We start from the raw sequence: 229,237 nt of genomic DNA, 5'->3' as shown, positions 1-229,237 counted from the left end.
TTATTTTCCTTAAATATAACACAAGTTGCTTTCATCCAGTCGTTCATTCAGTGTCTATTATATTCAGCATCTACATGTGTCTGTCTCCTCTCATGCCCAGCCCACTGACTCAGTCCACCTGGCAAATTATCTTCAACTCCAGTCACGTGTCCCCCCTCCCTGGGACCCTTGGCACCACCTCCCACAGGGCTGTAGACACCATTCTCCAGATGGAGTTAAGGCTGTGGGCCCTGGCCCATCACACCCTTGTCATCCCATAGTGGGGAGGTCTTTTTGTTGGCTCCCCCACTGGGCTGTGAACTTCATGAGGGCAGCAGGCACATCTTGCATGCTTATCCCTCTTTGTGTCCCATTCTTGTTACAGCACAGAACAGACGTCTTATCCTCATCCAAACAGTGCTTGTCAGTGGGGAGTGGAGGTGGGTAGGGGGTGGCGGTGATAAGTCTGAAGGTATCTCATTTTGGAAACCAAAGCTCCTGTGTTCTGGTTCCATCTGTGGGAAACATAAATTGCTTCTGGCCCATCTTGCCTTCCATGCACTGAGGTTGGCCTGGGGCTCACAGCTAGAGCTTCTTTTTGACTCCATCTCTCAGGCTTCTCCTCAGAAAGCAACTCTCCTGACGATTATGTTTCACTCATTTTGGAGGCTCAGGAGGGGGTGACTCTTGGGAAGAAGGGCCTTTGGTGGTCATCCTAGGGATAACTCCAGCTTCCTTCTTGGGTAACTCAAAAACCTGGGCCAGGGACTGCTGAGTCGTCCAGTGGTTAAGAATTTGCCTTCCAATACAGAGAGTGAGGGTTCGATCCCTGATCAGGGAGTTAAGATCCTGCATGGCTCACGGCCAGAAAGTCGAAACATAAAACAGAAGCAATAGTGTAACAGGTTCAATAAAGACTTTAAAGACGGTCCATATTTTTAAAAAAAAGTCTTTAAAAACTCCTGGACCAGTGGTAAAGAACCTGCCTGCCAATGCAGGAGACGTTAAGAGATGCAAGTTCCATCCCTGGGTCAGGAAGATCCCCTGGAGAAGGAAATGGCAATCTACTCCAGCATTCTTGCCTGGAAAATCCCATGGACAGAGGAGCCTGGCAGGCTACAGTCCACAGGGTGGCAAAGAGTCAGACACGACTGAAGCAACTTATCATGCAATCTAGTGGAAGTTTGAGCAGATGTGTGCATGTTGGGGGGCTGAGGGCATCTTGGGTACCCATCCAGCGGAGGGTAACTTCTTAATGCCTGTTTGCACTGGGAGAGGAGCATCCAGGACCAAAGCTGAAGCAGGCATGCCTTTCTGAAGGAGCCTGGAACCAAGTCCTGCCATCCCGGGCTACCTGAGTATTCCCTTTTAACAGGATTTTAATTCTCCCACTCCTTTCTTTTCTCTTTTAAAGTCTTTGTTGAATTTGTTATAATATTGCTTCTGTTTTTTGACAGCAAGGCTTGTGGGAATCTTGGCTCCCTAGCCAGGGATCAAACCCACAACTCTGCCGCTGGAAGGTAAAATCTTAACCATTGGACCACTAGGCAAGTCGCCCCACTTCATTAAATTAAGAAGACTAAGCCTGGTGCAGACCAGCCTAGCCTGCAGTCCTGGAGAGAGTGCTCATCCCTGGGGAGCCTATGCCTTTCCCCAGGAGCCTTTAGACCTTTGGGGAAAGATGCTCTACCCAGCTGCTGCCTAGGAAAGTCCAAACTCCACAGCCATCCCAGCTTAGCCATCAGGTCCCAGTGTGGGGCAACTGTTCATGTAGCCTGGAAAAGGGACTTCCTGGTTACTGCTCCCAGTACGCTGTTTCACATCTGCCTTGGACATTCTGACAGCCTAGCCTTCGCGGGGAACTCATTTCTACAACAAGGCTGGCAGATCTGGACCTCAGAATCCATGAGTAGGCACTCTAGGGGGCTCTGGAAGTTTAAAGACTGCCATTCCTTTACACAACACTCTACCATCCTGAGCAGCCAGAGGTGATGTGTCTAAAGAAGGGAGGATAGAGAACTTATAGGGAAAGTCAGGAAGATTTTGCATAGGAACAATCTGAGAACAAAAAAATCATTCCTGGGAATTAAAAAATTTTTTCAAAATTTAAAAAAATTAATTAGAGGTAGCAAAAACCAGAGGGCTTTCCCAGGTAGCACAGTGGTGAAGAATCTGCCAGTCAATGCAGGAGACTTCAGAGACTTGAGTTTTATCCCTGGGTCAGGAAGGTCCCCTGGAAAAGGAAATGGCAATCTACTCCAGCATTCTTGCCTGGAGAATCCCATGGACAGAGGAGCCTGGCGGGTTACACTCCACGGGGTCACAGAGAGTCAGACATGACTGAACTACTGGGCAACAACAACAACAAACAGAAAAGACACTGATCTAGAACTTGGTTGGCACACTTTTCTGCAAGGGCCAGATAGTAAATATTTTTGGCTCTTTTGCAGACCGTTCAGTTTTCGTCACAACTATTTCTCTTGGCCATCACAGCCTGAAGGCAGCCATCAAGAATCCTTGGGCCACAGGTGGGATACATGAGTCAGGTGCTCGGGCCTGGTGGGCTGGGAGGACCCTGAGGAGTCGGGTGGGGAGGGAGGTGGGAGGGGGGATCGGGATGGGGAATACCTGTAACTATATGGCTGATTCATGTCAATGTATGACAAAACCCACTGAAATGTTGTAAAGTGATTGGCCTCCAACTAATAAAATAATTAAAAAAAAAAAAAAAAAAAGAATCCTTGGGCCAATGGATGTGACTGTGTTCCAATAAAACTGAAATTGATTGGTGTCATTTCAGGGGGGCTCCAAAGAGCTTGGTACCGTAGTCCGTTATGTCCCAGTGCAGAAAAGAATTCAGGGAGAGCAAAGTGATAGATAAGTGATTTGTTAGAATAGGATGCTTGTGAGGCTTACAAGTGTGGGTGAGTGAGGGGGGGTTGCACCGTGAGAACTTACTAGTGAGAAATGGAGTATTCCTGCCGTATCAGTGAACAAGGATGTCAGTGAAAGTGTTATTCACTCAGTTGTGTCCTACTCTTTGTGATCCCATGGACTGGAGGCTGCCAGGCTCCTCTGTCCCAGGGATTCTCCAGGAAAGAATACTGGAGTGGGTAGCTGTTTCCTCCTCCAGGGGATCCTCCCAACCCAGGGATTGAACCTGGGTCTCCCGCATTGCAGGCAGGTTCTTTGCCATGTGAGCCACCATTTCTTCCAAGGATGTCAGAGTCATCAGCATTTTGGCCCTCCAAAGGTGAATTTCTGGGGCCTGAGGGCACCCAGGAAGGAGAACAATGCGTGCAATCTTGCAGCCTTTGGGCTGCAGCCACTCCCTAAGGTGAGCACTGAGGAACTCAGGATGTGAAAAAACACAGGATACTGGCTGCAGATAGCTAGGATACATATGAAAGGAGTGATTTCAGTGAGCCCACCCAGACTCTTGCAACTTCCCATACACAGAAAAGTGCTAAGCTTCTTAACTTAGGATTTTTGTGGTTCAATTGCTAAGTCATGTCTGACTCTTTGTGACCCCATGGATTGCAGCACACCAGGTTTCCCTGTCCTGTACTGTCCCAGAGTTTGCTCAAACTGATGTCCATTGAGTGAGTGATGCCATCCATCTTGCATGCTAAGTTGCTTACTCAGGTCCAACTCTTTGTGGCCCCAAGGACTGTAGCCTGCCAGGCTCCTCTGTCTATGGGATTCTCCAGGCAAGAATATGGGAGTGGGTTGCCAATTCCTTTTCCAGGCTATCTTCCCAAACCAGGGATTGAATCAGTGTCTCTTAGTTCTCCAGCATTGGCAGGCGGGTTCTTTACCATTAGCACTACCTGGGAAGCCCTGCTATCTATTTGGTTTGCTTTAATTCACAAAATGACTTTTGAGGTCAGACTACCTTCCCTTTGCTGCAAAACTTCTATATAACCTGGCTCCTCCCCTTGCCTCCCCAGAGCAATTCTCTCGGGGTTACTTGAGATGCTGTCTTCCGGTCTTGAAGTCCTAAAAATTCCCACCAAATAAAACTGTCAACTTTTAGGCTGTGACTATTTTTTTTAGTCGACACTGGGCTACAGTTTTATAATCAAAGGAAAAGTGGGGAGGGGGAGAACGTCTTTGTCTCTCTTGAGCAGGGGTCATGCTTCTGTCATCAGGTCCTCCCCCAGGCTGGACAAGGGAGTTTTCCTGTCCCTACATGGTCAAGCTAGGTTCACAGACTATTGATTTTTATGTGTGCACAGAGCATGTTCTAGGGGTCATTAACTTACTGAGCTCCCTGGGCAGGATGTGGAACTCATCCCACCATTGTTTTATTGTTTGGGGGCACATCTCATGCTTCTGTTACATGGTTTTGTTGCTAAGCAAGCCAGCTTGGTTTTGTGGTTAAGCAAACCTGCTTTCTTGAGTGATCATTAACTTACAGGATCTCCCTTTTTTTTTTTTTCTATTTACAACCTCCTACTGGGATTAACTGTTTATGCACCTACTTTGTCCCTTTACTCTGCCCCTATCAAAACTTTACAAAAAACAGGTGGCAGGCAAGAGTGGCAGGAGGGATTGGGCCTGCAACCCAAGGACCTAAAAGATCAGATGAAAAAATTACTTGGAGAAGCAGAGCAAAAAATAATAAGAAATAAAAATGATCATCAACAAGATAAAACACATAAATGATGGATTCAAGAGATCTAAATTCTGAAAAAATAGGAGTTCCAAATGGGATGGAGGGAGGAGAAGCCATAATTGAGGACAAAATTGAGTTTTTAAGTTAAAAGAGCTGGTCAAAAGACTGGAGACTCTCCCCTAAGATCAAGCAAGGCCAAGTTACTGACTTTCACTGCTGCTTTTCAAGATTGTGCTGGAGGTAATTAGGCAAGAAATAAAAGGCATTTGATTGGAAAGAAAGAAGTAAAACGATCTCTGCTTGCAGATGACATAATCTCGTGTTTAGGAAATCCTAAGTAATCCACTGGAAAACTGTTAAAACTAATACATGAGCTCACTACAGTTACAGGATGTTATTGTTGTTTAGTCGTAAGTCATGTCTGACTCTTTTGTGACCCCCCTGGACTGAAACCTGCCTGGATCCTCTGTCCATGGGATCTCCCAGGCAGGAATATGGGAGTGGGCTGCCATTTCCCTCTCTGGGGATCTTCTTGACCTTGGGATGGATCCATGTCTCCTGCATCTCCTGCATTGGCAGTCAGAATCCTTACCACTGAGCCATTTGGGAAGTTCCCGGTTCCAGGAGACAAGTGCAATATTCAAAACATCAATGGTATTTCTATAAACTTGCTATGGACAATTTGAAAATGAAATTAAGAAAGCTTCTTTTTACAATAACATAAAAAAGAATAAAATACTACTTAGGAAAGAATTTGACTACTAATAAACTAATAAATTTGACTACTACTAATAAAATACTACTTAGGAAAGAAGTGTTAAGACATACACTGAAAACTGAAAATATCACTGGAAGATATTTAAAAAGGCTCAGATAAATGGGAAAACATCCATTCATGGGTTGGAAGACTTGATAGTACTACAAAGGCTAGAGTTCGCAGATTGATTGCAGAGTTGATGCAATCCCTGTCAAATCTCTTCTTTCAGAAATTAACTAGCTGATCTTAAAATTCATTTGGAAATGCCAAGGACCCAGAACAGCCAAAACAATCTTGAAAAAGAACAAAGTTGGCGGACACACATTTCCTGACTTCAAAATTTATTTAAAAGTTTTGGTAATCAAAACAATGTGGTACTGGCATGGATATATATATATCTACTGAATTGAGTTGAGAATCCAGACATAAACCCTTGCTGCTGCTGCTGCTGCTAAGTCACGTCAGTCGTGTCCGACTCTGTGTGACCCCATAGATGGCAGCCCACCAGGCTCCCCCGTCCCTGGGATTCTCCAGGCAAGAACACTGGAGTGGGTTGCCATTTCCTTCTCCAATGCATGAAAGGAAAAGTGAAAGCGAAGTCACTCAGTTGTGTCCAACTCTTAGCGACCCCATGGACTGCAGCCCACCAGGCTCCTCCATCCATGGGATTGTCCAGGCGAGAGTACTGGAGCGGGATGCCATTGCCTTCTCCTGAACCCTTGCACTTATGTTCAATTGATTGTTCACAAGGGCTCCAAGATAACTCAGTGAAGGAAAAAACAGTCTTCAATAAATGGTGCTGGAACAACTAGACATCCACATACAAATGAATGAAGTTTGGACTCTTTACATCATACACAGGAATACCTTAAAACAAATCATAGTCCTAAACAGGGAGGGGGGATCGGGATGGGGAATACGTGTAACTCTATGGCTGATTCATGTCAATGTATGACAAAACCCACTGAAATGTTGTGAAGTAATTAGCCTCCAACTAATAAAAAAAAAAAAAGTGCATGTAAGAGATAAAAAAAAAAAAAAAAAAACAACAACAACAAATCATAGTCCTAAACGTAGGAACTAAAACTATAAAACCCTTAGAAGAAACATGTGTGAATCTTCACTACTTCTGGTTATCAGGTAAGGGATAGCCAGCCACCATTCTGTTTGCACGTCCTGAGACAAGAGATAAGGGGGGCTTCAGTTCAGGAATTTACAGTCAGCATCCTGTTTGCTCTATGAAATGTAAGTAACAACAGAAACAGGGTAAATAGCCAGTCTTTGTCTCTTGTAAACATCTCGAGTAAATAACCACGGCAAGGACAAAGAGGGGTGCTGTCTAAGTAAAGAATTAAGGGATCTCCACTTCCCCCTTTTAGGATAAGGGAGACACGATACATGTGCAGAAAGGCTCTTTGGTATCAAAAGTCAGAGGATAATTCCGGGCCCTAATGAGCCTTGCCCCTCCCAGGAGCCTCCACTTCAAGACCCATCTTGGCTAAGGGGTGCGTGCACACCTCAAGGAAGGGTCCTGAGACAAATTAACTGGGGGGGGACAAAGCAGGATGATTGGCCTGAAGGACGATAAAGGCCCGGAAAACTGCCCGCTTGTAAAGGATTTAAACTTCTCAAAGCCTCGACGCTCTCTCCGAGCTCACCCATGCGCCTTTCTGCATGTAATTTTCTTTTCAATAAACTTGTTACTCTACTGTTTACCTTCTGCCTCCTTGCCTGAATTCATTCTTGACTAGGCAGGCAAGTTCTAGGGACTCTAGGCCTAACTGCTGGCTCCTGTGTCCAGTGGTTAGGACTCCTGGTCTGAGAAACTAAGACCTTGCTTCTGGCTACCACTCCCTGCTGCTTGCTGCAAGCTGCCACTAACTGCTGCGCACGTCAGAAATCAGTTAGGCAAACGTTCCCTAGACCTGATTCCAAAGGCACAAGCAACTGAAGAAAATGATAGATAAATTTAACTTTATCAACATTAAACAAATGTTGTGGCGAGTAATACCATTAGAGTGAAAAAACACCGCAGAGAAGGGAAAAAAATATTTAATAACATATATGTGAAAAGAGCCTTGTATCGAGAATATATCATGAACTCTTACAACTCAAAAATATAAATAAGCCAATTAAAAAGTGGGCAGTGGATCTGAAAATACATTTCTCCATAGAAGATACAGAAATGGCCAAAAAGCACATGGAAAGGTGCTCCACCTCATTAGCTATCAGAGAAATGCAAATCAAAACTGCAATGAAATACCACTTTATATCCACTGGGGTGGCTGTAAATTAAAAATCTTAATTAAAAAATGGAAATAAGTTATGTTGAAGAGGCAGAGAAATTGGAACTCTCATAATTTGGATGGAAGTATAAAATGCTGCAGTGAAAGTGAAAGTTGCTCAGTTGTGTCCGACTTTTTGCGACCCCATGGACTATACAGTCTATGGAATTCTCTAGGCCAGAATACTAGAGTGGGTAGCCGTTCCCTTCTCCAAGGGATCTTCCCAACCTGGGGATCAAACCCAGGTCTCCCACATTGCAGGTGGATTCTTTATCAGCTGAGCCACAAACACTTTGGAAAACAGATTGGTAGTTCTTCAAACTGTTCAAAAGAGTTATAACATAACCCAGTAATATAACTCTTAGGTATATATGCCCAAGTGAAATGAAAATATATGTCCACAAATGTAAATAGAAGTATTATTCATAATAACTCCAAAGTGAAAACAACAGAAATTTTCATTTGATGAGTGGATAAACAAAATGAGGTCCATCTATACAAGAGAATATTAGTTGCCAATAAAAAGGAATGAAGTAATGGTGCTTCCCAGGTTGTGATAGGGGTGAGGAATCCGCCTGCAAATGCAGGAGACACAAGAGATGCAGGTTTGATCCCTGGGTCAGGAAGATCTCCTGGATGAGGGCATGGCAACCCACTCCAGTATTCTTGCCTGGAGAATCCCATGGACAGAGGAGCCTGGAAGGCTACAGTTTATGGTGTTGCAAAGAGTTGGTCATGACTGAATGCCTGACTGAACACACACACGCAATGACACATGCTACAACTCTGATGAAACTTGAAAAAGGCTAAGTGAAAGGAACCAGTCACAATGACCACCACATGCTGTATGATTCCCCTTAAAGGAAACGTCCGGAAAAGGTAAGTCCAGAGACCTAAAGGAGTTAAATGGCTGCCGATAACAGGGAAGAAATAGGGAATAGCATCTGTTATGGACCGAACTGTATTCCCTCAAAATTCATTTGTTGAAATCATTCTCCCAGTAGGTACCCCATGTATTTAGGGATAGGACTTTTATAGAGGTACAATTAAGTTAAAATCGTTGGAGCAGGCAGGTAGCTAGGTCTGAGCAGAAATGGGGCCAGGGGCCAGGTAGCAGGAAATCACGCATCTTTTTAACAGTGGGGGTCCACGGGCAGATGAAGTAAAGCAGGAACCTCCAGCCTGACAGTAAACCGCACGTTTGGGTGATAAGGGTCTGGGTAGCAGACAAAGAAAGGTGGGGAAAGGCGAGAATCTTCTGCTTCCGAAAGTAACCTTTTGTTCATTATGCTCTCATTACAATAAAAAATTAGCCTTACAGGTAAGAAACACTCATTATGCACCAACACCATGACACTTCTCCCCTCAGGAAATTGGAACTGGGAATACAATCCCTAAAGCCCTCCTTCTCCAGTGAATATTCCAACCCTTCAATTGTATCACCCCATAACCGGTTTCCCAAAGGGACCCAGGGTAGCAGCTCCTCACCCCTCCACCTGTTTTCCCTCTGAGACCGTATCTTTGCTTAAATAAACTACATTCTTAACCTCTCTGCTTTGTCTCCAAATTCTTTTAGATGAAGCAAGAACCTTTAATTCACTGACAAAAAAAAACGAGGCCATTAATATGGGCCCTAATCAGATCTGAGCTTCCCAGGTGGCTCAGTGGTAAAGAATCCACCTGCGATGCAGAAGATGGCAGGTGATGAAGGTTCCATCCCTGGGTTGGGAAGATCCCCTGGAGGAGGACATGGCAACCCCCTCCAGGATTCTTGCTTGGAAAATCCCATGGACACAGGAGCATGGCGGGCTACAGTCCACAGTGTTGCAAAGAGTCAGACACAACTGAGTATGCATGCATGTTGCCTGATATGGTAATCTAATCTGACTGGTGTCCTTATAAAAAGAAGAGATTAGAACACAAGGAGACACCTGGAACAGAAGAAAGATTCTTTGAGGACACCTTGAGAAGGCAGCCATCTGCAGGCTCCAGGAAGAAGCCTCAGAAGAAACCAAACCTGCCGGCACCTGGCTCTTGGACTTCCAGCCCCCAGAACAGCGAGGAAATCAATGTGTGTGATATCTTGTTATGGCAGCCCTAGTAAACGAATATACTGCCAATGGGCATGGGGTTTCTTGTGGGATGAAGAAAATGTGAAATTATATCCTGATGGTTACACAACTCTGAATATACTGAAAGCCATTGACAGGCATTCCTTAAATGGGTGATGTTAAGGAATGTGAGTGATATCTCAATAAAACTATTAGATATGAGTGATCTCACCAACCATTTGGGAGGACTGGTAGAGAAAGACATTCACCCCGTCACAAGTTGGGAGTAATGGCCTTGTTTCCTCTCCCACATGGATCATATCCTTGGAAAGGATGGGAGCTTAGGCCTGCACTTCTCTTTTTCCAGAGAGCTGTAAACTTCTAGCTTCTTTCTTTCTTTTCTTTTTTAATTTTTATTTACTTGGCTGCACCAGGTCTTAGATCCAGCCTTCAGGATCCAGTTCCCTGACCAGGGATCTGTCAACTACAAATTGGGACTTTCCAAGAGCATTTGCTGTGAAAGTGCTGCACTCAATATGCCAGCAAATTTGGAAAACTCAGCAGTGGCCACAGGACTGGAAAAGGTCAGTTTTAATTCCAATCCCGAAGAAAGGCAATGCCAAAGAATGCTCAAACTACCACACAATTGCACTCATCTCACATGCTAGTAAAGTAATGCTCAAAATTCTCCAAGCCAGGCTTCAACAGTACGTGAACCATAAAATTCCAGATGTTCAAACTGGATTTAGAAAAGGCAGAGGAACCAGAGATCAAATTGCCAACATCCGTTGGATCATCGAAAAAGCAAGGGAGTTCCAGAAAAACATCTACTTCTGCTTCATTGACTATGCCAAAGCCTTTGGCTGTGTGGATCACAACAAACTGTGGAAAATTCTTAAAGAGGTGGGAATACCAGACCACCTGACCTGCCTCCTGAGAAATCTGTATGCAGGTCAGGAAGCAACAGTTAGAATTGGACATCGAACTACAGATTGGTTCCAAATCAGAAAAGGAGTACGTCAAGGCTGTATGTGTCACCCTACTTATTTAACTTATATGCAGAGTACATCATGAGAAATGCTGGACTGGATAAAGCACAAGCTGGAATCAAGATTGCTGAGAGAAATATCAATAACCTCAGATATGCAGATGACACCACGCTTATGGCAGAAAGTGAAGACAAACTAAAGAGCCTCTTGATGAAAATGAAAGAGGAGAGTGAAAAAGTTGTCTTAAAACTCAACATTCAGAAAACTAAGATCATAGTATCTGCTCCCATCACTTCATGACAAATAGATGGGGAAACAGCGGAAACGATGACAGATTTTATTTTGCAGGGCTCTAAAATCACTGCAGATGGTGACTGCATCCATGAAATTAAAAGACGCTTACTCCTTGGAAGAAAAGTTATGACCAACCTAGACAGCATATTAAAAAGCAGAGACATTACTTTGCCAACAAAGGTCCATCTAGTCAAAATTATGGTTTTTCCAGTAGTCACGTATGGATATGAGATTTGGACTATAAAGAAAGCTGAGCACTGAAGAATTGATGCTTTTGCACTGTGGTGTTGGAGAAGCCTCTTGAGAGTCCCTTGGACTGCAAGGAGATCCAACCAGTCCATCCTAAAGGAAAACAGTCCTGAATATTCATTGGAATGACTGATGCTGAAGCTGAAACTCCAATAGTTTGGCCACCTGATGCGAAGAACTGATTCATTTGGAAAGACCCTGATGCTGGGAAAGACTGAAAGTGGGAGAAGGGGACGACAGAGGATGAGATGGTTGAATGGCATCACCGACTCGATGGACATGAGTTTGAGTAAACTCTGGGAGTTGGTGATGGACAGGGAGGCCTGGTGTGCTGCAGTCCATGGTGTCGCAAAGAATTGGACATGACTGAGCAACTGAACTGAACTGAACTGAAGAGCATTTGCCAGCTGCTGAACTTCTTGTTCAGGGTGATTGCCATCTGCCTCTGAGAGACTGAACCCAGTGCTGCTGCGGCTGCTGACCTTCTACACCCCCTGAGGGGAATTCAAGGTGGAGAACGAGGCACTGTGTGCTCCAGGGGAACTGGTGGAACAGGTCTGTAGGTAGTGAGATATTTTCAGAAACTGATTTCATGGTCCCCAATCCCTTCATCTCTTCATATCTTCATATCTAGAAAATTATCACTAAAATCCCTTCTTGGTGACATCAGCTCCTTGTGACTAGCAGGAAACCTTTTGTAAAGTAAGCGCTTGATTGCACTGGATTCCCCTTTTTCTGAAATCTTATATATTGACCTTCCTCCCACTACCTTTGGAGCAGTCTCTCAGAGCTGTCTGAGATGCTGTCTCCCGGGCTGTAGCCCTCATTTTGCCCCAAAGAAAACATAACTCGCAGCTCTCACATGGCACATCTTTTCAATTGGCGAATCGAACCAGAGCCCTCTGCACTGGGAGCTGGGAGTCTTAGCCACTGGACCACCAGGGAAGTCACTGTAAACTTCTAATTTCAAACACAGGTAAGAAGGTAAGTAACCAGTGTAATTCTTTCTTTAACACAGTATGTTAGTTTCCTATTGCTGCCATGCAAATAACCCCAAATTTGCTGGCTTAAAGCAATGTGTGTGTGTTCTCTTACCGTTCTGGAGGTCAGAAGCCTGGCACAGCCTCCCTGGGCTAAAATCACAGGGCTCCTTCCAGAGGTTCCAGGAGAGGATCTGTCCTTGCCTTTTCCAGCTTCCGTAGGACACCCACACTTTGGCTCCTGTTGCCTTAGGAAGGGGCTGTCTTCAAAACCAGCAACGGAGGGCAGGTCTTCCTCTTGGGGCACCACGCTGACCTTGCTCTAAAGTCACACCTCCCTCGCCTCTTTCCCTCCCTCCCTCTCTCATAATTAGGGCCCCTTGTGATTATACTGGGCCCCGAATTGCATGAATAATCCATGAAACTCACCCTATTTCAAGGTCAGCGAATCAGCAATCTTAATCCTACCCGCAGCCTTCCTTTCCCCTTGCCTTAGAATCTACACATTCGTGGGTTCCTGGGATTAGGACGGGACCGTAGGGTGGTGTGGAGGGTGTGCTCTGCACAGAAGAAATCTGCCTTTTCTCCCAGGAAGCTGAAGACTCCTGGAATTATCCTTGTTTTCCTTGGAGTTGAGAAATTTCACCGGAGTGCAGTGAAACCCTAAATGACCGTAAAATATATGATAAAAATTTAGCTTGGAAATGTAAAGATAGTCTTCTGGATAACTTTTAGCTGAAAGAAGAGATCAGTATTAAAACTACAAATTAATAAGAAATTAATGAAAATGAGAAAACATCCCAGTAACACTTATGGGATACAACAATAGCAAATCTTAAATTTTTTTTTTATTGTATAACAAGGAAAATATGAAGTATTCAACTTAAAACACAAGAAAATAAATTTTAAAAATAAGAAGGGAATCATTTAGGATAAAAGCCGAAAAGAACGAACTAGAAAACAAAAACCACCGAAAAATGAAACTAAAATCTGCTTCTTCCAGAAGAAATAAAAGGGAAAACCCATAAAACCCCAGAAATTAAAGAGGAAAAAATAAAAGTACAGTAGGAATGAGAAAGGAGTTATAATCACATGTGGTAAATGAGAATAAAATAATTACATGAAGAGACTACTGTGATTTGAATTCAATAAATTTGGAGATCTACGTGAAGTGGATAATTTTTTTAAAAAGCCAATAGAAAGGCTGGTAATAAGAGAACTTCAATTGGACTGAACCCTAAAACCAAATTGATAGCAGGGGTGCCGGATGATGAGCACTGGGGAGGCCAGCCCCCTGCAGGACCTGCTTGGAGAAGCGTCAGACACCGTGCCTGTGAGTGGCCGACTGGCTCCTGGCCAGGCAGCAGATGGACAGTCAGCCCCAGACAGGGCTGCCACCACTTACCATGTCTGGCCCTGGGCCGGCCCCTGCCCTCGCTGGGCCTGGGTGTCCTCCAGAGTTGGATCCTGGAGGGTAGACTTAGGAGACCCACGTGGAGGTGGGGTGCGGGGATGGACTCAGGATTAGAGAGTTTGTGGTCACCTCCACCCACCCCCCTGACTGCACCAGTCACAGCAGCTGCTTTCTCAGCCATGTTACAGGGAGGATTTTCCTGTAAGGTTTTATCTGTGGGAAGCTGTTGCAGAAACAATTGTTGGACATCAGATGATTCCCCAACCCCCAAAGCGCTGTCAGCTCTGATCTTTTCATAGCACTCACCTGCCAAAGTTCACGGGTTTGCTTTGATAACTTTCTGGTCTCAGAATTTTAAAGATGTTTATAAGTCGCTCCATGGTGACGGGGGCTTCCATGGTGGCTCAGTGGTAAAGAATCTGCCTGTCAATGCAGGAGATACGGGTTTGATCCCTGAGTCAGGAAGATCCCCTGGAGAAGGAAATGGCAACCCATTCCAGTATTCTTGCCTGAAGAATCCCATGGACAGAGAGGAGCGTGGTGGGCTACAGTCCCTGAGGTTTCAAAAGTCATCAGACAGGGCTTAGCGACTAAACAACAGCCAACAAATGGAGATGGATGTGTGTTCCTTCTTTCACAGAACTGCTGCTTAATTTGGAACATGATTTAAATTTGCTTCCCCCAAATGACCTAGAACTAGGCTAGCATGTGGAGCTGATGGGCTGCAGAGGCTGGTACCCTGTCTCCATCCACGCCCGCTTGCCTTTCTCCTCTGAGAAGGACGAGCTTCAGAGCCTTTCGGTAAAAATAGTTTTGTGTGGCTTCCGCCAGGAAGACGCTTGGAAAAGGAGAGAGGATTCATTTGCTAAAAAAGAAAAAGCCTCCCAGATTGTTACCGTTATTTTGGAATTCATCTTTGCAAAACCTACCAGGGGACCTGAAGATGTTCCTGCCCTCTAATTCAGCAATTCCACTTCTGGATGTTTGCTTTGAAGTAAATCTAAAAGGAAAACCCAGCAGATGAAGCTGTTCTCTGCATTGAGGTTTGTGACAGTAAAACCCTGGAAGCAGGAAACGATTCAGGGTTAAGGGCCAAGGTTTAGGAATTGACTACAAGTTCAAATGCTCACCTGCCCACTCGTTCGTGTATTCCCCCTAACACTTACTGATGATCTGTCCACACACAGGACTGTGCTAAGTGCTGGAGAGGGAAGAATGAACAGATGCAGTGTTTATGTCTCAGGCTGAAGGGCTACAGGCAAGTAAACTAAGTAAACCCACACTTACAGTTCAATGTGATAAGGGAAGTACAATGTGAGGAAGAACAGAGAGACCAGACATCAGACTAGGCGTTCAGGGAAGGCTTCCTGGAGGAGGTGGCCTTTTGGCTGAGTTATGAAAGTCAAGGCGGTTGGCCAGGAAAAATGGGAGGAAGAGTGTGGGGACAGACAGCAGCTATAAAGACTAGTGAAGTCTGGGTGGTGACAGGGAGAACGCTGGGGGGTGGGGACAGGCAGTGAAAGCAGACAGAGGTGGTGTTGGAGAGGAGCCCAGAACCCCCTGTGTAGGTTCTGTGAACAACACAAAGGAGATTTTCCCTAATAGCTGCTGAAGGGGTTTAAGCAAGAGAGTGAGGTATCCAGAAATCTCACTCTGACTGCCCTGTGGAGAAAGGCCAGTGTGGCTGCAGCCGGGCCAGCACAGAGACAACACAGATGAGAGCCCGCGGGGATGCAGCTGATGGCTCCTTCAGTCCTGGGGACACAGAATGGCTGAGTGTGACTCTGAAACTTTGTGGCTCAAATCCCGACTTAGGCACTGTCCAGATCTAGAAAGTTAACTAACCCCTCTGAATTTTAGTTTCCTCCTTATAAAAGGGGGCTTCCCTGGTGGCTCAGCTGGTAAAGAATCCTCCTGCAATGCGGGAGATCTGGGTTCGATTCCTAGGAAGATCCCCTGGAGAAGGGAAAGGCTACCCACTCCAGTATTCTGGCCTGGAGAATTCCATGGACTGTATAGTCTATGGGGTTGCAAAGAGTCGGACACGACTGAGTGACTTTCACTTTCACTTTCCCCCACTCTTTCCCTTTTTTCACACTTTCACTTTTCACTCTATCATGTAAAGAAGTCCCCTCCTTGGGTGGTGAGAGAGCTGAAGGAGGGGAGGCATGGGTAAGTTCTCTCTAAGGGAAGCTGTTGGACTTGTGACTGTTATTGGCGGCTTGTTGATGCAGGCAGTGAGTCTAAACGAAGGGTGGAGAGATCTCCCCGGATGGTCAAGTGTCTGTCTGCAATGCGGGAAACCTGAGTTCGATCCCTGGGTCGGGAAGATCCCCTGGAGAAGGAAATGGCAACCCACTCTGTTATAGCCACGCTTTCCGGGAAACAGACTCACTCAGAAGGACAATGCAGATAGTGGAGTGCAGTTTATTACACCGGAGGGCCCAAGGCAGAGTCACCTCTTAGCCAAGGACCCCGACCAGCATTTGTGAAAATCTTTTATACCCCATGTGTACGTGTCCAAATCCACCACCTCAATTCCCTTGAGACTTACATAAACAAAGGCAGGGTAAATACAACTACAATAACCCCATCATTCCCGTGTTATATGTTCAAACAGTCAATAATCAATCAGCCCGCAGTTACATTCCAAACAGTTAATAACCGATAAGCCTGTGCTTACATTCTGATAGATAGTGTCCGGAGGCAGGGGTGATTAGTGTCTGTTTTCTCTTAGGCAATGAGTAACCTGGATATGATCTTCAAGGTTCCCCTGTCCGGAGGGGGTCTTATCCTTCCATTGTCGTTCCCACAGGCACTAAGCAGAGAGTTCAGGGTCCACTGGAGAGGCAGCCGAGCACGATCAGCACGGACAGGCCTGAGATGGAGTCCAGGCCCTATGAATTCCTTCTTCAACTCCAGTACTCTTGCCTAGAAAATGCCATGGACGGAGGAGCCTGGTGCTGGCTACTGTCCTTGGGGTCGCAAAGAGTCAGACATGACTGAGCGACTTCACTTCACTTCCAGCGGTTAAGACTTCACCTTCCAATGCAGGGCGTATGGGTTCACCCCCTGGTTGGGAGCTGAGATCCCACATGCCTCCTGGCCAAAAAACTGAAACATAAAACAGAAACAGTGTTGTAACAAATCCCATAATGTCTTTAAAAATGGTCCACATAAAAAAGCCTTTAAAAAGGAAACCCAAAAGAGGGATGGAGGTGGATGCCCACTGCTGGCTTGGGCAGGTGGGAGGATGCAGCACTGGGTTTGGGAAGAGAAGAGGATAAATTGATGTGGGACAAGAAATTGAGGCACTGGTGGGCTTGGTGGACATCCAGGTATGAGACAAAGGAAGTCGATTCAAGGATGGTTACTTGGGGGGCTTATTGGGGCCGAAGAGGTGACTGAGACCTCAGAAGCCGAGAAGACAGCAGGGGTTGGCGGGGGCGGGGGCGCGGGAAGTGAAGAGGGCAGAACACCCAGAGATGAAGAACAGATCAGCTAGGTTTTCCTCCAATGGGAAAGATTGAAGCCTGCTTCACTGTCGATGGAAGGGGCCTTCAGAGAGTGTTTTGTAGACAAACGCCCTCTGTAGACGTGGTATTTATTATTTTTTCTTATTATCTTCATTGCCATCATTGGGGTGAGAGTGATAAGGACAGAGTAAAGGGACAGAGTAGGTGACTAAGCAGTTAATCCCTCTTGGGGATTATAAGTAGAAAAAAGATGGGAGACCCTGTAAGTTAATGATTGCTTAAGGAAGCAGATTTGCTTAACCACAAAACCAAGCAGGCCTGCTTAGTAACAAGACCAAGCAGCAGAAGCAGGGGATGTGCCCCCAAACAGTAAAACAAGGGGGGCCTGAGACCCGCATCCCGCCCAGTGAGCTCAGCAAGCTCATGACCCCTAGGCCATGCTCTCTGCACACATAAAACACAACAGTTTATGGAAAGGGGACATTTCAAAGTAAAGACCCTCGGTGTACTGAGTCCTGAAATAGTATTTCGATGGCCATGTCACTACATGCTTGACAATGTGGGGACAAGAAAACTCCTCTGCCCAGCCTGAAGGAGGAGCTGATGATGGAAGCTTGATTGCTACTCAAGAATGAGGACAAAAGTGGTCTTTTTCTCCTCCCCGCTTTTCCTTCGATTAATGAAACAGTAGCCCAGGCACCTGGTTAAAAAAACAAAAAACAAACAAACAAACAAAACCCAAAACCAAAACCAAACCAAACCAAAACAACAACAGAAAACAACCCCCCCAAAAAAAACCCCACAAACAAACAAAAAGAAACAGTAGCCCAGTAAGTTGCCAGGGTGTGGCACTCTTGCCCACCTGCTTGTAAGCTTCACACGCATCTGATTCTAATGAACCATTTCCTATCTTTCACCTTGCCTCTCGCTGAGTTCTTTCTGCACTGAGACACAGAGGACATGGCGCTCTTTGGAGCAACCAAAATGACACCTAGTGGTTTCAAGAGGATTGAACTAAGAGTGAAATCAATCATAGCAGCCTGTTTATATGCAGCAGATCAGAGTTATTTATAATGAAGTTATAATGACAGGGGCCAATGCTTATAAAGTTACACGTAAAAAGCGATATAAAGCATTGTCTATGCAATATGCTAACTACAGAAACACATCCCAAAATGTACTCCTAGGGAAACAAAAATGCAGGAAGGAAATGCACTGAGAAATAACAGTGCTATTTCTGGGTGGGAGGGATATGGCAGGGCTTCCTTCTGCGTTTGCTATGATGAGTATGTATTAGTTTCAGCATGACAAAATACAATCAACTTTACACTATAAAAAGAAACAAACTAAGGTGGTGGTGGTGGGGGTTGCTATCCCTGCAAGGTGACCTTGGGCAGATCTCTGTTCCCCCAGAGCTCTGGTCTCTACATCTATAGAAAGACAGGGCTGAACAAAATAGCATCCTTCCCATCGTTTGCCCTGGAGACTGCCTTGAAGACACATCCCAGGAAAGAAAGGCAGTGACTGTGGTCAGCTAGCCCTGGGGGACTTTGTGCACTCAGAGGGTCTCCCCCAGATGACCTCAAGCCTCAGTTTCTCATTCCACCTCTGTGCTCAAAGGTCCCCTTCCTGAGTGCCTTGTTCCATCTCTGTGGGCCTGTCCTGATTCTGGCCAGCTGTCTGGCTCCACAAGACCAAGAACTGTGCTATTCTCTCTCTTTTTTAAATTATATGATCATATTTGTTTGTGAAATCTGAACACAAAATAAACTAAAAAAAAAAAAATCATGCATCACGCTTGTGGTTACCAAAGGCAGAGAACTGGCAGGAGGAAATACAGGATTCAGGTTATTGAAAAGTACAAACGTCCAGGTATAAGATGGGCATGCTCAGTTGCTAAACCGTGTCCGATTCTTTGCGATGCCATGGACTATAGCCCACCAGGCTATTCTGTCCATGGTATTCTCCAGGCAAAAATACTGGAGTGGGTAGCCATTCCCTTCTCCAGGGAAGATCTGTGGTATCCTTTGGTATCTGTGGTCCTATTATAGTGCCTGGCTCAGAGAGGGGATGGTACTTACTGGATGGTTGGATGGATGGATGGATGAATTGTCCCTCCAGACAATGCACATCAATGTATTAATGTATTAATATTAAAACTCTCAGAAGACCCACACTAAAAGCCTGTTCAAACTTGTTAAGTTCATTGACTCATTAATGAACCCAGGGTTCATTAACACCCCGTGAATCAATGTTCCACAGAACACCCTTGGGGAAATACTCCCCCAAGGTGCCCCCCTCCCAAGCTTCTCTGCAGCCCTGCCGTTCAAATGAACAGCCCTGTTCAAATAAACAGCCCTGCCGTTGCGGTTGGCCAGAGTATCTCGGGGGAGGTAAGGGTGCCGTAGCTTTGTGGTTTTCCTCCCAGGACTCCAGAGTGTTCCCCGCCTCCGCTGTCCCCGGCCTGTCGGGTCCTCCCCTCCTCCGCTTCCAGCCCTCGAGCTGCCTCAGCCCAGGAGTGAACATGCCAAAACAAGGGACAAGCCTTCCTCTCAGCGTTTGAGTTTCTGAAGGTGGTTTCACACCGGCCCGGTGCCAAGGATGACTGAAGGTGAGGATGGTGCAACCTCAGGCGCCCCGGAGACAAGAAACACTGGGACGTTGTCTGGTTTCTGCCACAGTTAGTTTCAAATCCAGACGATGAGCTGATGCTGTGGTTTTAAACCACCATCACTTCTGCTGCCTGCCACTTCTGTGTGAATCGGAGTGAAATAGACCACACGAGAAGAGAGCGCTGTGCAGCGTGATGGGCGTGTACGGGGGTGGGCAGCGTGCTGGATTGTGACTATCACAGCCCCTTCTCCGTGTCGGTCGTCGTGGCTGTAAGGGTCCTGGGGTTACCTAAGGGATCTAGAAGCCCGTTTGGGGAAGTGGATCTCAGAATTGCCACAGACTGTGTCACATAAAGGGGAGTCAAGCAATTTCCTAGTTCAGGCCTGGTAAGGAGGGAGAAATTACCCCTCAAAGTTATAAGCTGAAATATTCTAAGCGAATTCGTTCCCAGTGTCTGCCATTTTGCCCCTCGCATGTCTATGGCAACTTGACTATTAAAAGGCTCGCTCTTGTCTAAAGGCTTGTTCCACTGCACCCTAGCATGTCTAGTTGCCGATCCTGTGCATCAGCGAGGTCGGCTGCTGTAGACGGAAGCAGGACAGAATCTAAAGGAAGTGGCTGGGAATACGCGAAGGCCGAAAAGCCCTCGTGCGTCTTGTCCTGCCGGTCATCATATGGCCTTGAAGCCCTTCCTAGCAGAAACGAGGGATGGAGGAGGGGATGGAGAACCGTGTGGCCTCTGAGTTCCCTTATTTTTTTTTTGGTTGTGCTGGGTCTTCATTGCTATGCACAGGCTTTCTCTAGTTGGGGTGTGCGGGGCTCCTCTCTGGCTGGGGCGTGCGGGGCTCCTCTCTAGCTGGGGCGTGCGGGGCTCCTCTCTGGCTGGGGCGTGCGGGGCTCCTCTCTGGCTGGGGCGTGCGGGCTCCTCTCTGGCTGGGGCGTGCGGGGCTCCTCTCTGGCTGGGGCGTGCGGGGCTCCTCTCTGGCTGGGGCGTGCGGGCTCCTCTCTGGCTGGGGCGTGCGGGGCTCCTGTCTGGCTGGGGCGTGCGGGGCTCCTGTCTGGCTGGGGCGTGCGGGGCTCCTGTCTGGCTGGGGCGTGCGGGGCTCCTGTCTGGCTGGGGCGTGCGGGCTCCTCTCTGGCTGGGGCGTGCGGGGCTCCTGTCTGGCTGGGGCGTGCGGGGCTCCTGTCTGGCTGGGGCGTGCGGGCTCCTCTCTGGCTGGGGCGTGCGGGCTCCTCTCTGGCTGGGGCGTGCGGGGCTCCTCTCTGGCTGGGGCGTGCGGGGCTCCTCTCTGGCTGGGGTGTGTGGGGTGCTCCTTGTGGTGGCTTCTCCTGTGGAGCATGGGCTCTAGGATGTGCAGGCTTCAGTAGCTGTGGCTCATGGGCTTAGCTGCTCACAGCATGTGGGATATTTTCTCTCTTTTTTTTTTGGCCACATCATGGGGCATGTGGAACTTCCCCGACCAGGGATTGAACCCAAGTCTCCTGCATTGGAAGCACAGTGTCTTAACCACTGGACCACCAAGGAAGTCCCAGGTGGATTCTTAACCTCTGGACCACCAGAGAAGGCTGGAGTTCCCTTTTTCCTTGGCTATTTTAAGCTCCTGCATGGCGAACCTTCTCCCACAACATTTCCCCAGATGGAATATTCATGGCCAATAATCAGTATATTGGGAGCGCAGGTACCCAGCGCTCACATTTGGGACCGCTGATGTAAACAGGTTTGATATGAGTTTCCTGACGCCTTGTGTCCCCATAGACCACACACTGTACTTAGCACATGGTGGTTCTCAACTTATCCAGAAACCTTCTCTTGCTGCTCCTTGAACCGCGCTCTGAGAGCGCAAGTCCAAGAACTGGGAGCTCAGTCTTGGCTCTGCCGCCAGCTCACAGAGTGACGTGGGCATGCACCTCTATCTTTCTGATCCTCAGGCTCTTCCTTTTGGAAAATGGGCAAGTGATCCTACCTCTCAGGCCGGTTGTGCCCAGAGAAAGTAGAACGATGGGAACTTGGCTGCCCTGCTGGTACGGCCGCCAAGGAGTAAGGCTGGGCAAGATCCAGTGAAGCTGAGCGGGTGTGAGCCTGCGTGTGCACCTGTACACGTATGCCTGAGTGCCTGCATGCCAGCGCAGTCCCGGGGGACGAGCTGAGACCCAGTGGACCTGCATTCCAAAGGAGCTGCTGAGCCAGGGGCAGGGTTTACAAAGGAGGTCCGAGAGAACGCTCAGCCTCCCATATCCACATCAAGGGTTTGTGAGAGTCAGAAATTCCAATTCTGTTAAAGTATTTGTAAGGAGAATTTCTTTGGGGGAAACTTGAGCTGTTGGTTCCAACCCCCTTTCTCCCAAGAGGGAGGGGTGGGGGTGGTTTCTATTAGAGCTCAGGTGTGTCCCCTGGAATTTGCAGACTTAGTGGCTGAAAAATCTATAGGCATCAGGGTGTCAGGAGCGGGACCATAGTGAGCCAGGGTTGGGTCATCTTAGGTCCTGTTCGCAGGGCTGTCTGCAGGGTGGTGGATTTCCATAGAGAGAGGACAAGAGGTGGGCTTCCCTGTGCTCAGGGCTACGGGAGAGAGCAACTGCTAACAGAACGCCTTTCCCCAGGTCAAGGGGCCCACACTAGGGGTGAGAGAACATGGGCAATGAAGTACTCCCCAAGAACCTTGGAAAGCTCCCTGGGAAGGGTCAGCCGAAACACCTGCCCACAGAGTGAGAACCAGCATTGTAGGATAAGAATTTCCTTTCTCATGAAAAGATATCCCATGTTCTTAGATTGGAAGAATTAATATTGCTAAAATGACCGTATTATCAAAAGCCATCTACAGATTTAATGTCAGTTCAGTTCAGTTGTTCAGTTGTGTCTGACTCCTTGCGACTCCATGGACTGCAGCACGCCACGCCTCCCTGTCCATCACCAACTCCTAGAGCCTACTCAAATCATGTCCATCACGTTGGTGATTCCATCCAACCATCTCATCCTCTGTCGTCCCCTTCTCCCGCCTTCAACCTTTTCCAGCATCAGGGTCTTTTCCAGTGAGTTGGTACTTTGCATTAGGTGGCCAAAGTATCAGAGTTTCAGCTTCAGCATCAGTCCTTCCAGTGAATATTCAGGACTGATTTCCTTTAGCATAGACTGGGTGGATCTCCTTGCAGTCCCAGGGACTCTCAAGAGTCTTCTCCAGCACCACAGTTAAAAAGCATCAATTGATCAGCACTCAGCTTTCTTTATAGTCCAACTCTCACATCCATACATGACTACTGGAAAAACCATAGCTTTGACTAGACAGACCTTTGACAGATTTAAAGTGATTCTTATCAAATCAAGCATGAATTTTTCACAGAACTAGAACAAATAATCCTAAAATTTACATGGAGTCACAAAGGACCCATAATTGCCAAAGCAGTCTTAAGGCAAAAGAACAAAGCTGTGGCATAACCCTCTCAGACTTCAGATAGTACTCGAAAGATATGGTAATCAAAACGGCTTCTCTGGTGGTCCAGTGGCTAGGAATCTGCCTTGCAATGCAGAGGACACCAGTTCAACCCCTGGTCCAGGAAGATCCTGCATGCTGGGCGGCTACTGAGTCGGAGAACCACAACTACTGAGCCCCGCCTCCCTAGAGCCTGTGATCCATAGAGAGTAGAGCCCGTGATCCATGACAGAGGTGGCGGGGGTGCTGCTGCAGTGAGAAGCCCTTGAACTGCAACTAGAGAGTGGCCCCCGCTCACTGAAATTGGGGAGAGTCCACGCTGAGCAGTAAAGACCCAGCACAGCGAAAAAAATTAAAAAAATAGTAAAAAAAAAAATACTGTGGTATGAGCGCAAAAATGGACATAAAAGTCAATGGAAAGAAATAGAGAGACTATAAATAAACCCACACACTTATGGTCAATTAATCTTCAACAAAGGAAGCAAGAATATGCAATGGAGAAAAGTCTTTTCAGCAAAGAAGTTAGAACACTTCCTTATATCACGCACACAAAATAAGCTCAAAATGGCTTAAGGACTTAAATATAAGACAAGATACCATAAAACTCCTAGAAGAGAGCATAGGCAGAACATTCTCTGGTTTAAATCATCATAATGTTTTCTTAGGTCAGTCTACCAAAGTAAAAGAAATAAAAGGAAAACTAAGCAAATGGGACCTAATCAAACTCATAAACTTTTGCACATCAAAGGAAACCACTAACAAAATGAAAAGACAACCTACGGTCTGGGAGAAAATATCTGCAAATGATGCAACCGACCAGGGCTTAATTTCCAAGATATACAAACAGTTCATTGCCGGGGTCCAGCCTTTGCAAGATCCAGGGGGTACCCTCAGGATGAACGGCGTCGGCGAGAGATAGAAGACACGTGAGACCAGCTTTGATAGGGCCAAGTCTGCGAGGGAGAGAGAGAGAAAGAGAGAGAGAGAGAGAGAGAGAGAGAGAATGACCAGACGGGGGTGCAGAGAGTCTGGAAGAGTCTGGCAAAGTCTGGCAATGCTTTATTTTTTACCATAGCTTTTATACCCTAAGTTAGTACATTTCTAAGGGGAAGATAGTTTAACATTATGTCATCTTGTTCTTCACAAAACCAGGGTGTTTTCTGCATACTTCTTTGTTTATGAGGGTCTTGTACATTATCTTCTGGCCTTGGGGCCTGTTAACATTTTATGCAAGTTAGGTGAATGTAAACCTATTTTCTGTTTCTCTGGTGACCTTAACTGAAAGGTAGCAGTCTCATAGGGCAACAGTACAGAGTAGAAGTATAACCTTGTTAACACAAAAATTAATCCTTCTGCAGAAGTTGTCAGTTGCGTTTATCTAAGAAGTTTACCCCACACTGACTCTGCGACTTTGGTGAGGCAGCTTCTGCCTAGCACTCCTGGCTGACAATTAACAACCATCTCATTGTTACCACACCAGGGCTAAGTTCTTATTTCTCTAGATCTTTAACTATATTAACAGTGGTTTCTATAACACAACCTTAGCACATTAAAAGCAAAAACACAGCAAACAAAACACAGCAAGCAAACGTCAACCCAATAAACACTTATATAATAATTTTTTCTTATATTTTCTAATAAACCTCCTTCATCCCTCAAAAATGCTCTATATCTATTAGGGCTTTTATATAATCAGGTTCTTTATGCTATTTTATGATTAAAATATTATAAGCAATCATGCATGTTAGTACCAAGGGCATAAATGCATTTGACTAACAAACTACCAGCAAAAGAGCTCAAATTAAAACACTCCTTTCACCCTAAATAATCTCATAAAATACCACCAACCAAAAAACTTATAGATTAAAGTTCTAAATTGATTCTTATTTGGAAAGAGATCGGGGAAGGCCTTCTGCCTGTGTCACAGAAATTAGGAAGTAATTTATTAAAGCAAGCATCAGAAGAACAGATACCAACTTTAAGGTGAGCGCTGGGGGCAGCTTTGGGGCAGCTTTTCGGAATCCCTGAAAACCTGATCCGCCTTGCCCGTCAGGCTTTCTCCCTCATGACCTTGTCATGGGTAGGATTCGGCAATCTCACTCCTGGACATATATCTAGAAAAGATGAAAATTCTAATTGGAAAAGACACATGCACCCCAGTGTTCATAGTGGCAGTATTTGTGATAGCCAAGACTAGACAACAGCAAGATGTAGAGCAACCTAAGTGTCCATCAACAGGTGAATGGATAAATAAGATGTGGTGTATACACAATGGAACACTGCGGCGTGTGCTTGCTCAGTTGTGTCGGATTCTTTGTGACTCCATGGGCTGTAGCCCGCCAGGCTCCTCTGTCCATGGAATTTTCCAGGTAAGAAATACTGGAGTGGGTTGCCATTCCCTTCTCCAAGGGATCTTCCTGACCCAGGGATCGAACCCGTGTCTCCTTTTTTTTTTTGAATCTGCATCTCTTGCATCTCCTGCATTGGCAGGATTCTTTACCACTTCCCCCACCTGGGAAGTCAATGGAATATCACTCAGCCATAAAAAGAATGAGATAATGCCATTTGCAACAACATGGATGGAACTAGGCATTATCATATAGTGCAGTAAGTCAGACAGAGAAAGACATACATGATATCACTCATTCGTGGAATCTAAAAAAATGATACAAAAGAACTTACAAAACAGAAACAGATTCACAGACATAGCAAATAATCCTATGGTTACCAAAGGGGAAGCAGGGGCAGGGATAAATTAGGAGTTTGGGATTAGCAGATGCAAACTACTACATATGAAATAGATAAACAACAAGGTTCTACTGTATAGCGCAGGGAACTATATTCAATATCATGTAATAACTTGCAATGGAAAAGAATCTGCACATATATATGATATAACTGAATCATTTTTTGGTATACCTGAAACAAACGCAACAATGTGAATGAATTGTACTTAAAAAAAAAAAAAATTTCCTTTCTCTTTCCCCACACTCCTAGCCTAAGGCGGTCAGAGAGGAACTGGTGAGCCAGGGAAAACAAGGTGAGCTCTGCTTTCTGCCAAGTGGCGTACCTATAGCTAGCAGGGTAGGGTGGGGAGGGTTTACACTTTAAAAAAAAAGAAAAAAAAACTTGAAAAGAGATTTAAGACTTGTTGGTTACCTTTTCAGTCTTCATCTTATGGGTGTTACGCACCTACTTTGGTTCGAAGCTGAAATAACCAAATTTGTTGTTAGCTTCCCCACAATTTTGTGCTCAGGCAAGATCCGTCTCCACGAGCTCACCCCTCCCTTAGACTTCCCCAGTGCAGGTGTCCGTCTGATCAAAGGCAGGCAGCAGAAAGTCTGTATGCCGCCCCCCCTCCCTTTCCCATCCCCATGGCCCGGCCCCAGCGTGGTCTGAGCTCAGGTCCCATTTTTGTTGAAATGTGTAGAAGAGCATGGAGGAGACACACGGAATCAGCTGGGACCCTGGGGTGGGCGGGGCGGGGGCGGTGGATTGAACTCCTGCCAGGAAGGCTCACCTTGGGCAGGGCTGGCTTCTCAGCCTCCTCGTTGCTTCTGCTCCTGACCGCCAGCCAAGGTGCGAAAGATCCAGGCTGGGTGGCCCAGGAGGGAAGCATCCTGAGGGAGTCCGGGACAGGGAGGGAGGAGGGGACAGCTGAGCGTTCCTCCCAGGGGTGGAGGGAGTGGGAGGGGAGGGGGCAAAGGGGCTGAGAGACTCAGGGTCAGAGAAGGGTCAGGAACTAAGTGACCGTGCAGCTGGGTCCCTACCCACACTTTCAGAGGAGGGGGCACGCAGGTCGCTGTATGCCTGGGCATGCATATGGCTCTCTCGCATCCCTGTGATTGGCCTTGAGACCTGGGGCTGGTCTGACACCTGGAGAAATCTGCATATGGACCGGGTATTAGACACAGGTGAGGCGTTGCTATTAAGTCTGTCCTCTGTGATGAGGTCATAGTGGTTACATAGACTGTCCTCAGCAGAAAAGCAACTTGAAGTATTTCTAGGTGAAACGACATGGTGGCTTGGACTTACTTTCACTCATTTATTTTTGGCTGCACTGGGTCTTGGTTGCTGCACGCAGGCTTTCTCTAACTGCAGGCAGCAGAGGTTACTCTCTCGCCGTGGTACTCGAACTCCTTATTGCAGTGGCTTCTCTTGTTGCAGGGCATGATCTCTAGAGCGCTGGCTCAGCAGTTGTGAGGCACAGGCTGAGTTGCCCTGTGGCGTATGGGATCCTCCCCCACCAGGCATCGAACATGTGTCCCCTGGATTGCAAGGAGGACTCTTAACCACCGGAGCACAAGGGAAGCCCCTTGGATTTATTTTTAATGTACTCCAGTCCCCCCCCCCGCCATCCACAGTCAGGGCAGATAGTAGAAATGAGGCTTTCAGAATAGCAATCATTTTTGAAGCTGGGTGAGAGGTTCTCGTTACTTCTTTGCATGTTTGAAATTTTCTATTAAAAAAACGGAAAACTAGTGTGAAGACCCATTGGGAAAGACCCTGATCCTGGGACAAATCGTGGGCAAGAGGAGAAGGGGGGCAACAGAGGATGAGATGATGGTTGGATGGCATCGTTGACTCAATGGACATGAGTCTGAGCAAACTCGGGGAGATAGTTGAAGGACAGGAAAGCCTAGAGTGCTGCAGTTCATGGGGTTGCAGAGTCGGACATGACTTAGCAAGTGAATAACAATAGCCTGGAGTCAGTTTCTCCCTTGCAAGAGGTACACACTTATCTGCTCACTTTCACCAAAAAGCTGCCTCCCGGATTCTGCACTGGACGGACTCCCTCTGAAGCAGCCAGGGTGTCTTCACAAATTATTTCTTCTGTGCATTCTTCTGCATCAAAGACCAGATGATGGTGTGTTAGTCAGCCAGTTGTGTCCAACTCTTTGCAGCTCCATGGACTGGAGCTCGCCAGCCTCCTCTGTCCATGGAATTTTCCAGGCAAGAAAATACTGGAGTGGGTTGCCACTTCCTTCTCCGGACGATTTTATCAACCCAAGGACTGAACTTGAGTCTCCCGCATTGCAGCCAGATTCTTTACTGTCTGAGCCACCGGAGTAGCCCGTTTCCAAATCACAGAAAAAACGACTAAAAGGGCAAAACGCACAACCTCTGGAAGTGCAAGTAAAATGCAAAACGGGGTGGTGGGGGGAGGCGTGGGAAGATTCCTGAGGGGGCCTTCCAGTGAGCCACAGGCCGCCCCTCCCGCCCTGCTATCAGGGTGCACTCACCCAGTGGAAACCACAGATGTAAGCCCAGGGATGCCAGGAACTGCTGAGCTTCCCTGCCACCAGCCCCAACTGGCCCTGGAGGCCCCCCACCCCACGTTTTTGCCCCGACCTCGTGCCCTCTCTCCTCCACCTGCCGAAGCTCTCCCAGCGTGTTGGACCCCCCACCCAGCAGCACTCTGCACACAGATGCTGGAAAGCTGTTTGCTCAACAAGTAAAGAGCCCACAGTAGCTCCAGAGCGAGCACCGAGTCAAGCCACCCAGCCGCTGAGCCATCCATACCCCTCAGTGCTGATCTGGTTTCTGCTGCACCCAGGCCCTCTGCCAGCTTTTCTCCTTCCTCTCTGATTGCTCGTGTTTTACCCACCCTCAAAGTCATCTGAGCCCCTCCGGCTGGGTCGGACCCCCCACTCCCACTCCTTGCCCTGGTTGCCCAGCATCTGCACATTCAGCCACACCCAGACTCAGCCATTGCTGGCCCCCCGCAGACAGCATCACGATCTCCAGCCAGACTTGGGTTCTGCACCTGCTGGGTGAACGTCTGCCTGAACTAGTCTCGGAGGGCTCCTGACTTCACCCGAACTGCTCCAGGCCCCCCTCATTATCCTCTTTCAAGCTTGCAGTACTCCCCATCTTAGTCGATGGCACTGACGTCTGCCCAGAAGACAGTCAGTGGTCTGGGCCTCACCCACTGCCCCTACCCCATCCATCACCAGGTCCTGCTGATGTCACCCCAGAAACCTCTCTTGACAATCCTTTCACCTCCCCCCTGTTCACTGCCTACACCCTAGTCCACACCACCATCACTTCACTAAGTTAGAGTCTTAGCCCCTCACCTGTCAGTCTCTGCAGTCGGATTGAGAGCTGATGTGGCCACAGGCCACTGGGAAGAACACACCTGGCTTTGCTCCTAGGGTCTCCTGTTCCAGCAGAATCCTGGGGTCCTAGGCCTTGTCTGCCTGAGAGGTGGTGAGCGGTGGTACATGGCTACCGCTCAGTATGTTAATGAATACCTGCAAGGCTAATACTGGGCGTTACACTGGGCATTTTGTTTAAAATGCAGGCAAATATGAAGGTGGCAAAAACGGTCTAGATACATAACTCTTTTCCATTATTAAGCTTAGAAAAAAGTGTACATATATAGAAATACAAGGAGATCTTAGAACTTTTAAGTCAATAATGGGTTCCTTTCCCTTCTCTGATCTGGTTATTCCTCAATTATTAATTTTAAAATCATTATTTTTGCCAGTATTTACATAACCAAGTAAACTAACAACTGGATATGACAAGCTGAATCCTTTTTTTATTTATTTTTGGCTGCACTGGGTCTTTGTTGCTGTGAGTGTGCTTTCTCTATTTGCAGTGAGTGGAGGGCTATTCTTCATTGCGGTGTTCGGACTTCTCATTGCAGGGGCATCTCTTGTTGTGGAGCATGGGCTCTAGAGCGTGTTGGATCAGCAGTCGTGGTGCGCAGGCTTAGTCACCCTGAGGCGTGTGGGATCTCCCCAGGCCAGGGACTGAACATGTGTCCCCTGTGTTGGCAGGCGGATTCTTAACCACTGGACTATTAGGGAAAGTCCTAAACTGAATTCTTGAGAGTTATCTAATCTGATGAAAGCTGATACACCATATGCAAACTATAGTTTTATTTGCAAGTGACCCACATGAGAAAAAAAAAATCTGGATATGAAACAATATAGTGTGAATCATATCTAATTTTAAATATTTTAATTTATATACTTTCATGATTATAGGTTCAATAAGAAATTCACTTTTCAGATTTTATTTCATTATAGAATATATTTGATAAGGATACATACAAACAGAATCATCTTTAATACATATTGTTTACTGGTGCCCGGCACTTCCGCAGCAGGCTGGAGATGTGATAAAAAATGCTTCCCAATGTTCAGCTTCATCAGCCACTCTAAACAACCAGTGCTGTAGAGTTGACGGTTCAATTCACGTACTTGCCTAGAACAAGTAAAAATCTTAATATTCGCCTTTAAGTCTGTTTATTACTCTTCTATTTTAAAATCTGAGATACATTCCCCAATGTAAACAATAGATTTCAATCTGTCACACAATCGAAATGGATAAGGCCTTCTTGACAACGTAAGCCACCTATTGCGTTACCCATCGGAGCGCAGTTAGTTCATAGTGTAACAGGCCGTCCATTCACAGAAGACAGGAAGAGAAGCTGCCTTCAGAACCTGGTGGAGCCTTCCAGACTTCTCCCGGCCGCGGGTGATGGTACGCTAGAGAGACCTTTGTGACTTGGTCTACTTGGTCTTAAAATACAAATATACAATGTCCATAAGCATTAAAATAGTAAAGCCTAGCCTGACGTATTTATTAAGAATTGCTAAAATCCTATACAATACCATATCATGCCAATTAATATACAGAGGAAGGTGACCAAGTGTCTCCACCACTCACCGGGCCCGTGAATGGGGGACAGAGGGGATGCGACTGGTGTAGCGTTAAGCGGCTGACTGCATGTGGTTAGGCAGACAGTCCAGGGACTCTGAAATGCCTGGGTACCCTGCTGCAATAATTAAGTTAATCTGAGGCAGAATTTGCTTGACACGAGAAGAACCTGACCCCTTTTCTCACCAGCCTCCCAGAGGGACGACTGAACGAAACCTTAGAAAATGTCAACCAAATAAAGTCTTATTTGCATTTCCTGATTCAGTTGTGCAGATCAGTTATCCATTCTGTTCTCCATCGATTCATCCTTTTAGGACCAATTAATCAACAGTGATCATGATTCAGTACCTCGTTATCATAAATATTTGACTCAGCAAGCTCGATGGCGAGACACTAAAGCCTATATACAATCTTTGACAAAGGCATTCTGTGACCGTTTTTGAAGAGTTCATAGAAAAACAAAGAAGGATACGCCAGTCACTTCTCGATGTCACTGTAATGTAAACTGTGGCATCTTTTTTTTATATTAAATGTTTCATATATTGTACAACGAAAGAGAGACCTGAACGGCTGACCCGCTGTGACGCTCACCGATCCGCTAAGCTAAGGTAACCGGTAAAGGGCATGGTTTTCCTGAGGTTTTTGTGAGGACGTTTCGGACAAAGCAGAAATCACAGTGACCGAGCGAGATGCGAGTCTGTGCCTCCCGGCCGTTCGGTGCCCCCCGGGGCTTGCCGGGTCTACACAACCCGCCACTGCATGATACTTGTGTCTTTGCCGCCGGTGGAGACGAGGTGGCTGTCGTCGCAGAGGAAGGCGACGTTGGTGACGTGACTACTGTGCCCACTGTACACGTGGCTGGGAGCCTAGGAGAGACACGGAGGGCAGTGAGCGCCAAGCCCGGGAGGAGGGTCAGAGGCGCTGGAGCCCCTGCATGTTGAGAGGCCGGTCTTGGCGGGGAGGGGGGTGGATGTGGACAGGGGGGAAGTTCAGCCCCAGAGGCTGCTGCGCCGGGCACCCCAAAGGAGCGGGGGCTGGAGGCAGGGATGGGGGGTGGGGGATGGAGGGGAGGAGGGGTCAGGTCTGGGGAGGACGAGGAGGGGTGGTCCAGGCATTGGCTCAGCTCAGCAGGGCGAGAGAGAGGAGAGGAAGCCGTGGTGGAGGGCAGAGGGGTGGGGCCCAGGAAGTGCAGACAAGGATGAGCCAGAACCACGCTGGGGACAGGGCTCTCTGCAGAGGGCAGTTGGGCTCCCCCCCCAAATGCTCTGGGGCAGTTGGCTGATGTCTCCGCTGCCTGGTTTGTGCCGGGTGCTGTCACCCGCGATGCCCTTCTATTCAACTACCAGCCGGCCAGCGGGGGGAGGTGCGCCCTGTCGGGGGAGACCAGAGAAGGAGGCTCTACCCGGAACTGTGAGCAGGGGTAGGAGAACAGGTGCACTTTGCCGAAGTCATCGCCGGTTGACAGGAGTTTTTTCTCGTGGGCCCGAGAGGCGGCGTTGATGTCGGTTCCGTCTGAGCCCTCTGGCCACACTCCTAAAACAAAGACCCCAGACAGAGCACTGGAAATACGAGGGCCACACTGCGTGGAGACTGGCCATTGAACTCCCACGAGAACAGAAATGTCCCGGATTTAGAAACCAGGCCCAAGGAACGCTTTGTCTTGGCTCCCAGCCTCGGGGACCATTTCCCTGCAGGCCACCCCTGGAAAACCCCATGGCAAAGCCCGTTTTGCTGAACGAGAGCTGCAGTAATAGTCCTTTGGGCTTCTACCTCTCTGGGGCCCCTTCTTGACGCTACAGCAGAAAGTGGGACAGAATTCCTGGTTCTGGATACAGGGCCTTTCCTTTATCCCCAAAGCATCTGATGGGACGCTGACTAGTCCTTAGCCCGCAGTTTTCTTTTTGGGGGTAACTCTTTACATATGAGAGTCTCTCCAAAGGACTTTTAACTTCTGAGCCTGCCTGTGCCTTTCAGGTGTTCCTCGTGTCAGCCCTTCATGGCTGTCGCCTGCCTGGTGGCACTCGGTAGGTGAGGTGGGCCCTGGGTCTTCTGATCATGGCTCCAGAAAACCCTATTAGTCCCAGGAACGTTGGATATGAGAGAGTTGCATGCACCTGGCTTTCTCAATAGGATGTCTGGAGTAAACCCAGGGCATTCTAGCATTTAACACCAAAAGACGGTGAAACACCAGCTATAAGGGAACTTGTGAAATTCTGACCGACTGACTTGGTCATACATAAAGAATCTCTAAGTGCTGCCTTTTCTTTTTCATACTACTAAATTGTGGCAATTAATTTTAAACCATTTATGAATATACTCCTAATTTAAACTTTGAAGGAGGTAAAAAAAATCAGTTTAAAGGTCAAAAAAACACAATCACTCTAACAAGTGACAAATAAATTGATTGGGTGCCATCTGGTTCATTGGGCTTCCCAGGTGGTGCTAGTGGTAAAGAATCTGCCTGCCAGTGTAGGAGACATAAGAACCGCAGGTTGGATCCCTGGGTTGGGAAGACCCCCTGGAGGAGGGCATGGCAACCCACTCCAGTATTCCTGCCCGGAGAATCGCCATGGACAGAGGAGCCTGGCGGGCCTACAGTCCATGGCGTCACAGAGAGTCGGACATGACTGAAGCGACTGAGCCCACACGTATATCTGGTTCATTGATCTCAGAAGTCTGACACAACCTCGGATACAAGGGTTCTACAGAATTCTCTCAGGACCCATTGTGTACAAGAGAAAGGGCTCTGGCTCTTCTTGCCTGGCCATAGCTGGACAAGCCTGGCCTTTCCCCAGGGCAGCAGGGAGTATGTCCTGAGTCCGTGGGGTCCATGCACAGCAGAGCAGTTTGAAGCCAAGCAAGAAATTCCCTCACTATTGGAAAGTCATTCTCAAAGGAGACACACCTTAAGCTGGAACGGAACGAAAGGTGCAGAAACCTTACCGAAGACGTGGAACCCCAACGTGCAGGTGTATGTGGCCCACTCGATGTCTCTCGTGGTCTCCACACTCACGACTTGCTTACAGGCAGAAGGAACCCCTGGAAGGGCAGATGCAGGTCTGGTGACATCCAGGCCAAAGCCCCCCACCTCCCCGGGCAAGGCTGGGCCCCCAGAGCCAGGCCCCATCAGCTATAGAGCCCTCTGGGAGAGGGATGCCCTCCACCTCCCAGCCCCCTGGGGACCGTGCTCACAGCCTAAGCCCTGAGGCCTCGAGGGGACCCCTCTTTCATTTCTTCCATCTCTGCTTATCTCCTTCTCTGGGTCTGTTCCCCTGTCTGGCTTCTTTTCTTTGATCACCTCTGGTTCTGAGACCTCCATCTGCTCACTGTCCCCCTAGACACAACCACGCCCCCTTCTGTCAGGCTTCCCAGCCTTCTCCCAACACACGCTTGGGCACAAGTGTGCGCCTGTGCACACACATGCACAAATACACACATGCATGCATGCACATACACACACACACACACACACACAATCCTTTCAGCTCCGAGTTATGAAAACTGACGGAAACCGGTCATAAGTACCTGTGACCTCACGGGTGATTCATGTATTCCTCAACTAAACTCTCACTGACGGAGTATGAGACCATTTTGAGAAGATTCTAGACCCATAGCCCGTCCCTGGAAACCATCCCCTGCTTCTGCCCTGCATCAGGCAGGGCCGCCTGCCCTACCCCAGGGAGACCCCTTTCCTCCTCTCTCTCTCAACAGGGGGGTGCCCACCTCCCCACCCACTGGCTCTTGATGTCTGCGTCCTTATATCTGAGCTGGTATGTCTTTGTCTTTGAAATAGAAAAAGCCGGAACGTGCTATGGGTCACCTGAGTGTGTGTGGGTGAAGCACACTGCACTTCTCAGTGCCTTCCAGTGGGGCGGACACCGGACCCCCTCTGCCCTGCGACCCCCGTGCTCAGCACGTGGCAGGTGCCTGACAGATGGCGGGGGCACCAGTGAGCGGCACGGAGCCTTCACCGCTCATCACCCGCAGGTGGCCCGGCCCCGCCTGGGCTCTGACTTGGCCGGGAGGGGAGGGCCCCGGGGGCTGCTGTCCACCCAGCGGGGCCGACTTCACGGTGTCAGCCAGGAAGGGTGATGCCTTCACAGGCTCTCACCCTCTCACTGGCACAGCTCTGACCCGTCACTGTGCCTCTCCCTGCAGGGCCGGGCCTTCCCCTCCTCGGGGCCCGACCCCCAAGTATCTCAGTGCCAAGCAGAGGCTTGTCCAGCCTGTCTCCTCGACCGAGCAGAGGAGGAACTGAAGCCGAGAAACGCAGGCAGGCGGTGGGTTTCTGAAGGAGGCCCCATGTGGAGTCAGGGTGAAGCTCCGGGAGATCTGCACCCGGGCCAGGCCTGGGGAGCCACTCACAGTAGAGGATTTCGTAGTCTCCGGAATTCGACACGAGGAACTGTGAGTTGACAGACCAGTCCAGGTGGGTGATGAAGCTGGAATGACCCTGGGAGAGGGAAAACTGGGTGAGCCTCACTCGCCTCACAGATTCCCACCCACGCTGAGCGGACGTGTCGAGTGACCGCAGAGACCCACGAGGAGTGACCCGCACGCTCACCGAGCACTTGCCGACCCGCGTGTACTTTCTCCCGCTGTCACTGACTCCGTATATGTAGATGCAGTTGTCGTGGGAGCCTATTGCTAAGAAATTCCCATCTGCAAAGACACGCAAGGTTATGCTTCATTATAAGAATAACCGTTTTATCAATGGCAAAGGACAATGCTAGTGGTCATCACAGACGTAGAATAAAAGCCACGAATTATTTCAAAGAGACGACATTGCTTTTGAATGAATCCGATACCCCTAATGATGGTAATTCAGTCTTAGCCAAGTATTACCAAGGACTAAAATCACTTTTTCTGAGAGTGTCCACATAGCTGAATGTCCCGTGGATCGCAGAGAAGGAGTGCTTCCCGAAGCACAAACATAAATGATGAAGCTTAGAAACAATATCCTACCTAGTTGTTTAGTCACTAAGTTGGTTCCGACTCCTTGCAACCCCAAGGACTGTGGCCAGCCAGGCTCCTCTGTCCATGAGATTTCTCAGGCAAGAACTCTGGAGTGGGTTGCCATTTCCTTCTCCAGGGGATCTTCCTGGACCAGGGATTAAACCTGCATTTTCTGCACTGCAGGCAAATTCTTTATCATGAGCCACCTGGGAAGCCCCTTACGGCACCCATTTGCCATGAGCATTTCTAGCACACATGTTGTCAGAAAGACTCAGGAACCAACCTGAAATGGCCAATGATGGATAAATTGTTTCAGCTACCATAACCATCACAGACTGAAACATACCAAATACACTTAAGTTCATAATGGCACCGAAGCTACCACCGCTAACAACAACTGATCATTGTTAAAGCGAATGGAGAACAAACTCATTATCTTGGAAACTGGTAAATAAAGTGAAAGAAACCAAGCGTCTATCCCGACTTCCTATGTGAACTCTGCCATACATCGCAGCCATATTAACAAAATACTGTCCTAAAATATTGTCTAGGTAACAAAAAGGTATTAATATTATGGATGAAGAGAAGTCAGTCTTCATAGATGTATTATAACTGATAAATGAAGAAAGGCTAAGATAGGAAAACCAATCATCAGCCTCTGTTTAGGGACCGAAGCGTTGAGCAGCGATGGCTCTAAAAGCACAGAAAGCAGACTCATGAGTCTCTGGTAGGAGGAAGAGACCCGGATGCACTGAGCCGGAAGAAGGTCTGGATTCCAGATGACTTTACCGGAAATACGGGGACAGAGGGACATGTGGGGACAGGGGGATGTGTGAGGACAGGGGGTGTGTGAGAATGGTGGGACATGTGAGGACAGAGGGACATCTGAGGACAGGGGGATGTGTAAGGATGGATGGGCGTGAGGACAGGGGGCTGTATGGGGACAGGGGGACATGTGAAGCACAGAGATGCACTCAGCAAAACCCAGGGTGTGGAAATTGCTCGGGGAAAAGTGAGCTGCTTCACCACATAAACCACAAGCAAGGATGGCGCGTGTGTCAGAGAGAGAGAGAGAGAGAGGCAGAGAGGGAGGGAGGGGGCACCTGTGGATTAAAAAAGACCTACGAGCACAAAAGGGGCTTCCCCGGTGGCTCAGACAGTAAAGAATCCGCCTGCAATGCAGGAGACCTGGGTTCAATCCCTGGGTTGGGAGGATCCCCTGGAGAAGGAAATGGCAACCCACTCCAATGTTCTTGCCTGGAGAATCCCATGGACAGAGGAGCCTGGTGGGCTACAGTCCGTGGGGTCACAACGAGTCGGACAGACAGAGCAACTAACATGAGTACAAAATGGACGTGTGATGACTTCCCTGGAGGTCCAGCGGCTGGGACTCTGCTTTCACCGCCAAGGACTTGGGTTCATTATCTGGCCAGGAGGCTAAGATCCCCTGAGCTGCTTGGCATGGCCAAAAAAACACCAAAACCCAGCCAAAATTGACATATGATCAATGTTCTTAGCATTGCTCATAACAGCCAAACACAGAAACAATCCCATGTTCTCTGTTAAATGGACAAACCAAACAGGCTATACCCATAAAATGGGGTACCATCTAGACATCAAAGGGGAATAAATTACTGATACATATACATGAATAATCTCACAAACATTATTCTAAATAAAAGAAGCCAGATGCACAGGCTATGTGCTGTAGGACTCCATTGATAGGAAATGCCCAGAAAAGGCAATTTATAGACACAGAACAGCAAAGCCACGGTTGCCTAGGGCTGGGGCTGGGAGTGGAGATCAGTTACTAATTGGCAGGAAAGGAACTTTCGGGGGTGATGGAAAGGTTCTAAAACTGGATGGTGGTAATGGCTGCACTGCGGTACAGATGTACTAAGAATCACTGACTTGTACATTCATAAATGGTAAACTATTGTATGTAAATTATATCTCAATAAAGCTGTTAAAAAGTCCTCATCTTTTTTAGATTTCTCTCTCTCCATATATATATATATTTCTCTCTCTCTCCATATAAACATATAGATATATATAGTTGACTCCACCATGCGTCTTATGGGATCTCACTTCCCTGACCAGGCACTGACCCTGGGCCCCCGGGAGGGAGCGCTCAGGGTTCTGACCACTGCCCCGCCAGGGGAGTCCCCAGATCCCTCTATATAGTAACAGTGACAGATGAAAGTATAAGATGTCTGGGACCCGGCTTCAGAAACAACATGGGATGGGCCACGGGGTGAAGCTATGGGTGAACAAATGGCTAAACGCTGAAGCTGGGGAACAGGTACATGGAACTCACTACGCCATTCTAATTTTGTCCATGCTTGAAATTTTCCATAATAAAGAGTTAAAAAAAACACCACCACCACCACCACCCAAGCAACCTGCTCCAAAAGCATCTGTCAAGAAGGCCTGAGTGGGGACTTCCCTGGCAGTCCAGTGGTTGGCAGTCTGCCTGCCAATGTGGGGACCTGGGTTCGCTCCCTGGTCAGGGAACTAAGATCTCACACAGTATGGGCAACTAAGCCGGTGCAGTCTGGAGCCTGTGCGCCATAACGAGAGAGAAGTCCATATGCCTCAGTGAAAGCTCCTGACCACTGCAGGTGGACCTGATGCAGTCAAATAAATAAAAACTAAAAAAAAGCATGAGTGCAGGAGAAGCTATTATAAATGTGAACGTGGTTCTTCTTGACGCGCTGAAACAGATAAAACCACACAGGCACAGTGCTCCAAGGAGGGAGGGGCCACAGTTATGTACAGATGTACTGTAAATTTCACTCTGGAGGGGGCTTGTGAATGCTCTTTTTCAGAGACATCTATGCAGGGCTTTATCTCTTGGAGGTTTACAGTGAACGGTCCGTACTCTAACCTGGTGAGTAACGCATCACGGAGAGCTGTTCATTTCCATCCGTGTGGACGGTGACCAAGTCTTTTGTTTCTGTGTCAAACACGAACCACCTGTGTAAACAGGAGGAAAAGTATAAATCAGTTGTTTAGTGAGAAAGTGAAGTCAGACCATGGCAGCCACAGCCAGGCTATTAGAAACTACTAAGAGCTTAAAGATGCTCTGTATTTGCTTAACAAGAACGCTTATTCCCAGCTTTCATTTAAAGAAAATTTCCTGCATGTCAACATTTCCGAAAGAAAGGAGCAGCTTACTGGCTACTGACGTTATGGCTGCTGCTGCTGAGTCGCTCAGTCGTGTCCGACTCTGTGCGACCCCATGGACTGCAGCCCACCAGGCTCCTCCGGCCGTGGGATTTTCCAGGCATGAGTACTGGAGTGGGGTGCCATTGGCAGGGCTCCTCAATGTTTGAGTTTTGTCACTTACATATGGAAGGAGAGAAAACCCTGGGCAGGGAAGATGGGCCAGCATGTAACCCCGGGCCTGAGGCGAGAGCGAGTGGCAAAGGGGCCGCTGCACGAGCTTGCCCTGAGATCTGGCCCGGGCCAGGCCGAAAGGGTCCAGCAGGCTGGGGCCGGGACAACCTCGGGCAGACGTGAGCAGAGCTGGGCTAGCCTCTGACCTTCTGCGACGCTGGTGTGCAAGCAGCAGGTGAAAGAAACGGCCCAGAGGATGGCAGAAGGGCGAGCAGAGGACTGGTCTTTGAATTTAGCTCCTCTGGGCTCAGTTCCCTCAACTGTAAAATGCAGGAAAGGGCCCAGAAACAGCTTTGCAGGCTCAGGATCCATCAGTCCAATTATAATTGAACTTGGAAGTGCTCCAGATCCTCTAATTTGGACACGGTGCTCGGTCAGTGTGTGAAATGGTGCCAAGACTGAACTCTCCTGCCCGTATGTTCTCAGGTGGCGGCAGCAGTTTTCAGGGGTGAAAAGGAACAAGGGCGCCCTGCTGCGGCCACTTCAAACGTTGATGCCATCCATTCATCAGCGTGCCCACTGAGCCAGCATCATGATCCACTCAGGGCCCTCATCAGTCCTGCTCAATGGGGCTGGTTGGCCCCGACACCTGGATTTGGCTTCTCAGCTTTGCTTCCTTGCGACTTTCTGCTTTGGTGTGAGTCACTCAGTCACTCAGACTCTGCAACACCATGAACTGTAGCCCTCCAGGCTCCCGTCCGTGGGATCTCCCAGGTAAGAATACGGGAGTGGGTTGCTATTTTCTTCTCCACATTTGTCTTTAATGTGCTATTTAACCTGAACACAGGTCACAATATAAGAAGCAGAGAGACTGTGGGGACTAGCTATGCCTCTAAACGCCATGTTAAGCTTCCCCACTGAGAACTAAGCCTGGGACCAGGACTGGAGGTGGGGGAAGCATGAACGGAGGGGAGGGGTTAGTCTGCATGTCCACTCTCTTCCACCCGCAGGACACCGTCTGTGATTCTGACCACCTGGCCTCATCCCATGCTCTGTCCTGCCACAGAGTCAGCATGCAGCTGATGACAATAACTGGCCGGCGGCCATTCATCAGAGCCTTCTGAGTCACAAACTTCGTCTCTAAGAGAGGTCAGAGGAGTGTGCGTGTGCATGTGTGTGCATGTGTGCATGCATGGGTGTGCGGCTTTGCAGAATTCATGAAGAATTCTGTTGGATAGGTGCTCAGCTCTCAAGATGCTGCCACCTATGACTTACGAGTGGTTATGCTTTATACGCATGGTACAGTCCTAACAACATGATCTAAGTGGTATGCTCTCTTTTGAAGCATGTACAATGTATGCTGTACAATATTATATAAGTTACAAGTATACAATATAGTGATTCACAATTTTTAAAGCTTATACCCCATTTGTCATTATTATAAAATATTGGCTATGCTCCCCACGCTGTATCACATATCCCTGTAGCTGACTTTACACTGAATAGTTAGTACTCTTACTCCCCAAGCCCTCTTTCCCCTGCCCACTTTCCGGTCCTTAAGTGGTACACTCTTTGGAGAGCAGGAAAGTACTAATAGTATATCAATCAAGCGATAGTAAGTGTAGACAGTATGACAAACAATATAAAAGCACAATCAAATCTCATAAAACAACGACAATAATAACCACCAAAGTCGCCTGCCAGGCAACCCCAGGAGCCGCTTCGTATACTGTCTCCCTTAACCATCAGTGTTTGGCGAGGCACATAGATTGCCACCATTCTCAGAGGAAGAACCAAGCTCAGAGGTCACGTAACTGGCTCAAAGACTCACTGCAGCTAGGTGGGGAAGCTGGGATTCAGGCACAGATCTGCCGCCCGGCGTATCGGAGGCACTTGGCAAGTGAGGGTGAGCTGAGTCAAACACGAGGCTCGGGTACTGGGCAGTGATTAAAATTTTGAGAGGCAGCAGGAAAAAGCATCGTAAACCCCTCAATGCTTTGACACCAGGAGCCCCACAACCGTCTGTGTGTGGGGGTGAGGCCTCCTCCGGGAGAGGGGACCACAGCCAACTTTAGGTTTTCCCAAGGTCCGAAACGGGGAGGACCATTGTCTCAGGTTTCACTGCCGAGTCATTAATTCCTCGCTGGTCATTAGACGTTGAGCGAGGCAGCCAAGGGCTACCCTGACTGGTCGCTGGGGAAACACAGACAACAAGCCTCTTTTCCCGTGAACTCTGAAAGCACACGCCATACCGACACGCACTTACCTCCCAGTCAGTGTTCCGACTGCAACCACAGACCCTGAAGGATGAAAACCAGAAGACTGAGCTGGATCCTAAAATGTTGTAAAGGAAGTGTAAATTGATGGCCAGACACAGCGCGATCACATAAACACACACAAGCACAGCTCTAATCCCTTAGGGCTACGAGGCCCCATTTAAAAAAAAAAAAAAAAACAACCTTTTTTTTTCCTTCTCCAGAGAGGAAAATGCTTTCCTACTTTAGTGGAGGTCATGTCTCAAAAATAATACAATTTTATCCTTTTATAATTTTTCTTTCTGTCTTAAGTTTTTTAAAAAAATTTTTGACTGTATCTCGTGCTATAAGGGATCCCTGACCAGGGATTGAACCCACGCCCCTTGCAGTGGAAGCATGGAGTCCCATCCACTGGACTACCAGGGAAGTCTCTCTCATTCTATCTTCAAAGTAGAAAGTGAAAGTCGCTCAGTGAAGTCCGACTCTTTGTGACCCCGTGGACTATACAGTCCATGACATTCTCCAGGCCAGAATACTGGAGTGGATAGCCTATCCCTTCTCCAGGGGAGCTTCCTGACCCAGGAATCGAACTGGGGTCTCCTGCAGTGTAGGCGGATTCTTTACCAGCTGAGCCACAAGGAAGCCCAAGAACACTGGAGTGGGTAGTCTATCCCTTCTCCAGCGGATCTTCCTGACCCAGGAATTGAACTGGGGTCTCCTGCAGTGCAGGCAGATTCTTTACCAACTGAGCTATGAGGGAAGCCCATTCTATCTTATATACTCTCATATCTACAGTAATCAGATGACAGATCAACAAAGACATGCTCTTCCTTCAAGTCTTGGAAGTCCCTTTGGTTGACCCCATGCTGAATGGGAAGTGTGTGCTCCATCTGTCTGGAAATATGACCCCTGCACCCAAGGCCATCAGGTCAGTGCTGGATGAGCACCTCCCACTGGGTGCAGGACACCTGGCCGTCCCAGAGGGATCTCAAGATGAGTAAGGCACATGCCAGCCTTAGTGCTAGTGAGACACGCATGTGTTCGTTACTAACAAGGTGGAACAAGGCTGATGGGAGAGAAAAACACAATGGAGAGGGAGCACTAGGTGAAGTCAGATGGGGGAGCTGGGCTGAGGCGTGGTGGTGCTGGGGGCCTTTGACTCAGGCCTCCTGACATCGGAAGAATTGCCACTGGTAAAGGCGGACGTGGACACAGCAGCATTTATTTGAATGGGGCCTTAAGGGGACAAGAACACGATCCAGGACATAGAAGCAACACAGTCTGGAGCATATTTGAGGAATGGAAGGCAGAGTGCTGGAGAAGCCTTGAGAGCCCCCTGGACTGCAAGGAGATCAAACCAGTCAATCTTAAAGGAAATTAGTCCTGAATAGTCATTGGAAGGACTGATGCTGAAGCCGAAGCTCCAATCCTTTGGCCACCCGATGGGAAGAGCTGACTCATTGGTGAAGACCCTGATGCTGCGTAAGATTGAGGGCAGGAGGAGAAGGGGGTGACAGAGGACGAGATGGCTGGATGGCATCACCGACTCAATGGACATGGGTTTGAGCAAACTCTGGGAGTTGGTGATGGACAGGGAAGCCTGGCAACATGCAGTCCATGGGGTCACAAAGAACTGGACGTGACTTAGCAACTGAACAACAATAACAAGGGAGAGTCATTGGTTTTTCAATGCAGGACCTACAGGGTAGGGAACGGGAAATCATACGGGTGATGCTAGTAATGTGGGCAGCATGGCCAGGATAAGGACCGTGGTCACCAGGAAAAACACAGTGAGAGGGACTCCTTCCTTTCACTGAAAAGAGTGATGTGATTGAATCTGCGTTTCAGATGACTTGGTAGGAGTACTTGGGATGAAGTGAAATGAAAAGAGATTAATCAAAGGAAGACCAAGAAAGCAGTAGCCCTGGACGTGGAAATGGAAGCAGGGATTGATAGACCACCGGATAAACTGGAAGAAAAAGAGAGAGAGACAGAAAGGAAACTCTGCGGGGACTGATTATATTGTGTGCTAAGTCACTTTAGTCACTTCCAACTTTTTGTGACCCCAGGGACTATAGCCCACCAGGCTCCTCTGTCTATGGGATTCTCCAGGCAAGAATACTGGAGTGGGTTGCCAATCCCTTCTCGAGGGGATTGTCCTGGCCCAGGCATTGAACCCACATCTCTTATATCTCTTGCACTGGCAGGTAGGGTTCTTTACCACTAGCACCACCTGGGAAGCCGGGTTATATTGCTACGATGCTTTTCCAAAGTGGGGGCCGTGATAAAGCTCAGGGCCTCCATACACAGAAATCACGTGCATGGGAGGTTTTACTGTGCAGCTCATTTGAGGCTCATAACGTTTTGAGAGGAAGATACTTGAGTGCGTCTGCCCAGTCACACGGCCAGGGCATAAAGGAGCTAGGGCTCAAGATCTTGGTGTCTGGTTCAGCGCCTGTGCTGTGATGCCACGCTGGGTGGGTTGACAGTCTGGTGCTGGAGTAGCCGGAACGCCCTTCAGCCAGGCTGCCGTGTGGGCCCAGGCCGCAGGGAAGGTCACTCTCCCGGACCACTGTTGTGCATTTCTGATGGCCAGCTCTGCACCAACCCCTCCGGAGCCAAAGTCACCTCCCCACGGCCCATCATCCAAGTGCTCAACATCCCCAGTGGCCAGTCACCTCCATCCACTTGCAGATCTTCTCCAAGAGGGAAGGGCTGAAACATAGACCCAGCACAGGGAGAAGTGCCGGCGACTCCATGGGTGTCGAGAGGGCTCGTGGCAGGGTCTGCAGAGGGGCTGCCCCTCACTCAGGCTGTCGTGTATCATGAGCGGTGTAAGCAACATGGGAGGTGCTTTGAGTCACTACAGATGCAGCAGAAGACCTTGGCGTCGGGTGTGAACTGAGTGCGGTGTAAACACTGATCTTGTCAAGCCATCTGACTTCTCTAAGCTCCAATCTCCTAATCACTAAAATCAAGGTTAAAAACTTCACCTTCCAAGGCTGCTGTCAGGATGAGCAGTAACATGTGTGCAATGCTCAGTATGCAAACAGTGCTCAATAAATGCCGACACTGCTGCGTGGCACATAGGGAGAGGATCCTTCAGCACTCTGATGTATGATTGGAGTTCCTTTTGTAAATTAGAGATGCACTGACTTTAAACTTGACCTGTACCATCAAACTCAAACTGCAGAGATAAACTGGATGCTGTTAGAACAGCGAATCCATTCCCATCAAAAAGGTGTTCTGTAAATAGAATACAGGCTCCTAACGAGGGTTCCTCAGCTTTTCAGCCAGAAGAGACTGCACTCAGGAAACCCAACAACCAATCAGAAAGGCTTACGTGCTGTCTGAAAAAGCACCAGTAAACCAGAAATACATGAATGAGACCCCTTGAGGTGGTGTTTAAAGCAATGCAATTTGAAGGCGATAAATTAAGTGACACTTTCTTTGGGACAAATTTATATCACCATTAATCTCATGCAAAAAATAAAAATAAACCGATGTGTTGCGGATGAATTTTTGTAAGAAAGATGGAATAGAACATGCAGGTCCACCTCTATAATTTTGTCCCAGACGGGCCGGTGACCAACAGCGTCCCACAGGGTGGCATGCCTGTCGTGCCCACAGGTCAAGAACTGAGGTTTTGAGGCATGGATGGCCAGTCCCCAGAGCTCATCGGTGTGACCCTACAAAGAACAGAGACAAATGGACGCCCTCTGAAATATTACCACCAGCACTCGGGGGGCCCGACAGAGCAGCACGGCTTACCACAGACTCTGGAACTGTTCCCATCTGTTTCTCTTCCTCCCCCTGAAGCTGAGGGAGGGGATGTTAATATAAAACACAGGAAGAATCGCCTCTTTGTAACGCTGTCTTATGCAAGTGAAAGCGTGAGTTGCTCAGCCGTGCCCGACTCTCTGTGACCCCATGAACTATAGCCCGTCAGGCTCCTCCATCCATGGGATTCTCCAGGCAAGAATACTGGAGTGGGTTATCATTCCCTTCCCCAAGGGATCCTCCCGGCTCAGGGATTGAACCTGGGTCTCCTGCATTGCAGGCAGATTCTTTGCCATCTGAGCCCACAGGGAGGCCCTGTCTTATATTCTACTATTACACAACATGAAGGTGTTTGATGGACTTGTTGAGCTGATGCCTACCTGAGTGATGGGTGTGAAGTCCCCCGACAGCGTGCCCTGCAGAACAAAGTTTCTGGTCGTGCCTATCAATATCACATCGCCTTTTCCTTCGGCCACTGTCCGTATGGGGCCAAACTGTTCTGGAATCTGCATGGAAAAGATTTCAGGTGTCATTAAATTACTAGTTCCATCATTCAAAATACTTGTTTACTTATCATGATGACAGCTCCTGTCATAATGACACACACACACACATGTAACAAGGAGACAGAGAAAGAACTTGAGTGAATGATCCAAACCCTTAATTGTATGTTTAAACTTCAAACATTTTATACACCTTAAAAGAATGAGCAAGAGTAAGGTTGTAAAAAAGAGGACCAGCTGGGTCCTCTGTGGTGACTTAGATGGGTGGGATGGGGGTGGATGTGTGGCAGGGAGGTCCAAGAGGAAGGGGACGTATGCACAGGTGATGCTGATTCCCTCTGTTATACAGAAAACAACACGACGTGGAAAAGCGATTATACTCCAACTGGGAAAAAACTTACAATGAGGCACTTTTTTCTGAACAAAATTAAAAAATAATAAATACGACTGGGCAGTTTACTCTTCACTTGTTATGCTAGCAGAAGCAGGTAATATTTAGGAAGTAAGGAATATGTAACATGCTGTAATAAGCATTCCTAAAAATTTATTGTAACTTGAAATGATAAATCTCTTGGCAACTTTATTTAGTTTTCAAATCCACTGCTCATGCTAGTACACATGTGATTAAGTGTTAATAAAAATGATTTCAAAATACATCATTCAAGAACAATTTGCTAGGATAAAATAAGCAGAGGTTCTTGTACTTTTTCAAAGGAACAAAAATCACAGCCTGGGGTCGACTCCAGGCACTGTGGTTCTGGGACGGTAAAGAGTGGCCCGTTCTCATACAAACTTTTTACCAGTGGGTTAGCATAGATCTGAGAAAAGATGATAACAATTCATGCTGATAAAGGATTATAGATACTTAAAAATGGTGAGTATCTTCTATAATACTAGATGAGGCTTTGGACTATTTCTTAGGATTGCAATGCTACTTGGGTTCAAAAAAATGCTGGTCAAATCTTATTATAAAAAATGCTACCACAATTAAAGTCTCCATGAAAGGAAAGTGATTTCCAAAACTCAGATGAAGGCCTTTCTTTATGAAGACCAGTAATCAGCAAAACAAAATTCTCACACTGCCAGAGCACGTGTGAGGCTGTCCTCTGATGTCGTTGTGCTATGGGCATCTGACTTTGAAAGCTATGGTGTTTCCAGTAGTCATGTGCGGATGTGAGAGTTGGACCATAAGGAAGGCTGAGAGCCGAAGAATTGATGCTTTTGAACTGTGGGGCTGGAGGAGACTCTTGAGAGTCCCTTGGACTGCAAGGAGATCCAACCAGTCCATCCTAGAGGAAATCAACCCTGAATATCCACTGGGAGGACAGATGCTGAAGCTGAAGCTTCACTACTTTGGCCAGCTGATACCAAGAGCCGACTCACTGGAAAAGACCCTGATGCTGGGAAAGATTGAGGGCAGGAGGAGAAGGGGGGGACAGAGGATCAGATGGTTGGATGGCATCATCAACTCAATGGACATGAATTTGAGCCAACTCTGGGAGACAGTGAAAGACAGAGGAGCCTGCATGCTGCAGTCCATGGGGTTTCAAAGAGTTGGACAGAACTTAGCAACTAAGCAACGATAAAGTTCTACAAGGCGTCCACGCTACGCTGGAGGGGAAGATGCTCAACCTTCAGATTGAGGCCAACCGTGATTTCTGTCTGCTCAGAGTTTCCCAGGGCCTGGGAAAGAAAATTCAGTGTGTAGAAGGAATATTGCATTTCTTGCCTCTGCCTCCTACTGGAGTCCAGGGTTGCTAATTAGGTAATAAGGAGGTGAAAGAAATGCAAAAGAAGTCAAAGCTCTAGAGACAGTGTTGGTGTTCAGTCACGTTCAAAGCAGATACTCAGTAAATATTGGTTCCAAGTGATGATGTCTCCAAAGCAACATGCTGGCAATTACAGGGAAAAGACAACAAATATTTTAAGGGTTAATCAAAATGTGGAAAATACTCCCTTGTAAGATTGCTTCTACGATAATACTCTAGATGTTGAAATGTGACCACCTCACATTTTATAAATCGAATTCCATTTTAGTAAACTGCCTTCATGATTCTATATAAAATGTTCCCCCATTTCGTAAAATTTTATCTAAACAGTTTTCAAAACAGTAAGCAGAAGATTTCAAACTCATAAGGAAACTGGTTGACATAACAGTTTAAGGTTCAAAACGAGTGTCGGCAGTGTGATGTGCTGTCTCACCTCGGTTTTATGAAGCTTCTGGTAATTTCCATCCCAAGAAATGAGCTTGCGGTCCTTCCCTCCTCCTGACACAAGGGTGCCATCCCTTAACATACAAAGTGCGAAAATACCGCCCTCGTGGGCCCCTGGAACCGCGTAGCTTATTCGATTCGTACCTAAACACAACGAGAAAACCACGCTTAGGACGCTGTTCAAAGGGCTCACCTCTGCCCATCTCATTTCTGTTTTAAAACGAGATATTATCAGTTAGAACACCAGTGCAGTGTGAATCTATATAGGATTCAATTTCTGCATGTTCTCAGGGTACTAGACAAACATGAGAGAAACGTGGAGAAGGAAATGGCAGCCCACTGCAGTACTCCTGCCTGCAGAAGTCCATGGACAGAGGAGCCTGGCGGGCTACAGTCCATGGGGTCGCAGAGTCGGACACGGCTAAGCGGCTAACACAGACAAACGTGAACTGGGTTACTTTCTAATTAAAGAACACAGGGCAAGGGGGAGGGGAGGATGAACCGGGAGATTGGAGTCAGCAGACGTAAATTATCGCACATAGAATGGACATCCAACAAGGTCCTACTGCGGAGGAGCAGGGGACTGTATTCAACACCCTGACAAACCACAATGGAAAAGAATATGAAAAAGAATACACAGGGCTTCCCTGATGGCTCGGGGTAAAGAATTCGATGAAGAATTCACCTGCCAATGCAGAGGACACGGGTTAGATCCCTGGCCCAGGAAGATCCCACGTGCCTCGGAGCAAGTAAGTCCGAGCACCACAACTACTGAAGCCTGGGCGCCCAGAGCTGGGCTCGCAGCAGGAGCAGCCACGCCACAGCGAGCGGAGCTCCTGCTCACCCCAACTAGGGAAGTGAAGACCCAGCACAGTCAGAAGAATAATAAAAAGGAGGATGTAGATTTATACGTACAACTGAATCTCCTTGCTATAGAGCAGAAATGAACACAGCATTGTAAATCAACTGTACTTCCTTAAAATAACTTAAAAAATAATAAAGGAAAACATGCTCAGATGAAGCATATAGCGTGCGAGGAGTTCAGCTGCACCGCACGTGGCTGAGAAATGAGCTGTGAGTCCCTGGACAAGTGAGTCGATCGCTCTGTCTCAGTTCCCTCCTTGGTGTCATGGGGCTACTGCCTTTCCCCCGCACGGTTCTCAGGGTGAAATGAACCCGTGTGTCTGCAGAACCCGTGGCACCCAGGGTAGCAGGGATACCACAAAGGTCACCGTGTTAACTGACATTCCCCTGGTGGCCCGGTTTCTACCTTCACCCCGTACCCCAAGCTCTGAGGCCCTTGAGTACAGAGACGGTGCATCTTCTGTTTTCCTGGCCCACGGTAAACACTCATAAAGGCTCAGTGAACTCGACTCAAAGTGTTTTGGAGTCAGGAGTCCTCCCCGTCACACTGCGTGCCCACTGATGCCCACCTGACTCATCTGTACGCTCAGTGCCTGGCACACGGCTTCAGGCACATAATCAACACTCGGTCAACATCTGCCAAGTGTTGTGTGGAGCAGAGAAGTTGAACGCTGTAGAGCTAAATAGTCTTCGATGATTTCATCATTACGAGTTGTTATCATATCTCCCCATAAAGCGATTAATTCCATTACAACGTCTTGGGCCTAAAGAACCTTTCAGAACAACAGAAGCCAACAGCTTACTAGTTTCATTTTTCTCTGTCCTAGTTTTTTTGATTCCAAGTTACACACACACACACATATGTAGGTACCTATGTATCTCGGAATCAAATAGCAAACTTGGAAATGATATTAACGGACAATCTTGATGGGAGCCACTTTGGGCTTCTTACTTAGAACATTACCCAAGAGTATGCTTGAGGAGCATCGCTTGTTACCTTTTCCCCACACCAGTATGTTGCCACTCGAATCTCCGGTGATGGTGTCACCGTTTTCAGAAAAAGTCACACAGAGGACGAACTTTGGCTTTTCTTGCTTCTGCAGAATGTTTAAAAAAGAATACATATGTATGTAAGATCAAGACATCCTTATGCTTGTATTAAGAACATCGAGAATCACAGGCACCCCAAGCTGGATGGTGTCAGCTGTTGCTACCACACTGCGTGCCTCTCCTTCTCATCCACCAGTATGTAAATTACGCCCTGAAATTATCTGGTCTAAAGTATCTGGTACTTACACGGCTGCAGGCTGTTACAGCAGGGGAGGGTGTTGGAGTGGCCAAGGGGCGGTGTTGTCATGACTACGGCCCGGCACCGGGATAAAGCAGTCCTCCAACTCAGCCTCTGGGCCCACAGGCCATCAGGTGCCATGTGGGCGCTCTCATGAGGCCTCAGGTGCTGGGCTAAACGGCACCAAGGCTGCCCATCACCCACGGCAGACTTGCATTGCAGTCTCCTGGGCGCCTTCTTCGTTGCTCTTTACAATCAGCAGGCCACAGTGAGGGCCGCGGCCCTCTGGCACCCTTTCCTGGCACTTCTCCCTGTGTCGGTCCTTCCTTATCAGCATTACCAGTGTCATCCATGAGGGGCTCCCCAACTCCGTCAGGGATCTCCAGGAACAATCTTTATCATGACACCCCCACCTGGACCAATTAAAACAAATTCTAAGGCTGCGATGCCTCAGAGCTTCCTTAAGAGCCAGGGGATCACAAGCACCACTGGTGAAAAATAAAATGAGATGCAATTCCACCTTACCTCAAATAATCCTTGCTTCTTAATGAGGGAGCTTCCTTCTAGCGTCCAGAAGTAGAGGTGGGACTTTCCACAGGTTACGATGATATTGGTGTCGGTGGGGTGGAAATCCGCGGCAAATACGGCTTCGTTTGAACACTTTGCACAAAACAGGAGAATCAGATGTCTCAGATCTCTTGAGACACTTAAGGAAATAAATAAAATCTGAACCACAAATAGGTAACTCAGGGTGAGCACCAGGCCTCCTGATACTTCCCCCCGCCCCCGGATTCATCTCCTCTGGTCACTCAACTTGTGTCTGTGTGTGCGGACTCCTCTCCTTGTCTGTTTCCCTCCCGGGGCCCTGCGGACAGGACCACAGGGTCGCCTTCTGCACGAGGACTCTTGGGACCTGGCATGGAGCAGGCACACCGCCATGCTCTGGCTGAAGGAGGGGCTGGGACTTAAGAACCGTAGGTCTCAGCCTCATCGAGTGATGGCAAGGGCCCCGGAACCTGGATTTTATTCAGCTCCACCACTCCTGGCCCACTCTGGCTGCCCTCTTTGCCTGGTTCTGATCCCCAGGACTCTGCTGGCAGCTTGGTGATGGAGTCTGGAGTCCAGAAGGGGAGCTGGCTCTTTGGCTATCACTTCACCGGCCTCACCCTGTTATCAGTTTTCATGACTTGCACCCTGTTCCCATGAATCTGACCCTGACTGCTCCTTCTGCGTGATAATTCAGTTATACATTCCTAAACCTAGACAATAATTTGCTCTGATTACTTCCAACTAAAGACACAGCAAGAACTGAAATACTTGAGCAAAACAGAGAAGGCACAGCTATAGTATAAAAACAGGTATGCTCACACCCTGTTAGAATACAGTCTGTTTCCCCCACACACACACGAAAGTAATGCAAGCCAGGTAATCCACTGGAGCTCTCAGTGACAGGTAGCTCAGGCGACCCAGTGGTGGTCCTACGGCTAGATCAGTAAGGGGATCTAAGGCTAAAGGATGCCAGGGTGAGGAATCTGAAGCCATTTCTATAAAAATAGACCCAATCATGTTTTAACAGGAGGAAAGCACAAGAAAGCTTAAGGAAACTTCACTGACATATTGGGAAGTTCAATGCCCCCCCCGCAAGAAAAGCCCCACTGGGAGGACCAAGATCTCGCTCCCCCTTCCTGAGTCCACTAAGCTCTGGACAAGCTTCCCTGATCCCCAGATCCCTGCCTGGCCCTCCACCCGGGCAGCGGGCACATCTCACTTGTCATCACCCCGCCAGTACTACTTTTGACATGTGCGTGAAAAGGGGACCTCAGTATTTGTGGATGATAGAAAGAACATGAGCAAGTAAGTGAGGGAGGAAGTGACCGACGGAGCGATGGAGCGAATTAAGAGGCTGGTGGCTGTAGAATGAGGATACGAAACCCTTACAGACGCCGTGAAGAGAAGCAGGAAGCCTGCCAGGCCTTGGGATTGAGGGGAGAGAGCCGGGGCCCGAGGGCTCCTCGAGAAGGGGTCCCGCCGGGGGCAGCGGCGGGGACAGAGCCCACGGCCCAGGGAAGACGGCTCCATGCGGGAAACGGACGAGGTAGCCCCGCAGCAGGCGGGCACACAGACCTTGACGTCCGCCAGCCTCTCCTCCTTCTGCCAGTCCCACACGGACAGCACGTGGTCATTGGAGTCGTCCACTGCACAGAGGTTGCTGCCTCCATTCTAGGAAAAAAAGGAGGTACTCATAGGAGGACTATACTCGAGAATTAACAGACTGAGCATGATTAAAAAGGAACGTAATTTTATTTTCAGTCACGAGTCTGCTACATCTTTATTAAAAAGTTTTACCCATTACTGTTGAGATCTGCTTAGGACTTGGGCAGAGAGATGGTGGGGACAGCGGAATGTGGGGGTTAACGGGCACAGGAGCAGGAGGGAGGGGTCTGGGGGGACTTCAGTACCATTTCTGCCAGAACTAGCCTCCCGGGGCTGCAGAGCTCTCGCACTGGAGGGGACAGTGTCTGCAGCTCCGGGGCGCAGGGCATGGGCCTGGTTGTGGTAAGGTTGTATGAGGGGATGGGTGCTGGGGGTGAGGGGCAAGGCACGCTGATGTGAACACCTATGTGTTTCTAACTGGCTGACTAGGACTTTAAAGGTTCATCCTGAGGAAGCCTGGGGACCACGAGGCCCCTCCAGCTCCCGCTTACGGCCAGGCAGCAGGTGGGGATGGCACAGACATGGAAATTCAAGGCCAGAGGAGGCAAGACTGCTCCATGAGCCTGAGACAGTGTGGCCGCAGGACCTCTTCTCATCACCATGGAAACGTCTGACTGGGAGCGTGTGAGACCAAGCATGTGCTCCCTCTGAACCAGGGGGCCTGGCAGGCGGGAGGTTTCAGAGTTCAGATCTGCACACACACACCTGGGCAGGTACGGGCGAGTTACCTCTCCCTCTTCAACCGTGAGCTGGGTCTCTCCTCCCTGTGTGGACAAAGCGGCAAGACCCACAGGGTTCACACTTACAGATTTTGAGAATGCGATACAGGTGACGGCTCGGTCAAAAAACCCGATTCCGATGACATGCAGCGTATTCAACGTCACGGAATCCCAGATGCGCACGTGTGGGGGTAACTGCTGCTTCAGAAGAAAATGCTGGGTCACTCATCGTGCTGAGTCTACAAATTCACCTTTGTATTGAAGCTACTTCAACTTTGTCAAAAGTCTTTTTTTTTAATGCTATTTTTCCCCCCAGTTCTTTGTTTTATCCTTTTATGTTGTAAGGTTTTATTTCAAATCAGTTTGATATTTACATGCAAAATATTGAAAGTAAATTAAAGTGATTTTTTTTTTTTTTTTTTGGCTACACCACATGGCCTGTGGGATCTTAGTTCCCTGATCAGGGATTGAATCCATGCTCCCATTGGAACCCATGAATCCATTGTAAGTGCAGTCTTATCCAAGGGGCCACCAAGGAAGTCCCAAAGCAAAAGCTTTTTTTTTTTTTTTTTTAAATGCATTTAAGACTCTGTGTTTTTACAATAAATAAAATATTCCCAATATCTCACAATAAACTGTGGAAAATTCTGAAAGAGATGGGAATACCAGACCACCTGACCTGCCTCTTGAGAAACCTGTATGCAGGTCAGGAAGTAACAGTTAGAACTGGACATGGAAAAACAGACTGGTTCCAAATAGGAAAAGGAGTACATCAAGGCTGTATATTGTCACCCTGCTTGTTTAACTTATATGCAGAGTACATCATGAGAAACGCTGGGCTGGAGGAAGCACAAGCTGGAATCAAGATTGCCGGGAGAAATGTCAATAACTTCAGATATGCAGATGACACCACCCTTAAGGCAGAAAGTGAGAGAACTAAAGAGCCTCTTGATGAAAGTGAAAGAGGAGAGTGAAAAAGTTGGCTTAAAGCTCAACATTCAGAAAACTAAGATCATGGCATCCGGTCCCATCACTTCATGGCAAATAGATGGGGAAACAGTGGAAACAGTGTCAGACTTTATTTTTCTGGGCTCCAAAATCACTGCAGATGGTGATTGCAGCCATGAAATTAAAAGACGCTTACTCCTTGGAAGGAAAGTTATGACCAACCTAGACAGCATATTAAAAAGCAGAGACATTACTTTGTCAACAAAGGTCCGTCTAGTCAAGGCTATGGTTTTTCCAGAAGTCATGTATGGATGTGAGAGTTGGACTATAAAGAAAGCTGAGTGCCAAAGAAATGATGCTGTTGAACTGTGGTGTTGGAGAAGACTCTTGAGAGTCCCTTGAACTGCAAGGAGATCCAACCAGTCCATCCTAAAGGAGATCAGTCCTGGGTGTTCATTGGAAGGATTGATGTTGAAGTTGAAACTCCAATACTTTGGCCACCTGATGCAAAGAGCTGACTCATTTGAAAAGACCTTGATGTTGGGAAAGATTGAAGGCAGGAGGAGAAGGGGACGACAGAGGATAAGATGGCATCACTGACTCAATGGACATGAGTCTGGGTAAACTCTGGGAGTTGGTGATGGACAGGGAGGCCTGGCGTGCTGAGGTTCATGGGGTTGCAAGAGTCGGACACGACTGAGCGACTGAACTGAACTGAACTGAATATCTTCTGGAGGTCATGGCTCCTGTGGCCAATTTAGCTGTAGGGGAAGTCTACCAAGTTTTAGGGGCTTCTCTGGCGGCTTAGATGGTAAAGAACCTGCCTGCAATGCAGGAGACCCGGGTTCTGCCTGGAGAATTCCATGGACAGAGGAGGCTGGCAGGCTACAGTCCATGGGGCCGCAGAGTCAGACACAACTGAGCAACTAATACCAAGTTTCAAACTTCGAACAGTCAATTCTTGATAACCGTCCCACAGGAACTGATATTACATTTGTATATCTAAAGTATCTGAGTTTTAAAACTGAAAACTGACAAAGAAAATGGAATCTCATGTAAGGGTTACTCTTTTAAAGTTTGTATTGCCACTAAGGGGTAAGCATGTTTAAATTTATCATGACCACTACCACCAGTGGTATTAAGAACTTCACATTCTTGGGCCCCACAGGAAATTGATAATACACAAATACAAACTTAGAATGGTTATGATTAGTTCAAAACCTTCTCAGCTGTGCTAATTTTTCTCTTCCTTAATAGAAGAAAGCATTACAGAACCACCAGCAGATTTATCAGGAAAAGGGCTAGCTTTGTACACAACGGACGGGGGAACTGGGTTCTAGTCTGGACTTGTCCCTAAGCAGCTGGATGTTCACAGACAGTCACTTGGCCTCTCTGGAGTTCTCCACTTGTAAATGGAAAGGAATAGCTCAGCTATTCAGAGAAAACATTTTCTCTGGCTCTAAGGTTCTGATTCCATTTCAAGGCCAGAAGCTGAAATACACAGTTCATTCACTAGAGGGAGAAACAAATGATTTACTACTGATTTTGAATAACTTAAAGGTCATTTAACATTAAAAAAAAAAGAAAAAAGACTCTGTTCCCTGTGTGTTTACAGAATAGCAGTCTGATTTCCATTGTTCCTGTTACCTCCTTTCAAGTGCAGGATTTTAATGGAAAATAGCATAAATATTTAAAATTTGATATTATTAAAATACTTTCTGAAAAACGGTAGCACTCATGATAAAAATGGAACTACTTAGTGTAATTAATTTCAGATTATATATTGTGCGTTGATAGACTATACAAAAGTAGACATCAGAAAAGTTACAAGATGTTTTGGATAAAACATAACAATGACCATAGGTTGTGGTAAATAAGTGGAAGCCAGTTTTGAATTGCTGTATTTGCCAAATTCCACTAGCTCCTTCTCTGATTTCTTAAAATACAAACTGAAGCCTTTGCTTATAAAATTTTGCAAAAACCCTTTAAGCAGCCCTTGTGGATGACACATAGACACAAACTCCATGGATTAAAGTCATGATAATAAGGGACTCATGGCATAAGGTATCTGAAATTCACTGAAGAGGCAAAATGCCCCATATTCAAACGATGATTTCTCATGATTACTTAACATGTTAATGTTTATCACGTGAGTAAATAAGTATCTGAAGAATTAATGACTTCTTAGGCAAGAGCAACGCTATTTAAAAATTAGCTGAAATTAACGTGAGCTCAAGGGTTTTTTTTTAAGGTCAGTGTAAGAATTTTCATTTGTAATAAAAGCTCAAATTGAGAGATTAAATTCAAATTTGAGCTTCCCAGGTGGTGGTGCTAGTGGTAAAAGGCCCACCTGCCAATGCAGGAGACGTAAGAGACACGGGTTCAACCTCTGGGTCGGGAAGATCTCTGGAGGAGGGAATGGCCTCCCACTCCAGCATTCTTGCCTGGAGAATCACATGGATAGAGGATCCTGGCGGGCTACAGTCCGTGGGGTTGCAACGAGTTGGACATGACTGAAGCAACTGAGCATGCACACTCACAGACATATACCTAAGTAGAAGTAGGCTTGTTCATCAGCAAAATGTTTTCAGAAAAATCATTTTGTGTTACTAGTTCATTACGAAAACATGAAAAGATCACTCACTTTTCCATCCTTGGACGTGCCTGCAACTTGTCCCGTGGCTATTGTGACCCTATCGGGGTGAACTGCAAGGCTAAAAAGAGATCTTCATAAAGCACCTGTTCTTAGGTAAGTCCAAACTCAATTTTTCATAGTTTCATTTACCTATATTAATAATGTGTCTATGATGATCAAATGTTCAGACTGTCAAAAAAACCCCAAACAAACCAAACAAAGAAAACACAAAACATCTACTCTTTTAAAGATCAAATATACTCTGGTCAAAAATTTAAATGTGAGAAATACACGTGTCTGACTTCTTACACACTCTTGATAAATTCTCTGAGCTCCCAAAGACCTTAGACAATTGGTGCGTATTTCATTTCATCTTCCATTTCTTTATCTGTAGGGAATTTCCAAACTCAAAGGAAAAGCATCCCCTGCTTGGGAAATACCACTTTGATCTCAGAATTGTTTAATTAGTGTACAGTCTTTATTAAGAAGTCATTCTGAGTCCATCAAACAGCAAAGACATCCTCTTTTTCCAACAGGATTTTTATAACTGATCAGGGACTTAGGGCAAATAGAAATAATATAAACCCATCTATTCTCCCACCCATCTTTCCAAGATACATAAAATCATTACCAAAGGTATAAATGAATTATAGGAATAGCAGACCCACCCAGAAACAAGAGGCAAAACATTTTTATTAAAAACTGAACACCCAAATTAGCAGCCATTAGCACGAGAAGCCCCCCAGACAGGAGTCTGTTAGAGATGTTTGTTTAGGTAACAAACAAATTGTTAACGGTTGCTGAAGACGATGTGTCATGAGAATAGAAAACCAAAGAATGGGTCTTAGAGCGCCAGGGAGCCAGAAGACAGCCCAGAGCACAAACAAGAGCTGTTCTCAAAGACCCCATGTCCTCAGCTCTCTCTGCTTCTCTGCGGTTCTCTCCATCACGGAGCCCTTTCTGCCCACACCCCCTGCACAGGCGTCACAGGCGTCGGCTCTGGGGACTCACCACTTCACGTCGTCGTTGTGGCCCGCGTAGTGCCTCTGGAGCTGCTCCTCCACGTTGTAGAGCACGACCACCGACGCGATGAAATAGACCGTCTCGCCCGTCGGGAGCAAGTACAGGTTGTTCCGGCAGTCTCGACCCCGGTACCCGTAGCTTCGTGTGCGTCAAGGCAAAACGTGCCTTCTTTTCGGAGCTAACAAAACATCAGCTTTCTTCAGCTGGGACAGGCACTAAATTTCTATGTGACTGTTACTGTCAACTTCACGAATTTAAAGAAGACTAAATTTGAAATACTCCACGCCAAATATTCAATACATTGGACCCCCCTCAATAGGCAGGCAATAAAGTTGCAAGTGGTAATTGATTTGGTGGTAATTGCTGATACTTTTTTTAACAATACAAAGGTGTGGGTTTTTTTTTTGAAAGTATGTATTATAATATGACCTGGTAGCTCCACTGGTAAAGAATCCACCTGCAACGAGGGAGACCCCAGTTCGATTCCTGGGTCAGGAAGATCCGCTGGAGAAGGGATAGGCTACCCACTCCAGTATTCTTGGGCTTCCCTGGTGGCTCAGATGATAAAGAACCCGCCTGCAATGCGGGAGACCTGGGTTTGATTCAGCCTGAAGAAACATGGTGATTTGCTATTCTACTGCTAACAGTAACTGGATCAGACGCTTGTACAATAACTAGGAAGTGACCTCTTCAATTTGGCCCATCAGTCATGGATCCAGGAAATCAGTGGCCAGGGCCCACACTGCTTGCTTGAACTGTTGAAATCTTATGTAGATGCGTTTTCATCACACCTAGGCTGGGTTTAAATTTTTCCCAAGCTGGTCTCCTGAAAGGCCAGTGACCATAACATTCTGTTAGAGGTACCATCCTGACGCTAGAATGAAAGTCACCTGAAGGGTGACCTGACACTGATCTCCCAAGAATGCCGGGGTACTCTGCTTATTTTTTTTCTTTCCTTTCTGCTGCCTCTCTTGTGTACCGTTTACTCTAGTTCCCACATTACTTGTGGAGATATGCTGAACCATGACCACAATCTAGAATGTGTCCACTTGCTGTCTTGAATCTAACTTTTAAAGCCAAGAGCTTGATTCCGGGGCTGGAACTGAAAGGAAGAACAGGGCCACTGAGTCTTGCCATCTTTGAACTCTCCACGTCATCGTCATCCTGAGACACACACCTCCAACAGGGGGCCTGAAACCGCCGTCACGCTGTGGCTTAAGGAGAGAGGCTCAGCCTGGTGCTAGAATCATGGCTGGAAGATGAGCTGAATCCTGTTGTGGTCGTGGCTTTTGGAGCTTGTTTGGAAAACAAAATACATCTGGCAGTGCTGCGTGCGTGCAGGCGTGCTCAGTCATGTCCGATCTTTGCAACCGCGTGGACCGCAGCCCACCAGGCTCCTCTGCCCATGGAATTTTCCAGCAACAATACTGGAGAGGGTTGCCATTTCCTACTCTAGGGGATCTTCCCGACCCAGAGATCGAACCCAAGTCTCCGGCGTCTCCGCATTGGCAGGTGGATTCTTTACCACTAGCACCACCTGGACAACCCTCTGACGATGTTAAGTGGCTATAATGTTTCAAATATCAAGCAATATGAGGTTATAAACCCTATTCTAAGGAAAAAAAGTTGAGTTTTGACAGTCCTTATAAAGTATCTAAAAAGAAAATTTTAAGACACTGGTAAATGACTTTCATGTCTGTTATAAACCAATTATGAATTTACTGCTTATTGTAACCTGGCAGCTACGTATTTAACTTAAAACATCTTTTTTTTACATTATAAAAAATACCTGCAGGAGGTGTGAACAATATACCTGTATATATGGAAGTTACCTGGTTGTCTAGTGGTTAGCTCTCTGGGCTCTCACTGCCATGGAAAGTGAAAATATTACTCGCTCACTTATGTCCGACTCTGCAACCCCAAGGACTGCAGCCCGCCAGGCTCCTCTGCCCATGGAATTCTCTGGCAAAGAATACTGGAGTGAGTTGCCATTCCCTTCTCCAGGGGATCTTCCTGACTCAGGGATGAAACCCAGGTCTTCTGCATTGCTGGCAGATTCTTTACCATCTGACCCACCAGGGAAGCTCATGTATCTATATATCAATCAATAAAAGGTAACAAATTTAGGTCCTCCTTGTCCTAACCATCCAAAGCTCCTCAGGAATAATAACCTGTTAAGATTTTAGCATATATGCTTCCAAAGTTTGAAAACCATTTCAGAGCAAAACATCACTTGAACTTGGATGTGAAAAACAACTATTTATTTAGTGCAAACTCCACTGTTTCACACCTTTTAAAATATGAGTTGGGAGTAAGTTGAACAACTATGTCTTGAATAATGTGTTTCAGATTTGATTTAACCACTTCAAACAATTACTGACTTAAAGAAGAATGGGATCACTTTTTATGTGCCGATACAGACGGCAAAATAGGTGCAGGTGAACACTTACGATCTGAATCCGAAAAAATTAAAAAAGGTTTTGAGAAATTTAGGTACAGAAATAATTCCAAAAAATTTCCAAGGAATGTGACTTTATAATTTCAAATAGTAATTTTTCTAACTGAAATGACAATAGCTTCAGTTTAAACCAACTTCACATAATTTGTTGTCAGGGTTTGGCATTAAACTGGTATTCAATAAATATCTGTTTGAGGGTGAAGAAAGGATTTTTGCTCTTTGTCTTAAAAGTCTGCATGGACTGGAAGGTGGTCTCTGTGGGCTTCTAAAGTAAAATAAAATAGTAAAATAAAAAAACCCCAAAAAACAACACTTCACCCTCTTTCACAGGCTCTATTTCTTGTCTTTCTCTTATTCCATCCTTGGGAGTTCATTCAACTTTCCCAAACCTCATGTTATGAAGATTCTAGCAGCTTTGTTTCAAGAATGCTAGTCATACGGCTGACTCAGATTTCTGTGGCCTAGATTTTATGAGAGTTTTTTCTTTTTTTTCCCAGTGGTATTATATTGATGCTACGTGTCCATTTAACTTAAGCCATAGACTATTGTATTCCTTTCATTTAGTACTGAGTCCATACTCATGTTCAATTAGTCACTGTTTTTTAAGTCTTTTTTTTCTTTTTTAAATTGCTGTATAGTTGATTTACAACGTTAAGATCCCACCCTGTGGCATGTGGGATCTTAGTCCCTCAGTCACGGATTGAACCCACAGCCCCTGCATTGGAAGGCGAAGTCTTAACCAGTGGACCACCAGGGAAGTCCCTAGTCACTGTTAACTGGAAGGTAGAGTCCCAAGGTTGTTAAGTTAGATTCCCAAGGTTGGCCAAAGCCATACTTGGTTGAGGGGAAATGCTAGTCCTTCCTTCCAGGCAATCCCTCTTTCTTTCTTTGGGTTTAAAAACTTATTGCCAGCATACTAACACATATATATGGAATTTAGAAAGATGGTAATGATAACCCTATATGCAAAACAGAAAAAGAGACGCAGAAGTACAGAGCAGACTATTGAACTCTGTGGGAGAAGGTGAGGGTGGGATGTTTCGAAAGAACAGCATGTATATTATCTATGGCAAAACAGATCACCAGCCCAGGTTGGATGGATGAGACAAGTGCTCAGGCCTGGTGCACTGGGAAGACCCAGAGAAATCGGGTGGAGAGGGAGGTGGGAGGGGGGATCGGGATGGGGAATACATGTAACTCCATGGCTGATTCATGTCAATGTATGACAAAACCCACTGAAATGTTGTGAAGTAATTAGCCTCCAACTAAAAAAAAAAAAAAAAAAAAAAACAAACAACTTATTGCCATCACGGTTTAGTTTTATGGGTTTCTACAATGGAAAAGAAAGCACTCATCAACTGATGACTTCAGGTCAGACTTAATGAATAAAGGATACACCCATTCCAGCTTCAGTCTCTTGGTTGGCAGTTCTACTTTTGCTTCCAAATTGTAAGAATCCACTTGATCTTTGGGCATGTACATGGTAACAGGGCGTCCACGAAGAAACATTTTTACATATCCTTCTTCTGTGAAGAGAACAAAGAGGTCAGTAAGACACCTTGGTGCCCAGGGTACCTGAAAAAAAAAGTTATATTTTCTCTATCCTTTCAATGCAAAAGTAGGAACTTTGCCATTTATGTCATTTCTGATTAAAATCCTAGGGAAAACTAACTAAAACACAAATAGTTTGAAACAAAAATTTTCACCTTCTTTGCCTTTGACATTCTGTTTACTTAAGTAATATAAGAAATAACAAAAGGCAGGAAAGAATTAGATTCCAACAATTATTTTCCATGGAATTTGAGTTCTTCTATTTTCTTTATCATCAGGAGGGGGAAAATGCCACCCCAAAAAATTACAACTAGCACAAGAAATCCACTTAAATTTTTTTTATTGAGTTCAATGGATATACAATTGTAGTATCAAAATTCATAAAATATCTTTCAATATTTAAATTGGTTTTTTATAGTGCAATGTAAAAATGTGTCTTTATGTATCTTTCACATTGGATAATTCAGGTGTAAAGGACACAAAACCGGCAGAAATACATGCTGGGATGCATGCAAAAAGGAAAATGCTCAAAGAAAAGCTAGAAATAGAAAAGAAAAGAACAAAAGACTCATTAGAGAGAGAAGCTGGGGAATAAACCTTTCTAGAACAAACATTTTTATAACAAAATAACTTCTGATACTTTAATAAACTGTAGGATAAAAGTAAAACCCAATAATACAACGACAAGGGGCCACTCCTGGATTTAAACAAAACCAAACAATACAGGGTTTTCTGTCTACAGTTTTCAAGATATTATAATAAGACCATCTTGTGAGCTCTTGTTGAATTCTGTTTGGATTTAGAACTCCCTGCATTCTGATGCTTCACTGCAGATCAAAGGACTGGGCCCCTTAATGGCATTTAAATTGGGCAGTTGGGGCTATACCATAACTCAACAGAAAAATCATGCCCAGAGAGGAAACTGGTAAGGAAGTCATAAAATAATTATAACGTTGTAAGTAACACATTCACAAATTAGTTTCATAAGCCTCATTCCTGAGGATTTTCAGACAAAGCCACATGCGACATTGCCTAAAAATGGAGAGGCCATTGCACTTTTATGGTGTGCGTGCAATTCAGGTCTTAAATGCATGCATGTGACACACTCTTCACTCTGTGTATTAAATCAGACTTTTAAGTAAAAACCAACACGTGTTCACTCCTGCACAGGGTGCCAGCTGCCGTGTTCCGTGGTGCTCCTGTGAGAGTGCTCCACGAGGCTCCATCCTCCCCAGCTCCCCTGGGAGGAGCCCATCTGAGGCCCCCAGGGCTGCAGGCTTTCGGACGGCCTCCGCCCCCTACCCTGGTCATCTTGGCTACCAAACCCATCGAGGCCCACACTGGATTCAGGACCCTTCCTTCTCCTGCTCTCCTGCCTGCTGGACCCCACGCTCTAACTGCCCTGCCCCCTCTTCCCATATATGACGTCACTGGCCACAGTGACCCCACCCAGGGGTCCTTCTCTCTCTCCCTCGGCCACCTACACGCCTACCCGTTCTGTGCATCTGCCCATGTTCGCCTCACCCGCCCCCTTCCCTTCCTTCATCCCTCAACCAAATCTCAGCGCCTCAGACGGTGTGGCCATCACAACTGAAGACCCTAAAAGCACTCAGTAGATCAACGGAAGGGGGACAAAGAGGGGCGGGTGTGATGGCTTAAATGACAAGTGATTCCATGAGTTCTTTTCTAAGAGGGGAATCACTGACTGCAGATTCAGAATAAACGGAATATAACGTCACCCCGCAGCACACACCAAAAGCCTCGTACGGGGGTATGTAATCCATGTAGATGGAATATCTACTTGAGTATATCGTTACGTGCTGGAAAAGTCCTTATGACAGGTTTACTCATTGGGCATATCTACGTCACTGGACCGAGCAGAAAAGCTCTGGAGGTAGCCTTGGCACTGTTTTGGACATCTAAGTCAGATATTCTACATCTAAAAAAAGCAAAACAAAAAATGCAGCGAGGGAAAGCAACGTTTGCTTGCTTGTTCTTTTTTTCAGGCATGTTAGGATAACAGCACACAACCCCCAAACCCAGAGGTGCCACAGGGAGCGGCCAGCAGCAGTGCAGGTTCCAAAAAACGGGGCATCCAGGGTTCACCCTATAGCTCTCTTAACATTCATACAGATTTTAAAAAGAGTTCTTATCATCAGTCAATCGTCACCAAACGTCCAGGTTTTAGCTCCTCAGTGAGACCCGCCCAAGCAAATGCTCTGGACTGCTTTGAACGTCCAATAAACCCATGTGGCTTGCATCACAAAGCATTTTCATACAAGGAGCGTGGCGGGTGGCCTGTATGAAGAGCGTTTCTGCAGCCGGGGGCGCAGCTTTGCTCAGAGAGCTATGAGGTGTCCGCAATGCCGCCTACCTTTGCAATGTGTCACCCGGCGTTTCCCTTGGGATTTCGGAGACAGAGACAGAAGTGCTGGGTAAAGAGACGAGGGGGCGCTGCAAGAGGGGCTGGCCTGCCTGCAGGGGGCGCTCTCGAGCCCCCAGGCCCAGAGGCTCCCCCGCCCCCACCGCTAGAAAAACCTGGACACATTTCAGGGGTTCTGACAAGTGCACACCAGACCTACTCTGCAGGCTGAGGGCGAGTACATTTTCAGTGAGTAATTTCATGCTTCCTGAAAATGAAATGAATACTGAAGCACATGCACATAAATAGGAAAGTCTGACTTTGGTGTTTCGATGCTTAAGGAGAAAAAAAAACTTGGAAAATTAAATGAATTTATTTAGCCCATTGCACAAAATCTTGTCAAAGATTTTGCATTTTTAAATGTGATTTCAAATAAGGTTACTATTCTAAAAATAGCAGCTCCCTTATTATAACACGTGTTAGAAAAGATAACATGGAAAAGATATATATGGACTATTAGTTGGCAGTTTAGGAAATCACAGGCGGAAAAAGAAGTCGCTTTTAGATAAAGTTGTAACTGGATGCATCAGAGACTTTCCCTTTCAAGAGAAACCAAAATGCTGGTGATGGGAGAGCCCCCATTAGTAAGGAAGGGGTGAGAAAGGCAACAGGGTGTTTTAACCGAGAAATTTCTTGTAATGGCATGTCGCTTTCTCCTTATGGATGTATCTTGAATCCATTTTAAGTGGGGGCAATAAAGGGATTAGGTTTTATGACCCTCTTCTGGGTGGTCTCTGAGTGATGTGAGTCGCCAGACCCCCAGGTACAGGCCGACAGCGGGCACTCAGCCCCCAGCCCCGCCACACGGACCCCGTGTCCTGCCCATCCCAGCTGCCCCGAACAACCACTTCTTACTGCCTCTCAAGTACCGCGGTGAGTAAGGGGTGCCCGCACTGACATTCAACCAGCCTTACCTGCGCTGAAGACCGGCTCCTTGGGTTTGCTGTGGAGACAAAACCAAAATATGTTTTATTTCTTTCTAAATTTATGTTTTAATTGGAGGAAAACCGCTTTTACAACATTGTGTTGGTTTCTGCCATACAACAACGCAAATCAGCTTTCGATATGGACCATTTTTAAAGCCTTTATTGAATTTGTTACAATATTACTTCTGTTTTATCCTTTGGTTTCCTGGCCAGGAGGCATGTGGGAATCCTAGCTCCCTCACCAGGGGTCGAACCCACAGCCCCTGCACTGGAAGGCGAAGTCTGAGCCACCAGATCAGTAGGAAGTTCCCCAAAACAGTTCTCAGAGGGAAGCAGGGGCTGGTGGTCAGTCTCGGTCACGGAAGACCCCTCTCCAATGGCCGCACGAGTGTCACACAGATGCCAAGTGAAGGACACACGTTAAAGAGAAACGCAAAGCCATGTAACTGCAAAGAGAAACAGCGTAAACAGAAATGCCTAAAACCAAGCGCCAGAGATGACAATCCCAACTTTATCACCAAAGCTGTGCTTTTTATGAGAGCAAAGAGAGGTTTGGAGAAGGAAAACACGTGGTTAATCAAGACGGGAACAGCCCTGCCTAAATGCGTAGCAAGGTTTGTTTCTCTTCCCCACGTGCTTCTGGCAGAGTATTTGAAGAACTGACTTAAAACTAGCAAACTCCTGTCGCAGGGGCTTTGGCAAGAGAACTTCAGCACCTGGCTCCCAAGAGGGGAGGAACTAAAGAACCTCTTGATGAGGGTGAAGGAGAAGAGTGAAAGAACTGGCTTAAAACTAAGTATTAAAAACCTAAGATCATGCCATCGGGCCCCATTACTTTATGACAAACAGAATGAGAAAAGGTGGAAGTAGTGACAAATTTCCTCTTCTTGGGCTCAAGAATCACTGCGGATGGTGACCGTGGCCATGAAATCAGAGGACAACTGCTTCTTGGCAGGAAAGCTATGACAAACCTAGACAGTGTGCTGAAAAGCAGGGATACTACTCTGCCGACAAAGGTCCTTATAGTCAAGGGTATGGTCTTTCCAGTGGTGTACAGTTGTGAGAGCTGGACCGTAAAGAAGGCTGAGTGCCAAAGAATTGATGCCTTTGAACTGTGGTGCTGGAGAAGACTCTTGAAAGTCCCTTGGACAGGAGGAGATCAAATCAGTCAATCTTAAGGGAAATCAACCCTGAATACTCGCTGGAAGAACTGATGCTGAATCTGAAGCTCCAGTATTTTGCTCATCTGATGCAAAGAGCCAACTCATTGGAAAAGTCCCTGATGCTGGCAAAGATTGAGGGCAGAAGGAGAAGAGGCCATCAGAGGATGAGATGGCTGGATGGCACCACCGATGCAATGGACACAGACTTGGGCAAACTCCGGGAGACGGTGAGGGACAGGGAGGTCTGGTGTGCTGCAGTCCATGGGGTCTGCAAAGAGTCGGACACGACTGGGTGACTGAACAACTCCCAGGAGGGATGGCTCCTGGGGGGAAGACGAGGGGGCAGGGGAAAGGGGGGAAGAATGACTATTGGGGTGTGGCCACATCCTGGGATATGGGGGGACCCCACTGTCTCAACTGAGACCCCATGTCTGCACCTGAGAAACCCACCAAGTTCAAGAGCACACCATGGACAGGCCGAGGTCACCCCTGGGGGCGAGCTTCCCAGAAGACAGTCTGCCCGGGGAGTCCCCCCCCCAAGTGTAGGAGGGTACGGTCCTCCCCGTGACAACTGGACAGCTGCCCGTGGGAAGACTGCCACCTCGTGCCACACAGGGGAGGGGACCCCCAAGGACGGCAGGAAGTGAATCCTGTTCAAACGCAGAGCCAGCCCTTGAACCCAAGTCTGCGAGACTCCAATGTCCACGCCGTCTTCCACGGTACCCACCGCCCGCTCCTGCCCCCGGCTTCCCAGAATACCTCCCACTCTAACACAGGACAAGGCCCAGTAAATAAATGAAACCCACCCCAATGATTTTGGGATTCCCTCGTAGTTCAGCTGGAGAATCCGCCAGGCAAGAACACTGGAGTGGGTTGCCATGCCCGCCTCTGGGGCATCTTCCCGACCCAGGGATCGAACCCGGGTCTCTTACATCTTCTGCATTAGCAGGTGGGTTCTTTTATCAATAGCACCACCTGGGAAGCCCAGATTTATCTTCATTATCGTGTCTCTCCCCATCAGGAGGGAAGCCCAGAAGGGCAGGGATCGCTGTTCACAGCTGTGACCCAGGGCCTGTAACAGTCTTCAGCTGCTGACTGGAAGCTGGTAGGGTCTGGAGCCCTCCCTGCCTCTGACCCTGGCTGGCCCTGCGGATCTGCGTCTGGCCGGGTGGGCTGCGGTGGGGGGGAGGGCAGGAGCGTGCCTCAGCGGCCTTGGCCCCCGCTGCCCCACCCCACTCCCCGCAGTAGCCAATGCTGCCGGATGAAGGACGCTCCCCGCCGTCCTCCCAGCTGGTGCTCAGCCTTCACCACGCCCCGCCCCGCCCCACCAGGGCCCCTCTCGGGGTCCCTGTCCCTCCTCCAGGGCAGCTGAATAGCACCTGGTTCCCATGAAAGGCCCAGTGGGGAGCACCCTTCAGCAACTACCGCGCCTGGGCTCTGAGAGGGTGGCTTCAGGACTCTCCTATTCCCTGGCTTTGTAGGAAGAACGTGTGTGTGTGTGTGTGTGTGTGTGTGTGTGTGTGTGTGTGTGTGTGTGTGTGTGTGTGTGTGTGTGTGTGTGTGTGTGTGTGTGTGTGTGTGTGTGTGTGTGTGTGTACTGGCTTTGTAGGAAGAACGTGTGTGTGTGTGTGTGTGTGTGTGTGTGTGTGTGTGTGTGTGTGTGTACGCGTGCATGAAGGTTCACCTCGAGCCTGGGGCTCCCGAGAGTCCACCCATGCCGGTCCACACCCGGCCTCACAGGATTCTAGAAGCATTCAGCTCCTTTCCTCCTCTTCCTCCCATTCCTTCTCTTCCTGCAGCTCTGCAAAGATTTCAGCAGTGGTCGCAGTCCCTCCTAAGAGGGGCCTGTCACTTTTGGGGCTGGAGTTCATCGCATCACTTGGTGACCTTGGCTCCATGGTGGGCTTACCTGGCTTGTTCTCGTTATTGGGGGAAGTGACACTCTTGTGATTTTTTTAACTGGAAGAACAAGTCTTAACTCCAAATTTTATATCTTATCAGATTGACGGCAGGGCAAGGACACAGAGGAAAAGCTAAAACAGATCACTACAAAGCACATCCGCTAGTTAGGGAAGCTAGGCAGGGAATTAGAAGACAGGAAAGCTATTTTTTTTTTTTCCATCATGACTTTGATCACAGAAGTAGAAAGATGCCAAGTCCGTGAGACAGATATAAGCAACTCAGAATCTTCCCAAGAGATAGAAAAGAGCAATTACGGATTATGTTTCTCTTAGAGAACATTCATAGGGGAATGTGAACTCCAAATGTAGGGAGGCTAGTGGAATTCTGATGCTGAAGTACCGTAAGAAGATGGATAAAAGATCTCTGTTAAAAGATCAGAAAAAGGCAGCCTGAGTGTTATCAGCTGAAGGTCACTGAGAAGCATCAGGTACTGAAGTGCTCAGAGTTCTTCAAATCCTGCACTAAACTATGGGCTACCCTTTGGGTACCAGGCTTCCCTGTAGCTCAGATGATAAAGAATCTGCCTGCAATGCAAGAGACCCTGACTGGATCCCTAGGAAGATCTCCTGGAGGAGGACATGGCAACCCCCTCCAGTATTCTTGCCTGGAGAATTCCATGGACAGAGGAGCCTGGCGGGCTACAGTCCATGGGATCACAAAGAGTTGGACATGACTGAATGACTGACACAAGTTATATTTAGGAAACATATTACTGCTATGTTTCACTATTTTAGAAAGTTAAGTTTCTATAGAAAAATATACTATTAATATATTTACTTTAGAATCCATGATGCCTGCCAGTGCACCACACTCCTGAAAGGCAAGAGGCCAGGGAAAGGGCCTATTCAGTCACGAGTGCCTGTCTAATAAATACAAAGCTATAAAAGGACAATGAATCTCCCCAATCGCAGACAGAAGGGAAAACCCACAGAACACATGATGATGGTGATCCGAAGTTAAAGACGCTGTTGCCCCAGTCAACATCAGCTCACGGGACTTGGGCGCCCATCAGCTGTCCGATCCTCAACTCAGCATCAGGAGAGCTGAGAATGAGCTCCTCAAACACGCCTGGGCTGTGAACCCACTTGGACCAAGAGACGACCACCTCTCGAGGCGTTGTGTAGTCTGTCCCTGGTCACCCACTCCTCACTGTGAGCTCCAGGGGAAACTGAAGTGGGTGACCTCACACTGCCTCCGCGACCAGGGCCTCGTCCCCAGGGGTGGCGTGGGGCTGGTGGGACGAAGGGTGGATAAACTCTGGGAGCAGAGTGAGGCTCCCTTCTTCCCCATCCAAGTCCGGAGTCAGCACTGACGGAGGTGCAGGACGGAAGTGAGCCCAGAGGAGAGGAGGATCTCCATCCTGGCAGGCAGACCCTCATCTCTTGGCTGGTCTGGCATTAGGCGGCCGGGGCCAATGGCTCTAAATGAACACCGGTGCCATCCGGTGCGGCTGTTTTTTTGGCAGGAAGGCGATATGCTGAAAAAGCTTGGCTGTACTCTCCCTAGGGCGGGACGGTTCAGGAGACTGTTTGAAGGACTCCTCTAAGTATAAGCAGTACCTGGGGGTCGGGGGGAGGTGAGGTCGCCTGGAACCTTCCCCAGACCAGTAGCTGGATCTGGAGGCAGCGAGAGGAGACCAGACAGTGGGTACAAGGAAAAGCTCCCACTGGAAGCTGTGAGTTCACACCCACGAAGCGGCTATAACTGCCCAGGATCAAGTCACGTGGCATCGAATCCCCGGAAATGTTCAGTGTGGGCTTTGGGCACCGGGGGCTGCCACAAGCGGCTGTTTCCCCTTCATCTGCTATAACTCAGATGCCGCACCGCGGGCTGGGTGTGTGTCGGCGGAGGAGGGTCCAGCCAAAAATTCGTTCAGACTCGGATGCAATGAATATTCCCCAAACTCTTGCCCTGTGGTGGGATCTGCACTTAGCATGTTTGTGAAAGTGAAAGTGTTAGTCACTCAGTCGTGTCCAACTCTTTGCGACCCCGGGACTGTTGCCCACCAGGCTCTTCTGTCCATGGAATTCTCTAGGCAAGTATACTGGAGTGGGTTGTCATTTTCTTCTCCAGGGGATCTTCCCGACTCAGGGACTGAAGCCAGGTCTCCTGCATTGGCAGGCGAATTCTTTACCATCTGAGACACCAGGGAAGCCCTAGCATTTTTGTATCTGTTACTAATTTACCCCAAAGTCCTGAGAGCAGGTCTCTGCCACATGGGTGGCCTGTGTAACAGGGCACTCTGGGAGACGGGGATTTGGGAGCACTGATACGGGCCAGATGCTTCTGAGAAGACATGCGTGCTTCAGAAAATGATTAAGAAGTCCTGGTCGAGGAGGACACTGTTCCTAAGTCAAACTTTTTTTCCCTGAAACTAACTCATCTATAAAAATGGTACCTCCCAGCACACATACCATGACTCCTTCTGAAAATGATTTCACTTGATGGAATATAATCCCTGTTGGAAGTCAAAATACTCTGCTACGTAAACAATGATTCTTTTATATACTGCCCTAAGTAAGCAGCTTTTAACTATAATACAATTAGGTTCATTCAGGAACTACTGATTTAAAATATTTAGAAGTCACTTCTGGGTCAAAAACTACTGCTTCATAGACATCTCCAACCAATACTTCCAGTTTAACATGGAAGAAGCAGCAAAGATTCTGAAGTCAGCTGGATTCGTGTTTTATTGGGGCAAATTACTTCACCTCCACAAACTTTAGATTCTTTCATCTCTAAAACAGGACCAAAACCACTGTGAGGCACAGGGTATCTTCAGGATCAAATATAACATGTAACAAAGTACTTAACATGTGGTTATTAATTAATATCTTCCCTCTTCCTTCTAATTTCACTGACAATAACCTACATGTATTTTTGAGCTCCTCACCTAACAACCTCAAAACTGAAACTAAATAAAGAATATCAGTACTTATATATTTTAACATTTGTGAAAAAGTAAATGACCCCTTGGCTTAAAGACTGAAACAATCTTTTCATTAGAAAAAAAAAAAAAAGATTCATTTAAGTCACCTCATTTCCAGTGTTAATGTTTCAGAATCCAAAATGTAGTGTTAAAATCATCCACCAATAGGTGGTGCTATTTGCATAGTTCTTAAATGATCACAGTTTTAACAATTAAGGATATGGGTAACGTTTTTTCATTCATTCAGTGAATGTTTGTTGAGCACTTACTGTGTGCCAGACCTGTGCAAAGTGCTAGGAATACAAAGAGGAAAAAAAATGACCCAGCTCTGCCCTCCCAAAGCTTAAAGGTGTAGCAGGGGGGAGGCTGTAGGTGTTGCTCCTGGCAGCGGGGGAGGGAGTTACAAAGTCAATGAGTGTGTTAGTCGCTGAGTTGTGTCTGACTCCTTGCCACCCCAAGGCCTGTGGCCCACCAGGCTCCTCCATCCATGGGATTTCTCAGGCAAGAATATTGGAGTGAGTTACCATTTTCTTCTCCAGGGGATCTTCCTAACTCAGGTATCGAACCCACATCTTCTGCGCGGTAGGAGGATTCCTTACCATCTGAGCCACCAGGGAAGTCCATAAAGTTACTGGCAGGAACAGAGCCGTCTGGAGGGCGGCTAACTCAGGCCCGGGCGCTCAGGCAGGCTTCCCAGAGAAGGGCATCCTGAGCTGGGTCTTGCGGAATTGGCTGGAGTTCTTCTCTTCCTGCCAGGTCTCCCGACACACACACACATCACTTAGCACAAGGGAAAACCTCCATGCACTGTGTTAGAAGCGGTTACTCACGGAGCTGTGCATTTGTTTGGTTTTGGGCTCTTTGATTTTATAATACAATAAAAAGATTTTTCTGCTGTCTTCTTCCTTAGATTTGCATCACTTTAATGAAGACGGAGTTTGAACACCTTTTCCTTAATTAATTGGCTATTTGTACTTCTTTCTCTGTGAACTGCCTCTGCTCATACCTTTTACCTACTTTTCTATTGAGTCGGCTGTCCTTTGCCTCCCCGGTGTGGGTGAGCGACCTTTGGAAATGGAGGTCATTGACCCTTTCCAGGCGCGGGTGTCACCCGTGTTTGTAGAGAGCACGCGTCTTCATGGGCTGCTCCTTTCCACTTCCTGCCTCGCCTCACATGGTGTTCTGCACATAGCAGGGGCTCAGCGAGTCAAGCGGTGCTGGGAAAGTGCTGAATAAGGTGACAGAATTTCTGTGAGGTCTCTAATGGGAGTTGGAGAATTCTACAGTGTCCTGAAGAAGAGAGGCACTCAGGACTGAGGATTGGGGTGAGCAAAGCGATGCAAACATCAGCCCAAACGCTACAATGGGGAAGGCAAATAACAGCAGTGGCTATCACCTATGGAGGCCCAGTGTTGGCAAGCCCCACGCAAAGGATGCTACCGACGAACACCATCGGGTCTAACCCTCACAGCGGCCCTGGGCGGGAGGTAGGTAGGTGCTAGTTTTCACTGGTGCTGAGAGGAACCTCAGTGAGATTAAGTAACTAGTTCACAGCCACAGAACAAAAGTGGCAGAGCTGGGATTAAAATTTGGTTATGGCCATGACGTTCCTTAAGCCTAAATTCTTCCTGTTATATTGACTAGGGTAAAAAAGATACATTCCACAAATACTTATTGGGCACCTACTGTATCTGCTAGGGCTTCTCAGGTGGCGTTAGTGGTGAAGAATCCTCCTGCCAATGCAGAAGACGTAAGTGATGTGGGTTTGATCCCTGGGTTGAGAAGATCCCCTGGAGAAGGAAATGGCACTCCATGCCGGTATTCATGCCTGGAAAATTCCATGGGCAGAGGAGCCTGGTGAGCTACAGTCCATGGGGCCACAAAGAGACACAACTAATCGCCCGAGCACCTACTGTATACTGGGCCTTGTTCTAGGTGCTGGGCTGGGTCTGACAACTAGAAGTGTCTTCGTGGTTCCCAAATGCCCAATTAAAGTGCATTCGTCTAGGTAAATGATGGTCCTCATCTGAGAAAACGTTGTAAGAGTATATTTCCTGAGACAAAGGCATGCTTACACAGCAAATGAAAAAGAGGGTTACAAAGTGTATGCAGAAGAATATAATTTATGCAGAAATTATACACTACACAACATCCTAGAAACAAAGTCTGGATGGAAACACAATAAAGAGGCAGCTGCGAGTCCTCTGACTGCCACGACTATAGACGGCTCTCCTTTCCTCTTTTTCGTGTATTTGGATATCCCCAAGCACAGGTTACCTTGTGTGAGAATAAATTACTTCACAAAGGAAAATAAACCCTGCTGGGGAAGTGGGAGCCAGGGTTGGCAGGCGAGGATATCAGGGCCCAAGAGAGGGTGGGCAGCCAGTGGATGAAGGACTTGAACCCAGGCCTAGATTAAGATTTAGATCCCACTATCAGTGATGCTCAAGGAAAAGCTAAGCAAAGCTGAGCCTTAAGGACCTCTGACAGACTTCATTTTCTTGGGCTCCAAAGTCAGTGAGGACAGTGACTGCAGCCATGAAATTAAAAGATGTTTGTTCAGAGGAAGAAAAGCTGTGACAAACCTAGACAGTGAATTAAAAAGCAGAAACATCACTCTGCTGACAAACACCCATCCAGTCAAAGCTATGGTTTTTCCAGTAGTCGTGTATGGATGTGAGAGTTGGACCATAAAGAAAGCTGAGTGCCAAGGAATTGATGCTTTTGAATTGTGGTGCTAGAGAAGACTCTTGAGAGTCCCTTGGACAGCAAGGAGATCAAACCAGTCAATCCTAAAGGTACTCAACTCTGAATATTCATTGGAAGGACTGATGCTGAAGTTGAAGCTCCAATACTTTGCCCACCTGATGCAAACAGAGCTATTATATGACCCAGCAGTCCCACTCCTGGGCATATATTTGGACAAAAGTGTAACTCAAAAAGATAATGTACCCCTGTGTTCATAGTAGCACTATTCACAACAGCCAAGACGTGGAAGCAACTAAACCTCCATCAGCAGGTGAATGGATAAAGAAGGTGTGTGCGTGCATGTGCGTATACACAGTGGAATAGTACTCAGTACCATAAAAGAATGAAATAATGCCATTTGCAGCAACAGGGATGGACCCAGAGATGATCATACTAAATGAAGTCAGTCAGACAGAGAAAGACAAATGATGTCACTTGTATGTGGAATCTAAAATATGATGCCAACTCAACTTATCCATGAAAAAGAAACAAACTCACAGACATAGAGAACAGGCTTCTGGCTGCCAAGGGGAACAGGGGAGGGGAGGGATAGACTGGGAGCCTGTAATTAGCAGATACAAACTATTAAACACAGAATGGATAACCAACAAGGACCTACTGTATAGCACAGGGAATTACATTCAATAGTAATAAATCCTGTAATAAACCATAATGGAAAACAACACATATATTATTATACTTATATATTTGTTGTTGCTCCTTCACTAAGTCGTGTCTGCCCCTTGGTGACCCTATGGACTGCAGCATGCCAGGCTCCTCTGTCCTCCACTATCTCCTGGAGTTGCTCAAATCAATGTCCATTGAGTCAGTGATGCTATCTATCTCATCTTCTGCTGCCCCCTTGTCCTTGGCCTTCAGTCTTTCCCAGCATTGGGGTCTTTTCCAATGAGTTGGCTCTTCCCATCAGGTGGCCAAGGTAATGGAGCTTCGGCTTCACCAACAGTCCTTCCAATGAATATTCAGGGTTGATTTCCTTTAGGATTGACTGGTTTGACCTCCTTGCTCTCCAAGGGACTCTTAAGAGTCTCCTCCAGCAGCACAGTTCGCAAGCATCAATTCTTCAGCGTTCAGCTTTATTTATGGTCCAACTCTCATATCCATACATAACTACTGGAAAAACCATACAGCTTTGACTATATGGACCTTTGTCAGCAAAGCGATGTCTCTGCTTTTTAAAACATTAGCTTTCCTTCCAAGGAACAAGCACCTTTTAATTTCATGGCTGCAGTCATCGTGTACAGTGATTTTGGAGCCCAAGAAAATAAGATCTGTCACTGTTTCCACTTTTTCTATTTGCCATGAAGTGATGGAACTGGATGCCACGAACTTATTTTTTTTTAAATGTTGAGTTTCAAGCCAGCTTTTTCACTTTCCTCTTTTACTCTCATCTAGAGGCTCTTTAGTTCATTTTGTGCCATTAGAGTGGGTATCGTCTATATATATATATATATATAACTGAATCACTTTGCTGTGCCATGGAAACTAACACAACATTGTAAATCAACTATACTTCAGTAAAAAAAAAAAAAAAGCCTTCCTCATTGAAGGCTGACGTTTCAAGGAGGATGGAGCTGAATGTCCTGCTCACAGTTCTGACCTCGCAGCCGGGATAAAGCAGCCAGCGGCGCAACGCTAAAGGGCACCCAGGGGCAAGTCTTCATGCGGGAGACGTCCTCGTAATTTTGAAGCTTTTTTCACATTTATTGACCCCAAAGATGGGCAGCTTGTGTGTTACAGCAAGGTTTCCAGCAGGTGGCCCTCACATTTCTTGCCTGAACAAAATCAGCTCACACTGCAACAACTTTCTGACGGAGACCAAGGGTCTTGCTTACAAAGTTGATATATCTTATTCCCCTCAAAAGGACAAGGGGGGAACCAGTTGGATAATTGAAACATTTTATCAATCTGGCAATATTAACTGTACATTCTAAACAGTAGCTTTTTTTCTGTCTGATATGAAATACTTATTAAAAACAAAACAAAACCCTTTTCTTGGATTAGTCTACTGGCTACATTAGATAGTACAGATTGTTTATCAGAATGTTACTGTCAAGTCCCTATTTAAATTTAATAAGTACTTCATTATGACACAGATCACTATATAAATAATTGTTAATATTCACAATATACCATCAATAATACATGAGGTAAATATTACATTGCTGTATATTGCTTTTGTTCCTATGAAAATTTTGTCAGTACAAAGATTAATAAGTGCTGTTCAAATTCTGTGGCTCACTGCAAGGAAAATATTTTAAAATGTTAACTATTCTAAGATAAAAATCTAAAGTGTCACAAGAGAGACTGTTGACTCTCATGACCATTTCCAAAAAAATGAGATACATGAGCAAGGAGATGGAACTACCAGGGAGATAGCTGCTTTGAACATAAAACATGATGATTATTCAATAAATTAATGTATCTTAGAAAATGTAAATGTTTAGGACCTCAAAACACTTTACTTTATGTTTGACAGTAAGATCTATACAATTGATAGGAAATGGCTTTATATTTGTTGTGATTATTATTATAGACACACATGAATGCTGAAAGGAGCCTCTTTCTCATTTTCACAAAAGTGCCAGATGTGCTAAGACAGCTTTGCATATGGTGTGTGGCAGTTGAGAGCTTTATAGCAAATAGTTTGGGACTGATACAAGTTCAAGCATGGCCCGGTGTGAATGACTTCTTTCTGTGAATCAGGACAGACCCAAAGTCACAGCTCTAAGGTCACCCTCACTTACTCATGTTCTAATGAGCTTTCCTGGGGTCTCAGCGCCTGCACACCAGCTCATTCTGACGTGACATTAACAACCATGAGAATATACGGTCATTCCTCTGTATCTGCATCCAAGGAATCAAACACAAGCATAAAAATCCATGGTTGGCTGAATCTGTGGATGCAGAACCACTAACTGAAGGACTTGAGCATCCGTGGATTTGGGGATGGGAGTAGGGGTGGGGTCCTGGAACCAACAGCCCTTGGACATCCTGGGGTGACTGTATAATATTTTATGTCTCCGTAGCCAATTAGAATTTGCCGAAATCCAGGTTGTACTCATAAGAGTGTCCTGTGGATATAAGTTAGTATGTGTTAGACCGAAAAAAGACTAACAATGTCAGATGGCATCCACCACCTTCACCTTACAATCAAGGAAAATCAAGTTCAGAATTTTGGAAAGCCTCATGAACCATATTTTCTCCTACTCTGCACAGGTCTTGATTCACAACAGCTGCTGTTACTGAGCGCCAAGTTCTATGCTGAGTGTTTTCCTACCAGTTAGCTCTCTAACAAGATTCAAGGGCATTAAGATATAAAACCCTTCATTCACAGAGGGGGAAAAGCTGAGGCTCAGAGAAGTGAAGTGGCCAAGTTTGTTCACAAACCCAGATCTTTCTTTCACTCCAGAACATGTGTCCTTTCCATCACATCTTGCTATGTATAGTAACCACGCATGGACAATGGGTTAAAAGGTACGATCGTGGACAAATATTTGTGTGTGATGCGCAAGAGGTCGTGCTATCTTAGACTACTGAGGACCATAATGTTTAAAAGCGGAATTGCACCTTCCATCCCTTTCTTTGCCTGCTTTAAGCCCTGGAGACTGGGCACTGGTCCATAAGACTCCAGCTCTGGTTTGGTACAAGTTCCAGGTAACTCAAGAGAGGGGTTCTTGATGGGGGATGGAACGGAAGGATGAAGGGAAGTGGACAGGCAGTGACGGATGCGCCGGCTTGATCTTCACCTCTATTGTTTCCAGCTGCTTCTTCCTTCTGTCTGAGTTACCGCTGCCATCATTTCCATGGGTCCCTAAAGGTGTCTGCCAGTACCATGCCATCATTTCCACGGGTCCCTAAAGGTGTCTGCCAGTACCAGCGATGACCCACAGAAGACAGGAACTTTCTCTCTGATACTCCTAGGTGCAACTCAACCAGTTCCGCACTACACGTGGTGGTGGTGGTGTTGAGTTGCTCAGTTGTGTCTGACTCTGTGACCCCTGGACTACAGCGCACCAGGCTTCCCTGTCCTTCACTACCTCCTGGAGTTTGCTCAGATCCATGTCCATTCAGTCAGTGAGGCCATCGAACCATCTCATCCTCTGCTGTCCCCTTCTCCTCCTGCCCTCAATCTTTCCCAGCATCAGGGTCTTTTCCAATGAGTTGGCCCTTTGAATCAGGTGGCCAAAGTATTGGAGCTTTAGTTTCAACATCAGTCCTTCCAATGAATATTTAGGGTTGATTTCCTTTAGGATTAACTAGTTTGATCTCCTTGCAGTCCAAGTGACTCTCAAGTCTTCAGCACTACATGGGCCTCAACTATTCTTGGGATCTAACAAGACAAAGAACTTATGTTTAAATGGCCAATGTTCAGTTGCCTGAATTATTTTTAGAAAATGATTAGTAAATTTTCCCAGTCCTTCATTTCCAAATCAAAATTTCCTGGCATTAAAAAAAAAAAAAAACACCCTTTGTAAATATCTTTCATGGAAATATTTACCCAGCACACTGAGCAAAGACATAGGATTTAAAAGATACAACAGATCTGGAGTTTGCACAATGCAGATTCTTTCTGGAAATTCTTAATACAAATCAGATGTGCAGAGAAGGAGCCAAATTTTTAAGAACTGCCTAGATCTCAACATCTCAGGTCAACTTTCAAGCTTACCCTAAATTCAGAGAAGCCTAAAGGCCACCCTGCATCTCCCACTTATTCATGCTCTGCTGCTGTTGTAACCACGTGGCCTTATTTCCAAGGTATTATCACCCAATTAGCATAATCTTCTGATAAGAAGTCCTAATAGTCTAAATTAGAAGACAGCCCCAAGTCAGTGGTTTTGAGATTGTTAATTGGCTGTGGATTTGACCTGCTAGAGACATGAGACGTGCTTGCATCTCTTCATAAAAAACATATCTTTTAGGAATAAAACCAAAAAAAAGCTTAAGCTTCTTTTACAGGACTGAATCAGAGTGGACCTACAAACTTGGAACTTTTACAGCCTGTGGGTTGGAGCCCACTGCTTTATGACTAAGCCTTCTCCTTACATGAACATTTGGTAAAAAAACAGAAACCAAAACATGGTTAGCCTGTGAAGCTGAAATTCCTTCGTAAGCTTTGCTCAACAGAGAATAAAATTTAAAGCACAATGTTTAAAAAGAGAGAATAAAGTATGTCGAGTAGATATATACAGAGAAACTGTTCTCATATACACAATATATTCTTAGATGTAAAACAAGCTGTTAAAATGCCTCAGATTAGCTCTCACTAATAAAATGTTACTATTAGTTTAACAAGGAGTTATCATAATCCATTATAAACCAACCTCAAAGAAAAAGACTCATGAAACCAGAAAGTGGTTCCTATTTCTGGTGTTAGCTCAATATTAAAAGTAATTTCTGACAAATCATGCAATTACAACTTTTTACCCAGTCTGTCGTAGAAAATATTGTTGACAAACTTAAGCCACTAAAGTTAATTTTAAAATGGCAGCTGAGAGGGACTTTCCTGGTGGTCCAGTGGTTAAGAATCCGCCTTCCAATGCAGGGGACATGGGTTCGATCCCTGGTTCCAAGCAGGGGACACAGGTTCAATGCCACAGGTTCAGTGAGACCCCATGGCAGCTAAGCCTGCATGCTGTGACATCTGGGCCCTTGTGCTCTAGAGACCATGATCTACAACTAGAGAAAGCCCGTGCACAGCAGTGAAGACCCAGGGCGGCCAGAAAAAACGCAAAAAAAAAGAAAGGCAGCTGAGAGTATTCGAAATATAAAGTGTCCCACACTTTCTCAATTCAGAAGCTTCCCAAATTCCATGGAGTTGGTACTAAGCAAGTTCTCAAGAACGCCTCCTGCATGCATAGGGAGTCGAAGTCATTTTTCCACCTGGCTGGTAACTGGGGTGAGCTGTGACCAGGAGCTGCGGACGAGCCCACAGTGATGTCTGGAGAAGGCGCATGTGCCACGGAGGGTCCCTAGCTTATATGCACATGAGGGGGCCTTCGGATTCACCTCTGGGGAAGACAGGTCACACGACATCAGAACAGCAGGAACCGGCGGGAAGACGCCCCTTACCTTTCACTGTTCTTTTTGCCACTGGAAGAACTGCTGGTGGATCCCGTGCGGTTCCGGTTTCCTTTGGAATCCCCATAGCTTTCCCTTCGACCGCCAGGAGACACCCGTTCGGAAGAGCTGGTCCTCTTGATGGTACTGAAAATGCGAAGGAAATGACAGTGAAATGACAGAGAAATCCTTCCTGGAGTGGATTTATCCTACTGCTGAATATGAAAACATATACACAGAACATCCTATTTCCATGTGGATACTTAAAGAGATAGACTGGTTCTAAATTCCTTACCACAGAGATCAAAAATTTTTTCAGAATGTCACTTGAGATCTATGCCTCTACTCATTGCCTTTGTAACAGCTGGTGAAGTTCAAGGTCATCGGGGAAGTTGAAAGGTACGAACCCCGGCAATACCAAGAGCGCCCTCCACGGCCTTGGCGGGAGGTGACCCCGCCCTGTGCAGGCTTCAGTCTAGGCCAGCGGTGCTCAACCAGGGATGACTCTGCCCCCAGGGACGTCTGACAGGGACACTGGCTTGTCACAACTGGGGGAGCGGGGAGGGCTGCTCTGTCTAATGGGCGGACGCCAGGGAGGCTGCTGCTACAGCTGTGAAGTCACTTCAGTCGTGTCTGACTCTGAGACCCCATGGACTGCAGCCCGCCAGGCTCCTCGGTCCATGGGATTCTCCATGCAAGAATCCTAACCCACTTAGAGTGAGATGCCGTGCCCTCCTCCAGAGGATCTCCCTGACCCAGGGATTGAACCCACATCCCTTGCCTTGGCAGGTGGGTTCTTTACCACTAGTTCCACCTGGGAAGCCCCAAATACCCTTATAAAGCCCAGGAGAGCACTATGACAAGGACGGTCCAGACCCGAACGTCAGCAGCGCTGCTACTGAAGAACTCTGGTCTAAGGGCACACATGGGACAAACACAGTCCGCTCTCTGTGGGATGCCTTGTTTAGAGGGGGTCCCCATGCCAGTGCTTACTTCCTTTTGAAGAACCAGAGGAAGTAGCATGGTTGGAAGCCTGCTGTGGGATGTCTAGGGAAGACTTCCTGAAGACTGTGAATTTCTGGGAGAGAGAAAACGAGTACCTTGGATGTGCTGCAGTTACACAGTAGGCAGGAGCCTGTCCTAGGAAAAGGGGTACCCCCTCACAGTAACCCACAGGGGTGAGGGGTCAGCTAGCCAGCGCAGCGGCTGCAGCTTGATGGTCTGCTCTTGGAGCCTGGAAGCATACTACAGGCATTCTGTAAAGTTTTGTTTTTGTGTTTTTTTTTAAATGTTCATCATTAGGTCATATTTTTCCTGAGATTTCATTTATCATTCTTGTATTCTTTGCAGAGTCTAGTAGAGAAGCTTGATAAATATTTATTAAATGAAAGGATGAAATAAATGAAACAATACATGGGACTGTCACACTGACAAAGGATCACAGGGAGATGCTATCATTTAGCACCTGCTCCATGAGAAGAAAAAAAAAAGAGAAGGGTGAATGGAGGTGCTGCTCCCTGGCAGGGCTGTGTGTGTGAGGGCAGTGGCCTGGTGTGGATGCAGAGAGTCAAGGTGCCGGTGGGCGAGCACGTTAAGTCTGCAACCTGGGAGGGGACTTAGGACGGCAATGCCAGCAGGGGTTACTGAACCACGGACGCAGAGGGAATCTCCACGCCGGGAAGGAGAGGAGATGAAAATGAGGACAGCCTTTGCCTCTTGGGAAAGAGAAACTCTGGACGAGGTGGGCTGAAGAACTGCCTCTCAGGAGGCAGAGAAATCTGGAGAGACCAGAGAAGCAAGAACCCAGGGAGGACGGTTGAGGTGCTGGGGCTGTGGATGGAAGAGGGGACCTTGATGATGAAACCTCAGAGGCTCCAGTAAGCACAGAGCCAGGAGAGGGTGCACAGGACCCGAAGTTCCATCAGGAGGATACAGGAGCCCAGGAGCTCAAGACAGCAAGACTACTACCCTTGGGCTGGATACGCCTTCCTTTCTCACAATTAAATAACATAGAGTGTCCAAGAGCCTTGCACATGAGATGCTCCTGCTGTCTTCCCTTCATTCCCTTTTCCTTCTCATCTCTGCCTTCCTTCCAGCCAATTTCAGTCCTTCTTCCTCTGTAACGTCCAACCAGTCAGTAAATAATCTCTTAGCATGATTTTTAAAACTGCAGGGTGTATCGGTTTTTGCAAAAACATCTCGTTCTCTGAGTGAGCGAACATAAATAAGATGAGCATAATCACAGAGACTGGAAGACACTTTCTGCGGAGGCTCTTCGGTCACCGAGGAAACTCTGAATTGACGGCACCGTGATCTCACAGTTGGGATCCACACGGGTGTGCCTTAAGAGCAAAATGTGAATTTTTAGAACTCTCAATTTGAGGACAAGGAAATTACAGCTCTGGGGAGAGCATTACATTTCTGAAATTCAGGACTGAAGTCTAAAAATTACAGAAGCCTTTGTACTAAAGTTCAAGATCTTCCAGTGACGATAAACACCAAGCTCAGTTCACGTCTCCAGAGTGTTCTCCGCTGAGCATCTGACATGAGGCTCTCAGGCACCCCGCTCTGGCAGCTGGCAGCCTCCAGCATCACCTCTGTGGCATCCTTGTGGGAGTTCAGGGCAAGTTCATGGCAATTTGAAAGCTTGTATAAAGCACCCTTAAAGAGCTGAGACACCACGACTGTTAATCAATGATAGCAAACGTTAGCCGATTTGCTAATAATTAGCACTCAACCTAGCTCCTGGAAGATTAAGAGGGGAGATCAGTGATGAAGCGGTGGGCAGCAACAGTTCACATCTATGAAGAATTTTGCATTTCATACACACCATTGAATTTAAACCTCAAATCCCCAGGGAATGTATCATTCCTATTCTACAGACTTTATTTTCCTGGGCTCCAAGATCACTGTAGACAATGACTGCAGCCATGAAATTAAAAGACGCCTGCTCCTTGGAAGAAAAGCTACGACACCTAGAAAGCATATTAAAAAGCAGAGACATCACTTTGCTGCCAAACATCCGTATAGTCAAAGCTATGGTTTTTTCAGTAGCTATGTATGGACGTGAGAGCTGGACCATAAAGAAGGATGAATGTCGAAGAACTGATGCTTTGAACTGTGGCATTGGAGAAGACTTTTGAGAGTACCTTGGACTGCAAGGAGACCAGACAAGTCAATCCTAAAGGAAGTCAACCCTGAATATTCATTGGAAGGACTGATGGTGAAGTCGAAGCTCCAACACTTTGGCCATCTGATGCAAAGAGCTGACTTACTGGAAAGACCCTGATGCTGGGAAAGACTGAGGGCAGGAGGAGAAGAGGGCAACAGAGGATGAGATGGTCGGATGGCATCACTGACCCAATGGATGCAAGTTTGAGCAAGCTCTGGGAGACAGTGAAGGACAGGGAAGCCTGGTGTGTTGCAGTTCTCGGGGTTGCAAAGAGTCAGACGCGACCGAGCCACTGAATAACAACAACAACAGATGAGGGGAGAGCTTCAGGGTATAAAGTCAACCGGCTGCGGTCACGTGACCCCTAGCTCTCTGCTGAATCTCTTAGTTAACAGCACCTAGGGAACTCTCTGATGATCCAGTGGTTAGGGCCCTGAGTTCTCACTGCCAAGGGCCCGGGTTTAATCTCTGCTCAGAGAATTAAGATCCTATCAGCCACATGGCGAGGCCAAAAATAAACAGAGACCACCTGCAAATTATAAAACACTGCAGCACATTAGTTTTGAGGACCTGCTGAACAGAGGTGCTGAATGTCTAAAAACCCAATAAAGGTTGGCAGGGAATAGATACATGTGCACGTACGGCTGAGGTCCTTTGCTGTCCACTCGAAACTATTACAACACTGTTAATTGGCTATATTACAGCATAAAATAAAAGTTTAAAAAACCCAGCAAAGGTCAATAAGTAATAACAGCTATATGATCGAAGACTTCAGCAATGGCAGGCATCAGGTAAGACCCTCTAAGCGACTACGCTAGAAGACAGGTGAAACTACCAAAGCGTCAGCGAGGGTTACATTGGAAATCTAAGTACCCCTCACCTGGCCGTTGATTTGTTCAGTGTATAAGCATTGAGAAGACTCACAGATCTGTTTAATCTTTGTATGAGAGGCATGGAAACAAAGCAGAATAAACATGAGTGCAGTAATAAAAGCGTGGAAAATTATTTTGGTAAACTTCAATAAATTACAGAATACCCTGCGCATTAAAACAGGAAAACATTTCGGTCTGCATATATAGACTTGGGTATAATCCATCACAACCCTTTCAAGATATTTGTTATTTGCATATTTGCATTAAAATGTTAATTTTTTTTTTTAAATCTACTATTGTTGTATACTCAAGAAGAACAAGAAATTTCCTTTTGAGAGCCAAGGGCTCTTATGAATTAAAGAGGACTTGCTAGGACTCAAAGCCAAGGACAGAAAACAGAGCTTAAAGACAAGACACTTGCAGAACAAGGGCAGTGAGAAGGAGTTAATACTGTGCACACTCTGTGAGGAGCCTCCTGCAGGAACCAGCAGGGAGTAACCAAACAAGCCATGTTCCCTCAGGACAGCAAGGGGAAACCACGTTCTTTATTTTCAAAGTGGGAGAAGTCCTGGCTTGGGAGAGAACGTATAATCACACAGCACATTTTTTTAGTGCTTAAGGCAAGTTCGTCTGGTGTAGAAATGCACTAATAACACCATCATTTCTTCTTTTCCCTCCTGCCCTCGGCCCCCACTCCCAAACCCCATCCTAAGTTCTGAAAACGCAGTTGTTCTTCACACGACGCTGCAGGTGCAGTCAATGGCTTTTGCCGACTTAAACCAAATTTCAGATGTAAAACTGAATCTCTGCAGATGGAGAGTGGAGGAAAAGTGGCCATCTTTCTTCTCATGGTTAGATAGTAACTCTAAGTGTAATAAGCTACCATGACTGCTGTCTTTCTTTCATCATGCGATTTGGAACCAAGAATTGACTTTCCAAAACTTTGGGGAAAAGACCCCAAACTTTTACAATTGAAAAAAGACATGAATCTTGAGGGGAAGCTTGTACGCGTGACCAGAGATTTTCTAATGAGGTCATCTGTCATGACAGCTGGAGAGATTAACACTAGATTAGAAGAATTATCTACTTGACAAATGCAGGAAGGAAATGGCAACCACTCCAGTATTCCTGTCTGGAGAATCCCTTTGACAGAGGAGCCTGGTGGGCTACAGTCCTGGGGTCAGAAAAGAGTTGGACACGACTGAGCACGTGCTCGACAAATACTTACTTGGAATCGACTTATACTGGGCGCTGTGCTGAGCAGTGGCAAGTCAACAGGGACCAGAACTAACCTGGCTTTTGTCCTGCAAGGGTGAGGCAACTGTGACAGACTGCGGTCACACACTTCAGTAATTAAGAAAGGCTGAAGACATCATTGTAACAGCAACAACAAAAAGGTATTTTCTAAGAAGGCTGGTGGTCTTAGAGAATTTGACACATGAAAATGTTGGGTTTTTTTTTTTCTATCATATAAAGTCAACTACCTGAGCCTAGGGGGCGTCTCTGGAGGCTCAGCTGGTAAAGAATCTACCTGCAATGCAGGAGACCTGAGTTCGATCCCTGGGTCGGGAAGATCCCCTGGAGAAGGGAATGGCTACCCGCTCCAGTATTCTTGTCTGGAAAATTCCATGGACAGAGGAGGCTGGAGGGCTACAGTCCATGAGGTCGCAAAGAGTGGGACTCGACTGGGCGACTAACATTTCACAACCTGAACCCAGAGTGGGGAACTGCATCCTTTCTGATAAGAGGGTAGGTGCCAATTCATCTTCCTCTGTTCAACAGCACAATACTCCCATCTCTAATCTTGTTACAGAGATCAAACTCAGGATATGAATTTAACACACACATCTCAGTGGATCTCCATGATAAATATATTAGAAAAACAAAACAAAAACAACAACCCAAAGCAGATTTAAATCCTTAAGCACCTGGCACTGACTTCGGGGCTTTCACAAACACTGTATTGCTAATGAGTGCAGCTATTTTTCCAAAGGACTGTCAGCTGTTTGTTTGGAAACCATGGATATTTACCATACTATCTTCCAATTGGAGCAGAGCATTTTAAAAATAATGCTCTCTTTTTGTACCAGTTTTGTTCTTTTGATCTCTCTTCTCACAGCTCTGCCCTATTGTAAAGCTCTACTTAGGGGTGGAAAGAATGAGTGATTGTCTCTGTTTTGAGCCAGTGGGAATGTTATTCTATTGTCAGCTTCAGCATCCCCACTGAGCAAGGTATGACCTACAACGTCTTCCCGGATTCTCTGGCTTTTCTTCTTTGACTAATGGAAACAAAGCTTTTCCCAAGGATTCCAAATCAAGCCCCCAATCGAAGTCTTAATTGGCAACACAAAGGACAACCCCTGGGTGCTGGACAATTTCCAAAGGGGATTTTGTTCTTCAGTCCTAGGCTGAAAAAACCCGAGAAAAGAAAACAAACATATACCCATCCAGACGCCACAGACGCCCCAGTTCGTTTAATTTAGAACTCTGATTACAGAAAGTCTCTAACACGATTGTACATGTATTTTAAATGGCTTGGAGGTTATTTTACTCCTAACGGTCAGAAGGCCCAGCTTGCTTCTGTTTTCAAAACTCTCTCTCCTCAGGAGAGATCCATAGGAACTTTATCACAGAGTAACTGTTAACACACCACTGTTTGGGTTTCCAACTTCCAGATGGATGAGAATTCACATCCACGGAAGCCCATATAAGGCAAAGAAACAGAATAACTGAATCACTACGCCGTATGCCGAAAATCAAGAGTCTCAGACAGTCTAGAAAACCAGGTATTTCTAGTAGGCTGCTGAACAACAGCTTATCAAATGACTTTGACTGATCATTTTGTAAATTAGAAAGAATATTTATAGAAGGAAGGTTACTGTCTAAATGCTAATATACAGGGGCTTCCCGGGGCTCCAGTGGTTAAGACTTCACTTTTCAGTGCAGGGGTACAGATTCCATCCCGGGTCTGGGAACTAAGATCCCACATGGCCCATGGCCAAAAAGCCAGAACATAAACAACACAGGCAACATTGTAACAAGTTCAACAAGGATTTAAAGTTGGCTGATATAAAAAAAAAATCTTTCCAAAGTGCTAATACACACACATATACAGTATGCAGGCTTAGCTGCTCAGCCGTTGCTCAGCGATCCTTTGGATGGTAGCCCACCAGGCTCCTGTGTCCATGGGATTTTTCAGGTAAGAATACTGGAGCAGGTAGCCATTTCCTTCTCCAGGGGATCCTCCCGATCCAGGAATCAAACCCGAGTCTCCTGTGTCTCCTGCATTGCTGCATTCTTTACCTGCTGGGCCACTGGGGCAGCCCGTATCAAATATGATAGTTACTAATTATCCTCCCTTCCTTCTTTCCTTCCAAGATAATATTGCCGAGACTGAGCCCTGCCCATGAGCTCCTTCATAACTGGAGGAGCAGAGGACCCAGGCCTCTCTCACAGCACAGGCCTGGGTCCTGACCTGGGGGTTCAGGGCCTGCAGCCCCTTATTAATGGGCAGGTCTGTCTCAGAGTTGCAAGCTGCTGGCATCTCTGCTCAGTCACCCTCACCTCTGCCTGCTGCTCCTGTCAGCACTCTCGGGGCTTCTCAGAACATCACTGTTACTAACGAGCATCATCCACACAAGGGCACATGAGAGGGATGGTTTCCAAAGAGTAATTATATGAAGCACTGTTTTTTTATAAGGAGATGCAAGCACTGACCTGGAAATCTTTGCAAGAATCAGCCCATCACAGTGAAAGGAGTGTGAGCTCTGGCGCCAGACAGACCTGGGTTTGAGCCCACGTTCTCTCCACTCGATCCCAGCCCAGTTACTTCACTTCTCTGAGCCTCAGTTTACCCACTGGCAAAACAGGGATAACAACACGCCCCTTGGAAGGTTGTTTTGAGTATAAGTGATAATGGCATTAAAAGCTTGGTGCTTTGTAGGTTTTTATTATATTATCATCAAAAATGATTTCTGTCATCATCACTGATTTAAAGAGGGGCTGAAATACCACTGTGCCTCTATCTTTGTGAAAAAGTAGACAGTGTATTAAAAAGGAGAGATATCACTTTGCTGACTTTGATCATAGTCAAAGCTATGGCTTATCTAGTAGTCATGTATGGATGTGAAAGGTGGACCATAAAGAAGGCTGAGCACCAAAGAATTGATGCTTTCAAACTGTGATGCTGGAGAAGACTCTTGAGCATCCCTTGGACTGCAAGGAGATTGCACCAGTCATCCTAAAGGAAATCAACTCTGAATATTCACTGGAAGAACTGATCCTGAAGCTGAAGCTCTAATACTTTGGCCACATGATACAAAGAGCCAACTCACTGAAATACACCCTGATGCTGGGAAAGATTAAGGGTAAGAGAAGGGGGTGACAGAGGATGAGATGGTGGGATGGTATCACTGACTCAATGGACATGAGTTTGAGCAGGTTCCGGAAGATAGTGGAAGACAGAGAAGCCTGATGTGCTTCAGTCCATGGGGTTGCAAAGAGCTGGACATGACTGAGTGACTGAACAAAAACAAGTCAATCAGATTCTGCAGCAGAGTACTCGTTATTGTGGATCAAACGCAGAGGTTTCTACAAAAACAAAGTGCAAGAATACTTGACATAAGCGCTCATGAAATGAACTGAAAGCTAGAAATTTAATCTGCATTTCAAATTTTACTTTTATCATATTTTGCTCTAAAAATTTTTTTTATTTTACTGAAACTCCAAATACATAAAGAGATATCAATTATAAAAGTGAAATTTTCAAGAACAAAGACAAAGAATCTCATTTTTCATTAATTATTTGCTACTTTAAAAAGTCAACCTTGAAATTAAACAACTCACTCTTAAACAGCCAAAGGGTTAAAGAAAAAAATCACAAGAGAATTTAGAAAATATCTAGAGACAAATGAAAACAAACAAAAAAGATTCTAAAACTTGTGGGATGCAGAGAGCAGTACTGAGAGAGAAGTTTACAGCTATGAAAACACAGAAAGATCTCAAATCAGCAAATTAACTTTACTTCTACTTCTCAAGGAAGTAGGAAAAAACAACAATAAATAAAACCAAAAGTTAGCAGAGGGAAAGTAAAAATAGAGATTATAGCAGAGATAAGCAAAATAGAGAAAAGAAAAACAATAGAAAAAATCAAGAAACCAAGAGTTGATTTTTTAAAAAGACCAATAAAAGTGCTAACTCCTCCATTAAATTAGAAAAAAAGAGAAGACTGAAATAACTCAAATGAGAAACAAAAGAGAATATTACAACCAATGTCACAGAAATAAAAAGGATTATGAGACTATTATGAATAAGCAATGCATTCGAACCGTGGTGCACTAGAGAAGACTCTTGAGAGTCCCTTGAATGGCAAGGAGATCAAACTAGTCAATCCTAAAGGAAATCAACTCTGAATATTCATTGGAAGGGTTGATGCTGAAGCTCCAATACTTTGGCCAATACTTTCTTCTGATGTGAAGAGCTGACTCATTGGAAAAGACCCTGATGCTGGGAAAGGCTGAAAGAGGAAGGAGTGGAAGGCAGCAGCAAATGAGATGGTGGGATGCTATTACCAGTTCAACAGACACGAGTTTGAGCAAACTCCAGGAGACAGTGAAGGACAGGGAAACCTGGTATGCTGCAGTTCACAGGGTCACAAAGAGTAGGACCTGAATGAGCGAGCGAGCAACAACTACCAAACTGAATTTAACAGCACATTCAAAGGATTATACACCACGAGCAAGTGGGTTTTCCACCTGGAATGCAAGGACCATTCAATGTAAGAAAATTAATACAATACACCACAGTAAGAGAATGAGACAAAAATCACGCCATCATCTCAACTGATGCAGAAAAACCACTTGACAAAATTGAACACCCTTCATAATAAAAACACTCAACCAGATAGGAAGAGAAGAAAACTACCTCATCATAGAGAGAGAGAGAAGTTGCTCAGTCGTGTCTGACTCTTTGCAACCCCGTGGACTGTAGCCCACCAGGCTCCTCTGTCCAGGGGATTCTCTAGGCAAGAATACTGGAGTGGGTTGCCATTTCCGTCTCCAGGGGATCTTCCTGACCCAGGGACCGAACCCAGGTCTCCCGCATTGCAGGCAGATGCTTTATCCTCTGAGCCACCAGGGAAGCCACCTCATCATAGTAAAAGTCAAAAAGTAAAAATGAAAAGCCCACAATGAGCATCATACTTAGTGGTGAAAGATTGAAAGCTTCTCCTCTAGCGTCAGGGATAAGGCAGGGATACTCCCTCTCACCACTACTATTGAACATGGTACTGGAAGTTCAAGCCAGAGCAGTTAAACATGAAAAAGAAGTAAAAGGCATCCAAAGTTGGAAAAAAGAAAGCAAAATCATGTTTGCAGATGACATGATTTTATATGTAGAAAACCCTAAAGACTCCACAAAAAACTGTTAACAACTAATAAACAATTTCACTAAAGTTACTGAGTACAAGAAACAAAATGCAAAAATCAGTTCCATTTCTATCCACTAACAATGACCAATCTAAAAAGGCAATTAACAACCCCATTTATGACAGCTTCGAAAATGACAAAGTACTTAGGAATAAACTTAACCAAGAAGTTGAAAGACTTATAGACAGAAAACTAAATACTGCTGAAAAAAAATCAAAGAAGATACAAAGAAATGGAAAGTCATCCTCCGTGGGATTGGAAGACTTAATATGTTAAAATGTCCATACTACCCAAAATGATTTACAGATTCAATACAGTCCCTATCAAAATACCAATGGCTTCTTTTGTAGAAAAAAATCCTAAAATTCATACGAAACCCCAAGGGATCCGAAGAGCCAAAACAATCTTGAAAAAGGAGAATAAAACTGGAAGACTCACATTTCCTGATTTCAAAACATACTACAAAGTAACAGTAATCAAGACAGCGTGGTACTGGAATAAAGATAGATGTTGTCATTGTTTTAGCTGCTGAATTGTGTCAGACTCATTTGTGACCCCAATGGGTTGTAGACCGCCAAGCTCCTCAAATGTAAAATGGTGCAATCATTAAGGAAAACACTATGAGAGTTTCTCAAAAAGTTAAAAATTGAATTATTAAGTTGGTGCAGACATAATTGCAGTTTCAGACTGTGAATTTTACATCGTTACAACTAGGCTCAATCGCGTCTTTATTAATCAAAACAGGAACCAGTGCAATCAACGCATTTTTGCCAATAAGAAATAAGTTTGTTTAGTCCTGCCGTGTAAAAACCCATGCTTTGGGATTTGAGGAACTCTTGGAAAGCATTTTCTGCCTCCTGCTGGTTGTGGAAGTGTTTTCCCTGCAAAAAGTTGTTGAAATGCTTGAAGAAGAGGTAGTCAGTTGGTGAGAGGTCAGGTGAATATGGCAGATGAGGCAAAACTTTGTAGACCATTTTGTTCAACTTTCGGAGCACTGGTGGTGTAACCTGTGGTTGTGTACTGTCGTGGAAAAGAACTGGGTCCATTCTGCTGACCAACGCTGGCTGCAGCCACTGCAGTTTTCGGCGCCTCTCATGGATTTGCCGAGCACAGTTTCAGATGCAATGGTTTCACCAGGATTCACAAAGTTGTAGTGGATCTGACGGGCAGCAGACCGCCAAACAGTGACTGTGACTTTTTTTGGTGCAGGTTTGGTTTTAGGAAGTGTTTTGGGGTTTCTTCTCAGTTCAACCACTGAGCTGGTCATTGCCTGTTGTATAAAATCTACTTTTCATTGCAAGTCACAATCTGAGAAGTGGTTCGCTCTTGTATAGAAGAGAAGACAACATTTCAAAATGATGAATTTTTTTACTTTTGGACAGCTCATGAGGCACCGACCTATTGAGCATTTTTACCTTTCCAATTTGCCTCAAATGCCAAATGACCGAAGAACGGTTGACTTTTGAGTTCTTGGGCAACTTCTCATGCAGTTTTAAAAGGATCAGCTTAGATGATCCTCTCAGTTGGTTATTGTCAACTTCCGATGGCTGGTCACTGCATCCCTCATCTTCAAGGCTCTCATCTCCTTTGCAAAACTTCTTGAACCACCATTGCACTGTACATTTGTTAGCAGTTCTTGGGCCAAATGCAGTGTTGATGTTCTGAGTTGTCTCCACTGCTTAGTGACCCATTTCGAACTCGAATAAGAAAATTGCTTGAATTTGCTTTTTGTCTAATATCATTTCCCTAGTCTAAAATAAATATAAAATAAACATCAAGTAATAAGTCATTATCAAAAAACATACAGCAAGAAATGGTCATTAAAATGATATATAACATAACCACATTTATTTAAGAATGTATTCCAATATTAAATGGCCAAGTTCAGAATGCAAAACTGCAATTACTTTTGTACCAACCTAAAACCAAATGATTTAACAATCCACTTTGGGGTATATACCCCCCAAAAGTTCAGAGCAGAATCTCACATGTCTGTACACCTACATTCACTGCAGTTATTATTCCAATAGCCAAGAGGTGGAAGCAACCCAAATGTCCATCAACATGAATGGATGAAGAAAAGGTGGTAAATATATGTACAACAGAATGTTATGCAGCCTTAAAAAAGAAGGAAACCCTGTCACAAGCTACAATGTGAATGAACTTGGAGGATATTATGTTAGGTGAAATAAATCAATCACAAAAGGATGGATACTGTGTGATTCCACTCATATGGAATATCTGATGTCAAAATCATAGAAACGGAAAGGAAAAGCATGATCACCAAGGGCTCTGGGGAGGACTTCCTGCTTAAGGGGTATAGTTTCAGTTTTGCAACATGAGAAAGTTCTGGAGATCCGCAGCAAAACAACGAGAATATACTTGACACTGCTGAACTGTACACTAAAAAAGGCTAAGGCGGTAAATTTAACGTGATGCGATTTTTTTTTTGCCACAATGAAAAAAAAAAGAAAGGAAGAAATGGTAACAGATGGCAACCTGAAACTTAAAAAAAGTCAGAATTGTCAGCCTTATAACATCTAGATGAATAAAAGACAGTCTATATCTATTGGTGCCGGTTAGAATCCAGGAGGTCATTTCATGTTGGTTATAAAAAAAATGATTCAATTAAGTAATAAAAAGGTATGAAATGAGGCCAAGAATTTCATTTTAAAGTTCAAAAAGCCCTGCAAAATCAATTTTCTCAAAATTCACAAACAATAAGTACGTAGAGCTCTATCTGATGAAACACCATGCAAATCTGCTCAATGAAGAGTCTATGTAGAAACACTATGTATCTGAAAGATGTGATGGGATCGCTGTATTTTCATTCTGAGTCACAATGCAGCCTCAAATCCACTCTCATCAACTCACCGGGACCCCAGCGCATGGCAGGGCACACTGACTCTGAATCCCCAGCACCCACAAAGCAGGGAGCATTTTAACGAACGCTACAAGTTCTTAGAACAAGCTCATGAGGTTAGAAGAATTTCTTTAAGACTGTCTGTGCCATATGACCATCAGGTGTTTCATTTTTTACAGCATAAAAATTTGGGAAAGTAGGCTGGCATATAAAATCTGTAATTTTAATATGACAATTATGAAATTATAAAAAAGTTAAGAGCAACCCACGCTCTATCTGACAAACATCATCTGAAACTCCACTGTTAAGTGCCATCCAAATTTTACTGACAAAAATTTACGCTCAGTACAGCAATCTGAATTTTGCTCTAGTCCAAGCCCTTGGGACCTGTGATCAGCATATTCATTTTCTGTATAGGTTATACTCCCACTTGTTTTTTTAAATTTTTTTTATTAAAAGTGACGTTTAAGTAAAAACACCAAATGGTACACTGTGGCTTTAGTGAATGAGATTTCAGATTATGTGATTAAATCTAAAAAAAACAAAAAAAGCAGAATAACAAATCAACATGGTTTCTGTTTTGGCAACACACCAATATTGTGCTTTGACAAGCTTTAACTCAAAGGAGACATATTGAAGTGTCACACAGAAGACTAATACTTATTTTGGCATCTGGGTAGCAGCGGCTTTCACCGACGGCACCTCTTGCCTACCTTTTGGTTGTGGCAGGCGCAGCGGCTTCTCTCCTGGCCCCCGGCGGGGCTGGCAGGGAGCCGCTGGCTTTCTTTGGTACCACAGCGCCGTTGTTGACGGTGGTTCTTAAAGGCAAGGTCTGCACCAGTGGTCTTGCTGGAAGACAAGCAGAAATGGCAGTTAGAACTTTTCCCTCTTCAAGGGAACTTTACAGGACGATAATGTAGAAAGAGAAAGGGCATCCGTTTCAAAATGCCAGCAGAGTGGACACAGGTACAAAGACAACTTTGAAACAACAAACCCAACCTCTCAGAAGGGACCACTCAGGAGGGACCTACGTGTAACCTGTAAAACTACAAAATTTCTAGATGAAAACACAGGAGTAGAATCTGTGTGACCTTGAGTCTGGTGATGAGTGTTTAGATATAACACCAAAAGCACATCCATGAGAGAAGAAAAATTAATAGCTTAGGCCTCATTAAAATGAAAAAAAAAAAACAACATAAAAACTTTTGCTCTATGAAAGACATCATTAAGAGGATGAAAAGACAATTCCTAGACCGGGGGAAAATATTTGCAAGTCACATATCTGATGAAGGACAGAATAGGAAAAGAACTCTTAAAATTCAACAGAAAGAAAATGAATAGCCCAATTAAAAAAAATGGGCAAAAGATCTGAACAGACACCTCACCAAAGAATATATACAGATGGCAAATAAGCATATGAAAAGATGCTCAACATCTTTTGTCATTAGGGAAATGCAAATGAAGACAATAATGAGATATGTCTATTCCACCTATCAGGATGGCCAAAGTCCAGGACACAGACTACATACGAACTGCTGGCTAGGAGGCAGAGCAACAGGAACTCTTCTTTGGAGCTGGTGGGAATGCAAAATGGGGCAGCCACTTCGGAAGGCAGTCTGCCAGTCCTTACTAAACTAAGGCTTATAGATTTTACCATCGTGGTTGTTGCTTAGTTGCCAAATCGTGTCTGACTCCTGCCACCCCATGGGCTGTAGCCCACCTGGCTCCTCTGTTCATGAGACTTCCCAGGCAAGAATACTGGAGTGGGTTTGCCTTCTCCAGGGGATCTTCCTGACCCAGGGATCGAAGCCATGTCTCCTGCGTTGGCAGGCAGATTCTTTGCCACTGAGACACCTGGGAGGCCCCAAATTTTACCACAGGATCCAATAATCGTGCTGGACACTAAGTATTTACCCAACTGATTTGCAAACTTATGCCTGCACAAAACCTGCATTTAATATTTGCTGCTGTTCAGTTGCTAAGTCATGTCTAACTCTTTGCGATCCCATGGATTGCAGTATGCCAGGCTTCCCTGTCCTTCACTATCTCCTGGAATTTGCTCAAGCTCATGTCCATTGAGTTGGTGATGCCATAAAGCTGTCAAAAACTGGAGGCAACCAAGAAGTCCTTCAGTGGGTGAGGGGTAAACAAACTGGCCCATGCAGGCAACGGAATGGGATTCAGTGATAACAGGAATCAACCAATCCACGCAACCATGGATGAATCTTAAATCCAAATTGCCAAGTGCGAGGAGCTAGTCTGACAGGCTATACACTGTATGATTTCGTTTAGAATGACACTTTATAAAAAGTTAAACTATAGAGACAGAAAGTGGATCAGCAGTTGCCAGAGAGTGGAGATGGTATGACTGGGTGAAACACAGAGGTTCTCTGGGGTGGCAAGGCTACTCTGCACGATACCATAATGGTGGCAGGATGACACTGCACAGCTGTCAAACCCACAGATCCTTTTACTTTATTAAGAGTGAACCCTGATATATGCAAATAACGGCCAATTAGGAGGTGGGGGAACCCCATGATGGAATACAGATTGAGACAGAAGACTCTAACCAACCATGTTAGAAATACACAATACAACCTCACGGAAAGGGGTGGAGAGGAAAGGGGCCAACAGAGGAATTTTGGGAGCGAGTAGAAACTGGAAGACTACAAAAGGAACTGCATATAAGTACTGCATTCCAATAATAGTCGGTAAACTTGTATCCCATGGGGCCATGGGTGAACAATTCTGAAACCACGATGCATGGACATGAGAACTGAACAACTGGTAGATGCACCAGAGGATGGAAGGAACCAGCTTCCGGCTATTGGAGAGGAAGGTGACAGACCTGTAAGAGGGGAGGGCTAGAATGACCCAGGTGGAATGGAGCAGAGGAGGAGGCAGGAGTGTGTGAACCTAGCTAAACAAAGACAGAGACACACAGGTCCGCAATAACAGGTAAGCCTGCATAGACATCTATTTCCTAGCTCTGTCTGCTGAGAGACCCGGGGCCCAAGCCTTGGTTTCTAATCCCACTCTGCAACAAAAGGAACCAGGGACCGTTGGGGAAATGCCCCAAACTAGGGCTAGGACAGGGAATATCCAAGATGAGCCTGGAGCATCTTTTGGCACCAGAAAGTAAAGAAGTGTTCACCAAACCCACACTGATGGGGCGGAGCTGGGTTATACCCCAGACTATCAAATCAACACCCACAGGTTCACACTGACACAGATAGCTGATGCAGTAAACACACGAGGAGCGCTCATCTGCAGGCAGAGAAGTTTCAAATAGTTTATGTGGATACTTTGTCCTTCAGACAGTGGAGCATATTCTCTGCCCCTGAAGTGTGGGCTGTGCACACGGACTTCCTCCTAAACCACGCCGCGCGGAGGTGCGACGAGGGGGAGAAACCGGACAGACACGCCTCGGCCAGGGGACCGAGGTGGACACCACTGCGGCAAGTCACGCAGACAGCACGCACCCCTGGGAGGTGGGACGAGAGCAGCGCTGTTCCTCTGCGGTCTTCCTCCCTAAGCCCGCCCCGAGGCTAATCAGGAAACAGGCATCAGACAAACCCAAACTGAAGGACAGCACTCTGCACAACGGTCAAGGTTAAACAAGAACAGGGAAAACCTGACAAACTGCCAGTCCACGGGGCCCAAGAAGGCACGATGACTAAATATAATCCCAGATGGGATCCTGAGACCAAAAAAGGACCTAAGGGATAAACTAAGGCTATCTGGATAAAGTATGCCCCTTGACTGATCATCATGTATCAATACCGTTCCGTCAGTTGTGACAAACATTCTAATGTAAAATCTTAACAATAGGCGAAACTGGGTGCGGGGGTATACAGAAACTCTGTACTCTGTTTGCAACTTTTCTGTAAATCTAAAACTATTCTAAAATTAAAAGTTTATTTTAAGGTGCTAGCAGAATTTATTTTGTTCATCCCCAAGTTAAATCTGCCTCAGAGGAGGCCCTTAAAAATACTACCAATGACAAAAACTGCCTAGAGTGCCAAAATTTCAATACACTGAAACTTTTCAGTCCTGAAAGCTGAGGGCCAGCCCACCTTCTTCTTTTTTTTTAATTGTGAAAGAGCGTTTAAAAAACCACAGTCAGGCTCCTCTGGCCACAGCAGGACATCCTTCTCCATCTACTCCAAGCTTTCTCTCTCCTCATTCTCTGAGTCCCTGCTCCAGCCAGGGGCCCTAGCCCAGTGCTTGGAGCAAATATTCCTCAAGGAAAACACCACAGCTCCAAAACGGAGATTCTAAATCTTTCCTCGCACACACAGTCTGCTCCCACGCTGATGTCCACTCTCTGCCAGGACAGAACCTTCTCCAGAAGCGATGCCATCCTCGCCTCAGCTCCACCTCCTCTCTCTACTTCACCTACCGTTTCAGTCTCCACTTTGTCGGTCTTTTTAAAATATATGTACTGTGCTGGTGTCTTCCCTGAGATTCACATTCACCCAGAACCTCAGAATGTGACCTTATTAGGAAATAGGATCTTTGAGGCCCTGCTGCCTGCTGCTGCTGAATCTCTCAGTTGTTTGATTCTTTTGTGACCCCATGGACTGTAGCCCACCAGGCTCCTCTGTCCATGGGATTCTTCAGGCAAGAATACTGGGGTGGTTGCCATTTCCTTCTCCAGGGGATCTTCCCGACCCAGGGATCAAACCTGCATTACATGCAGATTCTTTACCACCAGTGCCACCTGGGAAACCCCAATACAGTTGGTTAAGGTGAGGCCACACTGGATTTGGGTGGGCCCTAAATCCAATGACTCATGTCCTTATAAGAAGCCCGCGTGTATATATGAACATTCAATGGAATATTATTCAGTCATAAAAAAGAATGAAATCATGCCATCTGCAGCACCATGGACGGAGCTAGAGATGATCATACTAAGCGAAGTAAGTCAGACGAGAATGACAAATGTCAGGTGATATCACTTAGATGAGGAATCTAAAATACGATACAGATGAACTTATCTACAAAACAGAAACAGGCCTACGGACACTGAGAACAGACTGGTGGTTGACAAAGGGTGGGGGGAGGGGGGATGGAACGGGAGCCTGGGATCAGCAGATGCGAGCTGTTATGTATAGAATGGATAAGCAACAGGGTCCTACTGCATAGCACAGGAAACTGTATTCAACATCCTGTGACAAAGCATAGTGGAAAAAAAATATATATGAGAAAGAAAGTATATATAAAGAACTGAGTCACTTTGCTGAACAGCAGAGACTAAGACAACACTAAATCAACTACACTTCAGTAAGATCCATTGGGGGAAAACAAAGACGCCCATGTGAAGGTGCATGAGGAGCTCACCGCGTTGAGACGGATGCAGAGACTGGAGTGATGCACCCTCCAGCCGAGGCGGGCCAGCGGCCACAGAAGGCAGGCACCATGCATGGAGCAGGCTCCCCTCGGAGCTGCCAGGAGGAACAACTCTGCCAGCACCCTGAGGTCAGCCCAGCGATACTCGCTTCAGACATCTGGTCTCCAGAACTGTCAGGGAATCCACTTCTGTTTGTAGTCATTCGCTACAGAGGCCCTAGGGAGTGACTACGGCACGCATATCAGCGTGCCGGGCGTCTGACTTTCATTCCGCTATCACCGTCTCTCTGCAGAGGCTCCCCCAGCGCAACCCCTAAAACCGAGGGCTGGCCTCCCACTGCATGTGGCGGCTCTGTCCCGGCAAATCTCCTTTAAAAAAAACCCCTTGTCATGACACCCCTCATGGATGGTCTCTAACGGCTCCTTACAGTCCGCTGCATCACGTGTCAGGTCGTCAGAACCAACCAAAGCGCAAAAGCTGAAGCCATGATGGCAGCTCTGAGTGCCGGACATCAGACAGAGTAGTAACAACCTAAAATGCGTCATCCCATCCAGTGGGAGCCACACGTGTGCTCCGGCTCCACTGCACACCCAGGCCTGGGGGAGGGACGAGAGGACACTGTCCCCTGACCCCCAGGCCCATGCGCCTCCGGGCCGCTCTCCATCATTTCACTCTTCTATAATCTCAGGGATCACAGCTCACTCTTCACCAGATTTTTTGTCTTCCTTTCTTTTTTAAATTATGAAAGTATGATCATACATTTACAGGAGACTTGGAATACAGAACAAAGTTACATACATGTTCCGCTATGAAAGTGAAAGTCAAAGTCGCTCAGTCGTGTCTGACTCTTTGCGATCCCATGGACTATACATGGAATTCTCCAGGCCAGAATACTGGAATAGGTAGCCTTTCCCTTCCCCAGGGGATCTTCCCAACCCAGGGATCGAGCCCAGGTCTCCCACATTGCAGGTGGATTCTTTAACAGCTGAGCCACAAGGGAAGCCCAAGAATACTGGAGTGGGTAGCCCATCCCTTCTCCAGCGGATCTTCTCGACCCAGGAATCAAACTGGGGTCTCCTATATTGCAGGCGAATTCTTTACCAACTGACCTAGGAGGGAAGCCCATAGCTCCGCTATATATTACAATTATTTTTTTAAGTAGATATGTCAAAATTTTTAGCTGGGGTTTCAATATCAAATTCTCAAAAATTAATAGGATGAATATACAGAAAAGTAGGAGGAGATAGTAGACCTGATGTGAGAACTGGACCATAAAGAATACTGAGCACTGAAGAACTGATGTCTTCAAACTGTGGTGCAGGAGAAGACTCCTGAGAGTCCCTTGGGCAGCAGGGAGATCAAACCATTCAATCCTAGAGGAAATCAACCCTGAATATTCACTGGAAGGACTGAAGCTGAAACTCCAATACTCTGGGCATTTGATGCAAAGAGCTGAATCACTGGAAAAGACCCCGATGCTGGGAAAGATTAAGGGCAGGAGAAGAAGAAGACTGAGGATGAGATGGTTGGATGGCATCACTGACTCAATGAACATGAATTTGAGCAAACTCTAGGAGATAGTGAAGGACAGGGAAGCCTGGCGTGCTGCAGTCCATGGGGTCGCAGAGAGGCGGTCACGACTGAGCGACTGAACAGCAATGGTAGACCTGAAAATCACCATGAAACAATTCAACATGACTAAGATCTATACAATTTTCACACAGCAGTCAAATACAAATTCTATTCAAGTTCCCACAGACTATAAACTAGGAGACCCTAGAACAAATCCAGGGACATAAAACACAGTGCAAAAATCTCTTGGTCTAAAGGTACTGAAATCATACAGAGTCTGTTCTCTTATCACCATCCCCACCCGGTTTTCTTTTTCCCACCAGGTGCCCAGACTCGTTACTATCTGGGCCTCCTCCCTCCACCCACAACAAGCAAACCCACCTCACTCCCACCCCAAGCTTGTTTCTGTGAAGCAGAATCCCGTGGAGTTAAAATGCAGCTCACCAGCTCCATTCAAGGTCCGGGGCAGGGCCTGTGACCCTGCACTTCTAACCAGCCTGCAGCTGGTGCTGCTGCTGCTCTGGGGACCGCACTCAGCACCACCGGTCTGCGCCAACCTCCAGCCGGGGAGGGCCTCTCCTCGCCAGCCCTGCCAGCCCTAGTGGCCCCGGCTCTGTGGCACACCAGTCTATATTTCGCAACTTAGTGCTTCGTTACAGGCTGCTGTTTCAGGCGGGCTAGTCTCACTTACATCCGGTTAGGGAGGGTGAGACATTCGTGCTGGGAGGGGGTGCCACCTAGATCCCTCTCTGCGTGCTTGAGGAGTGGGCTGGACTCCACAGCGGGCCCCATCACGTGCCCATGGGGCCGCGGGCTGGCAGGTAACTGGACCCAGGGGGCAGGGCCACAGCCCACCTGGGGACCAGCCTGGAAGGAGTCAGGGGTACAGCCTCTGACCTCGCTCTCCCTCCCTCCAGAACACACTGGGGATATTGCTGCTCAAACCTCACTGGAGCTGAGGGCAAGCGGCTGAAAGGTGTGGCCCATACAGCCCCTGGGGGCAGAGAGCTGGCTGGAGGAGGGTAAACAAAGGACGTGGTGGGGCTGATGGACGATGGCTGGGACCCTGCTCCTCTCCAGCATCTAAGCCAGGACGTGCCTCCCACACACTTAGGTGCCCGCCAAGCCAGGCTGGGTGCCCCCCGGGCTCCCACAGCCCCTGCCTTGTGCCATCTTCACACTGTCCATTCCCGTCCACCCCATCACCTGCGGGCTACACGAAGGCAGCATCTGCTACGATGCTGACATGGAAGGTGTTCCATGCGCATCTGTTGATCAGACTGCACTAAATTTCAAGAACAAAGATTCTGCTTCCAAGAAAAGGACTTGTGTGGCCCTTTCTGACTCTTTTTTGGCTGCAACACAAGGCTAGTGGGATCCCTAGTTCCCTGACCAGGGATCGAACCACACCCCCTGCAGTGGAAGTGCAGCATCTCAACCACTGGATTGCCGAGGAAATCCCCTCTGAGTCACTGTTTTTAATTTTTCCTTGAGTCATAATTTCAAAATTCAGTCTCATAATAATTGAGTACTGTTCTTCTCCCCAAAAAGGAGATGGGATTTTTTAAAAGCCCATAAAAAGAACATCAATTGCATGCAGCAGGCCTTCTCAGAGGGCATAATAAACCTCACACATTAAACTGTAATAGAGCAGTATCAAAAGCAAACAGAATTGTTAAAGCTGTAATGAGAAATCATAAAAGGAAAACAGTGGCTATGGAGAGGAAAGCGGCTTCCCTGGTGGCTCAGATGGTAAAAAGAATCTGCCTGCAACGCAGGAGACTGGGTTTGATCCCTGGGTCGGGAAGATCCGCTGGAGCAGGGAATGGCTACCCACTCCGGTACTCTGGCCAGGAGAATTTCTTGGACAGAGGTCCCTGATGGGCTACAGTTCAAAGGGTCATAAAGAGTCAGACATGAATAAGAGACTAACGTTTTTTTAGTGTGTGTGTGTGTGTGTGTGTGTGTGTGTGTGTGTGTGTGTGTGTGTGTAGAGGAGGGGAAAAGAAGGAAGGAGAGGGAATGGTGGTCCCTGCTGGAGTGATATGAGGTTGGAAAGAGTCCCGACTTTGACAAGATCCAATCACTGCTACATCCCTGTCCATACTGTGCTCAGCCTGTGTCACCACTGACTTCTTGAATAGCATCACAACGACACCAATATGTTTGCTAAATACCTATTCTGCACAGAACATCACATGAGATGTCTTTCATGTTTCCATATCTAAACATGATTAGCCACTCAAGGAAAAAATATTGCTGCCATAAAGAAAAGTTTTGAAGAAAAGCGTATTTCCTAACGTCCAATCTGAACAGGTACCAGCCTGGATCATGAGAATGGCAAGACACAAGAGCAGCTATGATAAGTCATTTTCAGACAAGTGATCTTGAAAACTGCAGAAGAGAAATAGCACCAGGGAAGGAAGATTCAAACACAATTTCCAGCTCATCGGGTGCTAAGATAAATGGATTGCGGGCTTCGAGATGACACTGAGATATGAGACAGTCTTCTGGTTCAGGAAAGCTTTTTAAAAAATAATTATTTCCAGGCAGTGCAGTGGTAAAACATCCACCTGCCAATGCAGGAGACACAAGAGACCCAGGCTCGATCTCTGGGTTGGAAAGATCCCCTGGAGTAGGAAATGACAACCCACTCTGGTATTCTGGCCTGGGAAATCCCAAGGACAGAGGAGCCTGGTGGGCTACAGTTCATGGGACTGCAAAGAGTCGGACATGACTGAGCACGTACACACACATACATTTAATTGTTTTCAGGGGCAAAACATAGACAAACAGTCCCTTGGCTGCACCGAGATGATGAAATGCTCTAGTTTGGATACCAGGGTGCAACCTAGTATCCTGAATGCTGTGTGAGAAGAACTAAATGTGGGATTTCAGTTATGATCAAAGCTGCCTGAGGCAGAGGAAGGTCCAGTGAGTGTCCACTCTGTATCCTGCACAAACAGGCAGGGGGCGAGGAAGACCCCCAGATAGTTCTCATCGCCCAAATAGCCACTCTTTTACTGGTGTCCAGGTTGAGTCGTGGGAGGAGAGGACAGAAGGAGATCAGGTCTGGGAGACGGGGCCAGGGTGTGAGGTCCAGAGTGTCCCACGTTGGCAGTGTGACCGCAGGCAAGACCCCCTGGGACCTGCTTCCCTAGTCCACACGGTAATGACTTCACAAATGCTCGAAGGGTCATTCGTCCTGCTCTGAAATCTAGGACCCTGATTTTATGTGAGAAGAGTGCTCAGGAAAGAAACACCCGAGTTTCTATGTGACTTTACCATGCTGTGTAAGTTCTCTTAGATCCACTAACCCATTGGAAGTGAAGGAGAGGAGCCAGCAGGCTGAAGTGGACAGGCCCTGCAGCGAGCAGACGCAGTCACATACAGAGTGTTTATGATCTGTCTGCGTGCGTGCTACTTCATATAAGCTCCCCACAAACTACCCTTGAGTCAACTTCCCTACAAAATGACTCCAGACTGTGGGAACTGAAAATCTGTAACAAAGGTATTCAGAATCTCCGGTCTAAAGCATTCACAAGTATGCTTGAAATGAAAAAGTATTCATCATTCGAAATGGGAGGATTGGAATACCCAGACTTTCATGAAATATTATCTTTGACAATATATTTTCAAAACTATAGCTGATGTAAACACAGACATTCCAAGTATAGGTAGTCAAACCTACTAATGTTTGTTATTATGATATTGTTATAACCTTATGATCAAGATACCCTTTTAACTGTTGTTGTTGTTAACTTATTAAGTCGTGTCCAACTCTTTGCAACCTCATGGACTGCAGCACGCCAGGCTCCTCTGTCCTCCACTATCTCCCAGCGTTTGCTCACATTCATGTCTACTGAATAGGTGATGCTAACCATCTCATCCTTTGTTGCCCTCTTCTCTTCCCGCTCTCAGTTGTTCTAGCATCAGCGTCTTTTCCGGAGTCGGTTCTTCACATCAGGTGGCCAGTGTTGTAATTTCAGCTTCTGCATCAGTCCTTCCAATGAATATTCAGGACTGATTTCCTTTAGGATGGACTGGTTGGATCTCCTTGCAGTCCAAGGGACTCTCACGAGTCTTCTCCAACACCACAGTTCAAAAGCATCAACTCTTTGGTGCTCAGCTTTCTTTATGGTCCAACTCTCAAATCTGTAGGTGACTACTGGAAAAACCATAGCTTTGACTATATGGACCTTTGTCAGCAAAGTGATATCTCTGCTTTTTAATATGCTATCTAGGTTGGTCATAGCTTTCCTTCCAAGGAGCAAGCATCTTTTAATTTCATGGCTACAGTCACTCACCGTCCACAGAGATTTTGGAGCCCCAAGAAAATGAAATCTATCACCCTTTTAATTTACATCACATTAACAACTCAATAAAAAACAATAACAACTTATCAAATGTGCAACATTTGATAAATTAAACATTCCATTAGGTTTCAAAATAAACTTAATTATGAAAAGCATGACTATGTATGTGATTATATGTAGAAATTCAAAGTTTGACATAACTGACCATTATGAACTCAGAATTCCTAACTTTCTACTTCAAAATTGAAAAGATGTCTATAGTTGGAATCAGAAAAGGTGACCTGCTTTTGCTAAATTGTAAGACAAAGCAGATAATTACTCATGTGCTGGGTAAGAGCCTTATCGCTAATTCCGAGCAATATTACGGATGCATTTATCCCTGGATCCAGCAATCCCACTTCCAGGAGCCTACCCTAAAGATATACTGGAGAAATAAAAATGCCATATGCACAAGGCCTGTTTGTAAAACAGGGATGGCATATGCCCATTTCTTTCTGCTTTTATAAGCATTTGAATGTATTCATAATACAAAGTTTAAAAACAATCTTTCTCAGTCTCTGAAAAACTGAATATATCTACCAAGTGCTCAGTCGCTCAGCCGTGTCCAACTCCTTGCAGTCCCATGGACTGCAGCCCATCAGGTTCCTCTGTCTGTGGGATTCTCCAGGCAAGAACACTGGAGTGGGCTGCCATTTCCTCCTCCATATCTATCAAGTCTTTTCTACAAATCACTAATGAATGTCTATTTAAACTGGCAAAGGCAATTACAGAGGAAAATGGAAGAAACTATAGCATGTTCTGTCTAAAAGAAAGCACAGTTATTTTCTGTAATTAACCAATTTGTAAGGAGAAAGATAAGGAAAAAGCACAGTAGATGAGAGAGGGAAAAATCGCAAATTTTGGCTAACCACGATAAAAAAACTAAGTTAAATATGCATTGATTTCATTCACTGCAAAGAACTTAAAATTTTTTAATTTGCTAGTTACATCTCTCTAATAAAATTTATAGTGAAAAGACTATAATACAATATTTTACACAATTATATGCTGAATATAATTTATTGTATTTGGGATACTTTGCAAATTAAATCTTGAAAAAAGAACTCTCATTTCAACTCACATAGTTATTCATTTCTTAAATATCTGGTTTGATTTGAATAATGCTAATTTAAATAATACTGCTAAGAGGCGTGTACATCCAAGCAACACGGATGACTGAAAGAACATAAGTGGAGCCAGGCCTACAGGGGTCAAGTTCCAGATTTTCCCAAACCAGATGGACAATTTGCATGGGGCAAATTATCCAGTCTCCTAGAGGCTGCCTTCTCATCTGTAAAACGGGAACAATAATACCCACCTCAAAGGGCTGTGGAGAAGTGACACGAATTAATACATCCAAAATACCTACTGCAAAGGCCAACACCGATCCAGTTAACAAACGGTAGTCTCAGGTATTATAGTGAATATCAGGGGTAGGTGTTAATGTAGCAGAAGCTACTTAAGGATGACCTGCAGTTTGCTTTCAGCAGTACTCGCAAAGACTAAGTTCTGAGACGAGGTTTTGATGTCCCAGATTAACAGAACTGTCATGCTTGTCAGCGCCTCCAGCAGATGGCTTCTGCTTATAGTGATTTACTCTCTGATCTGTTGATTAATGGGACTATTAATATAAAGATCAGAAAAGTCTGAAGAAGGTGTATTCAGGTTTTTAAAAAGTTAAGCTGTCAAATGACAGTCTGAACTGCCAAGCAAAATTTAAAATGAGAAATAAGAACTCTTGTTGGTTAATGTATAAAAAAGCAGACAATCCTCTCATACAAGGGACAACTAGATTTCAACCTACATTTTACATTAAAATCCCATAACACTTCCCTAGAACCGAAATGGAAATTAGTCGTGCATGTCAGCAGTGGATCTATTATGAATTTAACTCCAAAGCACATTGCTTGTCTTCTTGAGTATACACATGAGCAAGCTCCAGTCTCCAGACATTTGCTCTGAGCCCTGTTGCTGACCTTGTGCACTAAAGATCACCTTTGGCAGGAAGAAAGGAGTCATTTTTAAAGCATACATTCCTTCTGCTTATTAAGGAATGTACATCAAAGAACATTTAGTATAAAAGTATAAAAAGGAAAAAAAAAATCATCACCACATCACTCAGAGGAAAAAAAGAAAGATAACTCTTGGTACACTTCACTCTTCTTTGTATATATTTTGTCTGTTTAGTTGGAAAATACAACACATCCAGTTGGATATCCTGATTCTGCCTTTTAATATAATACACAAACATCTCCCATGCCATTACCTAAAACAGAAGCATCTTTGAAGATTACAAAGCGTTCCCTCACATGAGGTGCCACAGTTTTCTGGTCATGTCCCTAGTGGTTGCTTTTGCTATTGTTTTCTATACAATTTTTCTCCAATACCTGTATTCTGTAAGGAATTCCCTTATTCACATGCATTTTTCTATGTCTGTACCCAGAAGAGCAGTATAACGGGGTCTGTTCACTGCATTCTGTGCCCCCAGTCCAACCACAATATTGAAAAAACTTTCATATTACCAATTTTAAGAATATCGGCTTCCAGAAACTATTTGATTCTCTTCTCCCCACTTTATGATAACCCGAGCTCAGCATAATTAAAACATCCCAAATCTTCCCAGTCCCTTGGACAGCAAGAAGTTTAAACCCATCAACCCTAGAGGAAATCAACCCTGAATGTTCATCGGAAGGGCTGATGTTGAAGCTGAAGCTCCAATATAGTTTGGTCACCTGATGCAAAGAGCCGACTCACTTTAAAAGACCCTGATGCTGGGAAAGATTGAAGGCGGAGGAGAAGGGAGCGACAGAGGATGAGATGGTTGGATGGCCATCACTGACTCAATGGACATGAGTTTGAGCAAGCTCTGGGAGATAGTGAAGGACAGGGAAGCCTGGTGTGCTGCAGTCCATGGGGTCACAAAGAGTCATACGCACCTTAGCAAATGCACAAGAACAACAAATCTTCCAATCTGAAAGTTTTTTTGTTTACTTGGCTACATTGGGTCTGAGTTGCAGCATTCAGGATCCTCCTTGAGTCCTGTGGGACCCTGGTTACAGTGTGCGGATATCTAGTTGTGGTACGTGGACCCTGGAGTGCCGGCTCAGTAATGAGGTGCGGTCTTAGTTGCTCTGTGGTATGTGGGATCTTAGTTCCCTGACCAGGATTCGAACCCATGTCCCTCGCATTGGAAGGTGAATTCTTAACCACTGGACCACCAGGGAAGGACCTTTGAAAGTTAATCCCACCTGAACAAAGCTGAGGTTCTCTACAGTTGAGATGCATGACATGACATGGGAACAAGTTCTTCATGTGTTTTATTTTTTTAAATAACATAAGCAAAGAAAAAGGAGGACAGCAATCCTAAGACCCAGGGTTAAGAAGAGATGTTAAATTAGCACAAAACACCAGTCCTGGGGGTAGGGGAAGGTTACCAAGGAAAAGAAAAGCCTAAGACTCAGCTCTCTCTCTATAAACTATCTGTCCAGGGTTGGCTGCAACTTTCCTTTGTCTCAGGAGGCCCCGGGCTTGATCTGTTAGTGAGTTACTTTCACGAGACTACAGTTCTCATTGGGGTATGAATTAAGTCACGTGAAGAATGATAAAGTAAGTCAAAGCTTAGACGTCAGGATAAACTTTCTTCAAGTGAGTGAAGTATTGTCGTGAAAGAGGCTTCTCAGGTGGCTCAGTGGTAAAGAATCCGCCTGCCGATGCAGGAGACGCAGGAGACCGGGGTTTGATCCCCAAGTTGGGAAGATCTCCTGGAGGAGGAAATGGCAACCCACGCCAGTATTCTTGCCTGGAAAAGTCCACGGACAGAGGAGACTGGCGGGCTACTACAGTTCATGGGGTCGCAAAGAGTCAGACTTGATTGAGTGCGCGCACACACACACACACACACACACACACACACACACACACACACACACACACACACACACACACACACACACACTATCATGAAAAGGATGAGTTATTATCCACGGTCTCCCCGGCAATACTGAGGCCAGGGAGCGGACGCTGCGGTGCGACGTTTTAGAATGGCTGTCGGACGGTCACGGCACTCTCCACGCCCTTCTTCTGAGCTGAGCCCCCCCAGAGGCTCCCCGTCTGACCAGGCGGCCTGTTTCTTTGCGGCTCAATCATCCCCGTCGCTGGGCAAACAGCCCAACACTGGGCACTGGAAGCTCAAGACACTGAGCCCTAAGCTTCTGACAACTCACCCGGCAGGGAAAATGGCTTAATATCTAAGAATCAGAACACCATGTGCCCAGTCTGTATGAGGGTGGCAAACCCAAAGAACAGCAAGTGATAGTAATGACATGGCCTTCAAAGACCCAAAGGAGGTTTGTCTCAGAGCCGTCCTGTCTAAGCATCCCCCAACTAAGCCACAGCTGTGGCGTGCCAGCTCCAGGTAAGGGGGTACTCGGCGTGCCAACAATGCAAGCTCTGAAAGAGAAGCAGCGACTCGGAGCTTCCAATGGGATCACTTCCGCTTCTCCCCTCCTCTCCCACCATCCTCTACGTGCATGTCAAAGACAGAACACCACAGACCCCTGCATTCAGGCCATGCCACTCACCAGCTCTCTTATGACCTTTTTTCTATTTCTTGGTGTGACTTAATCGTGCTTTGGTTTATTTTCATTTTCGAAAAGAATGCTATAAAGAAACATCCAATCTAAGTATGAAAAACAACAAAAGAGAAGTTTCCAAAACTCAAACTTTACTCTTAATCAAGAAAAGAAAACTCCTGGGCAGGCCCCTTTATTCCCCCCTCCTTTTCTAAAAATAGAAGTTTTAGAAGCCTGAAGTTGTATATAAAGCAACGACTTCAAATGTACCCTTTAGGATACAGTAGTCATCAGATTTATTTTTGGAAAGCTGCGTAGGTCAAGAATACCTAGAATAACCTGGTTTCTATTTAAAATACCCTAATCGCTTTGTAATTTAGGAGAAAAAGATTATTTATAGGGATTATTCACAATGTAGGCATCTCCCAATATGTATATCTCACATGGAGCTGGTGATAATTACCCTGAAGGACAGGGAAGAGAGATTGCTTTCCACAGACATGTGAAAATGTATCCAGGCCAGAGAAGAAATGAACAGATGCAACATCAAGATAGTACCCTCTCCTGACTCCAAGGAAAAGATGGCAACTGTGAAATGATTTCTTAAATCCCAACAAAATAAGAAAGTTAATTTTAAAGGGACATTTACATGCTGCAGACTTAAAAGGGCTTAACCAAAGGAATTTGACAGCCAAGATGAATTCCGTTTGCAAGAGTTAGCCATGAGGAAAAGCGGTTCTGGCCAAAGATGAGTAACGCATGTTGGCTGAAATCAGATGCCAGGGTTCTAACTAGCAGGAGAGAAGCTTTTACGAGGCATTTTATTTCTACAACTGTAAGAAGAGGGTCACTACAGAATTACTTAACACACAAATATTGCTTTCTATTTTGTTCCCAGGCACCACTGGGGAATGAAATGGTGATTTAAATGTGCCAGAAATCCACTATTTATAGGTATAGAACTCTGTCACAGGCTATGTTCTACCAGGAAAAAGAAAAAGGGATTTAAAGAAAAACCGGGAGGAGCTTATGAGCAAAGAAGGAGGGGAAGTTAGTAATAAGTTTCTGGTTCTAAGCATGTCAGGGAGGGGCCTGCCCCCTCTCAGCCCCTGATCAGAAGTGTTTGCTGTGCTGAACTGGACGACAGTGTAAGCTGAGGGCAGACAGACGAGAGTCACTGAAAGTATCCAGGAGGCACGGCCTCCACGGGGGCCAAGGACTCGTGTGTGGTTTTGGTTCTGCAAGCTCTCTCTATCCCAGAGTCTTAATAAACTGTTTTCCGGTCCACTGTGGACATTTCTTCCTTGACTCAACTGGCATTTACTGATCATCTACAACTGTGTATGTCTCGGCTACAATTCACCAACGTCGGCTACAAGTCACCAACGTCGGCTACAAGTCACCAACGTCAGCTACAAGTCACCAACGTCGGCTACAACTCACCAATGTCGGTGACAAGTCATCAACGTCAGCTACTAGTCACTGAAGTCTACTGCAATTCACCAATGTCGGCTACAACTCACCAACGTCAGCCACAACTCACCAACGTCGGCTACAACTCACCAATGTCGGTGATAAGTCATCAACATCAGCTACTAGTCACTGAAGTCTACTGCAATTCACCAATGTCGGCTACAACTCACCAACATCGGCCACAACTCACCAATGATGGTGAAGTCACCAACGTCAGCTACTAGTCACCAATGTCTACTGCAATTCACCAATGTTGGCTACAACTCACCAATGTTAGCTATAACTCACCAGTGTCAGCTATAATTCACCAAATTTGGCTACAACTCACCAACATTGGCTACAACTCACCAATGTCGGCTACAATTCACCAACATTGGTCACAACTCACCAATGTTGGCTACAACTCACCAATGTCAACTACAATTCACCAATGTCGGCTATAACTCACCAATGTCGGCTACCAGTCACCAATGTCCAGCCAAAAGAAACCGTCACACTTCATGGGATGATTTCAACAATCCTACGATTGCTTCACTATTGTTCTAAGCTTGGGTTCTCTGTCAATATTAAGAGAGCAACATATCTCCTGGAGCAAGAATCTGTCATGAGTCACCATGGGATCCTACCATCCCACTCCTGGGCATATGTCCAGAGGAAATGATAACTCAGAAAGATACATGTGCCCCAGTGTCAGGAGCAGCACTACGTACAATAGCCAAGACAGTGAAGCAACCTAAATGTTCGTCAACAGAGGAGTGGATAAAGAAGATGTGGCACATTATATACAACGGAGTATTACCCAGCCATAAAAAGGATGAAATAATGCCACTTGCAGCACCATGGATGAACCTAGAGATGATCATACAAAGTGAAGTAAGTCAGACAGAGAAAGACCAATGCCACAGGCTATCACTTATATGTGGAATAAAAAAAAAAACACAAATGAATTTATTTACAAAACAGAAATAGACGCATAGACATAGAAAACAAACTTATGATTACTAAAGCGGAAAGGAGAGAGAGGGATAAATTAGGCAGTTGCGATTAACGTATACAACTTGTTGTTGTTGTTCAGTTGTTAAGTCGTGTCCAACTCTTTGTGACCCCATGGACTGCAGCACACCAGGCTCCTCTGTCCGCCACTATCTCCTGGAGTTTGCTCAAATTCATTTCCGTTGAGTTGGTGATGCTATCTAACCATCTCATCTGTATATAAAATAGATAACCGACAAGGACCTACTGTACATATAGTCAGAGAACTATACTCAGTATTTTGTGACAACCCATAAGGGCTTCCCAGGTGACGTACCAGTAAAGCACCTGCCTGCCAAGGCAGGAGACCCAGGTTCTATCCCTGGGTCGGGGAGATCACCTGGAGGAGGAAATAGCAACCTGCTCCACTATCTGTGCCTGGAAAATTCCAGGACAGAGGAGCCTGGCTGTTCATGGGATCGCAAAGAGTCCGACACAACTGAGCGACTGAGCACACACACACATAAAGGGGAAAGAGTCTGATACATGTATATTTACATGTGTATGTAAAAAGAATAGATACATGCATACGTATATTCTTCCCAGGTGGCGCTAGTGGCAAAGAGCCTACCTGCCAACGCAGCAGACGGGGATTTGATCCATGGGTCGGGAAGATTGCTGTAGAAGGAAATGACAACCCACTCCAGTATTCTTCCCTGGAGAACCCCACAGACAGAGGAGCCTGGCAGGCTACAGTCCATGGGTCACAAAGAGTCGGACACAACTGAAGCAACTTAGCGCGCACGCACATATATGAGTAACTGAAGCACTTTGTTGTACACCTGCCTACCACAACATTGTAAATCAACTGAACTTCGACGTTTTAGAAAAGAACACTTAAAATGAGAAAAAAGCAAAATGCACCACCGCCGAGCCCGCTGTCGCTCCCGTGCATCTGCAACGCGCACCTTTGGTAGGTCCTTTCCTGTTGAGCACGGCCTGCTGCTCCTCGGTGATGTTCAGCCTCCGAACCACATCGGCGAGAGCCGACTTGAGCAGCTGGATGTCGTCCTCCTGCATCTGGACTCGCTGCTCCAGGGAGGCGATGCGGTCTGTCACCTCCATGCTGCTGGCAGCAGAAGCGCTGTCATCTAGACCAAGGAAAAAAGTACCAAATTAGCCTCAACTGCTGCCCAGAGAAATCAGACCAACAGACACACACCGGCACGTTGCCATCACACCATAATATTTAAAAACTAGAGACCATGGCTTCCCTGGTGGCTCAGTTGATAAAGAATCCGCGTGCAGTGCAGGAGACCCACCTGAGTGCAGGAGACCTGGCTTCAATCCTTGGGTCAGGAAGATCCCCTGGAGGAGGAAATGGCAACCCACTCCAATATTCTTGCCTGGAAAATCCCATGGACAGAGGAGCCTGGCAGGCTGCAGTCCATGGTGTCACAAAGAATCAGACACAACTGAGCAACTAAACCACCACCACCAGAGACCACGGCAGACTTGTGTGAAACCTTTTATTATAAGGGACAACAGTGCTTCATTCTGCTACTGTCTTTTCATTCTCTAGGTTTGTGCTTTTCATTTTTTTAAAACTGTGGTTTTAATTGCCATGATATTTTTCTAGAGCCGGGTCATTTTCTTTACATGGTATTAGACAACCCTAAAAGTAGAGTGGATATTAGCATACATCTAGTACAACTTCCCACACGTGGCAGAAATCTGCTGCCCAGCCTCTGGCTTTTGTTCCAATGATGCTACTGACAGGTCCGTGCGATGATCACGGGGCCACAGTACCCACCAGTCAAGACTTTAAAGGATCGGCTAATCTGACAAAGAGGCTTTCCAGGTGGCTCAGTGGTAAAGAATCTGCCAGGAGATGCAGGTTTGATCACTGGGTTGGGAAGATCCTCTTAGATGGAAATGAAAACTCACCCCAGTATTCTTGCCTGGGAAATCCCATGGACAGGGGAGCCTGGCAGGCTGCAGTCCATGCAGCCACAAAGAGTCAGACAACATAACTTAGCAACTAAACAACAACAGACCTGACAAAGGAATCAGTTCAGTTCCGTCGCTCAGTCGTGTCCGACTCTTTGTGACCCCGTGGACTGCAACACGCCAGGCTTCCTGGTCCATCCCCAACTTCTGGTGCTTGCTCAAACTCATGTCCATTGAGTCGGTGATGCCATCCAACCACCTCATCCTCTGTCACCCACTTCTCCTCCTGCCTTCAATCTTTCCCAGCATCAGGGTCTGTTCCAATGATCGGCTCTTCGCATCAGGTGCTCAAAGTACTGGAGCTTCAGCTTCAGCATCAGTTCTCCCAGTGAATATTCAGGACTGATTTCCTTCATGATGGACTGGCTGGATCTCCTTGCAGTCCAAGGGACTCTCAAGAATCTTCTCCAACACCACAGTTCAAAAGCATCAATTTTTCAGTGCTCAGCTTTCTTTATGGTCCAGCTCTCACATCCATACATAACTACAGGAAAAACCATAGTTTTGACTATATGGACCTTTGTCGGCAAAGTAACGTCTCTGCTTTTTAACATGCTGTCTAGGTTGGTCACAGCTTTTATCCCAAGGAGCAAGCAACTTTTAATTTCATGGCTGCAGTCACCATCTGCAGTGATTTTGGAGCCCAAGAAAACAAAGTCTGTCAGTATTTCCACTGTTTCCCATCTATTTGCCATGAAGTGATGGGACTGGATGCCATGATCTTAATTTTTTGATCATTGAGTTTTAAGCCAGCTTTTTCACTCCCCTCTTTCACTTTCATCAAGAGGCTCTTCAGTTCCTCTTCTCTTTCTGCCATAAGGGTGGTATCATCTGCATATCTGAGGTTATTGATATTTCTCCCGGCAATCTTGATTCCAGCTTGTGCTTCATTCAGCCCAGCATTTTGCATGATGTACTCTGCATGTAAGTTAAATAAGCAGGGTGACAATATACAGCCTCGATGACAGGAGTGCCCAAATCTGTTCGCAAACACACGCTTACAGCTAGAGTCATCACAGTTTTGCCTGGAATCGCTAACTCACAATTCCTTAGCAAGGTCCATCAGGGCCCTCCGTGGTCCACTTGGCCTCTCCAACTCATCTTACACCCTTCTTCCCTTCTGTTTCTGAGTTCCAGTCAAACTATCCTTTCTCTCTTACTTTAAGGATTTGTATCTGCTGTTGCCTTTGCCTGAAGTATTTCTCAATCAGGTTTTTTCATCACCAAGTTCTGTTCTTTCAGTCTCAATTCAAATGGGAGTTTTTCAGAGAATCTGGCGAATAACCTTCCCTAAAGTTGTTCTTTTCAGTCACATTCACCTTGTTTCTTTTCTTTTTTTTTTCTGGACATGCCATGCCCTGGTGACTCAGCTGGTAAAGAATCCAAGACCCGGGTTTGATCCCTGGGTTGGGAAGATCCCCTGGAGAAGGGAAAGGCCACCCACTCCAGTATTCTGGCCTAGAGAATTTCATGGATGGTATAGCCCATGGGGGTTGCAAAGAGTCGGACACAACCGATTAACTTTCACTTTATGTACAGAGGAGCCTGGTGAGCTTCAGTCCATAGGGTCACAAAGAATGCGATACGAATGAAATGACTTAGCACACATGCATGCAGTTTGCAGATGGTAGTTCCCCGATCAGGGATCAAACCTGCAGCGGAAGCGTGCAATCTTTATCACTGGACCGCCGAGGAAGTCACATCCATCTTCTTTCTTTCATAGCATCACCACGAACTACCTTGCTTGTTTGCTTACTGTTTATGTCTCCTAACTAACAGGTAAGCATCATGAATCTCTTCTGCTTCTTGGTATGACGACTTCTCTTGGACAGCACTCCCTGCAGAAAGGCACTGTTAAGCCTACAAATCATACAAATAACAGAAGAAGTACTGGAGCGTGGACACAAGCATACAGACTCCAGGGGGAGTTTGCACTCGCTTGGTGGAGGGCAGATGGGGAACTATAAAAAAACCCAAAACTCCCTTTTTCGTGATCTTTAGCCCCGGGCTAAGCAGTAAACACACAGGAGGGTGAGGACACATGTAGAAAAACCTGCAGTCTTTTTGTCCTTAAAAAATAAAAAAATGAAGTCTGAGAACTGTGAACACTGCAGAGAGCAGGGAAATCCCCAAATGAAAAAAGCTAGAGGTGGGGGTGATCCTCAAACTCTGTCTCTTTATTTCTGATTGAATACCATGATACAAAACAGCACTGAAAAATTCATTAGACATTAGTGTTTGATTAATAATGTGTTTTCTAAGCCATAAAAATCTGCTTATAAAAAGTGAAAGTGAAAGTCACTCAGTTGTGTCTGATTCTTTGTGACCTCATGGACTATACAGTCCATAGAAATCTTCAGGCCACAATACTGGAGGGGGTAGCCTTTCCCTTCTCCAGGGGGTCTTCCCAACCCAGGGATAGAACCCAGGGATCCCACATTGCAGGTAGATTCTTTGCCAACTGAGCTATCAGGGAAGCCCCCAATCTGCTTATAGAATCATATTTTTGCTCTGAGGAGGGTGCCACATCCATCACTGGGACCTGAACACACAGAATGTGCTGGCCAGCACAGTCCTGGACAGGAATGAGTCAGGCTCTATCGTTCAACCTTGTGTCTTATAATCAATATCATATAATTCAGCGTGTAAGACAGGCAGCTATAAGATTATATAGCTGCTGCTCTACATTATCAACATTTATGATGCAAAACAGCATTCCGGTGGCCTGTCTGTGCTATGTGCATGCATGCGTGCTAAGTCGCTTTAGTCGTGTCCAACTCTGTGTGACCCTATGGACTTCAGCCTGCCAGGCTCCTCTGTCCATGGAATTCTCCAGGCCAAAATACTGGAGTGGGTAGATGTTCCCTTCTCCAGGGGATCTTCCGAACCTGGGGATCGAACTCAGGTCTCCCGCACTACCGGTGGATTCTTTACCATCCGAGCCACCAGGTAAACCCAAGAACCTCCGTATCTGCCTTCAAATACAAGTGATTAAAAACTTAAATGTCTGATCTGCTTAAGAGGACCTCCATTTGTGAGACTGGCTGAAGTTCTCCCCAGGCCATACAATCCCGGAGCCTATCAGATCCTGCCAGCACCACCGCTCTCCCCTGCTGTGGACTGTCTTCTGCTCCTGCGGGCAATGACCCTCGAGATCAGACTCGGGCTTCTGGGCAGCAGGGGCAGTGCCTGAAGTTCTTAACCTTGCACACAGAAAAGGCCAGTGTTGTTCAAACGCCTTACCATGCCAGTTCAGCCGGAGCCAAGCTGATTAGCATAATGAGAAGCAAAACCCCAAGCCCGGTTTAACCAACACAAACCATTCCCAACCTCTGCGCATGGCACAGCACAGGATGGGCGCTCGTGTCTGAATTCCATCAAAGAAAACCTCATGAGACTGGGAATCCGGCCCACATGAAACCTTCATAGGTTATTTATTTAAGTAATCTCCATTCCAAGGCCTCTAAAGTTCATCTACAGAGGTCATTAAAATGGTGTTAACAAGAGGGCAGCTTGATTGGTTTTCAAAGTTTTCGCATTCTTTCAAGCATCACCGCACTTTGGGGTGTGTTAGAGGAAGCTTGGAAAAAGATGATATTCTCTGTACTATTACTCCTTGAGTTTTTAACTAGAACTATTGACTGTGGCACTGCTCATTTCCTCAGGAAGACCTGGGGGTCTATTTACACAGGGCGGGCAGGATGTCCCTTTATCTCAGCATCGGTAACGATCCCTCCGATGGTGATGATGCTGTGTGTGAGCGGGTGGGCAGGATTTAACGTGAGGCGGCACCAGCCCACAGTGGTGCGAGGACCTCAGGGCAGATGTCTCAGCTGGCCAGCTGCTTTAGAAGGCACTGTGTGTCCTCTGCCAGCCACAGACCTTCCTGGGGCTACAAGTCCAGCCTCCTGGCATTCTGTCAAGGTCTGAACGCAGTTCAGGAGACTGGTTCTTGGAAAAGATCACGATCAGGGTTACCTGCACTGGACTGTCCGGGTCTTGGGGCTTCTGAGAGGACACTGACCTGGGATTCAAACTCAGCAGGGCTCAGCTCCTGGGTCTGGCACTTATGAACTGCGTGACCTTGGCCAACGACTTGACCACTCCAGGAATATCACCATAACCTGTCTTCTGAAGTTTTTGTGAGGTCAGAGGTTAATGTATATGAAACGTCAAATAGAATGACGGCAAATGGGTGCTCAACACAAATGGTAGTTTAGTATTTTTTCACTTGTTCGTATTGCTTTATGTTTTTTAACTTTTTATTTTGTATTGGGGTATAGCCAATTAACAAGGTTGTGATAGTTTCGGATGAACAGCAAAGGAACTCAGTCATACATATTCATGTGTCCATTCTCCCCCAAACTCCCCTCCCACCCAGGCTGCCATATAACACTGAGCAGAGTGCCACGCGCCACACAGTAGGTCCTTGATGGCTACCCATTTTAAATACAGCAGTGTGTACACGTCCATCCCAAATTCCCTAGGTAGTTTAGTATTTCTATAGTTCATTGTTGTTAATATTATCAGGGCAAAGAGCAAACACTGAAAACAGAGAAATCAACTTTAATAACAGTTATTGAACACATGCTGCAAGTATGTGCAGGGCCTGCCCCACGAGACAGGCTGAGACTAAAGTAAAAAGTACCATTTCTGGCTCTGCAGCGCCTTGATCAAGTTGGGGAAACGTGACATAAGCTGAAGATGAACAGTTTCATCAAAGTTCTCTGCCACAACAGTAGGGCCTCCCTGGTGGCTCAGACGGTGGAGAATCTGCCTGCAGTGCGGGAGACCCAGTCTGGATCCCCTGGGTCGGGAACAAACCCTGGAGAAGGGAATGGCAACCCACTCCAGTATTCTTGCCTGGAGAGTGCCATGGACAGAGGAGCCTGGCGGGCTCCAGTCCATGGGGTGGCAGAGTGAGACAGGACTGAAGCGACTTAGCATGCATGCTGTCACGCGAAAGTGTCAGTCACTCAGTTGTGTCCGACTCTTTGCATGCCACGGACTGTAGTCCACCAGGCTCCTCTGTCCATGGGATTCTCCAGGCAAGAATGCTGGAGTGGGTTGCCATGCCTCACTCCATGGGATCTTCCCAACCCAAGGATCAAACCTGCGTCTCTCATGTCTCCTGCATTGGCAGGCAGGTTCTTGACCATCTAAGTCAGCAGGGAAGCCTTGACAGCACCTGACTGGTGGCCAAAACACGTACCAAGCATTCCATCCAAGGCTCCATCTTGACTTGCTTCTTGTGAGAACCTAGCCAAACTTCTTTCTGAGTTTCAAGTGATATCAACAGGCCTGGTAGGTCCTATAGCACGCCTGGTTCCAAAGGTAAAAAGGGCACTTGAGCTGTGCCCTTTACCTGGGCTTCATGCTGCTATTTGTGGCTATGACTTTCAAGCTTAATTACTGTTTGACAGTAAAAAAGTGGCACAAAAAGATCTTCAGGTAACATATCTGCTTTATTCTATTAAAAAGGCAAAGAAAGCACACTTTTTTCTTCATTCATATGATTATCTCATTACTTAGAGATAAAAACAGACTCTTGACTCTAAGTCTCCTGGTGATATGAAGGTGCTGCTATTATCTGAATGATGTTCCAGGAGGTCAAAGTAGGGCTATTCAATTTAAAAGGTTGACTGAGAATCTGTCCCCTTTATTTGAGGTGGCCTCTCTTTTCCTTAATGATTTAAAACATTAAGGATAGCACCAAACAGTAATAGCTACCTTCATTTCCCATCCACTATGTGTCAAACCCTGGGTCTTATGGTGCATTATCTCTAATCCACACGACTTCTTATTTTCCTTTTTTTGGCCAGGCCCTGCTGCATGCAGGATCTTAGTTCCCAAACCAGGGATTGAACCCATGTGCCCTGCATTAGGAGCCTAGAGTCTTAACCACTGGACCACCAGGGAAGTCCTCGTTCAACTGGCTCCATCTGGTTTGTCATGCCTGTTTCAGGCATCTCACCCACCTCATCTAAGTCATGCAGTGAACACAGCAAGCCAAAGGCGAGTCTCTACATGCGATCCTGGAGTCTCTCCAAATGACAAGTATTCATTCCAGTAGGATGTGTATGGTACTAAGCATAAAATAAGTGGGTAATTTTTGCATCATTTTACCTTTTCCAAAATATTAGACAAATGCTATTTAGAAAAAGCCTTATTATAGGGTTCTAGTATTTTAGGAACCAATCATAAAAGCAATAAGGACTAAGGACGTCTCAATAATCTGTAGGCAGACACTTAACGTAAAAGCTGGCTTTCTGTACCATGCACTGTCTGCAGAAAAGTTATGTTACATCACTACAGTATTCACTAGCAAAAGAAATGTGGAAATAGGCAGCGTGGAGAAGCAACATATGTTCTGTCATTTTGGGGTCTGAATTTCAGCCCTACTGTCAGATTTGTGGCCCTGCACACCACCCCTGGCTGAAGGGTTCCAGCTTTATTTCACTTCTAAGACTCAGGCTTCTCCTTTGATCATCTGGGTTGGTCAGGAACTCTGAGTCTTGCTCATCCCAGGGCTGGACCTGCCACTTGAGCTCTGGCTCTGAAATTCATCACTTCATAGAAAATTACAAGAGCTGACCTTATCCACTAGTAAAGCTGTTTCAAATGACGTTGAGCTAATGTTCGTATACTTGATGGTAAAAGAATTCTAAAGCCCCTGACTGATATAAATGTAAAATAGAAATATATAAATCAGTCGCTGCCATTGTGACTGATTAAGGAGCTTCAGCAGAGGCTCTTGAATCTGGAAGGAAACTGTATCAAGATCTTTTATGAGTCTTGGGTTGTAAAACAGTGGTGCCGGACACCAGAAAAAACACATAAGATCACCCTAAGAAGCAATATGTGACTCATTTGAATTTAGATGACACAGAGTTTAAAGCTAACAAACCTTCCATTCAATTCAATAAGATGTTACTAAAGCATCTTCTGGGCCAGACACTGTGACCTTCCTAACCTCAGGGCTCTCTACCTAGCAGAACAGAGACTGGTCAACAAATAACTGTCCCAGAAAAACAGGGACACAAATCAGAGAGCAATTAAATTGTCCCCACCCCACCTCCATCACACACTGAGCAAAAAGCCGGCTGGAGATGTAACACAAGGACCAGACAAACCTAGAATGAAACACAGGTGGAGCGCAAAGAGCAGGGTTCCAGGGGAGCTGCTGGGTTTCAATTAATGCTTAACGGGTGAAATAAGAGAGAAAGTAGAAGAACAACCGCTTATGGAAAGGCCAGCCTTGAAATTCCCTGGTTGTGTATTTAGGAAATGTGTTGATTACTTTATCTTGAAATATGCTCTAATTTCATTTTGCCTAACGATGGTTACCAAGCCAGCAAAGACTTCCCACAGAGCCCTGAGATTTCTTGAAATCCTCAGAATGCTTATTTAACACTTAACACTTTAATATTCATTTCTAATACTATACACACTTCCACATACACACACACACATGTGTAGACATACACCTTCATGCACACACACCCTTAACTTTGCAGAAGTAATTCTAAGTCTTGTTTCTGTTTGAAATTTAAAGACCTAGAAACTGTAAAATGGTTAATACCTTTTCTGTCCATTTTACAGTATTTTTAACCCTGAATTTCCCAGATTTATTTAATAAATATCTTTGACAGCCTAGTACATATCAAGTATACATCAAGCCTGATTTTCACTTCAGAGAACATGACTTTAATGAGCACAGTTCATGTAAAAGCAACACAAACCTGCAGGGGGTGAATTCTGCAATGGAGGGAAGTATTTACAAGACATCCCTTGAGCAAACATTGTGAAGTCTCCCAGGGCTACGGACCAGGATTACTGAACCTCAGTGTCCCCAAGAGCATAAGCAAGCAATGCCATTAAAATCGAGAAATTAATACATTAATTCTAAGATCTTTGACATCTAGTGTGGTCATAAAGGGGAAAGGTTCACATGGGGAAAAGTGAGGTTTCCGATAAGAGACATCCCCACTGCACAGTTTTAAAGCAAACAAGAGATGCTCCCAACAATGTGTGGAGTGATCGGCCCTAAAACTTGAACTTTGCTCTGAAGTTCAGAAGCACCACACTAAGGCAGGAATGGCATGTCCAGCCTCTGGAACAGCTGGGATGAGGGAGTGGAGGAAGGGGAGGGAGGGCGGAAGGAGAGGAGAGAGAAGAGAGGGGACGAGGGGTGGGAGGAGGGAGAGGAGAGGAGGGGAGGACAGCCAAGCAGAGAGGAGGGAGAAGAAAAAAGACTAAAGCTTTGCAACAAAGCTCCTAGCAAGTCATGCAGGATCCCTGAATCCTTACCATAAAAGGCAAGATTAAAATTCTGGAGGTGGGGAAGGGGAGAGCAGACAGAATAACAAGCACAAGGGTGGGACTTGACAGAGATCTAAAACCAGAGCCTACATTTTTATTTCACGTGGAGACTACTGCAACATGCACTGATTGTATTTGTTGTACACCACACCATAAGAGGTCCTCGCTTCATAAACTGACTTAACAAAAATGTCTAAAAAGGTAACTTTAACAAGTCTTTATTTGATACAATGGATTTAAAACCTTTCAGTAAAAGAAATAAAATGAAAGCTACTCTCATTATTTTTCTATTAATTTCCATTAGTATAAAAGTGTTTTGATTTAAAGTTCTCTACAGTTACATTACCCATAACATTGACTGTCTTCTACAGTGAACTGTTTTGATTAGTTTTAGACAATATTCCCCTGCACGAAAGCCTGTGCTTTTAATAGTTGAGATGAAGGTCAGAAAGGCACAATTTAAATGGTCTGAAATACACCTCTGGGGCTAAAGCTAGACCACTGGTTCTTCAAGACACAACTTTCTAAAACATACTGAAAACCAGTGGTCTGTCTTCAGGACAATACGGCAGACATGACTGGTTCATGGATGACATGACAATGGAAAATACGTAGGTTCTCATTGTGCAGACTATCTTTTAGGTTCTTATCAAAAAAGTGGAGCTACAACCCTCTAAGGTTAGAATCTAAAAGGATGTTTGAACTCTAACCTCTCCCACCCACATTCTTTTCTGTGATTATCATTACTGTAAAATTTTTTCTTTGCCTTTTCTTATTGACATTGTGTAACTACTTTTTTGTTTTTCAAGGTGTCATCAACTTCTGCTTCGAGCCAAGATGGAGCAACAGGGACTGGACTTGCTATCCCACCTAAAACAGCTAAAAAGAACAGACGAGATCTATTACATGGTGGTTTGCCAAGACACTGGATATCAGACAGCGAGAGCTGTGGCTGCTCAGAGGACAAGCAAAGAGGTGAGCCCTGTGACTGTCCCAGGGCACAGCCTGGAGAGTTTCCAGGAAGCCATGCCAGGGGGGGACCGGGTGGAGCCTGGGGGTCTCTTTTGGTGGGGGAGACAGTGCTGGAAGTCCAGAAGAGCCAAGATGATGAGAGTTCAGAGGGCAGAATACCAAAGTGCAGAGACCCGCAAAGAGAGGAAACTGCAGGAATGTGCAGAGAATACCTGCAGCTCTTCGGCTGAGAAGCTGTCAGCAATAATGTGTGAGGAGATCACCCGGTCTTGGGCAGGAGCCGCCCAATAAGGGTAAAGACAGCCATTCCAGAGCTCACACAGGGCGGGTAATGGTTCCTGTCAGGCTGAGCTAGGGTGGAAAACCACAAAATCCACAGGGTACTGGGTAGAGAACACAGAGGGTTTGACCCTAGACTAAATGCTACTCTGCTTCCCCCTAATGAAGCTTAAGAGCGAGACTTGAAAGAATCAAACTGTTTCCAAGTAACTTAACCACATCCCAGAACAAAGCTCAAAAAATTTATGGGAATATAAAATATCCATCTCTCAATAAGGTAAAATTCATGTCTGGCATCAAATAAAAAACCACCAGGCATTCAAAGAAGCAGGAAAATATGACCCATAAGAAGGAAAAGAACCAACTGACAAAACTAACCCAGAAATGATAGAATTACGAGGCAAGGAAATTAAAGCTATCATAACTGTACTGCCTATGTTCCAGAAGCTAAAAGAAAGAAATGAATGTGTTAGGAAGATGCATGGAAGATATATATTAAGATATAGAATAAGGAAAACTTCTAGAGATGAAAACTATAACACACTAGATGAGAGTAACTAAAAAGATGAGTGAGCATGAAGAGACAGCAATAGAAACTTCCCAAAATGAAATTCAGAGGAAAAAAAGACTCCAAAGGGGGAGGAAGAGATAGAGAAAAGATGAATGAGCATGAAGCATCAGAAGGGTTGTGGGACAACTTCAAGTGTCCTAATATCTACGAAGCTCAAGTCCCTAAGGAGATCAAACCAGTCCATCCTAAAGGAAAACCACCTTGAATACTCACTGGAAGGACTGTGGCTGAAGCTGAAGCTCCAATACTCTGGCCACCTGATGCAGACTTGACTCACTGGGAAGACCCTGAAGATGGGAAAGACTGAAGACAAAACTCACTTCTGCTGCTTGATCCAACCATTCCACTCTTAGCTGTTCACCCAAGAGAAATGAAAACATAGGCGCATACAAAGACTGGAAACAGCCCAAACGTCCACCAACAAATGAATACGTAAACAAACTGTGGTATGTCCATACAACGGATATACGAGTTGGGAATAAAAGTATACTAACAATGAACAAGCAACGATACGGAGGAATGTCAAAACAATTTTGCTGAGTAAAAGAAGCCAGAAAATAGAGTACATGCTGTACAATTCTGTTTATATAAAATCACACAAGATGCAAACCAATCTATAGTGACAGAATATCAGTGGCTGAAGAGGTGGACGAAGCAGAGCAATGATGGAGGGCCAAAAAGACACTTCAGGGCTTGGTGATTATCTTCATTATCTTGATTGTGGTTATGGTTTCATGGATACACACATATGTCAAAACTTATCAAATTGCTCATTTAAGTATGTTCAGATTATTGTAGGTCAATGATACTTCCAGAAAGCTTTTTTTTTTTTTTCTTAAGGGGAAAAAAGCAGTGGAAGGAAAAACAACAAAGAAAAAAAAAAAGTATGCACATTTTAATGATTCCAGAAAATCCAGTGTTACCAGGTACCAAATATCCTTTGTGGAATGAGGCAAAATACAAAAGATTAGAAAATATTTGGCTTGGATAAAGAAACGGAAAGGATAAATTGAACTGTTTCTGGACCTAAAGCTTATAACAGACTTTTTCTTAATGGACTTAAAAAAAAAGGAAAATAGTTTTGATCAAGTCAGTGCTATATATTCAGCAGTCACAGCAAAATGACATTTCCCCCATCTCCCATCCCCCAATTTAACTCAGCAGAGCTTTTAAAGTTCTCCTGAAGTTCCTCATTCCAAATTCCATAAAAGAGACAAATTCCCTGGCTCACAGCTGCTGATCACCCAAAGGGAGCGGTGCTGAGCTCAGGGCTCAGGTCCAAGGCCCTGAAGACGCGCTTCCGTGGCACCTGTCCCCGAGGGCTACAGTCTCCCCCGCAGCTGGTTCTCTTTCCACTGAGAGCTCAGACAGTGAGACTGAGATCAAACAGCCAACAGAACCATTCGGCGAGACATTCAGATCTATCCACAAAGACATTTCGCCTCTCCACATTCAAAACCCTGCTTCCAGCCCCCACCAAAACACACTGGCAAATACTGCCTGGAGTACATATCTATAACATGGTCACCGTCAAAGGGCATTCGAATAATACAAACGGACAATCTAGTTCTCTAATCTTTTTAACGTACTTGAAAAGGATATTGATGCATTTGAGCTGTGGCAGCTTCCCAAAGTGAAATTCTGCAGCCTGATCCTTTATTCAAGTACCGTGTGACGTTTAATCTGAAAGATGAACTCTAGAAAAAATGAGGGGGCAGTGAGCCAAGAGAGTGGGAGGGGGAGGAGATGACTGAAATAACCTTGTCGGTCTAGAACCCCTGGAGAATAACATTCCTAGAAAGCTGAGTATTAGGAGGGGTCATCCTTTCAAGGGGCACATTTTTTAGAAAGTTTCAACCATTTTGTGCAATAGCAGAGAGATAAAAAATGGTCAAAGGACTTGAGCAGACACTTCTCCAAAGAAAACACCCAGATGGCCACTAAGCACATGAGAAATGTTTGACATCATCAGTCATTAGGGAACTGTAAATCAAAACCGCAACGGACCAGCCCTTCACCTCATACACGAGGAGGGGTAAAGTCAACAAGACTGAAAACGACAAGTGTTGGCGGGGACGTGGAGAAACTGAACCTTGGGCGCTGCGGGTTAGGAAAGAATTAATCAAATGGTACTGCCTCTGTGGAACACAGCACGGCGGGCCCTCAAAAAGGTGAACACAGGATGATCAATTACCATTCCACCCCTAAGGCGGTTGCTGTTCAGTCGCTCAGTCACGTCTGACTCTTTGTGACCCCGCAGACCGCAGCGCTCCAGGCTCCCCTGTCCTTCACCATTTCCCAGGGTTTGCTCTGACTCACGTCCATTGAATCGGTGAAGCCACCCAACCATCTCATCCTCTGTCACCCCCTTCTCCTCAATCTCCAGGGTATACACCACAGATATGTCTAAAGGGTGTCTGTACACTCATGTCACCGTAGCCTTAGTCACAACAGCCAAAAGTTAGAGATGATCAATGAATGAACAAAATGCGGTCTTTCCACAAATGAAATACTACTCAGATAAACAAGAAATGAAGCTTTGATACATGCTACAACATGGATGGAACTTGAAAACTGTATGCCAAGTGAAATCTGCCAGTTATAAAAAGCCAAATGTTGTATGATACCACTTATATGAAGGGCTTCCCTGGTGGTTCAGACGGTGAAGAATTCACCTGCAATGCAGGAGACTTGGGTTTCATCCTTGGGTTGGGAAGATCCTCTGGAGGAGGAAATGGCAACCCACTCCAGGATGCTTCCCTGAATAATCCCATGGACAGAAGAGGATGGAATGTCTAGAACAAGCAAGTTCTTAGAGGCAGAAAGCAGGTTAGACGTCGCCAGGACATGGGGTTGGGGGTGGGGGAGAACAGGAAGTTCTTGGCTAAAGAGGACCATTTTGTCTGGGGTGATGAAAATACTTTGGAAATAGATGCTGGTGACGGATGCACAAAGATGTGACTCTAATGTCACTGAATTTGTACACTTAGAAATGGTTTAAATCTCAAATTTCATTATATGTATTTTACCACAATAAAAAAGTACCCCCGAACTTCAACCATTTTCAAGGACTGGCAGTGACCCGTGCATCCTTTTGCTCACCTCTCACCCTAAAGTGGAGGCTGCAGGCTGGACAAAAGCACAGGTGACGTGCAGCGGGAGAGAAAAAGCATAGCCAGGGGCCCTCAGACCACCCAGAGGTGAGAGTGGTGGCCGGGTTTTAAAGGAGTAAAGGAGCCAAACAGAAACAAAGGCAGCCCAGGAAGCAGCGCTCTGTATAAGAACAGCTAAGGGAGTGTTCCAAACAAGGGCGAACAAACACGCACCTGGTATCTGAAAATAAAGAAAACCATGGGTGTGAAGCGAAAGGAACCTTTGTACACGGTTGGCGGGAATGTAAATTGGTGCAGCTACTGTGGAAAACAGTGTGGAGGGTCCTCAAAACACGAAAAATAGAACTACCACGTGACCCCGCAATTCCACTGCTGAAAATGTATCTGGAAAACACAAAGACACTGATTTGAAAAGATACACACACCCCCATGTTCACAGCGGCACTATTAACAATTGCCATGACGTGGAAGCGACCTATGTGTCCATCAGCACGTGGATGGGTAAAGATGATGTGGTTAATACACACACAGTGGAATACCACTCGGCCATAAAGAGAACGAAATGTTGCCACTTGCAGCCACCATGGATGGACTTGGAGGGCGTTACGCTAAGTAAAATATGTCAGACAAGAGAAAGACAAATACTGTATGATATCACTTATCTGCAGAATCTTAAAGAATACAACAAACTAGTGAATCAAACAAAAAAGAATGAGACTCAGAGACACGGAGAACAAACCAGTGGTTACCAGTGGGGAGAGGGGAGAGGTGGAGGGGACTCACACAGCAAAACCTACTCCCTTACAATTCTGGAGGCTGAAAGCCCAAGATGAAGGCGTTGCAGGGTCGGGTTCTCCTGAGGCCTCACTCTCCAGCTTGCAGACGACTGTCTTCTCTGTGTGTCTCCACGTACATCTGTGTCCTCATCCCCTCTTCTTATGAGGACACCAGACAGATTGCATCAGTGTCCATCCTAGTGACTTCGAGGGTTTCCCAAGTGGCACTAGTGTAAAAAACCCTCCTGCCATTGCAGGAGAAAGAGACATGGGTTTGATCCCCGGGTGGGGAAGATCCCCTGGAGAAGGAAATGGCAATCTGCTCCAGTATTCTTGTCTGGGAGACCCCACAGACAGAGGAGCCTGGCGGGCTACAGTCCATGGGACTGCAAAGATGCAATCGAGCAAGCGCGCGTGCACATACACACACAACCTCATTTTAACCTCATTACCTCCATCAAGACCCTCTCTCCGAATAAGGTCACATTCTGAGGCTCTAGGGGGTAAGGGCTTCCACATATGAATCTGGGAGTACACACGATTCAGCCCGTAACAGTGTCTGCAGCACCCATGCCTTCGAGGTCCACATGCGCTACGGGATACTGACACAGTGCTGGGACCTACCAGGGACGGCTGCTCTGCCAGCGATCTGCCGGCCGCTAAAGGGCTCTCTGTGGAGGACTGTGACTGCCTTCATCACTGTGGTATTTATTCTGCACCTAGTGTGTGCCAATGCCTGGCTCTAAATGAATGAGAGAATAAATGGATGAATTTACTGACACTCTAGCTTGCTGAAATCCGTATCTGGAACCACCTTGAATATTCTTCTCCGCTGTTGTGACCCACAATCGGGTTCTGTCCCCCATCAATACAAACGTCTGTTTGTAGAACATTCCTGGTCACAACAAAGTTCTAAATGCACTCTGTTCCTGACCCGTTTTCTCTCTTTGGCTCTGACAAGACTTCAGCTTTCTTTCTCTAAAATGGAATTGTTAGGTAGTTAGAATAGGGAAAGAGAGTCCAACATGGCGGTGGCTAAAAGACCTGGAAGGGAAAGCCCGCGAAAACAGAACAAAGGAGGGTCCGAGGACCGGAGTGAGAACCTCAGGTAAAGCAAACAACGCTCCAGCCTAAGCCCAATTTACATAAGACAGGCCCACGGACAGAGAAACATATAAAAAGAGGAGCCAAAGCCCTCTTCTCCCCTTTTTTAGCTCCCTCTCTCTCCCGCGCGATGGGGCGATCTTCTCTTCGCGTCTTTGGATTGACATGCCGTCACACTTCGAAGATGGATTTTCCTGCTATTATCTAAATAAATAGAGCTGTAACACTGAGCTGTAACACTGATTTACTTAAGAGCTATAACACGGTCCGTTCGAGAGCTGTGACCCGCCAAGGGGCTTTAATGTCCGTCACTCCAAATTTTTGTTGTGACGAGACAAAGAACCGAGGAGCATACACTCGCGTGACAGAATCACATCTGTAAAGCTCGCAGTATCATGTAAGCTTTGCCCTAAGATGTTTTCCAAGAAGCCAGGTAATACTAAAATCAGACACCACCCCATCTTACACAGCGACACTGTCAGTGAGCAAAGCAGAGCGCCATTCACGGTGGGAGATGAACCAGGGTTCCTTCTCACAAGACTGATGGAAGCCGCAGAGAGCTGTGGCACGCAGCTCAAAGTAACGATGCTCCGGATGGCCGGGTGGCAGTCCCCTGGTGGAGGGAGTGGTCGGGACTGGAATGCAGGCCCCTCCTTGACAGGTGCTCAGCTCATCCACAGAATCTTTTTTTTAGTATTTATTTATTAATGTATTTATTTATTAGGCTGTCTGGGCTCTTAGCCATGGCACGTGGGTCTTCTTGGCATGACGATGGATCCTTTTTGTTGCTTTTGCTGTTGCTGGAGCATGGACTCTCTAGTTGTGGCGTACAGGCTCCGGAGCATGCTGGCTCAGTAGTTGTGGGGTGTGGGCTTAGTTGCTCTGTGGCACGTGGGATCTTAGTTCCCCAACCAGGGACGGAACCCACATTCCCTGCACGGAAAGATGGATTCCCAGCCACTGGACCACCAGGGAAGTCTCCATCCACAGAATTTAACTGTATCCCTTTCCTGCTCAAAATCAGTGCATGGAAACATATTTAAAATGATACAAACTTTTCAGATGTCAAATGGTCACCCCTCACAAGAATGAACACTCAGGATAAGCCAATTGCTATTATGTACATTTGTCCACTAAGGTTTTTCTGCTGTTGTAGGTAGGGATCTACACTTGCTTACAGTAAAGCTGAGAAGTCAAAGTGAAGTCGCTCAGTCATGTCTGACTCTTTGTGACCCCATGGACTGTAGCCTGCCAGGCTCCTCTGTCCATGGGTTTTTCCAGGCAAGAATACTGGAGTGGGTTGCCATTTCCTCCTCCAGGGGGATCTTCCTGATCCAGGGATCTAACCCAGATCTCCTGCATTGCAGGCAGAGTCTTTATCATCTGAGCCACCAAGGAAGCCCAAAGTTGAGATGTAAGACTCACGTTTTTGTGTCTGTGAATCAAGATGGCTAACATCTAAAACAAGTTTTCTTTTTTTTTAAACATGAAAGAACCTTCCTTTCTCCCATTTTCTCTCCACACATATCCAGTTTGACCGTTCACTTAGTCTATAGAGTAGAATTCTGGGAACTGGTAAGTGGAAATCCATGGTATCCACATATATGGCCAGGGGCTGTCACGGCTGAAGCTGGTGATGGATTCAGTGAACTTGGGAAAAGCTCCTGGGATGCTCCAGGCACTGCTCCGGTGTTCAAGTAACAGTCCCATCCCTCGGGAGCACGGAGGCTCAGACGGAAAAACACAGGAAAACATCAGAGTCCACAGGCTACGGTGAGTGTTGGATCAGCTGTGACCATGTGGTCCTGAGAGAACAGGGAGGACGGGAGGTGTGGTAGGAAGGGTAGAGACTGCAGTCAGACATTCAGTTCTATCTCTTTCCAGCTCTGAGATACTGGACAACTGTTGATCTATCTCTCTGAGCCTGCGTCTCCTTATTATAAAGTATTATACGTACTCTAAGTGTTAGACAGGAGACTGAAATTGGAAATAAGGCTCAGGGAAGTCCTGGCTCCTAACCACGTTACTCAGCTATGCTGTTTCAGTTGAGCAACCAGGGAGAACTTCCTGGAGGAAATGGTACTAGATCAGAAGTGATACCAAGCAATCCCTGGACAACTCATTCCACGTCATACACCAGAGGACTTAAACACTCTAGGAAATGACCTTGTTCACTCTTGCCTGCTTGCTTGCTCACTGTCCCTCTCCCACTAGGATGGAAGGGCCTCTTGGGGTTTGCTTTCTTCACTGCTCTTTTCCCGGAGCCTAGAAGTGGGCTTGGCAAGCTGGAGGCACGCAATTAAAAACACGTTGGAAGATTAAGTAAACCAACCCTCCTCCAGGGCTTATGTCCACGACCTGTCCATATGGGTTGTTTCATCTGTCTCCACGATGAACAGGCTACTGGGATTGATATTATGGTCACTTAGCCCAATTTTTAAAAAAGGTTTATTTTTGTTATTTTTGGGCTGTGCTGGGTCTTTGTTGCTGCACATGGGCTTTCTCTGGTTGCGATGAGCTGGGGGCCCCTCTCCAGGTGTGGTGAGCGGGCTCCTCGTTGTGGTGGCTTCTCTCGTGGAGAACGAGCTCCAGGCACCTGCGCTTCAGCAGTTGTGGCCCCCAGGCTCTAGATGATGAGCTCAACAGACTCACTCATGTGGTGCAGACTCAGATGCCCTGTGCCAAGTGGGAGCTTCCTGGACCAGGCAGCAAACCAGCGTCCCTTGCATTTCAAGCTGGATTCTTAACCACCGACTACCAGAGAAGCCTCTACTCCAGTTTTACAGACGACAGAAGTCCAGCCTCAGAGGCGATGGACCACCCGTGGGCCCAAGGTGTCCTGCGGCTCTCATGGGGCCGGGCCCTGGCACCCTCTGCCACGCCAACCCCACCAGAAGGGGCCCCGGCTCTGACTGGGGGCAGGAGCATCGCCCAGGGCAGCTGACAAGGCCCACGTACGGGGCGATGCTGCTGGAGCTGGGAGCCAGCACCAGCCTAAGAGAGGAAGCTATTCTGCCGGCAGTGGGGTCTCTGAAGTGGCAATTTTATACAAAGAAATGGAGTCAGTGTAAAAGGATGCTGGTTACACATCCTAAGGCGGCCTCCCCACCAGCCCCTGGAGCCGATGGGCACGGCAGGACGGCGAGTCTCGGGGGTGGGGTGTGTGTGGGGGTGTGTGTGGGGGGGGGCTTGGTCCTCTTCCCGGAGGAGACGGCTGCTGGAGGGCCGGTCGTCGGCGTGCGGGGACTCAGCTTGTCGAATCCAGAAAACACAGATGGGTTGGACTGGTGACAGCCAGCATGTCTGGTGGGGCACAGCAGGCCAAAAAGAGGGAGTGCTAAAATATGAAAAGGCTCGAGAGAGAGGTTCCGGCAGCCTGAAATGGGGACCGAAGGAGAGGAGATAAAGACACATTGCAGAGAGGAGACGGGCGAGGTATGGACCAGCAGGTCCACTCCAAAGGGAGTCCTCGACCACCGACCCGTGCGGGCAAGTTCAAGTGCAAGGGTGTTTCACATGGGACACGTGACAACAGAAGAAAAATTAATGGAATCTTAAAACAAAGATGTTTGCCATAATCACCTGGGTCTGGGAGACAAAGTCCAAGAGGCTGAGAAAGGACCTGGGGTGGGGGATGGGGTGGAAAAATGGTATCAGTGTGAATAAAGGAAAGTGAAGGAAGAGAGGGAAGGGATGGGAGGCGGGTCTCTGCTTCCCTCTCCCCTCACTGGGGGGTCCACCCCCTCAGAGCACGGGTGGGAACAGTAATGATCTGTAACCCTGAGTGAATTATCATTCCAATGATATCTGGGCAAGCGCTGTGGAAATGTTAATGTACCTTATAAATATAAGGGATTATCATTAGTGTTATTCAAACAATTGAATTGTTGTTAAATGATTATTCATTGGCCACCATGGTTCCCTACACACACACACACACTCACTCACTCACATATATTCTCATATATATAGTTCCTGCATTTGATATTCAAAACCACCATTCATGACAGTGCCATGGTCTATAAAGGTAGAATTTTTTTTTTCCCCAAAAGGTCCTTAGAATGACAAGTAGTCCTAACCATATTGGAAATAGACATCATCTGCCCTCCGGTTAGATGCCGGAGCTTGTATTTGCAATCATCTGCAACCACCTCACAGGCTGCAAAATGCCTTTGTTCAGAAAAGAGCAACCCCATCTCTCGTTTCTGCACACCAGGCTGTCTGTCTGCTCCTATTACCCAGTGTTCCACAGCGACGGGCCGTCACTGAAGCTGTGCTCCCACCTGCCTTCCTGAATTACTGCCCTCCCAACCGGCAGCACACATTCTAACCACAGATACACTCGCTGTTAATGGTCTGTGGTTAGCCACAGAGATACTTTATAGAGCCGACACGTGAGCAGACAAACACAACTGTAGATCCTAATCTAAACGCTTGTTAGATCTGCTCCTATTCCGTGGCATCACTTGCTGTCACGTGGTGCAGAACCCCTAGAATTGAAAGAGATGAGTGCCCCCTTCCTGGGGACAGAGGGCAGTCAGAGTAATACACAGAGCCCTTTAAAGAGTCGGGACAGGTTTGTGTTACATCAAATTAAGCCCTTTCACTCTCCCTTCACTTCTCTCATCTGTACCACAGGGGTCATGATCTGATTTCACAAGGTCACCAAGCTGAGAGGCTTGGATTTAAAGAGCTCTATATGAGAGCAGTAATAATTTTAAAGTTAAGTGTAAGGCTCTGTTCTTAGAGAAGGAAATGGCAACCCACTCCAGTATTCTTGCCTGGAAAATCCCACAGACAGAGAAGCTTGACGGACTGTAGTCCATGGGGTCACAAAGAGTCACACAGGACTGAGCATAAGAATCTCTTTTACAGTAACCATTTAAATTACCAGCCTCTGCTTTTACCTGCAAATGAAGGCAGAGGAGACGGGTTTTGTTTTTTTTTTTTGGCCCCCCAGCATGTGGGATCCTCCCTAATCAAGGATGGGACCTGCACTCCCTGCAGGGGAAGCTCGGAGCCTTAACCACTGGACCACCAGGGAAGTCTCAGGGGGGCCACTATCTAAGGCAGGGGAACCCCAGGTCAGGAAGTACAGAGGCTTTTTAAAAATCTCAGCCAAAATCTGCAGCTGGGCCTCTGGGGGCCTTCCCCCCACAAGGCTGCCTCCCCCCAGGCTTTTTCCTCATTTCCTTGCAGCTCACTTTAGAGCAACGACTTAGGTGTTACACTTGAACACAACTGTTTAATGGAGCTGAACTAAAGTAAACGCAGCTTTGGTTCTGAACCTACTCCTGGATCCTTACCTGAGGTCAGGACGTGGAAGGAACTGGCTTGCTCACAGGAAATGCAGTGGGTTAAGGGAAAAATAATGCCTCTGTGTCCTTGGTCTGATGTTTTCTCTATTGTCTGAATTAGACATAGGACTTTTCCAAGAACTTGTTTCATACCAAGGGCTTCCCAGGTAGCTCAGTGGTAAAGAATCCACCTACCAATGCAGGAAGACTCAGGTTAAATTCCTGGGCCAAGATGATCTCCCTGGAGTAGGAAATGGCCACTCCAGTATTCTTGCCTGCAAAATTCCATGAACGGAAGAGCCCGGTGGGCTACAGTCCACAAGGTCACAAAGAGTCAGACACAACAGAGCACACACACGTGGCAGGCGGCTTCACACCAGAACTCTGATGCAGAAAGCAGACAGGGAAGGTGCTGGGATGTCAGGATTCTCCCTCTTCATCCTCGATAAGCCTCTCCCTACGAGCTGCCACGTGCTGGGCCGCAGACAGCTGACAGCGAGAACCGAGGTGGGAAGTTCCCCTTTGAAGGTCTCCTCCACGCCAGGCCGTGTGGTTGAGCCTGGGTTTCTTAGGATCCATCAATACTCATTACCACCAAAAGCAACACATCATATGATTCATTTTCAGTAAACACAAAATTAAGAATATACTGAAAAAAAACAAAAAAAATACCACCCCTCAGCCAAAAAAAGCACACTTCATAGATGGTTGTTATTTAGTCACTAAGTCGTGTTTGACTCTTCTGCAACCCTATGGACTATAGTCCATCAGGCTCCTCTGTCCATGCGATTCTCCAGACGAGAATACTGGAGTGGGTTGCCATCCCTCCTCCAGGGGATCCTGCCAACCCAGGGATTGAACCCGCATCTCCTACATTTGCAGGTGGATTCTTCACCACTGAGAAACCTGGGAAGCCCCATGGTGAATCTATAGTAGGGCTAAAAAGCTTTAAATACAAACATTTAAAGATAGATCAACTTTCATGATCACCTAGCCCGTTGATAAAACTTTAAAACCCTTTCTGGCAAGCTGCCTGCTCATGAGGTGGTACCATCCTCCACGTGGACGCCCAGTCCTTCCACCCTAACCCCTCCTGGATCCTAAGCGATGCGGGAGTCCCTTTCACAGATAGTCTAGGGCATAAGCAAATTGTCTGAGTGTCCCAAGTTTAGAATTAGAAGACATTTTCACTGGTTATTCTTTATTTGATCTCGATTTTTAAAGTGCAGAGATATATTAGAAAGGATTTTAAAATGTAAAGAGAGAGAAATCATCAGCACCTCTCACCCCAAGGGAGGTCGGTCACCCTGGTGCCAAGCCAGGGTTCGGGACCCACCTGGGTGTTACCAGGGATGCTGACGGAGGGGAAGCCTGAGCTGTCGGTCCAGACTTTCCCATCTCCCCACCCACGTCTGCTTCACACCTGCTCCACGGCGAAACCACGAGGAAAAGCGCCTGATGCTACTCCGTCCCGAGATGAGAATGAAATCCCCTGCTTCCCTCTTCCTGCACCGATGCCCGCCGTGCGTCCAAACCTCACATGCCAGATGGCACTTCCGGTGTTACTGTTCCCGTCTCTGGCCATCCGACAGTCTGGAAATCGTACTTTTATTTTTTATTTTTTTGGAAATCGTACTTTTAAAATCACCATATACCTTATTAGCCCTAAAGGAAGAAGAGTAATATTTCTGCAACCTGTAAAAACCATGGATGGGAGGAAAAGGCATTCTTTTTTTTTTTTTAGTTTATATTTACTTATTTATGACTGGGCTAGGTCTTCGGTGCTGCTCACGGGCTTTCTCCAATTGCAGTGGGCAGGGGCTACTCTCTAGCTGCAGTGCGCAAAGTCACACTATTTAAAAAAAAACAATTTGAATGTGTGGATAAGGAATATAAGCCGTAATTGGTATTTTCACCCTTCTTTACAGATTTCCAGTCTGGTGAAGTTCAGGAACAAAAATATATGTTGCAGGGGCTGTACTGCTCATAAAACATTTGTGTTTAGTGTGAAACATTTAAAAGCATGCTCAGATCGTAACTAAACTAATTGAAGAGCTATGACTTCACATCTTTACTCCCGCTGCACGTGGCAGGGACCAGGAAGGCCCGGCTCTGGGTGTCAAACCTGATGACCTGCTGGGACTCCTCTCCTGACTCAGGCCCTGCTCCTCCTGGGTGACCTCACGAGCTCTCCCAGCTGCAGCCCTGACCTCCACGTCAGCTCCTCAACCAACATCTCAGACCAGAGCCGTCTTGAGCTCCCGATCTAACTCCATCCACCCGCCAACATCTTCACCTGAAGACATGGGCATGTGTAGACGTGTAAACACACACGTGCGTGCGCAGGAACGTGACACATGAAGTTAGACTGGCCGTCTGGCCTGGAACGCCTCCCCTGCTCCCTCACCTCCACGGATGCAGCGTCGTGCAGCCTCTTGTTGATCTACAAATCTCGGGGTTTCCTTGGCTGCATCCATATTTCTTACCCTCAACATCAAATCAGTCCTCAAACTCTGCTGACTCTGAAGTACCCACATATTCAGAATATTAGATAGTCTCATTGTCTACAGATCTTGTCTCTGAGGTGTGAAGGTACCATCCTCCACGTGTACGCCCAGTCCTTCCATCATAACCCTTCCTGGATCCTGAGTGATGGGGGCGTCACCTTCATAGGTAGTCTGGTCATAAGCAAATTGTCTATCACGCCCTGGTCTGGCCCTGGTCACGTGCTCTCTGGACTCCAGCCAGCCGCCACGGGCTCAACCTGTCAACTGTCTCATCTGCTCCTTTCCTACTCTTCTTAATACGGCAGAGTGATCTTTCTAAAATACAAACTGGGCCACACCTCTGCTTAAATCCGCTGTCTTCAAGACAAAGCACTCAGCACCTGGGATCTCCCCTCTGTAACATCTTCAGCCCACGTGATGCCCCAACCCCTGTGCTCCCGCTTGAGCTGGACTATTGTTGTTTACTCACCAAGTCGTGTCTGATTCTCTGTGACCCCGTGGACTGTAGCCCGCCAGGCTCCTCGGTCCATGCAATTTCCCAGGTAAGAACCCTGGAGTGGGTTGCCATTTCCTCCTCCAGGGGACCTTCCCGACCCAGGGAACCCACGTCTCCTGCACTGGCAGGAGGATTCTTTCCCACTGAGCCACTGGGGAAACTCGGCTGGGCTCCGTGGAGCGTCTCAAATATTTCAAGCTCTCCTCTCCCTCCACACCTTTTCCCAGGCCACTCAGGCTTCATGGGGCTCTCCCCCTTGTCTTCGCCTGTCTCACTTCTGCTTCTCCGCTTGAAGTTCATCAGCTCAGGGCTATTTCCTCCAAGACATATCTCCCACCAGCACCGCGAGGAGAGCAGGCTGGGCTGGGTGACCTGCCCACATATTTCCCTAGCATCCGCTCGCCTGACCATTACCACCGCAATTGCGAGGATGTGAAGCCATCTGTTTGCCTGACCCCCTTCTCCACTAGACAGTGAGCTTCTTGAAGACAGGGACGGGCCATTCACACAGGGCATCTTCAGCCCTCAGAACAATACTAGGCACAAAACCGGTCCCCCATGAAGGCACCAAATGAAGAGCTGTTTCTAACAAGGATGGCAGCCGTTCTAAAAGTACAGAAAGACCCCTGAGAGTTCCTGAGAGCCCCTCAGGGCATCCATGAGGTCAAGACTATCCTCACAGTAATACCCAGATGTTACCTGCCTTTGTCATGGCCTGGCATGTGCGCTGAGTGTGCAGAAGAGAGGCGGGCAAGGATGCAGTGCCTTAGCCCAAACCCTTGCTGCCACTGAGTGTGGAAAGCTGGGTTCAGGGAAGAACGTCTTTAGTGAAGCTGCACAATCAGTTCAGTTCAGTCGCTCAGTCGTGTCCGACACTTTGCAACCCCCTGAACTGCAGCACACCAGGCCTCCCTGTTCATCACCAACTCCCGCAGCGTGCTCAAACTCATGCCCATTGAGTCGGTGATGCCATCCAACCATCTCATCCTCTGTTGTCCTATTCTCCTCCTGCCCTCAATCTTTCCCAGCATCATGGTTTTCTCCAATGAGTTGGCTCTTTGCATCAGGTGGCCAAAGTATTGGAGTTTCAGCTTTAGCATCAGTCCTTCCAGTGAATATTCAGGATTGATTTCCTTTAGGATGGACTGGCTGGATCTCCAATATCCTAACATTATTGTTAAAGCAAACCCTGGAGAACACGCCTCTTTCCTGTGTGAGGAGTAGACAGCATGGGGGCCCTCGGCTGCCCAAGGCTGTCTGAGGGCTGAGCAAGGGCAGTCCCCGTGAGCTCTGACTCTGGGAGCATCATTTCACCTGTGTCACAGACTGCATTATTCAGACAGGGGTGCTCTGCAACCCTTCTCTCAAAAGTGAATAAACTGAGCCTGTCCCAGCAAGAAAAAACAACTGACAGTGTTTGCTGCCAATGATAAAATCTGAGCTCTCAAGGGAGAAGAATCAGAACATTGGAAAACCTGTATCAGCCTCCGTGAGCTGGAACGCCTCCTAATACTTGACTTTTCTGCTGACTTGGTGGCGATATTAACCCATGTGATTCTTCTAAATTGTATAATGAAACGTGTCAACATTTAGAAGATCTGTGTAGAAGATTGACCAATGAGTCAATATTTTTCGAGTGACCAAAGCGTGACATCAGAAAATCACATGTGATCCAAAGAGATGTTCAAAGGCCAGATGGACCAAAATGTTTGAGACCCTCTAACCTCCAGACTCAAACTGAAGGACTCAGAGGAGAGAGACACAAAGGCCCACCCGTCTCCATCAACTCTCCATCTCCTCCTATCCCAGGAATCAGCCGTGCACCCTAGCAGTTAGAGATAACGTCCTGTACTTGCATCTGACGATGGGACTGTTGCAGCTCCAGCTTTTCTCAGTTCAAAGGAAATGTGCACCTTTTGAAGGTGGGGAAAACTGAGAGGTGATGTGGATCAAAAGGAGGCCCGTGGACCAGGAGCCGCAAGAATTGTGCTCCAGCTGTCGCCAGGGGCCCGGGGTGCCACCAGGTGAGCTAAGCAAAGCATCCAACCTCCAAGATGGCAGTGCCTTTACCCGCTGCGGGAGGAGCCTTGTCTGCCTGCAGAGCACCTGCATTGAGGGGAGACCTGCAGCTGAGCTGGACCACAGGTTTTCCCAGGCCATGCGTCAGGTGTCATCGGACAGCATCTGGTATCAGTACTGATCCTCCAAAAGGCAGGGGTGTCGCAAGTCAGGGGTTTCAGTCGGGAGAGGGAAGGGGGAGGGGGAACACGGGGCGGGGCAGCGGTCCCCAACCTTTTTGTCATCAGGGACCGGTTTTGTGGAAGATAATTTTTCCACGGACGGTGGCAGGGGGGAGGTTTGAGATGTTTCAAGCACATTACATTTCTTGTGCACTTTATTGCTATTATTATTACATCAGCTTCACCTCGGATCATCCAGGCATTAGATCTTGGAGGCTGGGGACCCCTGGGATAGGTGATTAAAAGGTACAAACTATCAGATATAAAATAGGCTACAAAGATATATGGTATGGAACATAGCTAACTTTTTTACAATAACTATAAATGGAATATAACCTTTAAAAATTGTGACTCCGTATATGGTACACCTGTAACTTATATACTATTGTATAGTAACTATACTTCAATTAAAAAAAAATTTTTTTTAAGTCAGTGGGGTGACATGGTATTGAGAAATGAAGTGGAAAGGGCTGGAACGAGGGAAAAGTAAAAGAGCACTTAAACATCTGTGCTCTGAGGTCAGCAGGCATCTCTGGAAGTACCAGCTACACAGGAATCCCCACATTCTTCATCCTGCCAGATTCCTATCTCCTGCGAGCCGCCTTTCACCTCGACGCAAACACAAAACGCTCACAAGCGTCTCCACCACAGAAGCCACGCCAGAGTCACCAGCGCGGGTTTACCTTTCAAATCACAAAAGAAGGGGCTTCCCCGGCGGGCTCGAGCCCTGCCCTGGGAAAATTCCACCTGCGGCAGGGCAGCTGGGGCTTCGGCTGGTGCCAGCGGTAAAGAGCCCGCCTGCCAGTGCAGCAGATTTAAGAGACGAGGGTTCGATCCCCGGGGGGGAAAGACCCCCCTGGAGGAGGGCAAGACAACCCACTCCAGGATTCTTGCCTGGAGAATCCCATGGACAGAGGAGCCTGGTGAGTTACACTCCATGGGGTCGCAAAGAGTTGGACACGACTGAAGCAACTTTGCACGCGTGCACACATGTGCCACAACTACCGAGCCCGAGCTCTAGAGCCTTCGAGTCACAGCTACTGAGCCCGCAGGCTGCAACCACCGAAACCCTCGCACCCAGAGCCTGAGGTCTACAATGAAAGAGCCACCAGGAGAAGCCCGCATACCAGAGAGAGTGGCCCCTACTTGCTGCAACTAGCGAAAGCGCTCCAGCCGCCCCTCCAGGCAGCAATGAAGACCCAGTGCGGCCAAAAAACAGAATCACCAAGATGATGAAGAGATATCAGAAACACCCTGAAGATCCTCTCTGTTCATGCAAACCCAACAAAAAGCAACTCCGGGCTACTCTCGCAGCTCCAGTTCCGCTGCCCCATCAAATCCTTCTCCCCACCGCCGAGTGCATTCACAGAGCTGCCTGGCTACCGAAATTAAATATCTATTTCTCCCCATTTAAAGACAAACAAGAAGAAGCCACTGTTTGTAGGGGGGAAAAAAATCCACACCATTTCAGATGTTGCCTAAAATAAATCAATGTTGTATCTCTGTCTGGTTTTGGTACCGGGTAAATGGTGGCCTCATAAAAGGAGTTTGGAAGTTTTCCTTCCTCTGCAATTTTTTGGAACCGTTTCAGAAGGATAGGTGTTAACTTTTCTCTAAATGTTTGATAAAATTCACCTGTGAAGCCTGCGGGTCCTGGACTTCTGTTTGTTGGAAGGGTTTTTAATCTGTCAATTTCAATGCTTGGGATTGCTTTGTTCACATAAAATAAATCAGCGTTACTTGTCACACAACAAGGGGGGTGTATCATTACCTTATTAGAAGGTTGTTTTTTTTTTTAAACAAAGTCTCACAGACCTCAGTTTAAGCAGCAGAGGAAATTCGAGCTCACAGGTATCAAAGTGACAGGCAATGCTCAAGCCATGAAACGCGGGTTGTATAGGAATCAAACAGAACAGAGTCCGAATATTAGCTCTGCCCCTCCTGAGCTGTGCAATCTCAAGCAAGTGACTCTGCCTCTCTGAGGCTCCGCTGCGTCACCTCCAAACATCCCAAGCCACCCCCACGACGAGTGGACATCCCTCTGCTGTGTGGGGCCACCCAACCTGCCCACCACGGTCAGCTGAGAAGGGCACGGAGCATACAGGCCTGGCACGGGGTCTGGCACAAAGTCGCTCACTCAGCCGGGCTCCCCAGGCGGCTCAGCGGTAAAGACTCTTTACTCGCCGGTGAAGGAGCCCTGGGTTCCATCCCTGTGTTGGGAAGATCCCCTGGAGAAGGACATGGCAACCTACTCCAGTCTTGTTGCCCGGAGAATCCCATGAACAGAGAAACCTGGGGGGCTACAGTCCGGGAGGCGGCAAAGAGTCGGCACAACTGCGTGACTGAGCACACACTGACACACTCACTCAGAACTGTCTTTGCTAGAACGACGACCGGCAGGACACGCGCGTGACTGCTGCCTCGCACCGGGCGGGCAGCGCTGGCCTGGGAGAGCGGGAAGGGCTCTGAGATTAACCCGTCCGTCAGGTTTGGATTCACTGAGGATGGGGGTGGGGGAGGGAAGGGGGATGCGAGGCTCTCAATTCTGTAAAACAGTGTCAACACTGTTAACGTGATCCTTTACATAATCTATTATTCCTTTTTTTTTTTTTTAATTTTTGATGTGGACCATTTTAAAGTCTTTATTGAATTTGTTACAATATTGCTTCTGTTTTGTGTTTTGGCCGCAAGGCATGTGTGAGCTTAGCTCCCCGACCAGGGATCAAACCCATATTCTGGAAAGTGAAATGCTAACCACTGGCCCACCAAGGAAGTCCCAACCTGTTCTTTCTTTTATAGTTTTATGACCTATTAATTAAAAAAAAATACTTGATAATAAAATTGGCTCATTTGACCTTCTTCTTTGAAATCTTTTTTTTTTTTTAAAGATGAACTTTCACCCCGAATCCTTTTAGGTCTTTTCCATCTCCAGGTTTCCATGACAACAACAGCTCGCCATCATCAGTGTTTGGGGGAAAAAAACAGCATCAACTCTTAGAAGTGGTGATAACAGAAAAATAATCTACTAGATTATTTTCTCTACAAACAACAAAATCATATAAATGTATAAGCTAGGGTATTTGAATTTCTGCCTTGAAGTTTAGAAGAACAAAAGGTAAGCTTCTGTTCGATTTGTTTCCCCTTAAATCAAAAGCCAGTATTTCTCTTGAGAAGACTGACATTTGCTGTCCCTGGTTGAGAAACCAAAATTGACAAGGTTGGAACTGCAAAGCATACAAAACGGGTTTGCTCAGCATAACAAGATTAATCATCTTCCCTTCAGAAAGGTAACTAACGAAGATTCCTGGGCCAAAATGGGGTACATTTTTTTTTCCCCAAGGGCGGCAACTAATTTATTCAGCCTTAAGGGGCAAGATGGTGAGCTGACGGTGTGGAAAGGAGTTTTTGGCAGAGCAAATTGGAGATCCTTTGGCTTATGGCCCCTCTGCCTCCTCCGCTTGTCAGCCATGGATCAGAAGAGAGAATTATTACACTTAGAGACACTCTGTCCCGTTCACTTGCTGTAAAAAAGCCATGTAAGAATGTTTAGCTTAAAGAAAAGCAAATCGTAACAAAGCAGCTGGTAACTGAGATGCTAGTCACTGGGGACGCCAAACAAACTATTCAGGAGGCTCTATTCAAAGGCTTATATTATTTCCTTGACCCCTGAAGCATTCCGCAACCCCGCTGAGAGGCCTGCGTCCTCCTCCCACCCCCTGCCACTGCAAACCAGCCCTAAATCTTGACTCTGGGAGTCTGGCTGGTATGGAGGAAACCTCCGCGCCAGTCACATTAGAGGGGCCACTGTGAAGGCCGGGAGCAGAGGTCACCCAGAGGTGCCCCGCAGGGCAGACATTCCCACGGGCACCTGAATGCTAGAGTATTAAAGAAGAATCCTAATGTGGACGTCTCCTGGAATCTGCACGATTCAATTCAGCTTAGAAAGGACTCCTTGGTTGACTTCTTTCTCCGCTCACACCCAGCGGTTTTGGCATCAAAAGGACAAAGTCCCGTCAGAGCCCCCAGGCACACCTGACTGAGGGGGCCAGCCTGCCGCACCGGCCAAGCCTCCCCGTGACAAGCGGACACCCTCTGCTGTTGAAACTCCTGCTGCTCTTAGCTGGGTCTGAATCTCTGTGACCCCATGGACTGCAGCCCACCAGGCTCTTCTGCCCACGGGATTCTCCAGGCAAGAATACCGGAGCGGGTTGCCACTGTCCTTCCCCAGGGGGGTCTTCCCGACCATGGGATCGAACCTGCGTCTCCTGCCTTGCAGGCGGATTCTTTACCACTGAGCCACTCGGGAACAAGTACCTATGGTTCACTCGGGAGCCGGCAACACGCACTTGCAAAGGCGACAGACGCTCTGCCCTGGAGGGTGTCAAGAAGCAGAGTGCGGAATGGAGTGGAGGTGAACCCCGGAAGGCCTGGGAGGGAACCCCACGGCGGGGGACAGGCCCACCTGGAGGTGGGGATGGAGAAGAATTAGGAAACACTATACCACGTGGTGGGGGGCTCCGAAGTTCACAAGGCGCCGTCCTGGGGTGTGTGACTGGCCAGGATCAGGAAGCCCACTTCAGGACAGGGAGAACTGAGGTTAAATGACTGGTCCCAGGAATCCAAAAAAGAGCCACCCACTCCACCCGGCTTGGGTTTTGAGGAGCTGAGTCCTAGAAGGGAGGGATGTGTTTGAATCAACACGTGATTTGAGGGCAGCAGAGAAGGAAACGCCTGGGGCCGGGCTCTGCAGACTGACAGCTGGGAGTCCTGGGCAGGGGGACTTACCCCCCAGCTCCTCAGCTGTGAAAGAGGCCAAGCCCGGCCAGGCCAGGGACTGCTGGTGTGGGGACGGGCTGAGAACATGTGATAAGCTGCAGATACTCAGCAGGTGTGGAATAGCCCTGTCCAGCTTCACAAGCCAAGAGCCAGGCCCTGTCACTGGGAGACACAGATTCTTGTGGAAGGAAGGGAAGGAGGCAGGGAGGTGGGTGGATTCAGAAGCGTGGGAGACCCTCCCTGAGCTCCGCTTTTGCAGGACAAACCTCGGCACACCTGGCCGCCTGGCCCTGCAGGCGGCTGTGATGGACGACTGTGTCACGGACGACTGTGCCAGGGACGTCTGTGCCACGGGCCCTCGTGGCTGCCCCAGGGCAGCACGCGCCTACCAGCCAGGCTCTCCCATGAACGGCAGTCAAGAGTCAGGCCAGCATCCACGGAAACGGTCCTCAGCAGGCCCTGCCCTGGGCACGCGCCAGTCTGGTCATTGGGTCCGACTGGACCACTGACCCTTTCCCAGTCCCCTGAGGCCTGATGGGCTTCTCATCCAGGTTCTGACCTCAGAACAAAAGCCAAGGGCGTATTACCCACTGTACTACCCAATCCCCCAGAAGGGTCCGGGGCAGCACCAGTAATCACGCTTGAAAATGGCTCCACAGAAGAGAACTTTTATATGAAAAGAGAGGGCTAGAAACCATTAAGCGCCTCGTGTTTCAATACAGGGGAGGTTCTTCCATGCCCCCACCTCCACAACTCTCCACCAAATGATGTCCAATCAGGCCAAGTCTAAGCAAAAATTGAGTTACCAAAAGACATATGGTGCTCAGAGCCTTCTGGGTTTTGAAATCACAGATAAAGGATTATGGGCTGATTTAGAAGCTAGCTCTCCCTTGGGCCACTGGATCTTCAGGCATCTGAGATAAACACACAGTGGGGAAACCACGCAGACACAGCAGAGCCCAGCCTGGGTTCCCCGGCACCTGTCAGAACACTGGATGTGACTTCTGGGCACGTCTCCGCTCACATTTTCAGCCAGAATGGAAGGCCCACACAAGTGAGTGGTACTGCTGGGAAGCCAGCAGTCTCCCCACTCTTTAAGATGACTGGGGGGAGAACAAGAATTAGGAAAAAAAAAAAAAAAGCAAGGCACTTTACCCAAGATGTGGCCTCCAAAAGAGCAAGATCAACATTTGGCAAAGATAATAATTAAGTAGATAAGGGAATCTACAGGTTTAAGAAGAGGCTATGGAATCCTGTAAAGAATCTTGTAATGGCTTATGCTGCATCCAGAAAGCTGGATATCAGGTTTTTCTAAAAGCGAGGGGTATCTATACATTATTTTTCCAAGGTCCAGGAAAACAACCACTACCACAACAATCTGTACAGAATAGAAGGTGCAATTATCTATATCATATTTTTAAAAATAAAGTGCTCTTATCAAGGTTGATTACCAACCAGATCAATGTAGATACTAACACACAGCAGGGGACATGGCACCGTTCAAAGGACCCTAGGGTTTGTCAGGAGGCTGGGCTTGGGGTCTGTCACTTCCTGAACCGAGTGGTCTTGAGGAAGTAACTTAACATCTATCAGTCACCTGATGGAGCTCATCGTCTGTTACGTGAATGACAGAAGAGTATTTATCTAACTCGCTTCCGAGTTTGGTTGTGCGAATTTAATGAGAAATAGATCTGAAGGTACTTTAAAAACTATAAAATACTAGAGTGGAGGGTTTTAGGCAGTTTTATGCTGGAGTTACGTTTTATGGTCAGTAAATGAGATGAAACAGCATGTATCAAAATTACTCTTGAAAAATCCCTTCTTGAGAAGTCCACAGTGTTCCACACCATGGTTCTGCATAAACTATAGCGTCTCTCAATAAATCCTTTCAATATTGGAACAAATTACAGCAGCTGGCCTGTGTTCAGAGGCCATGTCAACCCTCAAAAGGTAAATAAACAGAATAAAATTGTGTGTATATACATACATATACATTTTTTTTTACCAAGTGTGTACACAGATATGTATAATCCATGAATACTCAAAGTGCATACACTGACTCCTCTCTATGATAATAACTAAGAGGCTTTGCTACATGCAACTGTGAGTTACTTCACTTCTGTAAACAGTAACTGCATGTTTCTGGGAATACTGAAAAGCTTTTCAGTAACAGGAAGTTCTCCCTTTGCCTTTCGTGATAATTTGAAGATAGCAAGGCCCCTTGTCTAATTTTAGTATTTGGTTTTTCATTCAACAAGCATTCACTAGACACACATATGACCAAGGCTCTGTGCACAGCAAGGGAAGGAAGCAAAAAGACAATACAGGTCCCCACCCTCAAGGGACGTGCCAGCTGGCCGTGGACACAAAGGCCGCACAGATAACCCGAGGGTGGAATGGGAGGAAGCAAGTGGCATTTAGGGGGTATGTACTGGAATTTGGAAATGCAGAAGTGACCCTGGATAGATCACGGGAGATTTCAGCCAGGAGATAGTGTGTAGGCTGGGTCTCCAGGATAAACTACTTCAATATGGAAACACAAGGGGATAAGGACTGATAAAGCGAGACTACAGAGCCATGGAGACTCCTGGCATGCTGGAAGAGCAACACGCACAGCCGACAGACGGAGGAATCTAGCACTGATAGGGTGCCAACATGGCATCGGCAACTAGGCTAGATCAACGCACTTGCAACCATCAAGACGACACCAAGGCAACATGTTCATAAATCTTTCCATCTCAATTCTAGACAATACTGCTGGACCTCTTGCGATTGCCCTCTGACCCTTCCCTGTCCTCTGAGCTGGGAGGCTGACCCTGGCAGGGGTGGGGGATGCAACATGGCCCCCTGACCCCCTCTGGATTTGCCCAGTGGGACAGACAGCAGCAGATGGGCAGAAGGGAGCAGAGTGAGGTCAGGGTGTTTATTTTTCATCACTGGCAGAATCGAGACTCGAACCCAAACCTGTCTGTCTCCAAAGCCCATGCTTTGAACCTCGGGGATGTAACCTGGTGACAGAATACAGGAGGCCTTGAAAGAAATGCTGTTTGTGCTAATTCTCAAGAGTCAGTGACTCATTCTGGACACATGTAGCCTACGCTTGCTCATCTTTTTAAACAGTCTTGCGAGCATGATGCTCCAATCAGACATTCACGTCAGTAGATGGTGCCAAATGTGCAACAGCAATCTTTAAAAAAAAAAAAAAGCACAAAAACTCAGAGATATTCCAAGACTCTCTCTGGGCCAGATCCTTTGCTAGACCCTGGGTCTCACACCTGCTGTTTCCTTTCTTAGGTTCTTAGCTAGTTGAGAGAGAATGCGCGCTATTGGTGATCAGAAGGCGTATGTCATGGAATTTCTCTAGCAAACATATGCCCTTCATCATCTTTCTAAACTGCCCTAAAATTTTTTCCATCACCACCTCCCCCATTCCTAACAGAGCTTAGACACTTGTCACCATTCCATGCTTGTCAGAGTGGCCTTTGTCGCTGGTGGGTCGTGTACAGGACAGTGTGAAGTCTGAGCCCTGCTTCCAGGACTCCACACCACCCTTCCAGGGCCTGGTCTTGCCCTGACATCAGGGAGGGGGGCGGGGAAGGGAAGAGCACACATTTTATTAGAGGGATTCCATAGATAAGATGTTTAGACTTTCCCCGGGACAGGCTGGACAGAGATGCTGGTAACACACGTGGGTGCGATCCAGTGACACCCAGCAGGGGCTCTGACCGCCTCCAACTGCGAGCTAATTACCCATCTCCCCTCGCACCCCAGCTCTGAACCCTGAGTCAGACATTGTTCGGTTTGGGATTCTGTAGCTTGTGGAACTGGAGTTTTACAAAAGGTTCTGCAAGGGGAATAAGCCGGTTACAAAAGGACAAATACTCTAGGATTCCACTTATATGAGGTCCCTAGAGTAATCAAATTCTTAGAGACAGAAAGTGAATGGAGGGTGCCAGGGCCCCGGGAGGGAAGAATGGGATTCATTGTTGAATGGGGACAAAGTTTCAGTTTTGCAAGATGAAAAGAGTTCTGTGGACCGATGCTCCTGATGGCCGCACACCATGAGAGTGAACTTCATGCTGCTGAACTGTACACTCGAAAATGGCTAACGCGGGTCAGTTTCATGTTAAGTGCGAGAGTAGGACCCAACTTAGCAACTAAACCACCACCAGTGCCACAGCTAAAAACTAAAACAGGGGCCTGGAAAGGGCAAGGGGGTAATGAATGGGATGAGGCTGCTGGAGAAAAAACAGCAAGAACTAGAACTACTGACATAGTGAACAGTTTCAAGAAGAGGGGGGATATAGGCATACCTATGGCTGGTTCATCTTGAGGTTTGGCAGAAAACAAAATTCTGTAAAGCAATTATCCTTCAATTAAAAAATAAATAATTTTTTTTTTTTTTTTTTTAAAAGGAGTGAACAGTTTCATTAATACTTTCCTACAGGAGAGGGGGCAACACACAGAGCATGCCAAACCTCTGTAAATGAGCAATTACCAAACCGAAATGATCGCTTCCTATTTCTGCTCTGGGATGACTCACTCTTCGGTCCAGCACTCGGGGACTGAGGGTTCTGATGTCCCTCCGGGAGCTGCAGGTCTGAAGGGAAACCAAGGTTCGCAGGGCACGGAGGCACAGGCACCAGGGCTTGGGGCCCCAAGAGAGCCTCGCCTAGATTCATTTTTGTTTTAAGACTTTATGAAATTTGTTACAATACTGCTCCAGTTTTATGTTTTGGGTTTTTTTGGCCATGAGGCATGTGGGATCTTAGTTCCCAACCAGGGATCAAATCTGACCCTCCTGCATTGGAAGGTGAGGTCCTTTTTTTAAAAAAAAACAAAAACTGGAGGAAAACTGCTTTACAATCTTGCTGATTTCTGCCATAGAACATGAATCAGCCATGAGAGTACGCCTAGCCCCTCCTCGCCGGCCTCCCTGCCCTGTCCTTCCCGCCCCCTAGGTCATCACAGAGCGCCAGGCCAGGTTCCCTGTGCTATATGCATATAACAGCGTCTCACCAGCCATCTGTACACACATGGCGGCGTGTATATGTCAATGCTGCTCTCTCCTCTTGTCCCACTGGCTCCTTCCCCCACAAGTCCTTTCTTCGCTTCTGTATCTCCATTCCTTCCCTGCAAATACGGTCATCAATACCCTTTTTTCGAGATTCCATATATATGCATTAACATACGATATTTGTTTTTCTCTTCCTTACTCAGTCATAAAAAAGAATGAATTTCAGTCAGTTCTAGTGAGATGGATGAAACCAGAGCCTGTCATAGACACAGAAGGTGAAGTCCTCACCACTGGGCCACCAGGGAAGCCCCACTGCCGAAAATCAGGACCACACCAAGGAGGTGGGGGAGGTGTGGGGAAGGGTCCACGTGTCAAGCAGCCAGGCTCCTTCAGACACCACCCAGGGGGTGGTATCCGAGGGCACCTGGGAGGGGAGGCCACCCCGGGTCAGGAGAGCAGGCTGGAGGCCATTCCCAGACACGGTCCTGCATCCTCGGGGCAGCTCCCTGGGGACTTGGGGTGACTCAGAGGTAAATGAGACTCCTGCTCTACAAAGTGCGACAGGCGTGCAATCTAAGGGAAACGCAGGTGAAGACAAGGAAATGTGTCCGGAGATCCCCTTAGCAAGCCAGTGAAAGGACCTCAGATCCAACTAGTAACAAGCGCGTGGCTTCTTCCAGAAGCAAGGGGCTGACGAAAACCATCTACACCCCTTCGTGTCTGTGACCAGTCCCGCCTTTGGATCCATCACTCACTCATCAAACTTAACTGAGCATTTCATAGGCTATGGACCAGGGAACCAGATGCCTGGGTTCAAATCCCAGCTCTGAACAGGACAAGCCAGGTGGCCTTGAGCACACTTCTCAAATTTGGGGGACTCTGTTTCCTCACCAGTCACAGTGGAGATGAACACGGAAGCCACCTCAATGGGGTGGTTGCTACTGTTCGTTCGTTTAGTCGTGTCTGACTCATTGCAACCCCCTGGACTGCAGCAGGCCAGGCTTCCCTGTCCTCCACCATCTCCGGGAGCTTGCTCAAACTCATGTCCGTTGAGTCAGTGATGCCACCCAACCATCTCATTCAGGGAGGGTTAAACGAGGGGACAGCAGTAAGTGCTCAGACTCAGCCCATGTGACATCTGAGGCTGCCTGGTGAGACCGCCAGCACTGTCGCTCTGCCACTCCACACACACACGCACGCGCGCGTGTGCACACACACAGGGCGCCTGGCCCTGGGCAGGGAAAGATGGATGGGATGCAGCCCCTACCTCGGAGAAGCACAAGCTCTGGCTGGGAAATAACAACTCTGTGTTGTCAGAGCTGTAATTAAGTACAAGACGCAGTCTGAACACACATTTTTATGTGATTAAATTATATCAACTCAATACAAGGCCGTTTTCTCGGCAGGCAAAGAAATGACACACATAGCCAGATTTCAGTCTTTGAGAGCAGTGGAGTGCGGGCAAGGCTGCTTAATTACTTTCCAAAGGACTAATTCGGTGAAGCCAGGCTCACTGATCATCATCTTTTTATATGGCCCAGGCATTCCCGGGGGAGCAGTCTCCGTGTTTCACACACGGGATGGTTCAGCGTTACAAGGGACTTCACGCTACATGAAGTATCATCACTCAGTTTTGTTCCTAAGGATTTTCAACTGTTGTCGACACTATAATTGGGGCTACTATGCACAGGCATCGGAAAAGTCCATGGCGCCCCACTCCAGGACTCTTGCCTGGAGAATCCCAGGGATGGGGGAGCCTGGTGGGCTGCAGTCCATGGGGTCGCTGAGAGTTGGACACGACTGAGCGACTTCACTTTCACTGTCATGCATTGGAGAAGGAACTGGCAACCCGCTCCAGTGTTCTTGCCTGGAGAGCCCCAGGGACGGGGAGCCTGGTGGGCTCCCATCTATGGGGTCGCACAGAGTCGGACACAACTGAAGCGACTCAGCAGCAGCAGCACAGGCACGCTATAGATGACAGTCCTAATTCTACCAGCGTTTCCCTGGTGGCTCAGTGGTAAAGAACGTGCCTGCCAATGCAGGAGATGCGGGTTCAACCCCTGGAGTGTGAAGATCCCCTGGAGAAGGAAATGACAACCCACTCCAGTACTCTTGCCTGGAGAAACCCAGGGACAGAGGAGCCTGGTGGGCTACAGCCCACGGGATTGCAGGAGTCAGACAGGACTTAGCGACTAAACAGTAACAACAACTCTAAGCTACTGCTCGACTGGAACATATTTGCCTAAGAAGGGTAAAAATTCTTGTTACACAAAATAATTGGGGGGGGCGGGTGCTGATTTAACAGTGCAATCTTTTTTTATGGCTAAAAACATTGATTTTGCCAAGAACTACTTCACTGGGTCAATTCCTCTGGCTGAACATAATTTGCGGTAAGTCTATGAAACCACCTCATGTTGTCATTTAGTCACTGATTCGTGTCTGACTCTTTTGCGACTCCATGGACTGCAGCCCACCAGGCTCTTCCGTCGGTGGGATTTTCCAGGCAAGAACACTGGAATGGGTTGCCACGCCCTCCTCATAACATATATATACATATATACACATTATTTCAAGGATATGTAGAAGTGGCACCTATTTAACCTCAGTTTAGCATACACGTTACAGATGAGGTGTTTTGACCGGTGCATGTATATTTCACACGCCCACACCAGCCATCAGGAGACTCTGCTGAGGAGCAAAAAGAAACAAACATGACCACGGGGAGCCTCTGCCTGGAAACGGCGATCTGAAAATAAATGACCGTGACAGGCCTCTGGGATCACGGTGATGACAGAGGTTTAGTGGCCACCAAGAAGGGACCCTGCACCAGACTCAGGAGCCGGGGGTGGAGGCTGGGGAAGGAGCTGGGAGTTGAGACAGGCAGCCGGCCTTTGGGGGCTTGAGTGCCAGAAAGGTGGGGGGACCCTGAAGACTTTCCAACAGGAGGCTGTTTCCCGGATCAGATCTGTCTTTCAGAAGGAGCATTCTAACTCCACCTTAAGTGAGCTCGCCTTCGCCATGAATTTGGGTGCCATCCATCTATACACTGCAAGTGTGAAGCGTCAAAGTGTTAGCTGCTCAGCCGTGTCTGACTCTGTGCCACCCTATGGACGGTAGCCCGCCAGGCTCCTCCGTCCATGGGATTCTCCAGGCAAGAATACTGGAGTGGGCTGCCATTTCCTTCTCCAGGGGATCTTCCCCACCCAGGGATTGAACCCTCGTCTCCTGCATCGCAAAGGTTCTTTACTGAGCCACCAGGGAAGTCCCCATCTACACAGTGATGGCTCTCAAACATCTCTCCAGGACAGACATCGTCCTGGTTCCGGTTTCTGCCTCCGTCGAGTCAGTCAGCCCCTTGGCTTTGGGTCCCACAAGCCCCAACTGAACCGCTGTCTGCCTGTCCGCCCTTCCAGCTCCTTCTAGCTCGGCCTGTGGCATTTACTTGGGTGGACACGTCGGGGGCCCAGGAGGCATCCTTGATTCCTCCTCCTCTTGCGTGTAAAGGCTGAAGTCCAGATGAGGCCAGCCCCCAAGCAGCCCTCTGGTGGGAATCGCCCCCGTTCTCCTCACACGACAGTCCCCCTCTCTCTCAGCAGCACCCCCAGCCCCTCCTCCACACTTCGGGGAGAGGCATTCCCCAAAACTCCCCGAAAATCTGACCATGTCACTCTCTCGCCTCAAATTTCTCCACCACATTCTCACATTCTCCCTGGAATAAGACCAAACTCCTAACGTGGCCCAAAGGCCCCACAGGGCACTCCCCGTCTCATTTCAGCTCTGTCCCCTTTTTCTTTCTTTCGGGGGAGATTTTTAGTTTCCCCACCCAGGGCTTTGCACCCGGTCTAGAATGTTCTTTCTGCCCTCTCCCCGCCCCCTGTGGGTGAGTGGCTTCCACTCCCCAGGGAAGAGCTCACGCAGGCCTTTCCCGGTCCCATGCCCGGCCCCGCTCCTGAGCCTGCTTCTCAGCACGGTCTAAGCCCAGCGTCATTAAACAAGACTGGCCGAGAACATGAGGCTGAGCATCCAGCCCCCGAAAGCCGGGGCCACGTGGGCTCGCGTGTGGCTGGAACCCTCAGACCTGTGTAGCGAGGAGCTCGGTGGGTACTCCAGCACGTGCTGAGTAAGAAAAAGGAGCTGAGACTGGAGGCCAAGAGGCTGGCTTGGGGCTGCTGCGCTTACAACACACCCCAGATGAGGACTGACCGGGGTCTGAGTAAAGCGGGGGCAGGAATGATGAGATCCGTGGGAGAGGAGAACCCTCCCGTGGGGATGGGAGGCCAGGGGGAAAGAGGCATGCAGGACACTGATGAGGGAAAACCGGTGCTTCCAGGGAGGACATGTTTTAAACATTTTCCATTGTCCTGGGCACATTGTAGGGATGCACTCGAAATTGGCTCCATCTGCCAAGTGAACTTAAAGGCCTCTCTCCATGAATACTTGCCTGATCGTCTCTGTCCTCATTATCCTTAACTGTGAGCTGCCCATTGTCCTCGAAAGGTTCTTTGTGGGAATAATTTGCAGTCCAGGACAATGATGCCTTCCCCTCCAGAGGGCACGGAATGAAGGACACCGCCAGTGCTGGACCCCACCGCAAGGACACACCACGACTGAGACGCCACCCCGAGAGGCTGGTACGTCTCTTCTTCTCTGCAGGTTGCCAAGGTCTCCTGCGGAACTCCCCACCTTGGGCAGGCTCTGGGTTCGGTGATCCCACCCTCTTGCATCATCCAAGGCTAACGGTCAAATCTGCCCCTTCACAGAGAGGGTAGTTTATTAAAGACAGCAAGTTTAAATCTTTTCCAGAAAGCTGGCAGGATAAACATGCTACTGTATTTTAAGACACAGCTAAGTACTCTTGTAAAAATGTAGCTTTCCCCACAAATAGTATTTTCCAGTAAAGAAACTGGCTTGAGAGGAAACAAAATTGAAAGTATGTCTACCTAACTCCTGATCGGAAAATAAATACTTTAAAGAATGAAAATCTTCTGAAGAGCTATTTCTTTAAAGGAAACCAAAGAGGATATATCCTTGCTCCGGGTGGCATATAAGACAGCCCCCATCCCACACGACATTGAAACAAACATGCTGCTTTCAGCAGAATATTAAACTTATGTGTCAAACATCTAGTGAGAAAAATATGAAGCTTTGGTGGGGAGGGTATATTGATAATACTTACATGCCATTTACAATTTGCATCATACTTTTTAAAAAGTTTTCAATGTGTCTGGTGGCATTTAAAACATTTTGCTAATCCTAGAAATCCTCAATTAATAAGCTAGTATTTTAAAGATTAATAATCATACTTTTCCTGAAAGAGATTTTTGTAAGTGGCACAAAATACCATTGGTTTTAAGTCCTTGGAGAAGCTGTTTTTGCTGCTAGAAGCAAAGCTGTAATGTTCAATTTTCAATGCTATCATAATTAAGTTTTTCACGCTTCTAGTTTTATAGCTTGAACAGACTTTGACAGTAGAAACAAAGATGTTATTTCTTTTTTATCCACTCTCCACTCAACTAAAATGTTTATTTTTTAAGAGACTATACGAAAAAGCTTATATTATCTCAGAAATTAACAAGAACTAATAGTTACTTTTAAGCCTAGTTTGGTGAACTTTTCATCAGAATGCTTGTGTTTGTTTATAATGTCATAAATTCTTGTGGTTTGGCTATAAAATAGGTTCCCTGCCAGAATATCAAGTATACCAATTAAAAATTCTCACTTGGTATGGGTGCTTACTTGGCATTTTCCTGTAAAAACCATTTTCTTTAGATTTTGCTATCAGAGAAAATCTAACTCAGTCCTCTGCCACCACAGAAGAATAAATGAGGTTTGAAAAGACCTCATATTGTTGAGTTCAGAGTAATTTCTTCACATGAGTTCCTTGACCTTGTTTCAAACCCAACTATTTGCCAACATGAAAATTCTATCAGAATCAGAGTTAACAGAATCGCAGATGCCAAAATATTTCTAAGATTTTAAATAAAGTATTCTTAACTCCCCCAATATAAATGCTTAGAACCCAATATAAATGCTTAGAAATAAAAAGATTTCAGTTGATAACTAGAAAAATAAATGGCAGTAGCTGCAGCCATGAAATTAAAAGACGCTTGCTCCTTGGAAGAAAAGCTAGGGACAACCTAGACAGCATATTAAAATGCAGAGATATCACGCTGCTGACAAAGGTCCGCATAGTCAAAGCTAAGCTTTTTCCAGTGGTCATGTACGGATGTGAGAGCTGGACCATAAAGAAGGCTGAGTGATGAAGAAGTGATGCTTCTGAACTGTGGTGCTGGAGAAGACTGTTGAGAGTGCCCTGGACCAGAAGGAGATCAAACCAGTGAATCCTAAGGGACATCAGCTCTGAATATTCACTGGAAGGACTGATGAAGATGAAGCTCCAACACTTTGGCCATGTGATGTAAAGAGCTGACTCACTGGAAAAAAACTCTGATGCTAAGAAAGACTGAGAGCAGAAGGGGATGACAGAAGATGAAGACGGTTGGATGGCATCACTGACTCAGTGGACACGAATCTGAGCAAACTCTGGGAGATCGTGAAGGACAGGGAAATCTGGTGTGCTTCAGTCCCTGGGGTCACAAAGAGTCAGACCCAACTTAGCAAGTGAACAAAAACAACAAAGTTCAAAAGATTACTGTAGTGACTTCAGAATGTCATTGGGAGCAGCAGGTAGTATGGACTTGGCAGGCTATGGTTATTAACAAGGAGCACCTGCAGGGGAAGTCCACTTACATCACAAGTGGTAGATGAGCCATGTATAGAAAGGAACATGGTAAGACCCCTCACAGCACCTTTCCAGGCAAGACAGAAAAAAACGCTATCAGCCAGAATCATAACCTTTAAGGCAATGACCAACTTCCATGCTATTATAACACTGAAATATAAGTGCTGGGATTATTTACAGCATTATGATACAGATTACAATTATGCTGTATTGCAGGAAGTTCCCCCTTAAAAAGAAAAGGGAAAAGTATGAAAAAAAAACGGGGTTAGCCACAATACATGTAAAACAGACAAGAATTTTAGGTGAAAACCGATAAAAGTTAACAACATGAAATGGCAAGCAAAAGAACTATTATGGTCTTGGGCTACATTATTAGAAGTATAGACTTTAGAACAAAGGAGGTGAAGTATCCAGTTCTACTCCACTCTTTTAAAAACCATGCTTGGAATACCACACATTCAGCTGTGTCCAATTTAAAGAGGCATACGAGTGAGTGAGTGAAAGTCGCTCATTGTGTCCAACTCTTTGTGACCCCATGGACTATATTGTCCCTGGAATTCTCCAGGTCAGAATACTGGAGTGGGTAGCCTTTCCCTTCTCCAGGGGATCTTCCCGACCCAGGGATCAAATCCAGGTCTCCTGCATTGCAGGCGGATTCTTTACCAGCTGAGCCACAAGGGAAGCCCAAAGAGGCATACAGACAAAAGAAAAGAAGTACAGACTGAGCAAACCAGGATGACGAAGCGTCTAAAACTGTGTCTTGTGAGGATTTCTTTTCCTAAAGGTAATGTTTAGCTGGAATCAGACCTGAGAAGAAACTAACATGACTGTCTTCAAACATGGGATGACCTAGTACATATAGATTAAACCAATTTCCTATGGACCCAAGGGGCAGAACCTGGGCCAAATTTTGACTGCATTTAGCAACTGACGGTCTGAACCACACAAAGAAGGAATGGACTGCAAGCAGAGATAGTGAGTTTTCAGTTCTTTGGAACTGCTCAAACATGTTGAATAACCTCTGGAACAGAGATCTCAAGCCCTGGAGGGCTGGGTGAATGGAATCAGTGGATGACAGGACAGGCAAGGAGGACCAGAGACGCTGCCCTCTCCCCGAGTTAAACGGGGGATGCTCCCTGTGGTTTATCTGTCTGACATTTGGGTTCCTGGGTAAGCAGTACTTTGACAAAACATTTAGAGGCTTAAGAAAGTAAATCATGAGATGAGATCACCCTTAGGTCCCCTCAAACTCTGAAATTCTTGTAACCCACAGCAACTAAGCCAATGCGTGCGTTGACTTGTTTTGAAGAACTGTGATTGATGGAAGAATCAAAAGTGACTCACAGAAATGAAACAGCAACAGTATGTTCTTCCCACCCACTTCCTCCCCTCTTTCATCCAGTTTCTTGACTCCCCAGTCTCATACCAACAAGGTATAATAAAAAGAGCTTGATGTTTCAGTTCAGTTCAGTCACTCAGTCGTGTCCGACTCTTTGCAACCCCATGGACTGCACAGGCCTCCATGTCCATCACCAACTCCCGGAGCTTGCTCAAACTCATGTCCATTGAGTTGGTAATGCCATGCAACCATCTCATCCTCTGTCATCCCTTTCTCCTCCCACCTTCAATCTTTCCCAGCATCAGAGTCTTTTCCAAGGAGTCAGTTCTTCGCATCAGGTGGCCAAACTATTGGAGTTTCAGCTTCAGCACCAGTATTTCCAATGAATATTCAGGACTGATTTCCTTTAGGATGGACGGCTTGATGTTTAGATTTCAAAAAATTAAGACTGGTTCCTCAAAAATGTTAAACCCAGAGTTACCATACGCCTCAGCAATTCTATTCCTAGATAAGTGTGAAAGTGTGTTAGTCACCCAGTCGTGTCCAACTCTTTTCGACCCCGTGGACTGGAGCCTGCCAGGCTCCTCTGTCCATGGAACTCTCCAGGCGAGAATACTGGAGTTGGTTGCCATTCCCTTCTCCAGGGAATCTTCCTGACCCAGAGGTTGAACCTGGGTCTCATGCATTGCAGGCAGATTCTTTACCATCTGAGCCACCAGGGAAGCCCTACTCCTAGGTATCAACCAAACAGAAATGAAAACATATGTTTACACAAAAACCTCGATATGAATGTTCCTGATAGTATTATTTATGGCAGTCAAAAAGTAGAAACAACCCAAATGCCTATCTACTGCTGAACACATAAATAAAGTAGGGTCTACCCATATAACAGAATATTATTTGGCCATAGAAAGGAATGAAGTAGTGACACATGCTACAACATGGATGAACCTTAAATCATTATGCTAAGTAAAAACAGCCAGACAAAAGGCCACATATTATATGATCCCATTTATACTGAATATTCAGAATCCATAGAGATGGAAAAACAGGTTGGTATTGTCAAAGGGCCAGGGCAAGGGGGAATATAAACTAGTGGGTGCTGGGGTTGCTTTGGGGGTGGTGATGAAAATGCCCTAAAATTAGATAATGTTGATGCATGCACCACTCTGTGAATATACTAAAAGCCACTTAACTGTATATTTTAAAAAGGGAGAATTTTTATAGAATGTGAATTATCTTTCTCAATAGCTGTTACTAAAACAAACCGAAAAAAAGTCATACTGGTATCCAAGTCTTACTAGTTGTATGGCCTTATAAAGTTAGAAACATCTCTTTAAGACTCAGTTTCCTCCTATGCAAACGGAAGGGTTTGAAGAAAAAAATAGAGTAAAAGATGGCAAGTATTTCCCAAACAGGAAACTGGCTTATAAATGACAGCTTTAGTCCACTTTCCAACTGTTGTAGTTTTTTCTTAGGCGGACAGAAGTTTGTGATTTCTAGCTCACTTTACAGAGTCCTAAACAGTTTGGAGAGAAAAACACTGCACATATTTCCTACTGAAATGAGACAGCCAGTACCTAAAAGAGGAGCATGGCTAGTCTTTTCATGAGGCTAGATACTGCCTATGTTGACATTCAATATCCATTACAAATCAAGTACAAGAGACGGTAAGGGAAAAAATACAGTGGGAACTAGAGATTTCACTCCTTAGAACAACGTTTTCTCTTCCTTTCTTTTCACGTTTATTACTAACTTCTATCTTGGTCACACCAGGAAGATATTAACTGTGGCAGTCATCCAAATAACAAGTATGGGATGTTATTTTCTGAAGTTAATGAACAACTATGACTTTTTGGTTCCTCTCACTATCGAAAGCATGGAGTGTGCTCAACATATGAACATGGATGGGTTCATCTACTGCGTGATGCAGTCCTGCCATTGTCATGGAAATCTCTAATTCAAAAAGAATTTTTTTTCACTGTAGCCAATAAAATACCCAAATGTTTACTTTAATGCTTGGTGAGATGGTGCTCCTGAGACCCACTGCTTTCATTGAATCATCACAGTCATTAATTGGGTTGTATTCATTTATATTTTCACTTAGTAAAGGCCTCTTAAAATGAATAATTTCTCATCCAAACATTTGTTGCCTAAAACATCACCAGTGTGACACTCATTTCTACCTCAGAGACCATTCTTGCTTTAAACTTTATTCATAAGGTAACCAAAAAAATAAGCACAGAGCTAAGAGCTTTGTAAAGAAAAGTAATTCAACTGTTAGGATTCAACTGTATTTTGAACTATCTTAGTGCTTCTTTCTAAGCTATTTTAAAGTCATTTTTTTCCAACAGGGACATGGGTAGAGGATGGATGGATTGCAAGTTTGGGATTAGCAGATGTAAACTATTATATACAGGGTGGATAAACAACAAAGTTCTACTGTGTAGCACAGGGAATCATATTCAGTATCTTCAGAAACACCATAATGGAAAAGAAAATAAAAAAAGAATAGATATACATTTAAAACTGAGCCACTTTGCTGTAGAGTAGAATTTAACACATTGTAAATCAACTATGCTTCAATAATAGAGTCATTTTTCTTTAAACTGTTAGCCATACAATATAAAACCTGGTTTTTACTTTCTTCTAGACACTTACCAGTAAAACTCCTTACCAATATCTCTAATACACACTTAATAAGAAAAGGCAGAAATCCAAAACGTTCATGAATAGATGCACAGCTTTATGACTGAACTGCTATTTAGAAGCAATATGACCAGCCCCTAAACAACTGCTCAAATATCTACTTAATGTTGTGGAGGATAAAACCGTTTCCATGACTCTCAACTACATATAAGAAATTCCAATGGCCATAAGGGCACCAAATACATTCTATCCTCCTTCAGCTCTGAAACTCTTGTTAAATTTGGAGAGCAAAAACTTTCACCCTTTCTGCTGAAGAGGCCATTACAAGTTAATGAAGGCTCACATGTGATTAACATGAAAATTACAAGCTGCCAAAACTATCAGAATATATACTTTCCCATGAAAAAGATGATAAATTTCGCCGGAGGTTAAAATATCATTATAGAGGATGAATCAACCCGATGATGTTAATTGCCAAGGCTAATACCTCCTATTTGCAAACAGGTGTCCAATAACTAGAGAAATTCGCCTAAATCACAAATACAACTGCAACATAATTGCTCAAGTCGTCAAAGCGTCTAGAATTCCAAAAGATTCCATCTGTACTAGAGGCACATTCTAGAAAATACACGATTATTTTTTCTTTAACAAGTTTCTGGGATCCTCTAATAAAGGAATAAATCCAACATAGAAAAATTGTATGGTTAACTTTTGTGCATGAATGTTCTGATAAACCGTGCAGTCTGCTGTGAAAATCTTTTTCAACCCTACTAGTGAAACTAACATCTTTGAAACGTAAGACTTTATATAATTTTTAAAGATGCCATATTGATAGCTATTAATATTTCCTCTCTGTATTAAAAAAAAAAAAAGAAATACAAAAAACCCAAAAAGTATCACCCCATAAACAGTCGAAACACTTTGAAGCCCGGTTCACTCTGCCTGTCCATTTAAACAGCTCTAGATAGCATGAAAGTGTTGATGGTTTCATCAAAGTAGAACGGAATGAATCTGAGTCCATGCGCAGCAAACACTGCGCACATCCTCGAAGGAGTGTTTTGTTATTAAGTGATATGTTTTCCGAGTTCTTCATCCAGACATTTCCAAACAGATGTGAGTTTGGAAGCAGAAAGCAACACGTCCCCGCGAAGCCCTGGGGCGCCCGGGCCTCCCCACGCGCTGCCCGGTCGGTGCGCCCGCGCGGGTCTCCCCGGGACCGGCCGCTCCCCGCGCGCACTGGCCGGAGCCGGGAGCGGGAGCCGGGAGCCGCGCCGGGGCGGGGGCGGGGGCGCAGCGAGGCGCGGGCGGCCCGGGGCTCAGCGGCCCAGCACAATGCGCCCGCGGCGGCGGGAACCGCGCGCCCCTCCGCAGCAACTTTGCGCGGCCTCCCCGGCCGCCCCGGCCACCGGCCCTCCTCACCGTTGCAGAACTGGAGCAGCGAGGACGTGTCGTACAGACTGCTGTAGCTCGAGAAGCCGTCCTCCATGCTGAGGCCGCCGGGCAGCGCCCGCTCCCCCGGCCCGGCCGCGCCGCCGCCCGCTCACCCCCACACTGAACCGCGCCGAGCCGCGGCCGGCGCTGGCGCTGGGGCCGGCCCTGCCGTGGCGGCGGCCGCCGCCGGTTACCATGGCAACCCCGGGCCCGCCGCCGCGGCCGCGCGAGCCGAGCGCCCGCTCCGCCCGCCAGGGGGCGGCCTCGGCGGGGGGACGTGGCCAGGCGGGGCCGGGGCGGGGCCGGGGCGCCGGGGAGCCGAGGGCGGCGCGCGATCGGGGCGGGGGTGCCGCGGCCGGGCCCCGCCTCCCCGCGCGGCCGCCGGCTCCGGGGTGGGGGGGGCCGCGGGGACAAAGGCGAGGCGGCGGCTGCGGCGCGGGAGGGGCGCGCGGGGAGCGGGAGAGCCGCCCCCCATCCCACCCCCGGCCCCGGCCCGGGCAACCCTCCTGCGGCCGCCGGCGCCCGCGCCTCCCTGGGGGCGCTGTCCCCGCGCGCCCCGCGGGCAGCTCCAGGACCAAACATGGACAACTCGCGGGCCCATCTCGGCCGGGTGTCCACGTCGGAGCAGCTCCACTTTTGGCCACGTCCTGCCAGGCGCGCCCCTTTCCCGCGGGTTCTTCCGCCGCGGCCAGGCCCTGCCTCGAGTGAGAACCGGCGTCGGGCTGATGACTCGGCTCGAACCGATGCGGCTTCCCACGTCCAAAAGGGGCCCTCCAGATGTCAGGCCGGGGTCTTTAAAGGGAGCTGAAACATCTGCCGGGGTCCCTCCCACCTCTGATCAGCCCCTGGGGTCGGGGGCTGGGTTGTCACATAAGACACTTGTTAACTTGTTACAGGACCCACGGAAATCTCTACTTTATCTCAGGGAGACAGGGAGTCAGGTCAAAGTACCGCAGAAGGAGATAAACGCGCAAATCCACGGGGTTGTAAAGTTTCCAGTTCCTGCGCACACGCGCCAGTCACTGACCGTGGATTGAGGTCAAGATGCTCGCACGTGGCAAGTGAGGATGCAGAGAGTGAGTTCGACGATCCTCTGACTTAGTCCGGGTGTTGGCGATGGACAGGGAGGCCTGGCGTGCTGCGGTCCATGGGGGTGGCAAAGAGCGACTGAGCGACTGAGCTGAACTGAACTGACTTAGTCCAGAACAGACGGGGTAACATTTTTGCTCCTGGTTACACAGTAGCTACAGTCCGCTTATAGATCAATTCTGACTGGTTTCCAGTCGCAGGTATTAGCTCCTGTGCTGTCTGCGGTGCACAGTCGCTCAGTCGTGTCCATCTCTTTGTGACACCAAGGACTGTAGCCCGCCAGGCTCCTCTGTCCATGGGATTCTCCAGGCAAGAATACTGGAGTGGGTTGCCATGCCCTCCTCCATGGGAATCTTCCCAACCCAGGGATCGAACCCAGTTCTTGTGCATTGCAGGCAGATTCTTTACCCTTGAGACACCAGGGAAGCTCAAGTAGGTAAAATGAGAACTGAGTAAAGAAGTTACTAATAGAAAACCTGGGGGCCTCGCTGGGGTTCAGAGGTGGATGGGGACCTCTGTTTGCAAAAGCAGAGGGCAGGGTCAGGGATGGGACCCTGCCGCTCTGTGCTTGGCACATGGGTTAGCAGGACTGGCATTAGATGCTCTGGACAGACGGGAAAGGTTGAAGCCCCGTCCTGGTCAAGGAGACCAAGAACAGAAGACCACAGGGGTTGTTAAGAGGAAAAGTACACTGGGATGGGTGGGGTGGTGGCGTGACCCTCAAGAGCTGCAGGCGCTGTGGGTTCAACTGTGACCTGGGCTGGAGGGAGAGGGTTAATGACTGTGGGGGAAACCAACAGCCGGGGCTGCTGACAGGCCCTCGGGCCGGCCCGACGTGAGTGGACGGTCTGTGTTCAGACAGCGGGGAAGTGAGAGTGGCCTGAGCTGAGAAGTCCTGAGAGCTGGCACAGGAGCCTGAGCCAGACCCAGCAGGAGGACAGAGGGAGGCAGGAGGCTTGCACGCCAGCAGGTGGCTGACACCGACAGTGTGAGAGCTGGGCCTGAGTGCTGACTGCAACTCCAGTCCTTTAGCCACCTGATGCGAAGAGCTGACTCATTGGAAAAGACCCCGATGCTGGAAAAGATTGAAGGCAGGAGGAGAAGGGGACGACAGAGGATGAGATGGCTGGATGGCATCACTGACTCGATGGACATGAGTGTGAGCAAGCTCCAGGAGTTGGTGATGGACAGGGAGGCCTGGCGTGCTGCAGTCCGTGGGGTCGCAAAGCGTCGGACACGACTGAGTGACTGAACTTAACTGAACTGAGCTGAGCGTGAATCAGACCACAGGGGCCAGGACCTGCACCCCAGGGTGTCTGCAGCTGTCTGGAAAGGAGCACTCAGGGCCCGGATAGTCAGAGGGCAGAACGAAGCTGAGGGATGGGCCGGAGGGAAACTGCTCTAGGACGATACAGCCAGAGAGGCAGGAAGGCCAAACACCAGAGGACAGCAGACCTCACACTAGAAATGCCCGGTAGCAACTGGGGGTGCAGACCAGCTGGCCAGTGAAAGAATGAGAAGTGGGGATTGTTAGCAAAGAGGCTGTAGCAGGAACACTCTAAAGAGAGGATGGAGGGTGGGAAAGGAGCTGGACAGAGCCTTGGAAAGGGAGGAGAGAAGGAAATTCCGAAAGAGCTGTCTGAGAGGCAGGACATCAGCCTAGTGGGCTGTCTCATTAAGCCAAGAGCACAGAAAGTTGCACAGAGGTGGACAGAAAGTTCTGCAAGGTTCTCTGTGGGACAAGTCAAGGGGGATGAGCCTGGGGGGCTTCAATCTGGTGGTAGAGGGCCCCCAGCTGATGTGGAGCATCTTGGTGAAGCAGTGGGGACCGGAGCTGAGCTGCCAGACATCAAAAGGAGAGCACACAGAGACTTCCCTGGTGGCTCAGTGGATAAGACTCCACATATCCACTGCAGGGGGCATGGGTTTGATCCCTGGTTGGGGAATGAAGATCCTGCAAGGCATACGGTGCAGTCAAAAAATAAAAGGGCTAACATTTAAAGAGAGAGAAAAAATGATCAATATTGCCTTTAATTTTCCACTTCAGACAATGCAAAATATGTAAATTCTTTTGATCAGTGTAAATCATTAAGAACGCTCAAAAAAAGAAAAGGAGAATGCTTGTAGATGCATGTCTCAGAACTTTGACAGAGAAAAGAAATAGAGGTCAAATACAGAGGGCAGAGGTGGCAGAAGAGTTACATGAAGCCTCTACCCCGACCCACTGCGGGCAGACTCTATGCATCCCAAAGGCAGGTGCTGGGGCTTTTTTGAATTTATTTTTTAATTGGAGGAAAATTGCTCGACAATTGTGTTGGCTTCTGCCATACAGCAATGCAAGTCTGTCTTTATATATCCCCTCCTTCTTAAGCCTCCCGGAGAGGGGCTTTTGAAGATTGGGACTAAACACAGGTGCGCATTTGAACCTGGCGTTTCTCTGTTTTCTCTTTTCCTCTCTTTCTCCCCTTCCAGTCTGACCTTTATACTATTGCTACTCCACTTTGTGATTTTATACATTAGGATACTTTGGATAGTTAGTGTCTAGAAACTGATGTGTGGCATTCTCTGGAAAGGAAGTGATAATCATGAATAAATGATTAAAAGATGATTCTGTTTAAGATTGTTAGTGTTCCTGGTTTATAATGTGAAAGATATGATATCTGATGGCCCCAAAGCAGAAAAGTTGGGGAGTAAAGAAAATTCAGAATTGGGATGGGAGAAAAATTGAGCTGGAGATTTTCTTAGAGGATTTTACTTCCGATGGAACAAAATGACAAATAATAAAAACACAGCCCACTGCTCTGAGATGATAAAGATCATTATTACCCTCTTAACCTAGAGTATTCAACTGCTATGTTTTTCCCCACAATGGTAAAAGCTTACTCTAACAAAAGCAAATTTTAGTATAATTACAAGGACACGCATGTTCAGTCAACTAAGTATAATCTACACAGCATTTTTAAAAGATCTGTGGAGAAAAAAAAAAGAGAAAGTTCAAGAAAAAAATCTCTGAAAACTTAATTAATAATGTGAGATTTTGCGCCCAAACATTTTAACAGACTGTTATTCCACGTCACTTTGAGATAATTTATGGCCCGAGTCAAGAACGTATTGTTGTTGTAATAAATGATGTATGCTTTCTAGGACAATATAACCATAGCATTCCATGACATTAATAGCAGCATTTGTACAACATGTGAAAAAAGAAAGAAAAATGGGAGCTCTGTAGCCTTTATTCATGGAAAAGTAATAAAAAAAATTACCCAAAAATGGAGAGCCTTGTGCGTCTATAGTTTAATTCAACATTCCTCCGAAAATAGTTCTAGACACCATGCTTGGGGTTGGGGATATAGCACAAAAAAATCAGAGTGCCTTCTAAACTGCAAGTGTTACGAAGTTAAAGTCACATCAGCAGTTTGAAACAGAATCAACTATAATTAAAAAAAAAAAAAGAAAAGAGAAGCAGAAAATTCCCTTCTGGGTGTATACCCAAAGAAATTGAAAGCAGGGTCTCAAACAGATGTCTATACACCCATGTTTATAGAAGCATCATTCACAACGGCCAAAATGGGGAAACAAGTCATTGTCCATGGATCAATGGAGAGATAAAATGTGGTCTATCCATACAATGGAATATGATGTACTCTTGAAAGAAAGGAAATTCTGACATGTGCTACCACACAGATGAATCTTAAGAACATTATGCTGAGTCAAGTAAGCCAGTCACAAAAAGACAAATGCTGGATGATTCCACTTATATGAGGTCCCTGTGTGTGTGAGTGCTAAGTTGCTTCAGTCGTGTCCAATTCTTCGTGACCCTATGGCCTGCAGCCTGCCAAGCTCCTCTGTGCATGGGATTCTCCAGGCAAGAATCCTGGAGTGGGTTGCCAGGCCCTCCTCCAGGAGATCTTCCCGACACAGGGATCAAACTCACATCTCTTGTGTCTCCTGCATTGGCAGGCAGGTTCTTTACCACTAACATCACCTGGGAAGCCCTATATGAGGTCCTTGCAGAGGAGTCAAGTACATAGAGATGGAAAGTATCAATAGAATGGCAGGTGCCAGGGGCTGGGGGAAGGGAGTTGGTGTTTAATGGAAACAGAGTTTCCATTTGGGATAATGACAAAGTTCAGGAGATGGCTGGTGGTGATGGTTGTCCAATAGGGTGAATTGTACTTAATGCCACCAGACTGTGCACTTCAAAATGCTTGAAACGGCAAATTTTATGTTGTGTATATTTTACTATGAGAAAAAAAAATAAACGAAATAGGAAATATCAGGATGCCCTGAATGTAGTAAGGACAAGCGTTTTTCCCCTCAAGCATTGATCTTTACCTGAACTGTGTGTGTGCTGAGCTGGGAGATAAAGGGTATCTCTCCCTGCAGGTGACATAGAATACTCATACAAATAAATACGTCAGTGCAAACTGTGAGGAGTGTGATGAAAGAAAACCAGAAGGAAGGGTTTCAGATGACTCTGGAGGGTCTGAACTGGACTGAGGTGTGAACCGAGAGACAGCAACAGTGGGCAGAGAGCCAGTGGGCGCTGCTTCAGGCGAGTAAGGCTCCTCCGGGGAGCGGGGCGGGAGACGGGGCTTCCTGTGCACACGGGGCCTCGGGTTTTATTCTAAGAGCAAAGAGAAGTTGCCTTTCAGTTAGTGGTTTGGGTTGAATTGTGCTCTTTCTCCCCCTTCTGAGCCAAGTCCCTGGTGGCTCAGATGGTAAAGCGTCGGCCCGCAATGCAGGAGACCTCGGTTCAACCCCTGGGTTGGGAAGATCCCCCTGGAGAAGGAGAGGGCTACCCGCTCCAGCACCCTTGACTGGCAAATCCCATGGACAGAGGAGCCTGATAGGCTATACAGCTCACGGGCTCACAAAGAGTCAGGCTCAACTGAGTGACTTCACTTTCACTTTCCCCCTTCATATGTTGAAATGCTAACTCCTGGTGCTCCAGAATGTGACCTTTTTTGGAGACATGGTCCTTACAGAGGTAATGGAGTTAAAACGAGGTCATTAGGATGGGCCCTAACCCAATAGGACTGGTGTCCTTGTAGGAAGAGGAAATTAGGACACAGACACACACAGGAAAGACGGTGTGAAGAAGACACAGGGAGGAGATGGCTGTCTCCAAGCTAAGGAGACAGGCTTGGAGTCCATCCTTCCTTCCCAGCCCTACCCACACCTTGACTTTGGTCTTCTAGCCTCGGGAAGTGTGAAACCGTAAACTTCTGTTTCTTAAGTCTCCTGGTAAGTGGCGCTTCATTACAGCATCCCTGATGAACTGATGCAGCTAGTATAGCATCTCAAGGCTTCTCAAGTGGCACCAGTGGTCAAGAACCTGCTTGCTGATGCAGGAGATATAAGAGGCACGGATTTGATCCCTAGGTCAGAAAGATCCCCTGGAGGAGGAACTGGCAACCCACTCCAGTATTCTTGCCTGGAGAATCCCATGCACAGAGGAGCCTGGTGGGCTACAGTCCATAGGGTTGCAGAGAATCAGACATGACTGAAGCGACTTAGCACGCACACACTCATAGAATCTCAAAATTAAGAACTGGGTACTCCAAACATCCAGAACGCCGTTCGCCACTGATACTAAATTTTAATATGTAAATACACTTGCTCATAAAAAGATTGTTATTCCATAAAATGAGAGCTAATCACAGATTCCTAACATCGATAAAGAATATTAAACTGTGGTCCCCAACCTGCCTGCTGACACCACAGTACTTTTCTGCAACATCCCTGACAAATGGTCACTTGGCCCATTTCAGAGTTGAAGAGCTTGAATTATTAAAAAGATGGTTGGTTATTTTTATTCCAAACTGCCTTTTCCAGTGTCCTTCATCGATCCCACTTCTGCCTGGTCCATTTCACCTCCGCCTGTCCTGAGGCTTCTGTCTGCGCTAACACCCTGTGGCCAGGTTTCCTTACCTCTGCTTCCTCCAGGATTAACTTGCCCAAAGAGGGGTTAGCGATGTCATTTCATTCTCTGACACCTGCCCCATGAAGTGCACACGTCCCCGCATGGACTTCCAGCCTGTCGGTGCTCCTGCCGCAAATGCTGTCTTTGGCATCTGACCCGCTGCTGCCACACCGTGCACTGGGCAACCTCTACCCCTGACTTGCATTCGTGCCCTGCACTTGAGTGCTCCGGACCTCTGCCCACGCTGTTCCCCAGTCCCTGCCTGCCTGCTGACAGAGAAGCTGCCCCATCTGGGAGGCCATCGTGGGCCTGCTACACCCCCACCATGTCTACTGGAACCTGACTGCATCCCTTACGTCAATCCACCTTGTCTTTAAGGAACTTGGGAGGGAGGGTGTGTGTGTGTGTGTGTGTGCGCGTGTGTGTGTTCACATCTCCCAAGAGATTACATGCCTCTGATGCCCATCATGCTTGACACAACATGGGACGTACTTGGCAGTCGTAAATGCTGAGTGAATGAATGAAGGAATCAATTACCCTCGAGACAAAATCAGTTGTCTGTTGCACACGCTAGACCTGCATATGCTTTGAAGGGAGCTCTCATCTACTCCAGGGTCAAGTTCTCCATTTCTTCCCTGTGCACCACGTGACACAGTTTCTAGACCCCTCATGCGTGTAGACATCCACACCACCTAACTGGACTCCCTTCTCCTGAATCCTTGTAGCCGGATCTGGATACAGTAATCTCAGAGGACTGACCTGAGTGGCCTTCCCCTTATATAACTTGGATATTATGATTCTATTCATACAACTGAAATTTGTATTGATTTTTTTTTTAGCCAGGCTATATGCTGTTGGTTCATATTGAACTTCTGTTCGATATAAACCTATCAGTCTTTGTCAAATGAAATTACTGTTGGGTCTTCTCCAACCTTTACTGAGTTAATTGACGTTTTTAAATCTAAAGACGAGATTTATCTTTACCCCTGTAAAATGTCATTTTATTGGTTTCAAGCCATCCTTTCAACCAACCAAAATCTTTTAAACTCTTATATCTGGCATCTAACACATCAGCATTGGGACAGCAGTGAAGGTACCATGGTAAACACATTAAAGTCTTCTTCATCCTTATAATTAATAAACACATTAGCAGTGCAGGGCAGGGGCGGGGCTGGGAGGAGTATAGCTCTCATGTCATCCACATCCCACCAGGTGTATCTCCACTGACCTGTTTATTATAAATATCCTGAATGTGTTTGTCCAACCAAACATCATCACCTAAATATTTGTTCACCCAGCCTATTTTTCCCCATATCATCCACAGGATTTTGTGAAGGTTCTTTACCAATGCTTTGCACATCCAGCCTGGTAACCCTGTGAAAAGAGGGAATGGGTTTGGTTTGCCTCTTCGCAATAACATTTCCTTCCAAGTGAGTTCACACCAGCTCTTCAAAAATCTGTTAAAATTATTGCTCAGAGCCCATATTAATATCAAATTTATCATCTCTGTTTTTAAGAACCCAACTTATTCTGCTTTTGGGAAAATCATGACATTTTTCCCTTCCCAGTTTTCTGTGACTCCCATCTGGCCAAATCTGAGACCTTTTGTGGAGACCTGGAGAAGGGATTTGCAGTCACTAAGCTGCCCTCCCCCCCATCTCTCACCTATCTTGGGCCCTTGACAGTTTCTCCTAAGGGACTTAAAAAAAAAAAAAAAGAACTCTTCCCAGTTTTCAAATTATTCTCCTTATTGGAGAAAAAGAAACCTGCAAAGTCCAAGGTGTGCAGATTGGATTTCAGAGTCCTTCAAGGCTCGCATTCCTCTGCCCCAGTCAATCCATTCTTTAAAAATATATAGAAAAGAAGAAAGTGAAAGTCGCTCAGTCGTGTCCGACTCTTTGTGACCTCATGGACTGTACAGTCCTTGGAACTCTCCAGGCCAGAATAATGGAGTGGGTAGCCTTTCCCTTCTCCAGGGGATCTTCCCAACCCAGGGACTGAACCCAGGTCTCCCGCATTTTAGGAGGATTCTTTACCAGCTGAGCCACAAGGGAAGCCCAAGAATAGTATTTACTTATTTTGACCACACTTCGCTGCCTGTGAGATCTTAGTTCCCTGAGCAGGGATCAAACCCAGGCCTTCAGCCTGGAAGCGTGGAGGCCTAACCACTGGACGACCAGGGAAGCCCTTCATTCTGCTTTTCATTCCCCAGACACCCTGCAGCTTCACTTGCATGGCATCCTGGAGATGTCCTTCTGCTCAGCCTCTGAGCTCAGCTCGTACACTGCCCCCACCCCTCTGTCCAGCCAGAGTCCCTGCCTCCTCCATTGCTACCGGCTGTCAGGATCTTTCATCTGGGCTAAAGCAGCCTCCTTTTTGGAGTTCTGTAGACACTGGGCACCCTGGGAGCAGGGCGGCTGCTCTTCACTCTGCTTTCATGCCTCCTCCTCCAGCAACCAAGAATTATCCTAGTTCTCTCCCTGGCTTCAGCCCTGGCTGGAAGCCTTACAAAGGCACAATATCCGTAGCCCGTGAAGCCAGCTCCCTGACCGCCTGTGCACAGACTGTCCTGGACAGACTGGCTGAGTGAGTGAGTGATGCTCGACAGGAGACCACGTTGTGTGAGAACACACAGCCTCGTCAGCGCCGTGATCCCGTCACAGAAATGTCCTCCCCGCAGAACCACGAACTTCTGAGCCTTCCACAGATGATGGCTCAGCGTCCAGATGGATATGAAAGCTCCTTGTTGTCGCAGAAACCTAGGGTGTTTTCCCCTCAGCAGGTTATTCATTCCAAAATGTTCTTAATGATTTACACTCATCAGAAGAATTTACGTATTTTGAAGTATCTGAAGTGGAGAACTAAAAGCAATGTTGGTTGGTTTTCTCTTTTAAAAATTGTAGTCCTTTCATTTTTAAAAATTATTTTTTATTAGAGCACAGTTGCTTTACTGTATTGAGTAAGTTTCTGTTGCACAATGAGGTGAACTAGCTACATGTATATAAACATCCCCTCCCTCTTGGACGTCCTTCCCACCCCCTGCCTTTTATTTTTTGGCCTAGCCACACGGCGTGCAGTGTTTTATTAGTTCCCCCACCGGGGATTGAACTCAGGCGCCTGGCAGTGAGGGCACAGAGTCCTATCCACTGGACCCCCAAGGACGTTCCAGTTTTCTCTTTCTCTAAATGGCACTCCATTTGGGAAACTCAGTGTTCAAATCGTCCCTTATCCATACAGTAAAGCAAGTACCGCTGTGGATGGCAAACGATATTTCCTTAGAGATATCTCCACCGAACAATGCCACTTTCAGGAGTTTTTTCGTTTGCTCTATCATGTTGCCTGTGAGGTTTCATGGCAGTTCTTCGCATAGAGCTAATTAACCACAGAGCAAATATTCTAATGCTGGAATATCAGAATCACTCATTTCAGTGTGCTGGGGCAGCAGGGTTTATGCTTACGTCCTGGGTCTTTGTCAATAGTCAGTCCCCCTTTGACTCTGAATTATTTCAGTTGGGATGGCAGGTTATATTGTCATCCTAGCTAACACAGAAAGATGTAGACTTTATCCATTTAATGCACTGAAAAAAATTATGGAGGGTCATACAGTTATATTTACTATGCCATTCTAAGCTGCCTCACGTCAAAACTGCAAGAATTATAGAGAACTTGATAGAAATCTGAATTATTTATCAAGAAAGTCAAGTAAAAAGCTCACTTCTGAGGTTTGCCCGGTCTCTTCCCACCACCCCCATTATGGCCTTTTTCATCTTGGAGGCCGAGATACATAATGCTTACTGGTAATTAACAAAGGGTCCTGGAATCCTTGCTAATTTATTTGCCTATGGTTTGCAGACTCTAATTATCCCACTGGTTAAGGCAAAGGTTTAAAGGGTCTTCTGAGCAGAGATCACTGGTGAGACGTTGTTCTGTCACCCCCAGTTATGGGCTTGCTCATTACACTCTCTTTTTAAAAAAGAATGAAGTGTAAGTTGGCTTATAATGTTGTGCTTCTGGTGTATGGCAAAGTGACTCAGTGTGTGTGTGTGTGTGTATTTGTCGTTTAGTTGTTAAGTCGTGTCCAACTCTTGTGATCCCATAGACTATAGCCTGATAGGTTCCTCTGTCCGTGGAATTGTCCAGGCAAGAATACTGGAGTGGGTAGCCACTCCCTCCTCCAGGGAATCTTCCCAGCCCAGGGTTCAAACTCGCGTCTCCTGCCTTGGCAGCATATTCTTTAGCATCGAGCCACCTGCGCAGCCCTATAGTTTATTACAAGATATTTAATATAGTCCCCTGTGTGATCTGATCGCAGATGTTTGCTGGGTGCTGACTCTTGGCTCACACATTTGCACACGCTGAGTGTGCCTGCTCTGTGTCAGGGTCAGGGGACCCAAAGGAAACTAGGGCAATGCCTGTCTCCTGAGGGCCTCGTGGTCCAGGAGGGGAGCAAACATGGGAATGCACAGGCAGGCCCCAGGCACCCAGGAGCTCGCCGGGGGAGAGAGTGCCAGCGCTGCCCGCGCATCAGTGACTGTCCGCGCCACAGGCCTGTGCGGGAGATAGCAGGGCCTCATTGTTACCTGTGGGGGAACCCCTCGTGAGCAGGAGGGCAGGTGAGAGAGCTGGGCTTTGCATCTGGCCTTGTCACGCCCCAAACCTTCCTTTGCAGCTCTGAACTAACACCTCTGCAGCTGAGGATGGGCTCAGAGAGCCTGGGGGAAGGAGGGAAGATTTCCCTAAGAATGAAACCTGGTGGCCTGGTTGGGGACAGGAGGGAAGAAACACCTCCATATAGGATGGGGCCGTGGACCTCATCCTGTGGGGAGCAGTCCCCGGAATCATGCACCAACGGGACATGTGCGGAAAGTGTTCGCTGCTTGGACTGGGGATAAGTGAAGGCACAAGAGTTACTGAAGCTCTGGGGGCCAGGGCAAGTGGGGAAGGAATCCCAGGTTGGGGCTGGTGGATGGGATCAGAGTTCTAGCTTTGATGGATCTGAGAGATGAAATAATTGGGGAGGAAGATGGCGAGTCATCCAGGTTAAGGGGCTAGAAAAGCATGCCCAGTGTGTCTGGGAAGCGATGAGCCATCCAGCTCTGTTTGAATCAAGGATGGGACAAGGATGTTGGGCAGGAGGGGTCAGGCTCCATTGTGGAGGGCCTGGAACCCCCTGCTAATGGGTTGGACTTGGCCCATGCCCAATGGGGAGTCCCTTGGAAGCCTCACCATGAGGCTGTGCTTCAGGATGATGGACAGAAAAGTGCATGTGAATGGAACCAGAAATCGCAAGGACGGACTAGCGGCCATGGGCATAGCTCCCAGGGAGGCAGTGAGAGTCTGGGTATGACCACCAGCCACCTCCCAGGCGGGTGGGGAATTGGCTGCTTGGACCAGGTTACAGACACAGAAGACCCCAAGGGAGGGTCTCACTCCGAGAGGATGGAGTGGAGGGCGGAGTGGGATGTCCAGAAGAGAGCTGAGTGCAGGGAGAAGACCATGACCTTGGCAACAAGGGTGTATTTGGGGATGCAGAGGCTGGACGGGTGAGCAGTGGCAAGGCCTGAAGACCAGCAGTGACCAGGAAACAGGCAGTCAGACTGGGAAAGGAGCAAAGAGCTGGAAACCCTGCCCCATGGGGCAGCATGGTCAGGAGGGGCCTTCTCAGGACGGGAGGCGCCAGCGTGCGTGACAGGAGGGTCGGGGCAGAGGAGGGGTGACGTGAAAGTGAAAGTCGCTCAGTCGTGTCTGACTCTTTGCGACCCCATGGACTATACAGTCCTTGGAATTCTCCAGGCCAGAATACTGGAGTGGGTAGCCTTTCCCTTCTCCAGGGGATCCTCCCACCCCAGGGATCGAACCCAGGTCTCCCACATTGCAGGTGGACTAGGGGCTTCCCTGATAGCTCAGTTGGTAAGGAATCCGCCTGCAGTGCAGGAGACCCTGGTTTGGTTCCTGGATCGGGGAGATCTGCTGCAGAAGGGATAGGCTACCCACTCCAGTATTCTTGGGCTTCCCTGGGGGCTCAGCTGGTAAAGAGGAAGGGGAGTTGGTGACAATTCAAGGAGAAGGAAGATGGTGGCTGGAACAGACTTCCAAAGGAAACTGTGTATATGGGGAGGAGAGCTTTGGAGTCACATGTCTTCTGGGAAGAGGGTCAGAGGATGACAGGGGCAAGATGCCGCAGAAAATGTGAGGTTTCATTCATTTGTCAACAAATCTTTGTGGGCAACATGATCATCCTGGCAAGGACATCCTAACAGTGACCTTGAAGGGAAAGACAGCAGGCAGAGCACACGTGCTGGTCCCCACCTTCTGCTGCCGCCCCTCGTGCCCGCATGACAGAGGACGCAAGAGGGCACAACCTCAGTCCAGCTTCGCGGGCTGGGAAGCAAGCAAAGAAGAACGATTTCGTCTGCTCCAAACAAGCTGAAACTGAAGCCAGCAAACTGGGGGCCACCAAGGAGCACTCCGCTTCCGTCAAGAGAGCCCCCAAAGATTCCGGAACTGATAGCTCCACTATGGAAGTGGGGACACAGGAGAGGCTGGAAGCAGGAGGGTTGACCAGACGTCTGCAGAAGAAGCTGCTATGGACCAAATTGCATTCCCCTAGATTCCTATGTGAAAGCCCCAACCTGCAAGCAACTGCATTTGGGGTTAGGGCTTCTGTGTGCTCGGTCATGTCTGACTTGACAACCCCATGGACTGGACTTTGACTCTCCAGGCTCCTCTGTCCCTGGGATTTTGATTCTCTCAGCAACAGTACTGGAGTGGGTAGCCATTCAGATATTCTCCTCCAGGTGATCTTCCCAACCCAGGGATTGAGCCCTGGTCTCCTTCCTTGCAAGCAAATTCTTTACCACTGAACTACGTGAGAAGTCTGTTAGGGCTTCTAAAGGTAATTAAGATTCCATCCATGCTAAGTCGCTTCAGTTGTGTCCGACTCTTTGCAACCCCATGGACTGTAGCCCACTAGGCTCCTCTGTCCATGGGATTCCCCAGGCAAACACACTGGAGTGGGTTGACATTTCCTCCTCCAAGGGGTCTTCCTGATCCAGGATCGAACCCACGTCTCCTACATCTCCTGCACTGGCAAGGAGATTCTTTACTACTGGTGCCACCTAGGAAGCCCAAAGGGGACGCTGTGGCTGCATGGGCCGGAATTAACGAGGTCATAAGGGTGGGGGCTAATCTGATAGGCTTGGTGGCTTTAGAGGAAGAGAAGAAATGTCTCTCTCCCTCACCCAGGTCACAGATTTCCACTCTCTAAGACTGCAAGAGATAAATGTCTGATGCTTAACCCCCAGTGTGCCGTATTTTGCTATGGCAGCCTGGTGACTAACACAGAAGCGGTTAGATCCCTCCCCAGCCTCCTTCCTTTCCCTGTAGAAGACTAGCGATTTAATCTCTGAAACAAGGGAACGAAGGGGTTTTCCCCACAAATGGATACCAGAAAGGAAGATTCTGAGGATGAAGATCAAGTGATGGCCTAAGGCTGAACGGTAAGACCTCACCCCAGCCCCTTCCCATCCTCAGCTCCTGCATCCTGGCAGCCCACTGTCTGCTGTCCGGGCCAGAGTCTGGAAGACCCTTCTTTAGGGGCCATGACAACCTCTTGGGGAAAGACCTGGAGGGAGGGCAGGGTCAGGAATCACAGTTGTTGACAAGTCCTCCCATGGACAAATCTCATCTGTGGACTCAGCTTCCTGCAGCTTTTGAATGTTCGTCTCTAACGTTTGAATGGAGAACCAAGAATGTCTAAACAGCTGAGAAGATGTAAAAGCAAGAAAGGGCAGGGGAATAAGAGGAAAAGGACAACACAGAGAACAGAAGGAAATAAAGTAATCACCAGCGTCCTCAAAGGTTGACGTGGCTGCAGCCACAAAACAAGAGGCTAAAGTTAGATGACAAGAATGGGTATTTGGAAAGTAAAAATATGGTAGAAATAAAATCTCCACAGAAGAGTCTAAAACAGAATTAAGGACTTCCCTGGTGGCTCAGTGGTAAAGAATCCGCCTGCCAATGCAGAGGACATGGGTTCAGTTCCTGGTCCGGGAAGATCCCACGTGTCGTGAAGCAACGCAGCTGCAACTACTGAAGCCCATGTGCCTGGAGCCTACGCTCCATAACGAGAGAAGCCACGGCAACGAGAAGCCCATGGACTGCAACAAAGAGTAGCCGCCCACTCGCTGCAACTAGAGAAAACCCACGCAGCAAGAAGACCCAGTGCAGCCATAAATAAAAGCATTAATTAATTTAATTAAATGGAGCGTGATATACACAGGCTTCCATGAAGGCTCAGACAGTAAAGAAGCTGCCTGCAATGCAGCAGAGCCAGGTTTGATCCCTGGGTTAGGAAGATCCCCTGGAGAAGGAAATGGCAACCCACTCCAGTGTTTTTGTCTGAAAAATCCCATGGACAGAGGACCTTGGCAGGCTACAGTCCAAAGGGTCGCAAGTCAGATATTACTGAGCAACTAACATACACGATATACACACTACTATATACAGAGAGAGAACCAACAAGGACCTACTATATAGCACAGGGAACTAAACTCAATATTTTCTAATAATCTGTAAGGGAAAAAAATCTGAAAAATAATATATATATATACATACACAAATATAACCTAATCACTGTGCTATATACCTGAAACTAATATGACACTGTAAATCACTTGTCAGTGAAAAGAAATAAATAACGATAAAATAGTTACACAAATCTCCCTGAAAAATAGAATAAAAAGAGAAAGCAATATAGAATATAGGAGAAAAGTTCAACAATCATATTGGGAAGTACGGTGTCTGAATAATAGGAGTTTCAGAAAGCACAAGTGAAGAAAATGGAGGGAAAGCCTCAAATAAATAATTCAAGAAAAACTCCCAGGACAAAGGGACATGAACTCCCGCACCGAAAGAGCAAGCTAAGTTCTCAGCACCATGAAGAGAGAACCAAGCAGGAAAATTTATATCTCTATTTTAGACAGTGGCAATAAAGGGAACGTTCAAAAAGCTTCCAGAGAGAAACGACAGGTCTTGGACAAAGGGTTAAGAATTAGAATGAAACTGGATTTCTAAACAGCAATAAGAGGAGCTAGAAAACAATGTGCTCAGTCACTCAGTCGTGTCCGACTCTTTGAGACCCCATGGACTGCAGCCTGCCACCTGTCCATGGGGATTCTCCAGGCAAGAATACTGGAGAGGGGAGCCAAGCTCCTCCAGGGGATCTTCCCAACCCTGGATCGAACCCAGGGCTCCTGCATTACAGGCAGATTCTTTACAGACTGAGCCACCATGGAAGCCCCAAGAATACTGGAGTGGGTAGCCCATCCCTTCTCCAGAGGATCTTCCCGACCCAGGAATCGAACCGGGGTCTCCTGCATTGCAGGCAGATTCTTAACCACCTGAGCTACCAGGGAAGCCCAGAAAACAATAAGGAAATTTTTTTAAAAAGTAAATTTTAGGGGGGAACTTAATTTCAACCTATAATTTCAAACCATTCAATCAAGCATGTGAGTAGCATAAAGGTATTCTCGGTCATGCAAGTTCTCAAAACCTTCGGTCCCATGTGCCCCCTTTCTCAGGAAGCTACTGAAGGGTGTGCTCCACCAAAATGAGGGAGTCGCCGAGAATGAAGAACGCATGAGTTCCGGGACAAAAGGAACCCAGGAAAGGGGTAAAAGGAAGCTCCAGGAAAACAGGTTGAGAGATCCTAAGACGTCACTTGTGCAATCGACACTAATGATTGTGCTAGTGGGCAGTCAGATTGCACCCAGGGGACAGAAAGGCCACCAAGAAGATGAAACTGGAAACTATTGAAAGGAGATTCACATGTAAGCCAGAGTATTTGGGATGATTTAGTGACAGGTGCAAGGAAAACAGAAGACTCATTCCAGGACAACCAAAAATTGTAGAAGAAAGCAAATTCAATCAAATGCTGTACGGCTTAACCATGGAGAGTATTCCGTAGTCCTAATAACATAAACACATAGCAATTAAATTAAAAATTATGACACAGCTGTATTGGAAAGATGGGGAGGAGTATGTATGCTTGTGTGGGTGTATAGTGAGTGATGGAAAAGAGAAGAAGGTCTTCATCTTCCATGGTGGCAAGTAAACAGATAACAAATTCCTGAAATTCCCGAACCTGGAAAAATCAGGAAGCATCTGTATACCCGTGTTATTTCAAGAAAGATAAATACGTTCCAAAAGGAATGGATAAAATATTTGGAAGGGACAGTTGATTCTGGAAAGTGGGAATGACACAGGGAATAAGGGAAGGTAACTGCTACTTTTTTTTTATTAAGCCTTGTAGACCTGCTTGATTTTTAAAAATCTGTGCATCATGACTTTAATAAATTTAAGTTTAAAATTATATGTATATCTTAATGTAAATTCTTGAGCTTCAATTTGTTTATTTGCTCTTTTTTTCCCCACACAAAATAGTCTTTTTATTTTTATTTATCTTTTATCAAGGCCTTCATTTATTCATTCAATCAAACAAAAGTATATTGGGTCTCTTTTTTTTCCCTATTCAGAAACACAATTATTCCTTGGTTTTGGAACATTTTTGACATTTAACCCAATCGGGTAAAACTGTCTCATGCTGATTTGTTCTTTAGTTTATTTGTTCATTGGTTCATTCATTCATTCACTCTACAGACATTTTCTGTGGGCCTTCTTCTGGAGGTTAGGTGCCACGCCAGATAAAGACGAGGTCTCAATTTCTGCCCTTAAAGGCCCTTCTCTTTTTATAAGAAAAATTTCAAGGAGGTTAGAGATTTATGTGCCTTTTCAGTTTGTTTTGCATACAAGATGGGTTTCTGAAGAACTCTAAATTCTACATTTGTAAATCACTTGAAATCTTGGGCGAATGTATGGCTGGAGCTTGCTATTTAAATCTTTCAGGGGGAAAAAAATCCTGCATAATATATGTGTGAACTCATATTTTCATATATTGGCCAGTCTGGTGGGAAATAGATGTGGCAGCAGGAAAGGTAATTTGAGAACGAATTTATGGGCGATGTTATTGCTGTTTGGCAAGAGGGGAATTCATTTATGACTGATATTACTAATGACACCAAATGACAATTCATCTCTATTCCATACACTGAGCCGTGGTCTTTAATTGCATTATTATGTGCATCCTTAATGATGTCATTTAGCGATTAAAAACTAACCATACTCCATAAGTGGGGTGGTAACATGTTCAGCTTTACATCATTGAGATTCTGCACGGAGTAAGTTCACGGGTTTTTCATCCCCTCCTCTGTAACAGATATGCTTGCTGCCTTTCAGCATCATTGATGGGAGAGCAGAGAGGAGCACCTCTCCTATACATTTAATAAAGGAACAGCTGTGTTACCTGCTAAGATTTTATTTTTGCCTGTAGGACATTTTATTTCACCAAATTAGAGAAGCAGTAAAACATTCTTAAAAGATAGCCATCGTTTGGAAAACCATCTGTTTTAGTTGGAAGAGTATACACAGAAACCGTACCATGAAAATTTGCTGCTGAAAATGCTCTTTCTCCCAAATGTTACTTTTGTGCTATGACTATTTATAATGTCCTGGATGAATCTCCAAAATGTTTTATTCAAAGTCCCTGTTGCTCTCCCAAGACTGCCATTATGTGGGAAAGAGAAGAGGGTTAATGAGTTCCACTCGTGTGTTAGGCTTGCCTTTCGAATTGAAACAAAAATCATCCCAGAGTAATGAAGACATCTTTTCCACCTGGTGGTCAGACTGGCCCATGGAAGTGCAGTTCTGATCTTGTCACTGCCCAGCTCAGAGGTCCCCTGTGACTCCCCCCTGCCTGCTGAGTGAAGAGCCAGGGGCCAGGCCAGCCTTCCCTGTGTGGGATCTCACACACGTGTCCAGGCCTCACAGTACTAGCCTGTGAAATGGACCTGTTCGCCAGATACACAGCTGTTTGGTCCCTTCCCTGTGCTCCCTGCTAGGGACTGAACTGCATCTTCCAGCATTTCTATGTCGCAGCTCTAAGCCCCCCAGGTGACTTATTTGGGGACAGAGCCTGTGAAGAGGTAATGAAGGTTCAACAGGGTCTTCAGGCCCTCCTCTGATAGGGTCTGTGTCCTTCCAGAGAGAGAAGCCTTCATGGCACTTGCTTGGTGTCCCTGGTGGTTGGGGCTTCACCTTCCAATGCAGGGGAGGTGGGTTTGATCCCTGGTCAGGGAACCAGGATCCCACACGGCTTGCAGCCGAAAAACATAAAACAGAAACAGTATTGTAACAAATTAAGACTTTAAAAAAGTGGTCCACCAAATAAATAGATAAATAAAGAGGCGCCTCCAGAGCTCTACCTCACCTCCGTGTGAGGATCCAGTGGGAGGGCAGACACCCCTGGGCCAGGAGAGAGGTCCCCCCCACTCCGAGAAACCGAACTTGGTCTTGGACTGCCCGCCTCCAGAACTGAGAAAAGCAATGATTGTCGTGGAAAGCCGCCCAGCCTGCAGCATGTCGCTAGGGCAGCCCGAAGGGATTAAGACACTCCCGATGTTGAAGTCATCACCTCTCAAGGCTCATCAAAGGCCATTTACTCAACTGGTACCTGCTTTGGGGCCCTCTCCTCTAAACCCCTCGGCACCTAGAACTGTCTAGGGGGACTCTAGCCCCTCCAGACCTTGCCTCCTCTTTCCAGAGGGCTGTGCACTCCCAGAGGACAGACTCGCTCCCTCTGGATGCTCTGGATTTAGAAGATGGGTTTAACATGAAAACACGGGTTCCTATAACTTTTCAAGAAGGCTCTGATGCTCTGCCTCCATGTCTCGGGCCAAGTGCCAGCAAACTGCGCTGCTAATTACCCAACGTATTAAATGCAAAGTGTGCGTCAGTATGAAGAGGAGAACCACCTCTTTTTTGGTATCTTGTAACCAGAAAACCTCTTTAGGATCACTGGACTAGTTTCCATTTTAAGCTAATTAGTAAATTGCATTTTTGGCTCTTTGGCTAGGTTAAATTTAGCTCATCTTTTCCCTTCAAGTCAAGCTGTCAGTGGGATCTTTGCAATTAAAATTTTCACTCTCAACTTTCTTTCCCATTCGGTGGGAGGAGGTTGGCAGCGTACCCCCTCTTCCCGTCCTTCTTCCCTTCAGCTTCTCCCCAACCCGGGGCGTCTCATGCGTGCAGCCAGATGGCTACCTACTCCTCCACTTGCTGGCCGCCCATGAACAGGGCTGACACCGGGTCACCCCCACGAGAAGGCAGGGCGCATGCCCGGGGCTGCAGAACAGCCTCGGTCATGCATCAGACCGCAAAGTGTTATTAAACATACACGGCAACCGGCAGATAGTTAGTGGGAAAGCGGTGGTAAAGGGCAGGAGGCTCAGCTCGGAGCTCTGTGATGACCTAGGGGGCGGCGAAGAGGGTGCTGGGAAGGAGGCTGAGAGAGGGGACATGTGTATACATGCAGCTGATACACCCCACGGTACGGCAGAAACTAACACAGCTTTGTAAAGCGAGGATACCCCAATACAAACACGCCACCACATATATGACCACGCGCAGGAGCCTGGAGGCTGCCCGGTGTGCAGGGCAGGAGCCCCTTTGCCACTGGACGTGGGAGGCTGAGGGGTCCCCGGGGAGAGGCTGGGGACAGGAAGAAGGGGCGCCCTAAGCAGAGGACGAGGGCTGGGACGACGTTACAGAAATACCGAGTGCTGCAGAAATATCTGAATCTTCCAACAAATGCCCAGGCCAATCCAGGGTGTGCCTGCTGACGCTGGGCCCTGCCCAGCCCCGAGGATGCCCGAGCAGGTCATGGCGAGCGGCCCGGCGAGTTCATGCAGACATCCCAAGGCCACCCCACACGCTGTCTCTGAGACCCCCTAGAATCCCAGCCTCTCATCCCCAGACCCTCAGCTCTTGGCCTGGAACTCTGCTTCCCTCCCTCCCACCCTGTCGACAGAACCCCGCAGAGGGCTCTTCCACAGCTCCCCCCCCACAACCCAGGTGCATTTCAGAAGCCCCGTGCCCCAGCCCCTCAGCAGAATGCCCTGAGAGTCGGAGTCGGGGGAGCTCTCACCCAGCCTTCGTTGGGCAGAAGACAGACACCAGGCCAGTTCCTCCCAGGGTGAGCAGCCGCTGCCCCTCCTCCAGTGGAGACAGGGCGTCACGGCCCAGCCTTATGAGCACAGGGCTCGCATCTGACTCCTCTCGTGGTCATTAAGGAAGATGGGCTGGTGATTTCCACGAAGAGAGGAGGATGGCTCCATTATGTGGGCACTAATGCCTCTCGGGTCTCCTGCGCTGCTCCGGGGAGTGGGGCGGGGTGTGTGCGGGGGCCCGGCTGGTTCTCCTTCCCATCCACCCTCTGTTCTCTGCGCATCTGGGTGATGGCAAGTAGGGCGGAGAAAGTCCCCCCAGGGGACCGGCTGCGGTGAGCGAAATGAGCTCTGTGGCCTGGGGAGTCTATGGAGCAGAGAAGGAATCTGGGAACAAGCGCCTGCATCTTTGCAGTCACAGCCACTTGGAATTTCAGTGGAGAAGTACCTATGCCAAACCTGAAAGCGTTTGTTCTTGCCCAGGTGTGGGACCCTGGTCGAATGCCCATCCTCTCTGGCTGACACGGGAGGGAGGTGGGTTCCGGGACTGGCCTCCCGTGGTCCCTGCTAGATCTAGATCTCTCAAGCACCTATCCATGGAATGATGTGAAAGGTATGGAGTGAGGTTTCCACAGGAGGAAGTGAATTTAATTTCAAGACTTTGCCTTATTCTGTGATTGTCCAGCTGATAATTTTCTAACCTTTAGTTTATGATGGCCAGAGTAGATGGTCACTATTTTTAAATTTCCTTATTCAGCAAGATGGGCAGAGATGTATGAAGTCTGTGAATCACGTTTAGCAGGAGTCCTGGGTCCTAAAGGACTCTCACTGCAGGCTTTGGTGACAATGGCCCTGAAGGGGTGTGCAGGAGAGGGGACACAAGGGAACCCCCTCATCTGTGGGGACAGCATCGCGAGCACCATGCTCGTAGTATGTTCAGGACACAGAGCTTCTAAACCTTGGGCAGGAGTGTGAGACGCTCTTGTGTTTTATTTGCTCGGCGAGCCCTTACAGGAAGAGCCCCTGCTCCTGCCTGCCAGGCGTCAGAGCAGAGGGGGTCAAATGGGATCATGACCGCCTTGTGGGTCACGAGAGCAATTTAGCGGAGGACTGAGAGCAGCCTTTCTTAAATGAAAGATTATGGAATAGGACAGAAATTATTAGAGTAAATCATCTGCAGGAATGCAGTAGGTAAGTATTAATTCATGAAACTTATGTTTCAAATATACATATTCAAATATTTAAAAATACATATATATGTATATTCTGCTTCTGAGTGGAGGAGTAAATTGCTCACAAACCAACCGTCCTACAGACAACACGTACAAATCCACAAACTATGGACAATATAACAAAAACAACAGGGCCCTAGAGGGTAAACATAAGCAGAAATGTCTTGGAGCAGTGTCAAAACTTAGAAGAATCAACCCACAAGAGGCAAGCTTCCCATTTTTGTGGCTTTGCCCTGAGGGCGTCCGCCACATTTGCGGTGGGCGCACAAGGTGACAATTCCAGTGGGAGGCCTGCTGTCCTTGTGGACAGAGGAACTGAGAGAAGGAGATTTAGACAGCCCGAGTCACTGGAGAGTTGGCAGGAGCCCCATGATGGAGAGAGCTGGAGAAGAAGGAACCCAGAGTTTGTGCGTAGACCCCTGCCCAAGTCTCTGGCTGAGCCCCAAGCCACACGTGTGCATGGCAGATTAAAAGCGGTCTCAACTGAGAACTGAGACCCCTCCCCACTACAAGCGTCATAGAATGCAAAGGTTGAGCCTGGCCAAATTCATTCCCCACTGAAAAAAAAACATCACCTTTCTTCAAAACAATATCACAGAATCCATTTTCCACAACAGAACATTCACAATGTCCACGACAGAATCCAGAATAACTCGTCACGTGAAGGCTCATTTTCAAGAACAAGAAGTCTGTCAATAGGTACCAACCCTGAAATGAGCCAGATACTATGATTATTAGACAAGAACTTCAAGCAGCTATGATAATAGTGAGGTAAAATATGTCCTAAGAAAAAATATTTGACATCCAAACCCTAACCCTATCACCTTCTCTCAGTCAAGAAGTGCAATATATAAAAATGAACCATTTGGTAGCATTATTCATGATAGCCAAAAATAGGAAATATCCAATTGTCTATCAACTGATGAGTAAACAAAATGTGGCCCAACCAAACAGTGCAATATTATTCAGCCATGAAAAGGAATGAAGTGCTGATACATGCTGCAAATGGATGAACCTTGAAAACATCAAGTGAAAGAAGTCACTCATATAGACCACATTGCACGATTCCATCAGAAGGAAATTTCCAGAACAGGAAAACCTGTAAAGACAGAAATTAGATTAGACAATGTCAGGAGCTGAGAAGGGGAAATGGGGACTGAATGCTACTGGGCATTGGATTTATTTGGGAGTAACATCACGGTTTTGGAATTACATGCTGGTGATGATCACACAGCTTTCTGAGTGTACAAAAAAACCCACTGAAGTATATATGCTCAAAATCCTTCAAGTGAGGCTTCAACAGTATGTGAACCAATAACTTCCAGATGTTCAAGCTGGATTTAGAAAAGGCAGAGGAACCAGAGATGAAATTGCCAACATCCATTGGATCATAGAAGAGCAAGGGAATTCCAGAAAAACATGTACTTCTGCCTCATTGACTACTCTAAAGCCTTTGACTGAGTGGTTCATAACAAACTGTGGAAAATTCTTAAAGAGATGGAATACCAGACCATCTTGCCTGCCTCCTGAGAAACCTGTATGCAGGTCAAGAAGCAATAGTTAGAACCAGACATGGAACAAAGGACTGGCTCCAAATTGGGAAAGGAGTACATCAAGGCTGTATATTGTCACTTTGCTTATTTAACTTACTTGCAGAGTACATCATGTGAAATGCTGGGCTGGATGAAGCACTAGCTGGAATCAAGACTGCCGGGAGAAATATCAATAACCTCAGACATGCAGATGATACTACCCTTATGGCAGAAAGCAAAGAGAAACTAAAGAGCCTCTTAATGAAGGTGAAAGAGGAGATGAAAAAGTTGGCTTAAAACTCAACATTCAAAAAATGAAGAGCATGGCATTCGGTCCCATCACTTCATGGCAAATGGATGGGCAAACAATGGAAACAGTGAGAGACTTTATTTTCTTGGGCTCCAAAATCACTGCAGACTGTGACTACAGACATGAAATTAAAAGACGCGTGCTTCTTGGAAGAAAAGCTGTGACAAACTTAGCGTGTTAAAAAGCAGAGACACGACTTTGCCAACAAAGGTCTGTATAGTCAAAGCCATGGTTTATCCAGTAGTCATGTTTGGATGTGAGAGCTGGACCATAAAGAAGGCTGAGTGCCGAAGAGTTGATGCTTTTGAACTGTGGGGCTGGAGAACTCTTGAGAATCCCTTGGACAGCAAAGATATCAAACCGGTCAATCCTCAAGGAAATCAACCCTGAATATTCACTGGAAGGACTGATGCTGAAGCTGAAGCTCCAATACTTTGACCATCTGATGTGAAGAGCTGACTCATTGGAAAAGACTCTGATGCTGGGAAAGATTGAGGGCAGAAGGAGAAGAAAGTGATAGAGGTTGAGATGGTTGGATGGCATCATTGACTCAATGGACATGAATTTGAGCAAACTTGGGGAGATAGTGAAGGACAGGGAAGCCTGGCGTGCTGCAGTCCGTGGGGTCAGAAAGAGTCAGATATGACTTACTGATTGAATAATAACGACTATTTGGCACATACACAGTTATTATTGTCTGAATCATAGATCCTTAAAATTCAACATCTAGTAGATGAAACATACACAGATCATGATAATAACAATGGAAATTGCTATGAGGAAGACTAGGAAAGGGGGAGAATTAATGTTTGCTGAATATCCACTATGTGCCAGGCTCTGTGCTCAGCATACTACACAGTTATATAATTCTTGTTACTTGGCCAGGTTTATTATCATCCCATTTTACAGATGGGGAAACTGAGGCCCACGGAGGTAAAATTACTGGGTTAGTGTCAGAGCTGGAATTTGAACTAGCCCTGATTCCTACAAAATGACCATAGGAGGACGGAGAAGGTAATTCCTTTCCTTTTGCGGAAAGTGGAGAAGAATGCACAGGGAAGTTTAGGTGCCATTGAAACAGGGAGGACAAGAGAGGTGAGGAGGAGGGAAAGCTTGTATGTGATATTTATGGACATCAAGTGCCTGAGACTTGGAGGAGACAGGAGGGACTGGTGGGAAATGGGGCTGGAGGCATCTACACGGGCTACATTAAACTAAGCCCCCATTTCCATTCCCAATAGAGGGAGAAAGTGAGGCGGTAACAAAGTAAAGAGGACTTGGGGATCTCTCTCATCTCCCCCTCCTTGGCTGGCTGCATGTAGGAGATGCAGCCTGGGAGGAAGCTTCCCTACACTTCAGCTGAGGGTCCCCAATGTAACACCCTGCGAAAAGCTGAGCTTTAAGGGCAGGGACGTCTTGAGGATATCAGACATCTGTCCAAATGCTGACATACATATTCCCTGGTCCAGACTGACGTCTTAAAGGATGGGGATGTGGACCTGTAAATGGTTAGCCTCCCTTTCAGTATCTGGGAGGCCCCCAAAATGAGTGAAATCAGATGGACCACATAGACTAAGGAAGCTGGGACTGTCTGCATGAGATGTATGTCTAGGGGAGAGAGGGACTCCCACAGATGAGCAGGCACTTGTGTCCCTGCCCACCGCCAGGGATGCCAAGGTTATTGAAGTTCAAGGCCAGCAGCGCCTACTGAGGGTGACTCTGGGGAACTCCTGGCTCTGACTTCCACAGGGGCCGCCTCCTGCCGGTGCCTACCGCAGGAACCCTGGGGCCTTGGGTTATGCCCTTTGGGTAAGTGCTTTTCTTGGCATCCCGAGGATGAGCTCTGCCTGCAGGAAGACCTCAGCCTTGGTCAAGTGTCCCCCGAGGTGGCCAGGCTGCCATCTGCAGAGCAGGCCTTGCTGCCTGCATGCTGACACCCTCCAGTTCCCCAGGTGCCCGGCAAAATCCCTGCTGGCCTGACTCGCCAGAAGAGATGATTAATGCTGCTCCCTTTTCTGCTTCTCGGGCAAGTATTAACAGCCAACAAACGGAGATCCAGAGGCTGGCTGAGAAAGGAGGACCACAGGGTCCCTTTCCAGTCCATCCTAAAGAAAATCAACCCTGAATATTCATTGGAAGGACTGATGCTGAAGCCAAACCTCCACCTCCAATACTTCCGGCCACCTGATGCGAAGAGCTGACTCATTGGAAAAGACCCGGATGCTGGGAAAGGTTGAAGGTGGGAGGAGAAGGGGATGACAGAGGATGAGATGGCTGGATGGCATCACCGACTCAGTGGACATGAGTTTGAGCAGGCTCCAGGAGACAGTGAAGGACAGGGAGGCCTGGCATGCTGCCGTCCATGGGGTCGCAGTCAGACACGACTCAGTGACTGAACAACGACAAAGTGATCTTCCCTTGTTGCTGGAGGACTCTGCGGTTCCTGGCTCCTGGCTCTCTTGAATCCACATCAGAACCACTAACCAAGGCCGATTTAGATCACCCTGGAAGCCCGAACTGATGATAATAAAGACACCCCTGCACTGAGGGATCTGCCCAGAGGATTTTCTAAGTCTTCCCTCCTTGACCAGCAGTTCTGGTGCAGCTGAGCAGGGCTCCTCTTTGTGCCCGCAAACTGAGTGCTGCGGTGTATGTGGTCATTCCTGGGTGGGGCCCGTCCGCCTTCTCCCCACCTCCTCCCTCTTCTATGCTCCAGCCACGTGGAGAGTTCCTGAGGCTGCACCAGGCTGTTCTCTGCCTCTCTGCCTTTGCCCCCAGCTTTCTTCTGAAATCCCCTCCTCTGGGGTAGCTCAGTCAGCTCGGTAGCCCTTCACCCTCCCAGCTCAGACTCAACGCCCCCAGCTCACAGGGCTGCTCCGTGAGACGCTCTGAGCCCCCACCTCTGCACACAGAGCAAATCCTTCCCTTCTCTGGGTCCCCTCTGCCAACAGCACATCCTCCTGAGAAGTTCACTTCACACGTGCCATTGTAATGAGCGTAATTCCTCAACTCTAAGACACGTTTTTGTTTTTCCTGTTTCTGAAATAACTGACTCTTACGTCCAATGCATGCATTCTCCCCTTTCCCCACCCCCAAAGAAGGTGCTGTGAAATCACAGGCTGGTCTGAGAATCAGGGTGACTCAGCGCCCCCCCCCCCGCCACCAAATCACCTCTGTGCCCCCACAGCTGGTGCTGTGAACTTGGCAGGCATTTGCTGGGTCCAAATTTGAATTCAACTCAAGCATTTCTTGAGGCCTAAACAAAGTGAAGTCATCTGCACTGAAAACTACAGAGCCCAGGATAAAAAGTTCTTCTCTCTAGGAGGTCATAGGTGTGTGTATGTGTCTGCGTGCATGCGTGTGTGTGTGTGTGTGGGGGGGCTGGTGGCTGGGGAGACTGTATAAAATGTCATCCACATTAACACAAGATATAACCCCCTGCCATGGTACCTTGATGTGGACTAAACTTGAGATTTTGTATTTGTTTTGGGTCGTGTTTTTTTTTTTTTTTAATGAGGTTTTACAATTTGTGTCCTTACGATAAAGTCGCTTTGGCCATGTCAGACTCTTCGATACCCTATGGACTGCAGTCGGCCAGGATCCTCTGTCCATGGGGACTCTGCAGACAGGAATACTGGAGTGGGTTGCTATGTCCTCCTCCAGGGGATCTTTCCTACCCAGGGATTGAACCCAGGTCTCCTGCATTGCAGGCAGATTCTTTACCACTAGCTCCACTTGGGAAGCCCCATTAATGCCTTGAATTTTGTGGATCAGTTCTTCTGAGATTCTTAACTCCTCCTCACCATTTCATTTTGCAGGGAGAGGAATCAAGTGAAGAGGATCGCCCAAGGTCAGTGGTTCGAAAGTGCCAGAACCAGCTGAAAAGTACCAGAACCAAGACCAGTGACCCAGCTGTTCTCATTCCCTGATCCCCACTCTCTCTTGACTAAACTGCCTCATTGGACCTCTAACTCTTGTCTTTAAAATATAAACTTGAAGCCCACTCTCCAGCAGAAGTCTAATCTCTGTTCTGTGACATTAGAAGTCCTGAAGTTTCTCTTTATGCCTTCTTCTCACACAGTCGCCATGGTGATGGGAAAATATTATTCGGCAAAGGAATTATGGGAATATGAATCAGCAGAACCAGCAAAAGAGCCTTTGGAAAACCGTGACTCCCAGTGGACAGGCCGTATTTTCAAAGTACACTCCAGAATGATGGATTGCGTGTTGCTTCCTATAGAAACTCGAAAGCCAGCCTCACTCTGTTCCTGATGGCTCCGCTGTCTCCAGGCAAACACTGGTCCCCTCTCCTTTTTACAAGGAGAGCCCTGGCCATTTGTTAGCCTGTTTGCTGCCTGGCAACACGGGGTTGTGGATATCTGCTGGCTTCATTAAATTTTAAACATTTTTCCTTGCCAAGTGGAACAAATTATTGATGTTGATTTGGGTGGATATTGAACACTGTCCAATAGAATTTCAATGGTGAAGAGGTCAAGCCTGGTTTTTAAGTCTAAAAGGATGGCCAAACATTAAATATTGTTTGAACGTAATGAGTGGCTTATCCTGCTCTTGATAAGCTTCCCTAAAATTTGTAGTAAATCTATGTGTGATTAAAAAGAAAAAACATCAATTGAGTTCCTCAAAAAAATTAAGCATAGAATGACCATATGACCCAGCAATTCCGCTTGTGGCTATAAACTCAAAACAGTTGAAAACAAGTACTTGAACAGATAGACATTGTACAACGTTGTTCATAGCAGCACCGTTCACAATAGTCAAAGGCTGGAAACAGCCCAGGTGTGTGTTGACAGATCAATGGATAAACAAAATATGGAGCAGCATGAAATGGAATATTACTCAGCCTCAAAAAGGCAGGAAATTCTGGTACATGCTACAATACAGATGAAACTTACGGACATTATGCTAAGTGACAGGCACAGAAAGACAAACACTATGTGATTCCACCCATAGGAAGATCTTAGAGGAATCAAATTCACAGGCCCAGGAGTCCCCATACTGGCATATACCCTGAGAAAAGCATAATTGAAAGACACGTGTGCCCCAAGGTTCATAAGGAGACTACTAGAGTATCGCCCTCTACTCTCCTTTCTCCACACCTCAGTGGGTGTGACGGTTCAATTTCTGTGTCAGCTTGATGGGACTAAGGGTGCCCAGATCACTGGAAAAAGTATTTCTGAGTGTGTCTGTGAGGGTATTTCCAAAACAGTGTTTGAGTAGAGAAGCTGGCCTTAGGGGGGATAGGTTAGGAGTTCAGGCTGGACATATACACACTACTGTACGTGAAACTGATAAACAACTCGGATGCTCCCAATGCAGGAGGCCCCAGCTAGACCCCCGGTCAGGGAACCAGATCCCACATGTTGCAACTAAAGAGCCTGAAAGCCGAAAGGAAAATCTTTGGTGCTGCAACTAAGATAAAATAAAAAACATAAAAAACAAATAAAACAAGGGCCTACCTCTAGCACAGGGAACTATAATAAATACCTGGTAATAACCCATAATGAAAAAGAATCTCAAAAAGATGAGACACACATATACATGTGTGTATAACTGAACTACTTTGCTATACGACTGAGATGAACACAACAGTATAAATCAACCATGCTTCAATAAAATAATACAAGTTGGCCTTCCCTAGTGCAGGTGGGGACCTCCCAACTCACGGGGGGCCTGAATAGAACAAAAAGTGGAGGAAGGACCATTCACTGTCTTCTCTTAACCTGGGACACCCAGCTTCTCTGCCCGTGGACATCAGAGCTCTTGACTCGGGCTGGGACTCACATCTCCTGGGACAGACAGGTCTCAGGCCTTCAGGCCAGGACTGAATGACGGGCCCAACTCTCCAGCTTCTGAAGCTCACAGATGGCAGATCACCCGACTCCTCGACTCCGTAACCAGTTGAGCCCATCCCTGTTGGAAATCTCCTATTTCTCTCTATATAACCCTGTTGATTTCTCTAGAGAACCCTGACTAACCCCTGGGCTCTCCTTGCCCAGCTGCCGGTCGCCTCCTCCTGGAGGAAGCGTCTAAGGCCCTCAGTTGACCCGTGATGTTGGCACGATGCACGGGGAAGCCCTGCCCTCCAGGGAGAGCCTCCAGGGTCAGCAGCCTCCCGGAGCCAAAGTCTCCCTCGCCCGGCCCCTCCCCACCTGGCAGATTTGTGTGCAGGGCGGGCAGTGATGTCTCGGGTCCTTGGTGTCCCCCACTGCTCTAAGCGGCCCTCACATCACTTTCCACACTTATGTGTGATGTACAGCTCTGCTGAAGCCCCCGGGGGCTAAGCAAGGCGAACGCGTGTGTGCACGCTAAGCTGCTTCAGTCATGTCCAGCTCTACGACCCCACGGACTGTAGCCCACCAGGCTCCTCTGGGATTCTCCAGGCAAGAATACTGGAGTGGGTTGCCATGCCCTCCTCCAGGGAATCTTCCTGACCCAGGGATTGAACCCACATCTCCTTCCTGTCCTGCATTGACAGGTGGGCTCTTTGCCACTAGGGCCACCAGGGAAGCCCAAGAAATGTGAATGAAAGTGAAAGTGCAAGTCGCTCAGTCGTGTCCGACTCTTTATGACCCTGTGAACTATGCAGCCCATGGAATTCTCCAGGCCAGAATCCTGGAGTGGGTAGACTTTCCCTTATCCAGGGGATCTTCCCAACCCAGGGATTGAACCCAGGTCTCCCGCATTGCAAGGGGATTCTTTACCAGCTGAGACAGAAGAAAAGTTCAAGAATACTGGAGTGGGTAGCCTTTCCCTTCTCCAAGGGATCCTCCCAACCCAGGAATTGAACCAGGGTCTCCTGCATAGCTTCCCTGCAGGGCTTCCCTGGTGGCTCAGAGGTAAAAGTGTCTGCCTGCAATGCAGGAGACCCAGGTTCGATCCCTCGGTCAGGAAGATCCCCTGAAGAAGGAAATGGCAACCCACTCCAGTACTCTTGCCTGGAAAATCCCATGGAGGGAGGAGGCTACAGTTCATGGGGTCGCAAAAAGTCAGACACGGCTGAGCGACTTCACTTTCACTTTCTCCTGCATCGCAGGTGGATTCTTGACCAACTGAGCTATCAGGGAAGCCCTAGTAAATGCTAAAATCAGTTGAAACATCTGTGCAGCTTAGTGGAGGATCAGGAGAGAAACCCCAGCCTGAGGGTCGTGCAGAGGACACCTGCTCCGCCCCCTGGGCCCGTGGTGGCCACGGGCGCTGCTCCCGGCACATCCCTGGGGTGGGGGGTGGGGCGTGGCCTTGGCCTCGGTGCTTTCCCAGAACAACACGGGGAGCCCGGCTGCGGGTGTGCCTGGGGTCTGCCTCCTTCAGCCTCTAGGACCCATCCGGGCGTCCACCTTTCCTTCCTTTTTATGGTTGAATAGCAATCTGTTGCACGAAAGTACTGACTGTGGGTCAGTTATATTGTGGATGGACATCTGGGCAGCTTCCAGTTTGAAGTCATCATAAAAGTGCTGCTGGGACGTCCCTGGTGGCCCAGTGGTTAAGAATCTGCCTTCCAGGGCAGGGGACTCAGATTCAACTCCCGGTCGGGGAACTAAGATCCTGCAGGCTGCAGAGAACTAAGCCTATGAGCCGGGGCTATGTGTGCTGGAACCTGTGCTCTGCAATTAGAGAAGGCCCCCCAGCCCTGTAAGAAGACCCTGTGCAGTCAAAAAGAAATAAAAACTTTAAAAAGAAAATTAAAAAATAAATAAAATAAGGGTGCTGCTGTGAACATTCTTGTCTTACAGTGAATACGTGTATTTATGTCTCTCTTCTCACACATACACACACACCTACTTACATACATGTACATACATCATGCATACATACCCAGGAGTGAATTCAGCTTGAGCAGATAATCTCAGTCCTTCAAAATGCCTCCAACAGGCCGCACTCTACCAGCACCAGGCGTGAGTTCCAGCAGCTCCAGAGCTTTGCCAGTACTTGCATTTCCACTCAATGTCTAAAACAAGCCAAGCTCATCTAGAGTAAGAAGTCTGACTGTGTTTGCCTCTGGGGGGTGGTGAGTGGACGGGGTGCCAGGGGTATTCAGGGACTGCAACGCTGTCTCTTGATCGGGGATCAGGTACTGGTTACAAGGGTGTGTTTTCACAGTGTCAAGCTGTGTTTTCACAATCTGTACACTTTTCTGTGCAGTGGTCAATGTCAATTAAAAAGTTCATTGTTGTTGTTCAAGCGTTCAGTTGAGTCCGACCCTTTGCGACCCCTGGACTGCAGCACTCCAGGCTTCCCTGTCCTTCACCATCTCCCAGAGCTTGCTCTAACTCATGTCCACTGTGTCAGTGATTCCATCCAACAATCTCATCCTCTGTCATCCCCTTCTCTTCCTGCCTTCAATCTTTCCCAGCATCAGGGTCTTTTCTAATGAGTCGGCTCTTCACATGAATTGCCCAAATATTGGAGCTTCAGCTTCAGCATTAGTCCTTCCAATGAATATTCAGCATTGATTTCCTTTGGAATTGACTGTTTTGATCTCCTTGCAGTGCAAGGGATTCTCAAGAGATTCTCCAACACCACAGTTCAAAAGCATCAATTCTTTCGTGCTCAACTTTCTTTATGGTTCAATTCTCACATCCATATGTGACTACTGGAAAAACCATAGCTTTGACTACACAGAGCATTGTTGGCAAAGTAATGTCTCTGCTTTTTAATATGCTCTCTAGGTTGGTCATATCTTTTCTTCCAAGGAGCAAGCATCTTTTAATTTCAAGGCTGCAGTCACCATCTGCAGTGATTTTGCAGCCCAAGAAAATAGTCTCTCACTGTCTCCACTGTTTCTCTATTTGCCATGAAGTGATGGGACCAGATGCCATGATCTTCATTTTTTGAATGTTGAGTTTAAGTCAGTTTTTTCACTCTCCTCTTTCTCCTTCATCAAGAGGCTCTTTAGTTCCTCTTCACTTTCTTCCACAAGGGTGGTATCATCTGCATATCTGAGGTTATTGATATTTCTCCAGCAATCTTGATTCCAGCTCATGCTTCATCCAGCCCAGTATTTCACATGATGTACTCTGCATGTAAGTTAAATAAGCAGGGTGACAATATACAGCCTTGATATACTCCTTTCCCTATTTGGAATCAGTCCGTTGTTCCATGTCCAGTTCTAACTGTTGCTTCTTAACCTGTATACAGGTTTCTCAGAAGGCAGGTAAGGTAGTCTGATATTCCCACTTCTTGAAGAATTTTCCACAGTTTGTTATGATCCACACCATCAAAGGCTTTAGAGTAGTCAATGAAGCAGAAGTACATGTTTTTCTGGAACTCTCTTGCTTTTTCTATGACCCAATGGATGTTGGCAATTTCATCTCTGGTTCCTCTGCCTTTTCTAAATCCAGCTTGAACATTTGGAAGTTCTTGGTTCACATACTGTTGAAGTCTAGCTTGGAAGACTTTGAGCATTACTTTGCTAGCATGTGAAATGAGTGCAATTGTGTGGTAGTTTCAATGTTCTTTGGCATTGCCCTTCTTTGGGATTGGAATGAAAACTGATCTTTTCCAGTTTTGTGGCCACTGCTGAGTTCTCCAAATTTGCTGGCATATTGAGTGCAGCACTTTAACAACACCATCTTTTAGGATTTGAAATAGCTCAGCTGGAATTCCATCACCTCCACTAGCTTTGTTCATAGTGATGCTTCCTAATGCCCAGCTGACTTCACACTCTAGGATGTCTGGCTCTAGGTGAGTGATCACAGTATCAGGGTTATTTGGGTCATTAAGATGTTTTTTGTTTAGCTCTTCTGTGTATTCTTGCCACTCCTTCTTAATATTTTCTGCTTCTGTTAGATCCATACTGTTTCTTTCCTTTATTGAGCCCATCTTTGCATTAAGTGTTCCCTTGAGTCTCTGATTTTCTTGGAGAGATCTCTAGACTTTCCCATTCTATTGTTTTCCTCTATTTCTTTGCATCATTCACTTAGGAAGGCTTTCTTATCTCTCCTTGCTATTCTTTGGAACTCTGCATTAAGATAGGTATATCTTTCCTTTTCTCCTTTGCCTTTTGCTTCTTTTATTTCTCAGCTATTTGTAAGACCTCCTCAGACAACCATTTTGGTTTTTGCACATTTTTGGGGGGGGGAGTGGTTTTGATCACCACCTCCTCTACAATGTTATGAACCTCTGTCCATCGTTCTTCAGGCACTCTGTCTATCAGATCTAATCCCTTGAATCTATTTGTCACTTCTACTGTGTAATCGTTAGGGATTTGATTTCAGTTATACCTGAATGGCCTAGTGGTTTTCCCTACTTTCTTCAATTTAAGTCTGAATTTTGCAATAAGGATTTTGCAATCTGCCATTTTGATTACATATATAATAATTAGAAAAAAAGTTTATGGAAAAAAGTAAACTTAAAAACTATCTGGGGCACAGGGGTCATTATTGTCCCTCTTTTAGAGACGAAGATGCTGAAGACCAAGGTCATGACCTGGTGCTGAGTTCACCATCACAGTCAATTTACATGAAGCCTCTTTCCTGGCACATCCCCACATCTGTTCCGTAAGAGCATCATTTCTACCTCCGCAGTGTTTCTCCAGCTGGTCACCAGTTTCCGTTCATGATACTCTTCAGGCTGGATTTTGTCACCCTCAAATTTCATGCTAAGTTTGCCCTCGATTCTAACCCAGTGTGATCACTGTGAAAGCTCATTCTCTGGTCTCCCAGGCCACCTCCCGGCCGTAGGCTCAGTATCGCCCGCGGATTTGATAAGCGTGCCTTCCAAGTGTCCTTCCAGACCCTTCTCCAAATGTTGGGGATCTTATTCTGTCTGGGAAGGGGCGCCAGGTCCCATAACATCCAATGAGAACTCTGGCCAGACTGCCATGGACTCAGCGTCCCACGCTGGCCGGTCTCTGACACCCACCCATGTCTCCGCCAGCCTGCCTTCTCCCGAATTATCTGCCAGCGCGCTATCAGGCAAACAGTCCTCCATTGACAAATATTGACCCAGCACCTCCTACGGGAAGGCCCTATGCAGGCCATGGTAGGGATAGAGAGCTGGACTCAAGTTGGCGTCTCGGGAACTCACAGCAGCAAAGTGATTGACTTTGAACTCTGGAGTCAGACACAGTGTTGGTCGTTCAGTCGTGTCCTGCATTGCAGGCAGATTCTTTACCATCTGAGCCTCCAAGGAAGCTCCCAGCCTGTGCTCAAATCCTGCCCCTGCCCCTCAAAGTTTGGGTGACTCTGCCCAAGTTACTCAGCCTCTCTGAGCCTGCTTCCTCATCTGTTAATAATAGTGCCCCAAGTGGTGTGATGAGGATTGAGTGGGTTAGCGACTGCAGAGCCCTTCCTGCAGAAAAAGTCCTCATAAGCTGTGGCTGGCATCGCTTGTGATTCCTCGTGTCTCCGTTTCCTGCTTGCCCCAGGGTCAAGCCTTGGTCGTTTCTGTGGCCCTTGGGCAATGAAGAGTGAGACATGCACCCCGGGCCCCTGGGCTAGATGCGTTTGAATCCCAGCTCCGTGCTTACTGGCTGAGCAAGGCACTGCTGCGCAGCCTAAGACGGAAGCAGGGCGGCTCCACACGGGGACCATCGGCCCAGGATCGGGGCTTGCTCCGCGAGGCCAAGGTTAAATGGGCGGCCATCGGCGTGTGCTCGGGAGCTGAGAGGGTGCGGATCCCGCCTTCAAGGTCTTTACCGGGGGCCCGGGGAGAGAAGCCCGTTTCGTGCTGCTGGAGGCTGGCGGGGGTGAAGGAGGGATGGTGGCCAGACGGTCATCCATTAGCCACACAGTGTATGGAGTAAATTAACGAAAGGCTCTAAGTCATTTCCTCTGAACAGTGACGTTTAAAATCCTGCACAGTAATGCCCGACATAATGGACTGATTTCACACATAACGTTTTGCAGTCATTAGAAGCAGTGACGGTGGACACAACACGGCGAAGTGGGAAACTCAGCCCAGCGCTGAGGGGAAGGGCCAGGAGATGCCATTCCAGGGGCCGCTTGACTGACAGCCCTTCTCAGAGCAGGAGGGAGAGATGGGAGGCCCATGTGGCCGGCAGCGCTGGGCTTCCAAATAAAGGGACTAGAGCAGACTTCATTTTCTTTTTTTTTTTTCTTCATTTAATGAATTTTCTCTGTAGAGGCTTTCTTGTCTTTCTTTTTTTAAGTTTATTTTTAATTAGAGGATAATTGCTTCACAGTATTGTGTTGGTTTCTGCCGCACGACAAGGTGGATCAGCCACAAGTCTACATACATCCCCTCCTTCCTACACCTTCCCCCCAGCGCCACCCCATCCCGCCCTCGAGGTTGTCACAGAGCACCGGCGTGAGCTCCCTGTGTTATACACAGCTTCCCATCAGTTATCTATTTCACACATGGTGATGTACGTTTCAGCGCAGCTGTCTCAGTCCGTCCCACCCTCTCCTTCCCCGCTGCGCCCACAAGCCGATTCTCCGTGCCTGCGTCCTGTTCCTGCCCTGCGCACAGGTTCATCGGTACTTGGTTTCGTTTCTTATACACATTTGGAAGTTGACTCTTTGAAAAACTGGACTGGTTTAAGCCCAGCCCCTTAGCTCCTGGTCCATGAACGATTATAGTGTTTTTCAGGGGTTGGCCCTGGCCCTGCAGCCCATGAAGATGGTTGAGGCTCAGCTGGGCTGGAAGCAGTGGCCCAGTGCGGGCGGGCGTCCTCCAGACCTGCAGTGCCCACTCTCAGCTGAGGCCCAGGACAGGCCCTTGCCTCTCTGTCTGAGGCCTGGTCCGTATGATGGGCTCCAGGTTCCTTCCCAGGCCACTGGGAGGCTCAAATGAATGGAATGGTCACAGGTGGCGGCCATGCTGCAGGACAGGGGCTGGCAGTCACAGAATGATCGCTCAGAAGAGAAACCTCCTGGTCCAGACATGCAAGGCCGACAGAGCCGTGGTTGGCAATGCACCGCATTGCCTTGGGAGGCCGAGATGGGCTCTGGGGGTGAAGGCCTGCGCTGGGGGAAGCAGAGCTCCTTTCCCTCTTCCTGCCGGGGAAACCTGAGCCCACCCTGAGTCCTGGCCCAGTGCTTATTGCGGGAAGCTGGTGCCACCTGCCCTGAGCTCACTCCTACCCGGAGGAGTGTGAGTGCTTTCAACGACAGGCAAATTACACAATTGGGCGTCAGCTTCTCAGTTTCTGGGGCCCCAGTAAAGTCCAAGTTCAAAGTCCAAGATGTATGGGCCTGAAGCAAGTCTCCCAGGCGAGCGCAGGCCTGCTCTGACCCTGATGGCCCCTCTAGACCTGCCAACTTTGCCGTCAGAGAAGCATCAGGCATGTGAACTCCAGACCGTGAAAACCAAGGCGCTGTATTTTAACGGAGCTAGAGAGGCATTCTGCAAGCTCACTGTGATGGGGATGGAGGGAGGCGGAATACGTGCTTTACAAAAAGTCCTCAGGAGTAAGGCAGGACTGAGCCAGTCCCAGCCTCCTCAGCCTCCCCAGGAAACCTCCGTATCAAATGCATAATTTATGAGGAGGAGCCTATGTATATTTATGAGCTTGCTGCCTTCCAAGGCCAGTGGCTGTCTGTGAAAAATCCTCCCGTAATGAATTATTGCATGAAAGAGCTGTGGAAGCCGAGGGCAGGCCCCCAGTCCTCAAAATTACTACAGTCACTAAAGCTTGCTTTGAAGAAAATGCTTCCAACTGTGCCCGCCTTTGGTCAAATGAGGGGAGGGGGCCATCCCAAGAGGCACTGGTGGTAAAGAACCCCCTTGCCAATGCAGGAGACGTAAGAGACGTGGGTTCGATCTCAGGGCTGGGAAGATCCCCTGGAGGAGGGCATGGCAACCCACTCCAGGATTCTTGCCCCGAGAATCCCACGTACAGAGGAGCCTGGCGGGCTGCGATCCATAGGGTGACACAGAGTTGGACACGACTGAAGAGACTTAGCCTGCATGCATGACCTTAATGAATCGCCCCTCATGTGCCACAGCTCAGGAAGGACAGACAAGAAGTTTGCAACCACACGCTGTCTGTCCCTCCGCAGCAGAGAACATTCACACCTAAACCAATGCACAAATGAAGGCGGCGGGGTGCAGAGAAGGGAGGCTCCACCACAGGGAACACCTAAACCCCCAGGCTGCATAGAGACGTCAGCAGGAGACGCAAGAGATGCAGGTTCAATCCCTGGGTTGCAATGATCCCCTGGAGAAGGAAACGACAATCCACTCCAGTATTCTTGCCTGGAGAATCCCACAGACAGAGGACCCTAGAGAGCTACAGTCTACAGGGCCGAAAAGAGGCAGGCATGACTGAGGCGACTTAGCATGCACACACAATTAGTGCATCCTAAGCGCTGATGGCGCTGATTTCCATCCCAAAGGAGATCAGTCCTGAATATTCATTGGAAGGACTGATGTTGAAGCTGAAACTCCAATACTTTGGCCACCTGATGCGAAGAACTGACTCATTGGAAAAGACCCTGATGCTGGGAAAGATTGGAGGCGGGAGGAGAAGGGGACGACGGAGGATGAGATGGTTGGATGGCATCACCGACTCAATGGACATGAGTTTGAGTAAACTCCAGGAGTTGGTGATGGGCAGGGAGGCCTGGTGTGCCGTCGTCCATTGGGGTTGCAAAGAGTCAGACACGACTGAGCGACTGAACTGAACTGAGGCTCTGATGAAATACAGCAGTAAGCTACCATTTACTAAGCACCTACTGTATGCCAAGCACGGGGCCCATCACTGAGCACAAGGGCTGGCACATAGTAGGTGCTCAATAAACATGAGTTTCCTCCTCTTCTCAGTCCTAGGGAGACAGGGCAGCCCCGCTTATCGCTATCTGATTGAAAATCGGTTCATGAAGCTCCTGTAAATTCACAATTGTATTCAGGGAGCTTCGTGGCCTTTGAAGCTTTAATTAAGCACCAGTTGAATTCGGATTTGGGGTGGGAGAGTTGAAAAGTTTTCCTAAACTAGTCACAACCCAATTAGCACGTTACTCACGAACCCCAAGACAGTGATTCATTTCGTATTCTGGCTGGCATTTCTTGCTTACAAGCAACTCACATGTGACTCAACTTTGATTTTGCTATTAAACATTAACCAGCACACTTCCTCATCCCAATAAAAGTCATTTTGGAAGCCTCTCTGCACCTGAGCGTGTGAGCCCATGAGTGTATATTCATATGTGCGTGTGTGTGCCCTGGGGTGAGTTCACCCTGGAGGGCCCCGGGGTGTACCACATAGAGCCTGCCGGCCTGGCTTTGTTGACACATGACCTGTGCTGTCACCTAGGGCCCTGTGCTCGCTTTAATGTTCTGCTCGAAATTCTTAGTAAAGCTTGAACAGGGACACACACGTTCATTCTGCACCAGGCCTGGAGAATTGAGTAACCAGCCTGGGTGTACATGTGCGTGTCTGCACGTCTGTGTGGGCGTGAGTCCATACAGATGGGGTGCAGGCCTATGTGAGGACGTGTGCAGTGGGGAACTGGGAAAGTGGATGCGAGGGGGCCACCGCGTGCCAGAGGAGGCCGGAGAGTGCGGCCCACAGCCCACATGGAAGCTTCAAATGCAGATTCCAGGGCCCTGAGTGTGCCTCAGGAATGCAGGACTTCAGAAAGGCCCTCCCTCGAGGTGACTACAGACAGTTTGAGACCCACCGGCCGTAGGTTTTAGGCACTGAAAGTCAAGGCCCTGACCCAGCAGCATGCTTTAAGGATGTGTTTAGAACCTCCTGCAGCTCAAAACCATCTCACCGTCCACTTCATCGTCTGAGTTCAGGTTCCCAAAGGGCCAGCAGCTCACCAGGAATGCCAAGGAGCCCGGAGGCTTCTCACCGCGGGGAACCCCGCCCAGAGCCTCCCTCGGCGTCCTGGGCCCTGAGCCAGGCAGTGACTCACGCCCGAGCAGGACAGAGTGGCCTTGACCACCAGCCCTCCCCACCCACGCCCCTGCGTCGGCAGGGTGGGGCCACGGCTGCCCCTGCTGTGACTTGGGTTTATCAGTGTGGGTCCTAGAGCAGGCCCTGTTCATCAGTGCCTGTCCTTGCCTGTGTTCCTGGCCTGACCCCTCCACACACTGAGGCTCCCCCTAAAGCACCAGTGATTGGCATTGGTCAATGGACACTCGTGCCATCAGAGATGCCACCTCGAGAAGCCCAGGGAAGGTCCTCATTGTACTTGCCCGGGGCCCTGGTGGCACCTGGTGACCCCACCAGAATAACTCCACGCCCAGGCTCCAACTCACTGAAAACCATCCCAGGTCAAGACGCTGCCCGCTTGCCCAGCTCATCACGGCTGGGAGAGGGGCTGCAGAGTAGCAGGCTGCTGCTGCCCCCGGGCACCCCCCTGAGCTCGCCAAGCTTCAGTTCCCTCCCCTGTGAAACAGCCCCGTCCCTGGGCCGGCCTGGACCCGGGGCCTGGGTCCTGCCCCGCCTCCCTCAGGCCACACCTCCTCCAGGCAGCCCCTGCACCTCTCAGACCCCCAGAAGCATCTTAGTTTCCCATCCCTGCCCCGTGGGTGTGAGGGATGGAGTTCCCCCGGTGAAGGTCCTCAAGCTTTGGGTGGGGGGGGGGACCAGGAGGGGCCCCCTGTTTCCCAGGAGGGAGGTGGCCCCAGCATGGGGAGGAGGCTGACCCAGCACCACACCCCCAGCCTGAAGCCGCCACGGAACTTTTTCTGCTGCTCCCGCCCCATTAAATGCTTTCTTCCATAGCTGCCACTGCCAAACACCTACGGTGTACCAGGCACCCTGCAGGCTTGCCTCTGGAGCCTCTGAAATGATCATAAGAGATAGGCAGGGATATCACAGATGAGGCAATGAGGGCTCAGAGAGGTCAGGCGTCTTGCCCGAGGACACACAGCTTGTGAGACCCGAGATTGAAAACCCGGGCCTTCGCAGGGACACCTTGCCTCTCTAAGCAGCGTCAGCCTGGCCCCGAGCTCCCCTGGGCCTCTGGGGCTCCCACCCCACCCGAGGCTGCCGTAGCTCCCGTGGGTCCTCCCTCGGCTCCCTGACACAGCCCAGGTGGCGGGGAGCCCAGGCCAGCCCTTTTATTATTCACGTCTCTGTTTGCCAGCAGGGACCTGGCCCAGAGGGCCCCCGCTTTGCCAGGAAAGATAAGGCATGGACACCTGACTCGTCCTCCTTTGCGCTCCATCTCGATTTCCCCGAAGAACATGACGGCCTGTTGTTCCTGGCTGAGCGCGGGAGGCAGGACCGCCCTCTCCTGAAAGGCAGACCAGCCGTCAGCAGGATTACAGGGCTAGAGTTACGGCTTTTCCTGGGGGCCACCTGTTCTCTCCTGTAACCCTGCATGGGCACAAGGAGCGGGTGCCTGCCTCCTGCGGGGTCTCGGGCGGGGCTGCCTTGGCTCCCAGGAACCTGGCTTCACATAAAGCCCATGAAGCCCAAGCAGTTTTTTGCAAGGTCGGTGCTTCGAGTCCTGTATTAGAGGTGAAGAACCCGAGGCGCGCTCAGACCACACAGCTGGTGGATGGCTTTGCTGGGGCTCCCTGCCCCATGCTGGGTGCCAGGCTGACTCATTTTGTCCTCCAAACAAGACTCGGAAGAAGTGAACTCATGTATGAGTGAGCCCTGCCCACCCACACCTCTGGGTCTAAACCGATACTTGCATCAAGCAGAAATTGTCATGAGAGAATAAAAATTCCAGGCCACCAAGGGGAGTCCCGGAGGGTCACCCTGTAGCTGGCCTGGGAGTGAATTATAGCCCCCGGCCAGGGGTCTGCTGGAGCTCCTGGCTTAATGAATGCCCGTGGTCTCTGAGTGCCACCGGGGGCAGGGGGGAGTAACGGTGAAGAAGTGGCCTTCCAGGCTACGAGATGGGTCCCTCCCCGCTCCGACAGACCCCATCAAACTGATGACACTGCTACCCACGCAGAATCAAGGTGATGTCACAAGAAGTCGCCTAGTGTTGGGACAAAGTATTATCTTCAGAAGGTCGACAGGCACTCCAGGGACCCCTGGACATGAACAGACCAAGGCAGTGTCTTATGTCTCCCAACCCAAGTGGTGAGACTCTTTAATATCACCCACTGCAGCTCCACCCGTTTTATACATCATAAAACTGAGGACCAGAGAGGGGAAGGGATTTATCCATGAGCCCCCAGGACTAAGGAGGGTCTCAAAAGAGGGGGGCATTGGTTGGAAAGCTCTCTGGCTATGCATCCCAGCAGTCCTGAAGTTGAACCCTCATGCCTCCCTGGAGTAGCCGTGTGATGGTCCACAGTCTCTGAGCCTCAGTTTTCTTGTCCATAAAATGGAAGTGATAAAAGCACCTAGCTAACAGGGCTGCAAGGTTGGCCTAATAGCTCAGTGGTAAAGAACCCATCTGCCAATGCAGGAGTCTCGTGGGTTCAGTCCCTGGGTCGGGAAGATCCCCTGGAGAAGGAAATGGCAACCTACTCCAGTATTCTTGCCTGGAGAATCCCACAGACAGAGGAGCCTGGCGGGTTACAGTCCCTGGGGTCGCAAGCGTCAGACATGACTTAGCGACTACATAACAACCACCACAGGGTTGCAGAGAAAAGATAACAGAGTTAAAGGCCTTGCAGACAGCTCTCAACCCTAAATGCTTCTAAGGGCTGTTGGAGGAACAGGAGCATCAGAGAAATAACAGGACAGTTTGTTGGCAGAAAACAACAAAATTCTGTAAGGCAATCACCCTTCAATTAGAAAAAAAGAAAAGAGTTTGTTGAGCACCTGCTCTGTGCCAGGTGCTGGCATAAAGATGACTCGCACATAACCGCTGCCCTCAAGATGGTTAGCATTTAATGAGAAGCATGGAGTGATGGAGGCACCCAGGGGAGGTCCTTCCTGCCAGAGAAGGAGCGGGTGGGAGGAAAGAAGGGCATGCCTGGGGATGACAAGGCATTCCAGGAAGAGGGACCAGCACGGGTCAGGACCGGGAGGAGAGAAAGGGCGTGGAACGTGTGGCGAGTTCCATCTGCTCGGGTGCACTCTGGATGTGAGGGGGAGGGTGCTGGCAGTCCTGGGTAGGGAGCCCCAGGGGGACGGCGGTGTCAGGCCCCCAGTGAGGGTCACTGTGTGCCTGGCCAAAGGGCTCAGACTCAACTCCAACGGGGAATTCTCCCTAAGGGGGCTCACTTACTGATGGACACCCAGCCCCCTGGAAAGAGCAGGTAGGGGTGGGGTGATGCCATGGGGGACAAGGCATCAACAGGCAGGACCCCCTCCGGGATAGGTGGGGCTCACGGTGCCGCCTTCCGGCCTCCTCTCCACGGTCATCCCAAGATGAGCCCTGAGTAACAGATGGGGAACCTGAGGCTCGGCCAGGGCCAGCACTGGGCAAGGAGTCACAGCGGGGCCACCTCCCACCCAGGCCTTGCTCTTCCCCACGACGCTGCCTTTCAGCTTCCTGGAGTGTATCTTCCATCATCCATACTGAAGTGTATGGGTTTATTTCCCAATTCAAGCTTCACTACTTTAAAAAAAAAACTGCTGTTTCAAAATGTGCATTTTTTAGTCAACGATCTCTCTTGGTAAATGTCACATTGCTCTTGAAAACATGTGGGTTATTTTCAAATATCTTTTGATATTCATTTCTAACATAATTCCACAGTGATATGAGAACAGACTCTGTATGACTTCAATACCTTTAGACCATGGAATTTTTTGCACCTTGTTTTATGTCCCTGGATATGTACCAGTGTCTCCTGGCTTTACAGTCTACGGGAACTTGAATAGAATTTGTATCCTACTGTTGTGTGAAGATTGTATAAATCTTCATTACGCTGAATTGGTTCATGGTGCTTTTCAGTTCTGCTATATCCTTCTACTCTTCTGTATATTCATTCTACTAATTTTTGAGAGTTTGATATTGAAACTCCAACTAAACATCTTAATTTATCTATTTAAAAAAAGAGCTGTAATATATAGTGGGGCTATATGTAACTTTGTTTTGTATTTTCCAAGTCTCCTGTAAATGTGTTACCACACTTTTAAAAAATAAGAGAGAAAAGTGTGCATTTTTAATACAAATTTTAAAAAGGTAGCAGCTGATTCCTCCTGGAGTCAGCCCCCCTGTGCATCGCCTCTCACCAATCCCATTTTCACGGAGTCATAAATCACTTTTTTAAAGGGGGCAGTGAGACCAAGGCGGGATAATTGCCCTCGACAGGCTGCGGTTCATCAGCCAAAAGGGTTTGGGCTCTGGAGGCCCAGAGGGGCAGCCAGGAGTCGCTAGACCCTGAAGCAGGCACTGCTCCCCTGGGACAAGCCCCCCCCCCAGCCCCGTGTCTGCGCCTGGGACCCGTGAGACCAGGACCCTCTCTGCTATTGCAAGCCTGACCTTGGAGACCCTCACCCTCATCGGCTCCAACCACAGGGCTCAGGGATGGGCTGGGGGCAAAGGGCCAGACAGCTGGGTCCTCAGTCCTGTGAGCCTGGGAGCTGCAGGGTGGGCATCACGAGAGAGCTTCCTGGGGGTGCTCTGGCTGTTGGTAAGGAGCCCTGCTGGGGGTCTGTGTGTGTGTTAGTCGTCAGTCGTGTCCGACTCTTTACTACCCTATGGGCTGTAGCCCACCAGGCTCCTCTGCCCACGGCATTCTCCAGGCGAGAATTCTGGAGTGGGTTGCCATTCCCTTCTCCAGGGGGGGATCTTCCCAACCCAGGGATCAAACCCGGGTGTCCTGCAGGGCAGGCAGATTCTTTCCCGTCTGAGCCACCCGGGAAGCCCCTGCTGGGATTCTACTTGCACTTAAAGAATTACCTGCTGTTGATCTAAACTTCACATTGAAGGGACACGTGAGTTCTGTCCGGTGGCCCCGGTGCTGGTCACAGGAGTCAGGAGGGAGTGGCTGGGCAGGTGTGCGCTGGTGTGCGTCGCGGGGGAGTCCAGGGACAAGGACTTGGACCTCGGAGCGTCTTTCTGGGCACAGAAGCAGAAATGCATCTCTCTGGGCTGCGCTGCCTGTGCTGTCTCCGGGCAGAGGGCTCGGCGCTCTCAGAGCGTTTGAACTGAGAGCCGGCTGATGGCATTTTAAACCTCAGCCACTTACCGGCTCCATCAGGAGTGCCTCTGGAGCAGCTCCATCTGGGACACGGTGATTAACGACTCCAGCCTGGGCTGGCAGAAGGCCTTGGCTTTGACACCTCTTATCTTCTGAGGCTGGGAATCACTGGAAATTAACATCTCCACCTGCTGCAGCTTGCTTGCAAAACCCGAGTGAGGTCCCGCCACTCCCCTGCTCTCAACCCTTCCTCGCTCCCATCTCACTGAGGGTCAAAGCCAAGGACCCCTCTTAGACTGCAAAAAGGTCCTCCACCACTTTCCTGTCCCACGCCCCCAGGGGCTCATCTCCCCCCATGCCCTTTTCACTCTGCCCAAAGCGCCCTCGCTGGTGTTATTTGTAAAGACCAGGTATCCCCACCCCAGGGCCTTTGCCCCTGTGGTTTCTTCTGCTGGGAACTCCCTTCCTTCAGATATTTCTAGACTCACCCTTCAAGGCCCCCAGGTTCTTCTCAGCTGTCACCCTCTTAGAAAGACTTTCCTGACCTCTCTCTCTCTCTGTCCTGAGTCACTGCCCTCCAGTTTTATCACCCTGGTCACCATTGCATATCCTTTGGCTGTTTATTTTGTTCATTGTCTGTACTCAGCAGCACCAGCCCTGGGAGGCCAGGGACCACACAAACTTTACAGCTGATCAACCAATGTTTGTCGAATGACTGATTGACCGAACGCAGCTGCCGCCTCTACTTCTGTGCTGGGTCACCCAGGACCTTCCTTGCAGCAGGCCTTGATTCAAGGACTTGCTTTGTAATACGAAGACGCATGTGTGAGGCTATCTCCAGCACCCTGGGGGCTCATCCCCAAACCTGGATGGCCATGTTTTCTTGACCGCCCCCAGCCCTCTGATCTAGAGGACCCTTCCCTCCTTTATCACCTCCCACTTGTCCCTCAAGACCCAGCTCAGGGTCACCTCCTCCAGGCAGCCTTCCGTGACTATCCCTCATAACTCAAGTCACAGCAGGTGGCTCTCTGGGCTCTCATTGTCCTTCTTCTCAGTTGTCTCCCTGCCCAGCTATGACAGAGAGCCCTCTGTGTCCCAGGAGCCAGCAGTGGCCTGACCAACAGCTGGCGCCCAGGACACAATTGGCAGCTAAGTAAACAATGGCTTACATCATTTCTTTTTCTTTTCTTTTTAAATTCTTCTTCAGAGATCCTGGTGTTTCACTGGAAGGTCTTTAGAGGTACTGGCTCCAGACTGGTTCATTTCACAGGCAGGGAAACAGAGGCCCGGGAGATGGAAGGCATGGGAACTAACACCTGTCCAGCATGTTCTCTGAACCAATCACCAGTGGCTGGGCAGGGGGTCTCCTCCCATGCCACCCCCCTCCCCGGCTGCTATGGGACTTTCGGTGGCCATGGTTTCGGGCTTCACGGCCTGCACCGAGGCCAGAGCTTGCTGGAATGCTCAGCCTGGACTGAGTCTGTCCGGAGAGAAAAGATTTGGAGCTTTTATAGAAAGATTAAGAGTGGCTGAGTCCCGAAACTTCCCTTTCCATAAAAGAGAAAAGCCTGAAGCACACGAGAGGGGAGGGCAGGGAGTAGAGGGGACCAGGGGGAGGGAAAATGTGGGGAGGCTACAGGCAAGGAGGATGCCGGCTGGCTCTCCCTTGGGATAAAGCCACTTGGCGTCATCTAAGACCCTCGGGCCATTTCCCTGGCTCCCCAGCCAGAGCTCCAGAAGGCTACAAGCTTCCCTGAGGAATCCTATGCTGGTGCCTGTAGTGGGCTGAAGATGAAGTGGACCTCAAAGATATCAGGCCCCAATCCCTGGACCCTTTGAATACTATAGATGAAAAGGGCTTCCCTGGTGGCTCAGATGGGAAAGCATCTCTCTGCAATGCAGGAGACCTGGGTTTGATTCCTGGGTTGGGAAGATCCCCTGGAGAAGGGAATGGCAACCCACTCCAGTATCCTTGCCTGGGAAATCCCATGGACAAAGAAGCCTGGCAGGCTACAGTCCATGGGGTCACAAAGAGTCAGACACAACGACTCTTGAATGTGTGAGCACCTAACATACACACACATATACACACAAACACATATGGAAAAGGGGTCTTTGCTGCTGTGATTAAATGAAGGACCTCAAGACGGAGAGGTTATCCTGGATCACAGTGGGGCCCTAATGCCACCGCAGGCGTCCTTATAAGAGGGAAGCAGGCAGCGCTTTGAAGCACAGAGTGGGCAGCGTGGCTGTGGAGGCAGAGATGGAAATGATGCGGCCACAAGTCTAGGCTAGGTGGGTTCAAGTCCCAACCTGAGTTACCTGGTTTCAGCCTGACTCACGGAGGCTGGGGTGCAAAAGCCAGGCCCTCTTGTCTCAGACTACATGATGGACCATGTACCCCAGAGCTTTCACAGGACCAGGCTACGTGGAAGGTCCTGGGTGACCTGACACAGAACAAGAGGCGGCAGCAACAGTCGATCAGTCAGTCAGTCAACAAACATTTACTGATCAGGCACAGAGAAGGCGTGGTCGCAGCCCTCACTGGAGTGTCAGACAACAAACAAAAGAGAGCCAAATGTGTTTCTCTCCAAAGTCTGTGCGTGGAGTTGATAGTTTGGATTAATTATTACTGCTTATTTTACTAAACTATTATTTTTAAAAAGAAGGCTAGACATCACCCGATACCCTACCCTGTTCCCCTCCCTCCTTACTGCCTTCGCCTAAGAGCCTCTCCCAATAAGCCACGTGCATAGGCTAGAAGCTCTGCTTCTGTCTGATAGAATTCCCCCACTCTGCCCTTGACCACACGTACTGTTTCATTCACACTTAGCAGCCATCCTATAAGGCAGGGGTCCCCAACCTTTTTGGCATCAGGGATCAGATTCGTGGAAGACAATTTTTCCACAAACCAAGGAGATCAAACTGCTGCTGCTGCTGCTAAGTCGCTTCAGTCATGTCCGATTCTGTGCAACCCCACAGACGGACGCCCACCAGGCTCCCCTGTCCCTGGGATTCTCCAGTCAAGAATACTGGAGTGGGGTGCCATTGCCTTCTCCAGGAGATCAAACTAGTCAACCCTAAAGGTAATCAACCCTGAATATTCATTGGAAGGATTGATACTGAAGCTGAAGCTCCAATACTTTGGCCACCTGATGCGAAGAGCCGACTCATTGGAAAAGACCCTGATGCAGGGAAAGATCAAAGGCGGGAGGAGAAGCGGACAACAGAGGATGAAATGGTTGAATAGCATCACCAACTCCATGGACATGAGTTTGAGCAAACTCCGGGAGAGGGTGAAGGACAGGGAAGCCTGGTGCACTGCAGTCCACGGGGTTGCAAAGAGTCAGACACAACCTAGCAACTGAACAACAACAAAGTGGGGTGGGGATGGTTTGGGGATGATTCAAGCGCATTACATTTATTGCACATTTTATTTCTATTGTTATCACATCAGCTCCACCTCAGATCATCAGGCATTAGAGCCCAGAGGTCGGGGACCCCTGCTCTAATGTATCATCAGCCTCGTTTTTCATGCGAGGAGACAAAGGTCCAGGGAGACTGCACGACTTTTAAAGGCCACACAGCCCCGGACGGCAGAGCTCGTGTGCCAGGCCCGGGCTGTCCGACTGCCTGTCCTGCCTCCCACCTGTGCCCCACGTGACTGTGGACCCAGCGGCCGGACCCCTGCCAGCTGCAGCATCCACCCCGGCTCCAGGGCCTGGGGTCCCCTGGGATGTGACCCTCCCTTCCCAGATTGTGGACTCAACTGAACATCCCAGGGTGGGCTCCAGAAGAGAACGTGATTGTTCCCTCCGGGGCGGCCTAATGAGCTCGCTGTCCGGAAGTGCGCTTATTTTCCACCCGAGACGATCTGACTGCCTCCGCTCACCTCCCGCCCGGCTCCTGGCTCAGGTTCCGCTACACAATCGGCCTGACCATCGGCACCTCCGCCAGGCCCCAGGCTCCCGCCCAACCTGTGGGAGGACGCTCCTGGCCCAGCTCCAGAGTTCTCTATTGACAGACGCAAGCGTGTAAGTCCAGGAAGGGCAACGCCACCACCCCCCAGGGAGCAGCCAGGGGGAGGAGGCCAAATAACTCACGATGAGAAAAACCACAGGTGCCCCCCCCCCCCCGAAACCCAGATGACAGGCCCGACTTGTCTTCACTGCGCATGTGGTCTGGACACCTGCCTCGTCTGCATTTCACCAGGCTGCATAGACGCGGCCGGGTTGCTTGGTCTGCCCAGCTGAGCAGAGCTTCAAAGCTGGGCAAGAAATCACCCAGGGCTGGGCCAGGGCCAGTCAGCACCTTCTCTGATGATGTTTGTCCCTTTCCTTTGGAGCTTGCAGAAGCTTCCGGATTTCCACCTCTCTCCCAGTCCCTCCTTCACACCAGCCCTCAGAGGAAGGGCTCAGAACCCAGTTTGCAGCTTCAAGCAATGTTTGCTAGTAGCCTCTCGGCACCAGGACCCTGGAATTAACTCACTGAATCCTCCCCATAGCTTGGGAGACAGGTCCTGCTGTCATTATGCCCATTTTACAGATGAGGAAACTGAGGCATAATGTCTCAGAGCCGAGAGGTGATGGCCAAGAAGCAAGTGAAAAGATGCTCAACACCATTAGTTACTAGGGAAAAAAGCAAATCAAAACCATCAGGAGGGACTTCCCTGGTGGTCCAGTGGTTAAGAATCTCCCTTACAAGGCAGGGGAAGCAGGTTTGAACCCTGGTCGGGGAGCTAAGCTCCTACCTGCCACAGGACAATTAAGCCTGTGTGCTGCAAGTGAAACCTGATGCAGACAAATATAAATAAGTAAAATAAAATATTTTAAAAAAATCCAGAGTGAGGCACCATTTCACACCCACTGGGAAGGCTGGAATCAGAAAGATCATAACAGGGCTTCCCTGGTGGCTCAGTGGTAAAGAATCCATCTGCAAAGCAGGAGACCTGGGTCTGATCCAGGAAGATCCCACAGAGCAGCTAAGCCCATGCACCACAACTACTGAGTCTGTGCCGTAGAGCCCAGGAGCTGTAACAATGGAAGACCGTGTGCCCTGGAGCCTGTGTTCTGCAACGAGAGAAGCCCGTGCAACTACAGGGCAGCCCCTGCTCACCCAACAAGAGAAAGCCCGCACAGCAACGAAGACCCAGCACGGCCAACAATAAATAAAAATAAACGTTAAAAAAATAATAAAGGAAGCAGGAGTGATGAAATCTCTTTAAAAAGATCATAACAAGTTCCAGAAGGATGTGGGGAAATCAGGACCCTCATATACTGCTGGTGGGAACGTACACAGTGAAACTTCTCTGCAGTCAAATGCTCCACCACTGATGCACCCGCTCTTTTTTTTTTCAAAAAAATCACACATGGTTCCAGGAATTCCACTTCCAGTTGTGTAGCAACCCAGGAGAGACAATGACCCGTGTTCACGTAGAAACGCGTGCACGACCATTCACTGCAGCATTATCTATAAGAGCCAAAAAGTAGAGACAAGCTAAATGTCCATCCACTGAAGAATGGACGAATAAAATGAGCTCTGGATCTGTACAGTGGAATACTATTTGTCCACAAAAGGGAACAGAGCACTCACACACATCCACACATGAGTGAACCTAAAAGCGTGATGCTGAGAGAGAGCAGCTGATCACAGAAGGCCACATAGCGTCGGATCCCACTTACGTGAAATGTCCAGAATCTGCAAATAGACAGAGCCGAAAGTAGAGTAGTGGGTGCCAGGGGCTGGGGGTTGACTGCTAATGGGTTAGGGGTTTCTTTGAATGTTATCTAGTAGCTAAGTCGTGTCTGACGCTTTTCGATCCCAGGGACCATAGCCCACCAGGCTCCTCTGTCCATGGGATTTCTCAGGCATTTAAGAATACTGTTACCATGTCCTTCTCCAGGGGATCTTCCTGACCCAGGGATCGAACCCGCATCTCTGCATTGGCAGGTGGGTTCTTTACCCCTGAGCCATCAGGGAAGCCCAGGGGGTGATAAAAATGTTCTAAAATTGATTGTGGAGATGGTTAAAAAAATTCAGGTCAAATGGGTGAATTGTATGGTATGCAAATTACATCTCAATAAGGCTGTTACCAAAAGATTTAAAAAGTGACGACCCAGGACTCTCCACAGAGCCTGCAGCTCTGAAGGTCACTGGTCCTGTGAGGCTCAGAGGGGCCTGAGCTCATCTCCCCTGGGGGACTGACCCCCCAGCTGATCCCACACTTTCAGGGCAGGCTCGGGAGCCTGGACCCCGGCGTGCTCTGAGCAATGACGTGCTCTCCTGCTCTTCTGGGCGAAGACGACCCCCAGACCCCACGAGACAAGAGAATCCCAGCTGTGTCCCCTCCTCCCCGGGGTGTGCCCTAATGGGTGCTGATCGGAGGTGAGTGGGGCTCCCCGCAGGCACTCAGGACTGGAACAGTCTCTTGATGGCTCAGCTTCAAGTCCTGGTGGAACCTATTTATAGCACTTTGCCTCCTGGGTTGGAGTCATGGCTGAGACTCCTCCTCTCTCAACAAGTTTCCAGATGGAAAGAAAAGGGAAGGAATGCCGTGGGGGCCGCGGGATGAGGCTTTTGCAGCACGCCCCCCCAACCCCCGTCTGCCTCCCACAGCGCCGAGCTCCGGATTTCCTCCTGGTCCCTGGACAGCGCCCCCAGGTGTCAGGAAGGCGCACCGGCTGCGGCAGGCTTCCAAGTTCCGGGTTGGAACCCAGTGTCAATCAATCCATCACCCCGCGGCGTCCAGGCCTGTGAGAGGGGCAGGAAGCCGCCCAGAGCAGGATACACGGCCGGCCGATGCTCAGTACACCGGGCCCGTGGTCTTTGGTGCTTCTCTCTGGGAGGAACTGGGGAGGGCTGTGATGGCCAAGGGGTGTGGCCACAGTCCAGGCCCTGTTCCAGCCTCAGCCACACTTCTTGGGCATGAAGGTGCCCCGAGCACCCAGCCGCAGCAGTTTGGGGACGCCGTGTGGCCCTGGGTGTGGAGGATGTGGCTGAGTCCACCCTGGTCCAGGGGCAGAGCCAGGCGCCAGCGCTTGGCTCACCATCACCGAGTGAGTGGGGAACCGCTCCAGAGAAATGCTGAGCCATTCGAGGCCTCTCGAGCATCCTAAGATTCTGCTACAGGAAAGAGAACTGACTTTCTCACGGGACACTCTAGGCCTAGATTCTCATGGAAACCTCTCTAGAAACAGCAAAGGACTTGCTGGAGGTCGCTGAGCACTTTAGTATCAGGACCGCGCTCAGGTCCAAGTGTCCAGTCTTCAACCCCATGCTCTCCCTGGCAGACCTTGGCCTTCCAAAGAAACTCAGAGGGAATCTCATCTGCTGTCTTGCCTCCTGATAAAAGCCCTTCTCCCAGGTCTGCTCCCTGATCTGCTGGCCTTCTTTGGGAAGGACTGAAGGCCTCCAGACCCTCCTCAGGCTGCAAGCTGCTCGGTGCAAAAGAGGAGCCCCGGATGGGGCCAGCACACCTGCAACCTGGCCCCATCTCCCCACTGTGTGCTCTGGGGCAAGTCACTCAATGGCTCTAAACCTCAATTTGCTCATCTGTAAAATGGAACAACAGTGTTTACCACATAGGGTTATAAGGAAAATCATGCAGAATTGGGTATGTGAAAGAACCTAGGAGAAGGGGAGGCAGCATTTATGTAGTGCCTACTATATACATTCTCCTCTACTGCTCTCATAATTTGAGCCTAGTAACACTGTGGAGGAGGAAACTGAAGTGGGTTGTTGAAGGCAAGTCTGTGGGAGGAGACCCAATTCTCCACTCCCACCACAGCACCTGGCGGGACATATGAATCAGGGGTCCACTCAGACCGCAAGCTCACCCCTCCAGCGAGAAGTGGCAGAAAGGGTGTTTTCAGCCAACGCACCAGTGCTTTGATATGTTTTTCTACCTGAAATAAATGAGGCAGGATTCCTAGAAATGTGTTTAAACCTGGTAGAGAGCACTCTAAACAGTATGGCTTAGACACTGAAATATGGGGCCCAGAACTGCAGGCGCGTCCACACCCCAACATGGAGCCCAACAACTTCAAACTCCAGTTTTAAGTCTTGGATTTGGGTGACATCATCGACTTCTGGAACAGGGCTCGGACCACCTCCAGTCTCTGCAAACGTTATTTTTAAACCAGGTCTGATCTCATCATGCATAACAGCGTGTGTTGTTCATTGTCACAGGCCTCTGTTAGGCTGGGTGTTTTTATTTAAATTTGCTTAGTTGTATACTATTAAAGGGCTTCCCCTGGTAGCTCAGTGGTAAAGAACCTCCTGCCAATGCAGGAGATGCAAGTTCAATCCCTGGGTCAGGAAGACCCCCTGGAGAAGGAAATGGCAGCCCACTCCAGTATCCTTGCCTGGGAAATCCCATGGACAGAGGAGCCTGGCGGGCTGCAGTCTGTGGGGTCACAAAGAGTCGGACACGATTTAGTGGCTAAGCGGCAACAACATACTAAAGTCAGGTGGGAAAGCCTGTAATTAAACCGACGATGCTATATTTGGTGATGTTGCAGAATCAAGGAAACAGGGTCTGACCGAGAAGGATGAAGTACAGACTCACAATTTTTATTTTCCAATACATTTCCATAACCATTTCCTTCTAAAATCACATCCTATGTTTTTATCCGACGGTCTCAGTGATTAATCTGGCTCATGGACTATCCATCCCAGCTCTTTCTTTTGTGCTTGAGGGAATAATAAATCAAGAGAGCTTTTTGGCAACAAGCAGCAAAATGTTTCTCTTGCTTCTGCTTTTCCTCGCTGGTGTTGAGACCAGATCTTTCAGAAATTTATTTTTGGACTTTTAAAGGCAAGTTCAGAGCTGAGGGAGAGAACATGTTTTGAGAAATCCTGCTCCTGGTTTTGAGATCTGCTTATCAGAAAGACTCATACATTTCAGAGGCTTATTGATCACAGTGCATAAGATATGCTCTGAGCATTTCATAATTAAAATAGGTCATTTTTTTAAAAAAGTCATTTGGGGGTGGTGGGAGGGAGGCTCAAGAGGGAGGGGATATATATGTACATATCGCTGATTCACGTTGTCATATAGCAGAAACCAACAATATCATAAAGCAATTCTTGTTGTCGTTGTTCAGTCTCTAAGTCGTGTCTGACTCTTTTGAGGTCCCCTGGACTGTAGCCCACCCGTCTCCTCTGTCCATGGGATGCCCCAGGCAAGAACACTGGAGTGGGTTGCCATTTCCTTCTCCAGGGGATCTTCCTGACCCAGGGATCGAACCCCCATCTCCTGCTTGGCAGCTGGATTCTTCTACTAGTGAGTCACCTGAAAGCAATTATATGTCAATTTTTAAAAAACAAATTTAAAAATAAAAGAGGGAAATTTTTTTAAAGTCAGTTGGGAAAAAAGTTAATGAGGAGCAGGTATTACTAATCCATTTCCTATTGGAGGTCGGTACCTGCCCTCTTGCCATTGGGCGTGGCCATAAGGCTTGCTTTAGCCAATGAAATGCCAGTAGAGATCGTAGGGATCACTTCCGGGTGGGAGCGTTTACCTGCCGGTGTGATGTCTCCGGCCCTTCGTTTATCTGCCTTATGACAGGGAAACTGGGTCCCCGTGGAGGCATCACACCTTCCAAGCCAACACATAGGTGACCTGCCCTGGAGAGTCACCCAGACCTACAAAAACCAGACCTGCAATAAAGTTTGCATGAGTGAGGAATACATCTTTATTGTTTTAAGCCACTGTGATTTGTGATTTTCATAGTATACCAAGCCTGTCCGGAGTGATAGAGTCAGTATAAACCAAAAGCAGCTGTCTTGCCCCATGCAAAAATTGGAAATCAGTAGATACAGAAACTGGTGACTGAGATGGGCCAAAGATACGTTATTATTCGTATCTTCCTGCGTGCTAAGTTGCACAGAGTCAGACACAACTGAAGCGACTTAGCACACACGAAGGTATGGATAATAGCATATCTTTGGCCCATCTCAGCCACCAGTTTCTGTACTTTATTTTCCCTGCATGCATAGTTTAAAAAAAAAAAAAAAGCAGACAAATGGTTGCAGACACCAACAGCTTTGGGTCTTTTAAAAAATATAATTCAAACTATTTAAAATGTATCTTGCTATCTCAAGGATGCTCATTTAGAATGGACCCAATACTTTAAAAGAACAGAAGTGGATAGCTTTTATTTCCAGGTGGAATTCCTAATGGCTCCTAAGCTGTATTTCTTGTCATGAGTGTAAAAGCTCCCGGGGGCTTCAGGAGGCTGGAGTGGGGACAGGAGCCACGTGGATTTATTCATTTGCTGCTCAGAGATTCTTCGACCGGGGTGAGGGCTGACACAGAGGTGGCAGGGCTCCTGAGCCCTGCTTGATGTCCCAACACGGGACACACGTGAGAGCTGTGTGCTCACCTGTAGGATTCTATGGGGATAGAGGCAAACCGAAAAAACCTCTGAGACCAGAAAGAGAAGGAGGCTTGTCTCAGGTCACACAGCAATGAGCCCCCAACTCATCTCCCGCCGCCCAAGGTGCTGTGAGTGGACAGCAGCAGCCAGGCTGGCACCAGTCAAGCTGTTTCAACAAGAGGAAGAGACGGTGGGGTGGGATGGGGCGCTCCAGGGGTGTGGGGTCCCAGGGGCTGCAGATTCCAGGGAAGGGTCCCTGGAGGAGGCAGAACCCCACCAGTCTGGATGACGGGCCGGCTCCGAGCAGCAGGAGGGAAGGTGTGAAGCTTGCACACGGGTGTCGAGGGGCCTGCGTTGGGGAATCGAGTCCCGGCTCATCACTCCCCAGCCAGTGACCCTGAGCCAGCCTTTCTCTTGGGCCTCAGCGTGCCCCTCCACGACATGGGGATCCACAGGTGGGAAGTGTGGACAGGGAGTGAGGTGTGAACTGTGACGCTGGGAACCGAGAGGGGCGGTAACAGGGCATCGTCTGGAAGGTCCTCATTCGCCCCTGATCCCAGCCTCCTGTGCCCGGTAGATGCTCCTCGGGTTAAACCCTTCCTGCCGTTGCCAGCACAGCACCCGGACTACCAAGGGCCGTGGGCTAAAGGCTCATTCCTGGGGTCGAGCGGCTGCTACCCACACCTCCCCTGGCCCTGGTTCACAGGAGTCTGAAGGTGACATCTCAGCTAACCCCCGCAACACCCCCCGAGGTCATGGTGTCACCTCCACTTGCAGATGAGCCGACTGACGGTCAGAGAGGAGAAGGACCGGCCTGTGTCCGGGCGGCAGGTCTGCCTGACCCTGGAAGTCATTCTCTAGGGACTCCAACACGATGTACAAACCGGCCCCTGGGGCTTTGCCAGGTCACCCCACCCCACCCCCAGGCCCCTGACCCTCCTAGCGGGAGGGGCAGCATCAGGCCTCAGCATTCCCCCCACTCCCTCCCCCATCCCTCCTCCAGGACTTTCCAGATCCTCCCATTCTCCCCACGGCGGGCCTCACCCCCTCAGCTCAGGACCTACGTCACCAGCCTCCTCCTGGGCCTCCTGGCCTCCGGAGTCTCTCCTGACCCTGCACCCCTACACGGGAGCAATCCAGGCGTTTCCCCGGTTCACGACCTTGCGGGTTCCCTGTTCATAAAAGCAGAGACCAGTGACCTGTCTGGGGTGGGGGGCAGCCCTCACCGACAGGAGGGGAGCTAGGCAGAGAGATGCTGAGGCCCCGGGGCCCAGCCCACCTCTCCTGGGAGAAGACCCTTCCTCTCCAAGAGCGGGGCCTGAATAGTAAAAGCATTTTGCTTTTATCTCCTCCTGGAGATGCTTGGCACAGACCCGGGCCCTGAGGCCGCTCGGTAAACACAGAGGAGAGCAGAACGCAGCCCATGACTCGGAGGGAGGTGGGGGCTCCCTGTGCCCTGGCAGGGGGCCCGCCACGATGACTGGGAGCAGGAAGTTGGGGCAGGTTGTCTCCAGGCTCTGGGATGCCAGGAGCTGAGTGAGAAATGCGGTGGCCACCCCAACATCAGCCACCACCTGCCCCAGAAAAACCACCTCCCACTGTGCAAAGAATGTGGCTGCAGCCCCCAGGGATGGGGTTGGGGTGGGTGGGCAGTGGGATTGATGGTTTACAGGAGGAGGAAGAAGGTCACGTTACTGGCTGAGCGCCTCCTCGGGTTAGGGGTGTCCATCCTCGCCACACCCTCCGCGGCTGGACAAATGACCACCTGTCACTGAGGCTCAGAGAGGTTAGGTGACTTGCCCAAAGCCACAGAGCCTGGGAATGGCAGAGCAAGGATTCGAGCCCTGGGCTCTGATGGACCTGCATTCGGGTGCTCTGCTGCAAATCCAGTGGCCTGTTCTTCGGTGCTTGGAATACTTTTGCCAGAAACTTTCCCAAACATGGGAGGATCGGAGGGCACAGGGGCTGGACTCTCTTCCTGTGGAGCTCCAGAGCTGAGAGGTCAGAGGTACCGCGAGGTCAGAGGCAGGGAAAGCCAAGCAGCAGACCCAGGATGTGAGGAGCCCCTCCACCCAGGCCTGTGACGACACCTACAGACCCCGTCTCCAGGGAGGGACATGGCAAGGCCCCACTTTATGGATGAGGAGGCTGGGCCTCCGGGCGGAAGTGACCCCCAGCCCTCTGTGTTGCCAAAGGGCAGAGCCAGGTCTGGGAGCCAGGCGCCTGTAGGGGAAGCACCTTCACTGGACCTGGTGACAGGCTGGCAGTTCTCCGTGCAGGCGAGCTCCTGCTATAAATATGATGCTGACTCCCGGTAAGCTTAGCCTCCAGGCTCCCCTGCCCAGGCTCAGGGCCATAAACCCTGGCGCGGACCACCTGCCACTGCGCTCCTGCGCTGGGGAATCGTCTTGACAACCCTAACAAGGTATCACCATTTTTTTTTACAGGCTCCGAATCATTGGAGGCGATGTTGAGCTAACAGTCTCCCAGATGAGAAGGGTCACTGCTCAGAGGAGAGCTAAAAAGTTCTGCAAGATGGCCAGACTCCCCACCCCCAGGGGAGCAGGGAGGGAGGACTTCCTAGAAAAGGCATCTGACCTGAGCTCTGCACAGACAGGGCCTAGGAAGCTGGGTTTGAAGCCCAGCGCTACCACTGGCCAGCTGGGTGACTTTGGACAAGTCTGTTTGCCTCTCTGAGCTCTGGTTTCCTTAGAAGTCCACGCCACCGATCTCTAGGGATTAAACAGAGTGCATCCACAATGGCTGGGAGACGAGACACAGCAGACAACTTGGTCCCTTTGCTTCCTTTCTTGGGTCACAGCTCATTTACTGGTTGAATAATAAAAACTTCAGCGGACAGCCAGCCTGGCATGATTTTCAGCGTGCTGCATGCTCTTGGTCACTTAATCCTCCCTGGAACTTAAAGCACTGAGATCCTATTTTTGTCCCCATTTAACAGATGAGGAAACTGAGGTCCGCGCCCTTGAGTACTCCTACCAAGGTTACATAGGTTGTGGGCACAGAGCTGAGAACTTTTCCTGCTGTCCACACGGACACAGAGGCTGGTTACCGAGAACAGGTGGAAATATTTCACAGCAGCCTGCCTGGCCCAGCCGCTGCTGCACAGAAGGAATCTGAGAAAGACTGGAATTGCAGACGACACCCCCTAGGAGATTCCACCCCCACCCCGACCCCTACCTCCACCATAAGCAAGCATGCATCCCTGCAGCCAGGAGCTGTCTTTCCACCTGCCAACATGGAGTGATCGCAACCCAGCACATCAGACAGCAAAGACCATCACACAGTATCCTACAGGCGGGGAGCCAGGAGTCGCCGGCCCAGTCGCAGGGCAGGGATGCTGCCCGCTAGCCTCCAATCCAGTGGACCTTCTCCCAATCCTGACAGGGAAGGCAGTCTGCCCCCAGGCTCCAGGCCACACACACACACACACACATGCTCAGTACCCATTCCATCGCCCTGACGGGTTAATATTGTCCTGGACTTCCTGAAATACCCATCACCACAGCAGGGTGGTTTTACAAGCTGCTAAAAGCAGGCCCATGTCCCTGGTGGAGGGAGAGAGCTATTCCGGGTTGGTGTCAGGTGTGGGCAGAGCCAGCCAGAAAAGGGCCTGTCTGCACCCCCTGTACCCCCACCCCCCGGCCCATGCTGGCTCCTTTACAACCACGGCGGACAATTTCTGGCAGTCAGGGCCACTGGCGCCCGGCAGAAGAGGGTGAGGTCAGGCCAGCTTCGTTGGTATCCCCCTCCCCAAACACACACACACCCTGTTCCATGCCTGACTTGGCCAGGCCCAGGCGGGGAACCGTCGTCAGACACCGACTGTGCAGGGTGGGGCCACGCGCTGTTGCCCCCAGCTCACCCCGAGGCCCTCTCTCCATCACAATCTGACGTGTGGAGATTCTCCATGGTGGCATTTGATGGGTAAGGAATCCGTGGGCCACAGTCATGGCTAAGGCGACAAGGCGTGGCCAGAAGGGGCCTGGTAGGGCTGCCCAGACCTGAGGGCTTCTGGCGCCAGCCCGGGAACCCCCCGCACTTGCCGTTCCCACAAAGACACCGCTAAGCGCTCGCTGCACACCTGCGGATGCTTGCATGCATCCTCACTGTCAATCCTAACAACCACCTGGGGGTTCATTAGCACTGCTTCCTTCCTCACCTGGAGCTACTGAGGCTCCGAGCCGTTCAGCCACTCGCCCAAGGTCACCCGAATTGGAAGTGAAGGAATTGGAATTGGAACTTGGGCAGCCTGACTCCGGAGTCCCCGAAATGTTCCCTGAATTAAGCCGCCTCCAGCCACCTCCCACCCCACCCCACCCCACCACAGGCAGGTTCAGGGTAACGTCCACATCAGAGCTCGCCTTCAGCTGGACGGAACCAGGGGCCACCAGCCAGGGACGTGGGCAGCCAGCCCCCACCGTCGCCCCTTGCCTCGGGCAGGCCAGAGGGCATGCGGGCAGACCCCAGTGTCTGACCGCCCCTCCGCCTGCCTGGCTGCCAACAGAGAGGGTTTGGGCGCCCCTGGGTGGAGGGGGTCATCTTGTGTAGGCAGACCAGAAGCTCAGAACTTCCTGGTCTCAGACCTCTGGGAGGTCTAATGGAAGCTGTGCGTTCCCCTGTCCCCCATCACCAAGTAAATGTTTACACACACTCGTTTGCACGCGGTTCCAGGAGCCCGCACCCTGCGCCCACCCGGGGTCCAACGGCAGCCGGGGGTGGGTCAGCTCCACGGCCCAGATGACAGCCGGGAGGGTCCGCGGCAGAAACCGCTTCCTGCTCTCGCCCCACGGGGAAGCCGCGGGTGCGGCACTGCTGAGCTTTGAGAGTCACGCACCTCCCGCCAGACACACAGCCACCCGCCCCCCAGGCATCGGGCCTGAGGCAGGGGGTCCAGCCCACAGCTGCCTGCGGCCTGCGGTGGGGGGTGGGGGGCCGCGACCTCGGTGACCAGTGGCCTTGGCTCTGCAACCGGAGCCGCGGTGGGTAAATATAGCGCTGCCACTCACCGGCCGAGGGGCCCTCGCCGTCCGACATGGTGCGGGAGATGGGCAGGCAGCTGGCCACAGCCCGTGGGGACGCTCGGGGACCTCAGCGGCTGTCGCCCACCTGGTGGGGCGCCCGGCTGCGTCCAGTCCCCAGGCGGTGTCCCGGCCCGGCAGGCCCAGCCACCACCACCGCCGCCCCCTCCCCCGCCCCATGCTGGGCCGGGCAGATAACGAGCTCCAGGGCCAGGAGCCTGCGGGATTGGTGGATAAATCTGGGCACTGCCCTCCCCTGCCCCCAGCCTCTCCGGCAGACTCAGAAGGTTGCCGGAGAGACCGCTGCACCCCTGGGCACTCGGTCAGGCTGCGAGACCCCTCACTGCCAGCCTAGGACCCCAGAGTGTCTGCAAGCTCTCTCCTGGGACTGGTCCCACCTGCCCAGCGAGGGGCACTTCGGGTCCTTAGAGAAGGATGAGAGTGAGTGATGCCACCCAGAGATGCCACACTCGCCCCCTCTCTCAGCTCTCCCGGGCAGCCACTCCTATTGTCTCCAGGTCACAGAGGGCATGACCCATCCAAGGCCCCTCGGCAACTGAGGGGTGTGACCGGAGCTGGGCTCTGGAGCCGGCTAGCTCCAAGGTGGCCAGAAGGTGTGTCCCTTGCCTTTGTCTGGGAGATGAGAGCCGTGGACAGCAGGGGCCCTACCGTTCTAACTGCTCCACGTGTACTGGGGGATGGAGAAGGACCCCCAAGGGCAGCCATGTGACTCTATCTGACACAGAGGGGGTGCTCAGGAAATATTGGTTGAATGAACAAACCGCAGCAAGCCCTGAGTATGCACTTGCTCTGTGATTGCCTTAAGAGCCAACCCACTTCTGCTCCTGGGTCCCCCACAAGGACCAGAGACCAGGGCAGTGAGGCAGGCGGAAGGCTTTGGGCTGAGTTCCCAGGGCTGGGTGCCTGTGGCTGCCTAACCTCACCCCCGACCCTGGCCCGAGGTCAGCACAGAGGGAGTGCAGTGACTGAAAGGGGAGGCTGGTATCAACTCCAGTCAGAGAAATACTGGAGGGCTTCCTGGAAGAGCTGGCATTTGAGTTCCATCTTTGATGGATAAGAAAGTTTTTTTTTCAGGGGATGAGAGGACATTTCAGGAAGAGAGACCAGTAGGTGTGAAAGTAAGAGGCAGGAACGCTCAACTGGAGGGTGACAGGGGTCCCTGAAGGTGTAGTGACCCCTAGGAGAGAAGAAGTTTGATCTGGGTGGAAGTGGGGGCATCCAGGGCTGGGGAAGCTAGGGGAGGCTTCTTGGAGGAGGGGGCAGATGTTGGTGCCTCAGAAAATGGGGGGCAGGGGTGGAATGGCATTCCAGGTCATCTAGCAGCTCTTCCATTGGCAGTGAGACCTTTTCCAGCCTGGAGACCGAGGAGGTGGGGTGGGGTGTGAAGGCAGGAGGGGCCCATTTCCACAGATGGGGGTGGAGTGGGGGGCTGTAGAGTCACATCAGCTGTCAGAGTGAACAGCAAAGAAATTCACTCCCTGGAATGTGGCTCTAGGCCTCTCGGCCTTTGCCTGTACTATTCTCTTGCTCAGGAATTTTCTGTCTTCTTCTCCAGTCTCCTCCTCTGGGAAGCCCTGTCTGATTGCCCCTAAAGGCTGGTTAGGGGCCCCTGCATTCTGCTCTGCAAACTCTGACCTCACTGTGGTCACTGCCTGGTCCTGCCTGTTTCTACCTCTTGGTTGGCTCTTGCGCCTCTGAAAGGTAATGAGCTCACTGTCACTGGAGGTATGTAAGCAGAGCTAGACAGCCACTGGCTGGGGACACAGTGGAGAGTTCAAGCATCAGGTAGACTTGGATTAAATGTCTCTGGAGTCCCTCTAGGGTAACTTGTCCTGGTCTCCCTGGACCCCTGCCTGTTTTACCCCAAAAGTCCTCATGCATCCTGCAAAATTTCTATCGCAGGAAAACCAGGACTGTTGGTCATCCTGGGTCCCTCCTAAGCAAGATTTTTCTTTAAATGAAAACAAAAAATAGACAAGACAATCTGTCTCTGAAGCCCTAACCCTGCCCCCAACCTCCTCCTTCCTTCACACCAGCTAGATGTGATTCTAAGACTGGAATTCTGGAGGGGAAAGAGGACACCCAGCTGCCCTGTGCCTTGGGAGGGCATGCAGAGAAGAAAGGAGGCAGGTCAGCAAGGACAGCAAGCTCCCCTGGGCCCCCCCACTTGCAGGGCCGGGGGGAGTCTCGCCTGCTGGGTCTAGAGGACTGACAAGATACTGCAGCAGTCTGTCTCCCCAGGGAGGGGCTGGGACCGGCTGCGATCATATGCCCAGGCCTCCACCCTGCTTTCCCCTGGAGCTGCAGCGGGAGGACACGAGTGGGTTCAGACCAGCCTCGCTGTGCGGCCTTGGGCCAGTCGTGATCCCTCTCTGTGCCTCCAGTGCCTCATTGGTGGAGCATTTACGAGCATCTCCTGTACCCAGCCCTGGGCCAGGCTTGGGGGCAGGGACCCCACAGAGTCCCTGCCATCAGACACTCCCGGTCCCGGGGAGGGGGAGATGTCTGCAGGCTGGGCTGATGGCTCCTTTGTGTGTGTTCTGCAGTGCGTGCTCAGGGCCCCCTAGAGGGTGCCCCTCGAGACTGCCAGAGGCCAGGCCACGTGCCACAGGCATGCCCAGCACTGGACGAACCACGGGGCCACAGAAAGAGCCCCACCAAGGCCCCTGGCATCCTAAGCAGAGGCCTCGCCTTGCCCACTGCCAAGGGGCCACAGGACTGGGGCTGGGGGAGCGTGACGTCAGAGGGGCTGGGGTCCCATGCCAGCTCCCCCTGCCCTCCTTGGTGACTGGGACGAGCTGAGCCCCACCTCGGTTGCTCACCTGGAAGCGGGAGGGGCCTTCGGTGAGGACCGGCAGCAAGGCCGAGAAGCCCTGGAGGAGGCTCCACCTCCCCACTCTGCAGCCGTCTGTCTGTCTGCTCCTGAGTCCCACCCAAACCAGCCGCCCGGGGTCCACCCGGCTGGAGCCAGCTCCCTGCGCGCAGGCCACTTCCTCTTCCTGTCCCGGCCCCAAGTCCCTTCCTGTTTTCTTTGGTGTGGGAATGTGTCCTGGGGAAAAAACAACTTGATTGCTCCACTCTGATCTGAGGTCACTGCAGCAGCCACGGGCCGGCCGCGTGCGTGTCTGTGAGCACGTGTGCGGCAGTGGTGTGGGGCACACCTGTGTGCATGGAGCATGTGTGTGTACGTTCCCGCGTGTGCAGAGGCGGGTCCACGTGTGCACACGTGTGTACGGTGTGTATTCTTGCACCTCCACCCTCTGTCTGCTCGGTCATAGGCATCCCTGCCGTCGGACAGCAACCAGGCTGGCGTGGCCTTGGCTCATGAACGTCTGATGCCACTTCAGTCACCCGCGGGCACTCGTGCGGGGGCCTGAGTTGGATGGGGCACAGCCTCTTGGGGGGCTCACGGGCACATTGGGGGCAGTGGGGCAAGGGCGGGGTCAGGGAGGAGCAGGCAGACACCTGGACGGGGAGCCGACGCCTGGGCAGGAAGAGGGTCAGCTTCAGGGTGGAGGTCAGCCCTAGCCCAGAGCTTGGGGCACCTGGGGAACAGACGAGGCGGGAGATGGGCGAGGGGGGCGGGCGGGCTGCCCCTGTGGCCTTGGCAGTTGGCCGGAGTGGAGGTGCTGGAAGGGTTGCAGGGGTAGCCCTGAGGTGGGGTCCTCCCGAGCCCTCCCCCACACTGTGTGGTCTCAGGGGGAATCTGCGCTCCCCTTCCCAGGGGAGGGTGACCACCAGCCTTGCAGTGACCTCGCCTGGGGACCGTGAGCTCTGCACCTCCCCACACCCCCACACCTGCTCCCCCCACCAGCCCCCTGAGTTCCCACTGTTCGGTAACCAGCACTGGCGCCGGGAGTGAGGGGACCCGGGAGGGTGGGAGGGTCAGGGCTGGCCTGATCAGAAGCGGGAGGGCATCGGAGCGTGGTGGGGTCAAGGCGGAGGTTCAGCTTCCTATGGGCCCCGGCTGGGTCTCGGAGGTCCCGGCACCTCCCGCTGGAGACCTGTCTCCCTGGGCCTTGGGGCCCCCTGTAAATAGAGGCAGGAAGGTTCCAAACAAGGAGCCTCACCTGGGGCGTTGGTGACCATGATCTGAAGAAGGACAGAGGATGTGCCCCCGCCTGGCCCCGTGCGCGGCCCTGGGCAGGCCACCTAACCTGTGGGGCCCAGGATAGGGTGTGCAATGCCCAGTAAGCACCGAACACCCGCGGGCCTTGTAATACTTCCTGGGTCTGCCCACCGCCTTAGCTTAAAACAGAGCTCCTCACAGCTCAGGTCACAGCAGACGCACCCAAATGCATGCAGCCCGAGACATGCAGACGTGGACGCTGAGACCCACACACTCAGCCTCACCTGTGAGACAGAGATACACAGAGATGGGGAGACCCCACACAGAGACACATGAGAGACACCAAGTGAAACTGTTAGTCGCTCAGTCGTGTCCGACTCTGTGATCCCATGGACTGTAGCCCGCCAGGCTCCTCTGTCCAAGGAATTCTCCAGGCAAGAATACTGGAGTGGGTTGCCATTCCCTTCTCCCGGGGATCTTCCTGACCCAGGGATGGAGCTCGGGTCTCTTGCATTGCAGGCAGATTCTTTACCATCTGAGCCACCAGGGAAGCCCATGAATGGACATATATGCATGCAGCTCACACACACACACACACACACACACACACACACACACACACACTCCAGTGTAGTCCTGGGAGATGGTTTCCCACATCCAAGGCCCCCTTAAGTTGACGACCGCCTGGGTGGCCTTGGGCGAGCCTCCCATTTCCAGGCTCCTGGCCAGGAAAGAAGCCTGAGGGACCCGTGAGCTGCTCTGGGGGTCCCCAGGGTGTCAGGGCGTGTGTGGGTTCCCTGGGGCAATCCCCATCCCCCTGGGTGGGAGCCAAGGAGCTGCCATCACTTGGCGGGGGCTGGGGGCACACGGGGCTGGTGGGGAGGCGCTGGCCTCCTCCTCAGGCTGTTGGGCTCACAGCAGAGCTGAGGCCCCCCAAGAAGAGTGAGGCCCCACCACTGGGACCTTGTCTGTAGAAAGGGGCCCAGGGTCACAGTCCAGCTGGGCCTGGGGCTGGCCAAGCAGCAGGAGCTCGATGGGTGAGCCGACCCCGTCATCCCAGACTCCTCCTCAGCCAGGATCCCGGGGCCGCCCGGAGGCCCTGCCCCTGGGCTGGGGGAGGCAGGAGACTGCCCCTGATGCATCGCCGCCCCTGCCCTCCCCCAATCCTGGACCAGCAGAGCTGAGCCCAAGGGAGTGGGGAGAGGAGACGAGCCTTTGCCCCTGCCCGCCTGACATTGACTCTGGGGCCCTCCAGACCCCACCCAGGAGGCCGGGCTTCTGAATGAAAAGCCCTGGACCCCCCATGTCCCCACCTGCTGTCCGGCCTCTCCACCCTGAGGCCCATGGAGCTTCTTCCCAGGCAGGCCTGGGACCCAGGCATGGCAGGCGGGGGCTGCCCGCCCCCCGAGCCAGCCAAGAGCGGGAGACTCAGGCCTCCACTGGTCCCTGTCCTCCGCAGAGACCCTCAGGGCCCCCACTCTGGGGGTGACCACTCTGCCTGACTGGCTGGGTCCAGCTCCCCAGCTGAGGCTGCCTAAGGTGGGCAAGACCAGGAAGGTAACCATGGTTTCCTCTGGGGAGAAGGAAGTGAGGGAGAGCCACGTTCTGGGAGAAGTGAGTGTTTTTAAAGCTCCAGACCATTCGTCCCCTCCGTTTCCCTGATTCGGAGAAATGACCCTCCTGGGTAAGTCTCCCGTCGCCTGCCAGAAATACCCCCAGTGTCTGCCCTCCCCCGGCCAGACTTATTTTTGGACATCCAGCCAGAGATGTCCGGGACTGTCTGGAGCCCAGGGTAAGGTCTGGGCAGACGTGTGTTTAGGGGGTCGAGACCCTCCTTGGGGTCACACACTGGTCAGGAAGCCCCCTGAAGACGCCCCCTGGATTCTCCCCTCGGAGGAGAGCAAGCATCTGGGCAGCAGGGGTGCGACGCAGGACCAAGGCCCGGCTTGAGTCCCCTCTGGCGCCTGCCCTGAGGTCACCCGCAGGTGGCCAGCCCCTCTCGTGATCGCCCACGCTGTGTTTGTGGGGTCCCGCCGGCTGGCCCTCCCTGACCCTGGACCAGGGTAGAGGACAGCAGGCCTGCTTGGCCCAGACCACCAGGAACCCCACCCAGTGCCTTCCCGGTGGGGCAGCTCGCTGTGGTCCTCTGCCTATTTTTGTGGGCTGCCGCCGAGGCCCGCACGGCAACTCCACGCCAGCACGCGTCCTGGCGTCCAGAGCAGAGACGCAGAACACCACCCACCAGCCACGGCTGGGCTGGGCCACACCGGCAGACTAGGTTCCTGAGGCCTGGCCAGAGACACCCGGGCGTCCCCCACAAGTCTCCGGACCCGCAGGGCAGGGCAGGGCATGGGGGAGATGACCTCCAGGGAGCTTAATATGCAGTCGAGGTGTTGCAGCAGCTTAGCACTGGGGAATCCGGGGCGCTCCTGAGTGTGCAGGCGGGAAGCGTCCTGAGGGTGAGCGTGGAGACCCATCTCACCTTGTCCAGGTTGACAGACAGGCCAGGAGCCGGGAAAGGACCGTCGCTGCCCGCCGTCCTGCGGGAGGGAACGGCAGGGCAGGCAGGGGACCAGAGCCGCCTGGTGCGGCGGCTGCCAACAGCCTGACCCGGGACTCAGCTTCACGCGTTTCTCCACCCCCGGGCCCTTTCTGGGTGAGTCCAGACGGCCCAGTTCGTCCCACCGCGGGCCTGCCAGCATCGCCCCCGCCAGACCCAGGCCCCCCACCGGGGAGGGGGAGGGAGGCACGGAGCGATCGCCGCAGCCCCACGCGTGGCAGCGCCCCGGCCGCCCCGCCGGCCCGTCTCAGTGGCCCCGGCTCTGAAATGGGGACCGCGATGCCCGCCTCCCCACCGCCATCCCAGGGTCACCGGGGGCCCCAGACCACCCGCGTCTGACCGCGGCGGGGCGGCCAGCGTCGCACCCTCTCGCCCTGACCCCTCGTCCGGGAGGCTGGGCTTGCTGGCGTCGCCTCGAGTCCCTAGCCTCCGCACCTCCGGACCCTCGGAGCGGCGGGGAGGCGTCGTCCACACGGCTGGGGGCCGGACGCGGATCCGAGCGCTGCGCCGGGGCGCCACCATGCGTCCCTTCTGGGAACTGCACCGCCCGGCCTCCTCCCCTCTCTGGAGGGAACAGCCGTCAAAGATGCCGCCGCGGGTGGGTGCGCAACCATCGCCCACGGTGGAAGACTCTGTGCTGGGCACCATCCACGGAGGACGCTCCTAACTCTCCCACCAACCTTAGAATGTGGGTACTATTATCTATCCTCCCTTACAATGGGGAGACGGGGCCAAGCCCCACAACCAGTGGCAGATGGGGTAGCATTTGAACCCACGAGGTCGGGCTGCAGGACCTTGGGCTTAATCCTGTCCATCTTGCCTGGGCCCCAGGGGCTGGTACCAGCCCTGCGCACCTTGGGGACTCCTGTGAAGTGAAAGTCGCTCATTTGTGTCCGACTCTTGGCGACCCCACAGGCTATACAGTCCATGGGATTCTCCACGCCAGGATACTGGAGTGGGTAGCCTTTCCCTTCTCCAGGGGATCTTCCCAACCCAAGGATCGAACCCAGGTCTCCCGCATTGCAGGCGGATTCTTTAC

General features: G+C 48.2%; 1 protein-coding gene across 5 annotated transcripts; it reads right to left on the bottom strand.

Annotated features, from left to right (window-relative positions):
- Positions 1–30,141: 30,141 nt before the first annotated feature.
- Positions 30,142–221,691, bottom strand: EML1 (EMAP like 1). Of its 5 annotated transcripts, none has more exons than XM_065905958.1 (23): positions 221,537–221,691; positions 112,375–112,557; positions 93,824–93,959; positions 79,791–79,925; positions 64,887–64,915; positions 63,925–63,981; positions 61,396–61,525; positions 57,530–57,679; positions 56,528–56,597; positions 53,023–53,136; positions 52,127–52,222; positions 50,528–50,662; positions 49,712–49,811; positions 47,840–47,994; positions 45,515–45,640; positions 44,912–45,043; positions 41,366–41,433; positions 38,648–38,736; positions 35,369–35,466; positions 35,170–35,257; positions 33,748–33,843; positions 32,207–32,337; positions 30,142–31,670 (listed from the first exon to the last, which is right to left on the bottom strand). In XM_065905958.1, the coding sequence occupies exons 1-23, from the start codon at positions 221,562–221,564 to the stop codon at positions 31,545–31,547; spliced, it is 2,472 nt and encodes an 823-aa protein (XP_065762030.1). In that variant the 5' UTR covers positions 221,565–221,691; the 3' UTR covers positions 30,142–31,544. The 5 variants fall into 5 exon arrangements, with proteins under 5 accessions (XP_065762030.1, XP_065762028.1, XP_065762029.1 ...); XM_065905956.1 differs by lacking the exon at positions 221,537–221,691 and adding an exon at positions 161,036–161,208; XM_065905957.1 differs by lacking the exon at positions 221,537–221,691 and adding an exon at positions 161,036–161,207 and having other exon boundaries at positions 53,023–53,133.
- Positions 221,692–229,237: the final 7,546 nt, after the last annotated feature.

This window comes from Muntiacus reevesi, chromosome 15 (assembly GCF_963930625.1).
Source record: "Muntiacus reevesi chromosome 15, mMunRee1.1, whole genome shotgun sequence".
Taxonomy (NCBI): Eukaryota; Metazoa; Chordata; class Mammalia; order Artiodactyla; family Cervidae; genus Muntiacus; species Muntiacus reevesi.
This window is presented reverse-complemented; position numbering and strand designations above follow the sequence as displayed.

What these genes read in the sequence shown, in the direction of transcription:
- EML1 (XM_065905956.1), bottom strand. Translation starts at nt 161,102, where the DNA reads ATGGAGGACGGCTTCTCGAGCTACAGCAGTCTGTACGACACGTCCTCG. An exon ending in GCGCCTGCCACAACCAAAAG is followed by an intron (nt 79,926 to 93,823) that starts GTAGGCAAGAGG and finishes TCGCATTTTCAG; the next exon opens with TACCATCAAGAGGACCAGCT. An exon ending in GTTGGGGTTCCACGTCTTCG is followed by an intron (nt 32,338 to 33,747) that starts GTAAGGTTTCTG and finishes TCTTTGTTTTAG; the next exon opens with GAGTGTGGCCAGAGGGCTCA.